Source organism: Mauremys mutica, chromosome 21 (genome assembly GCF_020497125.1).
Source record: "Mauremys mutica isolate MM-2020 ecotype Southern chromosome 21, ASM2049712v1, whole genome shotgun sequence".
Taxonomy (NCBI): Eukaryota; Metazoa; Chordata; order Testudines; family Geoemydidae; genus Mauremys; species Mauremys mutica.
In genome coordinates, this window is record NC_059092.1 from 14,302,559 (window position 1) to 14,545,127 (window position 242,569).

At 48.4% G+C, this 242,569-nt stretch overlaps 9 protein-coding genes across 26 annotated transcripts; 5 read left to right on the plus strand and 4 right to left on the minus strand.

Annotated features, from left to right (window-relative positions):
- Window positions 1-4,630: 4,630 nt before the first annotated feature.
- Window positions 4,631-75,164, minus strand: VWA5B1 (von Willebrand factor A domain containing 5B1). Of its 2 annotated transcripts, XM_044996130.1 has the most exons (23): window positions 74,999-75,164; window positions 60,074-60,191; window positions 59,400-59,586; window positions 58,491-58,652; window positions 57,846-58,065; window positions 56,848-56,990; window positions 56,251-56,382; window positions 55,634-55,758; window positions 46,098-46,274; window positions 38,205-38,315; window positions 36,288-36,490; window positions 33,990-34,104; window positions 29,351-29,536; window positions 27,807-28,002; window positions 26,362-26,555; window positions 22,037-22,259; window positions 19,825-20,142; window positions 16,139-16,276; window positions 14,850-14,984; window positions 9,894-9,968; window positions 9,113-9,182; window positions 7,225-7,348; window positions 4,631-6,735 (listed from the first exon to the last, which is right to left on the minus strand). In XM_044996130.1, the coding sequence occupies exons 1-23, from the start codon at window positions 75,016-75,018 to the stop codon at window positions 5,968-5,970; spliced, it is 4,140 nt and encodes a 1,379-aa protein (XP_044852065.1). In that variant the 5' UTR covers window positions 75,019-75,164; the 3' UTR covers window positions 4,631-5,967. The 2 variants fall into 2 exon arrangements, with proteins under 2 accessions (XP_044852065.1, XP_044852066.1); XM_044996131.1 differs by lacking the exon at window positions 60,074-60,191.
- A 10,785-nt stretch (window positions 75,165-85,949) lies between these two features.
- Window positions 85,950-114,718, plus strand: LOC123354282 (ATP-dependent RNA helicase DDX19B). Of its 2 annotated transcripts, none has more exons than XM_044996132.1 (12): window positions 85,950-86,098; window positions 93,865-93,913; window positions 94,444-94,497; window positions 95,839-95,974; window positions 103,616-103,708; window positions 104,514-104,616; window positions 105,747-105,861; window positions 106,690-106,867; window positions 107,399-107,636; window positions 109,056-109,218; window positions 111,253-111,444; window positions 113,276-114,718. In XM_044996132.1, exons 1-12 carry the CDS (start codon window positions 85,961-85,963, stop codon window positions 113,335-113,337), a joined length of 1,521 nt encoding a protein of 506 aa, XP_044852067.1. In that variant the 5' UTR covers window positions 85,950-85,960; the 3' UTR covers window positions 113,338-114,718. The 2 variants fall into 2 exon arrangements, with proteins under 2 accessions (XP_044852067.1, XP_044852068.1); XM_044996133.1 differs by lacking the exon at window positions 85,950-86,098 and adding an exon at window positions 90,172-90,483.
- Window positions 114,719-115,962: 1,244 nt separating this feature from the next.
- Window positions 115,963-125,620, minus strand: UBXN10 (UBX domain protein 10). Of its 9 annotated transcripts, none has more exons than XM_044995973.1 (3): window positions 125,539-125,620; window positions 121,443-121,620; window positions 115,970-119,292 (listed from the first exon to the last, which is right to left on the minus strand). In XM_044995973.1, the coding sequence occupies exon 3, from the start codon at window positions 119,275-119,277 to the stop codon at window positions 118,390-118,392; it is 888 nt and encodes a 295-aa protein (XP_044851908.1). In that variant the 5' UTR covers window positions 119,278-119,292; window positions 121,443-121,620; window positions 125,539-125,620; the 3' UTR covers window positions 115,970-118,389. The 9 variants fall into 9 exon arrangements, 8 of the variants coding, with proteins under 8 accessions (XP_044851911.1, XP_044851910.1, XP_044851908.1 ...); XM_044995971.1 differs by having other exon boundaries at window positions 121,443-121,655; window positions 125,539-125,601; XM_044995972.1 differs by lacking the exon at window positions 125,539-125,620 and adding an exon at window positions 123,995-124,170.
- On the plus strand, window positions 125,209-180,620 carry LOC123354503. The gene is made up of 17 exons (XM_044996621.1): window positions 125,209-126,305; window positions 130,085-130,265; window positions 130,871-130,978; window positions 134,262-134,348; window positions 146,199-146,366; window positions 159,719-159,978; window positions 162,541-162,593; window positions 164,991-165,135; window positions 166,898-167,004; window positions 168,903-169,040; window positions 170,046-170,079; window positions 171,162-171,223; window positions 173,597-173,642; window positions 174,816-174,838; window positions 177,589-177,733; window positions 179,031-179,137; window positions 180,121-180,620. The coding sequence occupies exons 6-17, from the start codon at window positions 159,827-159,829 to the stop codon at window positions 180,261-180,263; spliced, it is 1,155 nt and encodes a 384-aa protein (XP_044852556.1). The 5' UTR covers window positions 125,209-126,305; window positions 130,085-130,265; window positions 130,871-130,978; window positions 134,262-134,348; window positions 146,199-146,366; window positions 159,719-159,826; the 3' UTR covers window positions 180,264-180,620.
- On the minus strand, window positions 139,002-144,709 carry LOC123354204 (group IIF secretory phospholipase A2-like). The gene is made up of 5 exons (XM_044995977.1): window positions 144,569-144,709; window positions 143,973-144,025; window positions 141,773-141,917; window positions 140,167-140,273; window positions 139,002-139,181 (listed from the first exon to the last, which is right to left on the minus strand). The coding sequence occupies exons 1-5, from the start codon at window positions 144,694-144,696 to the stop codon at window positions 139,033-139,035; spliced, it is 582 nt and encodes a 193-aa protein (XP_044851912.1). The 5' UTR covers window positions 144,697-144,709; the 3' UTR covers window positions 139,002-139,032.
- A 4,860-nt stretch (window positions 180,621-185,480) lies between the features above and the next one.
- LOC123354205 (basic phospholipase A2 homolog Gln49-PLA2-like) lies at window positions 185,481-189,176 on the plus strand. The gene is made up of 5 exons (XM_044995978.1): window positions 185,481-185,565; window positions 186,028-186,197; window positions 186,942-187,086; window positions 187,628-187,734; window positions 188,333-189,176. Exons 2-5 carry the CDS (start codon window positions 186,158-186,160, stop codon window positions 188,473-188,475), a joined length of 435 nt encoding a protein of 144 aa, XP_044851913.1. The 5' UTR covers window positions 185,481-185,565; window positions 186,028-186,157; the 3' UTR covers window positions 188,476-189,176.
- Window positions 189,177-193,982: 4,806 nt separating this feature from the next.
- LOC123354504 (group IIE secretory phospholipase A2-like) lies at window positions 193,983-199,507 on the plus strand. Its single transcript, XM_044996622.1, has 4 exons — window positions 193,983-194,026; window positions 195,100-195,279; window positions 197,155-197,261; window positions 199,198-199,507. The coding sequence occupies exons 1-4, from the start codon at window positions 193,983-193,985 to the stop codon at window positions 199,338-199,340; spliced, it is 474 nt and encodes a 157-aa protein (XP_044852557.1). The 3' UTR covers window positions 199,341-199,507.
- A 7,767-nt stretch (window positions 199,508-207,274) lies between these two features.
- On the minus strand, window positions 207,275-224,673 carry OTUD3 (OTU deubiquitinase 3). The gene is made up of 8 exons (XM_044995903.1): window positions 224,447-224,673; window positions 222,385-222,533; window positions 221,253-221,365; window positions 217,616-217,738; window positions 216,699-216,824; window positions 215,847-215,943; window positions 212,789-212,976; window positions 207,275-211,604 (listed from the first exon to the last, which is right to left on the minus strand). Exons 1-8 carry the CDS (start codon window positions 224,671-224,673, stop codon window positions 211,428-211,430), a joined length of 1,200 nt encoding a protein of 399 aa, XP_044851838.1. The 3' UTR covers window positions 207,275-211,427.
- Window positions 224,674-224,683: 10 nt separating this feature from the next.
- Window positions 224,684-236,452, plus strand: RNF186 (ring finger protein 186). 8 transcript variants are annotated; one of them, XR_006574647.1, is made up of 4 exons: window positions 224,684-224,808; window positions 225,309-225,452; window positions 230,182-230,318; window positions 234,588-236,317. XR_006574647.1 is itself a non-coding variant. In XM_044995905.1 (2 exons), exon 2 carries the CDS (start codon window positions 234,721-234,723, stop codon window positions 235,588-235,590), a length of 870 nt encoding a protein of 289 aa, XP_044851840.1. In that variant the 5' UTR covers window positions 229,643-229,800; window positions 234,588-234,720; the 3' UTR covers window positions 235,591-236,452. The 8 variants fall into 8 exon arrangements, 3 of the variants coding, with proteins under 3 accessions (XP_044851840.1, XP_044851839.1, XP_044851841.1); XR_006574648.1 differs by lacking the exons at window positions 230,182-230,318; window positions 234,588-236,317 and adding an exon at window positions 228,997-229,106; XR_006574644.1 differs by lacking the exon at window positions 230,182-230,318 and having other exon boundaries at window positions 224,794-224,808; window positions 234,588-236,308.
- Window positions 236,453-242,569: the final 6,117 nt, after the last annotated feature.

The window sequence follows — 242,569 nt, forward strand, 5'->3', positions numbered from 1 at the left end:
AGACTGCAGAAAGCCACCCGGTTAATTTGACAGCTAAATTACACCATACACTTCACCAGCAGCAATACAGCTATAGAGGACTCGGACTTGAGCACGGGTGTGGGGTCAATGCATCCCTGGCAACAGGGACTGAATCCAAGATCAGATGACAACAGGGTGGTTGGAGAACTGCCACCTTGTCTTACAGTATGTGAGGCAGTATTTGCTAGTGTTTAGAGCAGGGGGGCTGGGAGTCAGGACTCTCAGGTTCTATTCCTGGCTCTGCCACAGGCTTTTCAGGTGACCGTAGGCAAGTCACTTAAGCTCCATGCCTCTGTTTCTCCACCTGTAAAATGGAGATCATCATCCTTATCCCTCTTACAAGGGACTGTGAGGCTGAGATAGTGTTTGTAAAAGGCTCTGGTGCCCTTCGCATTGCCTAAATGTGAAGTATTTCAGCATAGTCATGGGTTTTTACACTGGATAAAAGCATTTGCAACATGGGAAGTACAAATCAGCCAGCCAGCTGTATGCCAGGGGTCAGGTAAAAGATTCAGGGAAAGCACTAATCATCCTGCTAACCCCGTCATCCAGAGACAGTCCATCCAGGAGGATGTTCCACGGCTGAACAGATGTCAGGGTAGAGGGAGCTGGCTTATCTACAGAGCTGGGCCTTGGCGCTGCAGGGGAGACATGGCGTATGCTGCTCTAAGGTTCTGAGCCGCAGAGCAGCCCAGACTCTAAGGATGAGCGTTATGCCTTTAATACTTTACCTTGTTATTAAGGGCCAAATAGAGAGCCGTATCTTGGCGATTGTGAAATGAGGTCACCCCCTGGTGGCCAGCCCAGGCAACCTACATCAAAACCTGGAGGCTCTGCTATGGGACTTCATGGCAGCAGTCGGTGAGGGATGAAGTGGTGCAGGGTTTAAATATTCACCTGAGCGTCCAGGAGACATGCTTTCCTGAACATACCCAACATGTACAATCAACAGCTAGGGCCTCGGCCTAGCCTGTCCATGCTAAAGCTGCTCTGTTGATACCAAAATTAGACCTCAGGCGGCCGAATTGTGAGCCTTTTGCCTTAAGGAGCCTGTAAAGGTGGAACAGTCAAATGTTTGCAGGTCGTTTCAAGTCACCAGAACTGAGCTTTAAAGCTGTAGGAAGTTGCACAAGGGCAGTGGTTCAAATCTCCACCGATTCAGTGTCTTTTTTCGGAGAACTGATTGGAACCAGCTTGGTTAACTGTCGATCGGTGAAGCTGAGGTCTGGGACAAGTCCAGTGGTAAAGCTGATTCAAGGCATTGCTAACATCTTTGCAGTGACAGCCCAGAAGTGTGTGTGGTGGGGGGCGGGCGGGTGAGTGGGGGGTTGGAAAAAAGGCAAAGAGAGAGGTAGGAGTTGCGGGTAGGTTTTTAAAAAAACCCAACGAATTACCCCCAAATAATAGCTTATCTGAGCGCTGAATTCAAGGTCCCTTTCCCTTGGGGTTAATGACATCTGAATGACAGCATAGGCATTGAAACCTGCTGAGCTGGCAGTTCAACACGGCCAGCATCTCTGAGAACCGAGCAGAGCAGTGAGAGTGCCTGCTGTTAGACTCTCAGGGCTGCCGATAAACAGCAAGTTATGTGGCGCCAAAAGTCGCAGGCATGATGCATTGCTTCCCCGAACTGCTGCGGGGCAAAGCCGAGACCCACTAACCACGCTTGTCAAGGCTGTTCCTATGTTACCATACGCTGTTGCTGTTACATAACATGCTACAGAAGGTGCATGTTTCACTGTTTTGTTCTGAACAGGCCACAATTCTTCCTATGCTGTAGCAAATACACCCTATGTAATAGGATACATCAGCCATGTTACTAGCTGCCTTTGGCAAGGCTTACATTCTCTTTGGAGATTCTGAATGCTACGTCCCAGGCCATATTTTTGCATCAAGAGGATTCTGGTGATTGGCGAGGTTATGCCTCCAAGGTCTGTATGCTCTGTGGAGTTCTTGAGCTGTGTAAAAGGAGCAATTAGCATGTGACTCCTGTATTAAGTACCTGCTAAGTTTCTAACTGCAAAACTGTTTTAAACGATCTTGAGAAGCCCATAACCTGGAAGTATCTAAAGTGACCTGAGTGCATAGAAATAAGCTTCTATCAGCTACTGCAGCATTGTGGACAGAGCGGTCATGACACCACCCCATGACCTGTGCATCAGGTCTATGCGTCTCCTAAGTGCACACCTCACGCCTTTGCATTTCACCTGTACCCCTCTGGGCCTCACTTACCCACTAGCTTCACTAGGTCTGCTGAGAGAGCCAGGTTCTCCCCTGTGGGACAAAGGAGACAACGCAGGATGTCTTGCATTGATTTATGCTACTGGTATTTACAAAGCGGAGCCTTGGGGCTGGCCAAGGGGAACAGGGGCATGAGGTGAGAGGACAGGACGGTGCAAAACCACTTCACAAACAGGTCAGGTCACGCCACCTACCAAAAGACACTCAGACTCACATCACATGGCCTGGAGCCGGGCCCTTGCCAGATGGTAACAGCTACACAAACAGCTAAACTTCAGTTCCCTGTCTTCCATGCTATGGTACTTGGGACAAGAGGAGCAGCTGACCTGCCTGGAAGGGAATGTGACACTGCCACTTGATGAAGAGGTAACATCACCCAGTGACACAGGGGTGGCTGCTGCAACGCTTGGGCTGGTGGTGCCCCTCAGATCATGTGGGGGATTCCAGCAGGTTCAGAGACTCGTTTGAAACCTAACCAGGAAAGACCCTGGAGAGGTTTGGAACACACTCCCACCGCCTGAGTGGACAAGACATCATTGTCCTGGACTGACAGCAACAGGGATGGGGAGTTTCCTGTAACTTGCTCTAGTGACAAAATCAGTTCTGACCCCCTGCAAGCTGTTCTCACAAGAGCTAGTCAGAAACTGGCAGCTTTCTTGCAGGGGCGGCTCTAGGCATTTTGCCGCCCCAAGCACGGCAGGCAGGCTGTCTTTGGTGGCTTGCCTGCGGAGGGTCCGCTGGTCCCGCGGCTTCGGCAGACTGCGCCGCCGAAGGCAGCCCGCCTGCCGCCCTCGCGGCGACCAGCAGAGCGCCCCCAGTGGCTTGCCACCCCAAGCACGCGCTTGGCGTGCTGGTGCCTGGAGCCGCCCCTGCTTTCTTGCAGCCAATGCCCACTGAGTATGTCTGGGTTGAAAAATGTCCATTTTCCACGGGAAATTTCCAAATGAAAGGTTTGGTTTCAAAAGGAAGTGGGGGAAAGCCCTGCTTTGCGCTTTCTAATTATTTCCAGCTGCAAAACAAACCCAAACAAATTGTAAAAAGTGGGTTCTCCCTCGTTTTCTCATATTCTTTTCACCTCTCCTGCCTTCTTCCAAAGGGAAAAAAGGGGGAGGGGTAAATATGGGAGAGAAGGGGGGGGAAGGGCAAAAGAACGAAAAACTGAAAAGGGAAATTGGTCAGTTTCCTGGGACCAAAAAAGCAACAACAAAAATTCGAAGCTGAAATGAAATAAATTATTTTTAGAATTTTCCTGTCAGGAAAAAAAACCAAATCACCCAAATTCATTGAAATCAACATTTTTTCCCTCCAAAATGTCACCTTCAACTAAACCAGGTTTTCCGATGGAAAATGTTTGGGTCGATAAACTTTGACCAGCTCCATTCCTCACCCATCAACCTCAAATCTTTAGCTTTCTTTCATCCAAGACCTCCAAGTCTCTGTAGCCAGGGAGCAGCTAATGACTATGGGCCAGATATAGAGAAGCAGGTGCTTATGTTCTATTGACTTCAGTGGGACCTAAACACATGCTTAAGCGTTGTCTTGAATAGGGATGTTCTCCTGAATGTCAGCCTAAAATTTGAATGCAGGAGACGCCCTGATGTTAGGGCATCACCCACTTCCCTGCGTGGCAATTAGGATGCGCTCACCATCTGTCCCCACCGATGAGACAGCCACACTTGTTTGCACACTGATTAGGACAAGCAAGTTGCGCTGATTGGTTTGTCATGGAAGGGTCACATTCTGTCCTTGGATACGTGTGTCCAAACGCCCATTGATTTCAATGAGTCCTATCGCTGAGCCCACGGGCAGAATCCGGTCTTTAATTTTCAATCTATTCTGAACTAAGGAGGTTGTAATGTATTTCATTTAATTAATTTGCTTCTGCCAATTGTCAGCCAAAGTGGGTTACTGGCATTAGCAGGAGTTAATGGGACCGGTTCTGGTGACGCTGTTCAGAGCTGGAGTCTCTGGCTTAAAGTTGCCTTCCACTATGAATAACTGATTCAGAACGGTTCCTGCTGAGTAATTAGAGTCAAAAAAGGGTCTGTCAATTCAATTTGCTATCAGCTGTCACTTTGTGTTAAGAAGCATGGAGCCAGGTATCCACAGATGCTGCCTGTCATATGCCGTGCTGGGGTATGGCAGTCAAGTCAAAACACAGCACTGCGAGAATGGAAACAAATTCAGCAGCGAGGCTAGAGGAAGGATGATGGAATCCAAGCTGTTCAAAAGATGCAGTCAAGAGACGGATGCTGGGCTTTGCCCACACACTCAAGAGGGGAGATCGGATGAGAGGTCATGCAACACGTCTGCAGTAGGCACAAGAAAGTGGCACTCAGTCTGCATGGGAAGGGGGCGGGGAAACGTGGCCAGTCCAATGGCAAAAGAGCTCCACCAAACCCCTGACCCACAAGCCTGGCTAGCAGAAGCTCTCCACGGAGCAGCAGACTGTTTTGCATGAGGGTCAGAAAATCCAAGTGTAAGAACACAGGCTTCAAAGCCACTGGGCAAAGTGGCACAGGCTTAAAGACGTGGATACAATGCAGGCCTAGACCTTCTCGGTCAGATTCAATGTAATACCAGTCTGATCGCTGATACATCGCTAATGCCCTTCTAGCGGGAATGTACTCGATGCACCGATGGGGACTGAAAAGCTTTAACTGCTCTTATCCAAGGTGCATTCTACTAGTTCTGCTCCGCTGGGCCTGAAAGTGCCTGGGGAACAGATCTGCTTTAATCCACCTCCTGCATTCCTCCGGCTGCTCGCCGGCTGTGCAGTCTGGCCCCAGCCTACCCCCACTCTGCATGCAAAAGAGTCTAGGGCACATTGTCAGCTGTGAACCAACCTGTACGACTGTCCTGGAACCAAGGCCAGGCTATCCAAAGAAGCCTAAGGGAGTTATGCACCCAGTTGGGATTACAATAGGATTTGGGTGTTTATATCCTGTAGGCTCCTTTGAAAATCCCAGTCCAACTCCACAGCTGTAGAGAATGAGTGATCTGGGAGGACCTGGCAATTGTTTTCCCCATCCCCAGTGTTGCTGATCCATTGTAAGCTGCTTGGCCGCAATCTGGATCTCCTGTAACCTTGACCCATGAGGCAGAGCGGCTGCTCGAACACAAATCCCTGAGACAAGAGACACATGTTAATCTTCACGATAACGCAGTCTAGATGGAGACTGGGGAACGATGAATCACGGCTGGAAATGCTCTGGGTGAAAAGATGAACGTAGGATTGATGGTGACTGGGTGAAAAGGGAAGGGCTAGGCTGGATGGCGAAGCGTGAAGGATGAGATGGTTGAATGAAGATTTGGGATTCTCTTTCTGGGACTGGTGCTGGGGATCAGATGAAGCCCAGCCTGAAGGGAAGGTGCCTAGTACCTCGTGTCACTGGAGATGCTATTCCTAGTCACAGAAATGAATAATCCTTTTGTTTAGTTATTGGCCTTAATATCTGCAGCAGAGAGTGCTACAGGTGAATCATACTCTGCTTATACAACAACAAAAATAATAATTGCTTAGTGCTGGGGTTTGAATGGTTGTTTTCTGGCCCGCAGAAAGGCTTGTCCTAATAAAGGTGCATGGCATGGCACGGTAGTGGTGGAGCTCGCCATTAGACTGTGTTTCTTTAAGGACCAGTCCCTGTACCCCAGAGGCTTTCTCAGCTGACTGCCTGACTCCCCCCGCTTTCGCACTCCCCCTTCCTACACGTTGTTGGGGTTGTAGCACAACAAGTTGAACTCGAGGTTCTCGTCCCAGTGCCTGAGCAAAACAAACAGCTGGCGGGCTGCGGCCTTGACAGTCCCCAGGCTCCGGCCCTCTGGGAACTCCTGCTGGTTCAGCCACATGCTGGCCTTGGCAGCCACCAGCTCCCACTCGATGAAGTAGGAGGCTGAGCTGTGCTCCAGCCAGGCCAGGGCGACTGCTGTGGCCCAGAGCATCCCCTCTGGCTCAGCCCACTGGTGCAGCTCGATGTCAAAGAGCAGGGACTGCAGCTCAGAGCTGTCGGACTCTGAGCCTCTGCCGCTGTCGCTCTGCGGCTCCCGAGGGGACTGGGTGCTCTCAGGGGAGGAGAAGCGGCGGATGGTGATGGCAGGGGGTGAGAGTTCGTTCTCAGCTTTCAGGGCCTTTGACAGGCTTTCCACTGCGCTGCCAGAGAAGTGGCGAGGCCGGCCTGCATCTCCCGTAGCCTCGCCAAAGCCGTTCAGCGCTGCACTGGGAGTGAAGTCGCTGTCTGAGGAGCTCTCTCTAGGAATGTCGTTCGGTGCCAGCAGCTGCCGGCTGCCTCCAGGGCTCTTGGGTTCCCAAGGTGGGCCTGACTTCTTAGCGTTGTAGGAGCTGGCAGAGGGGCTAAGAGCCATCCGGTGGCAGGTGAACGGAGATGTCCACTTCAGCTTCTCCATGGGGATGCTGATTGCGTGGCAGAACGCCGGGTTCAGCAGGAAGGCACCGCAGGCCAACTGCAGAGACACCTGTGGAAAGGGATGGCGACACTTCCTTAGGGAGGCGCTGAGGTAAGGCCCCGGGGAAGAACGCGTTCTGTGTGCACAGCCAGGGCTTTGGAGCAACTTACCCACCAAGAATCCACCCCATGGGCGCCCAGGGCTCCAGACTGACAGGAGAGGCACCACCTGGGCCCTCGTGCCCCAAAGTAGGGGGGTTCCCTCCACAGTTCTGGGTCCAAAAGGTTTCTGGGGAAAGAGGTGGCCCCAGCTGGGCCATATTTTACCCCTTTTCCCCCAATGCAATGGTCTCTGCTTTGGCCTCTTCTGCCCTTACCAGTTTGGGAAGTTTTCCAGCCCAACTGGGGGATTTGGGGATAGGAGATGGGTGTCAGCTTGAGTTCTGATCAGCAAACGTGTGTGTGTGTGTGTGTGTGTGTGTGCGTGCGTGCCAGAAGAGCCCCCGACACCTCCCGTCATCCCACTGACATGAGCCTGAGGTCTGGTTTGGTTGCTTACCAGGGGTAGGTAGTCAATGTTTTCATTGCTGCTCTCGGAGCTGGGTTCATTCACCCGACTTGGGGATTTACTCATGAAACCTTTGGCTGCTCGAGTCAGCAGTCTCGTTTTATGAAGGGTCAATCTGTGTCAGGACAGACATAACAAAGGAGGCATTTACCAGACCCATTGCCTCCCTCTAACCAATCACCTCTCAGCATTCCCAGTAACTGACACTCCACTTCCTACACTAAGTCATGCGGTAACGCAGCTGTCAGAGAAACATATGCTCGGTCTGGCTCTGAGACATCAGTTCAACTGGCTTCCCATACAACAGACACAACCCCCTCTCCACTTTCTCTTCTGCACTAGACTGTCCTACGGCCTTGCCTCTGGTATGGGAAATTCTCCCCACTCTGCACAGATAAGTCTCCTCAAGCTAGCATATGCCCATAGGAAGGCAAATTCCATCCAGGAACATCTCCTGTTAGACTTTCCAAAAGATCAGACTGGGAGGGGACATTCTGAGGACCATCATTTCTGAGTGGCCCAGAAGCTAATGCTTCAGCTTGTCAAAAACATGGGAACCCTGAGCCCTGATCCTTTTCTTGTGACTCAGGGACTCTGACAGGGGTTTCCAAAGACTGGAGTCAGGGAGGTAGCCAGAAGAGAGTGTGAGGAGTCTGTAGGTAGGTGGGGAAGAGAGGGGGCATTTTGCCTTGATCCCTCATCTCTTGAAGTCATTAGAAAAGGGGAAAATTTGGATTTTTTTGGTCAAAAATGCCTAAGTGACTTAGGAGCCTCTGTCCCCTTGGATTTCAATAGGCCTAGATTCAGGGGCGGCTCTAGACATTCTGCCGCCCCAAGCACGGAGGGTCCGCTGAAGCCGCAGGACCAGCAGACCCTCCTCAGGCAAGCCGCCAAGGCACCCTGCCTGCCGCCCTAGCGGTGACCGGCAGAGCGCCCCCCATGACTTGCTGCCCCAGGCACGCGCTTGGAGCACTGGTGCCTGGAGCCGCCCCTGCCTAGACTTGCACAATTTCTCCATACCAGATGACATGGAGATATCCCCACCCTTCACTCCCTGGATGGCTAAGGGGCATGGTAGTAGGCTAGAGAATCTTTCACCATTAAGTCCCTGGTTTAAATCCAGCCTAGCTAGACAGTGACTGCAAAATGTTCCCATTTTTTGGCTGGTCACTGGTTGATGTCACATGAATTTGGGGATCTGTGGGCAGGTGTCCACATCACACTTGGCACTACTCAACCCTCTCAGCAGAGAGACCCAGGCCACTGACCAAGCCTGAACTCCCCTCACTGGTGGCCCTTCCAAGTCAGAGTTAGGGAGCCCTGGTGGGGCAATCTGAAAAAGCTTGTCTTGCTGCTGCCATGTGATGCCTGTGTCTAGACTAGCGCCTACACAGACCAAATCCTCCTCGCAGTGACACCACTGATTTCAACAGGCTGCATCACTGGCCCAGTGGCCCAGTACTTCCCTGCCTTTTACAAGCACCACATTTGCACAATACATTTAAAAATAAAGAATAAAAAAAGAGGCAGCTTGGTTGTCTGTCTGCTAATTGTTGGGCTCAACTTGTTGGCTGATTGTCACTAAGCCTGGCTCACAAGCTGTCTGCCTGGCCCAGTAAACCAGCCAATGAGTTTCACGGTATCAAAGCAAGAATGAGCTGCAGAGCATTTTGGTCAGTGAAATTCCCTTTACCAAACCCCCTTTCTACAGTGTAACCAGCTGCCCATCTGCCTGATGTGGACACACCCCCAAACAGCCTACAGGTTTTCCCCCGTGTGGGTTCTTTTTGTCAAACCCAGAGCCAGAAGAAAACACTGAGCAGTGGAATATCCCATCCTGGGGTCTCATTGAGTCAGAGAATGCTCCGCTGCCCCTTACCTGGCAGAAAAAAGGGTATCAATGGACTTCTGGGAGTGAGCAGAGGAAGCAGACGGACTCTGCAGCGGAGCTGGGGAGAAATACAGAGCCAAGGTTGAAGTGAGGAAACATCTAGCATCAAGGAAGCGTTAATCAGAGAGTTCAGGGAGTGCTGGCTGGAGGCTGGGCTCCTGGGTTCTATTCCTGGCTTTGATACTAAATTGCTTTGTGACCGTTACTTCATCTCGCTCTGCCTCTGTTTCCCCATGTGTCTAATGGAGATAATGATACTTCACCACCACTCAAAAAAACGTTGAGCTGTTCATATGAAAGGCTATCTGGGAGAGGCTGAATGCTTAGCACCGCTAGAAATCAGAGCACTGATTTAGCTGCCTAAATATGGATTTAGGTCTCTAATTTTAGGCACCAGTGTTTAAAAAATGTTGGCCAAAGTAGTTCTAAATAATTCAGTTAAGAGCCCAAATCACCAGCCAAAGTCAAGGGCAGGCACCAGATGTACCAGCTAATACATTTTTAAAATGCAATAGCTGGAAAATCATTTTCTCAGGTACGGAGCTACCGACACCTGACTTCAGAAGTCTGAGCTTTCTCACCAACCCTTGGCTCGGCGCAGAAAGATGTTGCCCTGCCATTGGCTGTGACCAGCGGTGGCAGGAGAAGCACAGAACCCTGAACTTAGATCCTGGCAGGATTAAAAACATTTCAGCTCAACTTGAAACCTCAGTCGGATGAAGTGGTGCCATTGCAACCTTGAGAAATCCTATGCATGTCTTGCTCTTACCTTCCGGGACACTGTAGCGCTCCCAGCCGGACGAGGCGGGTGTACTGCTTGGCGACAGGCTGTTCTCATCTGCATCTGCAACAGCAGAAGCACAATGGTCACATCACCCTTCTCCACGTCATTACCATGTGTCAGCATCACCCTGGCCTCAGAGTGAGGGTCACAACCAGCCCCCTTGCCCTCAACATGACCATCCTCCTCCATAACAGCCAGCACTGCCTGTCTGTCTTCTAGCTTGTTCGTCACCCTTGGCACCACAACAGACTACCATCTCCCTCCTCCTCCTGGATACCATGGCTTGACCAGACCTTCCGTTGGTGTACACTGGGTAGCTGCATTGGTTTCAATGGAGTTCTGCTGATTTACACTAGCTGAGGATGTAGCTACCTTCGACACCAGTCTCCAAATCAAAACCATTGCCATGGCTACACTGAGAGGGAAAGCACCATGTCAGGATTACACGGTGTGACAGTTCTATTAACCACTGTAATGGTTCCGCCTCACTGCCGTGGCGCCTCCTCCTGGTCGTTCTGGGAATTAGCACAGTCTTTTCGCAGGGCGCTCTCCTCTGGAGGTGTCTCACCTGCCGTCACTTCTGCTCCGGACCCACATCGCCTCAAGAATCGCGGCATCCTCTCCAGAACAGAGCCCTCCGGCCGTGCCCCATTCTGTTCTCCCCCTCCCTTCTGGGGGAGCAGCAGTCCTCTGTCCAGACACTCGCCTCTCTGGCAAACTGCGGCCCTTCACTGGCCACTCCCCTCAGTGGCAAGTCAGGGGGGAGACCCGGGCCCACCCACTACTCCGGGTCCCAACCCAGGGACCCTGTAGATGGCAGCCACGCTCTGTCCGTTTCCACTGTCTCCACCTTCCGTTTCCTTGGGCCACTTTCCCATAGCCCTAGCACCTTCTCTACCCCGTATCCCGGCTTCAGTCTTTCAGCCAGTCAGGCTGGAGCTCCCTCTCGCTCCCCTGACCCAGCCCAGCACTGCTCTGTCCCCGGTGCTGGCAGTTCCCTCAGCCCATCAGGGACCCAGTCCCTTCTCCTAGGGCTCCCAAGGGGGAACTGGCTCCTCTGCCTTGCAGCTCTCTTTAGATATGGGCCTGCTCTTCCCTGATTGGCTGCTCCTTGCAGCCTCTCACTGATTGGCTGTCTGCTGCGCAGCCTCCCCAGGGCTGCTTTTAACCCTTCCTCCACCAGTGTGGGGCAGATGCCTCATCACAACCACATTCAGCATCCTTGGGCCCCTCTTCCGCCTTTACCAAACCCTAATCCTGAACAGAGAACCCTGCTTCCCAACCCCTCAACCCCCGCCAAATCCTGCTCACCCATCACCACTGCATCGTCATCACTATTTGGTTCATGTGCACCTCCGCCACATCTACTCTCTCTTCATGGCGCCTGATGGGCTCCTTCAATGGACCTCAGCTCTGCTTAGGACAACCAGAGCTCAAAAGGTGAAGAGGAGGAAATTCCAACCCCAGAAGATGCATTCTAACATGTCTTGGTGGAGCTGGCTGTACCGTCCTACTGAACTGAAAGGCGTGAGCACCTGAGGCTATTTAGCCTTTTAAAAGGAGGTTCCCAAAGGGTCAGACATTGTGTGTCTCTCTACAGATCTGAATCTACCAATTAGGCTCTTGTGACCTTCATTCTAGTCTACTCTAATTAGGGTGACCAGACAGCAAGTGTGAAAAATCGGGACGGGGGTGGGGGTAATAGAAGCCTATATAAGAAAAAGCCCCAAATACTGGGACTGTCCCTATAAAATCGGGACATCTGGTCACCCTAACTCTAATCCAGGAAGAGCGTGTGGCCTAGAACCTGGAGCAGAGCAGGAGTCGTTCCTACTCCCATCTCTACCAATGAGTCACTATTTGACCTTGGGCAAGTCATAAAAATTAGTTTCCCCTTCTGTAAAATGGGGACAATCCCATTTTCCAGAGCGCTGTGTGGTTTAAGGTCTGGAAACTGCTCAGGAATGCTGGAATGGAAGGTGCTACAGGAATGCGCATGCCAAGACAGTCTGTATTTTATTCATTCCAGGAAAAAATCTAGAATTTATAAGCCTCAAACTCTGAAATAAACCCAGTGGGTTTTGAGAAATGTGATTTATCTGAGCACGTAAAGAAAATGGGAAGCAAGTTACAACATCATCCGATGTTATTGGCTGCACCTGGTTGGCTTTTTGAATTTCCTTGAATGGTGTTTTTCTCTCTTTTAGCCAGAGATTTACTCCTCTTTCTCTTGCTCTCGGTGATAGGAAAACTTTCAGTGTCTCAGAAATGTTTAGTATCCAAGCCGTTGTGCTCATCCTCCCAATGCAACCCCTATCTCCCCTGTGCTGCCAAGGAACCTGGAGTACACACTGGGACCACGCTAATGACCAAGTGCTGATAACTGAGCTTTTCAGGTCAAATTACCCCTGAGAAGCTGGGTAGCTTGGAAAGAAGTCAATGGAGAAAACAGTTCAAGTTATTCGCATCGATTACACTTCACTGATTGACACGTGTATACACAGGTATGTCAGCTCTGCCAAGCTGGAACAGACCAATGGTCCATCTAATCCTATATCCTCTCTGTGGCCCTGGGCAAATGCCCACTGGATTATTTAGCAAGTCTAACAATATCAGTGGTGCCAAGGTCTAATCTTCAGTGAGCTGAACCTAGAGCAAACAAGGGCTGGTGGGGCAGATTTCTGAAGCCTTTATGGAGGGGCCAAAACCAGGTCAAAGTACAACTCTGAACAGTGGGCATATTGGGATACTGAGGCATCCAGTATCAAGGCACTGGGCAGGGGGGTGGGCTGGACTCAGCTACCATCATTATGGTTGGGTCTTTCATTGATAAGGTGTGGGGATGCGAGCTAGGAGAAGTGACAACCCAATTTTAAAGACCATCAACCTCAGACTGTGGATGCAAATCCTGCAGTAACAGTCAGCAAGGATTAGGTGTTTAATTGGACAATTCCGAATAGCATCTGTGGGTCCCTCTAGCTAGGGCAGAAATGGCTAGAGATGACAATCCGCACAGTCCAAAGAATAAATAGATTATTAGTAGGGGTCAGGCAGAATCCTTCTCCTCCACAGTGGTAGAGGATTGCACAATTTGGTGCATTGTGAGGAGGTTATACCCTCCTCTGGACCATCTGGTTTTGCGCAGGGCCACAGAGAGGATACAGGATTAAATGGACCATTGGTCTGCTCCAGCTTGGCAGAGCCGACATACCTGTGTATACACGTGTCAATCAGTGAAGTGTAATTGATGCGAATAACTTGAACTGTTTTCTCCATTGACTTCAATAAAGCTAAGCCTATTTCCGCAGCTATGGATCCAGCCTGCCTGTTGTTGTTATGTTTCAATACATATAAGAAGAGCTGGCAAATGGCCACTCTTCCTTTCCAGGGGCTGATCATAGAAACGCCTGCATTACAATATAACAACATCTGGATGTATAGCGAGTTCAAAACATTATTGTGCGACCCCCTAGACCAGCCCTGTGCAGAGACCTAGCTCAGCTGATTCTAGATATATTCTGAGAGAGAAAACATATTTTTCAGCACAGTTACTTTCCAAACAATCATGAATTCCAGCTCTTTCCTTATCCCTGAAGGAGAAGATCATTTTAATTCAGCAGCAGTCATGACTGCGTGAGACAAAGTCCAACCTAACTTGTCTTCATTAGTAGGAGATTTACAGAGACAGTCAAGTGTCTGAAGTCCCCTAGTCTCTAATTACAGCAGGCTCAGCTCCTCATGTCCCCTGTGTTGTGCTGTCAGTTAACCTCAGAGCATCAGCAAGAGTTACTTCTCGTGATCTGAGCATTTCAGAGTAAGTTCTTTTATAGATGCCCTGTTTCAAGAGATGGATTCCAGCCAGAAACATGGTTAGCTGTCCAGACCACATACTTTGCTCCTCATCAGACCTTTCATATGTCAGTAGCTGGGTATATTCCTTTCCAAAGAGCAGTCATCTTGGCCATAGGAAAGACAGAGACAATTCTATAGCGGGTGGGTGTGATACAGGAAGGCCAGGGAGCAGTGGGAGAGTGGTGGAGGGGAAGTATATAAGCCCTAGGCTAATTAAGGCGTGGTTTCCTGTAGACTAGGGAGGGTTGATACAGGTTAATTGGAGCATCTGTAGTCAATTAAGGCCCTGTTAGCAACCTAATAAAACCTCCTGCTTGAGGCAGTCAGGGGAGAAGGAGGAAGGAGAGAGGACTGGAGCTTGGAGGTGTGCTGTGAGACTTGGAAGATCAGAAAACCAGAGTAAGGGTGACCCTGCCCCAGCAGGGGAGGGAGACTCCCTCCTGCAGTGTTTAAGGACCGAAGGTACCCCACCCAAGGGGGAAGAGGGTAAGGACCCGCAGGGGTTGAGAGGGACTGGGGCTCAGAGTAAGGTGCAAACCCAGACCCCTCCCCCGCTTCCCTCCTTTACCACCTTCCCGGGCCACTAGTGGGGCCCTCGGTGCCCCAAGAGCAGGGGAAAGGGGTGGCATCTTAGCCCCACACCAAAAAAAGTGCAGGACCCACCATACTACATTGGCCATCTTGTCACATGGGGCATACCCTAGATAGACTGCTTTCATCTACCCTGGAGCTAGCCAGGGCATTGTAACTCAGGGTTTGTGGCTGTTGGCCTGGTGCTGCTCAGATTACAGATTCCTGAGGTGAAATCCTGGCCCAATTGCAGCAAATGGCAAAACTCCCACTGGCTTCACTAGGGTCAGGATTTCATCCTGAAAATGCTGTTATTGCTAATAGGAGTTAAACTCTGTGCTGTTACTGCCCTTCAAGAAACAGGCATCAGAGCTAAAGAAAAGGCCAGAAGAAGAAAACCGACCAGAGGCAAAAAAATGGAGAGGGCTGACAGCATGTGTGCACGTCCTATGAAAGATCATACCCACGGGTTCTAATCAATGATTACAATACTGAGCCCCAGAAGGGCTGCCATCTTACTCATGCTGTAAAATCCATCGTCTACGCCATCCTGGCCGCAAGTCGACTGGGTGCGTCCGAGTCCGACGGAGAAGACTCGGTGCCTTCTGCTTCCTGAGCCTGAGCTCCGCTGGCCACCTTGCTTGGATGCTGGCCCTTGGTGTGAACAAAGGGAATTCACAGCATTACCGTTCCCAATGGACGGACAAACACGATGCCAATCGAGTGAGTTGGGTGAAATCAGTCACTTTACGGCATCCAAGCCTAGCAATGGCACCCTCCTTTGCCCTGGGACCGGCTACTGTACTCCTGTCTGGCCTAGGGACTCCTTCCTCAGCAGCAGGCCGCTTCTGTGGTGCTCACTCTATGCTAAGAGCCTGGAGCCCTCGGAGAGCCCACCACTCCCCTAACTGGCCACAGGCTCTCAAGAGAGGTACGTTCGTCAAACTCCTGCTCTCCAACCAAGCACACCCCCTTTCCTGCCACCAGGGCTGCCCGGAGGGGGGGGCAAGTGGGGCAATTTGCCCTGGGCCCTGCAGGAGCCCCGCAAGCCCTGGTCCAGCAGCACTCCAGGTCTTCGGCAGCATTCGGGCTGCGGGGGGGACCCTTCAGTCGCTCCAGGTCTTCGGCGGCATTTCGGTGGCGGGGGGCACTTCAGTGCTACCGAAGACGTGGTGCGACTGAAGGGCCCCCCCACTGCCAAAATGCCGCCAAAGACCCAGACCGCCGCCGGGTGAGTACAAGCTCTGCAGCTCCCCCGCTTTGCCCCAGGCCCCCTGAATCCTCTGGGCGGCCCTGCCTGCTGCAATGACCTCTTTGTCGTAGGCTGTGGGCCTTCAGAACAGCCCAGGCTAAGAGACCCCTTCACCTCCAGGCCCCAAGCTGGCTGTGATCGGTCAGGACTGCATGGTGGAGTGGAAAGCCCCTGGCCTCCAAGTTGGACAGACACACCCTTGGGCTCCAGTGCTGGAGAGCTCAATCATAGCCCAAGACTAAGGACCTCTGGGACCAGGATATATGGACACATGAACACCATGGAGACCTGCACTGAAGGAGTAGCTGGAGATCCAGGGCTCAGCTGCCCCGAACCTCACAGAAGAGAATGGATTTGTTATTATTACCACATTGGCAGGCCTGGTTTTTTTCCCCTGCCCAAGCTCTGAGGTGCTGTCTGAACCAGGTTTCCCATATGGCACCCCCAGGCTGACCCCTCGCACTCCTGTGCAATGGGGCTCAGGAGATTAGCAGGGAGTGTGGGAGGCATGCCAGCCCCAGCCCAGTAACGACGCTATGCTGGAGTGTCCTGTTACCTGCATTGGCATATTCGACCACGGTTGGCAGGTAGCCACTGGTGCTCAGGTCCACCGGGACAAAGGCCGTGTACTTGCTGATGACATTGCAGGCTCTGCTGGTTTGCACAGCGTTTATCTGGTACCGCCTCCCAGACCCTGTGGGGTGAGAGATGTCAGGTTACGATTCATGAGTTCTGTGGGCTCAGTCCCTCTCCTGGGGCCTAGTTCACATAAGCCACCCACACGCCTCAACCTCCTCACTGGCACTCTCTGCAAAGAGGCCCAGGACTGAACTGACCATGGAGACTGGCATATCCCTTTGCCCAGAGCTGTGGTCTCTCTGGGGCAGGATCAAGGCACAATGGCATGGGGCAGCATAGGGAAAATTTCTGTGGCTGCTGCAAGCAGCCGACTAGATAGTGCCATTCTCCAGGGCCAGACACTGCATCCTCCAGCCCAATATTACTGCCCAAGGAGAAGCACCCCAGGCACTCGGCCCGTTTGGAGCTTCCTCCCAGGTGGGACAGAGCTGAGAACAGGGGAACGGCCTAGGGAAAGAAGGAGAGAGATGGCTTTGGTGCAAGGGCCCATCCATTAGATTCCCCACGGTGATCATTCTCCCTCCCTCCCCTGGTTTAGTGTCCTAGAAAGCCTTTCTCACTGTGTGCCCTCCAAGACCTCACCCCAGCTTTTATTCAAGAAGCAGGGCAGGTTGTCTGGGAGTGCTGAGTCAGCTTTAGGGAGCCAGCCAGCTCTGACCGATGGGCTCAATCAAGCTGCCAGCTCTTCTGTACCTTAATACTGAGCCGTAGGGTCTTAACTCAAGGATCTCAGTGATCTGAGGCACTGGGCCCCTTTGAATGGCCCAGTGTTTCTTTGCCACCATAGCACAGCTGGGATCACAGCCAGCACTTGCTGGGGCTGGCACCAGCTGGTATCAGTGCTTTTCGAAAGCCCTTGAATGTTTCTGAATCCATCCGTACCACACCACTGGAAAGTGATGCGCCACAATGCATTGCTGTAAAATCACCTCTGAGCCCACCAACAAACCAAGCCACCGTGAAACAAACCATCCCCGCTTGGCTCAACAGGCCAAGCCTAGAGGTGTCACGCGTCACATGCTTCCAATTAGCAGCCCAACCCAGCTTCAGCTGTGCTCCTCTGATGAGGTGCCCACACAGGCAATGAAAAGGTTAACGTGGACCTGAGAGCTAATATGCTACCTGGATACAGTGCAGGGGGAAAGGATGGCCCAGGCTTAATTAAAGATGAAGTCCAGCTGGGGTGGTGACTATAAAGAAGGGAAGTTAAGCTTAGAAGTGGGCTGCAGGGAGGAACTCTGCAATCGCTCTCTGGGACTAGAGCAGTGGCCACGGCAGTTCAGGAGTCGAATTAGTGATAAGCCCCAAAAAGCCCCAGTTGTGTGAATTCATTGTTTCATTTACTATACGTTCTAGTTGGCGTTAAACAGTATGACGGGAAATATTTTGCTTTTTATATACATATATAATAGTCTCACGGCAAATAAGTTAAGAACTTAGTGCAAGTTGATAACTTAATTGGTTAATAACAGAGTAAAAGCGCCCGGTGTTTTAATAGCATGTGCTGCAAAGAGCCGCAGGAGACACATTAAGCCGCCGTCTTGTGTATCACTGGACTAGACAGTGGAGAAGCTGGGAGGGTCAAGGAGGAAACTCAGGGGAAGAGTTGATACTGGGATCCTCTTGTGAGTAGACAAGACTGGCAGGAAGCCAGGAGAGAGTAGGTGCAAGCTCTGGTGATGAGTCCTGATACCAGGGCAGGATCTCAATGTCTAGGAAGAGAGCCCTGGGAGGCATTTAACTGAGGAGCTGTGGAAGGTTAAGCCCAAGGAGAGCAGAAGTTGGGCTAAGTTGTACTTTTGGTTTGGGATTTCTGGGGGGAGTCCAGGGGACAGCCATGCGAGTCCTGGCCCTGAAAGCAGGGTGAACTTTGGGGGGTCTGGGTTCCCCTACCCATCACTGGGAAGGTGGTGTGCAGCCCTGGACAACACAGGATAAGGAGTTTTGAGAGCCCTGAGACAAAAATGGGTTTGAGGACCACAAGGCCTCCAGTGAAGGAAGAAAACCTTCTGTAAGCACATTGAAGTTTTAGTTGTTGGACTTTCTGATACCCAGAAGGGATGGGACTAAAGCGTGACCAGGTTGGGGGACGGAGTCACGAGAAAAGGCAGAGCATCATGGGACCAGAGTGACCAACAGGAGGGGGCGCTAGAGAGAGAAGAGCTCCTATGCCACGCCCAGCAGCAAACCCAGCACACCCACAGTCGCTGCCCGTGCATACCCAGCTTCCATCTAAATAATCACATCTTCTCCTCCTTTCCAGGCTGGCTAGTGCTTCTCTCCTTGTTTCTTAATGCATGTATTTGATTTTACTTCTCCGTGACAATTTCATCCTTGGGTTACTTCAAGAAAGGGATGAAGAACGGAGAGATGCTACCAGCCTGCAGTAGAGGGCATTGCTAGCTGACAGAGCTCAGTATTGTATGCTGGCTCCTGGGCCTGTGTCCCCACAGCCCTCTCTCTCATCTCACTGGCTCTTGTTCCGCAGTGCCAAAGGCCGCCTCCTTATTAACTCCCGGGGGCCAAATTCGTCCCTGCTGTAAGTTCACTGAAATCAGTGAATGCCTTTTTGGTTCATGTGTCTTTGGGAGAATGTGTTTTCAGACCAATTCTGTGCTGAGTTACTGCACATGCACGTCCCGGGAGTTCAGTGGGTTTGAATCGGAGCAGAATTTGGCTCTCTGACTCCCACCTGGATGGGCAAATTAAAAATAACCCACCCCAGCCACTGAAGCAACACCCCAAACTCAAACCACAGCCAAACAGGCTCAAATTTGTCGGTTTCCTTTCCCAGCCCGCTCATTTTCATGTCAGAGGCCTCTGCACTTCTGGGCCAGGACTGGAGGCAGAAACAATGACATTCCGGGAGGGGGGGAACAGTTCTCTGCACTTCTGTCTGTGCCAGAAGTGGGAAATAGCAGAAATATCACAAGGGGACTTGCGATCAAGAGATCCCCAGCCCAGGAGGTTTGGCTAATTCACAGACTTGTTCAGAGACGTGTCCAAACAGCTCCGCTAGGAGTGATAATCGGGGCTAGATTTCCTGATAGAGTCTAAACTTCTGGATACTTCTTTGAACGGAACCATTTGATGTTCCATTCAAAGCCAGGCCCTGAGAATTGCAACTCCATGGCGGAGGGGGCTGAACAGCAGGTGGTGTGTTATGGTTCTCAAAAGGCCTAAAAGCGTTTGATTTGGGCTCACGACTCAACGTGACTAACCCGCTAAAAATACAGCTAGCAGCCCTATGTGGGAAGCAGGGGAGTGTGGGAGAAGGCGAGAGGGAGAGGAGAAGGAGCGTGCTAACATGCAGCAGGGATATTTAATGAGCAATTAGGTGAGCTGGAGAAAAGCAGAGAGGGCATGAGGCCAGCCTTGGGGGACTCTCCTCAGATCATCACATGGAGCATCAGCACGTGGCCCCGGTGCATCTCCACCATGTGACCTTGCGTTAACCTGTGATAACACTGCGGGCCAGATCCCCAGCTGCCGTAAATTGACGTGGTATAATTGAGGCTACTGCAGCTGCAATGGTTTACACCAGCTCTGGGAATCTGGCCCTCCATTCTCACTGAGGCTGGCTGGCAAGGACGCCGGCATTACCGTGTTCGATTTCACATTCCTTCTCGGCCAGCAGCTCGAAATCCCGGATGATGGACTTGGCCGCCAAGTGGTGGAAGGTCTCGTTCCACAGATCCCCTTCGCCGTTCTCACGGCTCTCTCTGTCTTGGAACAGGGGCCGGATGTCAAAGGTGATTTCCCACTGGACAGGCTCATTACTCCTTAAGCCCTTCACCACCGCCTTGCAGGTGGCCCTGGGGGAGCGCGGGCACCCCCTGGAGGAGCTGAGATCAAGATCTTGGGGATCCCAGTCTGACGAAGTCTCTGTTTCAAAGGCAAAGGAAGGGTGCTGGGCAGATTCTGCAGGCAAGCAACAGGCACATAATGAATTAACATCACAGGGAAGGGCCAGGCTGTCTCCCATCCTCTGCTGTCACTGGTGGCCCAAATGAGGAACACTTTGACAACATGCCAGAGTAGGAGTTAGAATCCAGGATTGACTGGAAGGACACTTGGGGTCAAATTCTGCTCCCCGTTACACCCACCGATGTCAGTGAGTTCCTGTATTCTGTATCTGACAGCAAATGACTCACGGTGTGACCTGGGGCAGGTGACCTAACTGCTTGGTGCCTCAGTTTCCCCCATGTTAAATGTGGATTATACCAATTTCCAGGGTCCTTGAGTCTTCATTCGTGTTTGTAACGCACTTTGTGACCCTTGGATGAAAGACACGATAACAGTGCAAATAGGGTTGCCAGGTGTCCGGTTTTCGACTGCCATGCCCAGTCGAAACCGACTCTGGTGGCTACGGTCAGTACCGCCGACCAGGCCGTTAAAAGTCCAGGCGGTGATGCTACAGGGCTACGGCAGGCTAGTTCCTACCTGTCCTGGCACCGCGCTACGCCCCGGAAGCAGCCAGCAGGTCCAGCTCCTAGGCAGGAGGGGGTGGGGGGATCCATGCGCTGCCCCTGCCCTGAGCACCGGCTCTGCACTTCCATTGGCTAGGAACCCAGGCCAATGGGAGCTGGGGGGACGGTGCCTGTGGGCAAAAGCAGGGCGCAGAGCCTCCTGCCGCCCCCCCCCCTCCCCAGGAGCTGGACTTGCTGCTGGCTGCTTCCACGGCACAGCATGATGCCAGGACACGCAGGGAACCTGCTTTAGCCCTGCTGCACCTGAGGTAAGCCTGCACCCTGACCCCCAGCCCTGAGCCCCCCAAACCCAGATTCCTCTCCTGCACCCCAAACCATGCATCCCCAGCCCCATCCCAGAGCCCGCACTCCCAGCCGGAGCCCTCACCTCCTCCTGCACCCCAACTCCCTGCACCAGCCCAGAGCCCCCTCCCGCACCCCAAACCCCACATTTCTGGCCCCAACCCAGAGCCTGCACCCCCAATCACAGCTGATTTAGTACAGCTGCGGAGCTGGTCCAGCGAGTGAAACAAAGTTTGGTTTACCCCACACATGCTGTGAAAGGGTTAATATGGGCTCGAGAAGCCAATTAACCAGGCTGGGGGCACCAGCAGGCCGCACCAGGCCTGATTAGGGAGAAAGCCCAGCTGGAGGGTTTTGTTTTTCCTCATCAAGCGCTGGGCCTGGGAGTGCCCAGCTGGAGAGAGGCGACCCAGAGGAAGGAGAAGGGATGTTCCCTTTCTCTGAAGCAGCCTGAGGAAACAGAGCAGAGCAGCTACTCCAGGGGGGAGCTGGAAGCCTGATTGGAGACCAGGGTCTTAAGGAACTGGAACCTGCCTGGAGCCTTGAGTGAGGAGAGGAGTTTGCCAGCCCAGACAGTGAGGTTGTTGAATGCCCAGGAGCTTGGACAAGGCAAAGGGGCAAACGGGAGAGGATGAGACGTACTTGGGAGGAGGAGGAGGAGGCCAGCTGAGCCCAGCCGGGCTGAAGGTTTGTTTTGTTTACATTTCTGCAGGACTTTAGTAAAGGATAATAAGGGGCTGGACTCTGTAAAGTGGTCTGGCTGAAGATTAGGACCCTCTTCTGGCTGGAGTAGGCCAAAAGAAAGGGGGGGTGGGGAAACTGAGGCAAGAAGTGGTGCAATTCCATATTCAGCCAGGAGGGGGGTGTTGGGGCAGCAGTTTTGCCACTGGCCTCTTTACGATTTGACCAAATGTTTCCCAATTTACCAATACAGGCACCAAGGTGCCATGGTGGGAGGTGCACAGACAGGCTGGTTAGAGGGCTAGGCCAGCTGTGCTCCAGAGGTGGACCCTCTTGATAGCAACCTGCTGGATGTCACTTACCCTGATCCCCAGGGCTCCGGCTGCCCGAGGAGGATCTCAGGAGAGAGCTGGTCTCCGGCTGACCCAGGCACCTGCCTGGAACCATGTGCTGGAGACCATCCTGTGGGTGGGGAGCGTCCGCGTCCTGACAAAACGACATGCAGCTCTGGTGCAGCAGAGAGGGCCTCCTGGCACCGGCGCCTCGTATCCGTGTGGTGGCGACGTAGGGGCTGGTGCTGAAAGGCTGTGAACAGGGAAAGGGCAGAGTGGGATAGACGGGCATGGCCAATGGGTGGGGGTCTTGTTAGGAAAGACACGGGCACCGCGACTGTTGGGGGGGGGGGTGTATGACGATAGACCACTGGAAAGAAGAGGTTTGTGTAGGGAATGGATGGATTGATAGGAAGGCGAGATCCTACCACCTACCCACCTGTGTCTGACCCAGTCCCTTCCTGACCCAGCTCTCCTATTGGCTCGTCAGACATGTAAAACGCTGACATGTGAAACGGCATCTGTTTACTGAACACAAGTGTTTCACCACCGCCCCGCAAAGGTCCCCTGACAACCGACTGGGATTTATTTCTCAGTGCATGCCCCAGATGCATTCCCTTTGGGGCTGGAATGAGTCATCGAGGCAGCGCCTTCCCCTGACCAGTGGAAGGATAAATGTGAATTTCCTCAATCCGGCTCTTTTAATTACTTCACATGGCAACTAAGAGACGGACGAAATAGACAGGCTGGGGCCCAGCTACTTAGTTACAAAGGGAAAACTGAGCAGCGTTCTTCCTCCTTAAAATAGTCCCTTGGGGGTGGGCAGAAAGGGAGAGAAACAGATCCCTGTGTCAGCGACTCTGCTAAGCCTGAAGGCTCATCTGCAGCGCTTCAGCGTAGACTCTACCTGTGCAGACGGGAGGGGGTCTCCTCCCAGGGTAGGTGCTCCACCTCCCTGAGAGGTCGACCTAGCGCTGCCTATGCTGGGGCTAGGCTGGCTTAACTATGCCCCTCTCGGGGAGGGGGGATTTTTCATACCTCTGAGCAACATAGGTAAGCTGGCTTAATTTTCTAGTGCAGAGCAGGCCTTAGGTGGCAGCATTCGTACCTTTGTCCAGCATTTTTAAGGCTGGTCTCTGTACAGACACTCCGTTCCTGGGAGCAAGAGAGACAGAAATCCTAGTGTTGCAGAAAGATGCCCTGAAGGCCGATATCCTCTGATTCCTCACAGACCAAGCTCAGCATGGCAGTGGCAAGCTTTGCCCTGGCCTCCGGTGCAAATACCCCTGCCCTGGCCAGGTGGGGTCCTCTCTAGGGTTTGGGGGGGGCGTTCAGTTTCCATAACCCATTCAACCCTTGGCCTCTCTTCTACAACTGCCCACAAGAATGGAGGGGAGTGAGGGCAGAGCAGTTTGGACAGTGGATTTTGGATGATGGGCCCGTCTCCTGTCCTGTGAATTGGCTGCGGATCACCAAACTCATTTCCAGCTCCCCACGGCTCCTCGATTGTCCAGAGCCCGCTCTGTCTGGGTCGGAGGGAATTCCCTGCGATGAAGGGACACTCCCTCCCCCTTGTTCTCAGCTGAGTTTGGCTTCTCCTGACCCCTGAAAATGCCCCTAAGGTGGCAGAGCCTAAGCAAGGAGGCATCTGATGTGAGCTCAGTGGAAAGTCTCTCTCTGGAAGCTACTGCTGGCACGTTTCCACTCGCTCTTTCCCCTCCTGAGCCTTTCTCCTTGGAGATCAGGGAAGTGTCTGGGAGTTTAAACCATCCATCCTGACGCTCTGACCTTTCCTTTCCAGTTGTGGTGTGGGCATTGGGCGGGAGGGGAGAAGAACTCTGCGTTCACATCTCTGAAAATGTCAAGCTGCCCCCCCACACACACCCCCACAGTGTGAGAGATGGCGCAGAACAAGGCAGCAATTAAAACCAAGCAGAACACACGTGTCTAACCCCTGTTCTCCTTATCGTCTTCTAAACACCATCATCCCCCACAGTGCACAGAGACTGGGGCCTGGCCGACCGTAACGGTGCAGACACAAATACCTCGCCAGCCCTACAGCACAGAAGGAATGAAGCATCCACCCTGGCACGTCTGTAATTAACCGCCCCTTAGAAATACCTGGACTTAGTGATGGTCCATGACTAGCACCCAGTCCCCCTCTACCTCTGAGGCTGAGAGAATAATTCCTCTCCCGTGTTCTACTCATCCGTTCCCTCCACTCTTACTGTCTCTCTTTCACAGCCCTCCATCGCCCCGTTTGTCCTTCCCTCGGCCCCCCTCCCCTCCCTGCCAATCTCTGTAACCTGTGGCAGAGAAGAAACATAGCGAAGACCTCAGATACCCTGTTCAGGGTTGTCATGGGAACAGGGATGCAGCAGCAGCTGTTCTTGCTCCGGTCTGCCCAGGCTTGTTGCGGACACTGATTTCGAAGGAGACCACCTCAGGCATGTCAAACACCGGAGCAAGCCATTCCAGCCCTTTGCCTGAAAATCGTCACGCTGAGATCAGGTTCAAAGGGGACTGAATGCCTCTGATTCACCGCAGACCACGGAAATCACCCTTTCAGCGAACCTCGCCTTTTAATTTCAGTTTATAATGACCTCTGAAGGGAAGCGAGCAGCCTTCTTGTGGGCTGAACCTCGGACCCTTCCCACTCAGCATTCCCAGCATATCCCCGGCCCCCTCTTGTAAAAAGAATAGGTGGCCCTAGGGACCCACAAGCACTAGGAAGCTGTTCCAGCTGGCACAAGTTAGAGCAGCTTGGAGGCTGCTCTAGCTTGAACCAGGCGCTGAATTAGCTCCCAGCAGTCTCTGGGATGGTAAGGGAGCAAAAACGTGATAAAGCCACCTCTGTCCCCTGCCTCAGGTGCAATGGGTGGGGTTCAGGCACATCTGAGTCTCTCTGGCCCAGTGGAGTACCACCAGGGAATGAATTGGTCCCACGGTTGTTAAGGTGTGGGAGTGATCAGAATGACTGGGACATTGATGCAATCTCATTCTGGGGATAATGTAGCCTGTTGTGGCTAGGTGAAAAGAAAGTGCCGTGAATGAAAGCAAAATCTCTCTGGAAACGTGCCTGGGGCAGACTTTTCCTCTCCAGCTCCTTTTGTACCCTATCTTTCATCACCTTGGGCCCGGCGGTATATTAACAGGGGATTTGCATCAAGATTAACTGTGAGGCACACAGGCGCTGCTACAGCCAAACTCTGGTGAAATATGAACCCAAGAAGAATTAAAAGGTATAACTAGGATCCAACAAACAACAGAGCGGAGCTCAGGCCCCGCTGATGACGGAGACAGTAGAGATGCCGACAAGACCCATGAGCCCAGGCTATGAAAAGAAGTGGTGGACCGGTCGTGCGCCCCCCGCTGGAAATCTGGACAGGATTTTTCTACCTGCGGGGCTTTATTTCTGGCAGCAAAGTGTTCTTCTTGGCACCGCGTTGCAGCACAAAACGCGCATGCGCGCACAAGCACACCCCAGATCTGAGCCCCACCAACCTGGGAGCTTTGCCTGCCGCTGCAAGGCTGCCCCTGCGCCTGATTATATGGGCGGAGTCACCTGAGTATGCTTTTAAGGTGGGCAGGAGAGCATTGTGTGACTATAGCAGCGGGTTTGGAGACAGGGCCTCGGGAGAGGAGGCCTTGGACGAGGCACAGTGAAGAGCATCCCATACCCTAGAGGTTGCCCTGGGGCCGGGGAGCAATACTGGAAGCCCCAGCTCCGGGGTGGTGTCATGCAGGAGATGAGAGGGAGGAGGAGATGGCGAAGCAGGCAGGCGAGCACCCCGCAAAGCAGCCACTGGGGTCTGGAAGCTGGAATCCTCCACCGTGGGCCAGATTTTCAGAAGAGCCCAGGGCCAGATGTTTAGTTGCTCAGCACTCGCCCCTGGGGCCAGATTTTCAGGAAAGCTCTGCTCCTTCCACCCACCCTGCACCCCGCTCGCTGAGACCATTCAGAAATCAGGCTACTGGTTCCCACCCGAGCTGAGTGCATTTGAAAGCCTGGCCCTATGTGACCACAGTACCGGGAGGCCAGAGTGTCCAGGGGAACTGAGGGGACGGGGGATAGGAAAGGCTCTTACCCTGCAGCTTCTGTGCTGGAGACTGGAGCTGGGGAGTCACAGTGTAAGTCCTGGATCTCCAGGCTCCAGTGCAAGAAAATGGCGCATCGGGCAGGAGCGACGCCGTGTAACAGGAGCTCGGGGCAGTGACACTGCCGTGCGCTCTGAAAAGAGCCCCTCCGAGCTAGAAAGCAGGGCCCAGGCTGTGCCGGCACAAGAGGGGCAGCAGCGAGCGGATACCCTGGCGAGGCCCCTGCTGGTGTATCGAGGCCCAGCACCGGCCCTTACCTGGAAATCCGCTGGCCACGGCTGTGGCTCCGGGCTGAGCGGGCACAGATCCTGTAGGTGGGCTTTGCGAAGGGGATTCTTCCCCAGGGCTGCGCTCGGATCGCTGGCTGTGAGGACCCTCTTGAAAGCCTCGGGGTTGGCAATCTGATTGGTGCTGTACACCCTTCGCCTGGAGGAGGATTTAGGGTCCAGCCCTGTTCGAAGGAAGAGCTGATCAGCGGCGGGACCAGCCAATGCCAGTCAGGTCTTTAACATCCCCAGAGAGTGGGAGACCCCTTCCCGCCCAATCACTCCCACCAACTCCACAGAGAATCGCCCTGACTCTGCTGGGAAGATGGACCTTGGATGGGGGAGAGAGAAACCAGGTAGGGAGAAGGACAACAGAGAGATTTGCGCTTGAGAGACCCAGGGAAAAGAACCCTCCACACTGCTCATACGCAGGAGGCATGAAGCGGCCAAGCTTTGGAATATAGTACATGGACTTACGTTCATAGAGCGGCTTTCGTCCTGAAGGATCCCTATTCGAATCAGGAATCCCTGCACCCAGGACTGACATGGGAGGGAACAGAGCCGTGACACTGTTGGGATTTGACTGGGCCAACAGGATCAATACCCTTAGCCTTGAGAAAAGTGCCAGGGACTTGTTAATGCCCATGAGGTCAGGACCTTGGTTTGACGTCTGCCCCAGACTCCTCTCTCCTCACTGAGTGTGACTTTGGTCCTTGTTAAGGGACTGTTTTGCAAGTCTGAGGAATGTCTAGGCAAAGAGTTGCCCACCTCTGTCCTCTCCCATGCTGGCAGGTAGGTAAACAACATTCGTCCCATTCTGCTGATGGGAAACGTGAGGCAGGGAAAGGCAAAGTGACTTGCACAATGTCGCAGGCCGAGTCGGTGGCAGATCCAGGAATAGAGAACCAAAGAGTCCTGATTCCCAGTCCCCTAATCTAACCCCTCTCCCTCCCTTTGTGGAAGCAACAGGGCCTGGCATGTCCCCAGAGGGATACACTCATCGGGCTGCCTAGCAGTGGGATGGGGTTCAGGAAGATCCTACATCTGGAATTGGAATTTGGCCTGATCCAAACCTTGCAGAGGGTCACCAAGAGGCCAGGAAACCTTTTAGTGCAGATGGTTTTGGCTACGAGAGGGAGCGTAAACATTGCAATAATAGTCCCAGGGCCAGAGCCCAGCATGTGCTGCAAATCTCGGGGATGGCTATTCTCAGTGGGTTCCCAGTTCGATTCCCAGACATGTTTGGATAAAGCAGCCAAGCCAAATGGAGTCTCTGAGCTTTGAGTGGTTTGTTGCCACTTCTCCAGAGACCCCTGTGACTTCGCAGAGATACAGCTGAAGGGATGTTATCTGAAAGCGACAAACCAGTGGCTAAAGGCAATGATCAGGAAGAGGAGTGGGTGATGCTATCGGGTTTACAACAAGGAGAAACTGACCAGTATCTGGGTCAGATTCTCTCCTTGGTTCTCCACCAACCACCAGGAGATCAGGGGTCCGCTCTGAAGGGAGCCCCCCCTCAGAGTCCTTGGGATAGCTCCAGCTGTCCGAGCCGGCTCCCTCTTCCTGGGAGTGAAAGAAAACGGAACTGCCTGACTCCTGGGAATGCATCATGCTGTAGCGCCGCCTCTTGTCCTGCGGAAGAAAGGGAAAGAAGAATTGGGCTGGAATGCTGCATCCGCTCTGGCCTGCTGGGTCTGGAAAGGGCTCAGGATGTTCACAGAATTAGCAATTCGGACATTATCCCCACACCTCTTGATGAAGTGCCCAGTTACCCAATGTCTAGTGCCCCTTCTCCCTTTATCCAATTGTCCTATACCCCTTCTCCCCTCCCCCGTTGTCCCTGATTGTACAACCAGAGAACTGGAAGGGACCTCAAGAGGTCATCCAGTCCATTCCCAAGCACTCATGGCAGGACTAATTATCTAGAACATCCCTGACAGCTGTTTGTCCAACTTGCTCTTAAAAATCGCCAACGATGGAGATTCCACAACCTCCCCAGGCAATTTATTCCAGTGCTTAACCACCCTGACAGTTGCAATTTAAGCCCATTGCTTCTTGTCCTATCCTCCGAGGTTACGAAGAACAATTCTTCTCCCTCCTCCTAGTAGGAACGTTTTAAGTACTTGAAAACTGTTATCATGCCCCCTCTCAGTCTTCTCTTCTCCAGACTAAACAAACCCATTTTTTTTCAATCTTCCCTCAGAGATCATGTTCTCTGGACCTTTAATCATTTTTGTTGCTTTTCTTTGGACTTGCTCCAATTTGTCCACATCTTTCCTGAAATGTGGTGCCCAGAACTGGACACAATAATCCAGCTGAGGCCTAATCAGCCCGGAGCAGAGCGGAAGAATTACTTCTCGTGTCTTGCTTACAACACTCCTGCCTCATCCCTTCACATCCTTATGCCTCAGGTGCTTTTCAAGACTGTTGGGTCTTCTGTTGGCTTGTGTTATGTTCGGGAAGGAGAGGAAGAGAACACAGCACAGTGGGATCAAACAACCGCCCCCCTTCCTCCTGCACCTCAGTGGTGCACAGCTGACCCGTGAATGGAAGTGGGGCAAGCCACTCAGCAAAACACCTTGTCTGGTGGCAGAGTTTTCTGTGCATGTGATGAGCGTAATATCCCAAGAAGGATTCAAGTCAGGGCCACCGTGGCCTTGGGAGAGCAGCCCTGCAACAGTATGTGGCTACCAAGCTGGGAACTCCTGCTGATCGAGCTCCCAGCCACGGTGCCCCGTACAGCCACATTCACTTCATGACTCGTATCTGAGAGCGAAGTCTCCACACCGGGGAAGAGTGAGAGTGTGTGTGACTGGCTCTCCCACCACCCCCGCATACACACACCCACGCCCCAGGCACACTCACACATACACACGTATTCACACACACCATGCACGTGCACACCCAAACACATTTGAATGCACAAACAAACATACATTCCCGTGGGGGCTGGGGAATGTGGCAGGCAGAGGTTACTTACAGCTCTGGGGTTGGAGATGTACAGGGACGTGTCACAGACAATGCCGTACCCAACCAGCCGGTCGCCAGGGAAGAGACAGCTGGCACTGACTGGGGAGATCAAGACCTCAGTAGTCTCAGGAAAGACCCACTCCACGGTTACATCGCTCAGGACGGGTGCCATCGCTTTCTTCAGAGACTTGATCATCTGGCAGGACAGAGCACAAACCCATGTGGACTGTCAAACGGCAGAGGCAAAGGTGTTGTGAACAAGTGTGCGGGGACGTGTTGTGAGCACGCGCGTGCATGGATGCCTGAGCGTGTCGGCATGCACCTGTGGGTGAGTATGTCAGTGTGTGAACATGCTGGGGGGGTCTCAATGTGTTGCACAGTGAACATAAACAGACCTGCCCAACTGGATTTCAGAGTCACCGATTGTCCTCTCCAGAGCCCATCACAATGTGAGGTCTTGAGTCTAGCTGACAGAACAGGCTAAGCGCACAGGGTGAGGCCGATGGCCCAGCTGCTCTTGTCTCCTGCCTGCATCTTACACATGATGCTTCAGGGGAAAGTGGAAAAAATCCACCCTTTACACATCTGGCCGATTGGGCAAACTGATTTTGGCAGAAATCCCCGTCTGCCCCATGAGGGTGAGAGACACCAGAGGGGAGTGATAGGGCCCTGTGATCCCTGGGAACTCACCTGCTACATGCCACCTGTCTCCAGTATTCCAAACCCCTCAGCAGAGTGAGCAGGTGGTTTATGCCACCTGATCCTTCAGCTGCCAGACACCAGTCTGGGCCAAGAAAGCAACTTAGAGCAGCCCTGAGGCTGCTCCAAACCGTGCCATCTACCACCAGCCCTCTGCACTCCAGCCAATTTCCTTTTTGCCCTGCCAAGCCCCCTACACCGGGGGCAACGAAACCAACCAGGGGTGCGTTTCCGAAAATCCTCAGTGTGAATTTCAGCAGATGCCTTTGCTGCAGGATAACACTCTGGTACCTTGGATGGCAGGAAGGTCCCTGCTTTGCATAGGCATTAATCACTCACACACCGTGTGGAGTGCGCTCGAACTCTGTGCCATCCCTTCCCCATCTCCCCAGCCACGAGACACGCTTGCCTTTCTCTAGAGAACTCCCTGAGGCGTTCCAAACAAGCCTCCAGTGCAGGCGCCGAGAGATCTCTGCGCTCGGAATCAACATGTCATCACGTCTTTCCAAGGACAGAGAGCCATTCTCGCAAGCACACAAAGAGGCTACTGGTAGCTCAGGACTGGGCCAGCTGGGGTCAATTACATTCTCTGTAAATCAACGTAGCCCCACTGACCTCTATGGAGTTATGCCAGGTTATGCTAGCTGAAGATCTAGGCTAATATTCATGTTTATATTACAGGCAAATCTATTGGAAAGCTCTCCATCCGTCTCTGCTTTCCCACTAGGAACTGTTTTCCAGAGTGCAGAGAGAAGTTAAGAAGAGATTTATACACAGGGCATTTTAAACTTTCCATATGGGTCAATGTCCACAGTACAGGATCTGTAAGACACACCAGGATGTGCTTGATGGGGCCATTAATTGATGCTTCAGATGTCTGAAGACCATCTGTATAACAAGTGAGGCCTGTATTAACAGCCCTGTGAAAACACCCTTTCCTGTCTTGGGGCTTAATTTCTAACACAGGCGCTTGTGCTTCTCTGTCTCTGAAAGTGCTTCATGGGCTAGAGGGGGAACAGGATCGGGCCCTTTCCGTGACACATGTCATTACAGCTGGCATTTCCGACCCTGGTGCTAGGCTGGACTGAACCAATGGGAGCCTGTCAAGTTAATGCACAAAGAAGGGTGAATCTCGGTCTCCCACTGATGTCAGTAAATCATATGAACCCAATGACTGTTGCTGGGGAGAGCTGAGCGTTCTATCCCAGAGGGGTCAGGTGCGGAAATGCAAAAGGTGTAGGGTGTGTCTACACTGCAGTCATGGCACGTGACTGCAGCTCGTCTAGACAGACCTGAGCTAGTTTAATCTAGTTAGCTCCAGATTAAAGCTGCGGCAGCATGGGCTTCGGCATGCCCTAGCCTCCCAAGTAATTGTACAGCCGTCCTGGGCTTCACTGCTTAATCCAAGCTAGTTCAGGTGTGTTTAGCAGCAATCACCCCTCCCCACCCCATGATTTCAGTGTAGACAAACCCCAAGAGAACAGGAATGGAAGTGGAGGGGAGGCAGATGATAAAGGAACCATAACTCCCAGTTTGGAGTGTAAATGCTGTAGGAGAGAGATGGGTGTCGGGTCTCAAACGCTGCCAGTGAGACCGGCTGTAACCAGGCGAGGTGGGAATAGTGAGGCTGTGAATAATGAACCTTGTAATGCAACTCTGTGGAGCGAAAGTGACAGGTGCAGGGAGCCCCCTTATTTATGGCGTTGGCAGCGTGGGAGCCAGACATCAAAACCTCGAAACTGCTTCCCAGCCCGCGTTAAAGTCAGTTTAACCAGCATAACTACTGCACGGTTATTTCCCTTCCGTGTACCCTGTGAACCTCCAGGCGGCTGGGCTGAGCAAAACGGGGGATTTTGACTTCACTTCACAGTTACTTAGCTGCCTGGATGCCAAGTCCTCTGTTTCGTTTGCCACCAGGAGCGTCGCGCCTGCCGCTTCCATTCCTCCCTGCACACAAGCTCTGATTCTCCAATGAGTCTGACGCTCAGGCTCTTTTCCATCCATCTCTCCTCGCCCACACGCTGTGTAGGAGTTGGCGAGCCAGGCCCAGAGCAAGGAATTGTGCCGAGAGCAGCTTGTGACCACCCCCACGCCCCAATGAGATGAGATGTTCACTAAAATGCAACATGTCTGTTCCCCTGGGAAACGGACCATGTTGTTGTTGTTTGAGTCCAGAGAGGCCTACAGGAATTTCAGCTCAGGAGAGGGAGAGGTTGGGAGGGGGATTCGGTCCAAAGGCTCCGTGCTGGTGTGTTCAGGATCATCCTGATCCTTCTTCCCACGAGCCGTATTTGTGGGACGTTAACTGGTCCCGTCATCAAAGTCAGGGCCTGAGAAACATCCCTGCAAGGCAGTTCTTGGTCACAGTGATCCCTGGGTTCGGGGAGTGGTGTCTGGGCCTGCGAAATCCACACTGGGGTTGCTGCCCTTGCATTGGGATTCAGGGGGGTGAAAATCGGGCTTTGCATCGGCAGTTCGTTCTGTGTGTGCAAAGATGGGGGTACAAAATAGCAGGCGGGGCCTCTGTTTTTAGGAACTGGTCTCATACTGGGACATATATCAGCAGGCAGGAGATGCCCTCAGCAACACGGGGCAGCTCTCCTCTGGCATATCCTAACAACCCACTGTGGTGTAAAATCCACCTAAAATCCTGCTAAAAATGATCCATCCCTCAGCATGAATAAAAACCCACCACACCTCCACCCCTTCCCTCCCGGTGCTCTGCCCTGACCCATTATACAGAAAGAGGGCAGGGTGCCTGGGGCTGGATTGGAAGGTCCCTGGCTAGCTGGGGAACAAATCTCTGGTTCCACCAGCAGGCGCTTTGCCACTGGCTTTCCTCTGGAGACATGAGTCACCAAGAAAGAGACGACCCCCATGTCCTGCTACAAATCACCTCTTCACACGGCTGTCAGTGGATTGGGCTGTTGCCCCCTTGGCTTCTAAGGCTTCCTCTTATTATTATTAATAGGACAAACACATAAGAACATCAGAACAGCCATACTGGGTCAGACCAAAGGTCCATCTAGCCCAGTATCCTGTCTGCTGACAGTGGCCAATGCCAGGTTCCCCAGAGGGAATGAACAGAACAGGAATCATCAAGTGATCCATCCCCTGCTGCCCATTCCCAGCTTCTAGCAAACAGGCTAGGGACGCCATCCCTGCCCATCCTGGCTAATAGCCATTGATGGACCTAGCCTCCATGAACTTATCTAGTTCTTTTTTGAACCCTGTTATAGTCTTGGCCTTCACCACATCCTCTGGCAAGGAGTTCCACAGGTTGACCGTGCATTGTGTGAAGAAATACTTCCTTTTGTTTATTAATTAACACAGGACAGAAAGATCTGCTCCAAAGAGCTGATAATTGACTAACAATCCCTGGCTCTTCATCTTTAGCCCTCAGACCCTTCCCAAAGAAGGTCGGTATTATTAACCCCGACACTGAAGACAACAGGTGGAGCCACACAAAGTGAGGAACACAAGGAAACAATGAGACAATATGAGTCAGGGTCATGCTGGGTACTGGCGTTAGCACGCCTGCTCCCTAGCGTGTACCCTTGGCCCATCACCCCCTCTCATCAGGGCACCGTTAGGGGACGTGCCCAGTGTGCATTCTGCTCTCACTGGGGTGAAAAGCACCGGCCCCATTGCCTGCCCTCCTGCTGACACAAAGCCCCTCGGTCACCCCTGCCGTCACCCACCTGCTCAGCTGCAGGTCTGTCAAATCAGCAAATCATCCATCCGCCTTCTTCCCTCGTCTGTATGCAGTCCCAGCCCAGCCCCTTTGCAGGACAGCTGCTCCCTTGCTCCAGCCCAGCTTTGCTGGGGTGCAGAGAAGCCTCCAGTCTTTGGGGCACCGATCCAGACAGACCCAAGCTCTGAGCCCTGCATGGTTTGCCCCCTCCCCACAAGGAAAAGCCGGCGATGGGAGGGATCCGGACGAGCAGTACCTTTGGCTGCAGCCTCTCGCCCTCGGCCAGGAATTCTGCACTCCCCTTGGACACGGCAGCCAGCCCGCGCACCAGCCTCCGGCAGGCTTGCTGCCCAATGCCAAAGCTGTAGCACCTGGGGAAAGATGGACATTCAGGATACAGGTCAGGGGCGAGGGGCCGTTCGAGCAGGAGGCCGGGTGTAGGATCAGACCCCTACCCCCGGCTAAGGCTGGGCAATGTAATAGCATTGAACAGTCCCGGCTCCCCTGGACTTCAACGGGAGCTGCAGGCGCTCGGCCCTTCTGAAATCCGCCCCCAGTGAGGTGCCTAAACGTGCAGCGAGGCAGCCAGATGTTTAGCCTCAACTGCTCAGCCCCGGTCAAAAGGGGACGAAATGAGAGGGGGATGCTGCCCCGCTGGCACCCGAAGGGACGTGGGCTTGCTGGGCACTGGCCCTGGGGCACCCCCGCCCTCTAGCTCCACTCGCCGGCTCGCTGCCTCCCTCTCGGAATACAAACAGGCTGCTGGTTTCCCCAGCCGAGTCCTGCGGTCGATACCGCTAAAGACCTGGCGATTAGCGCTGCTCAGGATTCAAATAAACCTTCTCAAGGAAAGAGCAGCCAGGTGCTTTCCCGGCCCTGCTGAAGTGACCTTTCCCTTGTTGTTGTTGTGGCTCCTGGCTGAAGCCTGTGAACAAGAGTTGGCAGGGAAAACCCTGGGGCTGGGGCCTGGCTGGCTAGTGCCGGGCCGGGAAGCACTGGTCTCACTTCATCGGCTAAGGGCTCAGCTCCGCTCCCACTGATGACCATGGGAACTGAGCACAGGGAAATGGCAGCGGTTCTAAGAGAGGCTGGGAGGGATGGACAGAAGTCAATGGAAGTTGCAGGTGCTCAGCACCTTTCAGGATTTGTCCCGTCTGTTTAACACAACCCCCGCCCCTCAGCACCTTGTTCCTCTCTGCTCTTCTCCAGCCCTGGAACACCCTGAGCAATTACCTCTCAGGGCTGCTGCTAGTCTGAGCAGAACCTTCCTCCCTCGGAGTGAGGGGTCTGGAGGTCCCACTGGCCCCACAGAAGGGGAGGGAAGGGTGGGGGGGATGGACACAAGAAGGGAGGGAGAATCTTTGAGGATGAGAGGGAAACTGATCATTTGTTTTTTCTGTTCTGTTTCTCTGGTTTCTGAAACTGCGCAGCAGCCTGTCCGGTGGGAAAGGTGTGCAGCCTGGCGCTCCAGCTAATCCGGGATCCTGTCTCTGATGGCGACCAGCACCAGCTGTTTCAGGGGAAAGCACAAACCCCTCCAGAACCCACCTGACTTTGCAATACGGTGCCCTGCAGGGCGGGGAATTCCTTCCTCGCTCCCCAGTGATGCCCCTCATCTCATGGAAAGGCCTGGTGGTCTCATTGTGTGGATAGAACAGCAGATCCTGTTATTTGTGCCCCTTCTGAATGGATTTAGGGCTCGTCTACACTTGGAAGTTAATTGAGATTAAGGTAGGGGGTGAATTTAAAATGCAGTTGCTATTCCCCTGATAACTACATGTGGCCAAGACCTTAGTAAACATACAGGGAAAGTTGCTTGATTGCATTTCCTATCAGTGCAAGGAAATCACCAGGAAAGGCAACATTACCATCCAGTGCACACTCAGTTCACATCTTACCCCCACATACACCACACCCCTCAAACGCGCGCTGGCCCAGGAAGTGTGGGAAGTTGGGTGCTGATACTTACGCTTTTTCATGCATACCAGAGGGACTCAATCCCCACCATAGCTGCAAATCTTAGCACAGCCCCCCCCCTTAATAAATGTCGGATCCTTTTTTTAAAACCATCCCAGGACATGTGACTCCATGATATATTGTGGCAATGAGTTCCACAAGTTCTCTTTATGTCACATAAATACCATGCATTTCCTTTAAGCTGCTTTTCACGTTTGCTTTTCAGAATATTTGATTTTTTTATGCTGCCCCGCACTAGATCCAGCTGGGACTCAGAACCAGATGTATTAAAAGACTGCAAGGAAGACTGTTCTCGGGTCAATCCTGCAAGCAGAAGACATCAGCAAAGAGGCTGCTCTAGTGAAACTGCCAGCCCAGTTTCCCTGGCTCAGATTGTCTGGATGACCTTCCAGAAAAGCACCTGAACTTCTGGGATCCATTCCAAACCCTGCTACGACAAGCTACCGTCCTGCCTTTCATTCTGAGTGTGGGATGACTGTGAAATATAAGATGGAGGCCTGCTGCTCGCATTGCACTCCGAGTCCCTTACGTGCTGCTTTTTGTCCCATATGCCAGAGGATCCCAGAGTTATCCATACCTGGTGGAGAAAGAGTGGTTCCGCAGCAGCTCAATGACCTTCCCGGTGTTGCTAACAGCTCCGTCGGTCAGCAGGAAGAGCAGGCGCGGGTGGCCCCTGTGGATGGGCTGCCGGATGATCCACTTTAAAGGGGATAAGATGTTGGTGCCACCCATATCCGCCCGGATCTTCTTGATGCTCTCACACGCAAGAGCCAGACTCTCCTGCAAAGGGAGCAGAAGCGCCCACTAGCTAGAGTCATCGTGGTAAATACTGATTGTTGCTGAGCGGTAATATAACCCATTTCGTCTGGGGATCCCGAAGCGCGGTCCGAGATGACGACACCCCCATTTTAGCGGATGGGGGAAATGGGGGCCTGGTGAGGAGAAGTGACTTGCTGCGGGTCAGACAGCAAGTCAGCGGGAGAGCTGAGAATACAACCCACATCTTCTCAACGTTCGGTCACCCGCTCTAACCACCAAGCCACGCTGCCTCTGTAAAAGGCATGCACCCAACGCATCTGCAGCTATTTTCTATAGGTGAAATTCACCCTGCGCAGAGGGCAGCGCAAGGCATGTGCCACACAGCAATCCCAGCTAAGCTTGACTTTTAGGACTTAAAGAGGGCTGGTGCCTGGGCCGGGTGCCACTGCTGTCCCTCTGCAAGGGATTAGTTTCACTCTGTGTGCAAGGGCATCTGCGATTGTGTAGACCTGTGTGTGTGTCCTTAGACAGTGAGCTCCCTAGAGCAGGGTCTCTGCTTCTTCAGTGCTAGGAAAGAGCCTCGCACGTAGCAGGTGCTTCTGTAAATGAACAACAACAGCAATCAAGAGAATTGCAGGGTGCATATGTGACAGTGGTACATGTGAGTGCATGGGTCCCACAGTGAAGGTCCTGCACTGTATGCATGAATGGGGAAAAGTGGAAGTCAGCGCACAGGATCTTTTGTGATAGCAGCATGGATGTCTAGGGCTGTACAAGGTATACACAGAACTTTGTGTGCATTTTCCTGTGCCTGGCTATCCAGTGCCTGTTAATCCACACCCTAAGGAACTCTTAGTGCTGTTCAGCCCATAGCTCGGGATTTGTCTTAGCTGAGGGTGATCTGTGCCATCGACCCAGACATCAGGAGGTAATGGCCTCATGCCTGTAACATTATAGGCATGAATGACTGGCACGTACCGTAGCCTTTTTATGGAAAGGCTAGATCCCATTTGTCAATGTCTGATGCTATATGGTGTGCAAACCCCCACCCTGCAGTATACTGGGCTGCAAGAGGATGTGTGGTTCTCTTCTAGTGAGCATGGTGACGGCTCAGAGGCATAAAGGACTGGCACCTGCTGGAGAAGGGGGCTGGGTTGATGAAGGCTGCAGGATCAGCTCTTTTCTGTTTCAGGAGGTTTCTGATCATTCTGGCCCTCCCACATGCTATTGCTCATTAGCTCATTCAGGAACAGCCCAGCATGGCCAGTGCAGAGAGAGTCCAGGAAAGGTGAGTTCCTAAAAGCCATGTGATGGAAAGTCAGAACCTCCAAACCTAGGTCACTACCTTGGCCACAAAGAGAGGGGTTCTGGTGTCTCATTTCTCTCAGAATAAGTTGCTGGGATTCATGTACCCAGTGTGGAAGGATCTGGGATATTAGCACCCCCCTGTTAATACCTGCCAAGGTGAGCATAGCAGCCCAAGTGAAGGAACTTGGACTCCAGACCAAGCCCAGAGGATTGTGGCTAGTGGTGTGTGTAACTGCTTCCCACAGAGGGGCAGGGCAGTGACTGAGCTACACAACCAGCTCCCTGGAACAGACGATCCCAGGGCAGGGCACGGTCGGCATCAGCTGCAGCACGTTCCCTGATACCCTCCTGCAAAGGCAGCATCTGAGCTGCAAGGCCCCTGCCCTCTTCTGTGAGCACCAACGAGTTCGGAAATGTCTTCACCCACCTCACAGTAAGTTTGGCTGGAAGGAAAGAGGGTCTTAAAGGTCGACCCAAATCCGATGACGTTGAAGAGGCAGGCCGGTGCCAGGCTCTTCAGTATGACCAGCAGGGCGTCCTGTGAGGGTGAAGGAAGTAAAAGTGAACACATGTCAGGAAGCCTGATATCTGATTGGCAGCCTGAGCTTTACCGGCAGCACCACCCTCCTGGCTTTCCTTCTCCACGTTAACGTCACCACTCCCCTGCATTTGGCTGCATGCCGTTCAATAACACAAGAGAATAACACGGCTTGGTTCACAGAATCATAGAAATGCAGGGCTGGAAGGGACCTCAAAAGGTCACCAAGTCCAGCCCCCGGCACTGAGGCAGGGCCAAGTAAATCTAGACCCTCCCTGACAGCTGTTTGTCCAGCTTGTTCTTAAAACCTCCAGTGATGGGGATTCCACACCCTCCCTTGGAAGCCTGTTCCAGAGCTTAGCTACCCTTAGAGTTAGCAAGTTTTTCCTAATCCTAATCCTTGCTGCAGATTAAGTGCATAATTTCTTGTCCTATCTTCAGTGGACATGGGGAACAATTGATCATCGTCCTCTTTGTAACAGCCCTTAACATATCTGAAGAGTGTTAACAGGTCCCACCTCAGTCTTCTTTTCTCAAGCTTGGATTTTTTTAACCTTTCCTCATCGGTCAGGATCTTTAACCTGCTTATCATTTTTGTTGTTCTCCTCTGGATTCTTCTAATTTGTCCATATCTTTCCTAAAGTGTGGCACCCAGAATTGGACACACAACTCCAGCTGAGTCCTCACTAGTGATGAGTAGAGTGGGACAATTAGTTCATGTGTCTTACATACAACATTCCTGTTAATACACCCCAGAATGATATCAGCCTTGTTCACAACTGCATCACACTGATTTGTGATCCACTATCACCCCCAGATCCTTTTCAGCAGTACGACCACCCATTCTGTAGTCATGTCTTTGAGTTTTCCTTCCCAAGTGAAGTACTTTGCACTTTCCTTTGTTAAATTTCATTGTGTTGATTTCAGCTCATTTCTCTAATCGGTCACAGTTATTTTAAATTTTAATCGAATCCTATTCTTCAAAGTGCTAGCCTCCCCTCCCAAATTGGTGTCATACTCAAATTTTATATGCACACTCTCCATTCCATTATCCAAGTCTTAAGGAAAATATTGAATAGTACCAGACCCAGGACTGACCCCTGCGGGACCTCACTAGATACAGCGTCCCAGTTGGACAGCGAACCATTGATAATTACTCTTTGAGTAGGGTCTTTCACCCTGGTGCACACCCACTTTATAGTAATTTCATCTAGACCACAATTGCCTAGTTTACTTTTACATGATTCACACATTAAGAAAACACTGCATGCATCTGATTGCTAGTCTTCCCCCAAAAAGCTCCTCGGGACAGAGGTGGGTAGTATGCACCCAAAAATGTAAGATTTTGGGGTGGGTTTTAATAAGAGGCTTCACAGAACTTTAATAGAATTGTTTTCATGAACTTAAAAAAAATCAATGTAAACCATTTTTGGATAGAAATCTTCTCGTGTGTATTGTGTGAGAAACTATCTGGCGTGGTTTTTTTCTTGTGCAAAGTGCACAAAATAAACAAAACAGCATAAATACTGAAAAAAGTAATTTGTTTTTTTAATTTTTTAAAAAACTGCTCTCTCAGTGTGAATGATGCAAGGTGTGAATATCAACACAGGTAAGGATGCTTCATTTTCCAATGAATGATTTTTTGCCTGAAAAATTCTCTTTAACTTTCCCTTCTGATCTGGTTCTTTTTATTAGAGAAAAGAAATGTAACTGATCTCATATCATGCATGGTGGGAATGGAATGCTCCAGGATAAAGGGTGCTGCTCGTTTTGACAACAAACAGGAGACAGTGGATATGGAGTTTGCTTGTGAAGAAGAGGATGGTTAAAGGCCAAGTGCAGGTCAGTGATTTGTGGTGTTCCAGAGTGGTTTAGTGTTGTGTGTTTACATGAGGATGAGATCATACAGTTGTCAGTTTGCTGTGGGCAGCAGAAACCCAAGAGCCAGGGCCTGAGAGAATAGCTCCTAAGGTCAACGGAAGTGGGAGAGTCTCCTCACTTTTCATTGACGGAGGCATGGATTAGATGACCCAAAAGGCCAGCAAGTTAAAAATATACCACTTCCAACTGAAGGGGAATTTTAGATTATCAGATGGTAACTGCCCGTTTGTAACTTGGCCACAGCACCAGAGTTCAGCTCTTATGGTTTTTTCAAAGCCTAGTAAAGTTCATGGAAAAATGCCATGGAGCTTTGGATCAGATCCTTAAAGTCTCATGGGAACTTTATTGACCACAAGTTGATAGCACCTCTCTAGCTTCATGGCCACCCCAAATTCATTCCTACAAATAGTGCATCACATCTGCAAGGCATCCAGGTCTGGAACTCCCAGTGACTTCAGTGTGGGGGTTATGTCTGAGCCCTGTACTGTTTCTCTCACACACACACACACACACACACACACACACCTCATGACTGGCTGAAAACAGTCATGTGACAAGTGAGTAAGTTTGCATTGGAGACTCTCTGAGAGGTAAACAATACAGAGATCTGGAGCAATGTTAACCTATGAACATGGATGCATTTTGACTGGCTGCAGAGGAGTTAGGGAAAACTGTTATTCACCTCTGAGTTAGTGAGAGAACATATTCAAATTGCTGCTTCCTGAAAGGTTCAGCAGAGGTGATTTTTTCCCCCAGGATCTTGAAGTTGATATCTTTAGAAGTAGTTTTCAAAAACAGATTTCCAGATATTTCTAATGAACCAATTCAAGGGTATGTTACAAATACGGACTTCACCTTTCAGCGAGCAGGAAGATGTATCGCTCCTTGAGGTAACTATTGATCACAGATCCATAAACCTAGATGTTCACCTCAAGAGAAGTCAATATCTGCTTCTTATTCCATGTTTGCCAATATATATATGCTTGACACAGTCACACTTACCGCCCTGTATATAGTGGTTTTGAAATGGTGAGCTGCATTAGAGCAGGATCATCAGAATGAAATCAGCGGCAGGAAATTAAAAGCGTTGAGCTTTCCCCCTTAACATTTTAGTCTGGGCTTCTCTTCATTCCCAAACTGAATTCCCTCCCCCTCCACCTCCAATTACACACACACACACAGCACAAGCACCAAATTACTCCCTATCCATTCATTTTAGATTCATTTTAATCTACGGATAGCTCTGTTGTCACATGGCACCGTTTTCATACCGTGCAGCTCCATTTCCTCCTTCTAACACATCCAAGTTCATCCCATGCAATTTATAGTCCAAGCTGATGACTATGCAAATGTTATTCAATCAAGTTCAATCCATCCAAAATGCATTAAAAGCAGCAACTGCATTCATTTACAAATGACAGAAGCCAGGAGAAAACAGGAGAGTGGGGCTTTTTTTTTTCTCAAGATATGTTGCCTTGAAAGGTGGACTCTCCTTTTCTTTAGAAGTAGAAGGGAAAGGGTGGGCTGGCAAGCATCCTTCTTCCATTCAGGATGGCCACATGACTGGAAATCTTCAAGGGCATTTCATACCAGCAGTTCCATTTCAGTACCAGGGACAGTTCCCTCTGTGCTACCCCGGTGAATTTCACCCCTAGAAAGCAGCTATTGTAGGCAAGGATTTTCAAAGGAGTTTAAGGGAGTTAGGTACGTAAATCCAGGGTGCCTAATTCCCTTGGCTTCCTTTAAAAATCCCAGCCATCAAGAATAATGGGTTACATTCAGCACTGATGTAACTGCTAGGGTAGGGTTACACAGGGTGGACTGTATGTCAGAAAATAGGTGGAAAGTGACAGTCACTGGGTTTGTACAAGAGTGTAATTTACACAGCTTCCTGCATCAGCCTGAAATTATTTTTGAGGTCTCCCATGCAAATAATGACCAGGCTTGACCTGCTTAGCTTGTAAGAATTAATGAACCCATAGTTCATTAATGTTAAATAACATTACACAACACCAATCCCTGGTATAGTACGTCTCCTCCCTAGATTGCACCCTGCTACACAAAGATGGGCACAGATTAGTTTAGTTACTAAATAACAATGATCTTTCACAGTTATATAGGGCAGTGGTTCTCATGGCTAAGGACCAGGACTAGGCCTCAGGAGATATGGGTGTGTCAGGTGAGTCACTGAATCTCTCTGTGTTTCAGTTCCCCAACTGTAAAATGGGGGTAATAGCCCTTCCTTTCTCGCACCCTTTGTCTGTCCTGTCTATTTCGATTGTAAGGAAGTTGTGTATGTACAGCGCCTGGCACAACGGGGCCCTGAATTCAGTTGGAGATTCTAGGTGCTGCTCTCAAAAATATAAAGTAAATTATAACAACTAACCTTGCCTAAAACACCCCTGGGAAGAAGATATTATCCCCCTTGGCAGGTGGATAAACTGAGGCCCGGGGAGATAAGTGACTTGCCCTAGTCCACATAGTGAATCAGTAGCTGAGCTGGGACTAGAATCGAGATTTTCTGACCACTAGATAGCGCTCCTCTGAGTGGGAAGGAATGCACACAGAGTAGAACAGAAGCTCCTAATGACTATCAGGTTGTAAAATGGGGGGCGGGAGGAGCAGTGTTTCCTTGCACATCAGTGAAGTAATCTTTCATCTCCAGCTGCTCTGACATCTCAGTGTAGTCCTTTGGCGATACCATGGCAGGGAACAGTCAGCTCTGTTTCCTAAGTGGCCCGTGGGTCTCACACTTGCAAAGGTGAGAGCAGGGCCGGCTCCAGGGTTTTTGCCGCCCCAAGCGGCGGGGAAAAAAAAAAAGCCACGATCGCGATCGGCGGCAGCTCCACCGCGCCGCTTTCTTCTTCAGCGGCAATTTGGCGGCAGGTCCTTCTCTCCGAGAGGGACTAAGGGGCCCGCCGCCGAAGAGCCCGACGTGTCGCCCCTTCCCCTTGCTGAGCTGGTGCCTGGAGCCGGCCCTGGGTGAGAGAAGTGCTAGTGCCTGGCAGAACGGGACTGCTTGCTTTTCAAAGAATGACAAAGGGAATTTTGAACGGGGTGACACTTAAATCTACTTCTTTTAAATTCACGTGTGCACGCACAAACACGCACGTATGCACCCACGCCCGCACACGGACACACATGTGCGTACATAAGATTGAGGGTACGAGGCTTTCGCGGCCCCCAGGCAGGCTCCGGCTCTCTGCACAAGGGTTCCCTGTACAAACGAACCCTTCCAGAACTCTGCCAACAGCCAGCGCACAGCAGGCAGAGCTCTCGTTCTCTGCGGGCGGGGGCCTTCCTAATCCTGTTCCCATGGAAACAAGAGCCAGCCTGGCAATGGTAAGACTTTGAACAGGGCTCCCGCTGGCGGGCCTCAGGTGACTATGCCCGGAAAGGGGATGCTCCAGGGCCCAGGACTGAGCTCCTGCACTGGTCGGGGGTTCTCCATCCACCTGGCTCACCCCAGACACGGGTGGGACGGTGGGAAGAGAGGGTGTGGCAGCACCCCTGGCACTGAGCTAATTCAGTGGCTCTCCCAGGTATTCTCTGCCAGCAGGGCATCCACCTGCAACTTGGAGCTGCCCTTTCCTGGCAGAAATTCCAGGGGAAGGGTGGCTTTGCAAACCCCACCTGCCCTCCGCCGGGCTAGGGGATGTAGCAGCCCCTGCTGGCTCAGGAAAATGTAACACGCAGGGGTGAACTGACCCCAGAGAGTCCGGAAAGAAATCTTTCCAGGGCTGCCCCTCCCAAAACTGCAGCTGCTCACTGAGACCTACCAGGGCCAGCTGGCAAACACAGACCTGGCCTCTGACTGCAATAGGCAGAGACAAGAATCATTAAATAGTGACCAGAGCGATTTCCCCGTCGATGGCTGTAGGAGTTTCTAGGAGGGAAGTCTGGCTCAGTCCTGGCCTGTACAGTTATACCAGACAGTGGTGCACAGCCAGGCTCCGGCCTGATCTACACCCTTTTCAGGGGATGTCTGCATTGCAGCCAGGGCGGGTGAATGGCCGGTCTGTACTTGCTTGTACAGCTGGTGCTGAAGCCTGCAGTGTGGCATCCTCACTTCCGTTGTTAGCAGCTCACTAGAGTACATCTAGCACGCGTTTGTCTACCCAACCTGCCATTCCCACAGGGTAGATGTCCCTGAAGTCGCTGGGGGAAGCTGGCACTGAATCCATCCCAAAGGAAGAATATTTGCCAGCCATACCCAAGCCCCCTGTCTTACTGCCCATCTTCTATTATTTCACTCCTGAGGGGGCCATTCCGCAAAGCACTTAATGGGACCTCCAAGAACTAAATAGTCATCTTGGTTCACATAGGGCCCAATCCTGTGAACTGTATTCATATAAATAGCCCCACTGAACTCACGGAGTCTCCTCATGTGAGTAAGGTTTGCAGGACTGATCCAAAATGCACTGAAAACAATGGAAAGGCTCCCATTGACTTCTATGGGCCTTGGCCAAAGCCAGTTACCATAATGTCCTCAAAATAATACGACATGTTTATATAGTGTTATAGCTCATAGGTAGGGCCCTACCAAATTCCCGGCCATGAAAAACACGTCGCGGACCGTGAAATCTGCTCTTTTGTGTGCTTTTACCTTATACTATACAGATTTCATGGGGGAGACCAGGGTTTCACAAACTGAGAGTCCTGACCCAAAAGGGAGTCACAAAGGTTATTTTAGGGGGGGTTGCAGTATTGCCATCCTTACTTCTCCACTGCCTTCAGAGCTGGGCGGCCGGAGAGCAGCAGCTGTTGGCAGGGGCCCCAGCTCTGAAAGGCAGTGTCCTGCCAGCAGCAGTGCAGAAATAAGGGTGGCAATATCATACCGTGCCATCCTTACTTCTGTGCTGCTGCTGGCAGCGGTGCTGCCTTCAGATCTGGGCTCCCAGCCAGCAGCCACCGCTCTCCAGCTGCCCAGCTCTGAAGGCAGCGCCACCGCCGCCAACAGCAGCGCAGAAGTACGGGTAGCAGTACCGCAACCCCCCCTACAATAACCCTGCAACCCCCCCAACTCCATTTTGGGTCAGGATTCCTACAGTTACAACACTGACATTTCAGATTTAAATAGCTGAAATCATGAAATTTATGATTTTTAAAATCCTATGACTGTGAAATGGACCAAAATGGACCATGAATTTGGTAGGGCCCTATTCATATGTACCTCTGGATTACAGCGCATGCGGCACATCCTCTGGCATATGCACTTGTACCTAGCTACCTCGACAGCTCAATGTCACCCTCCGCTGATATAGTCATGGTGCAATGCAGCAGCTCTTCAACACTGCACGGCAAAACTACAAGGCAGTTTAGCACAGGCCACAAATAACTCATTTACCAGTTACAGCTGCAAAGGGAATTTAAACAGGTACATTATTGATTATTATCTCTAATGGCACCTTCTAGACAAAGAGCTCAAAGTTCTTCACACATTCCACCGAGATAGGTACATGTTATTATTTTGCTTTTACAGGTAGGAAAACAGAGGCACCGACTGGTGAAATGACTTGCCCAGGGTCACAGAGCAGGTCAGTGGCAGAATGCCACCTACAGAGTGACTAGCACCAACCACTTCCTGCAGTGGTTTGAGTTTCTTTGGGGGTCTTCCATCGAAGTACTGACCTGTCCCAACCCTCTGTGAAGTTTGACAGACAGAGATAGAATGGCTGAAGAACACATTATATGCAAACCAGTGAGGTGCTGAAAACAAAACTGCTTTGGATTTGTTCCAGCCACAGAAGGGACACCCAGAGAGCCAAAAGAGATGGGCAGAGATGATTCATCAGCACTTAAAGAAACCCTTTTGCTAGCTAATATTTAACCAGAGTTTAATGCTCAGCCAATTCCCCTCAACTGCAGACCCTTAGGAGTCGCGTTTTACCCCTGTGGTACCTTGACGCGGCTGATGTTTGTGCCGCTCATGCTCCCGCTGCGGTCGATCAGAAATATAAACTCCCCCTGGGTTTTCCTGAGGTCTGGCTGGCTGCTTCTCAGGTCAGGGCAGAAGTTCAGCATGATCACGGGGTGGTGAGGGATGTCCTTGTTGAGACGTTTCCTGATGATTTCCGTCTGCAACAAGCAAGAAATGAACTCGAGAGGAAGGGCACCGGTGTTGCTGCTTATCGGTAAAACCCCTCCATGTATTCTCCCTTCCCCCCAGCTCTAGGCATGAATCAAAGCCATGTTAGATGGCACAGTGTTAAAAGCACCTGAGCTCCGTCTCTGCTCCCCACATTCCTGCCCCCCATGGAGCAGCTCCAGTGCTCAATGACATGTCTGATTTCTGTCAGGGAAGATGCACTCTGGAAGGCAAATGCTGCATGAGACCCCCAATCAGAGACTACCTCTGGATTGACTGCCTGCATGAATGCACACTGGGAACACAACCAATCTACATCTTATGGCAGAGGAGCTCCGAACACTTTATTGAGTAAGCCTCTCTGGATGAAGTCGGTAAGTGTTATTAGCATGTGCATTTTACATCTGGGGAAACTGAGGCACAGAGCCCTTAAGTGACTTGCTCAAGGTCATACAGTGATTAAATGGCAGAGCTAGGAACAGAACACACGACAACCTCAAGCATTGTACCACATCTAAACGGGGCACAATGGCTGGCTCTGTTATTTTCTGCTGATTCTGTTTTTTTCTACCTGTTTTTTTTTAATCATATTTTATCACATACATTAAAATACCTGCCCTACCACTCCAGGTATAATTGCAATAGAAAACTGCATGCTACGTAGTTTCTTTACTACACATCATACCTCAGACCTATTGGCTTTTTGCTTTTTTTTCATTTTACTATATGTATCAATCTTCATTTTAAAAAATCAATAACATTGAACTTTTTAAAAAAAAAAGAGGCCCCACGATGCTTTTAGACTCCTCTTTGTTCTGTGTATTATGATTATTTATTTATATTACCATAATGCCCAGGAACCCCAGTCATGGGCTTGTACCCCATTGTGTTAGGTGCTGTACAACAACAGAACAAAAAGCCGACAGCGCCTCAGCTGACGTGAATCAGTGGAGCTCCACTGACTTATGGAGCAACACTGGTTTATACCAGCTGTGAGTCTGGCCCTTTGTCCCAGCTCTGCGGTATTGAAACACACTCTTAAGCAAACAGTTTTTCTGGAAGAAAAAAAAAAGAAAGAAAGAGAGAAAAAACCAAGGCTGCCGATTCTCTCTGATTTCATGGGAAGTTCACAAACCTTCTGCCTGAATGATTGGTCTTATTTTATCCAGCCAGTGAGGCTTCCAGCCCCAGGGCCCTCTATAACATCATTACTAACCCTTCTTTTTCTGTACTGGTCTGCACATACTGCTGATCTCTCCCCAGCTCAGCCCCACTTTGGGTGGATCTGCACACAGAGGCTTCATTTGTCAGCGACACAGGCAGACTTTCTCTCCCCCTGCCGCCTGTGGAAATGCATATCACATTTACAGGAAAAAGTACAGAACCCTGTAGTTACATTAGCCTGGCTATAAATGACAAGGGCTAGCGACTCTCATGCTTCAGCATCTAAATTGCTCTGGCAGGGTTGGGAAGTCATTTTGCTCCCAGCCCCCATTCTAATGTCACATTGTTTCACACCTTCCTCAGAAGCATGCAGCATTGGCCTCTGTCAGAAAGCAGATTAAAGGGGCCATTGGTGTCTTCCAGCATAGTAATTGCTATTCAGCCATATACAGACTGGAATAACACCTCTGGATTTGAGCACCTCACAAGGGACGCCTGGTGTCAGCCGAGAGATGGAGACAGCTTGCTGCCTGGATGAGTCCCCTGTGCATGGGATGACCCGTCCTAGGAAAATTGAACAGAAGGACAGGCCGCATGAAGACAAGCCCTGAGCAGAAGGGTGGGTCCTGCTGAAGATGTTTTTGAGTTCATCGTATGCATAGAAGCATCGGCTTAAACGGGACCGTAAGGGTCATCTAGTCTAACCCCCTGCCAAGATGCAGGATTTGTTGTGTCTGTGCCATCCATGACAGATTCCTTTGTCTTTGGACTTTAATACCCTGAAAGATAATACCCAGAGAGCTAAAGCACCACTGCACTGTACCCACAACCAACCATCCCAGACGCCAGGACAGGGTGAGTAGTGCCCCGCTGGGCCACCGCAAAAGCAGACTCTGTCACACTTTTCTTCACAGCACCCCTGTGCCACAGGCAAGCACCACCCCCATTCTGCAGATGGGGAAATCACGCATGGTAAGTGACTTGCCCATGGTCACATCAAAGCCCAGGGTGGAGCTGGGGGCTGAACCAGGGTCCCCTGAGTCTAAAGCCAGTGCCTGCTGCACTAGGCTGTTCTGCAGGTGAGAATGCTGGGAGGCACTCAGAACCTCACAAGGTTAAAGGAGCCTCAGCCGAGCAGGGCCCAATCCTGGCAGCCCTATAAGCACGGGCCTCCCAATGACTTCAGAGGGAGTTTTGCAAGGGAAGCCTTGGTAAACAGGACACCAAGGGCAGATCTACACCGCAATGCAAGGCCAGGGTTAATGGCACTCGAGACAGGGCTTGAGCATCTATACTGATTGCCAGCCCTAGGTAAAGAATATTTTAACCTGGGCCCGAACTCGGGGCTCTGGGGGTCTACACTGCAGTAGGCAGACCCGAGTCCAACCAATTGTATCCCAGACTTCCTAGCACCCTCCCGAAATGTGGCCACTCTCACCCATGGTGGGTGGCGCAGTGTGGGAAAGCTTGCTGCCTGTTACGGGAAGTTTGAGCAACCCGCCAACACATCCTGCCGAGCCAGCCTTTTGGGCTGCGTCCTTCCAGCAGCCAGAGCCAGCGACATTAAGGAGGTGCCATTTCAAGCACTTCTCTTGCTTCAGCTTGAAGCCCATTTCAGGATGTAGGCAGAGCTTCCATGAGACGCTGGTGGGCATTTCGGCAGCGTTTTCTGACCCCTGGAAGGCACTGGACAGATCTAATGCTGGAGCAGGAGGGGGAGGATGCAGACATGGCAGACTTGAGCTGGCTGATGCTGCTCACTTGGTACAGCCGTTCATGCCCCCTGTGTCGACCGGCGCTTCTGGAGCAGGGCCATAAGCACAGGCTGGTGGGATCACATCATCCTGCAGACCTGCGATGACCAGCTGTGGGTCCAGAAATGTTGCATGAAGAAAGCTGTATTTCTGCAGCTCTGTGAACAGATCCAACCCTCCAGCTCAAAGACACTCACATGAGGGTGGCCTGGCCGGTCCAGAAGTGGGTTGCTATCACCGTCTGGACGCTGGCTATCCCACACTGCTACAGGTCCATTGCCAACCAGTTTGAGATTGAAAAGTCAACGGTGGGTAAAATGGTGGCAGAGGTTTCTGAGGGAGTGAGGGGTGTGGTTGACCCCAAGATGGCGGGCATAAACGATACGCCTGAAGTAATTGCTCACTTGTTTCCAGACTGCGCCAGGGCCATTGATGGGACCCGTGTGCCCATACTTTGCCCTCCTCCAGGAGCACAAGTCCAAAACCTGCAAAGGGTGCTACTACACTGTAGTGCAGGCCCTCGTGAACGACAAAGGGCGATTTAGGAACGTACGGGTTGGCTGCACTGGAAGAGTTCATGATACCAGGGGTTTGGTTTTTTTTTTGCCAATTGGGAGTCTACATTCATGGACACACGGAGCCATTATTCCCGCCGCGTGACCCTGTCATAAACGGCCTCACTGTCCCCACTGCTATTCTGGCCTTTTGTATTGGCTTTTGAAACCAGCCCCTGATCTCGGAGGCCCTGGCAAAAGAAGGTTTAATTCCACTCTCAGCAGATGGAGAATGGTGGTTGAATGAGTTTGGCAGGCTGAAATCCCCTTGGAGATGTCTACGGAACCCTTTGGATCCCAATGACATCAGTGCTGTCCGCCTCCCTGTGGCTTGTTGTGCTCGTCACAGTCTTTGTGAAGCCAGAGGTGAGCCGTTTCCCCCCGAATGGGGCTATGGCAGCGAGGGGCTGCTGGCCCATTACACTCAGCCAGAAAGTGCACCTGCCACAGCTGCAGCTGGATGCACCCGGGCAACAGAAGTCAGGGATGCTTTGTGCTCCCACCTTATGGACTTGCATGGGCCAATGGAAGAGGGAGACCAGTACCTGTCTGAATGTGCTTGTGGCCGGGGGTAAGGGGGTGTTGATGGCTTGTGTAGGCTGCGGGGTGAGAAAAAGTGTGCCAGGCCTTCCTGGCTCCCTGCTGGCGGCCCAATGCTCCTACTACACCCCATCCCAGGAAGGAGCAGTGGAGGTGGGCCCTCCAGTCTGCCTAGAAAGGCTGCATGGAAGCAGCCAATCAGAGCCCAGCCGGCTCAGCTAAAAGGAGCTGCAGGGCCTTTGTGGGTCGGTTCTTGGCTGGGACCAGAGGGAGGAAGGGAGGAATGGGGTTCCCCTCTGGCCACAGGCACTGAACTGGCTATTATTGGACCTGGGAGAGAGAGGCCTAAGAACTCTAACCCGAAGGTAGCAGGTGGAGGTCAAGGGAGCAGGTGGGAAGAGGCCCAGGGAGTGCAGCAGCAACTATCTGAAGGGACCCATACGTGGCTGCTGTTTATAGGGTCCCAGGGTTGGGACCCGGAGTAGGGGGCGGGACAAGCCTTTGGAAGCCAGAATGAAGGGCTGGATTTAAAGGACCCAGAGATGGGGCTGGAGACCCTGCTGAGGGGAGGCAGTTTGTTGACTCATTGATACCCTGGAAGAGGACTGAGTCACCGAAGACCCGCCTAGCGAGTTCAGCCACCTACAAAGGGTGCCAGGAGTGGGGGAAAGGATTGCAGTACTGCTCCCAGCCACTAGGAGGCACTCAGGAGGTGAGTGTCGCCTGTCACAGGGAGGTTGATTGTCATGCATTATATTCGTGAATGACGTGACCACTATGAAAGGGGATGGGTGGGGGACAGTCTGGATTGATGTAAATAACCGACGTAAGGACTGAGACATGGGTTTTGCATGCCACTTCCCAGTTGTCCCTTATCACGTGTTTGCCTTTATTAGGTGAAATACACATTACATGCTGTGTTGCAGTGATGGCAATAAGGTTTCTTTATGAAATCAAAACTTTTATTTTGACACATTTATTGGACAAGTACCATAGGAAACTGTTGCAGGGCAGGCCAGTTGCCCTTAACACCCCAAAACACCAGCAACACCCAAACCTTTAAAAGTTACCAAGAATAAAGAGCATAAACACATGCAAACAATGAAACTAGGTACGAGACAACCCCACCTGCTACTGCATCTCCCCTGAGACCCCTGTTCTCCTTTCCCTGTTTGCCATGGAGGGGGGGCGGGTGAAAGCATCCATAGGGGAGGGGTTCACCAGGGAGGACTGCATGGGGCACATTTGCCCTGCTCAGCCACTCATAGGGCCCTACTGCATGGACCATCCAGCCATGGAGGTGTCCAAGCTGCTCCCGGAGTGCAGGGCAGGGTACCACGGAGGGGCAGCAGCTGGCCACCTGGAAGCCCTGAGAGACAGCAGCTGCTCAAAGAATTCTCTCTGTAGCCCTCTCTCTTCCTCCTTTAACCGCCATTCCTGTTCCAGGAACTGCGAAGCTCTTGTGTCATCCCCCTGTCCTCAAGCTGCGAAGCCAGCCCGAGCCTTTCTGCTTGCCTCTCCCGGCATGTTTTTCCTCTCGCCCAAGTCCCTTCGCCTTTGGTACTCGACCTGCTTGTTGGCCTTGTCCAGAACTCCAACCATAAATTAATCCCGGAACAGCTTCCGCTTGGGACACGCCGTGAAGGTCCAGTGAGCCAGGCTTCTGCATGTGGGCGAGCTGCGGAGATATTGCCACCTGATATCACGCACCGTTATTGCCCTGAATAGCTCAGTGCAGGAGCCGAGGGGAAAAAAATCAGTTTGGAATTTCCAGAACAGAAAATGTTACTTTCTGAGACTGAATGTCACTACCTTGGCAGAGGGCTGCTCAGACCACGAAAGCTTCCGGCACCCAGCCGGATTCATTGCAGTGAAAGCAGTGCTGAGAGAATGGGAAATTCGAAACCGCAATGTAAAACAAAAAATGGAATTTAGGGGGAGGTTGGTGACAGCGCTTCTCTATCATTTCAGACATTGCACATTTTGGAGGACGGACCAGTCCTTGTGGTGCCCGACTGGCAAAGCGAGGTGTTCGTCGAAGCTGCTGGTGGGACACTGAGCATGGATGCCACTGACGTATTCCCACGTATGGTGACTGAACTGCACAGCTACGAGTGGAGTGGGCTGGTGAGCTGCCAAGACGACCCTGAAATGGGACTGCTTCTCTGGAGTTCCTGCTCTGGGAAAAGTTTGCAGCTGTCAGCACTCAGGACTGGGTCAGAATTCATGACGAGGGAATCAACAGGATGCTGCGTTTGTATCCGAATGTCTTAGTGCCTCTCCACAACTTCCAATGCAGCCTGTTAGGCCTGCATGCAAACACACAGACCTCTTGTGTAAACACAAAAATGGAGCCAGAAACTTACCAGGCTCACGGGCAGTTTCTCGCTCTCTCCCGTTTGTGCGGCCAGTTCCGTGGCGGGCTGTTCCGCTGGGGGGGCATGAAAAAGCTCCACTGAGGCTGGCCCAGGATGTGCTGCGGCTGCTCCTGTGGCAAAGCCTCCTCTGGGATCCGTTTAATCAGCAGCGTCACTTCATTTGCCTCATTCGGCACCTCCTGCTGGCTCCCATCGATTTTCTGTGCTGGCTTCTGAGGCTCGCAGGGCACCGTCCTGACCAGGTGATCAGGCCCCACCAGTGGCTTTGGTGCTCAACGCCGTCCCCAGCACTTGATCAAACTCATCACAAAATGGGCACAGTGTCAGCGAGCTGCCAGAGGTGCAGTTGTGATTCCTGGTTTTCAGGTACTTCGTCTTGAGCCACTTACTCCATTCCCTGCACTGGTCACCGGTCCGGTAAATTTCCAGCCTCGCCAGCTTCTTCGCTCTTTGGGGGTGTGAATGGTCATTCCCCGTACTTTGACTAAAATCAGTTGTTTTGCTGGCCTCACTCCAGAGACTAACCGAAATCTGGTGGTGTTCCTGCGCCCACGGGGCAGTGCACTCTGTGAAGGACTTCTGGTCAGGATCCATTGCAAATGCCGAAGGTTCTCCTAGGGTGTGGTTACAGCTCAGAGGTCAGAATAAAATGGAAGGGTTAAATGCCGAGCTGCTGTACTAGAGCAAGGCTGGGATGCTTCCATTTCCCTGGAGTTGACCGGCAATTCGTGGAAGAGAGAAGACAAAGGAAGTCGGCCCACTGAATTGTGGGATACTTTTGGTGGACTCCAGGGACCCGAGCCTGGAAGAGGGACCGTATCTACACTGCAAAACAATAGGGCTTGAAACCTGGATCCCACCTTGATGGGCTTCCACCCTTGAGGGGGTCATAGGACTTTGGGTCTGAGCCCAAGTCCGAGAGATTTGTGTGTAGACAGAAGGGGGATTAGGACTTGAGCCTGAGTCGGAGCCAGGTTTACGTTGCAGTGTAGACACACCCTCAGTCAGAGCTACTCGGGGGAAGATGTTTCATCCGTCCCATATCTTCCCCCCACTCCCTTCATCCTTATCCAATTACAATAAACTCATCAGATCTCATCAGCTGCCAGTTGATTCCAGAGCAGTTGTCTCATAATCCAATTCAAACTATTTGCATAACAAAATGAAGAAGGGAAATTAATGCTGAAGTATCCATGTTCATTCATTTAAGCAAAGAGGTGCTCAGTGTCATGCTCTCAGGAGCGGCAATTCTAGCCTGTAATCTACCAGGACACTCAACTCAATGGCTCCTCCGTTAGAGACTAAATCATGTCTATAGGGGACGGAAAGCCCTGCGTAACCGTATCTTTGCTATGGCACCAGCCATACTTAGCTGCTCTGTTCCCAGTGTGATCACACCTCCAGTCCCCCCAGGCATGCAGGTGGGATTCATATTGGAAAATGGTTCTGGAGTCAGACACCCACTGGATAATTTGACAGGCTCAAGACAGAATAATCAGGCAGGCGTCTGAGCAGCAGCGTGGGAGGTTCGTATCCTTCCACCTGCCGCACTCAGAACAGAATTACAGGAGAAGCCTGCAGCGTACTACAGACGAGGCTCTAATCATTGCATCTAATTGCACAGGAAAGAAAAGAACTACAAGAAAATTGTCAACACGTCTTACATGTAATGAACAGTCACAACAACCACCCAGAAAACTGTCGGCGTGACAGCCTGAAGAGGCCCAGGACACGTGGGACCGGGCGCTAGGATAGGTTACATCGCCAGTACTGATAGTGTCGCCCTGTGTGACCTTGGACAGCAATTTTTAAAAGTGGCCACTGATTTTGGATGCCTCCGAGTTAGGTCTTCGACTTGAGGCACCTGATTTTCAGAAGCACTCAGTACCCCCAATTCCAATTGACACCCCCTGCACAGCTACATTGCATGTCAATGTGCCATGACTGTGTGCGCAAATCAAAGAATTGCATTAAAGGGACATGACCACAGGTAGCCATTTGTGCATGCTGTTACTCATTCCGCACTGGAGCCGACCACCTATGCAGACACAGTGACTATTTATTTAGCAATCTAAGGTGTTTGTCATTATAAGTAAATTGTTATGATTATAAGTAATGGAATTAATACTATAATAATATAACACTCAATATTTATAATATACTATAATACTATACTAATGGTTATAAACACTAATTCTATGACGGAGTTTCACCCCATGCTCAGTTAATCAGGAGTGCTACAGAATGTTTCTGCCTTCATCAGCCTTAAGCCCCTGTTCGGGCATGTCTTCACAACAGAGTTAAACCAAGCACTTACCTGGGTTTTATCCTGGGCCAAGGCTCTCTACAGTCCACACACAAAAACCTTCTGCCCAGGTTAGGAGGTGCTTTAACCCCTGGCTAGCTGATCGGGCTTGGGGGAGCTGAGGGGGAGGGGGCTAGAGCCTGGGTTCTGCTTTAACTCTGGCTGGAAGCCACACACTTTGCAGTAACACAAGCTAAATTACTTGAGTACTGAGAGTCCTCCGGTGCCTTCCCACAGTTCCCCCCATGAAGGGCAAAGTTTCCTGCAATTGACACAACTGTCTGGGAAGAGATCCTAGAGCATCTCAGCACAAGGCTCCATGGGCTCTGCCCCCAGACACTCATGGTGAGTGCAGAAACAGTGAGGACACAGTCCTTGGGCAAGGCTTTGCTGTGGGGATGCTCGCACCCGGGCTAGGCTAACCCAGGCACTCAGCCCCCCCGGGCTAACTCTGCACCCTCGCAGGCAGGTTACGGGACTGCAGGGATTACTGGTCCCATGTGATCTGTGTTGGGATGAACATGTAACCAGAGCCCTGTGGTCCATTCCCAGAGGAACCCCATGCTGCTGCTGCCTCTTCTAACCCCACATGGCAAGGTCCTCTCCAGTCCTGGATAAAACCTCCACTACTGGCAAACTCCTTTTCCTTCTTACCTTTTTCTCGGCACTGGGGTCCTTCTTGGTCCCTTTAATGAAATCATTTCTCCCCTTCAGGTGTTGCTCATATGCTGTAGGGGTCATGTCACCTTCTTCCATCAAGACATGAGGCATATGGGGCTCTGGAAGGTCAGAGGGACAAGCAGAGAACAGCCTTAGACTGTTTGCAAGAGACACCGAGGGGCAGAATTGGGAGGCTGCAGCATTCGAGCCAGTGTAACACCGACAGACCCCACGTGTCGGCGGGCGGGATCGAACCTGGGGCCTCTGGAGCTTAGTGCACGAGCCTCAAGCCATATGGCCCTTAGCTAAGGCTGTAGAGCAAACTCATTAATACCTCTCGCTAAGTGGTCTCGGTGCCACTAGATGGGACAGACACCACATCCAGGAGGTGTGTGGGTTACATCGGCACCTGGGGACTGTGGGACAGGAATGGGCACGTCCCAGTAGGTTCAGAGGTTTAGTTCACATAGATGGCTCAACGTTTACCACAAGAGGAGCATTTACCTCCAACGTGCAAAGACCGAACTAATGGCACCTGCTGCCCAGACAACGGAATGGGAGGGACCCCCAGAAAGGGGGCGAACGGCGGACAGAAAACACAGGCCACCTACCGCTCGGATGGATTAATATTTCCACCGGTCTGTCGAAAGTGTGTTTGTTGGCCAGCGTGATCACGATGCTCTTGGCGGAGCGGGCAGAGGGGTCGGCGTCAGCTCGGATCTCGTGTGTCGGGCTTTCGACTCCTGCACAGGAAAGGGGGATGCGACGCAGGGATGAGGTGGGTGGAGATGCTGTTCAGCGAAGCTGGAATTCAGGGGGAGCTGGGGCTCAGAGGGGGAAAGCAGAGAGAGTTGGCATGGGGAGATGGGGGAGGGGGCGCGGTGTAATGGAACCAGAGGGTTGAGTAAGGATCTGCGAGTGCTAATGTGCCTGGTCTCCTGCCTGCACCCGGGTGCCCAATGGACCATGTGACAGGGCAGGGTGCTGAAGCGTCATTTGCAGGCGTGCAGCCCCAGGAAGAAATAGCAATCAGTGCCGGGAGGGAGATGGTCTCACCCACTCATCAGCGCTGCAGCTGGCAGACAAACAGCTGGTGCCACGGCAGGGTTATCGTGCTGAAACCGACTCTGTCTGGGGGGGCTGTCGTCAATGCTCAGAGGGGGTTGTCGAGCGGTCTGGGCTTCAAGGGGCAGCCCTGGTGCTCTCACCTGCGAGGACACAGGGCCCCCGGATCTCCAGGTGGAAGCTGAACTCGTACTCAGTGGGGTTGGTGGCCTCGCTCTCCAGCAGCTGGGCCAGACAGAACTTGCTAGCCGGATCCGGGCTCCCAGCTCCGCAGGAATGTCGATCTCTGCTGAGGAGAGGACACCAAGTCAAAGCTGCAAGCCCGGGGCCTGCCCCATGCCCTGCGCTGCAAACACAGCCCCGCGGCTGGGGGTAAAGCAGCTGGCAGCTTCCCTGCCTCCCACGGCAGCTCCCAATGCAGCCAGCAGCTCGTTTCTGCAGGGCTGTGGGCCTAGACAGCAACCCACCGGCCCGAACGTCTCGCCTCTCCAGCTCAGCCCCAGGAGCACGTGCATCTCAGCTCCTTGGACTCATCCCCAGCAGCCTGTTGGGTCAGCAGGGGCACCGGCGGGGCACAGAGCAAGGCGGATCAGAAGATGACGATGGGAGCTGGGAAAGGAGAGACGGACGGGGAGATGGCTAAAGAGGGGCAGCTGGGGCACAGGAGGGGAGCTGAGGACAGAAGTGGGGAGCTGCGGGTGTTGCCAGTCAACCAGTCTGTCGCAAGGGAGGCTGCTGATAAGATACGGTGGGGGCCGCTGAGCTGGGGGAAATGGGCTTCCACAGAAACGTTCCAATGGCACGTGGCCTTCAGCTCCTAACAATCTAGGAGGAATTCAAGCCCAACCCTACAGCCATTCAGCCCCCTGGAGGTATAGATAGGAGGGGCCGGGGCTACTCCAGAGAAGGCCGCTGGAGGAATAGGGGCATTTCTGCATCCCTCTGAGGGTGACCAGATGTCCCGATTTTCTAGGGACACTCCCAATTTTGGGGTCTTTTTCTTATATAGGCTCCTATTACCCCCCACCCCGGTCCCGATTTTTCACACTTGCTGTCTGGTCACCCTAAATTCACTCAGCACCACAGCATCTGGGCCACTCCCCAAAATCAAACCCACTCGGAGACTCTGGCTCCCCCTTACGCTCGGAGCTGATGTCCAGAGAGGCTGGTGCTTTCCGCGCCGCACGGGGGCACCTTGGGGACGCACACGGCTGGGAGAAGGACCCTCACGGCACCGCTCGGGAGAGTCTGCAGCTCCGAGGAGGTGCTGATGAAGACGGACACGCTTTTCAGCGGAGGGATCACGCCCAGGTTGGCCACAAAGGCGATTCGCTCCAAATCCTCATCCAGCACGATCCTTCCTGCACGGAGAGGTCACGGGGGAGAGACGCTCTGGGTAGACGCCAGAGAGGATGCTCCTCTCTGAGGCCACCTCACTGTCCAGGTCTCCCTCCTCCTGCACCAGCCCCTGCTGCCGGTGGTAAGTGCATGCAATGGCTTTTCCAGTCCCCAGAGTGACAACCCACAACAACATCCCAATAGCATCAGGTGCATTAGAAGGGCTTCTGCAGCCATCCTGCTCTGGGCTGGGATCAGGGAAGGATAATTGCTTGTCTCTTTGTTGCGACTCAGACAGGGCCTGATCCAAAGCTCCCTGAAGTTAATGAGTCTTTCTAGACTCGTATGCTGGAGCTTCCAGAACTAATGGAGCCTTTAAAAGCAACTGGATTCCTCTTCCCCTGCCCACTCCTCCCCCGGACCTTGCAAATCCCAAGGGTCTCCTTACCGCTGCCATCCTGCGCTCTTCCATTGGGGAGGCTCCCGCAGTCCAAGTAACAGTCGTCTATCTTGGCTTTGTCTTTGATCTGCACGGTCACAGCCCGCCTGGAAACAACAGCTTCGAACCCAACCACGGTGGTGTACTCATCCAGTGGGTAGACAAAGAGACCTGCCAAAGGGAAGGCTCTTAGAACAGCCACCCTAGGGGTGAGGTTTCCAACCACTCCCCACCAACGGTCCTGTGCTCTGGTGTGGTGGCCAGGAGGAGACACACCCCGTTAAAGGTTCCTTCCTCTGGCACCACCAGCGGCAGGAGCAAACACTGCGAGAGGCACGAAGCCTGGAACTGTAAGTAAAAAAAAAACTAGGGACCCAATCCTCTCCCAGCTCCAGCACCTTTGCTGTTCAAAGAGGCCAGAATTTGGCCACAGGTCCTCTGCTGAGCTGTCTTCTGACAGGGGAGGAGAGCTCAGCTGGCTCCTACTCCAAGCATGCCTCACCCACTTTGGCACATGCCAGGGGAGGGCAGGGATGTGGGCTGGAGAAGGGGCAGGCTGGAATGCAGCTCTTCTTCACAAATTCTCAGCAGGCATGGACCATAGCCAGCAGTTGTAAGTTAGAAGAGCCTTTAGGCTGCTCTAACCTATGCGAGGGCTGGGGACGTGGCTGGAGCTGCTATGTCTTGAGAATCAGGTGGTGTAACTGACTCCCCAATACCCTCCATTATGCTAAGCGGTTCTCAGTTCAGGAAAGAATCTGGCCCTACGATTGCACCAGTAGCCTGTCCGTAACGGGGAGGCTGCCGAACCGGACACAGAGGCTGATATTAACACCAGCAGTGATTTTCTAGGGACACTCCCATACTGACCCCTGAGCACCATCCATGCTGCCTGCACACCAGGGAACGGAACCTTACCTTCAAAAGGATGGGCCTCCGGGTTGCCGTAGGTCAGGGAGGCGGTCATCCCAAAGGCATAGCCGCTGACGCAAGAGGTGACCTCGGAGGCTGTGAGTGGGAGGGGGGAGCTGCTTGTCCGGTTAATGAGCCCTGGCATCCTGCTTATGGGCTCTGGGGTAGCTTGGGTGTCAGGACCTGCAGCAGACTGGAGAGAGGGGGGAGGACGTGAGACACCTGAAAGAGCCCTGACTGCTGGAGCCCAAAACAGTCCCAGTGCCTCAGACAGCCTTGGGGACAGGCAGCAGAGCTGCAGCTCGGCTACAGGCCCTTGGCGGCATTAACAATCATGGGCCTCCCACTCCCAGCAGCGTCTGCAGCCTCAGGGGCTCTGCAGATACATGACTGTCCCAGAAGCCGGTGTGCAGGGCAGGCTGCACCTTCCCCAGCCGGATCTGCCTCCAAGGGCCTGTACAGAGTTCATAGCAAAAGGTGGAACTGAAGGGGCCCCGGGGCTGAAGACAGGAATCCAGGCAACAAACACCGCTGGTTCCTAATCTCGTTCTGCTGAGCTTCCCTCTCTTCCCTTTGCACGGTGAGGATGAGCCACAGCAGTGCAAAGTGGGATGGGTGTTAGTGACATGTTCCCACCCACCCACCCACCCACCCCGGGACCCTTCTGCCCCAAGCTGCACCTGTAACGTTGTCTTTTCTAATGGGCGAGGAGGACTTGTAGGGATAACTGATGGTCCTGGATTTGGCACTGCTGCCTCAGCCCCTTGCTGTGCCAACGGTGGCGTGCATCTCGTGGATCTGGTGGAGGGTGAAAATGGCAATGGTTCTTCGCCTGTACACTTGGGTGCTAGAGAAAAACTTTGTTCCCGCTTGATAATGAGGAATTCACTTCCTCACCGGTGACGGTGAACGACCAAGTCAGCCCATGGCATGGAGATGAGTAAACCGTTCCCACCATGATGGGAAAGACACCGTGAATCTCCATTCGCTCCAATACCTGGGAACATCTTGAAGTTAAATCTGCATGGACTGTACCAAGGGCATGCTGGTATTTCAGGGGCAGGATCAAACTTCCTTCCAGCGGCTGTGCTTCTGCCTATAGCTTTATATTGTGCAGAACTGGGTAACTTTCTCACACACACCCCTCTGGCTTTTGTTTTCATTGAAATTGTAAAGTTTCTCCATGATAACAAACTACAACCATGAAAGTTCTCATGAAAGAAAGAACCGTATGGAGATAGACAGATATTCTTTTCGGCCTATGATTTCTTTGCCCATTACCAGACAACAACACAATGCTGGCTATTTTAATTCCCTTTTCCCCCCTGCATTTCAAGGCAAATGCAATGACTCCTCTTCCACACTCCCCCTGTCTCCATATCACTCCTGCAAAGTCTGACTCAGATCATTGCCTCCTTAGCAGAGCTGTTCTTACTTAAAGTTGTTGCCTCTAATGCTTCTGTTAATTAAATTTTCCTTGCAACTGTTCTCAATAACCTCCGCTTTAGCTAATCTTCTCCCAACATGTCTGTCAGCCTGACTGGCAGAGGAATTCAGATAAGGATCTTGCAGGTACCTTTCCATCCAGAACTCCCCACACTCGCTCGCGGTCAGGAATTCCCAGGGATAGCTGCAGCCTGAGTGCTCCTTGGCTGGCTCTGGATGATTTACACAATGCTCTGTCTGACCAAGGGGGAGCCAGCCGCAGGGAATGACATCGATTTCCTGGCCGACTCTGTGTTATGAAATGCACCTTTAGAGGCAAATGTCCCGAAAGGCAAATACAACAAGTCATTAGGGCCAGGAGCTCACCCATGCCTTTGAGTGGAAAAGCAGCAGAGCTAAGCTGGGCCAACTAGGGTGGGACATAGAGGACTAACAGGGGTCCACTAGGAGTGGCTGAGATGAGGATATGGGACTTTAAGTACTAGCGAAGGCTAACCAAGATGAGGTACAGAACAAATGAGGCCAGCAAGATGGAGCTATGGGAACCCTGGGGTTAATAAGGCCTTTACCAGGATGGGGCTACTTAGTAAGAACATCAGAACGGTCATTCTGGGTCAGACCAAAGGACCATCTAGCCCAGTATCCTGTCATCCGACAGTGGCCAGTGCCAGGTGTCCCAGAGGGAATGAAGAGAACTGGTAATCATCAAGGGATCAATCCCCTGTCGCCCATTCCCAACTTCTGGCAAACAGAGGCTAGGGACACCGTCCCTGCCCATCCTGGCTAATAGCCATTGATGGACTGATCCTCCATGAGTTTATCTAGTTCTTTTTTGAAATAAGTACTATTAAGGGACAGCAAGACTCTGAAAATATAACGAGAAACTAACAGTAACAATAAGGACACCTCCCATTTGAGGATCTCAAACTCAGACCTTACTTCAGAACCTTCCTGTGATGCTATTATCCCTGGGCTACAGAGTCTGTGTCAGACCTGGAAATAAAACCCAGTTTCGATTGCCAGGGCCCTGCTCCACCCACGATCTCCCACTATCCATGGGAAATGTGTAGTGGGAAGCATAGGTGCTCCCCTGCTGCCTAACCCTCCAGAGAAGCTGCAGATCAGTGTCTCTGCTCGGAAAGAAAACTTTGCTTGTGCCTGTGTGTGTGAGAGAGTGAGCCAGAGACTCTGGAAAGTTAGTGGCATTTGTGTAAAGGAGCCGCCAGTCACCGGGAGCTGGGTGCTCAATAGGACCATGATTCTTCCAGCCTGGCTGCACCCTAAGGGGTGTGTCTACATGGGCTGCAATCACATACCAGGACTTCAGGGAGAACATACCCTAAGGACTAGTCTACACTTACCAGCCGGGTCGACGCAGTGAGTTCGACTTCTCGGAGTTCGAACTATCGCGTCTAATCTGGACGTGATAGTTCGAACTCCGGAAGCGCCGCGGTCGACTCCGGTACTCCACCACTGCAAACGGCGGTGGCGGAGTCGACCTTGGAGCCGCGGACTTCGATTCCGCGGCTTCTGGACGGGTGAGTAGTTCGAACTAGGGTACTTCGAATTCAGCTACGCTATTCACGTAGCTGAATTTGCGTACCCTAGTTCGACCCCGCTTCTTAGTGTGGACCAGCCCAAAGAAACCCAGGAGCCTGCTGTGTGCAAGGATCCTTCAAGCTAATCTGATAGATGCTATAAAGCCGGCAGGGGGAAAAGCCAGAATAGTTGTGCTGGGATACTGAGAATAATCTAGCTATCCAGACACACCATCTCCAGATAGCAAAGGCCAGTCAGGATATTGGGGAAGTGAGATCTGCCAGGTCGGGGAGGAAGGAGGCTGAATCACCTGCCGTAAGGGAGGAAAATGGAAGAAAGAACTGAGTGAAAAAGGAAAATAGAAGGAAGGAGACAGGTTAGAAAGGAGGACAGAGGAGTAAGCCAGGCCTGGCGGATGGGATTTCTCTGCTGTGCCACATTGGAGAGGTGGGTTCAGTCTCCAGTCCTGAGACCTGATTCCCCCCTCACTTATCCAAGTGCAGCTTCATTGGTTTCAGCAGAGCTACTCCTGATTTACACTAGGCTAAGTGGGGTGAGGTCAGAATCAAGCACCTGGCCTCCTCTTCTGGCCAGGTGGAAGCTGGGAAGGAGCTTCCCCCGAGGAAGGAGCAGCTGTAGCATAGCCAACAGTGTCTTCTGTGCCTGCTTAACCCCAGCCAGCACATAGGGGCCTGTGCGGTGAGGTGCTAGGAGGCAGCACAGGCTGTGTTAGAGAGTCAAGAAGAGCTACAGGGGACATTTGCTCCGTAGCGGCCTTGTCTCTCATCCTCCCAAAGGGCCAGACAGAGGACGTGAGACAACGACAAGTGCAGGGGCTTAGAAGAGGATGAGATCATTTATATTAGCTGCATCCCTCACAACTTCTAGCGCTATGGTTTGCTGATTCACAGTCCCTGAGAGCAATAATCAAAGTGCTCTGGCCAGCGTGGCGGTGCACGAGGGTCTGCAATGAACACTCTCCCCAGCTCCCTCAGAGAAGCGGGACAGCCGTGATTCTACTGCTGGGGGAGAACGTAGGTGGGTTCTCAAGGGCACACGTAGAGTGTCAGCTCTCTGGGGCCTGGACTGTCTCTTTTGTTCTGTGTTTGCACAGCACCTAGCACGGCGGGGCCCTGAGTCAGGACGTGGGTTCCTAGGCACCATGGCGACGCAAACAATAACAATCCCATCTGGGGAGAAGGCTGGGGGCCATAGTTATTATTATGTGACAGGACTTAGGAGCTGCGTGCAGCCTCAGGGCCCCATTGGGCTAAATGCTCACAATCCATATAGACAAGCCTGGGAGAAAGGGAGGTGTGATGGGACCTATAAACCCCACCCTGCAACCGCTAATAAAGGGTTAAGAGACCTTCTCAGCTGTGGCTAATTGGCAGACCATCAACCACTGGGGTAAGAGCTGCAGACCAAGCTCAAAGCGGTGGCCAGGGAGCCTGAAGAGGACTCCGTCTCAGCTGTGAAGTGGGCAGGAAGTGGCTGGCACCCCCACCCTGCTCCCGACAAAGCACTGGAAGGTGTTGCTCTGGGAAATGGGCCAGAGGCAGATGAAGGTAGGAAGGGGCCCAGGAAAGCAGCAATGAGTCTGAGGCAGCAGACCTTAGCTGCTGAATACAGGGTCCCTGGGTTGGAGCCCGTAGGAGAGGGCAGGTCTGTGTTCTCCTCCCTGCCAGCAGGAAAAGGGGTGTAAAAGCCCTCCTGCTGCAAGGGGTTATGGGCTGCTGGGCCCAGGGTGGGGCTGAAGGCCTGGCATCAGGTCATTAGACTGTCTGGTTATTGGACTCTGTAGGGGTGGGGACTGTAAGTGATCTGCCTGGAGGGTGAGTCCTGAGAAGGGGCAAATGGCCATGGGGTCTCTGACAGGAGGTGCTACTGTAGCAGAGGCTGCTGTGTCATGCTGGCCATGAGGGGATGGACTGGCTGCGGAGTGACCCCTCCACGAGAGATCCTCCTCCTCCTCCTCCTGGCTTTACAGCGGGGGAACTGAGGGGGTGTCTACCCTGCAGTTAGACCCTGCAGTTAGGTGACTTGGGCTTGTGGGGCTGTTTAACGTGGGTGTAGACATTTGGGCTCAGGCTGCAGCGTGAGCTCTGGGACCCTCGAGCCCGTGTCAGCTGGCTTGGGCCAGCCGTGGGCGTCTAATCGCAGTTTAGATGCACCCTGGGCGAGCAAGTGACTCTCACACGTGGAGTCAGTGGCTAAGCTGAGCTCCTGCATTCCAGGCCACTGCCTTCGCCACAGGCCCTCCTCCTGAAGAGTGGGGAGAAGGCGATGAGAAGTGGGGGGGAGGGTCCTCCCAGCTCCACCTACATCCCCCCCCCCCCCGCTGCTCTTCCTGCACACCCATCGCTGAGAGTCCCTTCTGTACCTAGGCATGAAAAGGCTTCCAGGCTGTCTCTCTGCTTTTCCCAACCTTTCCTGGTGGCCGCGAGGGCTGGTGAATCCTACTAGCGTGGAGCTATAACCCCCCCGGAGCAGACACCACGCTGCCTGCCTGCGGTGGCTCTGCTCCCCGCCGCGGCTGTGGGTGGCTGAGTGCTAACTAAGTGCTCCTAGCACTCAGAGCCATTGACAAGGGCTCAATGGCTCTCAGAAGAGAAGGGTTTCTCATCCCCCAGGACCCAGCAGAGCAAAACACTCCTGGGCTCATTCACAGTCAAGTGGGCAGCAGCGACAGCATCCCCGTAGCCGGCTTCAAACCCACGCGCCCCATCCGTCATTCCCAAGTGGTGTCTTTTTCATTAGGCTCCCACTGGCTTCCCTTCCTCGTCCCGTCCCCCTCCCTCCTAGGTCACACCAGTAGCTACAAGGGGCTTTGTTCTTCCAGGGGATGAGCCGCCTTTGTGGCTGTTACCAGAACTGAAACATGAACATGTTTCACTAGCCAGGCCCGAGAGGCTTGGACTAGACAATGCCTCAGGCCCACACCCACCACACGGGCCTCCTTTCTGCAGGCCCAGCCTGGGAGCTAGGGAACCAGAGAGAACCACCAGGTCTGTCTGTGTCCAACAGCCTCACTAAAGAAACCCCTTTCTAGGCAGGACACCCAAGTCCTGCCTCTTATGAGGGGGATGCTCAAGCTGCAGCCAGGTCTGAATTTGGGAGCGACAGGTGCAAGTATTCAGATTGACCCGGCACTGGGAGCCAACCTGTATTTCTTCCACCTCCTCCATGAGCCCACTGGTTTCCCTCCCCCAGCCAAAACCTTCCTGTCTGATGCTGTACATCCCTTTTCCCCGGCAGCAACTGTCCTGGTTTGTCACTTGGAGAATCTGGTCGCTGTAAGGAAGCTGGGAACCCACTGGAGAGGTGTGGGGAGAGCTGGGGGCAATGAGACGGTTGAGAAGAGAGTCAGGGTCTATTGGGAGAACCGTGGAGATGGAGCTCCAGAGACACTGGGACTAGTTAGGGGCAGTTATTCATGCCAAGCCTCTTAGAACACTGAGATCCCTCCAGCCCCTGCTGTATACACGGCTGTTTAGATCCACTGCCCGGAGGAAGGCACTGGCGTGCTAGGGCTGCAGGTTACCAGCTCTCCTTGGAAAGAGGCACCAGATCCACCTGCAAACACATTCAAACCTTCTGTTATGTGCTCAAGGGAGGGGGCTGTTAGTGCGTTTTGAATAGGCTCGGTCGGTGGCCCCTCTCCTCCCAACCCGGATGAAGCATTTAGGATCTTGGAAAACAGAGGAATCCCTGCTGCACAGGGCAGCAGATCCCTGGGTTACCTAACGGCCCCACCACCTCTCTGTTTGACCATTTCCCCGCCTGTCCATTGCTGCCTTGTTGTTGTTGTTAGAAATCCCCTGTGTGCTAGGTGCTGCACAAACTCACGGCGAGAGACAGTCCCTGCCCCGAAGAGTTCACTGTCTGAACAGACCATAGAGAGGGAAAGTGACTCAGCCAAGGGCACCCAGCGGAACCAGTTTTAGAACATGGGGCTCTTGATTCAGGCCAAGTCTACATGAGTATAACGATGAGACATCCACACCCCTGAGCTATGTAGTTATACCGACCTTCCGCCTCTTGGGGAGGTAGATTAACTACACTGACAGGAGAAGCTCTCCTATTAGCGTAGTAGCGTCTTCACTAAAGTGCTACAGCCGCACCACTGTAGCGCTGTACGTGAAGACAAGCCCTCGCAGCCTAATGCCCGATCCACTAGGCCACGCTGCCTCCGTAGCCAGTCTAGGAGGGGACTGGTTATTATCTGCCTCAAGCTGCTCTCATCTGTGAGGGGCACCTCCTCAGACCTGCATTAGGACTCTAGAGGCACAAACGCTGCATCGTAACCAAGGAATCGCGCCGACGACTCTTTCCGCTGCTTCACCTTCGAAGGCCCTTAGTACAGCAAAGAGACGATGCCAAAAGCTGCTCTGCAAGGCACCGTGCAGCTGATCACAGCTGAATGGAACGACTGCGTGCTGCAGATTGTGTCAAGCACGCCATCAAGTGTATGCACCGGAGAGGAGGACCAAAAGAGAGAATTTTTATACAGGAAAATGATGGGAAGGATGATTCTACCCTTCTCTGAAGTCCTCAGTCAGACAGCACTGCAAGGATTTTGTAGTGACGTGGTAAGGAGCAGTGGATGAGAAACTGCCCTCCACACTCTGCTCTCCGCTAGTTAGGAATTCTGCCTACCATGCTTCCCACTGTGCTCTCTGCTTCTGTGCTCTGCACTTTGCTGTCTGAGCCCTACGATTGGTACCTTCTGGCCTCGTCTGTACTCCAGACACTGAGCTAGCCTGATAGCTGACCTTCCCCAGGAGAGCAAAAGGCAGCCCTGTTCCACCCAAAAACACTGAGCTGGTTGTGTCCTTGCACGCTCCCTTTTACCATGCTCCCCTAATTACGCATCCGCCAGGAGATACAGATTCACTTACGCACACAGCAAAGACTGAGTGTAGCGCTGGGGGGGAAAGTTTCATTCAAATTTGGCTTTGGGAGGGGGTTCCAAAAAATGCAGATTTGGGTCAACTGCAAAATTCTGTGAATTTGATACAAATTCACTGAATTGTTTCAGTCAAAACAAACAAACAAAAATCTTGTTTTGACATTTTCTAAGCAAACATTTTCAGTTTGCCACATCTATTTGTCTTGAAATTGACGTCAAATTTTTTTAAACAAAAAAGATTACATAAAGATCAAAAACATCCAAAACATTTCATTTGACCCAAAACATTTTTTTTTAAGTTGGCCAAAAACTTGCTTTGGTTTTTCTACTTCAGTTTTTCAGTTCAGCCAGTGAACTAACTGAAGGATCAGTTATCGGCACAGCTGTAACCAAAAGTAAAGTAGGGATGTCTGATCAGCAATGACTGTCCATTGACTAACACAGGGATCGTCATATCTACCTGCTACATTTTGCATAACAGAAAGTAAACGAAGATTACAGTGCTCCAGCAGCTGGACTGGCATTTCCTATACACGGCCGGCCAGCATGCTCCATACATCAGGCATGTTCCATGAATCCGCTTTCAAACTGATGGTGAGGAACTGCCAGTGGGGCAATGAAGTGCAGATTCACTTGTGGTTTGTCAGGCAAACTCCTGGATGCAGTGATGTTGCTGAGGTGCCTTTTCCTGTATTGTTAATGGTCTGATCCTCTGCATACATAATGGTGAGGGAGTTTGATGGAGGTGTGAGTTATTGTGCTTTTCATGTGGCAGGTTGACACTCTGGATGGTTTTATGGTGGATGGATGTTCTTCAGGTGGGGGAGTTTTATGGGCGTGTGACTTGATGGATTGATAAGCGAGAAGGGCAGCAGTGACGTGCAAAGTACAGAGCCTTGTTTTCAAGAATACATTTTATTACACACTAACAAGCTTGAAAGTAGCGGTTTATGCCCACTTTGCACAGCAGCGAGGGCCTTTGCCAGTCACTGACGTCTTTCTAGTGACTGCAGTGAGCTTTGGATCAGGTTCTAAGGGCCAGGTTTTTAAAGGTTAGTTGCTTACAGATGCAGATGGGTGCACTTTTGAAAATCCCATCTGCATCTTTAAGCCTTTAAAAAATCTGCTCCTAAATGTCTACTCTGTTAAAGAGAGAGGGTAGATCGATCTCTTTAGGGCTTGTTTGCTTGCATTAAATGTCAAGAGAAAGACAGGCTGGATTGTGATTGCAGGTAGGCAAGAGCACTTGGTCCTTGCACAAAAGAACTTAGTCTTTTTGTTTGTTTGTTTCTATGTTTGCACAATGGGTCCTAGACACTATTGCAGTACAGTTAATAATAATGATGCCACAGCCTAGCGAATGGGCCAGTAGATACAATGGAGTGTGACTCCTCAGGCAGCCAATATGGGATTGCTTGCAGGAACATTCCCTTATGTTTTATGCTTTTGCCATGGTGGCTGCTGCTCTCTGAATGGCTGGTCCTGCTTGCAGGCTAAGCCAGCCACTGTGCACCCCAGTCTGGGTCCTGTCGGGGAGGATGCCAGAATTTAGGAATGGGGGAGAACTGACCCGGGGGTTGGTTGTAACTGCATCCAGGCTGACCTCTCAGCTTTGGAACGGCAGCGTTAATAATCAATTGATAACTTTAATATTTGCAACTGAGCTCACATTTAAAGTGAGACTATTCTGCTAGTCTGCGCTCGGGATGATGGGACAGGATGGGACTTTTAGACCCTAAATCAACCCCCCTTCCAAAAATGCATCCTGCTGCCATCAGCATTTCCCCACTGCTGCCCCCAGCCTTTAGCATCAGGGGAGGCAAAGATGGAGAAGACCCTGATCGCACAAGGGCCTTGTCTTCATGAATATTTATCCAGCACCTAGCACAATGCAGCCTGATCCTGACTGACTCCTCCATGTTACTGTAATATAAGTAATAAGAAGGTCAGAGAGTCTGAACACCAGGCTTTTGGCTTCTGGTAAAGAGCGGATCTGATATTAAACTGTCTCTGTGCATGAACTAAGCCACGCAATGCCCGACTGGCCCCTGCCACAAGCCACTATGTTGCCACACCTTTTCTGGGCTCCACACAGGCTACAACCGCATCTCCCTGCTGAGCTCTGGGAACCAGAGTTCTACTCTCGTGAGTAACTATTTCAACGAAACCCCCCCAGTTGGAATTAAATGGAGAAGGGCCGTGTGCCACATCACAGAAATGCAGCCCTTCCGACAGTGGAACCCAGAAGCTCTTTAACAGCATATAAGAATGCTATGCAACAGTTTAGGGCTGTAGGTGAAAAATACTGCATCCAATTGAAATGACAGGGGAAATTGTAGCCAGGTGGAATGTAATTACCCAGCCAGAAATAGGCCAAGATACCAAGGCTATCGCTCCCACTGTTGCAAAAAGTTCATTGGGATGTTTAATGACCACAAGCACTCGGGACCTCCATTGTAAATCTTTTCAGAAAGATGAGCCCCATGACAGCACAGCACCTCCCTAATGCTGGAGGAGGGACTGGATCAATAATGACTAAGGGAATAGTGGCTTCATTAACTGGAACATATGGGTTTCCTCGGAGGTCTCTTGTCCAGGAACAGACCAGGCATAGCCCTGAGATGTGAGGAGATCAGATCTCCTCCATATTCAAGCTGCTTTGATGAAGAGAGAGACCAGTTTTCTTCCGCTGGGTAAATATTCCTTCAGCTTCATTTGTATCAATCAACACTGACATCCAGTGGCTTGTCAGGATGATTACAGTCGGGCATTTCTTGTGATCTATGAGCATCTCTCCCGGGTTCTGTTGTCTAGACTAAAAACAGAACGGACCTGATGGATTATGGCCATTCATTATTACTATCATGTCAAAGTGAATTCAGCGGCTGTTCCCATGGGATGGAACTGGAAAATGAAGCCCTGTTCATCTGCAGAACCAGTAAAATGTAAGTGGTAATTGCATAAGCTTCCCACCACTGCCAGGCCAATGCACCCCAACCCTCTTTTGGAAAGCTTGCCCCCTAGGGATGAGAGAGGTTTGGTCTCCAAAGCCACTCAGACCCTCGCGGCCGCCAGCATGGATGCCAAGTGGTGCCTTTGCTATATAGCACAGGATGTTCCCTTCAGCCATTTGTCCTTGTCAGAAGTTGGAGGTAAGCAAGGTCCAGCCTTGCCAGACGCCCAGTGAAACGTGGAGCTGGAAGTCTCATTTCCAGTTCAGGTAGACACACCCATGCTAGCTCGGATCCAGCTAGCACGCTAAAAATAGCAGTTCAGCCCTGGCCACAGGGGGTGGCAGGGTGAGCTAGTGCCCCAGTACATACCTGGGGATTGCCCCCGGGGCAGCTCGCTTGTCCTGCCACCTGTGCAGCTGCCCTTTTCAGCACACCAGCCCAATCAGTGCTAATACCTACCTCAACTGGAAACTACATCTCCAGCTCCAGTGTAGACCTACCTTTAGGGCAGGACTGCAACGTGCATGGAGATGTGACTGTAGTATGGGTAGGGACACCCAGGCTAGCATGGGTAATGGTAGTGCGCAGGTGGCAGCAGGGGCTCCACTCCAGCGCAGGCTAGACACCAGAGCACCCCTGGGTGAGCTGGTTAGCCCCTGCTGCTCTGCCTACACTACTCTTAGTAGCCAGGGTAGAGCGAGCGCAGGTATGCCTACTTGTGCCTTCGCTTGCAGTGTAGACACAGCCTTAGCCTCGCCTTGTAGTTTTGCTTGGATCTGGTATCTCTGTGTTGCCGTGTGCTGTTAAAAACAGCTGCTGCGTTTCACCTCCCAGGCAGGGGCTGCATTCTAGTGGTGGGTCTTGGAATATGGTGATGTGCTCACAAAACAGTAACCACACAGGTCTCCCTTAAAAGTTTTCTGGGTCAGCTGGTGATGCATGTTGTCCCCTATGGTGCTGGGTGGGTTGGCCAGCCTGGTGATGGGTCCCCTGCCTGATCTGGGGAGTGGATCGCCACTGACTGAGGTCAGAAGCTGCACATGCTCCAGGCTCTTTCCCAGTAGTGATTCTTCAGATTCCAAGGTGGGATGGGGAGGGGTGGGGCAGGCAGGCGCTGATGGGCAGAGCAGCAGGCTGCAGCAGCTGCAGGCCTCCCCTTCAGTGCTATGGCAGCTTGGCCTCCTCTCCTCAAGTTGCAGGACGTGGTGGAAGGGGCAGGGCCAGGACGGTGCTTTGTTTCCCATGTGCTGCGAGCCAGCGGTGAGGATGGTTGGTGGAAGAGGCACTTGAAGCACTGGATTATTTAACCCTAGGCACCTTCTCCCCTAGATCTATCCCAGGCCCTGCTTCATAGGGAAAAGCAGTGGGCTCCCTGGGAAGGGTCATTGCCAGGCTGTATCCCACAGCAACAGCCCTAGGAAGAGCCCTGCAGAGACGGTTCCTGGCTGACTTCAATGTCTCTCTTCCCAGGCAGAAGCCCCACTCCAGACGTGCGCCCTGCTGGAAGGCTGCCCTGGGCTGAGGCAAGAGCCAGGTCTGTTATGACACTTACAAGCTGGCGGGGGGGTGGCCTTACACGCACCTGTATGTCCATAAGGCACTAGAGCCCATGAGGATGTGTGTGTGTGTGGGGGGGGTGTCTGGCCCTTCATCGCCAGCCCTGCCCCAGGTGGCCCGAGACTGTAGGTGGGAAAGCGAGTCTTTGCCAGCAGATTTTCAGGCGCAATCTGCAGCCTCCCCAGGAGCCCCTGCTCTCCAGTCCCAACCGTCCAGCAGCCCCGCCCGGACCTAGCAGGGGGGTTCTAGGCTGCTGCCGCCCGCCGGCTGTCTCTGCTGGGCTGCGACATGCTCTCTGCAAGCACAGCGGGTGTCATTCATCTCTGTCCTGGGGGCCAACCTGGTGCTCTGAGCTCCTGGTTCCCAGAGCCAGGGACCTGCACATAATCCCACGGGAACAAAGGCAGGTGCGTCCCTGCGCCCTGTGCAGCCAGCTCGTCCGGGATGCAAGCAGAAAGCCCCGGGCCTCAGATGCACGAGAGACTGTCCCTTCAACCATCACTTAGCACCAAGGATGGAGCCACTCGTCCCCCTGGATCAGCGGCCACCAACATTGGTGCTAACTGGCCCCCTGGAAGGCTGGTCTAAGCAAAGCACTCAGGGCCTGAGAGGGCCCAAGAGACGGGCCTGTGCTCTCATCCCTGTGTGTGTGTGTGGGGGTCTTTTCAGGACAGAGGTGAGGCTCCCTAGCCGGGGGGAGAAGCTCCGTCAGCTGTTGCCTATGGCTGTGCCTGTGCTGCCCAGGCCCTGGGTTCAGCTTTCAGGGCTGCCAAGCAAGCTTGCCAGGGTGGGGATTTAAAAACCTGCTGGGCAGCATTCCCACACTGCGTTGGATGGCAGCGGGGTGCTGGCACGCTCGTGCAGAAGCCGGGCCCTAGTCGCTGCAGGGGGAAGCCAGCGGCCCGCAGCAGCTGGCAGGGGCAGAGGGTTCCTGAGGGAGGATGGAGCAAATCAAGCCCCCCTGCAAGTAAAGCCCTTGGCCCTGGGGGGCTGCTGGCCAGGGGGAGCCGCTGGCCAAGTGCTGCAGGAGCCAAGCCTAGCAGCACTGCGTGGTGGGGCTGGGCTGCCTTCCCTCCCCTAGCCCTGCCCCGCTCCGCCGCCCTGGGCTGGCTCCCACGGCTTGTCCCCAGAGCTGTGTAATGCAACCCCCCCGCTGCGCTGCCTGCTGTGCCCTGGCAAGGTCACTGTGCGCCACAGGGAGCGCCAGCGATGCCCTGCGCAGCACCTGGCCGCTCCCCATCTACCCCCAACACACGCGCCCCAGCAGGGGCTAGTGAATCTAACCTCTCCCCCCCCCCACACACACACACACCCCCCAGCAGGGGCTAGTGAATCTAACCTCTCCCCCCCCCACACAGACACACACACACACACACACCCCAGCAGGGGCTAGTGAATCTAACCTCTCCCCACACACACACACGCGCCCCAGCAGGGGCTAGTGAATCTAACCTCTCCCCCCCACACAGACACACGCACACACACACACACCCCAGCAGGGGCTAGTGAATCTAACCTCTCCCCCCCACACAGACACACACACCCCAGCAGGGGCTAGTGAATCTAACCTCTCCCCCCCCCCCCACACACACACCCCAGCAGGGGCTAGTGAATCTAACCTCTCCCCACACACACACCCCAGCAGGGGCTAGTGAATCTAACCTCTCCCCCCCACACAGACACACACACACCCCAGCAGGGGCTAGTGAATCTAACCTCTCCCCCCCACACACACACACCAACAGGGGCTAGTGAATCTAACCTCTCCCCCCCACACAGACACACACACACAGACACACACACACACCCCAGCAGGGGCTAGTGAATCTAACCTCTCCCCCCACACAGACACACCCCCCAGCAGGGGCTAGTGAATCTAACCTCTCCCCCCCCCCCCCCCCCCCCACACACACACCCCAGCAGGGGCTAGTGAATCTAACCTCTCCACCCCCCCACACACACACCAACAGGGGCTAGTGAATCTAATCTCCCCCCCCACACACACACACACACCAGCAGGGGATAGTGAATCTAACCTCTCCCCCCCACACAGACACACACACACACCAGCAGGGGATAGTGAATCTAACCTCTCCCCCACACACAGACACACACACACACCCCAGCAGGGGATAGTGAATCTAACCTCTCCCCCACACACAGACACACAGACACACACACACACACCCCAGCAGGGGCTAGTGAATCTAACCTCTCCCCCACACACAGACACACACACACACACACACACACCCCAGCAGGGGCTAGTGAATCTAACCTCTCCCCCCCACACACACACACACCCCAGCAGGGGCTAGTGAATCTAACCTCTCCCCACCACACACACACACACACACACACACACACCCCAGCAGGGGCTAGTGAATCACACACACACACGCGCGCACCCCCAGCAGGGGATAGTGAAGTTAATTCTCCGCCCAGCGAGGGGGGCAGAAGGCGAAGAGACCGCTGGGCTTTTCTCCTCCCTCCCCATATTCCTTCCTCCCCCCCCCCCCCCGCCGGTTGTCACCCGCCCCTGCCTGTTCTGCCCCCCGGCCCGGGGGGCTGGGAGCACGTCCGTGCCCTGCAGCGGGGAGAGGCAGGGCAGGAGAGCGGCACTTTGCGCATTTCGTGCGCGCAGAAATATTGTGCCCGGGATTTTTAACAGCACGGCGCTGCGCGCTGCGACGAGGCACCGCGCAGCGCCTGGGAAATGCGCCCCCGCTCCGCCCCCCCCCCCCGCCGCGGGCCCTGCGCAGCGGCCAGCGCGCCCCGGGAGCGGGCGCGGAAGGAAGCCGCGGAAAGCCGCCGGCTGCTTCTCCTACCTTGGCTGGAGGGAGGAGGGGTGCGGGGGCCGGGATGAACTTCACACGCGCCCGCCGGCTCCGGCCATGGTCCAAGCCCGGCTGCTGGGGCGAGCGGCTGCCCAGAGAGGCCGGCCAAGCGGGGAGGCGGCAGCAGGCTCCGCTTCAGCCGCCTGTTGTCTCTGGGAGCCAGCGAGCCAGCCCGATCAGGAGGCAGACAGGCATGGGGCGCGGGGGGGGGGCCAGCTCTGCACACGAAGAAACCTCAGCAACATGTGGCATTTAGCTATCCCAGCCCCCCCAGTGCGCATCCTGCCCATGCTCCCGGGGGGGTCCGGGCTCCATTGCTACCCCCACACCCCACAGCTCAGTCCTCTGGGGCTTCCTTACCCTGCAAGCTGCAGCAACATGTGTCCCTCTGCCCAAGCTCCACCGTTCCCCTCCAGCTCCTGGGGGCTGGCTGGGATCCTGCCAAGGCTTCTGCTTCACATCGCAGGGACCCAGCTCCAGCTGATTCACACACACTTTTCCAGGGCTCTTTGGGTGACCATCCTTAAGTGGTGCCATTTGTTTTGTCAGAGAGGTAACCATGACAATCGCCCTGTACACACACCACTGTCATTCTCAGCACCTTCTCCCCCCCACCCCCACTCCCCATCTCTTAAGGACATGGAGCAAATCTCCAGTTTGCATCATTTCTCTCTGCCTTGTTTGGGAGCCTTTAGCTCCGCAGCTGCAAGGGACAAGGAGCTGACACTCATTTGTGTGTCAAAATGGCCAGTCTCTCTCTCTCTGCAGCATTCACACATCTGTGTAGCCAGAGGAGATGAGGCCGATAGAGCTAATGTACCCATGGTTCTCTAAGGTACCTCTTCTGACCCTGGCATCTGGAAAGATAAGATAAGCAAGAAGGCAAGCTGGTTGAGAAAGTTACAGCAGACAAATATTGCCCTTGAAATCGAAAAGTTACCAAGAGACTGTATCCCAGCGCAGTGCCCAAACGAGAATCGCAGATCGAGGCACTTCTCTCCCAAGGGTGAGTTTTTTTCATAGCAATCTATCAGAAAAAAAACCCCAACATTCCTTTATTACATTTCTCCGCCCCTCCCACGGCCAACACTCTCCCTTAGCCTTTTAAAATAAAAGTGCTATAAATCCTCCCAAGCTGGCTGTGTCGGCCATTACTGGCCTCCTCTGAGACTGTCTTGAGACCATGAAGTTTGCCAAAAAATAAGATCTTCCCTCCTTCCCTTGCCACACCGTTCCCTGCTTTCTTCTGAAAACCTATGCCGTCCTGTCCGTATTCTGTGTCTCCTGGCTTCTGCTCAGTCAGCTGCAGCAGCCACTCTTTGCTTCCTAGGCCTGTCCCAGAATCCTTTGCGTGGGATGCAGTGGCCACTCTAAGAAGGCACCTCAGCAGGCAAAGCAGAGGATTGTGGGGCACACATGAGATCCAAGGCATCCTCTCTATCAGCAGAAGTTATTTCTATTCCACCTAGAGGCCGCAACCAAGATTGGAGCCCTTCTGTGCTGGGTACTGTATAAACAAGCTGTCCCTGCCCTGAAGCGCTTACAGTACAAACCAGACAAAGGATAGGAGGGGAAACAGACACAGGGAGGGGAAGCGACTTGCCCACGATCACACAGCAGATCAGTGGTACAGCTGCGAGTCGAACCCATTTCTCCTGACACCCAAAATGGTGACCCACTTAATAGGCCGCCTGCCTGGGAGTTAGGGGACCTGGATGCTAGTCGCGGCTCTGCCATGGCCTTGCTGTTTGATCTTAGGCCAGTCGCTTCACCTGTCTGTGCTTCATAGGTGCTGGAACTAGGGGTGCTCGGGGTGTGGCCGCACCCTTGGCTTGAAGTGGTTTCCGTTCTATACCGGGTTTACAGTTTGGTTCAATGGCTCTCAGCATCCCCACGATACAAATTGTTCTGGCACCCCTGCTTCTAGTTCCCTTCCCACCTTTTGCGTGTCTTGACTATTTCGACTGGAAGCTCATCAGGGCAGGGAAGGCCTCTTACGATGTGTCTCTATAGCACCTAGGTGGAACTGTAATATAAATAAAATAGTATGGAAGTTGAAAGGAAGTTTAGTATCACTGACAACGTTACCTCAACATCCCTGTGTTTCCTTTTGGACTAAAGAGTCTCAGATGCAACAGAGATCTATGGAAGGGCTGGTGTTTCTCTCTTAATACCTGGGTGAATCAGAAGTACTTCTGCTAAAATCAGGGGAGAAAAAACAGTGTAAGGGCCTGATCCAAAGCGTGCGGACATCAATGGAAGTTATTCCACTAACTCCAATGGGCTTCGGATCAGGCCCTAAGTGAGCCCTGGGGCAAGCCTAGATTCTCCAACCCACCTATGGTTTCATGAGGCTATTGCTGGAGCTACCCTGGATGGAGTAGGAGCAAATGGTCAATGAGACGCTGTTCTTCAGAACTTTGAAATTTAAATGGATGCTGCTCACACTGTAATGAAAACATGGATTTTCCTGAGAAAATTGACCAGTTTATATCTCCTGGCCTGTGACAATCCTTGCAAATAAAAACTGTCCATTTAACTGATTGGGCCCCTCTAGGATAGATTCTTCATGCACCATGGTGTTCTCTGTGCAAGACCATCTCTCTGGGGCGATGTCCCCGTGTCTCTGTTTCTCAGCACTCCTCGTCTCTCCCTGATTCTAGGGCTCTCTCGCTTTCTCCCCCTCCATTTCCAGGTGTATGTCTGTGCCTGTGTCACAGGAAAACCAGAACTGTCATAATGGATCACACCGGTGGTCTGTCTAATCCAATATCTGGTCACTGACCGTGGCCAGAACAATATGATTCAGAGGAAAATGCAACAAATTTAGTGGGCGATTATGGAATAAACTGCCCTTAGAAGAAGTTTTCTTCTGAGCTCCCATCCGTTAGAGGCTGGCTTATGCCCTGAAGCATGAGAGTTGATATCCTTTATTAGATAAATAAGTTATCTCCTAGAGCCAGCCCAAGTCACACGTTCCAAATGCTTGCTAAATATTTGCTTACTAAGTCTTTTGGCTCAAACAGAGGAACTAACATATGTCAGAAGAAAATCACTGGGATCCATACCAACCAAGCTGGCACCCGTGCCATATTTATTTATAAAACAGACTGGAATTTGATGTGGGGGGCCCCCTCCTTCATTTGCTGGGATGTTGTTCTTTGCTCTCCTCCTTCTTCTGTTACTAGCAGAACGTTGCGCGTTAGCGTGTGCTGGTGTCGGGGAGACGATGGAGAGGGTGCAATTCCGATGCTTGCTGCTGATCCTCCTTATGCATGAAATCCAGCTGGAAAAAGCATTTGATTCATATACCTGGAATGGGTTAAACCAATTATTTTAGGGTGTAGCAAACATTTCATAATGAGGGATAATAATCAGTCATGACTCTTAGTGCTTTGTACTTCCAAAGCTCTGGACAAACATTCATGTCCTTATTTTCAGACGCACTGAGCATCCAGCACTCACCTGGACCTATTTGGTGCTTATTACCGCTATTGTTTATTTCTATTGCCACAGAACCCCAATCAAGGATAAAGGGCCCTCGCGCTAGGCACTGTACAAACAACAAAGAAGACAAGCCTGTCCCAGGGAATGTATACTCTCGGTATCAGAAAGGTCAGAATAGGTGGCCAGTGGGGTAGAGATGAATTGGGAGGATGAGATAACAATACAATGGACAGAGTTTAGCATAAAAACAAAAGTTGTAGGGGAGACAGTGTGGCCTAGTGGATAGATAACTGGACTGGGACTCAAAAGAACTGACAGAGTGGATTGGCCATTGGCCTGTTAGCTGACCTTGGACAAGTCACGTCACTTCTCCATGCCTCAGTTTCCCCACCTGTGAAATGGAGATGATGATATTGACCTCCTTTGTAAGGCTCTTTGAGATCTACTGATGTAAAGCTCTATATTAGAGCTAGGGATGATTATTATTATTAATTCACCATTTGCCTGCCCCGTGCAGTTGTGAGTGTGGAGCATCTCTGAAAATCAAGCCCTGACTCTCCGCCTTGTAGAAAAGCATTTCCAGCCCCCTTTTACAGACTAGGGGGTGGAGATGTTATATGATTGTCTCAAGGACACACAATGAGTCAGTGGCACTGCCAGAATTAGAATGCAGACTTTCCTGGCTTCCTGCCCAGTGCTCATTTAATTAAATCATACTTCACTGTTACATGTATAAGCCGTATAGGTCCCTAATGTTTGTATATTCCAAACACAGGCTGTGTCAGATCGCTGGGTGGTTTGGGGTATTAAAAAAAATTCCTGGCTCTTGCTGGATAGACAAGCACCTGGTTTGTATGTAATGCAGTTTTTCTAGTCTTGGCATGCTCTGAAAAATCACCACTGCCTCTTGTAGACGGTTACTAATTATTATTTTCGGAAGCTCACTTGGACCTATTTGGTGCTTATTTTTGCTTCGCTTCCCTTCTCCCCCAGATTTTACACATCTGCAAATGAGGATTCCCCCATTCCATTTTACAGGATCACCAGTGATTAAAATGAAATCAGTGCATATAGATATAGCTAACCAATGGGCCTGGGGAGCTCGCAGAAATAGGAGTGATCTAAAGAGTCTTTCCCCTCTAGCTTAGTGGTTCAAATATAGCCTGTAGTTAGCAAGGGATGGGAGTTATTTATTAGTTATATGACAGTAAAGTCTAGAAACCCTCCCAGAGATCAGGCCCCCATTGTGGTAGGCACTGCACAAATAGCAAGCACAATCTTTGCTCCAATTGTCCTTGTGGAAATAAGTCTCAGTTCATTTTCTAACAGACATAACAGCATAAATCACAAAAATAGCTACTAACTGTCACTCTTGTTGACAGTCTCTGTGGAGAGGGTAACTACTGAGTGTACCGGGGAGACCTATCTTCTTCCCCCTAGAGGTAGTCCATTGGTGAAGTGGTGTTCTGCTGTTGCCAGTGGTGTGCTTGTTCCATGCATAAAGGATTCAGGATTCAGCAAGCGACTTAAGTATTGAAGTCAATGGTTTGGTATTCGTTGTGGATGTTTAGAGAGGCATATATACTTTAAGCCCTTTGCTGAGTCCGGTCCAAAGATAGGTGTCCAGGGCTGCCAGTCTGGTACCTTTCACAAACGTAAATTCACTGGAAAAGAAAATACATACCAAAAAACGGAAGAGACCATTTTTACAAAACGATTTGCAAACCCAACTGAACCCACCGCCAGTCACCTCTGGGACTCCTCTTTCTTGACCTTCCCTCATTAGGAGGGAATCTCTCCCTTTCTCTCTCACTTTAGACTCAAATTGATGTTAATCTCTTTTGCAAATATGGTGACGCTGCGCTTTTATTGCTGTAAATATCGACATCAGAAATTTGCAGAATCATGACTGGAGCTTATGGACAATGTTACTTATGGCAAAGGAACTAACTGTCTTGCTGCAGGTTAAGCTCTCTGCAGCAGTGATTCTTTTCAGCCCCCCATTGTGGGCCTGAGTTGTGCGTTGAGGATGAAATTCACCCCTGTGCAAAGAGCCGGCCCCTCTTAATCTCCATGTTGAGGGCTTATGTGGCACTGAATTGGTGTATAAACCTCTGGGTGAATTTCACCTTGTGTCCTGTATTTGGGGACCCCCTGAATGCAATGAGCCACATTACCAATTTTTTCACTTCCACGATACCCAGACCGCCACCACCAGCTGCAAACCTGACTTTGCCCAGACAAAAGTATGAGTTGGCAGCAGCTGTCTGTATCAATGCGTGTGTCTACACTGCAAGTGAAGATGTGATTGTACCATAGCTAGGCATACCCATGCTAGCTTTACTCGAGCTAGCATGGATAGCAATATATGGGCTTCAACACAGGCTAGCCACCCAAGTACATATCCAGATCTCCTAGAGGGCTTTGAACTCATGCCACCGCATCTACACTGCTATTGTTACCCTGCTAGCTAGATTAAAGCTAAAACAGGTATGCTACAATCTCACCTTCACTTGCAGTGTTGACATACCCAGTAGAGAGCCTTTGGCCATTCAGAAAAGTTTCAGCTAACTTTTTTTTCCTATATATGGATAAATTATTTTTATTGCACATTTCCATGTACTTGTAAGTTTCGGGTAGGAGCCGAAGTGGCAGAAGCACTAGGGGAAAGGTTATTGTCAAGGGATTGCTAGCATAATCAGAGTATGATGTGCCTGCAGTCTCAAGGGCACTGGCTCTGCTGTGAGATGCAGCAGATCAAAGATATGACAGGTCATCAGATAGCTGCTGTCATGCCAATGGGCTCCAGAGGCTGTAAGTGTGAATTTTCCCTCCCTTTTGTGCAATTCTTTTGTGAAGAGATGTTGTTTGGACGTTCATTCAAAAGCAACGAGCTGATCAGTGCGCCCAACAATTACATAACATTTTGAGATGGCAGGAGAGAACACAGACCAACAAAAGTTGTCCGGGGCATTTAGATATACAATTCCCATTGAAATGAATAGGGATCATGTATCTAAATCCCTGCAGAACTTTGAAAATCTCAGCCAGTAACTATAGCTAGTGCAGTGTACTGGAGATCAGGGCTCCTGGGTTCCGGTCCCAGCTCTGCCATGAACACCACATGACCTCAGGTAAGTCACTTCACTTCTCATACCTCAATTTTTCCCCACTTGTCAAATGAGGATAACAACCTTTACCTCCCTCATGGGGAAATGTGAGTCTTAGTTATTGAATATTTAAATGGAAGGTGCTATTAATATTTCCCAACCTTTTATATTTTTCTTCTAAGAGTTCTGCCCTTCACCTTTAAAGCAATTTGGAAAGGTCTAGGAGATGGAGCAGGATTAATATGCAAATGGCAGAGGAGAAAATACAATGCAAGATGAGATTTTGCATGTGAAAGGCAGAGGAGGTTGCAAAGGGTCCATGCAACACCAGAAGCCTTCTGGTTACATAGGTAAGATCTCGTCTGTGATTTCCTGCCTTTCTAATGTTTCCTTTCTTCTTTTTTCCTTTTTAATTTATTACTATTATTATTTTTGGCCTCTCCTTTGGTTGTTTGCTCATTTACCCTGTAAGCGGTTTGGTTCCAATTGAAAATCTCCTTGTGCGGCGCTCTTCAGCACCCTCTCAGGCATTGCGATGTGTTGCCATGGAAAGAGCCATGATGTCACATCTACAGATAAATTCGAAAGCCCCCCAAGTTCACTTGTGCAACTGGGCAGAGATTCAGAAGCCCGGGAGACACGGGGAGGGCGGGGTGTTTGCTTTAAAAAGGAAACTTAATTAGGCGAGGGCGAGTGGGTTAGAATACAATGCACTCAGTGGTCACAGAGCTCTCCTCATTCCAGGTGGCAAATATTGCCTTGCAGAGAAAGACTGGGAGGATAATTGACAGAGCTGGGGAGAGCGATTCTCAAACAGGCAGAGAAGGGGAAAATGACAAATGGAGGCAGTGAAAGGAAAGCTGAAATTTAAAAGAGTAGGGACCTGATCTGATCGTGATAAGTGCTGAATGCCATCAAATGCTTATTGACATCAATGGGCACTGCCCGAGCTCGGCACCTCTCAGGATTAGGCACTACTGATGCAAATAGGTATTCTTGCTACCTAATTACAACGAAGGAAGAAATTAATACTAAAATGGGTGAACTAGAGTGCCTGGCGTGAAATGAGGCTATTGATATAATGGGCATCATGGAAATTTGGTGGAATGAGGATAATCAGTGGGAGACGATAATACCAGGAGACAAAATATAAAGGAATAACAGTGATTGGAAGGAGAGTGGCACTGTATGTGAAAGAAAGCATAGAGTCAAATCAAGTAAAAATCATAAATGGATCAAACTGTAATATTGAATCTCTATCGACAGAAATTCCATGTCTGAACAATAAATATATAGCAGTCGGAGTATACTACCGACCACCTGACCGGGATGGTGCTGGGTTGTGAAATGCTCAGGGAGATTACAGAAGCTACAATGGTAGAAAACATAATAATAATAATTAATAAATTAATAATAACAGGGGGGTTCAACCATCCTCCTATTGAGGGGTCTATGTCACCTCAGGAAGAAAGGCAGAGAGAAAATTTCTAGACACATTAATGACGGCTTCTTGGAGCTGCTTGTCCTGGAATCCACAAGGGGAGGGGCAATTCTTGATGTTGTTCTAAGTGCAACACAGGATCTGACCCAAGAGGTGAATATAGCTGAACCACTTGGTAATAGTGAGCATAATATAATTAAATGTAACATCCTTTTTTGGGGGGGTGGAGTGGGGAAATACAAAAGAACCCACCACAGTAGCATTTACCTTCAAAAAGGGGAACTACCCAAAAATGAGGAAGCTAGTTAAACAGAAATTAAAAGGAACAATCACAAGGGTGAAATGCCTGCAAACTGCATGGAGATTATTTAAAAACACCATAACAGAGGCTCAAACTCAATGTATACCCAAAGGAAAAAACAACAACAAGAGGACCAAAAAAAATGCCACCGTGCATAAATGAGCCAGAAAACGGGGTGAACAGTGAGGTGGCAAAATTTGTAGCTGATACAAAATTACTCAAGATAGGTAGGTCCAAAGCTGACTCTGAAGAGTAAGAAAAGGATCTCACAAAACTGGGTGGTAAAATAGCCGATGAAATTCAATGTTGATATGTGCAAAGAAATACACTTTGACAAAAATAACCCCAACTATACATACCAAATGATGGGGTCTAAATTAGCTGTTACCACTCCAGAACGAGATCTGGGAGTCATCAGGGATAGTTCCCTAAAAACATGTGCTCGATATGCAGCAGCAGTCAAAAAACCTAACAGAATATTAGGAACTATTAGGACGGGGATAGATAAACCAGCCCTGTAAAGAGCACCAGGAAAAGGCTGGGGGGGTTGCAGAGAGAAGATGCAGGAAGGAACGGTCTCCTGCAATTAGTTTTTGGAAAAGGGAGATTCCAGGTGGAAAGCCTTGGGAGTCATGGGTAGAAAGCCCCAACTGAAAGTTTTCTTTTCCTTTAGTGAGTTTGTTGGTTGGATGGATGGATGGACAATAAATGGAGCTTGGAAGCTAGAGCGAAAGAGTGATCTGGGCATGGCTGACAATTCCCCAGACTTGTAAGGAAGGCTGTCAATTTACAACCTATTATGATCACGTGCATTTAGTACCCAGCACCAAAATGTATTTTACATGGGTTGGATTAGGAGCAGCTAACATTTATCCTAAAACAAGGAGCAAATACATTACAATCTTCCACTGCATTGCAACATTAAGGGACAGAGATGGAAATAGCCTAGTCAAGGAGTTAGATGCAAGGGGATTTCAGAGTATGCAAAGCAGTTTTTCTTACAATGCATTTTAAATGTGGCCACACCAGGACCGGCTCTAGGCACCAGCAAATCAAGCACGTGCTTGGGGCGGCACAATTATAGGGGAAGTTTTTTGTTTGTTTGTTTTTTGCTTGGGGCAGCAAAAAACCTAGAGCCGTCCCTGGGTCACAGTGTTAGATGTATTTCTTGCAGGGATGAATTCCAAAGTGACTGTCTGTTACCAAAAATTACCTGCCTCTAGCATTGCCAGGAGTCCAGTGGAACATCCAGTCGAAAAGGGACCCTGGAGGCCCCGGTCAGCTGACCAGGCCGCTAAAAGTTCAGTTGGCCACAGTGCCAGAGGGGCAGGCAGGCTCCATGCCCAGCTCCGTGCAGCTCCCGAGAAGCAGTGGCATGTCCCTCCGGCTCGTAGGTGGAAGGGCAGCCAGGGGGCTCCGCAAGCTGCCCCAACCTGCAGGCGCCACCCCGAGTGTGAGCTCCGCAGCTCCCACTGGCCGGGAATCGTGACCAATGGGATCTGCGGGGGCAGCACCTGCAGGCAGAGGCAGTGCACGGAGGCCCCTGGCCACTCTTCCACCTATGAGCCTGACGGACATGCCGCCGCTTCCCGGGAACCACCCGAGGTCAGCGCCATCCAGAGCCCGCACCCCAAACCTTCTGCACCCTAACCCCCTGCCCCAGGCCTGAACCGCCTCCCACACTCTGAACCCCTTGGCACCTGGCCGGAGCCCTCTCCTGCATCCCAAACCCCTCCTCCCCGGCCTCACCCCAGAGCCTGTACCACCAGCCAGAGCCTCTCACCCCTTCCCACACCCCAACCCCCTGCCCCAGCCCGGTGAAAATGAGCGAGTGAGCAAGGGTGAGGAAGAGCGAAAGACAGAGGGAGGGCAGATGGAGTGAGAAGAGGCGGGGCCTTGGACTAAGGACAGGGCAAGGTGTTGGTTTTCTGCAGTTGGAAAGTTGTCAACACTACCTGCCTCTGGCTTGCTTGAACTTTCCCCTTGGTACAGAAAAGTGAAGCACTATAGATGAATGCAAAGTTGGCTAGTCAGACCAGAGAGGGAGAGGCACCTCGGGAAAAGGGCAAATGAAGGTAACAGAGGATGGGTGCCTCAGTCTACCGTGAGGAAATTCCTCAATATGCTTGACTCAAAAGCAAAACCCAGGATGTTGACATGCCTCATTTTCAAACAGGTCAGCCTGGAAAGGAACATTTCAAGAAAACTGGAGAAGCTGGACCCAGCAGAGAGAGACTCCAAATAAGTCACCTGATGAGGCTAACCCACCAGCAGAGCAGACAGGTAGTGCGGGCTGCAAAAGAGCCATAAAATCATAGAATCTCAGGGTTGGAAGGGACCTCAGGAGGTATCTAGTCCAAACCCCTGCTCAGAGCAGGACCAATTCCCAACTAAATCATCCCAGCCAGGGCTTTGTCAAGCCTGACCTTAAAAACCTCTAAGGAAGGAGATTCCACCACCTCCCTAGGTAACCCATTCCAGTGCTTCACCACCCTCTTAGCGAAAAAGTATTTCCTAATATCCAACCTAAATCTCCCCCACTGCAACTTGAGCCCATTACTCCTTGTTCTCTCATCTGGTACCACTGAGAACAGTCTAGAGCCATCCTCTTTGGAACCCCCTTGACTTTAAAAAGCAGAAGGAGCCACATTGCCCCCAAACAGCAAGAGCCTCTGGGGGTCACTTACTTTCCCTGAGGCATTTCCCTCATGCTTCTGTTATTTCCCCTTTTCCACTGCACATTGGGAATACAGTTCAGCCCAGCACAGAGAACGAGCATAAGTCTTTATGCCCTGCCTTCATCCTCCCCTTACAGTCTTACGGGAGACATAGAACCATGCACAGTCCTTCTGCAGTGCTGTAATGTTCACCGTGGGGTAACAGCAATTGGGAAGAGACAACAGACTTTTTTTCCCACTCTCCTACAGTGCGCTGTACCTCACTCTTGCATCTGATTGGCTGAGGTGCCTGGTTATCTTCAACAGCAGCCAGTTACCATCTTCCCAGACCAAGGACAACCTTGAATGTTCCAACAGCTGTCAGTTGGAAGTTCCCAACAGTTACCCTATATGGCGGAGTGGCAGCACCATTTGGCCCTAGTCATGGGCTGGTACACAAGATGCCACAAGGGCGTGATTGTCTCACCACGCCTTACAAAGCAAGTAAGTACCTCTGCATCTCCAAAGCCTCTATAACCAGGGATCTTCCACTCCCTGGGTGAAATTAACTCCTCTGCGGAGAGCCTGCCCAAAGCCATGCACCACTTACAGCTCTCTGCACGGGGTGAATTTCAGCTTCACTGCACAGATGGTCAACAATACAAGAACTGTAATGTCACATTTTATCTGTTCAACCCCAGTTTGCAACCTCTGTCAGACTGTGCCTTTTGTCATTCAGTTTTAAAAGCCTATGTAAAGTTTGGGAGCCTGGAAGCTTCTGACACATTGTGTCTTTTCATATCTGTACAATGCCCTTTTCTGTTTTAGGTGCTCAGATACTATGGAGATGAGCATTGTATAAACTCAGGTATATCGTCCTGATATGCTTTTAACAGCAGTATTGACATGCTGCAAACACAGCTTACGACCCTGATCACATGGGTAGCTCGCTACAGAATTGGGGTCGAAGGTAACGCTAACATTGTGCCAGGGGACAGTAATTTGGGCACTCCCAAACCTGTGATTCACCAGGGCTAGAGGGTTACTTTTTTTGTTTTGGGGTTGGGTGGTTTTTTTTTGTAGTTTTCTATATCTTCTTTTTTCTTCACCTGTACATTGATCTACTACCTGGCAATGTTAGTATCTTGATCACAAATCTCAAGATATTTTGTATTTTTTAAAGCCCCAGCTCCTGGAATCATATAATTATATTGGAATCTCCATTTTAATAAAAAATGTATGTGTCTAGCCCCCATGGTTGCAGAGAAAAGCTTGAAAATGTGACCCATAAAGGCTCCAAAACCTGCAGGTAAAGACCCTAAAACTATTAAGACCCAGACCTTTTATGTTTAAAATCTCATTATTCTTAAGCCAATCTCATGATTTTAGCAGTTTGACGCAGGATTTCGGAATGCCTAAGGGTGACAATACTGACCTGAGTAGGTGACAGTGTAATAACAAAGCCTGGCTTCAGCAACTACACAGACCTCAGTGAGCTAACATTGGTCAAGCAAAAGTGGAAACTTTGAGATGGGAGAGGAATTATTTAAGCTTAATACCAATGTGGACACAAGAACAAATGGATATAAACTAGACACTAGGAAGTTTAGACTTGAAATTAGATAAAGGTTTCTAACCATTAGAGGAGTGAAGTTCTGGAACAGCCTTCCAAGGGGAATAGTGGGGGCAAAAGACATATCTGTCTTTAAGACTAAGCTTGATAAGTTTATGGAGGGGATGGTATGATGGGATAGCCTAATTTTGGCAATTAATTTGGCAATTAATCTCTGATTATCAGCAGGTAAGTATGCCCAGTGGTCTGTGATGGGATGTTAGATGGGGTGGGATCTGAGTTACTACAGGGAATTCTTTCCTGGGTGCTGGCTGGTGAGTCTTGCCCACATGCTCAGGGTTTAACTGATCACCATATTTGGGGTCAGGAAGGAATTTTCCTCCAGGGCAGATTGGCAGAGGCCCTGGAGGTTTTTTGCCTTCCTCTGCAGCATGGGGCACGGGTCACTTGCTGGAGGATTCTCTGCAGCTTGAGATCTTCAAACCACAATTTGAGGACTTCAATAACTCAGACATAGGTTAGGGGTTTGTTATAGAAGTGGATGGGTGAGATTCTGTGGCCTGCTTTGTGCAGGTCAGACTAGATGATCATAATGGTCCCTTCTGACCTTAAAGTCTATGAGTCTATAAGTCACATAAAACAGCAGTGTCTAGTGAATATGCAGGTCCTAGTACAGGTTTCACTATATAGCATCACACATTTTTTTATCATTCTTTTTGGTCATCTTTTGTTTCCAGTACGTGTTGGTTGTCCCTCATTTCCCCAATCCCTCCTAAATTTGTTCCTGTATTGATGTCTGGTGGACCGCACAGCTAGTAATTGCCAAGTGGTTTTAGTTGTTTTGAGTCATACCGCACACTTTGGTTTGCGTGATTTAATTTTGATTTTTACATTCCATATTTGAATTTGTCATTATTTATTTAATGGTGCTGTTCTCCAAACACCCTGGCGTGCTGCAAGGCGCATTCGTTAAATAAAATAATTATTTTTAGCTTATTTTTGTTAAGGCACTGGTGGCTAAAATTAAAGGTAATGATTAATACAAAAGCAGCAAGGAGCATAAAAATCAATGATGACATCTTGTGCACTTAAGGACACTGAAAGCCATTTAAAGGAAACAGGTCTTGTTCATTGTGGATGCATTCCCCATTCAGACAGGATCATCTTTCCTTGAAAGAGGGAGCAGGAGGCTAGGGTATTAGTAAGAGGCCCTCACTGCTAGGTCACTGGTTCAAATTCAGCCTTTGCCCCAGCGGGCTAAACACCAAAAGTCAGTGAATGGCAAGTTTTCAGGAGCCTGTATGCAGTGAGTTTGCTGGGTCTCAGTCCAACTCCTGATTGACAGCCATCATCACAAATCCACCAGCACAATAAGCCCCGGCTGATGGTCCCATCAGTGCACAGTACCTTCCACGGACAACACCAACACCCCACAAAAAGTGGGAAAGAGAAAGGAGGATGGGGAGAAGGTTTGGAGGAGGGGTGGTTACAGAGGAGATAATGAGGGGGTGCGGGAGAGGAGGGAGACAGTGAGGACGGTTTGGGGGAGAAGAGGGAGGGGAGGTTACAGAGGAGATAATGAGGGGGTGGGGGAGAGGAGGGAGACAGTGAGGACGGTTTGGGGGAGAAGAGGGAGGGGAGGTTACAGAGGAGATATGGGGAGCTGGGGGAGAGGAGGGAGGCAGTGAGAAGGGTTTGGGGGAGAAGAGGGAGGGGATGGGGGATAAGGTTTGGAGAGGGGAGGTTACAGAGGAGGTAATGAGAGGGCTGGGATAGAGGAGGGAGGCAGTGAGAAGGGTTTGGGGGATGTTAGGCCTGAATAGAGATGTAGCGCAAAACCAGTTATGCCAACCTGACCGAAGTCAGGCTAACAGGGGTTTCTGGGTAATCCCTGAGTGGAAAAATACAGAGGAGCAGCATGTCTCTCACAGAGCTGGGAAAAAGTGAGATAAAAGAGGGGCTACATTCCTGGCATAATACCAGACGTGCTGGGTTAGGAACAGTTTGTTTGAGGAACTGATAAGGAGCCAACCTCCCTGTATTCACTCCCTGTTTCTGTCTTAGGTCCGTTCTTAACTCCTGTCTTCCAGTTTCTGGTGCTTGGCAACCATGCTGATAAGAAAGTTGCTGGGGCATCACGACTTGCTTACATTATAAAGAAAGATAGATGTGCTTTGTTACTAGGGTTTGTTACTAACCAAAGGGGGGTGGGATATGGGTTGTGTGAAATGAATAATCTGTGACGCGACGGAACTGTCTATATAACCTATACTTAGTTGTAAAAGAGTAAGCTGGTTCTCTCTGGAGACAAGCTCTCTATTGATGCGTGCACTTGTCAATAAAGAGCTTTTGATCGGACCTTGCTGGTGTTGCTGGTGTTGCTGTCTCTGCGGTCAGACAACGAACCTCGCCGTCTGGGTTCGAGTCCCCGACATCTTTGGTGACTCCGCCGGGACTTGTCTGACTCTCCGGCGTGGGATCAGACCCTAAGGCAACACAGCGCGCATCCTCCAGTTTAGAGGAGCCTTGCCAGGTGACCTGATCCCTGCGTCGGCGATAAGGCGTGTTCTGTGAACCAGCTGAAGCTCGTAGAAATCCAGCAACATCCACCTACCCGTTGAGTAGGGTTTGAGTCTCTGACAACTTAGGTCTGGGTTAGAGTCCCAGTCCAGGTCTGGGTTAGAGTCCCAGTCCAGGTTTGCGCAGGATCCAAGTTGTCTGGGCTAGAGTCCCAGCCTGGGTTTGAGTCCCAGTCCAGGTGTTCGAGTCCCCGACACGGAGAAGAGGGAGGGGATGGGGAGAAGGTTTGGGAGAGGGGGAGGTTACAGAGGAGATAATGAGGGGGTGGGGGAGAGGAGGGAGACAGTAGGGAGGGGATGGGGGGAGAAGGTTTGCGGGAGGTTACAAAGGAGATAATATGGGGGGTGGGGAGAGGAGATGAGGGAGGGGATCGTGGCGGATGGGGGGGCTGAGGAAGGGGAAGCCTTGGGGAGGGGACTGGGGAGGAAGGCGAGAACCAGCGGCCCTGGGGCTCTGCCCCGCGGCTGACGGAAGCAAGGTCCCTGCCTGGGGCGCTCGGAGCCGGGTGGGAACGTGGCGCTCCCGGAACTGAAGTGCCGCGGCCCGAGTTTCCCGCCGGCCGGGTACCAACCGACCCCCCCTCAGGTCCCCCCGCGCATGTCTCCTTCCCCTCGGCGGCGCCATTGCGGCTACTGGTCCCGAGCCCTGCGAGCGTCCCGCCCTGCCATTACCCCGGACCATGGCCACCGACTCCTGGGCGCTGGCGGTGGACGAGCAGGAAGCGGCCGCCGAGTCGGTGAGTCCGCGGGAGGAGCCGGGGCCGGGGCGGGGGGGGGTCTCTGCGGGGCGGGACGCGGGAGGCCGAGGCCCGTCGGGAGCCCGGAGCGGGGCGGGCGGGGGGTGAGCAGGAGCCGCCTCGCACCCGGGCATCGGCCCCAGCCCGCCCGCCCGCCGCCGGGCAAGGAGGCGCCCGGGACAGCGGGGGCCTGTCTTGGGTCTGCCCCTGTGACCCCCTCAGCGGGCCCGGGGCTGGGAACCGGCTCAGCGGCTTTCAGCCGCTCTTTACCTGCGGGCCCCTAAACAACGTTAATCGGGGGTGCGGGGCCCTTTGGAAATCAGAGCCATAGTCTGGGGAGCCCAGGTGGAAAACCACTGCCCCAGAGTGGGGTTTCCATGGGCGGGGAAGTGAACTGGCGTCTGCCCTAGGCTTGGGGCTGTGAGACCCGCTGACAGCTCGGTTCCGCTCTGCAGCTCGCGTCCAAGGCTTTGGCACAGCTAGAGGCGAAAATCTTGGCTACAACACAGCTGCCATCGGCAGTACAGACAAGGCCCTTGAAGGGCTTGTGTTTCTAGTTTAGGTAGAGTCCTAAATATGAGCCCCACAAAGGAAAGTATTTCCTTTCAACCCGAGACAGAGGGCTGGGAAAGGCACATGTGTTAATGAATTTATTTCACCCTACTGGAGTCTTGAAGCCTAACTCAGCTCACAAGTGAGAGTTAATGTTGGGTACTGTGAAGATGTAAAATGCTATAACTATAAAGCAGTGGTTCCCAAACTGGGGTTTGTGAAATGTTACAGGGGGTTCTCAGGAAAAAAAATCCCTAATGGCGGACAGAGCTGTCCCTGGGGACCCTGAGCAGTACGGGGCCAGCAGCCCGGAGCCCCTGGACTTCCCAGAGCTAAGCAGATCAAAACAAGCCTATCTATCACACTTCAAGACTCCTTATAAGAAATGGAAAGGGAGATGGATTTTTTTATTGCTGTTTTTAAAATTAAATAGGCAGCTAGTATTGTTTTTTAATAATAATTTTAAAAACAAGTTTAAGCTTTTTTGTAATGTGCGTTGTTTGCCTGGACTTCTCAAGACCTGAATGCTTGTGTAGGAGGAACTCTTTGAGTTGGCTTCTTAAATACCTTCCTGCTGTTTCACATCTGATACTCCTTGATGAAACATATTCAAAGTGATACAAGCTATGAAATTGAGATCTTGGAAGAGTGTTGCCATTTTCATAATGTAATATAAAAATACGTAATGGTAAATAATAAATAGTGTGTAATAAGACATAAAAACAAATTTTATATTTGCAAGATCACTGCTTTTATAATTTATACTCAGGTAAAGGAGAAAAGCCCTGGAAATATTCATTTTTAGGAGGGAGTTCATGAGACTTGACATTTTAGTGAAAGGGGTTCACAGGTTGTTAAAGTTTGGGAACCACTGCTATAAAGTGATGTTGGCTTCCCAGTTCCAGTTTCCCCGCCATCACATAAACAATGAACAAATGGCATCTTCTGTTTGAGATGTCTGTGGTTAGAATTTGCAGTGTTGTCGTAGGTCTGTTGGGCCCAGGATATGAGAGAGACAGGATGAGTGAAGTAATATCTTTTATTGGACAATCTTCTCTTGGTGGAAGTTAGGATAGCAGTGATTTGGGAGGTCTTGATCAAGTTTTATTAGCTCACCATCCCAAAGTTCTAACTCGCCCTTTGTTTTAGGGTGAATATTTACCTTTTTATTATCACCATTAAAGATGGGTGGGCAGGTTTTTATGAGTTTTACAGGAATGCATTAGTAAAACCATGCAGAAGCTTTTCTAGCAGCTGTGTATAAGCTTAGTCCCTTAAGTGCTAAATGAACAGAAATTTAAAATAGTTCAGATTGGTTTACTGTGAGGCCCCTTGATCTGTGGGTAAACACTGGCTTTTGTTAGGCTGCTGCTCAGATCCTAGTTTGGATTAACATGAGTGTGCCGGAGATGTGCTACTCTCTTCAATTTGCCTCTCCCAAGAGAGGGCAAAAGAGAGATGATTCAGACGACAGGAGTTCTCAATCTGACAGTCAAGCCGCATGAATATATGCATTCTCCTGGTATATTAGGATTTAGAAGACACCACAATGGCTATTCCTGCTATGTCTGCATCCAGGGGGTGTATTTCTTTGGTGTCTGAGGCAGAGTTGAGACAGCAAATCTGATGTATTTAATGTGTGTAGAAGCATGAAGCACATGCTGATTTTTATGGTTCTAGGATAATGGAACACCAATTATTCTTGGGGTTACTTGTTTGTTGAATCCAAACACACCATGAGGGCATTCACTTACTTGCAGAGGATTGCATTGTTGTGTTTACCTAATTATAAACATATGGCATTCAATAAATCTCCGACTCCTCATCAAAATTGCAGGATTCACCACTTCTTAATTTTTAATATCTGGATCATAACCACAATCCTGTTAATTGAGCACAGCTTTGTGGGTGTCTTTTAGTTAGCATTACTGCTTAATCTACCAGAGTGCTGAGCACACTGACTCTTCAATATTCAGCCTCTACCAGCCCAAAAACAAGCAAGCGAGAGACTCAAACCCAGGTTTCCATGTCAGTGCCCAACTCTTTTGCTAGAAATTGCAATTCTGAATTTGACATGTTCCTTTTGTTGCTCCTGTGATACAGTTGCGTCTCTTCAAGCACATACAGCTGGTTAATATGTTGGAGTATTTAAAGAACGTTTCTTTAGCTCTAGGGAAATACAAACTTTTTGATGACAAGACATGAAGATTTGTACTCTTCAGAATTTTATTCTGCTACAAACTTACAAAGTATCATTCTTTGGGAAGGTGGCTGTTCTCCAAACCAGTGGTAGGCAATTACAGAATACCCTTCTCAGACTGAAGCATACTCCGATACTGTCCCCACTGTGTTCTCTATTCCTGATAAAAATAAACAACCCTTCAGCTACATTAGATGGTGGTCTCTAATTTGTAATATGAAGTTAACCATTTTCTGTCAGTAGTTCTGTGCCTGCTGTCAGCTCAAATTACTATCTTAAAGCCCAAATTTCAGATGAGTGATGCATGAACAGAAAACAGCAACATCTTAGTAGAGGTTCTGGTGACTTTTGGCTCTGAAAGATACAACGTAGCAGCTCTCATACCATTGTCTATCTGTCTTGCATTGGATGTTCTGTAAGCCTCCCCGCTCCTGCTAATTTGAGGGTGGATTGGTTCACTTCCTACTATGTTTAGAGTTCAAAAATTTTACCACAGCCCATGTTACACTTTTACTGATAGTGAGTCTGAAATTGTCAACCTTGAGGAAGGCTCTACCGAGGGTCTTCTTGCCAAATGAAGGATTCCTGAGCGTAACTATTGCAATTTCCCTGTTTTTCCACATGTACAGTTGAGCAACTTGCACCTGAAGGAGGAGAAAACGAAGCCAGACTCCAATGGTGAGTTTATAGCAACTAATGCTGGGTTAGAAAAGAACATTATTTCATGGGTGTTTGGTCTGGACTTTATAGCTTTTGAAAGGTGCGAAATCCAGTTTAGCATCCACCTTCCAGGAACTAAACACTACTAGCCTTAACTAAATGGCTGGCTTGAGTGCTTATTTTTTGTGGTTAGCTTTTTAAACTGTCCTTTCACTGTTCAGTGCTGTTTACTATTAAAGTGGTTCAGGGATTACCATAGTGACCAGAACTGATGGATTCAGGTTGCTATTGAACTCAAGTGTTATGGCACGTTTGACTAAGTTGGGAGCAAACTACGCTGCCAACATTCTCATGTTCTAACCTGGCTTAGTTTTTCCCTTTATAGATGGAGCAAAACTGTTCCTATTACTGCTGTGGTTTACAGCGTTGTTTTTTACGTAGCTGTAACGGTAACATTGCCTCTTTGGATGAGCCTGAGATATGTGAGCTTGCTTGGTCCCATTCCATTTGAGATTGCCCCAGTAACCGCACCGTCTGTCCAAATGTAGGTGCTGTTGTCAAGACAGATGACAATGCAGAAAAGACAGAAGATGAGGAAAAAGGTAAGCGCAGCTGAGGAGCACTCTGACAAGGGTCAGTGGGAAAACAGTTAATTTTGAATCTGTTCAGAGTTAGTCTACTTCATTTCAGAGGATGGGACAGTGTTGGCATCTGCCCAAAGGAGCTCATTCTGATGAGGGTCCTCTGTGCAAGAGGTGTGAGAATACACTACTCCATATTGACTCAGGAGATTGCTATATGGTGGTGGAGGAGAGAGAAATAAGGTGGTCTCTGTATCTGTCTGCAGTGAGATACAGGAGCGGTTTGTTTGCTAACACTGTCTGTATTGCCTTCATAACCAGAGCTCCTTAGCCTTTGGGGCTTCTGGAACATATTGCCTTTTTCTTCTTAAACAAACTGTTCATAGAGAGTTAGCAGGTGGGTGGGTACTCTGGTACTTTGTGGAGGACAACTTAACTTGTCCAAAGTAGGTTTATCTTATATAGGGAAACTCAAGGATGCAATGGCTATGCTGGATAGAGGCAGAGATATTAAACTGGGAACTCTTAATACTGAGAGCACGCCATTGGTGTTAAAACCCTTAGTAAAGAATCACCTGTCCACACTTGAAACTCACCCAAGCACTATTTAAGGTGATCAGTACTCCTGCACCACCTATCAGTTAGAGTTTTCGCTATCCAGGTAGAGATATCTTAGAAAAGCAGACTTCATAGAATATCAGCGTTGGAAGGGACCTCAGGAGGACATCTAGTCCAACCCCCTGCTCAAAGCAGGACCAATCCCCAACTAAATCATCCCAGCCAGAGCTTTGTCAAGCCTGACCTTAAAAACCTCTAGGTAACCCATTCCAGTGCTTCACCACCCTACTAGTGAAAAAGTTTTTCCTAATATCCAACCTAAACTTCCCCCACTGTAACCTGAGACCATTACTCCTTGTTCTGTCATCTGGTACCACTGAGAACAGTCTAGATCCATCCTCTTTGGAACCCCCTTTCAGGTAGTTGAAAGCAGCTATCAAATCCCCCCTCATTCTTCTCTTCTGCAGACTTCTGTATGTTTGGTAAGGTGGTCCTTAGCCTGTGGCATCTCTCTGCATTAACCCATCTCTTCCACAAATAGACTCCCTATGCTAATTTGAGGTATTTCCTGTTTAAATCAGTGTCAGTTGGTCACTGAGTAGAATCCCCTCTTTTAATAATGCAGCTTTAGTTTTGGTGTTTGTTTTAATTAGTCTAATAATATCTCTTAATTGTGCAACATCATAATGGGAGTGTAACTGTCAGAGCTCAGCCAAAACTTCTTAGCTGAATGGCTGGTTCTTTGAGCCTCCTGCTCTTCTGTAAATAGAAACAACGCTTCATTTTTTACTTCCTTCCCCGCAGAGGACAGAGCTGCCCAATCCTTGTTAAACAAGCTGATTCGCAGTAATCTGGTGGACACAACAAACCAAGTGGAGGTGCTGCAGCGAGATCCTACATCACCTCTCTACTCTGTGAAGTCTTTTGAGGAGCTGCGACTGTAAGTCCCTGTTCTTCTGCTAATTATAGTCTCTTGCAGTGCAGTGATGCAGAACTCTTCCTGTTGGTGCTGAATATCTTGGATTCACCCAAGAGTGATGCTTTGAAAGATTTAGGATATTTACAGGTGTTAGGTACCCAGAGAAGTGTTCCAGCCACAAAAGCCGTAACTCCAGTCATTCAGCCAAATTCACTGTGCCACATTAAACTGTCTATAAATCAAAGATGACTGACTCTCTTCTGAAAAATTTTAGTCTTCTGGTGACTAAATTTCTAGGTGTGACCTATAGGCACAGCCAGGAGATTGTCAGAGAAATGTCAGTTTTCCAATACTGAGCATTGTACTTGTTGCAGTGCAGTGTGTGGTCACTCGTGTAATCCCTTATAGTGACACCTACAATCCCTTACAGTATCTACACTTGGCCAGAAATGAGCTCAGGAGAGATTTCTAGCTGTCTCAGGCAACAAAGTAGAAGCAGCCAAACTGAGATCTGCATTCTGTATTTTTGTGTGGCCATGTTCCTGTGACTTCTGCAAAGTATGTACAGTGGTCTAGTCAACATTTTTCTACCAGATTCTAGACTCCTGCTGTTGAAAATGGATTGTTTACACCATTTGTACTTTGGACAAGAGATATAGTTTTTGAAAACTGACCTAATTTGTATTTATTACAAATAAGACAGGATATTGCAAAGATCTCCCATTATCAGCAAGTCTCTAAGGTGACATGCATATATATTCCTCCACAGCATCCCATCTGCATTTTACTAGCACTTTCAAAATCAGCAATGTGCCATCCTCCATCAGAAGTTGTTTCTGGAGAAGGTTCTGGGAAACGAAAGGGGAAAATTCCAGGGCTGAAGTGGGAAGAGAACCTTAAGTGTGCAAAGGAAGTTTCCTTAGAGAACACAAATACAGAAATCCTAGCCTGGGAAAAGAGGGGTGGAGAACAGGATCAAGATAGTGATACCAGCAGCGGGCCTGACTTTTAGATTGCCTATAGAAATGGCCCTCAAATGCCACAGTTAAATAGAGTGGAGGAGGGATGAGTCCCTCTCTTTGCTAGTATTGAATGGAGACTCTTCATGAAGGGTTTGTGGCAGAAAGACCTCAATTTGTGAAGACTCTGCAGCAGAATGGGCGAGAAACTTAAATTATATTTAAGCTTAGATATTGAAGAAATAGAGCAAAAATGGCTGAAAACCTAAAATTAGAAGATCTATGAAATCTTTCCCCGCTCATAGAATCTTCATATTGTCAGATAAATCTTATCTCAATGTAGGTCTTTTTGGAAGCTTATTCTTCTAAACTGATTTTTTTTTTTAAATGAGTGTTTTAAATAAATATTCTCCTATAGTATTTACAATCCAAACATTCCTGAATTGTTCTAGTGCATGGTAAGATGAAACTGAAACTGACTAGGAACAAAACTGAAACTCACTAGTCAGAGTTTTGTTGTCTGAGCTAAGAGACAGCATATATAATTTAAGATTTTTTAAAAATCAGTTACTCTAAGGTGTTTTATGAAATAGGTAAGTATTTTGTAGTCACACATCCCTTTTGATATTAAAACAACTGCTTTTTTCAATAAGCCATAGTTCACAAATGGACAAGCTTCCTAAGTAAGAATCATTATCCCCTGACCCATGCTTGAGGTGGTTTTCTTTTACTCTTTGCCTCTTCAGGGTTCTTGTAAGGGGACTCAGATAAGGTTTTGGAATTCTGCAACTCTGGAATAAAAGGGTAAACTTACCATCAAGCAGCTATAGCTGGAAACTGTCACTCTGATAAGACTCCAAAATGGGAGATGTCTCCATTTGAACCATGCATGTGGAATAAAATGGTCCCAGCCTTCACTGAGGAAGACCTGTTTCAACTTTACCAAGAATCTGGAAAAACCACTTAAATTTCTAGCTCCTGCTCTTAGTCACTATTCCATTAGCACTCCTCCCCACCAGCAGTCTGCTTTACAGGTCTTGATTTGGTAGCTAATTAGAACTTAACAGGTTCCTAATTAAGTGTTTAGTTTGTAGATCAGTGGAAAAAGCCTTCAGAGGAGAAATGATGCTGGGTTCAGGTTTGTTTTGCAATGTACTTATCTATTGGGCCAACACAGTTGTAGCTAGCACAGTTCTGATTCCATTGTGCACAGGACAGATTTACTTGAACAAATAATACCTGATCATTATTGCTTTAGCTGCTTTTAAGTGGCTTTTAACAGGAGATAATGCATGAGCAGACAGACTTCAAATTCTAGCTGCTGAGGCAATAGCAGTCTTGCTCTGTCGATTGCCTGTTAAAGGTTTTCAGTCTGGGAAGGGGTATCCCTTATATCTGAGAAGTGCATAGGTTTCCATTTCAGATGGAACGGCGAATTAATTTGTAGACAGTAAATTAGCATATTTACTATGTGTTTTGCATAGTTTAAACACAAGCAACAGGAAGAATTGCTTGTCGTACAGGTCTTTGGTCTTTTGTGCCTGAAATAGGCTTATTTTGAGCAGGTTCTTCATGCGCTGCTTTAGCCTTCATCCCAGCTCACTGCAAGTGTTCTCTGTGCTGACAGTCTAATGGTTTGGAAGATTTTTTTTCCCCACGTTAAATCTTATTCACCTCTACCCCAATATAACGTGGTCATGGGGAGCCAAAAATCCCTACCATGTTATAGGTGAAACGCCGTTATATCGCGCTAGCGGTGGCAGGGCTGCAGCAGTGATTTAAAGAGCCCGGGGCTCCGGCCACAGGGAGCCCCAGACCTTTTAAATAGCCATCGGAGCCCCACTGCCGCAGCCCCAGTGTAGCAGTGGCAGGGCTCCAGCGGTGATTTAAAGAGCTCCGAGCAGCTGGAGCCCCGGACCCTTTAAAGTGCTGCCCGAGCCCCGCTGCTGCAGCCTCGGGTAGCGGCAGCAGGGCTTCAGTGATGATTTAAAGGGCCTGGGGCTCCGCAGCAGCCGGAGCCCCGGACCCTTCAAAGCGCCGCTGGAGCCCCACTGCTACCGTGCTATATGCAAACCCGTGTTATATCGGGACACGTTATAGCGGGTAGTGGTGTACAAACTTGTATGAGTTACAGAATGGCAAGGTTTGTTGTCTTAGATTGCATAGTAGAGCTTGCCTTTAACAGCATGTGCTAACTGATGGGGCAGGGATGGGAAGGGATATTTAGATGGCCTCCATGACTGATCTGGTCACTAACAATAAATGGCAAAAGCAAAAACATTTTGTGTAAAAAGTCTCCATTTCCCCCAAGTTCCTTCCATAAATTGAGGGAAGATCAGACAAGGTATTCCCCATAATGTTTATATTAAAAAGCAACCAGAACCCTTCTTGAAAACTGAAGCCGTTCTGGTTTTGTGTATCAAAAGGAGAAGTAAAGAGCTGAATCTTATTTATTACAGTTTGTCTTTAAAATCCCTTGCAAAGATACAAGTGCCCATGAAGAGCACAGGCGGAAGCCAACCCATTCTTCCTCTGCCAGTGACATCAGACCCAAAACAATAGTCTGATACCTTTACGGTTCTTCCTGCCTCCATTTTCCCATTAAATACCTGCCCCAATTGTTCATGGAGCTCTTTGTGCATCAACTGAAGATAGTTGCATATGGTTTATAATGATACATTTTCAAAACTCTGCTAGGAAGTTCTAATCTTGAGGTTCTATTCTTAATTACATTGGTGATTTTGTCACTTGTTTGGAAATGGGTCCTGAAAGGAAACCACCCTGACAGACTTTTCATCTTGGAACATTACAGCTTTGCTTTTCTAAGCTACCGCTTTGTAGCTGAATGACTACAAACAGGCACCTTAGATCATATACCTTGCCTGTCTGGCTTTTGAAAGACGAGAATTGATCTAACAATCAAAGAAAGTTAATGATGGGAGCACTCAGACTAATTGAGTCTTGGTTCTGCAACTAGTTGTATCCTAGGCAACTGTTGCGGAGAATCGAGCTTTGGAGATCCTTGCTTTTGAACTAACACAAGGTTGCATATTCAAAGAGCTTTTATTTGAGCCACAGACTGCAAATAATACATGCTGCTTAAAAAGGATGTTGAATTGAGTAGAGAGGTTTAACAAGCAGGAAAGTGTGGGCAGGAAAACTATTTGCTTTTCGGAAATTGCTACTAAGCAACATTAACACCTACAAGAAGCAGTTAAACAGGTCATCAGTTAAGAGTTTACAAATCCAAATATCTTAACTTTAATTTTAGATTGCTCCGGAGTCTCCTTAGATACACAAGTGTCTGGTGTGACTTGAAAGCTTTCTTTATCGATTATAGGTGCCCTGTTAACAGAAGCAGCTAGTAACTTTGGCAGTTGAACACTTTGGGTGTCACCGCTGCACTTAAAATTGAGTGCCATCGTATAGCTGTGTACAAATCAATAGCCTGAATCATGCTGAGCTAGGCTTGCCATAACTTACCTCTTTCTTGCATCAATCAGTATTTACTCTCCTTCTTAGAGGTTGAACATCAAAAATACTAAATTTTAAAGGGGACTTTTGCAAAACGTTAATGTTAAATGGCCCTTGTAATCAAGTGAAACTTCTTCCTGTCCTGGCACCTCCTTTTAAAGTACTGAGTCTGGCAGGGTGGATAGCTATCGTGTTAAGACAGTGCTGATAGGGCTTCACAGAGACATGGGAATCACCATACTGGATTGGATCCATAGTCTTTCTAGTCCAGTATCTGGCAGGAGTGCTGCACAGCCGCTTTAGAGCAGTGCTTCTCAAGCTATTTACCATTGTGGGCTGCATATGCAGCTCTGTGTTATGCTGGCTGCATCCACACAATATATATACTATGTGTATGGCCCTGAGGATGTCACATGGGTGATGGGCCACCGCTGTGTTGAGAACCGCTGCTTTAGAGGAAGGTGCCAGGAACCCCGACAGTTGTGGAATAATCAGTGTGACTGAAGTGGAGTTGCTATGTGATTTATGAACACTCTGAGACCTGGACAGTGAGGGGAAGGTATCGTATATTGGGTTATAAGACTTCCTGTATGAATGCATTGATCTAGCACAATACGGGGCTAGGAGAAGAACAAGCATAAAGGCAAACCAGTGCCACCCCAAGTTTTTGGTCAGATGTTGTTTATCTTGGGAGCCAATTACAAGACAATGGCATACTTCCAGGCACCAGTCCAAAGTGCCACCGCTGTTTCGCCAGGCTGGGAACTAGAGCTTAAAAGGACAGTAAACAGTTAAACTCTTCTCAGGAGAGGAAGGGACAGTGGGTCATTTGTCAGGTGCTGCTCCTGTTGAGAACAGACTGGTCCTGCAGGAGTGCCTGAAAGCAAATGAAGCTTCCCTGCGCCTAGGGAATGGGAATGCAAGTTTAGTCTGGTTTGTTTTTATGATCTGTTTTCCATTAAATGCTTTTGTTCTAAATAAATAATACTTCGCCGCATGGAGGCTGTTTGGTCACTGGTTGCCACTGTCATTGTTCCCAGAGCGAACAGAAAACTGCAGATACTGAACATAAGTCAGACCTTGCCATGGTTATCACAGTTGATACACAGGGGACTGCAGCCCAGGGCCCAGGCTGAGAGCAGGAGAATGATGTGGTTCTATCCCAGGGAAGGTGACTGCTGAGGGCCTGAATCTGCAAGGGGTGCGCTCGAAGAGACCAGGATGGGGCAGAGATGCAGTTAGCCCATGAACGGATACAGCCTGCTCATAGGGGAAGTTTCTTCCCAACTCCATTAGTTCAGGTGTGTCTACACTGCAAAAAAAGATCTGCGGCAGCAAGTGTCTGAGCCCAGGTCAACTGACTCGGGCTTAGGGGGCTTATGCTATGGAGCTAAAAATAGCAATGTAGATCCTTGGGCTGGGGTTCTGAGACCCCTCTTGCCGCCGGGTTTCACTGCTATTTTTAGCCCTGTAGCACGAGTCCTGCCAGACGAGTCAGTTAATCCAGGCTCTGAGACTTGCTGCCATGGTCGTCTTTTGCAGGGTAGATGTACCCTTAGCAGCTGGCTTAAGTCCCAAATCATGAAGGTTTATATCCTTTATAAAATGGTTTTCACCCTATATAATGAGCACAATGTTCCCATTCATATACATGTTTAATTCATTACGGTCTTAGTCTCAATGATACCTTGTGACTAGTTCCGCATGTTAATTGTGTTGTAAAAAATGTTGTCTTTTATCAGCGGGTTAAATTTCTTGTCTTTCTATTGACTGTTTCCTTGCTCTTGTATTGAGAGGGTCAAGAAAAGCTCCAGACTTACCTTCTCTAGCCCATTCATTGCTTTATACCGGTATATCTCAGATCTCCTCTGACCCTAAGGTCCCAGTCTATTTAATCTCTCCTCAAAGAAATTTCTTCGGTCCTCTAATCCTTTTGGTGAATGTCTCCGAACACTCCCTGTTTCTGCTCTCTTAGACAGCAGGTGACCAGACCTGCAAACAGTGTTCCAGATGTGGATGCGCTGTTGTTTTATAGCAAGGCAAGATCACACCTCTAGTATTGTTTTCTGTTCTAGCCTTTGTACATCCTGACACATTTGCCTCTCCTGATCCCTGCTACATACTGAGCAGAGATTTTAATTGAGCTGTCTGCATTGATGCTTAGAGCTCTTTCTTGAGTGGTTAGTTAATTTAGAACCCAGCAGTGTGTATTGTAGCCAAATGACTCCTTCCTGTGTTTAATCTTCCTTAAGGTTAAAAAAAAAAAAATACGGTCTTATTGTATCTTCTTGGTTCAAATAAATATTGGGTTCACAGATGTTAATCTCAATATCTAAATGATCCTTTGATAGGCTACGAAGTCCTGTATTTTGCTCTTAAAAGTAACAAGTTTATTCATTGATAAAACAAGGAGGCGCATAGGCTTGAAATAGTGTCTCTTCGCTTCCCAGTCTGGTTAGATCAGGGGTTCTCAAACTGGGGGTCGGGACCCCTCAGGGGGTCGCAAGGTTATTACACGGGGGGGTTGCAAGTGGTCAACCTCCACCCCAAATCCTGCTTTGCCTCCAGCATTTATAATGGTGTTAAATAGATTTAAAAGTGTTTTTAATTTAAAAGGGAGGGGTCGCACTCAGAGGCTTGCGATGTGAAAGGGGTCACCAGGACAAAAGTTTGAGAGCCACTGGTTTAGATGCTAACGTTTGATCCAGTGTTTCTGTTCCTATCAGAGGATTGCTGTCCAGAGTTCCATGCTGTGGCTGGGGAACCCCGTTTATCTGACCCTCCCGTAACTGGTTCTCTGCAGTTACCAAACAACCAGGACTCCAGCGTCAGAAGCCGGCGATCTTTCCTGTGGCCGCTAGATGGTGCTGCAGCATCACATTTTCCCATTCTCCAGTTTATCCAGAGTTTTGATGATCTGATCTGACCCTAGTCCCAATTAGACCAGATAAATGGGGTTCTACTGTATTTCTCCCATTTTTAGGGTGTGCACAAGCTAATAGTGATTAGGTCACAGATGAACCACTTTTGTTAGCAATGTGGAGAGGAATTGGGTTGCCACAGCGGTTTTAGTACTAGCGGCATTGCCCCAGGCCTACTTGCTGTTAGGATTTGCTTTTCAGGCACCTGCCTTTCACTTGCAATCAAAAAAATCTCCCATTGACTTGACTTCCTGGGTCTAGTGCTGTTTTTTACTAGTTCAGAAACACTTGACTCTCTCTTTTTCCAGGAAACCCCAGCTCCTGCAGGGTGTCTATGCCATGGGCTTCAACCGACCCTCGAAAATACAGGAGAATGCTCTGCCCATGATGCTTGCTGAACCGTACGTATCCATGCTTTCCACTTCCCCTGGGAGGTGGGAGAGCCTAATATACTGTTAAACTGTAAACACTCCGGCTAAGAGACACCCTACTTGAAGTGGCATTGCACACAGCCACTAGTGTCTCACTGTGCTGAAGGGGCTTCCTTTCCATAGGACTGTGCTGCTGAAATTCTTTAGAATGCTGCCTGGCTACCCAGCAAACTTCCATAGGTCCCTTTTCCTAGGGCTTGCACTGCATATTCAGCCACACTGAAGACAATGCCGTTCTTCCTGGCAGCAGTAAATCTGATCCTCGTGTCAATGTAGGGGAGATAAGGCAGTTCTGCAACAGCCCTGCATAACTCCTGGACAGGTCAGAGCAGTCGAAATGCTGTGGATTGTGTCCGCCTTGCTTCTCGGTGTTCTTTAGATGAAGAGCATGGAGTAGCGAAGCTAACGCTGGGGGGGGATGAGCAATATGGAAAACGACTGCAGCATCACAGCAGCTTTCCGTTCAAATCTCCATAGCGCATGGAAGCGGCTTGTGCCAAGATGCACGCGCCCTGCAGAAAATTCACTCGTGTCCTACTCCTTGTGCAGTCCTGCCCTCATGAAACTAGATGGTGACTTCAGTTAGGATGTGGCCAAGATGCAGGGCCAGATTAATTCAGAACGTATTAAAATCCCTTATCTGTGACTGCCATTCAGTTAATTTAAGCTGTGTTGCCAAATCTCACAACTGTATCTCGTATTAGCTGGTCATAGAATGGATTATATTTAATCTTGTGCCAAAGTGTTTAAAATGTCCCCTTATGTGTTGATCCAGCCCACAGAACCTGATTGCACAGTCTCAGTCTGGTACTGGTAAGACAGCTGCCTTCGTCTTGGCCATGCTCAGTCGAGTTGAACCTGGGAACAAGTATCCACAGGTAGGGGCTTCTGGAATCTAATGGTTGTGCTGGTTTTTAGTTGTTGTGCAGTGCCATCTAGTGGAGAGAAGCTATACTCCTTTGATGAGACACTGGTAGCAGCTACATAGCTTCAACTTCCCAGTATGCTGTGGTGTCTGAGCATTGGGGAGCAGAGGCAGCAGAGTTGAAAATGCTGCTTCTTTTGTGCAGAGGTACTGGGTTCTCCCAGCTCTCCTCACCAGCCCAGTTCCCGTCCTCCCTTCCTTTCTCCCCCTCTGTCTTTCTGTACCTGTAACAGCCAAATTGGATTTACAGTGAGCAGCTGTGCTGGGATGGGGAACATGGTGGGGTGAGAGTGTGGGGGGTGTTGAGGGGGGAGCAGGGTTTGGACTGGAAGGGAGAGGATCTGTACTGACAAACCACCTGTGGTTGAGGAGCCCTGAGAAGTGGGGAGTAGATGGGGTGTTGAATGGTTTGTTTCTTGCCTCGTCCAGTTTACATGGATACCCAGTCCAGCACCCTAACACACAGGTAACAGGGCTTTTTGCACAGGAGTTAGGCACACTGGACAGGAGTTGGGAAAATTCAGTTTAGGAAGCCTAGCTGATGTTCCTAACCACTGCTCCGAAGCAATGTGGAGTAGAGTTCCCACTTTCAGGGCATGGGCAGCAGCACAGGATTCACATCTGCAGAAATGGACTTGGCAGTTTTACCAAGGCAAGAGCTTCCTTGCTAAGGATACTGTGTTATCTTCACTTTGAGCTATATTCATTAGAAATGTCCCTTATAAAAACATATCTGTCTTGGTTAATATGGCAATATTACCTTAGTACTGACCACCGACGTTCTTAGCAGGGTGTTCTGTTTACATGCTTATATGGGCAATACAAAATATACAAGCTGAATAAAACTAACCGGTACGTGACGCTACACATGCAAACTAACTTCCTTTAATTGGGTGAATTACTAAAAACACTGTTCAGCTGATGAGTGTTAATGAAATTTACCTACACCAGTGAGTGTTTATCCTAAAATATTGGTCATCTATTTGCACAGAGGTGAAGTTTCACAACTAAATGTATTTCACAGGAAAGTGTGACGATCTACTATGTGACGATCTAATATACTCTTATCTGCTTTCCTTCCAGTGTTTGTGCCTTTCCCCAACATATGAGCTGGCACTTCAAACAGGAAAAGTAATTGAACAGATGGGAAAGTTTCATCCGGAGCTAAGTCTTGCATACGCTGTCCGAGGCAATAAATGTGAGTGTGAGGGGAAATATGGCCCCTTTTTTGCAGATCTAGCCAGGGAGACTTACCCCTCTTTCTAGTGAGGTGTGGTAATGGGAATTTAATGCATTACTTTCTCTTAAAATTTGAAAAGGATTGGGTTTGACATCAGATACTCTTAGCACAGTTGGCCTGGAATCAAATTCTGTCAGGTCTGACTGCTGTACAGAACATGAGCTGGTGTAATGGGATTTCCCTCTTGGAAGCCCTAAACTGGGCCTGGAGTGGGAGTTGGACAGTTCACGCTCTGGGTTTTTTACTTGAGTTTCTTCCTCTGTCTCCTCAGAAAATAACTGAACTTGTAACTATTTGTGAAATGGAAGTGGCTGCCAAGCTTTACTGGTGGCTGATCTGTTTTGTCCAAGTGGGTCTTTCATATTGTGGGTTGCTGGTGCAGATAATTACAGATACTACTTGTTTCAGGTGCAGACACGGTATAAACTGCTAAATTCATGAAGTTGGGGAGAAGTGGTGGATCTTGTGCGCTTCATAAGGGGTTAGTGTTCTGACAGATTACCTCCCTTACTGGGAAAGCAATGGTGGATGCTGCAGAACTGCCCTAAAGAGGATGTAATGACATCTGTTGCTCTGGCACTAATGAGACTGTGCTATTCACCCCGCCCCCCACTCCCAAAAAACAAAACAAAAAAAAACCAAAAAGTCGGTCTCCAGAGTAGGGGAAGAACTCTGAGCAAGAGAGTAGGGTGGGGAGTAACCTACACAATGATACGGCTTTCACCTCCTCATGGAAGTGCTGTGCGCACACATCTCATGGAATCCTTTCTGTCTGTCTACTAACAGTGGAGAGAGGTCAGAAGATCTCGGAGCAGATTGTAATTGGCACTCCTGGCACTGTCCTGGACTGGTGCTCCAAACTGAAATTCATAGACCCCAAGAAGATTAAGGTGTTTGTCCTGGATGAGGCTGATGTGATGATAGCAACCCAGGGCCATCAAGATCAGAGCATCCGCATTCAGAGGTAAGGAACATCCCCATGCTGTCATATGGGCTGCCTGAGGAAAGGGAGAGATTCTAGTTCCCCTCCACCGCAGCCAGTTGGTTTCTCTCATTGGCCTATTTAATGTCCCATTTCCTCTTCATGGTTGCAGGAAGGGATCTCTTCCAAATGGCAGGACGTGATTATTTGCTGACTAAGGCCACAGGCTATAATAGAAATACACTTAACTCTAATCCAGGCAGTTCATAAAGCTAGAATTTCATTGAAGCCAGACATTTAATTATGTCAAGGTTCGAGAACAGCCCTCCCTATCCCCTGAGGAGGATTCATTGCTTAAAATGTCCAAATTTATCTAGATGCCATTGGCAAATTGAGTTGGGATGTGATTAGATATTCACAGGCTAATGTTTAGAAAGCCTAACGGACTTAAAAGGCTGATTCCAAAGGTTCGTAAGTGACTGTGAGCCATGCTCTGCTGCTGGGCTACTGGAGGTTCCACTGGGCTGATGGTTTCTAATAGGGAAACCCTAACTTGTGTGCCTTGCCTTGCAGAATGCTCCCCAGAGATTGCCAGATGCTCCTGTTTTCGGCCACCTTTGAAGATTCTGTATGGAAATTTGCCCAAAAAGTTGTTCCCGACCCCAACATCATCAAACTGAAGCGAGAGGAGGAGACGCTGGACACCATTAAGCAATACTATGTTCTGTGTAATAATCGAGATGAGAAGTTCCATGCTCTCTGTAATATATATGGAGCCATCACCATTGCCCAGGCCATGATCTTCTGTCATGTGAGTCATTCTGGAGAATGGCGTGACCTTTGCCACGCCCTAAAGAGAAGGGGAGCTCTCGTTAAAACAGCCCCATTCTGAAATAGTGTCTGCAGGTGCCAAGAATCCTAGCTGACAGATCCTTGCGAGATGATTGAGGGCTTGATCGTTCTAGGAGCACAAATGGGGAACAAGCCATTCTTCATCTTGTCTTGGAAATGGAAAAATGCAGGAGGGTGGATGGAAGAATCCGCCTTCTCGGCTTGTCTCTAACACTAATTGCCTGTTGGTCCTATCTCTGCTGAGGCTGGAACCCTACTAACAACCGTTATTTTAAAAAAAATGGTTTCTAGTGTAGTTTCACTTACTCCTGTGGACACGGAGTTTCTTAAAATCGTGATAGCCAAACTGTGCCCCACGTGAGTCATGGTAAAGGTGCTGGAGCCATCTAGCCCCAGCTGGTCTTAAACATGCTTGTTGCTTGCATGGTTCCAGCCATCGTGTGGCTCACTTTTATTTTTAAAGCGGTCTCTCAAAACCAAAGCATTTGGGGTTCTGTAAACCAGTAAAATACGTCTCAAAACAAAGCGTACAACAAAACGATAAAAATAAAACCAAGAAGACTTTAATGGGGTGGAAAAATAAGTCTTGTAGGTAAAAGGTCTGCCATTGTCTTGTGACCCTGCTGGACCTCAGTTTCCCTCTCTGGAAAATGGTGATGATACTCACAGGCATGTTGTGGCACTCTGGGATTCTTGTATGGAAGCTGCTGTAACTGGAACTTTTAATTGAGGCACATGGTGATCACACTAGCAAAGCTTAGCTCTAGATAGGAAGAAGACGGTATGTTAAGGCAAGTGTTCTGTACCCGAGTGTCCACTAAAGCAAAGAGCCGTTTCCTGCAGTTTTAAAATGTAATGTTTGACGTAGTCAGGACTTTAAAAGTGAACTGGCATCTTGAATTCTATAGCAGCTTGACTCAACCTTTCAGCAGAGATTCTTACTGGATGGTCTTAAAGGGACGTTTTCAACCTGGAATCTAGCCAATTTCCAAAAATGAATAGTTAGTGGTACCACATACTACACTTGTCCCAGTCTTCTTGGTGCAAGGCATGTGGTCTTACAATGTTTCCTATTAAGTCTTTTCCTTGTTGGTGAGAGACCCAGACAAGCAGTGGAGCTGACAGACTACACACAGAGCTGTCCTTTGTAAAAGGAAATAGAAAACCTGTCTCTAAGCTTTATCATAATGTTAGGCTTTCAAACAGAAATGGGAATGGTTTGGGTTCTTTGTTCCTTTTAAACTATGATGCTAGAATCCTGAAACAAGCAGAGTTAGAGCCCTGAGCGTTCCCTTCTCTTAAGAGAGGCCTCTTCCTGTTTGAAGTTCAAAAACTGTCTTCCCAGAAAGATTTTAATTGCTCTTGCTTTACATTTCAGACTCGTAAAACAGCGGGCTGGCTGGCAGGAGAGCTGTCCAAAGAAGGTCACCAGGTGGCATTGCTAAGTGGTGAGATGATGGTGGAACAAAGAGCTGCGGTGATCGAGCGTTTCAGAGAGGGCAAAGAGAAAGTGCTGGTGACCACAAATGTCTGTGCCAGAGGTGAATACAATGTCACTGCATCTCGGGGAAGGGAAGCGGGTAGTTTTACTTGAGATGGGACTGTGCCATCTGGTGACAGACATACAAAATATTGCTGTACCTCCTAGAGAAGAATTTGTAACCTGTGCTAGATTTGTGCAAAAGAGTCCCTAACAAAACCATTCCAAGGGAGACTGACAGATGTGCTGTCCCCCAAAACTTCTGGATGGTCCTTGACGTGTGTGAGTTGGGTTAGGTCTGTCTCTGCTGGAATGCCTTAACATAGGATTTCCTTAAAGGAGAACTGAAGTAGGGTGAAGAATCTTCCCTTTCACCAAAGTCTCATTTCTTTCTGTCCTTTGGGCAAGTTGAGGCATCCCATGGCTGCGCCCTGCCCTGGTTTGTGCTGTGGACAAACAAATGTGTGTCCTGAATTTTCTCAACAACTTCATTTTCACTAGAGATCAGGCAAAGGAATAAACTCCGGTATCAGTCTGTGCTGCAAGTTACAGCTAAAAGGGGCATTCTGGACACAGCTGAACACTTACATGAAATAAGTTGAATGGCTCTCCTAGCCTGGCTGTTGAGAAGTAGGAGGGGCAATTGACTATATTTTAGAAGTTATTGCAATTTATTAGTCTTTCTAGGCACCCATAAAAATCAATATGTAGTTCTGGTGTGAAAGCGTTAGGCCATGCAAAGGTGCTCAGTTTAAGTGTATTATCCATCCTCCATTTGATAGCATCCTCTCACTGTGATATAGAATCATAGAATCTCAGGGTTGGAAGGGACCTCAGGAGGTCATCTAGTCCAACCTCCTGCTCAAAGCAGGACCAATCCTCAACTTGGTTCAAGTCTGGCTTAGTTACACCTATAAACAATCACACATCATCATGGTTAATAGGAGTACAATATTTGATCTTGTCACGGAGTGTGAGGGAGTCTGGCCCTGCACCCCTCTTCCTGGGACTCGCAATGACTCTCAGCCAGACAGTAAAACAGAAGGTTTATTGGACAACAGGAATACAGGCTTCAGCACAACTAGGACCCCTCAATCGAGTCCTTCTGGGGTTCAGGGTGCTTGGTTCCCAGCCTGGGATTCCCTGAACTCTCTCCCCCAAGTCCCAAACCGAAACTGCCTCCCCCTCTCCCCTCAGCTCTTTTCCTTTGTCTAGCTCCCCTCCCCCCTGCCTAGCTCATGTTACAGGCTGACTCCCTGTCTCTCACCTGAAATCTCTCCTGGCTCTCCCCACCCCCACACAGACAGCCCCTGCTCCATCACAGATCTTAGCAAAGATGTTCTGGGCAAACATATGCTGTATTTTACACTAGTTTTTCACAGAAAGTTAGAATTCCCAACGTCATGGTGTTAGCACAAAATCCACAGTAGTTTGCACCTGTTTGTTCTTAAAGTCATCCTACCATAATACATTTTGCATCAATTACCAATTGCACTGTATACAAATTGTATCCTAAATTATACTAAAATCAAAGCATCTACCCTTTGTATTTTGTATTCAAACTCAGACAACTCCATGTACATTATGCAGGTACAAGCAACTCATACCTCATTATTCCTGAGATGATTATGTACAGTGCCAGCTCCCAATTGGGTCTGGGCAGGGCTTCTGCACATGTTGCTAACATATGATATGGAAGAGATGCATTCAATACAAATATAAATTCAGAACCTCCTGCTGTAATGAACTTCAGTTCATGAATGACTCTGGAAGCAGTGAAATCTGGTGTAAACAATATGACAATCTTAAAGGGTCCTCTATATGCTATGAAACATACGCTTCCAATTATCCCTGTAAGTTTTGCTGAGCATTCACTCTTGACATCGCTGCAGGCTTCCTCATGGCACGTAGCTTAACTTTCCACGAAACGTGGCGGCAGTAATAGTACAGCTCTGTGAAAGGTGTTGAAACTAATGGCTCTGGGTAAGCCCTAGATTCTGGAATCAAAGCACTGAAACAATCCTGGACTAAAGCTGCTCTGGCTTAAAATGAGCTAAAGGGAGAGTTGTAATATCGCTAACGCTTTCCTCCCCAGGGATTGATGTCGAGCAGGTCTCTGTTGTTATCAACTTTGACCTTCCTGTGGATAAAGATGGCAACCCAGATAATGAGACTTATCTGCATCGGATTGGACGCACAGGTCGTTTTGGCAAGCGAGGACTGGCTGTTAACATGGTAGACAGCAAGCACAGCATGAATATTCTCAACAGAATTCAGGAACATTTCAGTAAGTCGCCTTTAGCTTCGTTTCTTTTGCGTAGGTGTAGCATTATTTCTACAGAATTTTGAGCAACTGTGTGTCAGACAACCCTGACTCAAATTCAGATTTCCCAGGCACCTGTGGTCTTGCTCTTTGATTAGGCTTAACCGAGTTTTGCTTTGCTACACACAGTCTGTCAAGGGCACCACTGCACGTTATGTAGCACCTTGTTTCAAAAATAACATTGAGAAAACTAGGGGAATAGCCAGTTATTTGTATACATTCAAATGGGCAGAACTTCTGATGTAATTGTCCTTATTTTAGAGTAGAACAGTGAATACTGTTTAAAGGGCAGGTAAACTTCCAAATTGATGCATGACAGAAGTGCCTGGGAGATCTTGCTTGTGTCCTGCCAAGTCAATTCAGTTCTCATTGGCTAACTGGCATCATTATTAAAAATGATATTCCACAAACCATAACATTTCTTAAATGCCCCTCAGCTTACAATAAAGACATTACCCCCGCCCCCCAAGAAATTGCTTCCGGTCTGAAACTTGAGTGACCCAGTGATCTACAAGTCACAGATCCAGAGGGTGTGGTCTGTGCCCCAGCCTGTAGACAGTCCCTTGGAAGTGACCACTTTAGATACCCACACAGTTCCACTGAGGGAGGCCAGTGGCCTCTAGGGGCTTGTCTACACTTACTGGTAGGTTGGCGCTGCTGCAGTCAATGTAGCAGCTGTCAATTTAGTGGGTCTAGTGACGACCCGCTAAGTTGATGGGAGAACGCTCTCCTGTCAACTCTGGTAATCCACCACTCCGAGTAAGGGAAGTCGACGGAAGAGTGCGGTGTAGACACCGCGGTAAGTTGACCTATGCCATGTTGACTCCAGTTACACTACTCCAGTTACATGAATAATGTAACTTAGGTCATCTTATCGCAATAGTATAGACAAGGCCTAACGCTTTGACACTGGGCCTTTGGGCACCAGCGAACCCTGTCTCTCTCTGGCTCCCTGCAGCGAATCCAGCCAAGCCAGACTCCTGCAGGAGGTTTGTACTGTACTCCTTCAGGGCACAATGCTCTGTATTTGCCTGACCCCAGACAGCTTTTCCAAAACAAGGTAACAATTCCTTAGTCGCCTGGTGTACAGAAGCTGAAAGTCCGTGGGTCAGAATAGAGAGGCAAAGATTCAGATAAAGTTCAGACTGGCCAGCGTGGGGTCACGGCTCCCTTGAGCCATGCTGCTGAGGAGCCATCTTGGCGTGCTCTCCCCATCTCTGTCTCCTGTCCTTAGTCCCAGGTGTGTGTGTCTCCCCAAAGGCCAGCTCTTAACCCTGCCACCTGATGCCATTGTTCTCCAGCTGGGGCTTTTGCTCAGCTTCCCTGGGGAAATCTCCTTCCTCTGTTGGTTGCTGGGTATGAACTTTTTGGCTGTTGGGGTTCCCATTGCCTTTCTGGATCCTCAACTGATTTGGGTCCGTTTCAGCCTGTTCTTTAAATGACCGTGTCTTCATACCACTCCAGGTAGTTATGTGACACAACACCTCATGTCCCCCCTCTCTGTCCCAAGAGCAGCTTTTTAACCCTTTACATTCTATGCATAGCAATGCAAAGCACCAGGGGAAACTGAGGCATGCATAAGATTGTTTCCAAAATTCCCACTTTGTCACACTACATTGTTGACTTGACTTATAAAACTTAATTCTATTGTGTTGGTCATGGATTGGGATAGATTCATCTTGTGACAAGAACAGAAGTGGGATTTAACACAGTAACGTGGGACCTTGCTTCATTTTCTGGTCTCTCATTGTACAAAGTGTGCTAGTTCCGATTCTCTTCTAATCTTCTCTTGCAGACAAAAAGATAGAAAAACTGGATACTGACGACTTGGATGAAATTGAGAAAATAGCCAACTGAAACGCAGCTGCTGGAACTGATGTACGCCCTCCTATGGTAGCTCTCCCACTACAATTGGCTCAGTGTTCAGATTGGCACACCTTTTGGCCAGTCCTGAAAAGGACTCTTAAGAGATAAATACACAGAAATTACCTCACTTTAAAAATTGCAGTTGGACTTAAAATTGTGCCGCTCTGCGGAAGAAGAGGAAATGTTTACAGAAGCTTTTAACATTTCTTAGTTTAGCCTTAAAATGGAAACATGTTTTAAATTCTAAGAAATAGATTTGCCAAAAAGTGGCCAATACAGAAATATCTAAAAGGAATAAACAAATGCTTTATTTGGTTAATTGGGATATTATTTTTTGACCTATGTGATCAGTAAAACAAAACTCAACAGCCAAATATATGGACATTGACTTAAAAAACAAGGCAGGTGGTTTTGCCCAAAAACTAAACTTACGTGAAATAGAACTTCTTTTTCTAGTGCTGCCTTGTGCTCTAAAGTTTCATTTCTGGGTTCCTGATGGATTTGCCCTGCTTTCCCTTATGTAGATTGTCCAGAAGATCTTTCCACTAGCTCATATTCTCAGATAGTGGTGCAGTGTTGCTTTTGCTGGGCAGTATTTTGGTTTTAGTTTGTTTTTAGAATGGCCACTATTCATAAAGCAATGCAATGGTTGAAAGTGTTAATTAACTACTATAGAAGTCACATGATGCATTTAACCTTGCCAAACCAAATCTTGGTTCATGTGGGTGGGAGGGATCAGCAGTGTAAAGAGGACTGTACTAATCAATATCCCAAATGAATTCACCCCTACAAATGATTGTGTCTCTTGGTGGAGGAGTGGGAGTTATAGTTACCTTTACGCAGGTGGTGCCAGTTTTAAAATGCTGCTGTTGTCTGGGCAGTTCCACGTGACGTCTCACATGGAGCTGTTGGACTCTACCAATCAATAATGCAAACGGGAATATTTATCTGGTAAAAAATTATAATAGCTTGTACTGACCAAAAATACCCTTAAATAGAACACCAAATTTGCCTGTTACAGCATGTTTCAGTACCACAGTCTTGAGTTAAATTGCTCAGCCAAAATACTGATGGGAAGCACTCCACTTTCATTGTGCTTGTATCGCAAAGCAGATAGGTCATCAGTCCCTACCAACCTTGCCCCAAAGGTGACCCTTGCCAGTGAAGGTTTTATTTAGAACGTCTAAGTTTGGGCTTTTAGTTGAGTTGGGATCACTTACCGTGCACAAATGGAAGTTTGTGGGTTTTTGTTTCCCCCCCGATTCCAGGAGAAGTAGGCTCCTAAACGTTAACTTTGTGGTGCACCGTTCTTTTGGGAAAAATTGACATGCGTGAGCAGCCATCGGACTGCTACTCAGTGCAGGAATCACTTCAAAACAAATGTATAAATTGTAAATTGAACTATAAATTTCTTTGCAATTTTGGCCATCATATTCTGTTCAAAGACAGGAATGTTGATCCTTTTACCAAGTAAAAAAAAAAGGCTCATTTAAAATGTACCTAAAATTTTAGGAAATTGTGCACCCTTTTATCAATTTGTATAAAGTCTTTAGTGAAAAAACTGTTAAACTTTTTGTATTCTGGGGTGTATCTATTTTTATTCTGTTGAAAACCTATTTAAAGTGGCAGGTGAGTGAGTGCTTGCGTGTAGAGTGGAAGACTTATTTCAATCACCTACTTTAATAGTACAGCTGAATGACCTTGTGACAGCAGTGCATTGGGTTGAACTGTCATGAACGCTGCTGCTGTCATGAACTGTCATGAACTCTGTGCTGTTTCTAATGTACTTTTAATTGGAATAAAGAACACGTACTGAACTGTGCTTCAGTTAGTCTTTGACTCTGGCATCCCTGTTTGTTATCAAATGGCTTGTGTAGAGGACTTGATGGAGATGGAGTTCTGGCAGTGCTTCCTGTTGGAATACTCCCAGGTGAATTCCACTGTGAAATATGAGATTAGTGTAACTGAGTGGCTGTATTTCCCAGATGCTTTCAGTGTCAAGTTATGGCCGCATCCCACCAGCCATTTATCATTAAACTATATTGGATAACGAATGAGGTCAGATTAATTCTGTTCTTCCCCAATGTCTCTTTTGATGCCAGGATTTTTCCTGGCATCAGCCTTAGTGGTAACTAAGCACTAAAGGATAAAACTTGAATGAGGTGGGTGCTAAATTTAAATCTTGCATGGTCATTAAAGCACCTACTACTTTGTTCTTGGAGAGCCGCTCAAAATACTGCTGCTAGATCTTTCCAGCCAGCCATCCTGCTCATCCCCTTCTCTTCACTTATTTTCTCCACTGGTTGTCCTTTATCAGCTGCCTGGCCTGGCCTTCAACTTAGCCCTCCCTGCTTACGTCGTCTTCACCAATGAAATATATAGTCCCATTGATTTGAATTCCAAAACAGTTCACTACCTGCCTACAACACAGGTTAACAACTCTTTGCTGTTCCTCAACACAGGTTAACAACTCTTTCCTGCTGGAAGACAGAAAAATCGGGTAAAGCATTTGCAGGACTGCTTGAGTGCAGTGATGCATGAGTAGAATTGCGGAAGTCTGACTTGTTTCTCTAGAAAGGCTGATTATTCCTCCTGCCCAGACGTGTTATAACCGACTAGTTGAACATGCTGTTAAAAGTATGAGGAAATGTGGCAGAGTGAAACCTAGTTCATGTAAACCCTTGATTTCAAATCCAAGTTGCACTCAGGAAACCTTGGCTGGTCTTAGCGTCACACTGAAAACAGTTTATTTAACATTGTTTAAATGTAACATCATACACACATCTCAAACAGTACATTGACAGTACTTGACCCGGTATTTGTTTTATAGCTTAAGTCTGATTTTTTTTCCACCACTTCCCTTAGCCTATTCCTGTATGTCACGTGACTAGCTGATCTGTGGGGGAAGAGATTGTGTCAATCCATAGAAGCTGCAGTAGCTACTGAAACAATGCCTGCAACAAGCTCTAGTTTCCAGTGAAGTTGCTCGCTGATTTTTTCACAGCAAAGCTCTTCAGGACACTAACTCTATATTCCCTTTATCCTAGCCAAGATGTGACTTGAATAGGTGCATTAAAGTGGAAAAGGTTTGAAAACCAGCTGGACTTCCCTGTAGAGGAGGAAGCAATGGCTGCGGTAACATCTTACGGCGCTTTGGTCACATTTCACAACTAAGGATTTAAAAAGGGGTAGGAAGCCACCAGTTAATAGCACAGATTTATTCAAAAAGATCCGAACGCTTCGCTTATGGAGGTGGTTTGCTGCAGTGTGCTGGCCAACAACACTACACTCAGTTCTGCCACTTGAACCAGCCATCTCTCACCAACAGAACAGAAGAATATGCTGTATTCTTCCATGTAAAAAATGAAACATACAGTTCATTCCTCCCACTGCTCTTGGCAATTTTCACAGTGAAACATTCTTTCTACCATGTTCCCAAATAGGTTTATAATGAGGATAACAACTAAGCTCTGATACAGCTGTACCCCCGAAGGCAATTGAGAATGTTTCTAGCTTAGTGTAGTCATCTAAACGCTGCTATTGAAGTCCAACAGACCAGTGTCACCACTTGCAGCATCATGTGCTAGTATTTCAGCAGCTGTCTTGTTCTATGGGGCTTAAATGCTGGCCTACAAATACTTGCTTTTGACTGAAATTCAGCATATGTGATCACAGTAAAGCACAAATATTCGACCACCCTTTACAAAAGGTTGGTTTGGCCATTACGGTGAGGCAAAAACACTGAATTTGTTTCACTTGTAATACTCAAAAGTAGCCTATTATTTGGCAAGCTGTCCAGTCAGGTAGCCTGATCCATTCTCTTATTATACTGGGTGTTCAAACAGCTACTGCACATGGACCGTAAGGTTTTCCACTAAAAAAAAATGTGAGGCTTTTTAGCACGTGCACAGCAGCTGCATTAATACAGAAAGACAGGACCAAGCCACTCTACTCGAACAGGTTGATTTGTCTGAACTATAGAAAATAAATAGCACAATAGTTTGAGGTACAGTCTATTCGGTAAATAACAGCCCTGTCAGAACTCTTCCTGTACATATTTAGCCAAAACACAAACGCAATGGTTAGTTGCTCAGGTTAATGCAGTTCACTTTAAAAGGACATTAAATTGCCGTAGCAAACAGTGCTGAAATTCAAAGTTACAGCAGACAATCCACCCTTAACTCTGGATTTCCTGATTTACAGGTGTGCATCACAATCTTATGTACTTGATGAAGAAAGAAAGCTAACGAGTTTTTTAAAAGGTCCTCTTTGTATCCATACAGGAATCAGACCACCTTAGCCATGACTTTCCTTTTATGAGAAGGCAAAGCAGTCATACTCTTGAGGCACTGAGGTTATATGGGAATAGTTTGATTCTTGAATGTACTTTACCCTTGACCTTGTACTTTTAATACCTCCCAGCAATGTATTTACTCTCTCAAACTCAGTTTGAGTTACTGCTTTGAGACCATTTTCTGTGTATTGACCACTGTAGCTGTTCTTGCAGCTAATAAGCTACTTTATTATGAAGATCATTAATGTAGCTTTAAGGAATCAAAATAGGAATAAATAGTGCTGCTTGTATCTTCCCAGTTCCATGTATTATTCTGACTCAGACTTCATTTGGGGAAGTGGTGCATTCCTGGAACAAAAACAGAGAAGATGAGACAGGCCGCCTATCACCAGAAGAGAGGGCATCAGAAAAGTGGGTCTTCCCAGAAGAATAGAAACTCTTTAAAAAAACCGTTTAGAAATACTATGAAGCCCAGAAGCTGGTGCCCACTCCTAAAGTGAATTGTGATTGTACACATGGAAAAAATAGATACTCTTAATGTGGTGTGTACGTACACTTTAAAATAATTAAGAAGTATTTCAGCACACTTTATATACAAGTCTACTTCAAGGGAAGCGCTTGGAAGACAGCGGGACTAAGAAGTAGACCACTGAAACAGTTCTTAGACCACTCATCAAAGGGAAGTCCATGGCATCCAACAGAGTTACATGCTAAAGGGTGACAGAAGTTGTGTAAGAATCATTGTACATTTAGAGATCTCCATCTTGCTCTTCCTGTAGGATGCACAACACTGACTTGTGTGGGATCCCGCACTCTTGCAGGGACTTTGTAAGGTCAGGAAAGCTCCTCCTAGGCACTTCCATCGTTTCGACGCTACAGCATTTGTATTTGGTTGTGTTCTTTTGTTCTGCCACAGCAAGGACTGTCTGAAGGCTGTCTGTAGGCCTGAAGTGATGTTCAAATCTTTGACCAGAAGGAGACCTAACGGCAAGCAGCAGTCTTGGTTCTTTCTTCAGTGGCTCCTCCAAGTTTAAAACTGAGGATGATGAGCTTTCCTCTCTTGTTTTCCTTAACGGCTTCTTCTCAGAAATGGGAGGCTGGACTTTAGAGCATTCCCCTCTAGCCCCTTCATTCTCTGTCATTACACCAGTGGATTTTCCCTCTCCGGGAAGAGCTTTGGATGGTTGCTCCTCCTCCTGTCTACTACTCATTTTCAGTTTGTTGGTCTGTTCAATCACTGTTTCCACAGCACTCTTCCCCAAGCCCTTCCTGCTGATGGACGGGAGCACTCTGTACTTATTTAGGGAAGAGGAGGTCCTCAAGGGCACTCGCTGGAGGAGCTCTGGGATTTCATCAGGAGACACCTGCCCTGGCTGGTAAGATGGTTTGGTGGATGATGCTCTTTGAGTGCTTGCTGCTTCGTAGGGAGCTGCTGGCTGAGGGGAGGATGGCACTCTGTAAGAATAGGCCTCCACACTATGGGAGTAATTCAAGCTTGATCTTGTGCGTCCCTTGGCAGATTTCGGCCGGGTGACATGCATATTGATGGTGTTTGACCGCCAAATGAAAGCTTCTGCAGTGGCCAAAGTGGTGTTGCATTCAGATGGTGCTATGTTCAGAGGTGCTACTGTGGCCATTGCTTCTCAAGACACCTGTAGAGGGGGAGACAGAGGGAAGAAAAAAGTTACAGGAATCAGTCAAAAAATTCTCTACGGCATTTTACTTCACTAGAGTACCCCTGTTTTTATGCTGCACTGTGCTTAACATGATAGTAGGGTATCCTGGCATGTGTTGATTCACTGTGTGCAGGGAGATTACAGAACGGCACTGTTGCTGTGTCAGGTATCCAGTTTGTGGCACGTATTCCCAGATGCTGGCTTTGTAACAGATCAAGGTTCTTTGGTGTAGGGAATAGGCCCGTATGTCAGTAAAACACTATGTTCACCTATAGTGTTGTAGGAACAAACACAAGTGGGTTTCCTCTGGAAGGATCCCAAAGTGCCTTACAAGCTACGTACTCACAACACGATGCCGCCACATCTGGGATGAAGGGCTGTGGTCAGATGGAAGGGAAATGCTGATAAAGGACACCAGAGCAGTGAAAAGTGCCGTGGGATTTTTAACAGCAGCACAGCAGATAAAACCTTGGTGGGTTGTTTTTGGTTTTTTTCCAGGTCTCATGAGAGAGGCCCCCGTGCAGCACAGTACTCCATTCACTAAGATCAGAAGGACAAATGGGTGAGTCAGTCCCGCTGGGATCAGAACCATGACTCTTGGGGAGTTCAAATATTAAAGCCAGATAACAAAAGAGAGGTTTTAAGTCTGTTTACATGGTATATGCTGTATATTTGCACAGCGCTATATATCCAGCGCTAAGTGTTCTTCAAGGATTTAAAGTAGGGGAAGCCGTTATTTATTTTAATAGATGGAATGGGGTGTTATTTATTATTTGTCTTGCAGTAACTTCTAGAGTCACCAGCTGGGTTTGGGCCTCACTGGTGCTAGGCACCGGAGGGTAACTGCTCCAAACAGCTCATTATCTAAACAGATCAGACACACTCAGGGTGGGTGAGAGGAAGTATTAGTATCCTTAACCAAGATCACACAAGCCCGTGATAAAGCCAGGAACTCTTGAGTCTCAGACCAGTGTTTTAGCCACAGTCTTTCCTCTCTAAGGGGATGTCTACACTGTAGCTTTAGCCCGTGCTCCCAAGCCCCAATCCCATCCATACACAAAACCATCAAGCATGCGCTTATTTTGCACTTTGACCCCATGCTTGCTTGCATGGCTGGGGGGTATGAGTTGTAGGCCAAGCAGTGCTTTAGCTCTGGCTGGAACCCATACATGCGACTCGGGTAGTCCTTTATGGCCTTCCCACAATTCCCCTTCTCTCCTCCCCGGAGGACAGGCAAGTTCTCCTGCAATTGACAAAACTGTCAAAGGATCCTAGAGCTTCTCAGCACAAAGAATCCTGGGCTCTGCCCCCAGACACACGAGGGAGTACAGCTGCAGTGGGTAGCGCTTTGCTGTGGGAATGCTCACACCCAGGCTAGACTAACCTGCGGGCTCCGACCCACACCCAGGATAACTCTGCAGTGTAGCCAACTGTGCACGTCAGTTTGTACAAAGGTTTTAGTGAAAAACATATAACCTGTATTTTATTCTGATGTTATTCACTTATTGAATGTGGCAAGCGAGGGTACGTGGAGGAGCAGATATGAAATCATTGCTGTCTCTGAGGTGTCGATTAAGCTCCCAGTGTGGACTTTTAGGTACAACTGACTGCAGTTTGGCTTTTAAAAAATTTAGAAGTCTCTTATTTAAGTCCTGTGAGCCACTATGGCTGATTCAATCCACTGAAACCTGTCATAAGTGACCAGTCAAAAGACCTTAAAGCTCATCTCCTTAATGGGTGTTACTATATAGGCCTTCTAATAAAGATGGAGTAGAATTCTACTCGGTGACTCTGATCCTCAGCTGCAACGAGACCACTTTGCTCCAACAATTCAAAGCAGCCTTAGAGCCACGGGAGGATAGGCCAGTGGCTTAGAGTTAGGATAATGATGCCTGCATCACCCGCTCGCTGGGTAAGGGTGGTTTGGCCAAGGAAAAAGAGTCAAGTTTTCCCCATGACCTGATGATCCCTGGATGCCATAATGGTACCTTGAGACCATTGTCACACACTGGCTACCCCAAAACCAAACAAAACATTTGGAATGACCAGTCTTTAGCAATGGCAGGTTTATTTGGATTTACACCCTCTGCAGGGAAAGCTGCCCCACCCCCTGCCATCTAACCCACCTTCATAATCCAATGTCTCTTCTCAAGTGCATAAACCGTCTGTTACTCCAAGGGGGATGCCAACATTCATGTTCCACCGTATTCATCAAATTAACTAGAGTTGGAAAACCAGATGCTCATGGGCCTTTTGCCAGTGATGTGTTATTTAACACCTTGTTTCTCCGCCTTCCTCTCTTGTCTTAGTGAAATGGAAATGATCAGTAAATTAAACGTCTAGCAAAGACAAAGTACAGTCTCAATGTACAGGTGTGCCTTGGCATGCTTTCACTATCAAGCTGTTCTAAGGTGCAATAATCATCACTCAGCCACCTGAATAAGTGATCTATTTACTTACAACACAAATGTACAGGCAAGTTGACTGACTGTAATAATCTGGACACAAAATCTAAGTCACCAATATTAATTTCCTAGGAGTATATTAAAAGGGCAGGAGTGTAATTTGGTTTAGAATACCTTCAGATAAACTCCAAGGTAGCAAAATCAATATGAAGAGCTAAAAGCCATGGTCTTATACCCCTTCAAAGAAGGATTCTTGAACATGGCAAATCGGAGTTACCAGCTGTCTAGAAATATTGACAATGAGCAAAATTATGAATAATCCCCTAAGAAATTCTGTTTGCGTCTGTTGAGTGCTGGACAGCATCATTTCATTTTTAAATAAGTGCTTAGCATTTAAAACTGTCACACCACTCTTTAAACAAGACATTTTAAAGTGGGTTTTTCAATCAGAGGCCCATATTAATAGAGCTGTGCACTGTATTAAGAAGATTTTAAGCAGCTGGAGACCCAAGATGATAGTTACTGCTTTCCCAAAGGGCACAGAAAATGGAGAGAACAGGGAGTTCTTTTGAATAAATGGGTATAATTACCGAGTAAGCAATCCAGTACTCACTTGACTCAGCCTTTCTTGACTTTGTGCAATTGTTGCAGCATCTAAAGCTTAGTCCAGGGGAGCCCTAATTTGGTGAGGGCAGCATTAGCAACTAGCCAGGAGCTGAAGGGCTACATGCATTTTGTATATGTTTACATAGTTGGTTAAATCAACAATAAATGCACAAATCCCCTAGACTAGTGAACAGAAGCTGCATTGTCATTTGAGTGCACTAGTACTCAAACCTGCAGCTGATCTGTTTTGTCCTCATGCTGCATTTACAAGGACAGGGCACCCACTGGTCATCATTTAGGACTCCAAAGGATGCACTTTGGGTGTAGTACTAAGAGGCCTATGCTTTCGAAAGTGGCCACTAATTTTGAGGCCTTTGAGTTTTGGATGCCTAACTTCAGTCACATTGAATGTGATTTTTTTCAGCCATGCTGAGCTCCCAGCCAGAGGTGCTCACCACCTCTGAAAATCCATTTTTCAAAATAATACCCCCAGCTCTTAGCTAGCACTTTCCATCAGCTGATCTCAAAGCAAAGCTCTAAATCAGTTCCGACACATTTTACAAAGGTGGGTCAGTGGGGAAACAGAGGGGAAGTGACTTGGCCAAGGTTACCCAGCAGGCCAGTGGCGGAGCTGGGAACAGGTCTCCCCTGACTCCCAGTCCCGTGTGCTCTCCACTAGGTCACACCTGCCCCCCTTAGGAGCTCAAGTTTGGGGGGGGGGGCACTAAGACCTGGTGGCTACTTTGGGAAACGTCCCCTTCCTGGGGCTCTACCCTCCAGGGTGCACCCCAGAGGCGCTGCCTGCCCCACCCATCACCCCGCTGGGGGGCGGGGAGCAGGATTTGGCGCTTGTGCTGGGGGGAGGCCGAGAAGTGTCTGTGTCCTGAGGGTCCCCCCCCAGCAAGCCAGGGCCAGGGGCGGAGAGCAGGACGGGCCCTGGCTCGGAGCGGGGCGGGGTGGATCCCGGGGGGGGGGGCTCGGCCGGGCGAGGGGCTGGGTCGCAAGGGGGCTCCTGAAAGGAGGGGGAGTCCCCGGGGGGGGCATCGCAGGAGCAAAGAGCCGCGGGCCCCCAGGTCCCGAGCGAGGGGAGGGTCGGGGTGCAGCGCCCCCCCGCATAGAGGCCCCGAGAAGGGCCCGCAGGCGCACACGGGGCCGCCCGGCGGATCCCGTCTCTCACCTCCGCGCCGCTCCATCCGGCAGCCCTCGCCCAGCCCGGCTGGTAAACAGCCCCGCGTTGCCACGGCAACCGACCCCGCCCGTCACCCACTTCCGGCCGTGACCGGAACAAAGCTGACCCCTCCCCGCCCGAACCACAGAGAGCAAAGGGAAGCTTGGCTAGAGCGCCCCCCCTCCCCAGGGCCGCCAACCCGCTCTGGAGTGACCAGGGTCCTGGGCCAGGTTCAGCGGGGTGGCCCCCGGCTGGCTGGGAGGGTCCTTCCCAGGCCCCATGTCACCATGGTAACGTGCCCGTGGTGCCACAACACAGCGCAGGCCCGGGGTGGCAGGGGCCCCTCAGGGACACGCTGCCCCCCGGCCGCCCGGGGACTCCGTGAGGCTGCGCGGGGCACGCTGCCAGCCCTCTGCCCTTATGCTGGGGGGGATATTCCTGCTTAGGGCCCCCAGTGGGCCCGCGCTGCCTCTGCGGCCGTGGTCCAGGCGTACAGCACCTGGCGCGCTGGGGGCGCTCTCTAGGGTTGCCAGGCATCTGGTTTTCAGCCGGTCAAAAAGGGGCCCTGGCGGCTCAGTCAGCACCAGTGGCCCGGCCGCTAAAAGTCCGGTCGGTGGCGCAGTGGGGCTAAGGCAGGTTTCCCGCCTGCCCTGGCACCCCACGGCTCCCAGAAGCGGCTGGCATGTCCGGCTCCTAGGCACAGAAGCAGCCACTGGGCTCTGCATGCTGCCCCCGCCCCAAGCGCCAGTTCTGCAGCTCCTATTGGCTGGGAACTGCGGCCAATGGAAGCTGCGGAGGCAGCACCTGCATGGTGCCTGGGAGCTGGACATGTGGGCCGCTACTGGGAGCCGCCTGAGGTAAGGGTCACCCGGAGCTTGCACACCTCCTGCACCTCAACTCCCTGCCCCAGCCTTGAGCCCCCTTCCACACTCTGCACACCCCAACCCCCTGCCCTAGCCCTGAGGCCCCCCACACCCCAACTCCCTCCCAGAGCCTGCACCCCAATCCCTTGCCTCAGCCCTGAGTCCCCTCCTGTACCCCAAACTCCTCATCCCTAGCCCCCCCCCAGAGCCCACACTCCCCAGACGGAGCCCTCACCCCTTCTTGCACTGCAACCCTTCATTTCTGGCCCCACCCCAGAGCCTGCACCCCCCAGCCAGAGCCCTTACCCCCTCCTGCACTCCAACCCCCTGCCCCAGCCCAGTGAAAGAGAGAGGGTGGGGCAGAGGAAGCGATGGAGGGAGGAGGGGTGCAGTGGACAGGGCCTCAGAGAAGGGGTGCAGCCTGGGGGTGGGGGTAAGGGTGTTATTATCTGGTAACTGTTTCCCCTCTACCATTAATTGGGTTGCAGATAGGTATGGTTTGAGAAGGAGGTTGTGGGAACTGGAATTGAAACAAAGTGTTCTTCGGGGATCTGTTGCTCCCTCTAGAGCAGTGGTCTCCAAAAGGGCAACCTGAATTTAAGGGCAACCCAGGATCTACCCCTCCCCTTCCCCAAAGTCCTGCCCTGCTCACTCAGTCCCTCCCCCTCCGTCGCTCACTCTCCCTCACCCTCACTCACTTTCACCGGGCTGGGGCAGGGGCTTGGGGTGCAGGAGGGGGTGCAGGCTCTGGGCTGGGGCCAAGGGGTTCTCAGTGTGGGAGGAGGCTCTGGGCTGAGCCTGGGGCAGGGGTTGGAGTAGAGGAGGGGGCTTGGCGTGCTGGCTCTGGGAGGGGGCTCAGGGTTGGAGTGCGGCCTCCCGACGGGCAGCACATGAAGATCCCTCCTCATGGGGGCATGCTGGCCGCTTCCGGGAGCAGCATGGGGCTGCGGCAGGCAGGGAGCCTGCCTTAGCAGCAGCCCTGCTACACCCCTGGAGATCGCGATTGACTGGTAGAGTCCCCAGGATTGACCATTCGATCGCAATCAACGGCTTGGTGACCACTGCTCTACCAGAAGCAGGAGGGCTTTGGCTGGATTAAATTTGTGCGGGGTTTATGCACCTGGTTTTGACCCATGCTGTTGGCTACCCCTGATGCTAGAATATATAAATAAGTGCTTACCAGACAGCTCTCACACTACGCAGGCAGGAGTAAAATTATTTGGGGCCACAAAACAGATCTATTTTGCTAGGCATCATGTCAGAATGATGGGTTTGTTCCATCATTGGAGTGCTGCATCACAACTCAGTGATGTTGTTAATGCATCTTCACCAGGTTGGATTTTGATGTGTGGTTTGTGGTGATGGCACCAGCCCCGTTGTCAGTTTTGGGAGAGCAGCGGGATTGTCCTTCAGAACCTGCTGCTTTTTAAAATATGCAGTGCAAAGAAGGACATGTCACTTAAAAAAATAGATGTTTCTGCTCTGCAATAGGATTCTGTTTAAAGTTCACAGATTTGCACAATGGCCAGGGTTGAAAATGTAGTGCCAGCTATGCAGAGGGTAAAAAGGTCTGAAAAATCAATCACCAAAAACTAAAAAGGGAAGGAGAGACCAAAGAGAAACCTAGAGGAAAAGAAGAACTAAATAAGGAACCTGTTTCTAAAGAAGATGGATAGAGAAATCCAGGAAATCAGATGTGGGAGGATAGACAAATCAGGAACGCACATGTCTATCAGAGTTATTGTGCTTGATTCTCCATTGACACAAGTTAAAAGGCATTATTGACACCTAGGACAAGAGAGTGTGAGATACTTCAGAACCAGGATCGGAGCCTTTTACAGTCAGTTTAAAGCAATTCTTGCCACAAGTTACAAGGCAATGGGGAATTGGGACCACTAATAAAGCTTTGCCCTGAAAGCACAAGTCACCACCACAGAACAACCAAAAGTAAGCACAGGTCTAAAGAAAATAATGCACAAGAACAACTAAGGAAAAGAAATAGCATTTGATCTAGACCATAATGTTGGTGTGGCTTTTGCTATTGCAAAAGAATTGTCAGGGGTCCAAAGTAAAAGGACCTTCTAAGCTGGAAAATATACTTATTTTTTTTAAGTTTATCGTCAGGATTGGTATAATATATATTGAGTTTGCTCCGAGGCTGTATAAGGTCTCTAAATGTTCTGAATTAAAATTTTTGAGTCTTAAGTTTGGACCTCCATAAAAGAACAGCCCTTTTTAGAATTGTGAAAGCCTCATTCTTTGTATTTGAATGTAATATATAGCCATTCAAAACCAAGTTCTCCTATGTTAAATATTGTGCCAGGACCTCAGCTAATATAAATTGTCATAGCTCCATTGAAGCAAAAGGCACTATGCCGACTTGTGCTACCTGAGAATATGGCCCATTAACTTTGAAATCTGAGCTGAGATTTAAAAATCTCTAGCTATGAAAATAATATGTAGAGTAGTAACAAGGTAATATTAAATTCAAAAAGCTTACTTCAGTTTTTAGTGAAAAGGTTAAATCTGTTTTAAAAAAAAATTGTTTTAAGTGACTGTTTATATAGATCACTCCCTCCTTGACCATGATAATAGGACAGACCAAGGATACTCTGGGGGGAAAAGAAGTAAAATATTCAAACAAACAAATGAAGAACACACAGCAGTGTAAAGACAAATGGTAGTGTTTTGGCTTCAGTTATGAAATCCTATGTTTTGCTATCAAGAATTAACACACAATGGGCCAAACTGAAGTCAGTGAAGTTTTACAGCAGGGTTGAATTTGGCCATCTGTTATTTTCTTATTCATCTACAAAGATTTCACATTAAAGAGCAGGTTTATTTTATGGGACCGTGTTCTGCTGCGGCTTGCTATGAGTAACCCTCATTCCTTGTATCCTGCGCGGAAAGAATAGAACCCGTCGGCATTACCACAATGCTATTGTTTGGCTTTCCAATACAGCAGGGGAAATGTTTTCATTCCCAAATGAAATCTTTTCATTTACATTAAAACAATTGAAAACACATGTGTATTCATCTAGGGCCCAAACCTGAAGTTCTCGCTCAGGACCAGGTTCTCAGCTCCATTTACACCAGCTCAGGATATGGTGTTCAGTGTTCACTCAGTTTCTGGGGAGGATTTACTAAGATAAACTCCCACTGAAGTCAATGGGAGTTTTACCTGAGCAAGGTCTGTGTAAATATCAAGGGGTTAGTTCTGCCCCCCTTAGTTATCTTGAATAATCTCTTATTTACACAAGTAGTCCCATGGACTTCATTGGGACTGTCCACAGTGTAAGGCTTTGGAGCTGAGCTCCGGCTCCGCTCCAGCTTCAGGCAAAAACCTGCTGCTCGGCACTCCAGCTCCAGGCTCCACTCCAAAGCCCTGTAAGCTATTACCTGGTGCAGAGAAGGGTATCAGAATAAGGACCTCAGAGTTAGGGCTTAATTCTCCTTTCATTCATACCAGTTTTACACTGGTGTAATTATATTGAGTTTGATTAGGTTATTTTTGACTTACACCTGGATAACTGAAAAGAATCAAGCTCGACCCTTTAAAAAAAAAAACTTTAAAAAACTGCAGCACACCTTCAGTTTTGAGACCTGGAGGTACTTGTCTGTGTCTCTTTAACCTTCTTCATATCTGATAAAGTACAGTCAGCGGGTTGTTTGATCAGCTAGCTTTGTTTTGCATCCTCCACTTGTTCTGTAAGGGTGGGTGTGACTGTGCGGTGTATGTTTTTAAGGTGGTGTCTTTTTACCGTCGCTCAGGCTATACAAATGATACTTGACTCAATACATTTTACAGCTGCACTGCACAAAGAAGCATCTGCTCGATATTATTGACATTTTGATATCTGTGCAGTTTCTTTTTTCTTTGTAAATGTTTCATGTTAACTAAATACTTTACCCATAAACAAACATACGTCTCTGAATTAAAAGATGACCAGCTCTCCTAGTAAGGAGCAACAAATAGATAGAGAAGAGAAACACAGATAAACTGGGACATCTACCCAAGAAGATCAAGGTGTATTGGCACACTAAACAGAGAGAAAGTGGATAAGGAAAAGTTATTTACTTATTCCCATAATACAAGAACTAGGGGTCACCAAATGAAATTAATAGGCAGCAGGTTTAAAACAAATAAAAGGAAGTTCTTCTTCACACAGCGCACAGTCAACTTGTGGAACTCCTTACCTGAGGAGGTTGTGAAGGCTAGGACTATAACAGGGTTTAAAAGAGAACTGGATACATTCATGGTGATTAAGTCCATAAATGGCTATTAGCCGGATGGGTAAGGAATGGTGTCCCTAGCCTCTGTTTGTCAGAGGATGGAGATGGATGGCAGCAGAGAGATCACTTGATCATTGCCTGTTAGGTTCACTCCCTCTGGGGCACCTGGCATTGGCCACTGTCGGTAGACAGATACTGGGCTAGATGGACCTTTGGTCTGACCCGGTACGGCCATTCTTATGTTCTAAATGAGGAAATATTACTTAACAACAAACAGATTACAATAATGCGTCAGATCAAAGCATCTCATAATGCTTGTCATATTCAAATTTACTGATCATCCTTGAGCAGGCATCTTCACTTTGACATCTCTGGCACACAGATGTTTAGGTTTAACACCACTGCCTGCTTGCTGTGTTGAAAGGATCTTTTATCAGTTGTCAATGGAATAATAAACTGCCCCAAATATTATTTAAACTCTGGGCTAATGGTTCAGCACAGATACACCATTGAAGAGAAGGTTCGATTTGGTTTGGTGTCTATTTCCAGGTCCATCACAGGGATGAATAGCCTGTTAATATTTGCTGTGTTTGTTGCCTGCTGTGAATATAAGAAAGTCTTTCAAACTGGAACATACAATGAGGTCATTTAGGAACTCCCCAGATACCTGTAGTCCCCGTGCTTCACCTTACAAAATTCATATCAGGTTTTCTTTTTAAGATTAACTTATCATTCTTCTTCTTAATACTTAGTGTTATAGTTTTCTCTACACTTGGGAAGTAGGTGGTGTTATTGACATTTTTATGGATGAGAATACCGAGGCGAAGGTTAAGGGCTTGATTTAAACAACTGCTGAACACCCATAGCTCCTTTTAAATTCCGTGGGAGCTGTGGGTGCGTACCTCTTCTTAAAATCTGGCCTCATGTGACTTGCCCAAGGTTGCTGGAGGTTTCAGTGTCCGAGTTCCTGGGTCTCCATTCTGTGCACAGATCTCTGGGTTATGCCTTTCTCAGAGGGCTACAAAGCTTTTGCTTAAAGCTTTATGAAGAACCTAAAGATTGGTACAATTAATTTTAAAGGGAAAGCAGTAAATTCCATTTCACTGCTGGTTCCTATGTTTAGGGTTCTGTGTTTTCACTACAGCAGTTGCTAATATCACAAGCACCTAATCCAGAGCAAGGAGCTGTTATTTTATGTGCCATCAGCATCTACAACACCAGTGTCAATGTCGAATCCTGAACGCAGATCCTAGCAGGTGAGTAAAGAGGAAACTGATTTACAAAGATTCCGTTTGAGCTTGTGTTTGTTGGTAACTTCCCAGACTACACATACATTTTGCTATTGCTCTGGGATTTTAAACCATTTTTTGTTAAGCTTTGCAATTTACCTATATCTCTTCTGCTTAATCATTTTGAACATTGGTCCTAGTCCTGTAAAGGGGACATTTCCCTCCCTTTCAGTGAATTTAATGTTTCCCTTTGTTCTTTTGCAGATGTCAGCATGGCACATGGGAGTGCTTTGGAGTTTAACAAAATGATTAAAGCTGCTGCTGGGAAATGTGCCATGTTTTCCTATTACAGATGTTACTATGGATTAGGTGGAAAGGAAACTGCATTAGATGTTACTGAAAGGAGCAGCATAATTCTGTCTAGCTCCAGAAAACACTTTTCAGGGTAAGAGCCAGCTACTATCTGTCTGGGGTCAGGAAGAAATTTCCCTTATGGCTAGGTTATTTTGTAATTGTCCTTTATGGGTTTTTTGTACATTCCTCTGAAATATCTGGTTCTGGTCACTGTCTGACGCCTCTATTCTTCACAATCATGTTCAAGGGCACAAGCTTAACTCTGACCGTAGCAAATTTAAGATACTCTACTGGGAGGCGTGCTGTCACTTTAAAAGTCTACCCAAAAAGGTGGAGGGTAAGAGGGTAAAGTGTCTAACTTTAACTGAGGGACTGGATGTGTGCATCATGGATACTTGCTGGCACTGAAAGAGGGTTTATTGTGCAGATGACAAGTATATAACTATTTGGGTATAGTGAGGTTTGGATGGTAAGGCATGTGAATTGTGGTTGGCTTGGGCATTAATTTTGCTTTACCCGATGTTGGCCTTTTCCCTGTAAGGCTTACTTAACTTTTTACTCCAGTTTAGGGTTGAGTTAGGGGGAGAAGGTGTGAGATGACAAGAGTAAAATACCCCAATTCTCATATATAATGCAGTGTAGGGGAAATTTTGAAACTGTGACACAGGCCTGATTTTTGTATGTTTCTCCCTCAAGGTGCTGCTGTATCCCTGACTGCTGTTAAGGCAAACAAAGAGAAAAGAAACTTTAAGCCTGTACTGGTGAAATAGAAGTTCCGCATCAGCGATGGAAAAATCATCGGCAGTGAGTACTTTTCTGCTGCATAGACAAATTGCATTGCAGTTTCTTTGTTGCCCTGAAGTCTATCTCCATTTTATTTTGGATTAATGTTAGAGGGGGCCCGGAAAAGCCAAACAAGTGAAAATTGTTCGAAGGGCTGGGCTAGTGTAGCTACTTACAGTATGTGACCATGGGTAGAAAGAAATGTCAGCGCTCTGTGGTGATGCTACTGCAAGAACATCCCAGCATATAGTAATGCCAGAGGGTCAATTCTTTGCCCCAGAACTGTGCAGTAAGCTCAGGAATATAAATTCCACCCCAAGTTTAAGATAATATGTCTCTCTTGATAGCTTGTATTTGGCCGTATTGCATACTGGGATGTTTTTGCAGCAGCATCCCCACATAGAAAGCTGGTTTTTCTCTTCTTTGTAAGCTTGGTCACATACTGTAAGTAGCTTGGTCTAGATAGATAATTTCTAGGTAATATTAAGTGATAGGCAGACTGAAACGTACACGTGGTAATACATACGCATGCACACACATCATTGTAGGGGAATAACATAATAATAATAATAATAGTGGGAAATAATATACAAAAGGCCAAATTCATCCCTGTGATCATTCCATTGACTCCTGCAGATTTGCAGGATTTAGTTGGCCCATTGTCTGTTATTTTCAGTACTGTTTGTACAAATATTTCTCCTTTTAGCACCATCTCCACCCACTGACTAAATCAGCACATTAAAGCAGGTACAGAAGTGTGCTTGTAAAACTTTTCTAGCATGTAACCTTACTGAATCGTCCATTGTTTTTCTTTTAATCTTTCTAAGAATTCCCACCTCGGAGTGATCAAACGTTTAGAGCCATAGTTATCTTTTCGGCGGCTCATACACAAGGCCTTCAGTTGAAACCCCATCTGCTGTGCTGAGTGGCAAGCAAGAAATTCCACCCTGCGGTGGCTGCCTAAGTAACCAGCACAGCTAGAGATAAGGAATGTATACAGTAGGGTGACCAGATGTCCCGATTTTATAGGGACAGTCCCGATATTTGCGGCTTTGTCTTGTATACGTGCCAATTACCCGCCACCCCCGTCCCGATTTTTCACCCTTGCTATCTGGTCACCCTAGTACACAGTGAAACAGCAACGTAAAAACCTTCAGCAAGTCAACCATGCTGCACATTATGGAGGTTGACACTGTCAAATCTTGTAGTGTAGCTACAAATCAAAGTGATTGGGCAAAGACTCCACTTCAGCCCCACTTCTGTTCGCGCTGTGAATATAAGACTAGTCTGTGGGCTCATTCTCCTCTCACTTTGGTGCAAACCCACCATGAGGTCAAAATCGATTCCTGTGTTGGAGATGGCTTTATGCACTGTTAGACTCCACAAGGAGAGCTGTATGTTATTTGGGGCCCCTTGTACTCCTCTTGCTTGAGGGTCAGGATCAGCTGGGATGCCTGAGCTGACGGGGCATAGATTTGCAAGTCAGGAGGCTGGCAGTACGGTGTTCATGGTGACTCTGGAACTCAGCCACCCATCCACCCACCCCCATGCAGCAGAGTCTATGTTTGATGACCTTTCAGGCACTTTGCAAAGATCAGCTGTTTCCCCAGGCATTTCCTCAGGGGGGTCGCTTGGGTGGGGAAGGCATTTTTCCTTCTCAGTGGAAGTGGGAGGAAAGGTTGTCAGTGATACTGACCATTGATCTGTGCTTACATTGTTTTATTCAACGTGCCAAGAAATGCTGTCCTCCAATTAATAGCCTCCGAGCCCCTACAGGCGCTACTGGCTCTGCATACCCCACAGGGGACACCTGTGGGGGGGACATTTGGGCTGGGTGACATTCAGGGTGGGAGAGGAAATAGGACATGGGGTTCTCATGCCCTACTGATTCTGGCTCATAGGGACCATTGCCACTGGGGTTTATCTTAGTACGAGGGGTCAAACTGGCCCCAGCAGCCCTGAAGTTGGCAAGGCACAGGGCACCTCCCTTGTACCAGCACAGGGATGAGCTTTGGCCAAGAAGAGAGGCAGACACTGAAATCCAAAACATACATAAATTATCCATAAAATAGTACATGGAAGATAGTGAAGATGCCGAAAAGGGAATAAGGGTGATAAGGAATCTCTGAATATATAATTTGGAGGCAAAAACTTGTATTAATTAGAAAAGAGATTAGTGATAATACTTAGTACTCCTGATCTAAAGATCTCAAATTCCTTTCCAAACATTAACTAATTCAATGTCAACTCTTCCCCCTCCATCCACTACAAAAGTGTGTATGTAGCTAACACTAATACATGTTCATTAATACAGCTGGATTTATCGAAGTACAGACTCGACAGCCAAGTGACTTGGCCAAGGTCACAGAGCAAGTCAGTGGCAGAACCAGGGCTCAGATTCTCCATTGCCCTGAGCCTTGTGCAGTCATTGCACTTACTCTGCCCTGGTGTGAACGAGGATTCAAGGTGCAGGGTATTGGAGGATCAGACCCCAGGAGTCCTGACCCAATAACTCCTACAGTTAAAAAATGCTTTTAAGATTCAGAGAGGTCTTGCAAAGGAAAGAATTAGCGCGGAGGTGGATGCAGCACATCTTCCCTTGAATAACAGTCCTAAGCACAAGAGGCCAAGAGCTGCACATAGGGGGCAGTCAGGGAGTGGAGGAGAAATACCTTTACATGGGTTGTAAATGATGTGTGCAATAGACTAGCAAAGGCAGCCATGGGCTGTAGATGGGAATGTATTGAAAAAGGAGCAAGACAAACGCTACTTAGTAAAATGACACCATACGTGATGGTTCCAACTCTATATGACAGAGAGCTACCTAGCTAAGAGTAGATCAGAATGTCTGCCTTCCATCTGCAATTAGTACTGTGTCATGCCAATAGTCCACTAAATGTCAGATTTGCTCCATACTTACCAATCTCAATTAGCAGAACCTGCTGCCCCCTTGTACAAGGCTGTAGGTGTTTTCCATTCGCAGTTCCAGGCAATTCACTGTGTGATATGCCTGTGGTCAGAGAGGAACAGTTACAAGTTCCTAGGTTACCAGGGCAGGATCTACCAGGGACTGGAGCTCCTTCTAACTGAGATGCCTCTGTGGCCCTCTAGATGTCCATCACAAGGTACATTTGGGGCTGCTGAGATAAGGAAGCATCCCCTATCCCTAGGGCTGAACTCTCTGTGGGGACATTTGCCAGCCTGTAGCTGGAAGCCCAGTACTGATCACAAAACTGTACATTAACAAAGATAATAGCAATATTGGAAAAGTCTCTAAAGGTCATTATCTGTCTGTCCCCTCTAGGCAGTGCCCAGAGCCAGTGCAGGAGAGTGGCCTGTTTATGCCACGGGAGCACAGCCCTCTGCTTCCAGAGGATCCTGGTTATTTATAGTAAGTCCTACCAGTTCTATGCAAACAGGCAATGCAAAGGAAGCAAAGCCAGCTGTTAAGCAGGGCTGCCCCGCCCTTAGGGGTTGCAGTTGTTGATTGGCTGTGCTCATTTTTAAGGGAGAAATCAAACAAGAAATGCCTGATGCAGAACCCTGAGCCTTTGGCGCCATCCACTCAGCTGCGTCCTAAAGCCTTACCCGGGGACCATGTATCAATATTCAGAGGGTGAGGGTAGCACATCCATTAGCATGAGATCATAGGTGTGTGTACAAGGATGATCACTTCGTTAGCAATCCTCTAGACCAGTGGTTCTCAAGCTAGGGCCGCTGCTTGTTCAGGGAAAACCCCTGGCGGGCTGGGCCACTTTGTTTACCTGCCACGTCCGCAGGTTCAGCCAATCACGGCTCCCACTGGCCGCTGTTCGCCACTCCAGGCCAATGGGGGCTGCGGGAAGCAGCATGGGCCGAGGGACGTGCTGGCCACCCTTCCTTACAGATGGGAGCTGAGGCACAGAAAGACTAAGGGGCAGATTTTTAACGGTACTTGGGCACCTCACTCCTATTGAAATCAGTGGGAGTTAGGAATCTAAACACCCAGCCCTAAGTGACATGTCCAGACTTGCACAGCAGGCCTGGGGCAGAGCTGGGAATTGAACCAAGGGTTTGAGCCCGGGTCCTAACCAGTGGATGGATTAGTCTTCCTCTCCTCCAGCACAGATCCCTCCCTTTAGTTACCAGTCCCTGCATTTCTCAAAACCCACATTATAAAACCTGCAGGCCCCACAGTCCCGCTGCTTACAAGCTATTCTTTGCGGAGCCAGGCAGCAAGAGGGCACAGTCGCTTATAACTGTTCAAAAATTACAAAGTTTAATTATTACAAGAAAGCAGAGTGCAGTGAGTGTACGTCATGTGTTATTATCAGTCATGCCGATCACAGCAATGATAGGGACCAACCAAGAATGAGTCCACAAACTTCCAATGATTTTCATTGACATTAATGGAAATTAGGAGCCTACATACCATTGTGGATCTAGGCTTTGCAATCTAAATAGACAAAGTAGATACAGGGTAGGTGTGATGGGGCATCTGCCCCACACTGGCAAATAAAGGGTTAACATGGAGTCTGAGGGCCCAACCAGCCTATTCAGTGGCACCTGGAAGAGAAACAGCTAATTAAGGATTAGACCCAGAGAACCAGACTGGGTGGGCCTGTAAGGGAAGGCCTGCAGGGCCAATGAGTGAGACTGCAGTAGGGAGCTTATACCCTGTGACAGGCCCTGAAAGGAGAAGGGGTCGAGGCAGCTGCCAGAGAAGCTAGGAGTCACTTGGAGAAAGTTTCTTAGCACAGACAAGCTGCGTGGAGAGCTGGAACTGCAGGGAGAGAGGGCTGGTGAGGACAGCTCCATGACAGACACCTGCAAGCAGGTGAAGGTGGGAAGTAGTCCAGGGAGCCAGTGAGGGTTCATAAGAAATAGACCCTAGCTGCTTCTCAGAAGAATCCTGGATAGGAACCCCCAGGAAAGCATTCTCCTACACTCCCCCGCCGCCCACGGGAGAGCTGACGTAAGCTATGGGAAAGGCCACAAGGACCAGTGAGCCCAGACAGGGGCTGAAGGCCTGCTAAGTGTCACTGAGTCTCTGGGCTTTTGTTTGAACTTCTTTTAGTTAAGGGGCCTGTGCTGAAAGGTGACCTGGCTGCAGGGCTGGAACATGGAAGATACTGACTGGAGTAGAACTGAACCGGCAATCAGTCGGGAGTGCTAGAACCAAAGACCTGGCCATGCCCTCACCTGACACCAGGAGGTGCTGTGTCAGTGACTGGCAGTGGATTACAGCAGGGAAGCCATGCGGTGGTGGCGCATGTCATGTTAGCTCCAGGGTGGTGGGGCTTTGTTTTCCTTTGTGGGGGGAGGTGGGCTTTCGTTGGGAGGGGATTGTTAACTGGCAAGTTAAGAGCCAGGAGAGTAGGGTGAAGCAGGGGAGAAAAGGGAGGTGAGGGAGGTCTGAGGGGCAGGTGTGGAGTGAGGCTGAGGTGAAGAGACTGGGATGGGGGTGGGAGGAGGTTCGTGTAAACAGCCAATTGTGCGCAGCAGAGAAAATCCGTTAAAAACTGCAGAATGTGTTTTCTGTATCTGCAGGTCCCTGCGTGACCTGCTTTCTGCAGCTGTTCCGCTGCCTTGTGTAGTCATCCCAAACGCAAGACACTAATCCTTATTCCACGCTGTCACGGACTCACAGATCGTGCCCACTCTTGGCCCTGTGCGGTCCGTGGGGGGGTGCCCCTTTCAGTGAGACAGCCCTTCTCGGGGGTCCACTCTCGGGAATTAGGCCCCTTCACCTCCTGGAGCCGCACCTCTCTGAGCCTTAGCACGTCTGTCTCTCGCCGTGGGCCCCCTTAGGGAGTCCACTCGTTCTGGACCCCCAGAAAGGGATGATGTAACCCTGTTCTCTAGACTGGAGTGACTCTCAGCCAGCGTAAAACAGGAGGGTTTATTGAGCTTTGAACACAGCACAGGAAACTCTCAGGGCCCTCAGGCCCGGCCTCCCTCAGCCCAGCACATCCCAGTCTCCCCTGCATCCAGGTGGGCTCTGCCTGCTCCCCCTTTCCAGCCCAGAGCCCCCCTTGCTTCCCAGCTGGGCAGCTGATATCACCGGCCCCAAGCCCCGCCTCAGTCCATTGTCTTTGCTCCAGGTAAACAGGGTCGCCTGGGCCTACTCTCCCCTCTTCCGTCCTCTGTCCCTCTCTGGCTGGTTAGGTCACCGGGCTCCTCTCTTCACAGCCCATTGTCCTCCCACTGGCGAGAACCGGCTGTGGCTCATGAGCTGGGCCTCTGGGTCACCAGGTCGCCGGGTCACCAGTTGCTGAGGTATCCGTCCTCCAGGCCATTGGCTGGGGTCCCAAGTTCCCTCTCTGGTCCTCTGTAAAAACAAACTCCCTCTCCCTTCACCTCGTTAAACCAGTAACACTCAGGGAAACTGAGTCTCATCCCCTCTGCATGCAGACCATAGGAAAAACATGGAAAAACAAGAAAATCCCCCACTTTGTCACACACGCCATTGGTCCCTTATGATAGCAGGATAAGGTCAAAATCCACCTTCCATTCTAGCCTCCCTCTGCCTCATTTATCAGTTGCTCAGAACTTCCTCAAATACCTTCCTTTAGGGCTGAAATTTCCATTCTTGAACTCTCACCAGAGGTGAATTTCTGAAACTCCTTTGAGGGCCTGATTTTTCCATGCTTGTTCTCAACTGAGTGGTCACAAACAACAAGTAGAGCGGGGGTGGGCAAACTATGGGCTGGATCTGGCCCACCAGCCATTTTAATCTGTCCCTTGAGCTCCCTCTGGGGAGCGGGGTATGGGGCTTGCCCCACTCTGGTGCTCCAGCTGGGGAGAGCGTTTGGGGATGCTCTGTGTGGCTCCCAGAAGCAGCGGAATGGCCCCACTCCGGCTTCTGTGTGTAGGGGCAGACGGGGCTCTGCTCTGCATGCTGCCCCTGCCCAAGTGCCGCCCCTGCATCTCCCATTGGTTGGGAACCACAGCCAATGGGAGCTTCAGAGGCAGTGCCTGCAGGCGGGACAGCACACAGAGCCATCTGGCCGTGCCTCTGTGTAGGAGCCAGAGAAGGGACATGCTGCTGCTTCCAGGAGCTGCTTGAGGTAAGCGCTGCCCGGAGCCTGCACCCCTGAGTCTCCCCCATGCCCCAGCCCTGATCCCCCTCTTGCCCTCCAAACTCCTTGATCCCAGCCTGGAGCACCCTCCTGCACCCCACACCCATCATCCCTAGCCCCTCCCCAGAGCCCGCACCCCCAGCTGGAGCCTGCACTCCTTCCTGCACCCCAACCCCTTGCCCCAGCCCTGATTCCCCTCCCGCCCTCCAAACCCCTCGGTCCCAGCCCAGATCACCGTCTTACACCCCAAACTACTCATCCCCAGCCCTCTCCCCCCACCCACCCGAGCCCACATCCCCAGCCGGAGCCTTCACCGCCCCCCTCCCACACCCTGAACTCATTTCTGGTCCCACCCTGGATCCCACACCCCCAACCAGAGCCCTCACCCCCTCCTGCACCCCAACCCCAATTTCGTGAGCATTCATGGCCCGCCATACAATTTCTATTCCCAGATGTGGCCCTCGGGCCAAAAAGTTTGCTCACCCCTGAAGTAGAGCACTTGCACAAAGGGGAGGTAATCTGGTGTAGGTGCTAATGCAACATGAGGGCTAGCCTGTGATTTTAGGCTACATGTCTGTGCAAGGTAGGAAGGAGGAGTAAATGCTGATTTACAGCAGTTGTGGATCTGGCCTACAATTTTAATTGGCTTGGTGGTGTGTGTGTGTGTCTGTCTGTCTGTCCATCCCCCTTTTTGAGAGCCCAAGAGGAAAAGAGGGTACAGCACCGCAGAATTAGTCCTCATGGTACTGCTCCTCAGAGGATTTAACTGGGTGAATGGCTCACTAATATCCTGCCTGAGCAACTTCATGTCCATAGCTACTGATATCTCCACAGACAGGGTACGTAAAAGCCAGCACCTTCTATTGCTTGAACTGTCCCCAGGGAAGAGATTGCTTCACTTGGTAGCTTGGTGGTCTCTTTGAGGGGTTGAGGAAGGGGCTAGAGTACTTTGGAAAGAGGAAACATCTGTGCTTTGCAATCTGTTGTGTAGCCAGATGGCGAGTAAAACTTTATTTAGCAACTGGGGGTAGAGCCTTTGCAGAAGAAATTGAAGTAATAACGGTATCCTTTGTTATAGCTGCTTGCTTCCTTTCTGAAACACAGGACTGCTGTCCGGTCGCAGTCACACGCTTGCTTTGCACAGGTGGAGTTATTTGTATTCCCTGCAGGAACAAAAGCATTTCTCACTCTACAGCTCTCGTGCGGTAACTAAAAGGCAAGGAACCCACTCACAGGCCAGGCGCTGAGCAGCTTGTTCCTTCCCTGACCTTCACCGCTCTGGAGGCATGGATGAGGTGTAGCAAAAGAGGAACGAGGCAGCCCTGCTGCTGTAACACTGCCGGGAATGTTGCGACACTGCTATTGGCATGGCAGCAGCCGGGAACACTGCAGTGGTGCCATCGGCACTGGATTTGCTGCTCCGTTGCCAGCTTAGGTGCCTTTCCAAATCAGCAGAGTGCAGCTGATTCTCCCCTGCCTCGTGTAGCCCACTGGTGAGTGTGTTACAGGCCCCTGCTCTGTACCAATCCCCAGAGGCTATGTGTTGTTACTGCCCCAGCTACAGAGCTTTAGCAGCTCATGCATCTCACTCAGGAGGTCTCCGGCTCAGTTCCCAGTGTGTTGGCCAAGATGGCAGCTCTGATGGTAGCAGTCACGCCCACTTGGGCGTTGTGGGTATAAAACGCTAGAAAATCAGAATGGCAACATTTTACACCCATCGTCATAGGGGTAAATAGAGTGACCGATGAGGCCCAGTGGCTCTGGCACTGCAGCGCTGGAACAGAAAGGCACTGCCGATCCATCACAGCTGCCTGCACTGGAACTGGCAGTCAGTCAGTCACAGCTGAGAGGTCCTTAACAGTCGTCCTTTCCACTTGCTCTGCAAGATGTCACCCTAATTGCCTTGGAGGTTGTGAGAAGAGGTAGGTGGGGAGGAACCAGAGGGACCTGAAGTACTTTCCCCTCCCCCAAAGCTAGCTATCCTGTAGATGCTTTTTTTTCTTTTTTCCCAAAAGCCCCTCTGACCATTTCTCTTTAGGACACATTTGTTCCAATGTCATTGTAAAAGGTTCAAGCAAGAGAACGAGGTCCCAGGTAAATCACCACGGTATCCGTGGCCATTTTAGCCATGCAGAAAATGCTACTCACAGCACATAACATCTTCGTTGATGATGGAGTATTGATAATAATCAAAAAATGGGTGACAGCTCTGGTTGGTTAACTCCTTATAGCAGCAGTCATGGGCATGACAGCACCTTCAGGGAGACAGAAACACAGGAATAGGGTGGAAAATGTGACTAGGTGAAGTAATGGCCAGCGTCACCACTACTAGAGGGGAGAGTGTGAGTGAGCCTCCCAAGGAACAGAGTTTGGGCTTGGTTTGGAAAAACTCCCAGGAGCTCAGATGTTTATCCCAAGTGATGTTCTTAGCGCTGCCCCATGCCTCAAATCCAGTTCCTGTCCAAAGCTGGGTGAAACTTTTTGAACAAAACATTTTTTTCAGCAAAAAATGCAGATGTGGGTTGACTGGAACATTTTTGTGCATTTGTGCTGAATTTGCTGGATAGTTTTGGTTGGGGGTGGAGCCTTCAAAACGATTTAGGAAAAATTGCAACATTTCACTTCAAAATGAACTGTTCTCATTTTTTATTCATAACTGTTTTAAAATGTCCTTCCATTTTAATTTAAAAAACCCTAACAGGCCAAAAATCAAATCTAAACAAAACATTTAGTTCAACCTAAAACAACTTTTTGATTTGCCAAAACATTAAAGCTTGTTCTGGAGGTGGTTGGTTGGTTTGTGGCGGGAGACTGAACCAAAAAATCCATTAGATTGAAAACTCCCTGGGGCAGGGCCTGTTTTTGTTCTGTGTATGTACAGCTCCTAGCACAAAGGAGCCTATCCCGAACCAGGACCCCATTGTGGTATAATACAAATAAATACTACACCTCTACCCTGATGTAACGCTGTTCTCGGGAGCCAAAAAATCTTACCGCATTATAGGTGAAACTGTGTTATATCGAACTTGCTTTGATCTGCTGGAGTGCGCATCCCCGCCCCCCCAGAGCTGGGACCGAGGAGTTCGGAGGGCAGGAGAGGGATCAGGGCAGGGGTTTGGGGGGTGGGGAAGTGAGGGCTGGGGATGAGAGGTTTGGGGTGCAGGAGGGTGCTCCAGGCTGGGATCGAGGAGTTTGGAGGGCGAGAGGGGGATCAGGGCTGGGGCAGGGGGGAGACTCAGGGGTGCAGGCTCCGGGCAGCGCTTACCTCAAGCAGCTCCTGGAAGCAGCAGCATGTCCCTTCTCCGGCTCCTACACGGAGGCACGGCCAGGTGCTGTCCCGCCTGGAGGCACTGCCTCTGAAGCTCCCATTGGCTGTGGTTCCCAACCAATGGGAGATGCAGGGGGCGGCACTTGGCTTTACGGTGTTATATCCAAATTCATGTTATAGCGGGTCGCGTTATATCGGGTAGAGGTGTATTACTACTAATCACACAGTTCCACTGGCCCTTTTAAGATTCTGGGGATGAATCACCCCAGCGTGCCTTGACTACAGAGGAGTTTCCATTCTCACGTAAGCTGGAGAGTTGAGGCGCTCAGCCCCAGAGTGCTAAAGGGCTTAGTGCAGTTACAATCCTGGGATTTAGATGCCCAGCTAACTAAATCAGTGCATTGCTAAAATTAGTATTGATACTAGTAGTAATAATAATGGCTGCTAGTATTGATACCAGCAGCATTGACATGAACCAAAGCTTACCAGTCTGTCTTATCCAGAGGCTGCCCTCTCCCACCCAGTCCACAGTGGCATCCGTACCCATTGTAGGAAATGAGGGCACTTTTCCCAGTCATTCTCCGGATCATGAATTTGAAATTGAGGAGGCTGCTGTGGATCATCGTCAAAACTGCGAAAGAGCAGAAAGGGCTTTTCAGGACTTTCCAAGAAGATGTGTTGCCTTCAAGGAGAATCATTTCTCTGATCCCTCACCTGATGTACGGAGAGAGGTCAAAATCACTGAGTATTTAGTGACTAAGTGAAGATAGTACTGCTGCTGCTTGCACGTTAGCTCTAACCCAGCACAGGGAGGAAGGGTAGTCTAGTGGTCAAACCACTGCCAGGGAATCAGGGTGACCAGATAGCAAGTGTGAAAAATCAGGATGGGGGTGGGTGGGTAATAGGAGCCCATATTAAAAAAAAAAAAAAAAAGCCCCAAATATCAGGACGGGCCCTATAAAATCAGGACATCTGGTCACCCTAGAATCAGGAGATATCGGTTCAATTCCTGCTCTGCTACAGATTCCATGTGTGACCTTGAGCAAGTCACTTAGGGCTGAATGTGCAAAAGAAGATAGGTGCCCAAACCCACGTTCCACGACCACTGTAATGCACAAAACTCCAGCTGAAATCCTGTAGGTGCCTAAGTGTGTGTGTGTCTGTCTGTTTTTTGGTTTTGTTTGGTTTTTTGGTTTGGGGGTTTTCTTTTTTTCTGCAGTACAAGTTCCCGCAGCGCCTGTGTTTGTCTCTGAGCATATACACTGCTGGTTCCCCGGGGGTTCTAGATGCTTATCTCCCACCTAAGCCCCGGAGCGATTCACAAACCAGGGGCATTCAGCCACCTCACTGGCACAGGGGCCTGATCCAGTAGGGATGCTCAGAGATCGCCTCCCAGATCAGGCCCCTTGGGCAAGTTCATACAAAATAGGGGGAGGGGGCACAGGATGACAACAATATCCCTTGAACTTTTAGCCCAGTGGTTAGGGTGCTCACCTCGGATGGGAGACCTTGGTTCAAGTCCCCCCTCCGCCTGAGGGGGAGAAGGGATTTGAACAGGGAGTGCTCTGACCATTGGGCTATGGCATATTCTGATGTGGGGAAATCCCTCAATCTCTCCTGTTGAATCTGTTGCACTGTGGATAACTAGAGTCAATGGTGCAGGAGGCCTGGATCCTGGTCTCCCACATCCTGGGTGAGTGTCCTTATCCCTGTGAGCGAGGTGGGGCTTAGCACACCCCCCCTGGTTGGCACCTCCCATTGGCTACCGTAGGCGGCTCCCTGCTGATCATGCTGGGTTTGTGGTTCGGGCTCACAGGCACCCATCTCTCCCCACTCATTGCAGAGGAGCCTAACTCAAGCTTTGAGTATTGCAGTGGTTTCTCCCAAGTACCTAACGCCTCTCGTGCATTCAGGCCTTAATCTCTCTGCCTCGGTTCCCTGTCTGTATTAGGGTGGTCATAGCTCTTTCCTTCCTCACATGGGTGCTGGGAGGATAAAGACACGTGGATGCCAGCGTAACAGGGGCTATATAAGTAAGTCATCTGCCCTGGCGCTGTTTTTTGCCTGTCACTGAAATAGTCTCATGATCTCAACCAGGCCAGTCAGGGGCAGCTTGGAAGCTAACTGCAGCTGTGACTCAAACTGATGCCCCCAGGTATGTGGGAGGGGGCTGAGCTGTGAACAGATGGGCTTGTTTTGAGGGGCTGCGATGCCCTCTGCTGCACGCAGTACAAACAAGCTAGCCCCATCTGCCACGACACAGTTCCAAGGCATCTGATGACGATGTGACCCTCTCCTAGCAGAAAGGAGCATCTGTAGTGATAGGCACCAGCGTGGAGCGGGGGAGGAAAGCATAATGGTAGACCATGTCCTGCAAGGTGGCACTGACCCTTGACCCCAGCGGAGAGGCTCAGCAGTGTTGTTTCTTCTGCAATTCTTCATAAAGATGGGCCAGAACCTCTGTTCTGAACAGCACTGCATTGTGAGCAGGTTTGTAAGCCTAATGCAGAGCTACAGTTCACTAATGGGCCCAACCCAGGACTAACTTTGGGGCCTTCAAAATATGAACTGGCAGCTTGTGGCTTGAGCCGCTCTGTAGCTCCTTGGCAGGACAGCAGCCACTTTGCTGAGGGATGCCAGTTGGTCTGCCCTCGGGGGATGGGGGTGTGGGGTTTCTGGTACTCACTGCTGGCTGCCAGTATTGCCATTAGGAAGAGTTTCCACATGTCCGTGCAGAACCTGAGGAAGAAATAGACTCTGGGGTCATGTCTGGAGGCAAGTGAAATGTTTCAGATGAGGAGCTTATTTTTAAATATATATATATATATATATATAATATACACACACACCATTGGGGTAACAAACTATTTGCAAAGTTAGAGAAAAGTATTGGTTGAACAAAAAATTGAGGGAAAAGTGGGGCTAGAATTTTTGGAAATGTAGCTGGATTGACTAATTTTATTTTTTTTAACCAAAAAAAAACCAATTTGTTTTGGGTCAAACAAAATATTTGTTTATTTGACCCAAAATGATGACTTTTTTTCCAATTTGCTAGCCCAAATGGGGGGGTGGGGAATCAGTTATTCACTCAGCTCTAATCGTGTCACAGGTACAGCCCAATGTCCAGTGGCAGCTCCAGAACCACCCACTGTCTGCAAACCAAAGGGATTGCATGAGTTCCTGGAATAATTCCAGACCAAGGCCTCAAACACACCCAGTAACAGAGGGAGCGTGAGCGTGCCCGTCATTACCCAAAGGTCTTGTCCTTTCCTTCACACAGACCTGATGCCTGAGGGATGAACCTCCCATAGCCCCTGCTGCAGCCAGAAAGCCGACTGACATAAAGGGATCCTTAGCTGCTGCATCAGCTGGCTGTAACTGGGATAATTCAGAGCATCTTTGGAGTTCATTAGTTCTCTCCCCCTCCGCCCTGGAATTCACTGTGATTGTGATGCTTGGAGTGTTCACACAGCTTAGGGTCCATGTGTGGAACTCACCGTTATTGGAGATCAGTAAGAGAAGTGTTGAGAATGGATTTTTTTAAAAGGTCTGGATAACTTTATAACCATACGCCTCTACCCCGATATAACACTGTCCTTGGGAGCCAAAAAATATTAACGTGCTATAGGTGAAACTGCGTTATATCGAACTTGATTTGATCTGCCGGTGTGTGCAGCCCTGCCCCCCCCCCCTCGGAGCGCTGCTTTACCGTGTTATATCAGAGTAGAGGTGTAGTTACACCTGCAACTATCAGGTTTCAAAGTGGTAGCTGTGTTAGTCTGTATCAGCAAAAACAACGAGGAGTCCTTGTGGCACCTTAGAGACTAACATATTTATCTGGGCATAAGCTTTCGTGGGCTACTTTTAAAGCAAGCTAAGGATAACGATTGTGTTTCAGGGTGTACCGTAATCTCTAGCAGGGTTCAGGATAATATAGCAATGTACAACATAGCACAACTGGCCATAATAAACCTTCGAGGGGGAGAATCACCTTTCATTGGGAGGATGAAAGCCTGACGCTAGGTCAGCACAGTCTGATCCAATATGAGAATGCCTGTGTTTTTACCCAGTAACCCCAAAGCAACAGCTCAGGGTGGCAATGAAGCTGGATCCCCCATGCCATCCATTACCTCAGTGATGAAGTGTCACAGTAAACATTCCAATGCCAAGTCCCATCTGCATTCCAGCCACCCCCACTCCCACCCCCTCCAGGGCTCGATTTCCCCTCCTTTCCAGTACTCCCTCATCATGACACTCCACACACCTCAGTCCCTCTTTACAATCGTGCCTATAATTCTCTATTCATGTCTCCAGCCGTTGTTCCTCCTTCATTCCAGCTACCCTTGTCTCCATTATTCCCCCCTTGCCGTTCCAAAACCTCTTGTTCCTGTTCCATTCTGAACCCCATCATTCCAATAGCCTCCCTCACCGTGTGTGTGTGAGAGAGAGAGAGAGAGACACACACACACACACACAATGGTTTGTCTAACATGAGTTAGAGGCTTGTGAACTTGGACACGCTGCAGAACATACCGATGGACTGTTGCTCCGTTGACATCAGTGCAGCCAGCATTTCGTTCCATGTTTTCTTGGGCATTTAGGACCTGATCCAAAGCCCATTCAAAACAAAGGAAAGACTCCAATCGGGACTAAATTTCAAGGGTAAAGTTGTTTGGGTTTTTTTTTTTAATCTTGATGCTGGCTGTAATTAGCTCTTTTTCTTGGTCTGTTCTATTGAACCGTATTATCTTGGCAAATTATTTATTGGCTCCAGGGCTTTGATTGGCACTTTGCAGTTAGAGGTCAAATATCAATAAAAAAAGGTCTTTTGAGCAGGAGTGCCAAAGAATTCATGTATGGAGCAAAGCTGGAGAAATCTGCCTTTCTAATGGTTTTATATATTTTTAAAAAGGAGAGAGAGAGAGAGAGAAAATGCCATCTGGGAACACCACATGTACAGCAAGAGATCATCTTACCTGCTGGCAGATCCCTCTTGGCTGGAGAAATCGGGCAGAAGAGCCCAAGAGGACACCTGTGGCAGCTACAGAGGCTGGAGTTATGGGGCAGCTGCTGCTAAGAGGTGGGGACCTTCCCTTTGAGGGAGTCAGGAGCTATGGCTGAGATGCACCTTATGCTTGGCTGGTGTATCACTCAGCCCATATCTGCATTCTCTGGTTGATTTCTCAAATAAGGTAATTCCCCAGTCACATGAAGGGAGGACTATCCCGTCTCAGGGCTTCTCGCCAGCCACCCTTTTTCCTGGTTTGTTAAAGGTCACTTTTCAGAGGTATAAAACAACGGTGCATTAAAGCGAAAGAGCAGCTGGGCAGTTTTGCTCATCTTGCCACAGCAGGTCAGGGGATCACATTTTGGTTACGTTCTTCGATACTGTTGGGATATGTAAGGGTTGAGTAAAGGCCTGGGTAGCCGCTTGCATGGTATTAGGGAGTAAAGGCACAGGCAAGCACTGTTTCTCTGCTTGATGAATAAGTTGCCATCCTTTTCCCTTCCCTTCTGCTTGTTACGAATTGATAAGCATTGCAGCTGCATAAGGAATGTGGGGGTCTAAAAGATACTCTTCGTATGAAGCAGTGTTATCTCCCCGCTCCCTTCCTTTCCCAGCTACATAAACGAACTTGGGGTCATGTCCCCTTCCTCCCTCCCCTGTGAACTGCTGATTAAGGGAATTTGTGGCTACAATTACTGCAAAGAAATGTATTTTCAAGGTAAAAATGTCTGTATAATATGCGCAATGCCGTAAACAGTAAATAGGGGCAGGTACATACTAACTTCAATAAAAGGAGTGTGCTGTAACTAACTCAGTGCTTCCTCGACAGTTGGGTCGAGGGGAACAAGTATGGCAGTGAAGAAGCCCGTCTACTCAATCCGCCTCTGGGTCAGCGGCTCCTCTAACAGATTCCCCACTCCGTAGCTTCCTCCTCCTCCTCCTTGTGGGGCCAGAGAGGCTCATTTTGCCATAAATGTCACCAGGACGCATGAATGTTTGGTGTTCAGCAGTGGAAGTGTCTCTTGAAGGCTGAAATGCCAAGTCAAAAAAAAAAAAAAAAGCTATTTTGCCTTTGCTTTTTTCTTCTCCTATAGCAACTGTGGAGGGTCAGAGAGTTTCTTCTGTTTTGTTTTTCTATTTCATCAGAAATTCCAGGGCTTGACTTAGCTGGAGGATCACTGGAAGCCCTGAAATGGGACATTACAGCTAGAGTCAACCTAGGATTAAGTTTCTCATCCCCACTCAAATTGCCAAGTCAGGTGTCAGCTTCCAGCTGTGATGCCATATTTCAGGTCCTCCCCAGATTGGTATAGTCCTCCAGGGAAAAATAAGTCCACACCTGCTATTTCTTGTGTAAAAAAAATCAACCACCCCAGATAAATTTTTTGAGGCTGCCTATAGGTATCTTAAGGCTCCAATTCTGCAAACACTTACACGTGCTTTACTTTGCTACTAAAGTGAGGCGTCCCTTTGAAATTAATGAAACCGCTCGTCAAGTTAAGCACTTGCATGATTAGGGCCTAAAGAGAGAGAATTAGGAAATGTCTCAGCCTCCCCTAACCGGGTCAATCCCTGATTTAGTACCTATGTGCCATGGCTATCGAAGGGCTAGATGTAGGGTGACCACATGGCAAGTATAAAAAATCAGGACAGGAGGTGCCGATATAAGAAAAAGCCCCCAAAATTGGGACTGTCCCTATAAAATCAGGACATCTGGTCACCCTAGCTAGATGTGCAGCCAGCCCTTACTCATGGTGTTGATCATTTCCTCATGTGAGTAAGGGCTCATCAAACACCCAATCCAGCCCCCATTGAAGTCCATGGCAGCCTTTCCAGCGATTTCAGTGGGAGTTGTACTGAGGCCTGGCGTGAGAGAGGGTTGCATAATCCAGCCCTGCTAAACCATCCAGGGATTGACCATCCAAAAAGCCTTGTGGTCTTTCCATCATTCTTTTAACAGGATCTTCTATGGCATTAAAGAACTTTACAGCATTTTGGTTTTCAGCATAATCTCTCTTCACACCAACAAAACAGAGCTCTGAGCTGTCTTCTTAATGCTGCAGAGAACTAGTTTCAGAGTCATTATTACACAACGCCCTCATAATTTTTCCCCTGCCAACTGGATTTTGAGAGTAAAGCTATTGGGCCAAATTAATTCCAGGTGTGACCCAAATGCAGTCACACCTTAGGTAGTGGGATGGGGTATATACCCCATCCTAGTTTGAAAAAGGTTAATGTGGGTCTGAGAAGCCAATTAACCCACCTGACTGCACCTGGAGGGTTGGCCAGCCCCAATTGGGAGAGGAGCTGAGCAGTTGCTATAAAAGCAGGAAATCTGGCTCATGTTGTTAAATTAGAAACTGAAATACAAACAAGTATGAGGCACACAGGTTTTGCGATAGGGGTCTTTCTAGCTATTGAGACGCTGTATGATGATATGCTATGGAGGGAAGGCTTGTTCTACAAAGTAGATGCACTAGGGATAAGAGGAAGAATGTGTGGGACCATGCTGGTTGGAGGTGGGAAAGTTATGTCAAATACATATAATGTTAAAACCCATACAGGCAACAGTTATCAGCCTGGTCTTATTTAATACTATGACAAATGATCTCCCCAAACAAATAAGTAGTGAGGTAGGTGTTGCACTGTTTGCAGATGACTGTGCTCTGTGCGTTAGGAGCAGGAATATTGAAGTGGTAGAAAAGAGTATCAGCAAAGTGTTACAAGAGACCTCTGACTGCAGACCAGGGCCGCCCAGAGGGGGGGGCAAAGGGGGCAATTTGCCCCGGGCCCCAGGCTCCGCAGGGGCCCCCAAGAGAACAGCGGAGGCTCCCGCCTCCGCCCCGCTCCTGGAGCCTCAGCGCATCAAGCGCCGAGTCTCCGCCGGGGCCCCTGAGCCCCGCCCCGCTCAGAGCCGCGCGGTCAGGGGGCGGGGCTGGGAGCTCCAATGGGGCCTGAGCTCCCTCCGCTCGGCGTGGAGTTCCCAGCCCCGCCCCCTCCCCACGCGGCTCTGAGCGGGACGGAGCTCAGGCCCCGCCGGCCACACGCTGCGGCTGTTCCGGCGAGGCGCTGAGGCTCCGGGTGAGGAGGGAGCCGGGGGTAAGAGGCCGGGGCCGGGGCCGGGGGGAAGCGGGACCCGCCGCCGAAGCGCAGCGCGGTCTTCGGCAGCGGGGGGCCCCTTCCGTTCCGGGACCCGCCGCCGAAGTGCCCCGAAGACCCGCGGCGGGGACCCCCCCCCCGCCGAATTACCGCCGAAGACCGGACTGCACTTCGGCGGCGGGTCCCACTTTGGCGGTAATTCGGCGGCGGGGGGCCCCCGCCGCGGGTCTTCGGGGCACTTAGGCAGCGGGTCCCGGAACGGAAGGGCCCCCCGCCGCCGAAGACCCCGGGCCCCCGGAATCCTCTGGGCGGCCCTGCTGCAGACATGCATGGGGCTTCAGGTTCTCCATTGCTAATGCCAAAGGATTGGCCTTTACAAAAAGGAAGGTTACAAAGGAATGTAAACTGCATCTGTATGGAGAACAAATAGACATTGTTAAAAGGTTTGAATTCCTAGGGGACATTTGATACTAAATTATTTGAGGAAGATCATATAGACTAAGTTAAAGATAAATGTACAGGAAGGATTAACCTGCTTAAAAGTTTTGCTGGGGCAACCTTTGGGGGTGGATAACAAAATAAGGCTCTGTATACAATCAGCAATGATCACATCAGGTTTCAGAGGGGTAGCCATGTTCGTCTGTATCAGCAAAAACAACGAGGAGTCCTTGTGGCACCTTAGAGACTAACACATTTATTTGGGCATAAGCTTTCATGGGCTAAAACCCACTTCATCAGATGCATGGAATGGAAAATACAGTAGGGAGGTATAAATACATAGCATATGAAAAGATGGGAGTTGCCTTACCAAGTGTGTGGGGGTGGGGGTCAGTGCTAACAAGCCAATTCAATTAAGGTGGAAGTGGGCTGTTCTTAACAGTTGACAAGAAGGGGTGGAAATCACTTTTGTAGTGCTATTGAGGCCAATGTAATCAAGGTGGCCCATTTCAAACAGTTGACAAGAAGGTGTGAGTATCAGCAGCGGGAAATTCGTTTTTGTGGCTGCCAAGCTTTTAGGTCAGCATCAAAATCAGAACTTAAAAAATTAAATTTAGTACAAGCCCAGACACTATAAACTAGATATGTGTATTTATTGCAGTGCCTATAAATGCATTACAGATAACTTGTATTTCCCTAGAAGTCATATTATGAATGAAACTACTGGACCTAGTTGGAGAACACTTCAACCTCCCTGGCCACTCGATTACAGACCTAAAAGTCACAATATTACAACAAAAAAACTTCAAAAACAGACTCCAACAAGAGACTGCTGAATTGGAATTAATTTGGAAATTGAACACCATTAAATTAGGTTTGAATAAAAACTGGGAGTGGATGGGTCACTACACAAAGTAAAACTATTTCCCCATGCTTATCTTCCCCCCCGACACACACCCTACAGTGCTGGAAATGAGCCATTATCATTACTACTACAAACAGTTATTTTTCTCTCCTGCTGATAACAGCTCACCTTAACTGGTCACTCTCCTTATAATGTGTATGGTAACACCCATTGTTTCATGTTCCCTGTGTGTGTATATATATCTTCCGTCTGTATTTTCCACTACATGCATCCGATGAAGTGAGCTGTAGCCCATGAAAGCTTATGCTACAATAAATTTGTTAGTCTCTAAGGTCCCACAAGTACTCCTGTTCTTTTTACTACTGGACCTAACTTTCTGGGCCAAAGTTAGTGGGAATTACAATGATGAAAGTGCCAAACACATATATTGTTGAGAATTTGATAGGTGAATTATAGCACACAGGGTTAGAACTCCCCTTGCCATTTGAGTTAACGTGCATGCAGAAGTTGAAAGATAAGGAAAAGCTAAATGAAGTCAACTTTTAGTCATGGGAACATTAGTTATGGATGGAAAGTTACATGCCCAAAGGTGGATACAGATTTATTTTATAAATTTCAGGGTGAAAAAAAAATGATAGACACTAAAACTGGTGTGTGCCAGTATATAGATGACAAGTGGAGTTGGTTTTGTCAAATACAGAGAGAGAGATCCAAATGAGAAAAAACGGAGGCGACACATTTTATATACCAACATTGGGAAATAGTTCAACTAAAATAATATCAGATTTTGTAGCTGTTATGACAGCCTAACTAGTCGCAGTAATGCAGGCATTAAATTGGGACTGGGATGTACATCCAACAGCAGTAGTCATTTTAAAAAACAAACAAATCTCAGTCTCAGGCCTTATGGCAATAAAAAAGGGTGTCTTAATATGCAGAAGTGATTTAATCAATGAAATTATATTTCTCAGAACAGAGTTAGTACAGCTGGGGACACATGTAGCATTAACATGGATCCCAGTGCATACTGGGATATCAGGGAACAAAATGATGGACAAAGCAGCTAAAAATGTTATAAGAAATGAAGGCATTGACATAGAAATATCCTGAGTAAGCAGGAACTCAAAAGCCTAATATAGAAAAATCTAAAAGAGGAATGACAAAAACTTTGGCTTGCGAAAAAGGAAGAAGGTGTGTGGGGTTGTTTAGTTTAGTTTTGTTTTCTTTTTCTTTTTTAATTGTGCCCTAGGCTTGACGATAGCAACGTACATTTGGGCCTGATAGGGAAAAGTGAAGTGACTTTGTTTAGAGAACTGACTGTTTGCTGCTTAAACAAAAATATTTTTAGAATAAGTAGACACACAGAAGGCCTATGTGAGCTCTGTAAGCAATAGAAGAAGCAATCAAATGCCTTTTATGGGTATGTGAGGGCTTGGATAAAGAAATGGAAAAGCTTTCTGAGGAATTATTCAAATGTCTTAAGGTAACAAAAGTTATGTTATTTAGTAAAAATATCGAGGAAGTGGGGTATTTTTAGAAAGACATTCCTAAGTTACCTGAAAGACTTAAGGCACAGTAAGAGAATATAAACCACTAGGGATTTAGGAATGATACCTAGTGGCATTTATAGGTTATTCAGTCAAGTCTGCTTTGCCTAGAAATCTGCACAGCAATGAAAAAGCCCTCCAGTCCGAGCCCTGCGAACCCAAGTCGGCTGGTACGGACCAGCAGCAGGTTTTTTCTTTGCTGTGTAGACATCTTATGTTTCTAATGGTGTCCAGTTCGCCTGATGTAAAACAAAAATGAGGGCTGAGAATGTGAGCCTGGGTCAGAGGATTTTCTGATATCTAATTCATCCTGTGAATCCATTCTGTGAGCAACACAATTCTTCAGAAGGCTTGTGTGTAGTGAGCACTGTCTTTTGTTCTGTGTCCTCAGATAACCCCAGACTCAGAGTGTTTAATTCAGGAGAAGTCTACATTCACATAGCCAGGGCTGGAATTTCCCAGGGGAGCAGGGGAATAATGCTGCTTTGGAGTGAACAGCAGGAAAAAGAGCCAACACAGGAGAACCTAACCTGAAGATCGGGGAAGTTTCCAAGTGCTGAAACCTACTTGAGTGTGGGAACGTCCCCAGCCCAGGGAGATGAGGGGATACCTTCTGCTTGAGGCTGGGCAAAGCACCCGTGGTTCTATAGCAAAGTGCCCAATCCAGCTCCCATTGGGAGTCTTTCCTTTGACTTCACTGGAAGTTGGATGGGGCCCTAGCATGATTTCCTAAAACATACTCAACCTCAAGTGACTGGGCTCAATGCAGGAGGTACTGAGTGAGGTTCTGTGGCCTGTGTTATGCAGGAGGGAAGGTCATAACGGTTGCTTCTGACCTTTAAAATCTGTGTTGGTGTAATGGTAACCCCCCCACCCCGGCCTGTGAATGGAGCCAAAGAGAGAACATGAAGACGTGGAAATGGAAAGTGCGTTTGGAGGCCCTTAGCTGGCACTTCTAGTTTGAAATCTGGTTCAGTTAAAGGTTGACCTTCAATGCACATGCTCTCCCGGTGCTTCGGCATACTGCAGGGCATTCTCCTTCAACTGCAGGGCAGGGGCCCAGGGACGGTGTCAGAAATGGCCATCAAGATACACGTGTAATCATGGGGCCCTATTTATTCATGTCTCTTAGTGAGCTGATAGTTTTGTGCTTGGCTAAGAATAAGTTGGCACGCTGTGGATGAGTCGCCTGCAGGATTTGGCTTTTCCATAAATGGGCCACAGGAAATCCTTCAGGCTCCAGGGCTTCCTGACTGTGTGCCCAGAGGAAAGGGAGAGGAAAGGAGGGATGGGAAGAATAAAGCTTCAGTGGAGCTCTGCCAATGTAAACCAGCCGAGGCGCTGGCCCCCAATGTAATTACCATTTCAGGCCATTACCCCAGGGTAAATTTGTAAAAAAGGAAGCTTTATTCATATACACACAGAGAAACCCCCCTGCTTCCCCCACTTCACGGCTGCTTAGCTCCTCCTACTCCTTGAAAAAACAACGAGGAATCCTTGTGGCACCTCATAGACTAACAAATGTATTTGGGCATAAGCTTTCGTGGGTTAGAACCCACTTCATCAGATGCATGGAGTGGAAAATACAGTAGGAAGATATATATGGCCTGGGAAAGCTGCGTTCATGGTATCCAGGGTGTGGCAGGCTGAATGGTGGAGAGGTTGGAATTTGAAATGTTTGCTTTGCTCGTTTTGCTGGCGCGCGACTCGGGCTTTCTTGAAACTGGCCCCAGCTGCTCTAGCCCAGTGATTCTCACTGGGGGTGAGCAGAGGTCTTGCAGGGTGATAACAGCTCATCTAGCTATTTGGCTAGTTTTACAACAGGCTACTAGTGAAGTCAGGGCAAATTAAAATTTCATACAGACAATGACTTGTATATACTGCTCTATATACCATACGCTGAAATGTAAGTGCAATATTTATATTCCAATTGATCTATTTTAATTCGATGGTAAAAATGAGAAAGTAAAAGCAATTTTTCAGTAACCGGGTGCTGTGACACTTCTGTATTTTTATGTCTGATTTTTGTCAGCAAGTCATTTTAAAGTGAGGGGAAACTTGTGGGTACACAAGACATATCAGACTCCTGAAAGGGGCACAGTTGTCTGGAAAGCTTGAGAGCCGCTGGCCTAGCCTACGCCAGGGCTCAAGGCAGTGCAGATCTGCCCTGAGATGGAAGCTGTAACCACTTCCCTGCTAGCCTGGCATGTTCCTGTTGTGCCAACCAAAAGCTCAGTGCAGCACAGAAGCTGGGCCCATGTGTAAGATGAAAAGCTGTGTCTTTAAAACCCCTGACCTTCTGTCACCAGTCTTGCAAGGAGCAGGAAGAAGCCCCCTCTGCTGGGTCCCGTGGCTCTCTGAAACAACAGCCTCTCTGTGCAAAGTCATTCAGTGGGGATTGATACCCTGAGGCTTCAGCAGATAAGGAGCACATGGAAAATGAGTGTCATTGTGTGGGATCCCTGATGTGACAGCACCGAGGGGAAGACGTTCTCCTGGCAGCCTTAATTGGCTGCTCAGGAGTGTTCAGCCAGGTCAAAGCCTGATATGATAATAAACACATTAATAATGGTACAGCGGAAAACCTTCAGGAGATCTCCCTTGGGGAGAAAGAGAGTCCTAGCGATACCAGGTAAAAAAACACCTGCCTTGGCGTTCATGGAATCTGCATGGGGTGAATTTCACCCAACAGAGATCCAGCCCACAGGTCCCAAGGGATCCCTGAGCTGGCTGAGATAGACCAGGGTGCTGTGTGCTCTGGCTCTACCCTCTCCCACCCCTAGAGGTGTGGGTGGGGGGCATAAAACCAGCCATACTGTGGCCACATCCACACCGCAAACTTACATCAGTATAACTACATCGCTCAGGGGTGTGAAATATCCACACCCCGTAGTGACAAAATGATACCCACCTAACCCTCAGCTTAGACAGTGCTATGTCAACAGGAGAGCTTCACAGAGCCTCTCGCAGAGGTGGATTAACTCCGCTGATGAGAGACGCTCTCCCGTAGGCGAAGCAGCTGCAGCCCTGTAGACAAGCCCGAGAACTCTCTGCAGCCCCTTCAGAGCTGGTGAAAGGTCCCTGGGACCTTACGTTGGGCTAGAACCCCCAACCCCTGCTAACTCCCTACACTGGAAATTGCCTCTAGGACTAACTCACCTCCACTTGCAGAAAGTACAATGGGATCTTAACCCCATTCAGTCATTAAAGGACTTCATTTTACATCTCAACCAAATGCCAGCTTCTCTGGCAGCACAGAGCCCTGCACTCCGGGTGGGACACTGGGTTTGTGGTACCTCAGAGGGAAGAGTATCACCTACCGAACCATCGTTCTCAGGAAGTCTCCGTGGCTGAGCTCTGTACCCTTCTTAGCTTGGCTTATGTGCCACACTCGCAGCATAGAGTAGGGGAAAGTAGCAGGCTTGTGGCCCTTTTTAACCATAGGGCTGTTGACCCATTCTGCATTTGGAGTGGACTGCTGGGACTCTGTTCTGCTCCTTTTGGGGTGGGGGGATTTACATGATTTCTGATGGTTCAGTTTAGAGTTCTTTGGTAAGGAAGGCTGATCTTGCGGTGGAGGCACTGAACTGGGACTCAGGAGATCTGGCTTCAGACCCCCAGTGCACTGACTCAGTGTGACCTTGGGGAAAATATTGATGATCTTAAATGGGGGCTGAGCACTCCTGAAAATCTGGATCTGAATGTCTGTGACTCCATTTCCCAGCTGGAACATGGGGCCGATGATACTTCCCTTGTCTATTTAGGGGTAGAAATAGTCTCTTACTATATGTTTGTACAGCACCTAGCACAAAGGAGCCCGGCTCTTGCTACTGTAAACAATAGTAGGATGCACAGAGCTTTTCAGGTCTGGGTGCTTAAGCATTAAAATGGATTTGTATCATAATAAGTTGGCTAGAGGCCACATTTCTCCTCACCCACCACCCTTATCCAAGCCGTTCTGGGGCATGGGGTGCTTTCCACTATTTAATTTTGTCTGCCTTCAGGTTACCCTTCCAGCACAGGAAAAGGGAAGTGTGCGCTTCTGATAAGGCAGGGGGAACTCCTGTAACCCAACGTACCATGCTGCTATGGAGTTCTATAAATATTTCTGTAAGTCTGGGAACCATCCTGCTTGACTGTAACCACCCAGAGAATGGGAAGTGTTTTCCTGACCTGCCAATACTACAAATCACACGCCTTTGCCTGCTCAGCCATTGGAGCCCAATTACCCAAGACTACAGCTCTGTGTACCTAGAAGGCTTCTGCTAGTAGCGCCTGCGTCTGATGAGTAAAGATTTCAGCCTAAAGGTTTACAGAGCGCGGCTCTTACCTGGACAGAGATACTTCAAAACAAGTTTTTAGTCACTGGAGGTGAATGCAGAGTGTCACCACAAAGCAAATGACCTACATAAACCTCACTTAATCCCTGCGAGTTTAGACTACAAGCTTTGGGGAAAGGACTGTCCATTAAGGGCTATTTAGGGCAGGACCACCAATGGGGGCGGGGGCGAAGGGGGCAATTGCCCAGGGGCCTGGGCCCTTTTAAATTGCCGGGGCAGGCCGCAGGGCTCCTAGGCACATGTGGGGTGGTACCAGCGGCGGCGAAGACAGCGGTGGGCACGTGGAAGCCCTGGCCGTGCCGGAAGAGCACTTCCAGCAGCTTGCCGGGCACCAATGACCCACTTGCTAATTTATACTGTACTGAATGTTAGCAAAATGCCCCCTTATTTACACAGGTATGTTTGCTTTTAGATAAAGCAGCCTTGGACGTGTTTCATTTAAACATGGTGGTTTGATTAGATTATGAACTCGTTTAGAAAAGCATGTGCCATTGTAAGACAGCGTCAGTTCTCTCAGTCCTGCTACATCTTACTGAACGATTGGGAGAAGCAGCATACTGGGAGACGAAGGGCCTGATTCTTCTCTCACTGATGTTGGCATAGAAAATGAGTAAATCCATCAAAGTCAGTGGAGTTTCAGACACGTAAAATCAATTCCGCACTGGTGAGGCCACACCTGGAGTATTGTGTCCAGTTTTGGTCCTCCAACTACAGAAGGGATGTGGACAAATTGGACAGACTTTTCTTGCATGTGCCCTATCACAGCCCCCTTCCTGGTGTTCAACTCACTCAAACAACAATCATTTTCTGGCATTTCCTTCTGATTGCACCAACATGGCCAGTAGGCAATATCACGATAAATTAAACATGAGGCCAGATTCTCCAGGCCACTAAGGCCACTTTGCTCTGTGTAAGTGCAATAATGTGGCTTTAAAGCAACCGGATGTGGCCAGTGGAGAACCCTCTGCCGGAGGTGGCTCTGCTGTCTCCTGTAGAGGTACCCCCCTCACACGGGTGAAAGGGCAGGAGGGGTGCACGTTACGGGAGTGGGAGGGTGGAATAGGGAGCAGAGGTGGCATGGAAGAGCTTAGCTCCATTATACGCCATTTTCCACTATAAATTAGCTTGTGCTAAGGCTAAGTGGGTGAGGATCAGAGAGCTGCACTAGCTGCCCTGAAACCCCCTTTCTATGCTTCATACAAGTGGAGCTCAGGAAGGGTGGAGAATCTGCCCCAATGGGCCTAATTCTGATCTCATTAATCTCCATGTAACTCAATGGACTTAGGTGGAATCACTCCTGATTTATATCAGTGACCGTGAGATCAGAATTAAGTATAGCTGCCTCTAGCAACGTAAGGAACTTGTTTTATCAATAAACCACCAAAAACCTGTCAGATTACCAGAAGCCCAGGCCCCCAAGGAGGATGTTCTGCCACCAGCCATTGAGAGTTTAACCCAGCAGCTGGCAGTGGGCCTGTGTGAAGGGACAGGCCCTCACCCTGGTATAGAAGAAGCTAACTACCTCCTCTGGGCCTGTTCCATGCTTTCTAGGGGGCCCGTTGACTGTTCTGGCCTGGGGATTGCTGTCAGCAGGCCTGGTGCTGGGCACTGATCTCAACTGGAATTTCAAGTTGCTAGGGATAATGAATAGTAAGTATATAGAGGAAGAAGGGTTTCTCCACTGATGAGTAGCTTGGGGTGCCTCATCATTTCCATCAGGAAGGGAACGTGATAGTGAGGAGTTTGTAGCAGCAGATGGAGGAATAGATGCTTTGGTGAGAGAGGGAGAAAGCTGAGAAGGTCTCTGCAGTGGACGTAGATGGAAGGGGCTTGTTACTAGTTGCTGTACAAAGTGAATTCTTCTGAAGCTCGAATTTCAGGCTGCAGACCCTATGGAGAACATCAGAGAGGCTACTGTGACAGACTCCACCTCTGTATTCACACCCGACACACAATCATCATAACCTGTGGACAAACTATGCCTCGGGAGGTATCATATGAAAACTCCTAATTTGCTGGTCATTGTTGTCTGGTAAAATATGCCTGGCACTGGCAACATCGTATGTGAAGTTATAAGATTCCGCAGTGGGATGTTAGGAACACACGGCCCTGCTCAGGCAACAGTCAGGTCTGTCCTAAAGAAAGGAAGGAATGTGTGCTTGCCTTAATTTGCATTTGAGCAGTAAATGTCCTCATCAAGCAGAGAGGGAAAACAAGGGAAGTTCAAACAGGTGGAAGAAAAGCCAGCAGGGAATATCCTTCCCCATAGACTTGTTGTCTCCTGGGTCTGAGCTAGAAATGTTTTTCAAGAAGGGGACTGAAACTTTAGAAAGGAGGGAGAAACACCCAAGGCCCCTCTGTCAGTCTCTCTCCTCCTGCCCACATCCTCTGCACCTGAGAAGACAAAAGGAAACAGGTGTTAGACTCTGGGGGAGGGTTCCTGGCCTCCAGGAATTTGCTGGAGTGTGTGGTGAGACACTTTCCTTTGCAACTAAGATAGCTTCTTAGGTAGATACTAGTGAGCACTTTATTTTTCTTCTATCCATTTCTGACTTTTATGCCTCATTACTTGTACTCACTTAAAATACCTGGCCTGTTTGTGCATCAGAGGATCTTTAGACTCTTCCGTGTCTTACCGTTTATCCATCAGATGGCCAATGCAGAGGGGAACCGCTTAACAACCTTCGGTCAAAGTCAACAGATCTTGGCTGTGAAATGTATAGGCAGTCTAGATGATTGCACGGTCACTAACTCTAGCAAGCAAAGCGGATAAGAGAGAAATCAAACTTCCAGCTTCAGGGCATAAGCTGGTAAAGACAAGAATCAGGAAGGAATTCTACCACTCTCCCTTCTGAAAACACCCTATCGCAGTGCACAAGTGCCACGTGATTTAGGGATGGGTAAGGGAACTCGGGCAGGAGGAGGAGCCTGATGTTACTAGCAAGGTGGCTATTCATTATCTACCCTTCTCAGGCCCAGCTTCTTGCATCTTTAGAGGTCTGATACAACTGCCTTTCAAGCCAATGGCTGGACTCTGACATCAGTTGGTGTTGGCTTAGGCTTTAGATGAACTCAGAATTACATATGTGATCATCCATGATGTCTGATTACTGATTATCTACAATCACTTTGCAGCACGGCCTCCACAGTGGCCCAGCCCTGCATGAGGAAACTCCCTTTGTGCCTCGAAATGGGGAAGACTAGAAACGTTGTTTGACAGAGAAGCCACACAACAGAAGTTTTATGAAGTTTGAATATTCGATAATGAGGTCAGCACAGATGCGGTCAATGAGTTCCCAAAGGGGAGGGACAGACCGTCTATATAAGGTAAATCTGTCACTATCTGAGATTAGGAGTCAGCCTGAGCTACAGAGACTTTCCCAAGCCCAGAAAAGGTGAGTAGATATTTTTATCGTTATTGTGTCCAGCAGTTAAAACATGCAAGAGGCTGTGTTGGAGATTGGGAAACATGTGAATCATTATTGGCACTGAATCAGATCCATCCCTGATGCAGCCCGGCTGAAGCTCAATGGGGATTACACCAGGAATGCATCTGATCTAATGTATCCAGCATGTGGAAATGGACAAAAGTGCAGGATTAACAGCTTAGCAGGGCTCCCATTCCAGTGACTGCACTTGCTGGGTGTGTACCCGGAGACTCCATCTGAGGCCCTTGGGATCCACAGTGAGCATTACTAGCAGGATGTCAGGGGGCACTTGACTACACCACAATCTCCTCTGGGCTGAGGAGCAGCAGAGCCAGGAGCACCAGGGCAGTGGTGAGTGAGCACCTGGGGGAGCCTCTCCTGGCAGCTGGGCTCCGAGGGCAGAAGCCGGCTCAAGGTGGCATCGCTGGCTGGTGCCGGGCTCCTTCAAGGGAGAGGCAAGAGTGGGTCAGGGCACAGCTCAGAGCTGTGCCACCCTCCCTGCTCGGGGAGCATTCAGCTGTGCAGAGGCAGCCCGGCTTGGGGAGCAGGGCAGGGAGGGCTGCCAGGCAGACAGACAGCACCCCAGCTCCCACAGCTTGGAGAGCCAGGGGCCCGAGTGAGCCAGGCAGCTCCTACCAGCTTCCAGTCCACCAGCTCCTGGCAGAAGGCGATGGTTTTCAGATCATCGGGTGCACCCTCTCTTAGGGGGACGTGCCCCACAGTTCAAAAAACCTCTGTGCTAAATGGAAGGCAGAAATCTAGGGGGGGTGCATGCTGCCCCATTTTTCTGGCCCCATGGCTTTGCACCCTGGGCAGCTGCCCTCCTTCCGGCCCTGGTCCTGGCTGCAAACAACAGAGTGGGGAAGGTGTGAAAGTGAGATATGAACATTGCCCTTTTCCTGCTCAAAGGCAGAGCAGAAGAGAGAGATCTTGGGTAAGAAGTCTCCCTGATGATCCCCCATTGTTCCTGAGCAGTAGGTCCTATCCCCTCCTTTGCAGGTAAGGGTTTTTGCACTATAGCGAGTCATCAGGCACGGAGCCGCACTGTTCTTTAAGCAAAGCTGGGTACAAGGTGCCAGGTCATCGTGGGATACTGGCTACTTCTCTCATAGAGTTTCGGGCCAGAAGAGAACTACCAGCTCCTCTAGTCTGACCTGTACAGCAGAGGCTACTAAACACCACGCAGCCTCCCCCACACCACGCCCAGCAACTAGAACTAGACAAAAGTAAAACAGCTTTTATGAGATTAAACTATTATGCGCCACAGGCAGATAGCAGGAGGGCCTGAGATGCACCAATGCCCGAGGCTCCTGCAGTGCAAGGAATGGTTTTAGTGAGTGAGATCCGGATGATGGTGACCCACACCCGCTCTTTCATTTCAGTGCCCTCTGTCCCTTGCTTTCCTCTCCCGTCTCCATCTCCCATTGCTTTCCTGCCCTCCCCGTTCCTTTTCAATTTCTCCCGTTCGATCCACAAACCAATACAGTGCAGCTGGGGATCTTTTGTCTATAGAGGAGCTGACAATGCTTTTACGCTGGCAGGGTCTGTTGTGAACATTTGCAGCCTGTGACCCTGACTGAGCCTTCGCTCTCCTAGTCCTCAGATCTGCAAAGTGTTTTGTGCCCCAGGATGAAACAAAAGCTGCATGTGGGAGAAAGGAAGAGAAACCATTTATGGTAAAAAGGCCCCCGCAGTAAATAGGATCCCTCACACTGAGAGCAGAAATGAACGTCCTTGCTCGTGCCACAAGTGAAGTCCCACTGGAGTCACTAGTGCCCGGGTGCATGAAGCAGGGGAATTGTGTTACAATCCTAAAGGGGCATCAGCCTCTTTGATGTTGGCTTTCTACCAGCCAATACAACCATGCACAGTGACCGGAAGGGGGAGAGTATAGAAAGGCTGCACAATATTAAAATCAATGGATGAAAGTCAGCCCTGTGCAGAGAGCCCACAAGATGTCCATGCACCACTTAAGACCAGAGAGGACTTCAGTGACGTATTAGCTTCCTGCAATGTGCCTACACTGCCACTAGGGCCAAGCCTCCCACCAGCACAGATAGACTTGTGAGTTTGCATGCTTAAAACTAGCAGTGTGGATGGTGAGGCTCTGGTGGAGATGTGGGCTAACTCCCCGAGCTCAGGGACAGGTGGCTGGGTGGGTTTGAGCCCAATATGCAACATCCACACTGATATTGTTAGCGTGCTAGCACAAGCCTGTCTACCCAGGCTGGAAGGATCACTCCCAGCTGCACTGTAGGCATACCCCTGGGGTCCTGCTGCACACGGTTGGATTTCACCCATCCTGGTTTAGGCTTTGAAGCTAAATCTCCACTTCTCAGTATAATCTCTGCTCCTTGTGACCAGGGGTCTCATGCTCTGTTAATTCAAACAGTCGGAAAACCTTGCTTCTGCTCTCGGCTGCTTTCGAGGCAATGACTTATTCAGGTTGCCCATACCTGGATGTTAATATGTGTCGTAGAGCTCTTTGCCTGAATGGAAGATCAGGGTGTTTTGGGTTTCTTCTTCCAGGCCCTGCATGAAGATGAAGAATCTCTTAGTATTTGCTCTGCTATTTGCTTATGGTAAGTGCAATACAGTCACTGATTTCACTTACAGGTGTAAATCTACTGATGTCAGTAGAATTATAGCAGCGTTAAGCCAATGAATCAGACCCAGGCCCACTCATTCTCTAACTTTTTCCAATTAATGGGTGGGGGGAGGGACTGGCTTGGCTTGCGGGCTGAAAACTTTCTACAAAACCTGCCTCCAAATTCTGCACATCTGGATCTACTTCTCTTTCCCGTTGCATCAGTACAATGCCATTAAAATCAATGGGGTGGCACCAGTGTAAATGCAGGGAGAATTTGACCCACAAGCTAAAATCCGTGGGTCTGGCTGCCATGTCAAGCAAGGGAACACACAACTGGGTCCATGGAGAAGATCCACAAGAGAGCTACAAAGTCCGTAAATGGGGGTGTGGCCTCAACCAGTTGTGGGAGAAGTCAGTCCTCAGGCTCCCTACTATAAGTTACTACAGAAAATAGATCACAAGTAGTGCTGCTGTGAGCAGAATTAACTCTGTGTCACAAAAGCCTGCACGTCAGGAGGATGAGAGAGAAAGTAGAGTTGATCGATACATTTCAAATTTTGAAATTTGTAGCAAAATTAGGGAAAATAGTAATGAAACTTCTGCATTATTGTTACCCTAATGGGGGGGGAGGGGTGGTTTTTAAACAGCCTATAGAGCTGGTTGGAATGGTTTAAAAGCCTGAACCATTCTGAAATTTGGAAAAATGCCAAAAGTCCAATTGTTTTAAAATGAAAGGGGAGGAAGTTTGATTCCCCCACCCCAATGTCTTAAAAGCAGCTGTACTATGGCCCTGCCAGTAGCTGCGTAACCACGCAGAGGTCATCTGCACATAGGGTGGGTGGGCTCCTCTGAAACTGAGAGAGGGCTAAGAAAGTTTGCTGCACCTTCCCATGCCCCACACCATCTTATTAATGGTACTGCCATGTGAGTAGCAGCGCTACCGTCAGTATCTTCCCCAACACAGGATCCATCCCTTCCATTGGTGTTTCTATATGTGCCCTCTGCCAGCTAATACACTTTTTGCCTTCTAATGACTCAATGGCATGATATATTAGACCTTTTGCAGCTAGGATTTCCAGTACGGGCCTGAGGATCTGAATTGTTCCTGAAAGTCTCTTCTGCATATGTCCCATTCTTATTACAGAGTTGTTACCATGGAGCACATGGATTTATGAGGAGAGGCTGAGGGAACTGGGCTTATTTAGTCTGCAGAAGAGAAGAATGAGGGGGGATTTGATAGCTGCTTTCAACTACCTGAAAGGGGGTTGCAAAGAGGATGGATCTAGACTGTTCTCAGGGGTAGCAGATGACAGAACAAGGACTAATGGTCTCAAGTTGAAGTGGGGGAGGTTTAGGTTGGATATTAGGGAAAACTTTTTCACTAGGAGGGTGGTGAAGCACTGGAATGGGTTACCTAGGGAGGTGGTTGAATCTCCTTCCTTAGAGGTTTTTAAGGTCAGGCTTGTCAAAGCTCTGGCTGGGATGATTTAGTGGGTGTTGGTCCTGCTTTGAGCAGGGGGTTGGACTAGATACCTCCTGATGTCCCTTCCAACCCTGATATTCTATGATTCTATACCAACATACTACTCCCAGGGCATAGGGATTTGCCTGCCTTTACAGGACTATTCTTGTGCAGTGCTAGTCTCTGGGATGATCACGAATAGCTGTAAAGTAGAGAATGCAATTTGAGTTATAGTGTCAGGAGCCCACTGTCCATCTTATTAGTCTTCAACCTAGACCCAAGCACGTGGGTTGCAGCATCTCTGCTAATATAAACTTTCACATGACGCTGAAACAGTTTGTGGAATACAGACCAGCAGCTAGAGCTGGAAAAGGACGGGGAGGGGAAGGTGATTAGTAAGGGCTGCACCTGAGAGTGATGGAGGGAGCTGATACACGTGTTAATGACAGATATTAGAGAGAGACATCCAGTCATGTAAAATCTCTCCCCATCAGCCTTTCTGCCCACATAACTGTACCCCTCACGTGTGTAATGAGATGAAAAGAGCCACAGGGTGTGATTCCTCTCTTGCTTACAGCAGTTGTGGAATTCTATTGAAGACAATGGAGCTCCTCTACATTGACTCTGGTATAAGGAAGAGAGGAGTGGGGACCAATTGTGTAATATGAATCTAAAAACAGTGTTAGGTGTGAGGAGAATCAGGCCTGATGATCGGGTGACCAGAAAAATTGGCATAGGGGTGGGAGGCAATAGGCACCTATATAAGACAAAGCCCCAAACATTGGGACTGTCCTATAAAATTGGGACATCTGGTCACCCTGCCTGATGAGCTCACAAAGCAGCTTAATAAAGGCACAGGAATAAGTGTCATTTCTTTTTGGGAATACCTCCTCTCCCAGTGCTGGATACCCTTTGGCTGTTTTCCAGGCGCAGTTATGACACGGGGGAGTCTCTGGGAGCTTCAAAAGATGATTAAGCAAGTCACTGGGAAAAATGCCTTATGGAATTATTCCATGTACGGCTGCTACTGCGGATCAGGCGGTAAAGGGACGCCAAAGGATGACACTGATCAGTAAGTTGTTGTCTTAAAAAGCCTGCCAGGAACGTCAGTGGGGATAACACTTGCAAAAGGGCCTAAACGCCAGATTTTCAAAGGCATTTAGGTTCCTGCAGCTGTACGCCTAGTGGAATTTTCACAAGCGCCTCGGTGCCTAACTCCCATTGAAATCAATAGCATTTAAGCACATGGGTAGCTAGTGGGATCTTCTTTAAAAAGAACAGGAGTACTTGTGACACCTTATAGAGTAACAAATTTATTTGAGCATAAGCTTTCGTGGGCTACAGCCCACTTCATCGGATGCATAGAATGAAACATATAGTGAGGAGATGTATATACATACAGAGAACATGAAAAGGTGGGAGTTGCCCAACCAACTCTAAGAGGCTAATTAATTAAGATGAGCAATTATCAGCAGGAGAGAAAAAAAACTTTTGTAGTGATAATCAAGATGGGCCATTTCAGAGAGTTTGACCCAAGAAGGTGTGAGGATACTTAACATGGGAAATAGATTCAATCTGTGTAATGGCTCAGCTTCTTTAGGCACCTAAATACTTTAGAAAATCTGGCCCCAGGGCCAAACTCACTTTTGAAAATAGAACCGAGGCTCCTGAGTCATTTAAGCACAACTGAAAATTTTACCCCAAGTCTGTATTTACATAAGATGCTCTCCATCAAGTAAGGCCAGGTACTCAGCCTCTGTAAACTGGCATGGCTCTCTCGAAGTCGCTGGAAGTATGTCAGTCTATACCCAATGCATTTGCAAAAGAGAGGTGGATTTGAGTTATTAAGAAGGCAGGATTCATAAAGAGAGGTTCTTCCACCAGCTCATCCAAGGAAGACAGCTGAATCTACCTGCCCATATTTCCTAGAATGGGGTGTCGCTGTGTGTTGGAGTTAGGAGGAAGGCTACCACCTTCCCTTGGGCTTAAATGCAAGAGCATTTTTTCCCTTCTGGGATCGAAGAATTAAGGAATCAGAACCATACCACTCCACTGGGCTTTTTAAGAGGCGCTTCTCATTGGTTTCAGATATTTCTGTTTAAGGATGAATGGCACAATAAAGCCCCTAAGAAATGTGCCTCTGGAAAAGGCCTGTTAGATCACATAGGCACACTCTAAGGACCCGTGCATAGCTGTTCCCCATTTTAAATTTATTTGCACACCATCCCATGTCGTTTTAAATGTCTCAAGCAATGGGGCTTTCACCCTGGGTGGATTGAGGGAGACTGGAGCATGGGGCACTGTTTTCATCCCCCACCATGGAATGAAGAATTAAGGCCATGAGCATTAGGAAAAAATCAGGCTACAACTCTCCCCCCGCCCCCTCCCCCCGGCCCTGTTGAAAGTTATTTTACATGCTGAGGTCCCTTGAGCTGTTCCTACCCGGCTTTCCTAACACAAGAGCATCCTGTGCTGGAGATTAGAGAAGAAGCTTGAAATCTGCTCAGTGGCCTGTCTGAAGAACAATGAAGAAAGCAAACTTGATATCTGTGCTTTCTCTCGGGTGCTCAGTTTAGTTACCCACCCCACCCCCCCCTCCACCCAACATGTCATGTATATAGATGGGAAACAAATTGAGAGCCTAAACCTGTTAATGTCCGTGGTATTACTCCTGATTTACTCCAGTGTAAGAAGAGAATCTGGCCCATAGTGTCAAAACATGTCTCTCTCTTTTATGTGCACTGGAAAAGTGTGAAAGGGGATTTTTTTTTTTTTGCTCCTGTTTTAAACCTACGTGTACGTGTCTCTTTGCTGAGTTCTTCCTTCTCCCCAAGGTGCTGTCAGTTGCACGACTGCTGCTATAAGAGGCTCAAGGGTCATGGATGTAATGCCAAATTGAACACATACAGCTACTTCTACCTGACTGGAAGGATATACTGCGGTGAGTTGGCTCCTGGACAGAAAGATGGTGATTCGGTTTTGTTTCTTCTCCTAAATCAGCGAATTGCTTTGCTACTTGGCTTTTAAAATCTGTATCCTGAGCCCAGTCCACCAGGGCTTTTGTTCTTATAAATAAGGAACAGGACAAGAGAGCCAGAGTCACTGGCTGGCTGAACCTCAGGATGCAGGCCCCAAATCAAGCAAACACTTAAATCCCAACAACAGGAAAGAGGCAGAAGAGGGGGGAAACCAATAGAAATTTAATTTGCTTCTCACTGCGAGAAGGGTGGAGAGAGGAGAAATCAATGGGACGGATTCAGAGGGGAGTCTCATTGGAACTGGAGCAAAATTGGAGTGATGCAGCGGTGAATGATGCTCCGTTTCGTTTAGAAGAAGCATAAGCTAGTGTAATTTAGATCTTCAAGGCCTTTCAGTGTGTGTTATGCCATCTGGGATTCCCTGACACCCGTTCAGATTCATGCCCACTTACTTATCGTATAACCTACACACTCAGCTGAATCTGACTCAGTAACTTTACTGAATCACTATCAGAGATGGGAACTTGCACAAGGGATTAATGACTAGAACAGATGCTACTCCCTTTGGGTATGTCTGCACTGTGAGTCCCAGGGCCTGAGGCTACAGACTTGGGCCTGTGCTACAGTGCTAAAAATAGTGGTTTGGGCTTGGGTTCTGAAACCCACCCCGATTCCGGGCTTCAGGGCCCAAGCTCCAGCCCGAACCTGAACATCTACACAGCTACTTCTAGTGCTGCCCACAGCGCAAGCCGCACGAGCCCGAGGCTGTAGATCCAGGCTCCGAGAGTCGCTGCCATGGGTTTTCTTTGCCATGCAGGAATCCCCTAATGTGCTTAAAGCTCAGTCCTCCGAATGAGCCACTTAGGAACAACAAGCAATCAGTACTGATGGATCGCGAGCAGTCTACGGTTGAGTTTAAGAGGGAAGAACACTGACATTCTAATGGGCTTCCTTTATGTGGAAAGGGCAAGTAGGCTACGGGGCTAGGCACTTTCTTGACCCCCAGAATAGAATATGGGATCAAAGGAGAGTCCTGTTACCCATTTGATTATTGTGTGTTTGTATTACGGTAACAACCAGACGCCAGGCAATTTAGAGGCAGAACTTGGTTTTTACAATGTGGCGGAAACCTGCTGGCTGGCTGAAGGTTTGAACACAGCTGGCTTGCCCGTGTTCTGGGAGTGGAGCTACGTCTGCGTGTCATGATAGTTTGCTGCTTTATCAGTCACATCCCTTTGCATGCATCTCAATCCACTCAACTAGGATGCTGGGCTGAGGGCTACTCCCTAGGGACTTGTCTAACTGGGAAATTCCATTACGTTAGAGCGCACCCCTGTGGAATCAAGGTAATTGAGATGATGTTAAACCTGACGGTCCCTGTCTACGGTAAGTACTATGCCATGTTTAATGCTGCATCCGGTACCGTCCTGCCACAAGTTATAACATGATGGAGTTTCACATTTGTAGACCGGCTCCAAGGTGTCAGCATGTGCTATCTTGGAGTATGACTCCACTGCAATCACAGGGTGAGATTGTAGCTCATGTAGACATACCCGAGCTAGTAGTTATCTCGCTAGCTCCGGTAGTGATAACAGTGAAGTCACGGCAGTGTGCGCTTCAGTGCAGGCTGCCCTGCAAGTAATTAGAGTTCTTGGGTTGGCCCATGCTGAAGTGACACTACCATGGTTTCACTTCTTCAGGATCCCAACTAGCTATCTTGGGGATGTCACATCCTGGGATTAGAGTCTAGACATACTCTTATATGGCTCCATCACCGTCTCCGCAGCCAGCATTGCCAGCCTCTCTCCTTCTCCTCAAGGACTTCCTCTCAAACACACATCCTGTTACTGTTTGTCAGCAGGCTTGGGGAGCTGGTGCAAAAGGGAGAGCTGCTGGTGTGACAGTGACTTTGTGCTCTGCTTGAAGAAACATTTAAGCAGCTACAAGACGGGTTATCGCTTCTATCGAAAGAGCCGCTGTGGGAATGAGGCGCCCACATGTTAAAAAGTTGCACAGATGCTTTACTTGCCATATCAAAGTACTGTATATTTGCACAAAGTAAAAGCAATGAAATGTGATTGTTTTATTATAATGCCTGTTTATTACATACACACATTTATAGATATACAATTTTGCATGGACTGTTTAATGTATTTTCGTAATGTTTTTGCTTGGATCATTTTATACCTTTGATCCCATTTATATGTAGCAACATTTTTTGCTGTATTTTTTTTAAAAATTGAAATAAAAAAACCAAGCAATCGCGTATCTGAACTGGGATTGGTGAATGGAATGATTTCATGATTTTGTTACTGCTTTTGACAGGATAGAAATCTCAAGAACTGTTTGTGAATAGCCAGCATGATCCACCGTAAACCATGTCATGAATTAGGGACTTAATGAGTCTGATTCTGCTCTGGTTTAATTATGTTATTAATCAGGAGTAACTTTCTGGAAGTCTGTGGAGATACACTGTGCCAAATTGTCCTCTGTTACACCAGGGCAAATCTGGAGTAAATTAGATGAAGTACTTTGCATTTACACACGTATAAATGGTAGGAGAATTTATCCCACTGCAGTAAAAACAGTAAAATCAGGTCACTTCGTTAGTTGCTTTCTTATTTACATGTATGTTCCCCTTTTGCAATGCTGGACAGTGTCATCCTAGCTGAAACTTCCAATCTCAGCTGCTCTGATGCCATGTGGTTTCATGCCTAGTTTCAATACAATTAACAAACTTTTCCAGAGAGGCATATTGCCCCACCATGCAGTTTTATATTAGCCAGGTCTTGAAAGATTTAGAGTATTTGGGTTAGGCGAGGTTGGAGTGGGGTGGAGAGGTTGCTTAGTATTAAAAAGCATGTGAGCTGGAAGAGTAGCATAACAACTCACTTGAGAGACTGGGTTTTCCGCCAGATCATTGGAAAAGAGGGGCATTCTCTCCCTAGTGCATAACTGTCTAGCCATCCAGAGTATTATGAAATTCAGCTGTGTGTGGTAACAGGCTTCCTGGGGAACAGGAGATCAGGATATAAAAGGTAAGTGGGTGACCAATGCAAGCCAGAAGCTACTCCAGCTGTGGAGACATTCCCAGGCCCAGTGCAGGTGAGAATTACTGATCATCTTCACTGTCCTTATTCTTGCAATATTTTATTTAGCTCAGCAGTTCTCAAACTTTAGCAACCTGAGGACCCCCATTTTGATTTAAAAATTTTCAAGGACCCCTCAAGCCTCCTGCTCAGCCCCAGTCCCCACCCCCATTCTACCTCTTCCCCCAAAGCCGCACTCCTGCCCCACCTCTTTCTGCCCCCGCTCCACTCATTATGAAACCAGCAGGATTATTTGAAGATACTCCTGATTTCAATCAGGGAGTTGTGTTGACAACACCTGTGAAGTATGGCTTTGATGAACTCTGGCTAGAAAAGCAGCTTCTGTTTGCTCTGTGCTTCACAGAAGGCGAGTTTTTCAAGGTGAGCAAGCACAAACTCCTGGAGAATTTGTGAAAGAAGAGATTCCCTTCTGGGAGATGTGATTTAACCAGAGCAGTGAGCTATTTAACACAGCATCATATAGAGATGTTCTGGAACTAAAGACTGTCAGAGGATGTGGAGAAATGCTTTGTTAAGACCAGAGAACTTCAAATGGATGTTACTGAAGGACAATAAAGCTGTTGGCCGGGAAACTTCAACCTGAACTTGGGGTTGAGAAGGAACTTGGGGTTGTGCAAAGTTAATCAAAGAGGTTACAAGACCACAGAGCCATGTATGGCAAAACAAGGGAGTTCGGGGCAGCTGTACATCAGTTGCCTAAACCCTTGAAATTTTGAAAGCAGAACTTAGACTTTACGTGTAAGAGTCTTGAGACATCTATCAGCTCTGGTACGAAAACCACAGTAACCATGTGCAGTTACAACTGTGACATTGCCAATGCAAGGCCCTGTTTTCTCTGGTTGGAATGTGCAAAGGCAGCACCACCTCTACTCTGATTGGTCCCATTTTCAAAAAAACAATGTTGACCAATCAAATTACAGGCCAGAGAGTATGTCCAAACATGGACCCCCCCGCCTCCCCAAAATCAGAATGGAATAAATAAGCCTAATCATCAGTCTGCTTCCCCATAGCCAACAACTCTTGGAGAAGTACACTGGATCCGTAGGCTGGCTGCTGAGGACTCTCTGTACAGGTAACAAACTACGACTTGTCATAGATAAAAGGCAGAGTTAATAGTATTTTTAAGACAGCAGTGTTAGTAGAACAAGCCTTACAATACTACTCGCTGAGGTCCACTGGCCTGCAGTGTGAAGGAGGTCAGACTAGATTATCATAGTGCTCCCTTCTTGTGTTAAAATCTGTGAATACTACCTCACGTTAAAACAGGCCACCCATGACCTGGAGAGTTCACCTACAGTGCCTCCATTTGACAAGTAACAAGGACTTTTATACGTACGTTTCTTTTCAGTCAAGTGGCCATTTGCCATATTCTAGGTTAAATGTGTGAGTTACAAAGTTTGTAAATAGCTTAGTTATATGGTGCCATGCAGGGGCGCTGGAACAATTTGTATAGTGTGGGGGCTGAGAGCCATTGAACCAAACTGTAAACCCTGTATGTGATGGAAACCACGTCAAGCCACGGAGTGCGGCTGCACCCCCAGCACCCCTAGTTCCAGCACCTCTGGCATGTCTTGATCCCGTTAAATTCAAGGAAAGTTTTGCCACTGATTTCAATGGGGTGAGTGTCTGCGCCTTGGTCCATTATGTGTAGTTGTGTGTCACTAAGAAGTTTCATCCTAGATTTATTGTGATTTGATCTTTTTGTTATATTTTAATTCCCTGAGCCAGATCCTCAGATGGTGTCAGTCAGCATTGATCCATTGACTTCAGTGGAATTGCACTGATATACACCAGCTAAGGTTATGGCCCTCAGTATTAGATTCATTCATTTGAACTCTATAAAGGCCATGTGACCTCTATCATATGAGCATGTATATTTTACTCCCAGTGAGTACTGATTTCACTGCAAATTCATGAGAAACTCAGCCTGGGTAACTGGCTAATTACAGTTGCTTAGTCCTTGTGTATTTTATACTGTATCTATGTTTTCAAAGGGCCTCCACCCCTGTTAACAAGGGGTCTCACACCCAGCAGTGGAACCATTGATAAAACCTGTGTAACCCTTCTGCCAGGGCCGGGTTCAATATCTATGGATTCCTCTTCAGGAATACGACACAGAACCGGCTTGAGCCCCCACCCAGCCTGGGAAAATTACACACCGCCCTGGGTGCCTTTGAGCAGCAATCCTTCCCCACTCGCAAGCACAGAGTCTGAGTGTAGAAAAGAAACTTTTAATGAGAGGAGGGAAGTCACCCGACATTAATTGGGGAAAATGGCACAAGCAGGATTGATAATCCTAAAACTGTGAGCAGGATGCCCACCCCAGAGTGCACGGGGCAGAGTCTTCTGCCTCATGTTCTTGAGTTCTACAACCAAAAGTTCCTTTTCTGTGCCTCCCTCTGCTCCATCACCACCCCACCCCACACCCCACTCACAGAGGTTGTCCTTGGTCAGTGAGGCTCCAGGGTTCAGAGGTGCAGCTGTGAGTTCATCTCCCACCTGGGGAAGAACACACCTAGTTTGCTCTGCCATCTGAGCACTTGCTCTGGTTGGCCGCCCCACTAGCCATGGTTCCCCTCCACTGGCCGCCCTGCCAGCCTCCCGCCGGCTGACTGTCAGTTACCTTCTGCTGCCACCTGCCTCTCTGCTGGTCAGTCTCTTCCTGACTGTCAGCAATTAGTGATTTTCAGCTTTTAGCTGGCTGGGCAGAAGCTGTCCCACCACAGGTGATGTCAGCTCTCATTTATATACTTAAAATAACAAAGGCTCCTCATGGAGGCTATTTAGCACTATCTTTGAACACCAGTGGGGAGAAACAGGTTAAGCGAGACTGGGGATCCATCCACACCTCCTAGCTGGGACACCTGTCCCCTCCCCTCCTCTCTTACTTCCCCAGGGGTCTGGCACTGGAGCCCCTGGCTTAGTGAGGTCATTTCAGGCAAGGGTGACCCCCTCATTTGGGACAGGTTAAGCACAGTTCTGCTCCCCTTTATCCATACAATAAAGACAGCAACACTGAAAACAGCATTTCACTACCCCTGCATTCAGTACTCAAGTGATTTGTAACCCAACACCAGCCAAAGTTGATCACTTTGAGCAACACCGCTCTATCTGCTGGATAGCTAAGTAGAGTGGGTGTGTTCATGTAAATACAGTTTGCTCCCGCTGTCTCTCCCCCTCCCAGCTAGCTGTCAGGGGAGAGTTCATTCAGACCCTGCTTACACCTGCTTCCCTTTCTCTTGTTAACGGCAAGTCCCTTACTCCAGTAAAAGGCCCATTCAGCTCAGTGGGAGTTTGCCTGACAAAGCGTTGCAGCATTGGGCTATATGCCTCACAAAGCATGCCATTGGGCCATACGGAGCAGTCTGTTTTCTAAAGCCTGCTAGAAAACCCCTCGAATAGACGATCAGGGTGGATTTGTTTTTTTCTTCCAGGTCCTGACTAGAGGAAGATGAGGCTTCTCTTGGCATTGGCTGTGCTGTTCTCCTGCAGTAAGTGCAGTAATTTTGCAAACCCTCTAACACGTGCTAATTGTCCTGGGCCTGATTCTGATCTCATTGACATTGGAGTAGATTCTGTGTAACCCATTGAAGTCAGTGCAGTTGTCCCGGTATAGAACTAGTGTGAGAGTAGAACCTGAGGGTCAGATTCTGTGGTGCCCGGCGCTGCTGCTGCAGGCAGCTAGGTGAGGATTGCCGCACAGTTAGAGACTCCTCTGGCGGCATAGAGCTAGTGTTGCAGATCCAGTGGCATATCCCTGCCAGGTTCTCGTATAGGGGGCATACCCAAGGGGGTGCATGCTTCCAGCCTCCTGACGGTCCATTGCAGACCCTTGTTAGAGCAGCTGTGGGGACCATCCTTGTCTGCAGCCAGCCTAGGACTGGGTGGGCTATGAAGGTGTCTACATCTTCTGTCACATGCACACACACCCCTCCAGCTCCATGCTACGCTCTCTCAGCTGCTGTTAGGATTGGGGTGGGGTGTTTTGGGGATCCCCCACACCAGTAAGAGGTTCTGTCACCACCTGCCTTGTAACTTGTGTGCCTGAATGCTGTGCGGCTAGGGCTTGGAGCCCTGACACCAGTAGCCAGCCGACGAGCATAAAGATCTCACCCTGGCTTCCACTCACCTAGTTACTCCTTGCATGGTGACTCCAACAGCTCTGACTACCCCAACTCTCCCCAAATCCATCCCCCCAAGCTCTTTAACTACCAGACACTTGGACCTTTCCCTTCTGGTTCATCACCCCCAAAGGTGTGAAAACAGCCCCCGGTTCTCAGCTCATTTTGGCGCCCATGCTCCACGCAGTTTGCACCCCCAGAGACCTGCTTGGGGTGCAAAATAAAAACCAAAAGTTGATTTTAATAGGGGGGAAAAATCACAGCTTTGAAGATGAGCTAGTGAGGAAAAGCAACACTGAACATTACACAGAAAAGAAACCTGCAGACACAGCTTCAGGTGTTTCACTTTACGTTAGATTAAGTCCCTTTTCTAATCTAAGTTACCTATTGCCTCTGAGCAGTCTCCCAGTGTGCCTCCTTTTGTAAAGGTGATCCAGCATTTCACGGAGGGCTTCCTGTTAGAGGTTGGCCCTCAGTTTCTGGATGAAAACTGCAGTTTCAAGCCTCTTCTGTAAAAGGCTTTTTTTCCTTTCTTTCTCCTAGCATGGTGCCTCCTGGTTATTTAGGTATGGAAATTCTAGACAGGATGTCTTAATGTTTTCCCGTTAACCTGAATGGCCCATCGTTTGTCTTTTCTCCTGGGTTGTACAATGCTGACTGCTGAGAGCTGGCGTTGTGTGCACAACTGGCTTGGGAGGCACCCCTCCCTACCCGGGTGCTTTAGCGCCCTGCCGTGAGGTGAGGCTGGAGCTGCTCTGGGGTTACAATGACAATTTTCTACACACATGGGCATGCGTTCCTTCATAACCATAACCCGGGTCCACCAAGGACCCTCAAGGTCAGAGCATTACCATTTTACTCCTTCTTGGGGAATTGTGCACCACTGCACATGCACGGAGAATTTATCCCCCTCAGATTTCTTGGCTTCCCTGAAGAAAAATGACTTTCTGAGGGGGAAGCAAAGGGAAGCCACAAGAGCGGTCATGTGACCCTCCCCAGCAGTATGTTTTGGGTGCCCAGGGCAGCCGGCAGAGAGGTAGGTCACTGTGGGGCAGGGGGAGGGACTGGGGAAGACCTGGCTGGTGGCTCCTACCCTGCACCGGGATCAGCTGCTAGACCCGGCTGGGCTGGGGAGGACGGGACTTCCTCTTCCCTTGCACAGCATCCAGGCCGTGTCAGACCCACCCCCGGATTTCTCCCCTGACTGTAGGAAGCTCTGCAAACACCCCTCTCCCCTGCCCTTCCTGCACCCATCGCTCCTCAGCTGCAGGGGGAGGGATCACTGTACAGGGAGCTGCTCTCCCATCCGCCCAGCCCCCGTGCATCCAGACCCCCTCACGCTCAGACCTTCCCACCAAGCCGGACCCCCCCTGGACCCAACCCCCCCCCCAATGAGCCCCACTCCCCCTGCAGCTGGACCACCCCAACAAGCCACCCGGATCCCCACCCTACCAAGCCCCAGTCATCTGCACCTGGATCCCCATCCCACTGAGCCCCACTCCCCCAGACCCACCTTACGAGCTCTATTCCCCCGACACCCAGACTCCCCCTTGCTGAGTCCCAAACACCTTCACCTGGACCCCCCTGCAGAGTCCCATTACGGTTGTGCCCAGAACCCCCCAACAAGCCCCTGTGCATCCAGATCCCCCACTGAGTCGCCTGCACCCAGATTGCCCCACACAGAGCCCTCTCAACCCACATCTGGATCTCCCCACACTAAGCCCCTCCACACTTGGATCCTGCCTTGCTGAGCCTGCCTGCCCACACCTGGTGCACCTGGCATGGAGGGAGGGGCCCTGGGGTGTTTCTGGGGCAGGCCCGGTCCTTGCGCTGTGTCAGGGTTGGCTGCAGCCTCACTGCTGAGTCCATGTCCCAGGGCAGAGAGCTGCGCAGATCTCCCACCTCCGTGAAGCCAGTGGCCGGTGCTCCCCACTGCCGTGCTGGAGCCTCCACATTTATTTGACAAAGAAAATCTGCAGAATTTTAAAATATTGTGTGCAGAATTATTAACTTTGGCACAGAATTATTCATGTTTTGGTGCAGGATGCCCTCAGGAGTGATTAAAAGCTTTCATAAAAGACCGTACTGGATGCATTTCTCTACACAATAGTGTACACCGCCAGTTGAGTCAATTGCTTATTCTTTGGGGGCCGTGTTCTCCCCTTGAGGTGTCTGGACCCTGATTGTCACACGGGGGTAACCCGTTTCTTACCGTGACACTGGCTCGGTAACCAACATGTCCCTGCCAGGGCTGCTTGGGAGCACAGGGTCACTCCCACCCAGAGTCATGGACTGTGATAGGAATGAGCACCAATACAAATAGCTCTGGGAAAATGTTCAGCTTTCTAACGCACACACTGGGCCAGAATCATCCTTCATGTGATTCCATTGACTGGTATCTCACCACGTGGAGAATCAATGCTATTTCCTACAGGAAATGTCTCCTTCCCTAATGTGTAAGGTGGTCTGCGGCAGGTATGACAAAATCCTGGACAGACTTCACTGAAGGAAGTTTAAGTATCTTAGGAGCTCATTGTGTAAAAAATGAACTGTTCCTGTCCTGTTAGGGGAGTGTATGTCACTTCTTTTAAGGGGCAGACGGGACCCAGGCAAACAATGGGAACTGTTCGCTTCAAAGGACTGTTTGAAACAATGGGCAAAGACAAGAATGATAAGTATGTTTCCCAGGAAATCTCTAGGAGGAGGGTGATGCAAAACCTGTAGGTATACAAAACCTCAGCCTTTTGAAGCTTTGCAAGAGGGGACTTTTTGGCTACTGGTCACCAGCTACACTAAGACAGACCAAAAATGGTATAAAGAAATACCTCATTCACACAGGAATGTGTCAGTCCGAGCTAAGGCTATTTGAACCAGTGACCACAGGGGAAAAAACCCTGTGTGGGGTTCAAAGGGCTGATGGCCAGCCAGAGCCTTTGGGGTGGGAGGGTGATCCTTGGTAAGCTGTTCAGCATGTGTGTAGGTTCTTTTATGGCTTTTTAATATGTTTTCTCTATAATGATTTGTACCTTAAGAGCTGAATGTGATTGCTTAGAAAGCTCTGTGTGATAACTTACCACTGTGGGCAGTTACAGTGTTCCTAGTCTCTGATGAGAAAGCAAAGGACCGGTGCTGGCCATTAGGCTGTCTGCCTTGCTGCGGGATAGCGCCGTGTAAGCATCCTGGAAATACCCTAGTCAGGATGGAGAGAGACACACGTCTCTGCCCAAGAGACTGGGTGCCTGTGCTGGACCACAGAGGGGGAATACAGGTGCAGAGGCCCTGAACTGTGATGTAACCCTCTGCTGTTATTTTGCAGGTGAATTCATGGTGCATGGGAGTCTCTTGGAGTTTCGCAAGATGATCAAACAAGCCACTGGGAAAAGGGCTCTACCGAATTATACCTCCTATGGATGCCACTGCGGTGTGGGGGGCAAAGGAATGCCTAAGGATGCAACTGATTGGTACAGTAATTACTGATTACAGCAGTATTCTAAAAACACAGGCACCACTGGTGAATTACGGGTCTATAATCCTTCCTCGAGATGCCAAATAACTAGAGCTTGCTGAGTGTCAGCTGCATCCCTACGAAAATCACGGTTGTGAAAAACGGGTCCTGGACCATGCAATCTGGTCTTGTGGGCTTTTACCCTGTACTATACAGATTTCACAGGGCAGACCAGCATTTTTCAGATTGGGTGTCCTGACCGAAAAGGGAATTGCAGGGGGGGTCACAAGGTTATTTTAGGGGGGTTGCGGTATTGCCATTCTTACTTCTGTGCTGCCTTCAGAGCTGGGTGGCTGAAGAGCGGTGGCTGTTGGCCAGGCGCCCAGCTCTGAAGGCTGCACCGCCGCCAGGAGCAGCAGCGCAGAAGTAAGGGTAGCAACACCACAACTCTCCCTACAATAACCCTGCGACACCTCCCCACACAACTCCTTTTTGGGTCAGGACCTCTACAATTACAACACCGTGACATTTCAGATTTAAATAGCTGAAATCATGAAATTTACAATTTTTAAAATCCTAGGACTGTGAAATTGACCAAAATGGACCGTGAATTTGGAGGGCCCTACCCATAGGCTTTGCAGAGTGAAACACAGGTACAGGAAATAGAAAGCAATAGCAGAAGGAGAAAGGAAAAAGGTTTAAGCCAGGGAGAAAAGATGGGGTTGAATTCATCCTTATTGTAACTCCACTGAAGTCAATGGAGTTACTTTAGGAGGCATGTAGCCTGATATGTGTTCACAGGAGTTTTGAAAGAAGACTGAGGTCCAGATCCCCAGTTGAGATAATTGAAAGCAATTCCATGGAGCTACACTGATCTAGAGGAGCTGCGGACCAGGCCCTGAGAACAGAAGAACTGCAGAGGGACACAAAGTCTGTCCCAGACGCCAGGAGATGCAGAAGAGAAGGCTCTCACACCAAGCCCAGATAGAATGTGTGGGAAAACCAGAAAGACGGCCAGTAGAGGGAGCAAAGAAATTACAGTAATAAGAAAAGCAAAGAACCATGATATCAGAAAGAGCAAATCCATGGAAGGTTTAGAGTGAGAGGAGAATAAAATCCATTGACTTCAGTGAGACTATTTGTATGAGTAAGTTTTACTAACTGCTTAACTCTGCTTAGCCATGAAGCTGCAGGATCTGCTTGTTTGATGTAACTTAGAAACCGATTGAGGGGAGGGGTGGTTGGGGAGCAGGTTGTTTTGTTTTTCCCACATACTATGCTGTGTATCAGCTTCAACCCGATTCTCCCTACAGGTGTTGCCTGCATCACGACTGCTGTTACTCACAGCTGAAGGCTCAAAATTGTCGTGTCATAACTGACAAATACCGTTACACTTACAGAAGAGGAGTCATAACGTGCGGTGAGTAGCCAGGCCCATAGAAAGACAGGCACTTCCTCTGTCTCTGCTCCCAAATCAGCTCATTGCTTTGCTGTGCCACTGTCTTAAAATCTGTGGGGTCAGAACCCCAGCTGGAGAGCCCTGAGTTCAGTAGAGCTGGGCCAACTTCCCCCAGCTGGACATCGGACACACAGGCCGACTCTAGACATCCAAAGGTAAATAAGTTTCAGAGTAGCAGCCGTATCTGCAAAAAGAACAGGAGCACTTGTGGCACCTTAGGCCTGGTCTACACTGGGGAGGGAGAATCGATCTAAGATACGCAGCTTCAGCTACGAGAATAGCGTAGCTGAAGTCGACGTACCTTAGATCGAATTAAAATTACTTACTTTGCATCCTCATGGCGCTGGACCGACGGCCGTGGCTCCCCCATCGACTTGTGTTGTTCACACGGTTGTGTGCCGAACAGGAAAGTGCCACAATTACTCGTGAGCATGCACAGGTGCCAGGATTCGCACAAACATTCACAATGGAAGTGTTCACAAGCCATCTTGAGAACTTTCTGTAGCTTTGGAACTCTCCCAGTCAGGGAGGGGAAACAGCACCAGGTGACTTCGGTGGCTAGTGAGAACAGAGAATTAGGAACAGTGACGACAGGCACCAAATGGTTTGTTAGCAGCCCCTGGGTTGGAATATGTTTTGAAGGAACAACTTGTCAGCTACTCTGGAACCATGAACCTCTAAAGCAGAAATGGTGCTTGCGGAGGAAAGGGGGTGGGGTGGAGATGGGATTTTCAGAAGCACTCAGCGTTGGCCTACAACTCTGCCTTCACTGAAGCCAATGGGAGCTTTGCCATTGGTCTGGATGGGAGCAGAATTAGCCCAGTTCTGAACACTTTGGGAAATAATGAATCAGTGGCTGGCTGCAAATAATTCACCCCGCTCTGATGCTCCTGGAGTTGGCACCCTACTCCCTAAGCAATGTGCTTCTTCCCTGGTCTTCCCAGGTCCAGGCAGCTGGTGTAAAAGGAACATCTGCGAGTGTGACAAGGCCGCTGCGTTGTGCATGAAGCGCAACTTAAGGAGCTACAACAAGAAGTATCGCTTCTACCCCAACATAAAGTGCACAGGGAGAAAGCCAAGGTGTTAAGCAAAGGCTCCTTGCAATGCTCATTAAGCCATCCCCTATTCTCATGAATTCAGCATTTCCACACTGTTAAGCAATCAAGTGCTTGACCTGGGATTGGGAATTACTTCCTATCAAGTGGTTCTTGGCTGCTCTCTCCCTAGGCTACTGTCAGGCAGAATCCAAGGAACTGCTCTTAAATAAGAGACCTGATCTGCCTTAACTGCATCTCGATTCACAGTATCAGAAGAGAAATTATTTAGAGGGAGAAAGAAACACGTGTCATGTTTTTGATAAAAATATTAGGAAGAACTGGCAGGTGTCCTCTGCCATGGTTAAGTTACGATGGGAGCCAGGGGGAGTCTCTCCATTCTCTTCAATAGTCTTTGGATTGGGCCTACGTGCATAAATGAACATAGAAAAATGTCAATTTCCTTTGCTCTTGCTTCAGTGCAGATTTGCTTTCTGCTGCTTCTGAATAAAACGGAGGAGTATAACCATGTTCTTCTCTGGGTTGTGACTCAGAGGCATTCGACCGACCCGAACTAGTCACCCTTCAGCGTGAGTGAGAAAGCTAGAAGCAGCTCCCTCGTCAATCACTTCACATGGCTGATTGGCTGGAAATGATTGGCTAATTTTCCCTGGGTTCCGTCACCCTCCTGTCTTGAAGGAGTTCAGTGAGTTCCAGCACAAGGGAGGTGTACATTTCACCCTTCCTGGATCTCAGGAAGGCTTCAGCCCCAGGGAGAGTAGGTGGCACCTGTCCCACCTGGGTGTTTATGCCGGAAGGACAGCTTTAGGTAACAACAGGGGCACCATACGACCCGTGTTGTGAAGAGGCTACTTAAGGGGATGCTCTCAAATGATCATATCCCATTCCAAAAGGCACCACCCTCTTTTTACCCTTTAACCATCACAAGAGAAGTCCTGGGCACTCTGTCATGTCACCTTAACCAGGTTCTCTTCCTTGGAGGCCCTTCCTCCATAGTTTCCATGTTCAGCATGCCTGGTGGAGACCAGAGAAGTGCTCCCCCTCTTGGTGCAATGAAAGTGCGAACAGTTGGACCTAGTCTAGTTTTACCTTCAAACCCAAGCATTGTTCACAAGCACTGAAGCAAAGAGCCCAGTGGGACAGAAAGGGTAGGAGTGACTGGGTTCTCCGCCTGGCAACATATCCTGCAGTAGGGTGACACATGCTTATGCCCTTATTATCACTGAATTATTGAAAACCACCAGCGTGCTCTGCAGTGCACAGACGTAAAGGCTGACGTCATATCTCTTTCATGGAGCTTATGTTCTATACTAGACAATGCAGCTCACGCACCCAGTGGCTATAGTGCAGGACTAAAGGTTAAACAGTGTTTTGTTGTTGTTTTTAAATGATAGCCGCTCAGTAGCTGATGCAGAAACATCTGGATCTGAGCCAAATAGCTCAAATCATCTACAACAGAGGTAGGCAACCTATGGCACGGGTGCCAAAGGCGGCACACGAGCTGATTTTCAGTAGCACTCACACTGCCTGGTCCTTTTAATTTAATTTAATTTAATTTTAAATGAAGCTTCTTAAACATTTTTAAAACTTTATTTACTTTACATACAACAATAGTTTAGTTATATATTATAGACTTACAGAAAGAGACCTTCTAAAAACGTTAAAATGTATTACTGGCACACGAAACCTTAAATTAGAGTGAATAAATGAAGACTCAGCACACAGCTTCTGAAAGGTTGCCGACCCCTGATCTACAACCTCCACTCCTCTGGGAACCTTCAGCCAGACAGTTCTGCCCAGTCCATGAACCCAGATCCAGGCCTCACTGCCATCAACGAGATTTTAGCTGGTGAGTTTGTCCAGAAGTGCATTAAAAGTAGATCCATCCAGTTACTAGAAAAACCCCAGCTTTAAATCCACCCTTAGCCTCAGTTTCAAGCATTGTTGAGACTCGCTGGAGCTGAGCAACCCGTGGAACTCAATATGAAGGTGCTGCTAATCCTCGCAGCTCACCTGGAGTGTGATGGAGGTAAATCAAGACTCAAGGGACAGGGGACATGTGATTGTTCCAGAGCTTACAGATGTTGGCACCTACACACTGACTTGAACTACTGTGACCACAGGCTGCCTGCATGCACTTACTGTCTGTGCACCTGGGCTGCCTATTGTCAATTAAGATAGGAATCTCCACCCCCCGGACTGGGGCTCCGCTGGTGTGCTCCCCTTGAGTTAGTGCATTCAGCGGAACAAATCAGCAGTTGTAATAGCCGTGGGAATGGACGATGAAAACACTCTCTGAATTTGGGCATGAAAAGGTTGACAATAACTCCATGTCAAAGTGCAGAATCTCGTATGATTAGTTAGTTTGGGATTACTGTAACACTAGGACCCTAGTCATGGATCAAGGCTCGGCTCCTTAACGGTATTTTGACACCTACCTCCCACTGAGGTCAGGAACCTAAATACCTCTGAGGCGCTAGGGCCAGGACCGTCCTGCACTAGGTGCTGTACAAAGTGATTTGGAATAACTGCAGGGGGTGGATATTTTTGCTGTGCTAACCCCCTTCACATCTTGGCCTATGGTTGTAGCACCACCACCATTTATCTGTGGTTAAACATAAACCTGCAGTCTTCACGCAGGCCAAACTTCCATTGGGTAGCCATAGAATCATAGAATAGGAAGGGACCTTGAGAAGTCATCTAGTCCAGTCCCCTGCACTCATGGCAGGACTAAGTATTATCTAGACCACCCCTGACAGCTGTTTGTCCAACCTGCTCTTAAGAATCTCCAATGATGGCGATTCCACAACCTCCCTAGGCAGTTTATTCCAGGGTTTAGCCACCCCGACAGGAAGTTTTTCCTAATGTCCAACCTAAACCGCCCTTGCTGCAATTTAAGCCCATTGCTTCTTGTCCTATCCTCAGAGGTTAAGAAGAACAATTTTTCTCCGTCCTCCTTGTAGGAACATTTTATGTACTTGAAAACTGTTATCATGTCTCCTCTCAGTCTTCTCTTCTCCAGACTAAACAAACCCATTTTTTTCAATTTTCCCTCATAGGTCATGTTTTCTAGACCTTTAATCATTTTTGTTGCTCTTCTCTGGACTTTCTCCAATTTGTCCACATCTTTCCTGAAATGTGATGCCCAGAACTGGACACAATACTCCAGTTGAGGCTTAATCAGCCCGGAGTAGAGCAGAAGAATTCTTTTCTCGTGTTTTGCTTACAATATTCCTGCTAACACATCCCAGAATGATGTTGGCTTTTTTTGCAACAGCATTACTGACTCACATTTAGCTTGTGATCCACTATGACCCCCAGATCCCTTTCCACAGTGCTCCATCCTACACAGTCATTGCCCATTTTGTATGTGTGCAACTGATTTTTCCTTCCTAAGTGGAGTACTTTGGATTTGTCCTTATTGAATTTCATCCAATTTACTCCAGACCGTTTCTCCAGTTTGTCCAGATCATTTTGAATTTTAATCCTATTCTCCAAAGCACTTACAACCCCTCCCAGCTTGATATCACCCACAAACTTTATAAATGTACTCTCTATGCCATTATCTAAATCACTGATGAAGATATTGAACAGAACCAGACCCAGAACCGATCCCTGCGGGACCCCACTCATTATGCCCTTCTAGCATGACTGTGAACCACTGATAACTACTCTCTGGGAATGATTTTCCAACCAGTTATGCACCCAGCTTGTAGTAGCTCCAACCAGATTGTTTTTCCCTAGTTTGTTATTAGAAAGTCATGCAAAAGAGTATCAAAAGCCTCCCTAAAGTCAAGATATACCACATCTACCACTTCCCTCTTATCCTGTCAAAGAAAGCGATCAGGTTGGTTTGACACGATTTGTTCTTGACAACTCCATGCTGACTGTTACTTATCACCTCATTATCTTCTAGGTGTTTGCAAATTGATTGCTTAATTATTTGCTTCATTATTTTTCCGGGTACAGAAGTTAAGCTGACTGGTCTGTAATTCCCCGGGTTGTCCTTATTTCCCTTTTTATAGATAGGCACTAGATTTGCCCTTTTCCGGTCTTCTGGGATGTCTCCCATCTTCCATGACTTTTCAAAGATAAGTGCTAATGGCTCAGATATCTCCTCAGTCAGCTCCTTGCGTATTCTATGATGGATTTAATCAGGCCCTGGTGATTTGAAGACATCTAACTTGTCCAAGTAATTTTTGACTTGTTCTTTCCCTATTTTAGACTCTGATCCTACCTCATTTTCACTGGCATTCACTATGTTACACGTCCAATCACCACCAACCTTCTTGGTGAAAACCAAAACAAAGAAATCATTAAGCACCTTTGCCATTTCCACATTTTCTGTTATTGTCTTTCCCACCTCACTGAGTAATGGGCCTACCCTGTCCTTGATCTTCCTCTTGCTTCTAATGTATTTGTAGAATGTTTTCTTGTTTCCTTTTATGTCCCTGGCTAGTTTGATCTCATTTTGTGCCTTGGCTTTTCTAATTTTGTCCCTACATACTTGTGTTATTTGTTTATATTCATCCTTTGTAATTTGACCATTTCCACTTTTTGTAGGACTCTTTTTTGAGTTTTAGATCATTGAAGATCTCCTGGTTAAGCCAGGGTGGTCTCTTGCCAGACTTCCTGTCTTTCCTACGCAGTGGGGTAGTTTGCTCTTGTGCCCTTAGTAATGTCTCTTTGAAAAACTGCCAACTCACTTCTATTGTTTTTCCCCTTAGACTTGTTTCCCACGGGATTTTACCTACCAACTCCCTGAGCTGGTGATTCTGGGCCACAGTTCTGTCCCTCTTCATTTGTTGTTCCCTCGGCCAACCCAGCACGGTCTCACTCTTAAAGACATGGGGTGAAAACTTGGCCCCATTGACGTCAGTGGCAAAACTCCTGGTAATTTCAGTGGGGCCGTGATCATTCTTCATTGTTCTGAAGGGAAAAAAATAGTTTCTTGCCAAATTGGCATCAGAATGCAGAGACTCTGCCAAAGGGGCGTGAAACTCCTGCCTGCGAGTTCCTAGCACGGTGGAAGTATTCACAGTGTGAAATCGCCCGACAGAGACCAGAGTCTCTACTGGGGGTCTTCAGCATGATCCCTGCTTAAATACAATGGAAGAGTCCTTCAGAGCCAGAGAAAAGAGGGAAACAGGCAACGCCTTCTATTACAGACCTGGCCACTCATCTGGATCATCTTGAATTATGGACCTTGGAGAACAAGATCCACCTGGCTGGGGTAGCAGTGGGAGGGACAGGGTGGAGAATATAAGAGAAACCAGTGGCTAGCGCACATCAGGTGTTACTCCAGCTGCCAAGGTTTTCTCAAGCCCAGAGGAGGTGAGTGCTTTACAAAAGAGAATGCTACGCTGACTTCATTTACCTGGGAAGTGGTTAGGTATCATGGTGATTGGTGCAATAGATATTATTTACTGATCTTTTTCTTGCATTGTGGGATCAAGCAGCTGATGCCCATTCTGACAAGTTGCAGCTTCTGCTTGTGTCATTGTGGGTTATTCCTTCTAACTGGTAACCGGCCAGGAAAGCAGTCAACTAGTTCTCTGTACTTAGGACAGACTTTCTCTGTGCATGTGGCCTACCCTTCACTGTGGCCGAGATTGGCTTTGGGACCTCGGGGTTCACTAAAGCATGTCTACACTGCAGCTGCGGGTGTAATTTCCAGCTCAGGTAGACACACCTGTGCTAGCTCTGATTGAGCTAGCATCCCAGACAGGGCTATGACTCATTGTGACAAGTGGGTTCGTGCTCCAGAAATTCGGACTTGCCTCTCTGTCCTCTCAGCAGCTTCCTGTGCTGCAGCCAGCTATCCGAAGCCTGCCTGCTAACGGGAGCAGATCCAGAGATCGAGACCACTGAGTTGCTTGCCTGAGTGAAAGATCCGGGTGTTTCCTCTCCCAGGTCCTGCACAAAGATGAGGAATCTCTTTGCAGTCACCTTGCTAATCGCCTGCAGTGAGTACAGCAAACTGGTGACTCCCTAGTCCATGCTAATTACGCGATCGCCTCCGCTCTGTAACCAGCGTCCCCCCTCAGAGCAGAATCCCCAGCATCAGGGCAGCGCAAGTGAGGCTCAGTGCCTGGCACACCTGGCCGCAGCTTGGGGTCTGGACGTCGGGTTTACTCAGCCCTTACCGGGGCGAAGCCCATTGAAGTCACTGGGCGCTTTAGCCGAGTGAGGCATGAGTAAAGCCTCAGGCCCCACACAGCTCTGTAAGGGCAGGCGAGAGGGTAAGGTGTTCACCTTGCCCCTTGCATTGCTGCACAGGGGCCTCTGGCAATACAAGTCCCTGTGCTCCAGGGAAGGGCTGTGCGTTCCCGCTCTCCCACAGGAGAGCAAGGGGGAGAAAGGGGGCAGGGAGGAGTTGGTGCCAGTCCCCAGAGCAAGAGCAAGAGCAGTGCAATTGTGGGAAGCGCCTGTGCCGGTCTAAAGGCTGGAATGGGGATTGTGCAGCCCCTTTGCAAGGAACGCACCAGTAGAGGGCACAAGCCCTCTGGTGCCCCGTGTAGAGCAGTGCAGCGCCACAGCACCCCCTAGCAAAGGGCTGTGGCATTAAAGCCACATGCTAACCCCAGGATTCAGCTCAGCGTTCTTTCACCAACGCAGTGTCCTCACCACGTGCACTAACAACAGGAGAGGGGGAAGTGATCTTTCCTTTAGAGGAAACCATCCTTCCTAGTGCTCTTGCTGGTCTGCAGGTCTGTCCGGAACACAAGGGAGTCTTCTGGAGTTTCGAAAGATGATTAATCAAGCCACGAGAAAAAGTGCCATCCTCAGTTATTATGGGTACGGCTGCTTCTGCGGGTCTGATGGCAGAGGGGAGCCAAAGGATGCAACAGATTGGTAAATTGCCACTAGATTTTTTTTAAAATATATCATTCCTCAAGCAGCACTGTAATCCCATAGGACTGGTCAAATGCACCTTTGCAAAACCCCCCGCCAAACAGAACACTCCCCTAGTCAAGCCCCAAGATTCATAAAGGGAAAAGTCCTCCAGAGCCTGTCATGGTGAGAGAAGGGGCTGGTGCTTAACTATCCCTATAAAGTGCAGTAGAGTTTACTATCAAGGGTCCTTTGCAGGAGACTGACTGGACGGAAAGTCTCTTAAGATGCTCACTGGCTTCTGCAGAAAGCTCAGTTTCTACCAGCTACTCACCAGGGCATTTCTGATCTTTAGTTATGGATCCTCAGATAGGGCCCTGATTCAGACATGAACAAATACATGTATTAGTGGGACTGTACCAGATATGTACAGTAAATCCAACAGATGCTTAGGCAATGGCCAGACATGCTTGCATAGAAAAGATCGGCTACACTGGATGATAGTCTCTTTCATTGCAAGCAGACCTTTGACCCGTACCTTTGCTCTTCCTTCTCCCCGGAGGTGCTGCCGAGCTCATCACTGCTGTTATAAAAGGCTAAAAGCTAGTGGATGTTATGGGAACAGACAGCGATATAGTTACACCTACAAGGACGGGGACATCCTGTGTGGTGAGTCCTCTCCCCTTGGTCCGGTTGAGATGTCCTCTGCTTCTACTCTCCAATCAGCACACTGGCCTGGTTCCTCGCCTTTCTCGCTCGGTGTCCTCCTTCCAAATGGCCAAACGTTATGGCCTTATCATTGATCCAGAAGAGAAGGGTTCGAAGGGGAGGGCAGCACCAGGGTCCCTGGAAGGACTCTGGCTCTCTCCCCTTGTGTCATGGACCCAAGAAGTGAATTAACGGCCCGTAGGTATTGGAGTTGCAACATCTTGATTCCTTGAAAGCCCTGGTTCAGCTTCTGACCCAATGACTTTGGCCCCTCATCCAGCTGATATAGGTAAATTGGGGTCCACGCAGTTGACTGTAAGGGGGTGTTAGGAGCTCACTTTTTAAGATCTCATCCAATCAAATGTAACCTACCACCAGTGTGAGTGAGGACGCCTGTAGCAGTACTTCATACCCGCTTTGCACTCACACAGCCCGAGTGTAAGTGACTCCACAGGACCAGTGGGGAGTCAGGCCCTGAGAATTAGTCATTTTCCTCCTCGTCGCAGTGATTGTCCCAGGAAAAACATGCGTCTCTCTCTCTCTCTCTCTGTCTTGGCAGCTTTGGGGAGCTGGTGCGAAGAACAGGTCTGTGACTGTGACAAGAGCACTGCTCTCTGCCTGGAAAGGAACCTGAAGACGTTCAACAGCCGCTACGTTCGCTACCGAGACAGCAAATGCACAGGATTCACACCCAGGTGCTAGGGGCCACCCTGTCCCCAGCCCATCATTTTACTGACCACCCAGCTGACAAGAGTTTGCACATGCTGTTTCCCCAGGACCAATCAGCCAGGAGTGGGACTGTAGAATGGACTGTGACCTCTGAGTGCTTTGCTATAGAGGACAAGAGAAATTCCAGGGAACTGCTTTTAAATAGTCCAGCAGCTCTACCTTAAAGCGGGTCACTAGAGTAGACCAGACCGGAAGAGAACCACATCAGATGGCCAATATAGGAAGGACAGTTGAGACACCGGACTGGTTCAATTCCTGGCTCTGGCACTGACTTCCTGTTTGACCTTGGCCAAGTGCAGATCTTTAAAGGCACTTAGGCACCTAACTCCCATTGGAAGCCATGGGAGTTAGGTGCCTAAGTACCTTTATGAAGCTGGGCTGTAATCACTCTATGCCTCAGTTTGCCCATCTGTAAAATGGGGATAATAGTCCTTTCTTTGCCTGTGTATGTAGCGTGTAAGGGACTGTCTCTTCCTATATGTTTGTACAGCACCTAGCATGATAGGGCTTTGAGCTCAGTTTGTCCCAGAAGTGCTACTGAGATATATATAATACTACAGTACTAAAAATGGTGACTAGGGACCATTTGGTTGAACTGGGATTCTCCTAGGATTGCTGGCATAAGCTCCCCATTGTTTAATATTCTGGTTACGGGTTCATTTCCTTCACTTTAGTTCCCATGCTATTTCCTTTCCTTTGCTTCTAAATAAAGGTGAGCAGAACACCTTATTCTGCAGCACGGGACAGTCTGTTGAACTGATTTCCCCCCCCACACACACACCTTTTTATATATATATTAGAGCCGAGTTTGTGCAGCACAATGGGGCACTGCTCTGATTGGGTGTTGCTGTGAAGGCTAGTGCAATATACTAATCACAAAGCAGCCCTCCGGGCCATGACCTCACCCACTCTTACCTTCAGTTACAAGCATTGTCGGGAACCACTGGAGCCAAGAGACCTCTGGAATGGAAAGCAAAGGACTGCCTGATCTCTACTCCCGGCATCAGCCCTCTTCTGTGGAAGCACCTCAGTCAAGGATGGGGGTTCAGTTTTTACCCTGGGCAGGTACAAAGAGAAGATACTGCTTAATATTTTCCCCAAACCAGCAGAGAAATGTTCTGGGAACAAAAGCTCCTGTGTCCTTTCTGCCTTCCCATCAGCAGTATCTCTAGCAACAGCAAAGCAACACATACCCATGCAAAGGTGGAACTGCCTGGAGAGAACAGGGGGCTGGAAAATGCAAAAGGTTCCTGTGTTTGTGTTCATAAGGACTAACGCTCGAGGCATTAATACCCATTTTGGGTACCTCAGTGCATGCTTTGGCATGCTGCCTTGTGCTTTGGCACAGGAATATTTTGCACACGAAACTCAGGCACTGAAGTCTGAAAAGCTGATCCAGGGGAACTCATTTTTAGTCACAGTCACACACACTGATCCTAGGAGGACAATGCACCTGTTTTGCAAAACGTTCTGTGAAAACAGGCCCGTTGTTGAGACTCAAAATGTGGGGGAAACTTTGACTGCGGGGTAGTTTTGCATTTCACAGTGCAGCTCTCACCCCCCATTTGACCTACAGCAAAAACACATAAGAACATAAGAACAGCCGTACTGGGTCAGACCAAAGGTTCCTCTAGCCCAGTATCCTGTCTGCTGACAGTGGCCAATGCCAGGTGCCCCAGAGGGAGTGAACCTAACAGGCAATGATCAAGTGATCTCTCTCCTGCCATCCATCTCCACCCTCTGACAAACAGACAGAGGCTAGGGACACCATTCTTTACCCATCGTGGCTAATAGCCATTAATGGACTTAACCTCCATGAATTTATCCAGTTCTCTTTTAAATGCTGTTATAGTCCTAGCCTTCACAACCTCCTCAGGCAAGGAGTTCCACAAGTTGACTGTGCGCTGCGTGAAGAAGAACTTCCTTTTATTTGTTTTAAACCTGCTGCTTATTAATTTCATTTGCTGACCCCTAGTTCTTGTATTATGGGAATAAGTAAATAACTTTTCCTTATCTACTATCTCCACATCACTCATAATTTTATATACCTCTATCATGTCCCCCCTTAGTCTCCTCTTTTCCAAGCTGAAAAGTCCTAGCCTCTTTAATCTCTCCTCATATGGGACCCTCTCCAAATCCCTAATCATTTTAGTTGCCCATCTCTGAACCTTTTCTAGTGCCAGTATATCTTTTTTGAGATGAGGCGACCACATCTGTATGCAGTATTCGAGATGTTGGCATACCATCGATTTATATAAGGCCAATAATATATTCTCTATCCCCTTTTTAATGATTCCTAACATCCTGTTTGCTTTTTTTTACCACCTCTGCACACTGCGTGGATGTCTTCAGAGAACTATCCACGATGACTCCAAGATCTTTTTCCTGATTTGTTGTAGCTAAATTAGCCCCCATCATATTGTATGTATAGTTGAGGTTATTTTTCCCAATGTGCATTACTTTACATTTATCCACATTAAATTTCATTTGCCATTTTGTTGCCCAATCACTTAGTTTTGTGAGATCTTTTTGAAGTTCTTCACAGTCTGCTTTGGTCTTAACTATCTTGAGCAGTTTAGTATCATCTGCAAACTTGACCACCTCACTGTTTACCCCTTTCTCCAGATCATTTATGAATAAGTTGAATAGGACTGGTCCTAGGACTGACCACTGGGGAACACCACTAGTTACCCCTCTCCATTCTGAGAAGTTACCATTAATTCCTACCCTTTGCTCCCTGTCTTTTATCCAGTTCTCAGTCCATGAAAGGACCTTCCCTTTTATCCCATGACAACTTAATTTATGTAAGAGCCTTTGGTGAGGGGCCTTGTCAAAGGCTTTCTGGAAATCTAAGTACACTATGTCCACTGGATCCCCCTTGTCCACACATTTGTTGACCCCTTCAAAGAACTCTAATAGATTAGTAAGACACAATTTCCCTTACAGAAACCATGTTGACTTTTGCCCAACAATTTATGTTCTTCTATGTGTCTGACAATTTTATTCTTTACTATTGTTTCAACTAATTTGCCCGGTACTGACATTAGACTTACCGGTCTGTAATTGCCTGGATCACCTCTAGAGCCTTTTTAAATATTAGTGTTACATTAGCTACCTTCCAGTCGTTGGGTACAGAAGCCGATTTAAAGGACAGGTTACAAACCCTAGTTAATAGTTCCGCAATTTCACATTTGAGTTCTTTCAGAACTCTTGGGTGAATGCCATCTGGTCCCGATGACTTGTTAACGTTGAGTTTATCAATTAATTCCAAAACCTCCTCTAGTGACACTTCTATCTGACACAGTTCCTCAGATTTGTCACCTAAAAAAAACCGGCTCAGGTTTGGGAATCTCCCTAACATCCTCAGTCGTGAAAACTGAAGCAAAGAATTCGTTTAGTTTCTCTGCAATGCCTTTATCGTCTTTAAGCGCTCCTTTTCTATCTCAATCATTCAGGGGCCCCACTGGTTGGTTAGCAGCTTCCTGCTTCTGATGTACTTAACAAACATTTTGTTATTACCTTTGGAGTTTTTGGCTAGCCGTTCTTCAAACTCCTCTTTGGCTTTTCTTATTACATTTTTACACTTAATTTGGCAGTGTTTATGCGCCTTTCTATTTACCTCACTAGGATTTGACTTCCACTTTTTAAAAGATGCCTTTTTATCTCTCACTGCTTCTTTTACATGGTTGTAAAGCCACAGTGGCTCTTTTTTAGTTCTTTTACTGTGTTTCTTAATTTGGGGTATACATTGAAGTTGGGCCTCTATTATGGTGTCTTTAAAAAGCGCCCATGCAGCTTGCAGGGATTTCACTTTAGTCACTGTACTTTTTAATTTCTGTTTAACTAACCCCCTCATTTTTGTATAGTTCCCCCTTTTGAAATTAAAGGCCACAGTGTTGGGCTGTTGAGATGTTCTTCCCACCACAGGGATGTTAAATGTTGTTATATTATGGTCACTATTTCCAAGCGGTCCTGCTATAGTTAGCTCTTGGACCAGCTCCTGCGCTCCACTCAGGACTAAATCTAGAGTTGCCTCTCCCCTTGTGGGTTCCCGTACCAGCTGCTCCAAGAAGCAGTCATTTAAAGTATTGAGAAATTTTGTCTCTGCATTTCGTCCTGAGGTGACATGTTTCCAGTCAATATGGGGATAATTGAAATCCCCCACTATTATTGAGTTCTTAATTTTGATAGCCTCTCTAATTTCCCTTAGCATTTCCTCATCACTATCACTGTCCTGGTCAGGTGGTCGATAATCGATCCCTAATGTTATATTCTTATTAGAGCATGAAATTACTGTCCATAGAGATTCTATGGAACATGTGGATTCGCTTAAGATTTTTACTTCATTTGATTCTACATTTTCTTTCACATATAGTGCCACTCCCCCCTGCACGACCTGTCTGTCCTTCCGATATATTTTGTACCCTGGAATGATTGTGTCCCATTGATTGTCCTCAGTCCACCAGGTTTCTGTGATGCCTGTTATATCAATATCCTCCTTTATCACAAGGCACTCTAGTTCACCCATCTTATTATTTAGACTTCTAGCATTTGTGTACAAGCACTTTAAAAACTTGTCACTGTTTGTCTGCCCTTTTCTGATGTGTCAGATTCCTTTTTATGTGAATGTTTCTCGTCTGATCTGGCCCTTACATTATCCTCTTCCATCCTCTGTTCCTGACTATAACCTAGAGAATCTCTATCAATAGACTCTCCTCTAAGAGAAGTCTCTGTCCAATCCACATGCTCCTCTGCAGCAGTCGGCTTTCCGCCATCTCCTAGTTTAAAAACTGCTCTACAACCTTTTTAATGTTTAGTGCCAGCACTCTGGTTCCACTTTGGTTTAGGTGGAGCCCATCTCTCCTGTATAGCCTCCCCCCATCCCAAAAGTTTCCCCAGTTCCTAAAGAATCTAAACCCCTCCTCTCTACACCATCGTCTCATCCACGCATTGAGACTCTGAAGCTCTGCCTGCCTACCTGGCCCTGCGTGTGAAACTGGGAGCATTTCTGAGAATGCCGCCATAGAGGTCCTGGATTTCAGTCTCTTCCCTAGCAGCCTAAATTTGGCCTCCAGGACGTCTCTCCTACCCTTCCCTATGTCTGGTACCTACATGTACCATGCCCACCGGCTCCTCCCCAGCACTACACATAAGTCTGTCTAGATGCCTCGAGAGATCCGCAACCTTCGCACGAGGCAGGCAAGTCACCATATGGTTCTCCCGGTCATCACAAACCCAGCTATCTATGTTTCTAATGATTGAATCTCCCATTACTAACACCTGCCTTTTCCTAGTAACACGAAGGCTCAGTTCCTCAAAGGACCTCTAGGAGTTAGGTGCCTAACTACCTTTGCGGATCTGGGCGTTATCCCCTATGGCAATGGTGTCCGGGAACCACAGAGACACCGCCTCATAACAAATACATTTTGATAAGAATTGTAAATATTTGCACCTCCTGTAGTTTAATGAGGAGTGAAGATATGGAACAGCCATATAACCAACCGCAGTTAGTACTGGGCTCTCTGTAAGGGTTAGTGCTTTCTGTAGCTGGACGGTTATTTTCTTCTCTACACTTTCTCAACTGAAATGAAGCGTTTGCTTGGCATCCCTTTACTTCTCCTGGTCTGTAAGTAAATACCCATTCTGTGGCATGTTTTTAACTCTCCTGATTTTCCTGTAAACTCCGACATTGCCTAGAAGCTGCTGTCGTAAAAAGCCATAATGGTTTGCTTGAGACAAAGTAGTCTTGTGCAGTGATGTGCAAACGGGGGCGGGGGTGTGTGCAAGAGGTTTGCAGGGGTAACAAAGAAACTGGGATCCTGCGGATGTTGCAGGACCTGCTGCCATAATTGCAGGAGCGGGATCAAAATAGAGTGGGTATTGCATGGCGGGACGGGAGTGGGATTGAAAAAATAGTCCTCCCGCACCGCAGACAACAACAATGCCCTGGCTAGCAGCTGCCGCTCTCCAGCTGCCCAGCTCTGAAGGCAGCACCACTGCCAGCAGCAGCACAGAAGTAAGGGTTTACTTCAGATTACAAGTAATGGGCAGGCAGGTGCACCGAATGCCGCAAATGGTAAGGAGAGGGGGGCGTGACTGGAAAAGTTTGCTCACCGCTGGTCCAAGGGGTGGGGCCCTGGGCTGGAACCCTAGAGAACTGGGTTCTAGTGCTGACTCTGCCACTGACGGCTGTCCTGTGCCTCTGGTTCCCCCTACGTCTGTCTTATCTCCTCAGCTTGGGAGCTACCCAGGGAAGATGCTGTGTATGTACAGAGTGCAGCCCAACGGGGGTGCCAGCTTTAGGCACAATTAACTTTATCTGCATCAGGTCAGGAAATGGTTCTCATCTCTGGCGCTCCCTCCATTCTGCGGAGGACTCTGCAGCTCTGGTGTGGAAAGGGCTCACAGTATATAGGAGGGACATGGGAGCTGTGGGTGAGATTCATGATTACAGCCCTGCGTTCTGAGGGGATGGAGCCCCCCACACACACGTTAGGTGATTCAACCCCTGCCTACAGAATGATCAGAGAGCCGGGAGCAGGATGCAGTAGGACTGACATGGGAGGCAGGGGGTGTTTTTCCCTGATGTCCCTTTAGACACAGTTTAATTATCCCCACCTCTTTGGTTGCAGTCCTGCCCTTGGCATGCAGTGACCTGATTCAGTTTGCTAAAATGATTAAGCAGATGACTGGGAAAGACCCCCTTCTGAATTACAATGCGTACGGATGCTACTGTGGACTGGGAGGATCCAAACAGCCACTAGATGCGACCGACTGGTAAGTCAGAGCACAGCCGCTAAGGGCACTGGGAAGTGCTACCACCGTTTAGAGCCCACGCTGCCCTCCTCCCCTCCAGAACTGGAGTCGTCAGCATGGCCCTTGATTTGTTAGCAATGGAACAAGTGGTCAGAGCACAGGACTGGGAATGAGGCGAGCTGGGTTCAATCTGCCCACGGGTAAAATTAGGTTACTGCATGTCCACTATTATAGACTCATAGACTTTAAGGTCAGAAGAGACCATTATGATCATCTAGTCTGACCTCCTGCACAATGCAGGCCACAGAATCTCACCCACCCACTCCTATATCAAATCCCTAACGTATGTCTGTTTATTAAAGTCCTCAAATCGTGGTTTAAAAACCACAAGGTGCAGAGAATCCTCCAGCAAGTGACGAGTTTTAAGACGATTGGTAGATACCCACAAAAGATCATTGTGATGATTATTTAGTTCGGTAGCAATCAGAGTGTGATGACTCCCCCCCAAGGAGTAACTATTCTGTCCGCGTGCATTGTATAACTAATGGCATTTACTTTCAAAACCCAGTGGCATGCCAGGAATTCAGAGAAGGGGGGCATTTCAAGGGACTCAAGGAACTGCAAAGGGAGATTGGCTCCAAAACCTGCTTCTGGCTCACTTGTTCTTCCACCTTCGGGAATGCTGTCATTGATATAAGACTCCGCCATGTCTCTCAGCTATGCAGGCGGACATCAAGTCCAAGGGACGCATAGGTCTGTGGAGTCCAAAAATAATCTCATAAGGAGAGTAAGGGACAGTTGAATGCCAGCAGGTGTTATATGCAAAGACAACAGAAGGTGTCTTCATATCCCGTCTTGTTGGTCTTTGCTGACTCTATGTCCAAGCAAGGTGATGTGACTCCTCACAAACTGCTATTTGTTTAGTACAAATTTAAACCCTGGTTCCTTAGGAAGATCTAGAACCCATACCATGCCTACCAGACGTCCCGCCCATGTTTTGTGGGAACAAATGAAGTCATCTAAGTACGTGAGGATGTCTTCAGTTCTCAAAGCTTGGGTCAGGACGGTCACCAGCCTCTGAAATGCCCCTGGCGCGTTCATGAGTCTGAAAGGCAGTCTGCCGAATTGAAACAACCCATAGCATGTCACCAAGGCAGTTTGTTCTCAAACCTCAGCTGCCACTTTAATCGGATGGTATCCAGATACCAAATCAAAACTACTCACGTATTTTAGTCCTGGGATTTTATTCATTTGAGTGTATCTGATCTGAGGGGCAGTTGCTAGCTAGTTTGAACTGTCTGTGAATTAAGGCTCCTGTCGTCAACACACATCCTCCAGTCTCCATTGGGCTTTTTCACAACTACAGTTGAGGATGCTCAAGGTGATGCAGATTGCTCAAGGAGGCCTCACTTCAGCTCTTTCAGCACTAACTGATCCGCTGTCTGCACTGATCACGCCAGCATACCTACAAAAGCATAGGCCTCTGACTGGAGATCAAATCTCTCCTGAGAACACTGGGTAATGACTCAGCTACCAGACATTAGTTACAGCAGCGACACAGGAAATCGATCAAAGCCAATGCTGCATTGTTGGGAGGCAAACAGTGAGCCGCATTGAATCATCCCCTTTGTTGGAGCTGCGCGGAAGGTGAATGGCAAGGGCATGTGTGCAACTCCACTTTCCCGGGGGGCCCTGAATGAAAACAGGGAGGATGTTCTGCTAGATTGTGAGCCCTTCAGGGCAAGCCTTGGTCTTGCTGGGTGCACACAGCATTTACCCCCTGGTGCTCTGATCTCATTTAGGGACCCCGTGTGCTACCGTAATTCAAATAGCAACTAGTCATGTTTTCCCTGCCGCCCCCAGGTGCCGTACTAACGCTGACTCTGTTCATACCAGGTGCTGTCATGCCCACGACTGCTGCTACAGGAGGATGCAGGCACGTGGCTGTAAGCCCAAAACGGAATCCTATCCTTGCTCCATCCGGCCGGGCAACATAGCCTGCAGTAAGTGAGAATGTAGAGCCCACAGCATGAACTGAAGGGCTTCGCTCTCCGGAGAGACATGGCCGGTGCAAGGATGTTTCGCCCCCTAGGCGAAACTTCCACCTTGCGCCCTCCCCAAGTCCCTGCCCTGAGGTGCCCCCCCGCCCCGGGGCAGCTCCCCCCTCCACCCTGAGGCCCCCCCGTGACAGCTCCCCCCCTCCGCCCTGAGGCACTCCCTCTGCGGCAGCTCCACCCCCCACCTTCTGCCCTGAGGCTCCCCCACCCCTGCGGCAGCTCCACCCCTCTGCCCTGAGGCACTCCCACTGTGGCAGCTCCCCACCCCCCACCCTCTGCCCTGAGGCACTCCCACTGCGGCAGCTCCCCACCCCCCACCCTCTGCCCTGAGGCACCCCCCCCCCGCCCCAGCTCACCCCTGCTCTGCTTCCTCCCCAAGCACGCTGTCACTGCTTCACTTCTCCCACCTCCCAGGCTTGCGGCACCAATCAGCTTAGGCGCCGCAAGTCTGGGAGGTGGGAGAAGTGAAGCGGCCACGGCGTGCTCGGGGAGGAGGCGGGGCAGGGGTGAGCTGGGGCGGGGAGTTCCCCTGCGTGCCACCCCTCCCCCCTTACTTGCTGCAAGCGGCCCTCCCCGCGCTCCCCTGCCCCAGCTCCCTCCGCCTAACTGCCGGTGGCGATTGGGGCGGCCGAAGATCCGGCCGCCGCAGTTGCTGCTGAAGAAAATGGCGCCCCCCAAATCCCAGTGCCCTAGGCGACCGCCTAGGTCACCTAAATGGTTGCACCGGCCCTGCGTAGAGACAGGCAGTCTCTGGGCCTCGCTCCTCCTGAGCACCCCGGAGACTAGCAGGCTGGAAAATGCCATTCAGCTGGCTACCAAGTGGAATGTGCTTGAAATAGGGAGCAGGCTGTGCAAATCCTGGTGGTGAGGATTCGTCAGGTGATTGGTTAAGCAAGACAAGCTTCCCTACGGGTGAAACTCACCCCACCCAGAGGGGTCAGGACGAGGGGCTCCACGCTGTTTCTGCCCCACTTATGCCCTGTTTTAAAAACTTAAGCGGCGCAAAGGCCTTTTGGTGGCCCCATGCTCTGGGGTGAATTTCACCCTGAGCTGAGTACAGGCCCAGGGCCCTGCTGCGCCCGAGGGAAATACTTTTTCTGGAGCAACTTGGAGAAGTTGGCAAACAGGGAGGCTGTGCGCTCCCAGCTGTGTCACATGCAGCGTGATGTCTGGCTGTTGTCTATTGCCAGGAGGCACTCACCCAGGGAAATCCAGCTGTACATAGGAATCCGGGACAGGGAGCAGAAGCTAAACGCCAACCTTCTGCTCCAATAGTGCGGTGGGGCCCGTGCAGGGCTCCAATGTGAAGGCTAGGCACTGTTAAGCGATTTCAAGGTCTTGCATGAGACTTCGCTGGTGCATAGGAGACGTGCCGGCCTTCTGCAGCAGGGTGAATTTCATCCTCTGTGCAAGGAAGGAACTGAGCACGTTCCTCAGCACGGCGTGTGCCCGGCTGCTTTGCCGCCAGCACACAGCGGGTGCTCCAGGCTGGCTCGCATCGTTCCAATCTTCTCAACAGCAGCATTTTCAAAACGAACAGAGAGACGTTCACCGCAGGCCCCCTGCACCTAGTTACGGAGTCGTGATCTTCCTGTTTGGTGGGAAGCTCTATGCCCCATCTAGGTTGTTATCACAGACACCTCTGTAAAGCAGCAGCAGAACTGGTAGGCAAGAGGCCGAGTCCAAACCCACTGCAGGCCATAGAAAGGTTCCCATGGGCTTCAGATTGGGTCCAAGTGACTTTCCCACACATACGCTGGCTTAGCTGCAGTACTCAGGCATGCGATGAGAGGATCTGCATATGCTCCAGCAGTCGATTCAAGATAATTGCCCCAGGCTCTACTGTACTGTTCTCATGCGTCCCTGCTGGTTTATTTTTCAGATGGGGGAACCGTCTGCCAGAAGCAGATCTGTGAATGTGACAAGGCTGCGGCGCTGTGTTTCAAAAGGGCCGCCGGTACCTACAACAAAAAATATCGCTATTACCTAAACCTGCGCTGCAAGGGAACCTCTCCCCGGTGCTAGGCTCACAGCTGCCCTAGTCTCCGTGCTGTGCAGTCCCAGCCCCATCTCTTTCCCGCGCTAGGTGCTGTTCCTTTTTCGGCAAGCTGTTCCAAGTTCCGGCAGCATTCCTCAGCAGGGTTCTGAGCCTTTCCATTGACTTCAATGGACTTTGGACCAGGCCCTGTAAGTACAAGCCATACCTGCCCCTCCTAGTAAAAATAAACGACAGCTTCTAAATTGCAACCAGTGTTTTCAGCTTCTACGAATCAGCGTGAAATTCCAGCAGCTCTGCTTACCGGCTCGGGCCATTTTGTATGATTTAACTGCTGATGGAATATCTGAAATAAACCTTAGCATACCTATAGCCCTCTTGTGTCCTGTTATACCGAGCTGAGCTCTCTCTCGCTCCCTTCTCCAATGGAGCCGTTAACCAGGCAGCACTGCCAGGCAGCTGCAGCGCGGCTTGGTTTTAGTGCCAAGTCTTAAGGCCTTGGCTACACTTGAGAATTACAGCGCAATAAAGCCACCCACAGCGCTGTAACTCACTCCCCGTCCACACTGGCAAGGCACACACGGCGCTGTATCTCCCTGGCTACAGCGCTGCAGGTACTCCACCTCCGCGAGAGGAATAACAGCTGCTGCAGAGTGGCTGAGACGCTGGTGCTCCAGTGTAAACGGGGAGTAACCTTATTATGCAGTGATTGACCTCCGGAAACTCCCCATAATCCTTTTACGTGATGGTTCCTCTCTTTGTTTTGTTGTGAACTCCAGGCTCTGGGAGCTCCTTATCAAAAAACCAAACCCAGCTCCTGTTTGCTGTGACTGAGCAGAGGCAGGCAGGGGGGCTCCCTTTGGAACGCCCACAGCTCCTGTTTGCTTGAAGAGAGAGGCGGGGTGGCGGGGAAGGGTCTGTTTTGGGGAGCGGCTGTTTATCTGGTCTGTGAGAAAAAAACCAAACAGCAGCTCTTTGCTTTCAGTGAGGGAGGGAGGGGTGGGGGAGGGGGTCGGAACTTGCAAGGCAGCTGCTGACACAGTGTCAGCTCCAAAAATCCACTTTCTCCCCCCCCCACGCTCCCTGTCACGCTCCACGCCCCCCTTTTGAAAAGCACATTGCAGCCACTTGAACGCTGGGATAGCTGCCCATAATGCACCGCTCCCAATGCCGCTGCAGCTGCTGCAAATGTGGCCATGACAGTGCGGTGGCAGCTGGCAGTGTGGACAGACTGCAGCGCTTTCCCTACTCAGCTGTACGAAGACAGGTTTAACTCCCAGCGCTGTACAGCTGCAGGTGTAGCCATACCCTCATTTAAGACCAGCTCATTTAAAACCCTCATTGATCCAGAGCCAGAGCGGGTGGCTACATGGGCTTGCAACTGTACAGTGGGAAAAGCTGCAGAATTGGAATACTTGACTCAGGACCTCTAGGCAGAGTCCAAGTGCATCTAAGTCAGGCTTCCCTGGGCTGGATCAGGCCCAAAATGAATGTACAAGCTGGGCCTAAAGCTGGGCTGGGGAGATTAACTATGTGCTGGAGCGTGATTGGCTGCATAAACCCCACACAGGGGTTAACTGATGCCTGAGCCCAATCAGGCCACTGGGCAGCACCTGGAGGGGTATTAGGCAAAACTGGTGATGCAACCCAGCTGGGGAGGAGTGGGGTCTTCATAAAAGAAGGAGCACAGGGAGAAAACAGGCCAGGCAGGAGACCAGCTGGTAGTTTCATCTCATGGGCTAAAGGCTGAGAGAAGCCTGGAGCCAGAACTAGAGATGGAGGAAGTCAGGGGGGGAGATACTCTGAAATAAGAGCAAGGAAGGACTTTGCAGGCACCAGGCTGAGCCGCAGCAAGAAGCCTGGAGGAAGGAGGGCGTGGGACTGGGAAAGGAAGCCTGGGAAGCTGAGGGTGTCAGGGAAGGCCACTAGAGACAGGGCAACAGGAGATGGTGAGTCCCACTGCGGTAGGCCTGAAAGAGGGTTTAGTACAGAGCTGACAGACCAAGGGACGACCAAGCTGGCAGGAGAGGAGCGTTTCTCCCCATGGCGAGCCCGAAACAGGGTTGGGCAAAGTCCTGGGAGTTAGTTGAGTGGGTCTAGAAGTACTTGCGCTTTCTTTGAGTGATCTACATCGACGATTCCAGGTGAGGACCCTGTGGGTCTTCGTTAACCCCCGGAGAGGGGTTGAAGAAACTGGAACGTGGGTGGCGTACCCGGAAAGGGGTGTGGCACTAAAACAGGACCTGGCTAGAGAGCTGAGTTGCAAAAAGAGGCAGGTCACCACAGAACCAGGAACAACTGTCAGCAGCGGGTGCCGGAGAGGGAGGCTGCTCCTCCACACCCAGCCACGAGGAGGCGTCCCAGAGGTGAGTCAACCCTTCCACGTGGCCATTTCATGTTCTGAAATATTTTGTGCAAAGACTTAAATGACATTCCGATAGCTCAGTTACAACAACCTCCTCTGCCCTGTCCCCAGGAAGGAAAGAAGTGCTCTTTAAAATCGAGTTAGCTTAATGGAGTTACCGTAACATGATATGAAATCGCCTCTCACACCCATGTGGACACAGTTTAACACCTTTACATCTGTGCCAGCTGGCTTTGTGGCTGCCCATAAGGCTAACTCCACTGAACTCACTCAATTTTAAAAGCAGGGTCCAGACAGACCCATCCAGCATCACCAGTGTTATTCCCAAGCACTCCCATGTAGGGAGACAGGCCCCCACAATCATGAGATTTGCATCACAATCAAGAGATTTTAAAAATAACAACATTGGGGCCTTTTTATTGCCCTTCTGGCTTTTCAGCTTTTAGGGTTCAGGTTTCCAGGCTTTTCTCTACAACCATGAGAACTAGAAAGTTACTTTCTCCAACTTCCCTGGGGGACTCCTTTTAATAATCAAAGGATTGGCTGGATAACATCAGCGCCTCGCAGTTGTTCATGTCTCCTCTATGGAAAGACACATACAATAATCACATTATTTATTTTGACATGCTGCCTAACCTCTTAGGCCCTAAGTTAACACTGGGATGTAAAGTGGGGAAATAGATTGTGAAACTGCTGTTTGCTGGTGGGTTAATGAGCTAACAGAACACCTGTATTACAAACATTTTATTAGCCAGGGGTATGTTACAGTTCATGCGGCAGCTAACAAAGTTTGTAAGGGGAGGGGACATGAATGGATGAATCAGACACTTGAGAAATCATCTCTGCGGCTTCTTAAGCATGGGGTGCTTTGAGGTGAAATCACTGAATTCATGATGGGGAATGGTCACATTCATTTGGGTAACTCTATCTAGGGTTTATTCTGGACTCCTTTCTTTTGAGGCTGACCAGGGAAGGTGTCATGCAGATTGATTCAGTTTTGCTTTCTGTCCTGAGTAAAGGGCACAAAAGCCACACACAACTTAAAAGGGTGAGAATTAATGTCACTTTCAGCTAGGGTGACCAGACATCCCGATAAAATCAGGACCGTCCCAATATTTCGGTGGTTATCCCGCATCCCGACCAATCTTTGGTCGGGATGCAGTTTGTCCTGATATTTTGCTCCGCTGGCAGCATTTGGGTTTTTTTGTTTGCTCCGCCGCTCTGCATGTTAGGGGTATGTTCAAATCCCTAAACCGGGCTTTCATTGACTGCATTTTTTGTTTAGTTTCATGGTAATATTATTGTTGATTTATGGCCCAATCCTGTAAACACTTGCACGTCAGTAACTTTGCATACAAGTAGTCTCACCGATACTTCATAACCTACTGGTGAACACAACATGGTACATACTGAAATAACAAGGTCTTCAAAGATATCTAAGCTCCTTCCTTCAATTCATTTCAGTGGACATTGGCAGCCTAAGACCTTTGGGGATCTGGGCCTCGGTACCTGGATGCAGCAGCGTTATTGTGTTAGAGATTTAGTGGGGAATGAGATTCAATCATCAGGCGCTGCTATCGAATCTTTGAGAGGCCAGGAGAGAGCACTGCTTTGGGAAGGTGAATTCCAAGCTGTGTAAGGAGTTCACTGTGGAGTAGTGAGGTTCTAGTGTACACGGGAAATCTGCCATCAAAAGCATCCACTCTCTCGGACGCCAAGTGAGCATTTAGATCAAATATTTAGAATCCGGGAGTGACCTCCACTCAAGTGACTAACTTCAGTTCTTTTTTGGCTTGAGCAGAGAACACTTCCTTGCCAAACAATACCACCAAGGGCTGCATCCTTGCAAGGAAAGAGGGTTTGTTTTCTTGGTCTCATGAGATAAATATTGTACCAGAGGCATTGAAAGACTGAAGGGAATTGAGTTCTGAAGGGGTTGGAGGGACTGTCTTATGAAGAGAGGTGAAAAGACTCAGGGGACTGGATTCTCCATTGCCCTGCATGTCTTCAGGTCGTTTACACCAGCGTGAAGTGGGTATTAAAAGCCGCTAATTCCATTTGGTTGCACTTTATACCTACTTTGCACTGGTGTAGATGACGACACATGGTTCTGGGCATGCGTAAATATTAGTGATATTGGAGCAAACATGAAAGCTGAAGTCCCAGTGATTGTGAATCAGACTGGACATCAGGATAGGTTCCAAGACCAGAGACAGCGCGGTCCAGTACGTAAGGTGCTGAAGTGGGGTTTAAAGAGATCTGAGGACTGTACTTGGATCTGCTGCCAAATCAGTCCAGTTCTGCTGCCCCGCTGCTCACAGGTCTTTAACCTGTGATGAGCTGGGGCCTCCATTTCCCCTCCCACCTATTCTCTGCCTTGGCTGTTCAGACTGCGAGCTCTTCAGAGCAGGGATGATCTCTCACTAGGTTTGTGCTAGGCGCTGTACAATGGGACCCTGATCTCAGTGGGACGTGCAGCCACTACTGTAATACAAATAGTAACAGAACTAGCAGATACAGGGGTCTTGTCCCCAGGCCTCCAAACACTGGCATGTTATCCCTTCTGAATATGGTCACCATTTTTTGCCTCATGATTTCCCCTGAGGCAATCTCTGCACAGAGTGTATCATGCTGAACTGCAGGGACCCCTCTGCAGGTGGGTGGGAGAGCTGGAGCCAGCTCGGGAGCATCCAGCTGAGTAGAAGCAGCAAGGGGGGGCTGGCGTAGAACCCTCTCCAGGAGAGGAGCGACGCTTCAAAGGGATTTGGACATGGCAGCTTGTCTGTAGCTGTGTGGGATTCCTTTGATCTGACAAGTGCAGTAGCGAGGAGCTGTTTGTATTACAGAACTGTTCAGAGATCCAGAACACTATAAAATCTGAACAGAGAGAAGAGCTGTGGTAGAGTGGTTACGCCCCAGGGCAGATCAGACCGCTGAAAGGAGCTGCTCAAGAGACCTGGTAGGAAGCTACTGCCTTGAGGTCAAGGGGAAAGGGCCTTATGGGAAGAAGTGGCCTTCTCCTAGTCTTATTAAATAATGGCAGCTGAGTTTGAGAAGTTGCCCTTGGTGGTTCTATCAGCTGTGTATGGGGGGCAGGGGTAGTTAATATTGTTGCTGATAGTTGCCTAGCAGGATAACATCCCTCCGGGCCCTTCCCAGGCAGCTCCCCCCTCCAAACATCTAGTCCAATCTGTTGTTTCAACAGGGTTGTATTTTGCATGATCGCTGCATTCTTAACCGCTGGTTGGAGGCTGGGACAAGACTACCTCATCGTAGGCCTACCTGACTCGGTGCCGTGAGCCGCTTGACCCCATTCTGGCCCGGGCAGTGATCAGGCGCCACAGGGGGGTAGCACTGGGAGGGGACACCCTGCCTTTGCAAGCACCTCTCCTCTACATCAGCACTGCACCAGTCTAAGAGAACACGGGCTCGGAACACACGCTCAGGAGTTGCTCACAGGAAGGCAAACAAGGGATACCGAGCTGCAGTGGGGGTGGTTACAGTTAATGGTGGAGGAGCTCTGTGCACTAGAGGCTAATAATGTTGTCGAGCCTGGCCACAATCCAGAACAGAACAGACTTGGCCAATATCGGTGTCGAGGAATTAAATCCATGTGAAACTGTAAATGCACCCGCTAAGCTAGGACAATCATCTCTCCCCTCTAGTTAGCATGAAGAGACCTTCTCCAGGAATGATGCACCTACTCATGATTCTCCTACCCACCTTCCCCTCAAACTTACCCTTCAATTGAACATAGCGACTTGCCCTTAAACCACTTGTTCACTTTCCCTTCTAACGAACACTCCAGACTCTTCTAGCGCCACTGAAGGGCCTTTGCTTTCTGTTGTAATTTAGAGGTAGAGGCTCCTCCCATTATAGCGAGTACTTAAATTTCATCTTAATGGGAATTGCAAACAATTGTCACAGAGAAAGATTAGATGGCTCAATTGCTAGAGAAGATTCATCCTGAACTACCTTCTAGTGTTGCATATGTGATGGAAGGCTCCAGTTCTTTTATTTTAGGCACCAGCACAGCAAAACAAAAGAGGATAAATGAAAACAAGTTAAACAAGCTGGATTTGTGGCCCAGATTCAGCAAAGTGCTTTAAAGGGATGGGATTACACACATGCTGCAGCTAAGCATATACTGGAGTCCCCTTACCTCCACTAAGGAAAAGTTTGTAGCTGCTTATAGTAACAAATGAGTTGAAAAGACAGATTAGAAAGAGGTGGTTTATCATTTTCCTTTTGTGTTTGGCAGTGTTTTGTATCCAGGCAGCTTCACCTGTTAGTCACTGTGCCAAAACCTACAGACAAGAGGAAAAAAAACATTTTTAAAAGACTCATGGATTTAAAAAATCCACCAGAGTAATACAGAAATCAGGCCAGGGAAACTCTGTTAGACTCCCTTTAAAACCACCCAGGTTTCAAGGTGACAATACTTTTACCAGCTGGGATTCATCTACAGGGCATAAATCACTTCCCCAGACACATCATCTTAGCAATTGGGGATAACTCAAGGTTCATCATTCTCACTACTGCTCAGAGGAGCTGGGTCTTGCTTGGTGCACTTCCCTGCTTCTTATGCATCTTCAAAATTAACAACAGCCAGGAAGAGTCATTTTGAGCTTTGTTAAAAGTAGTGATTATTGGTGTTATGGCTTCAGCTAGCTGTCTAAGGCAGGCCTGCCTTCATTCACTGGTAACTGGTTTGTGGTATCGTCACTGAATGAAGTAACATAACTCATGGATTGGCTTGTAAACCATGATCATTAGTGGTGGTCTTTGAGCAGGTCTAGTATAGATGTAGGAAGATCTTGGATGTTTGACATAGATAATTTCCTGGATCTACAGTGTAAGAGTAACTTGTTTTACGGTTAGCACCCAGCAATGCTTAAATTTTTCAAACCCCATAGAACTTAGCCCTGGTCTACACTGGGGGTTGGGGGAAGAAATCGATCTAAGTTATGCAACTTCAGCTACATGAATAATGTAGCTGAAGTTGACATACTTAAACCTACTCACCACAGTGATTCAATTGCTGCCACACCCCCCGTCGACTCCTTCGACAGGAGAGTGCTCAGGGATCGATTTATCGCGTCTAGACTAGATGCGATAAATTGACTCCCATTGGCTCGATCGCTGCCCGCAGATCCGGTGGGTAGTGTAGACATACCCTTAGAGGGTAGTTTAAGACATGAAGGTAGTAATCCTAGAACTACGTCGCTATGGGAAAGTGTACGCAATCCATGCCCTGCTCTAGCTTTTCTGCTGCAGGGTTGTTAATTTGGCCCTCGTTATAGCACAATACCATTGTGGGAAGGGGTGGCAAAATGGAGCTAGCCAGCTCCTGAATAGAGTTGGTGTTGCACAGTTCATGACCAGCCCAATGGGAGGCAAGCACTTAGTGTCTCTGTTCCTCCTCTGTAAAATGTAGATAATACCGCTGCTCTACCACCAGGTGTTGAGGATAAATACATTGAACACTGAAACACTCCCATACTATAATAATGGGGACCAGATCAGAACCAGAGAGAATCAGATTGCTTGGGTGTGTTGGCTAGTACATTCTTACTCAACAAAATGAAGTGAGCCAGCTTTTAGTAAATCTGAAAATTTTGCCTTTAATCTGTACTTGAGCAATATACAAAAATCCATTCTCCTAGTTCATGGCACATCTTTGCAGCTTCTATTGCACTATGTATTCAATTAAAAGAGACAGACATTTGGTTTGCCAGGGGCAGAAGCCCCACAGAATGCTCTGAAGTAGGAAGGAAAAGAAGATCCCTACTCAGTTTCAACAGAATCCAAGGGAAATTAGGAACAGCTGGAGCATTACTATAGATGCAAATACTACAGGTCATGTGACTTTTCTAAAATTCAGGCACTGCAGATGAGGTAAAACCTCTGGTAAGTCAACAGATGGACTGACCGCCCTCCAAGGAGGGTTAAGGTATCACCAGAAAGAAACTAGAATTAGTGCACAGCTAAAGACAGGGGACACCTCCCTGCCACTTACACTCGAACCCAAGCCTGCTTTTGTTACCATGTGCAACCTCCAGCCAAGCGTTTATTACTTTCAGTGTAATTTAACTGCTGTGGGGGGTATTTTCTCTTTACGTTTCCTGGAGGAAGGTAGTGGATCGGTAGCATTAAAGAACAATTGACCACATGCTCAACCTGCACAGTTTGGCAATAACTGTTTGTCTACACTTACAGTGCTGTAGCGCATAATGAAGATGCTACCTCTGCCGATGGGGAAGCTCTCCTGTCAGCAGAGGTACTCCACCTCCCTGAGAGGCAGTCGCTATGTTGATGGGAGAAGCCCATAGCATGGGCTACAGTGAGGACTCGGTCAGTGTAACTAACAGTTATACAGACATAGGCTTGGTTTACATTACCAATTTAACTCCATCAAAGTCAGTGGAGCTATGCAAGTTTCCACTCCTGAGCTAACCCTCTATCCAAATAGGTATATCACAAGCAGCCGTAGTACAAGCTTCAATGTTTGCTAAACATCTCTTGAAGGACTCCAGAGGTAATCAATATTCATTCAGTCCTGGCCTTCAAGTGCCCATGATGATAGTATCTTTCTAGCAGGACTGAAACTTATTCAGTTCACCTCAGCCCCTAAACTACCATTTATCTGCATCCAGAGAGATCTAGAGTTGGAAGTCTCCATATGCCACTGCCTATCCTGAGCTATTTAAGTCCCCATCTAGCATTAAGCCCAATGAGTTTTGTACAAAAGTAGCCACCTTGATAAAACCAGAGGATTCTCGAGCAGCAGGCTTCTTGGATGGAGATGGTCTCTGCTACATGGGTGGGAACTGATGTCAATGTATGATGACAAGCGGAAAATCGCAGAGCTCATCACCCCAGTGCAAAGACACCCAATGCCATGTAGCACAGTAGACTCCATACCAAAGAGCTTGACAATAAAAGCTATAAGGGAATGAACCCAACTCATTCGCTGCTCATTTTCCTGCTGATCTTCTCCCTGTGAAGGCTATTCACAGTCTGCCACCTAGAGGGCAACTGCCAAATCTTTAGCCAACAGGCACGAAAGCAAGGTCCTGGAGGAACAAAGTACAGGGAAACGAACAGGAGTACTTGTGGCACCTTAGAGACTAACAAATTACAGGGAACTCATCTGCCAGAGATGTTCTAGATCTTAAAGGCAGGAGCATTTCCATCAGCCAGACCAGAGAGTCTATACCACAGAGGGCAGGAGAGTTTGGGACCCTCAACTACTGCAGGTTAGATTTCTTGGCACAGCTTGCTGGAGTGAAGTTGTTTTGTGAAAGCACTCAGTCAGCCCAGTGCAATAAGAGCTTTGTTTAGTTCATTTACACTTGCAATAGAAAATGCTTTCATCTGCATATTCAGTTTCAGGTACCATAGTTAAGTCTTTGAATGTATGATCACTCTTCCCCCTGCCACTAAAAATCTGGTAGCTCTGCATGAAAAAGCCAGCCCGATGAATCTCTTCAAGAACAAGATTGAACTTTACAGGGTCAGTGATGGAGGCAGCTTCTGTGCTTATGGTAGAAGCAACCGTCATCTAGTAGCTATATTTTCTTTCAGAACAACTGTCTCCTACCCCTCATCCAGAATTGGATGGACAAACAATCCTCTAATCAGCTGACTCAAGAAAAAGCTACATGATTCACAAAGAATATCAAGAATCCAAATCCTAGTTATACAACTGACAAACCAGCATTGTCACTTCAGCTCAGATGTTTGTCTAGCCACTTACAGAAACAGTCTCTCTTACCTACATCAAAACATACTGGGGCTAAGCAAGGAGGCAACCCCTTAGTGACCTGTAGATACAACCTTGCTAAGGCATTTTCCCCACTGTTGTAAATACCTTTTACTTGCTGCTGGTTAAGTGACGTGCCCTTTGTCAGATTCACTGCTTTATCCTTTTTCCTCCCACCCCCCAGGCTCCCATCTCACTAGCAATCCAAGCAGCAAAGCACAAAGTTGCTAGGTGTTCATAATCACTTCCGGAGTCTGTGCAACCCATAGCTGGGTGGAAGAATGGCTTCCAAAACCTGGACTGATCGGCCAGTAATGTACCTCTTGACCAGTTAAATGCAGCGTGACATCTCTCTAAGCAAAAGGGCTGCTTTTCATTCTATTCACTACCACCAAGCAGCTTTTTAAACTCCAAGGTTAGCGGTCACAGTTCTACTTTTCTCCTACAACCGTTAATATTGCTAGCATACCAAACAGAGCACCATTTCGTCTAGTGCTTCACATTTTACTGATATACAGTAAGAGGAAACCAAGAACCACTAACTAAGACTTCGGCAATTAAGCCAAAGGGACATTTGTATGTTTCATGTCTACACATGTTCTAGTACCAATGTAGGATGACTAAGACCTCTAGGATCACTTTTCAAAGCTCATCTCAAACATTCTGTTTAGACTTTATTCTGAGTATGGTTTCCTCCCCTCCCCGCAATCCTTCACTTTTTAAAGCTTGATGCCGGTCCAAACACTTGAGTGATGTCCAATGCTTCACACCATCAAATTAATAACTATGGAATTCGGCCCTAGTTTAGGCCAGGCTCCTAATCTTTGTGGAAAGCAGCAAAGGGTTCAGACTCTAGTTATCAATTATACTGTGTGGTGCGTGGTGACCGTATCCCAGAGGAATTGAAGCTAGGAAAAGCTTGATTTAGGAGGAATAAAGCAGGCAGGTCTCCCAGTGCTTCCCAGGATTTTTGATCCATTGGCTACAAGTACTTAGTTTGGAGATTAGACAGTCAAGTTCCCTTTTTGGACTCTCGCCCTTAATGCTCAGGAACGAGGCGGAGGATGGTCCAAACACCAGCATATCTTTGTTACTATACAATAGAAACCTTACACCTGCTTATGGTAAAAGATCATCTTATTAAACCTCACCAGATTGGGCGAATCCACCTGGCAACCTCGGGAATACATTGGCGTCTCCCTATTATTATTGGAGCAGCGTTGTCAGAAGGGGAACTCAGTTGCCAGCAGATCAGAGCATCTACAGACTTAAGAGTTCACCCGCTCTGTGGAAAAAAACAAGCATAGACCCAACTATCCCCATCTCCCTGCGTATACCTATCTCCTAATAGTTAGCAGCATTTAGCATATGTCTTGGTGCAACAAAAGCAAGAGCAGCTCTGTCTGGACTATAACTTGCTATCAAGTTACAAGCCGGGAGGGAAAGGAATCTAACATGTCTAGTACAGCATTTGGCTGATCAGCTTTGAAAGGGATTTGGGAATTTTGTCCTAATCTACTTTAATAGAGAAAGAAGAGTTCCTGAGTTGGGAGCAGTTAAAATGTTCCTGCACAGTAATTTAAAATAAGAGCTCTTCCATGCTTGAGCTTAGAAAAATGTAGTCAGAGTTAACTTAAGTAATATTGTGACATCTCCAAGCAAAATTCACACAAGGTGTGTGGGGTGATGGATCAAGGTTGAATAGACTCTGTCTCGGGAATAGTAAAAACAAGTGTTGATGTTTTCACTTTGCTTAACCTTGATTGCCCATCCCTCACAAGCTTGGCTGATGTTCTTTAGTGTTACTGAAGAGTTGTTCTTCCCACAGCTGGAGAACCAAAGACAACTTAGCATATGCTAAGAGAACCCCATAGAAACATTGTTTAAAAATAGTGGGGTGCTTGGGAATCTGCTTTGAAGATGGCTTTGTCTGATCAGTCTTATTTGCCATTCGCCTATTCCATCAAAGACCACACAATACATCAGTCATATGTTCAGCGCTGCCAGGGTCTTCACCAGGGTGACTTGTGTATCCGAGTCTGTCTCACTCCTGTTGTTATCTGCATTGTTACTCCGGTTGGCCAGGACTTTCTGCCGGTGCCTTTCTTCTTGCCGCTTCTTTTTCTCTAGCCGCTGCTGCTCCTTCCTTTGTTTATTGGATACCTTAAAAGGAAGAGTCCAACAGTAAATACACCTTCAAACACCCATAGGTAGGGCCCTACCAAATTCACAGTCATGGGATTTTTAAAGTCATAAATTTCATGATTTCAGCTATTTAAATCTGAAATCTCACGGTGTTGTAACTGTAGGGGTCCTGACCCAAAAAGGTAGGGGTGTGTGTGTGTGAGAGACAAGGTTATTGTAGGGAGGGTTGTGGTACTACTACCCTTACTTCTGCGCTGCTGGTGGTGGTGGCGCTGCCTTCAGAGCTGGGCAGTGGCAGCTGCTGGGAGCCCAGTTCTGAAGGCAGAGCTGCCACCAGCAGCAGCGCAGAAGTAAGGATGGCATGGTATGGTATTGCCACCCTTACTGCTGTGCTGCTGCCGTCAGAGCTGGGCGGCCAGAGAGTGGCGGCTCCTGACTGAGGGCCCAGCTCTGCAGGCAGCAGTAAGGGTGGCAATACCATACCATTCTTCTGTGCTGCTGCTGGCGGCGGCTCTGCCTTCAGAGCTGGGCTCTCGGCCAACAGCCACCGCTCTCTGGCCTCCCAGCTCTGAAGGTGGTGAAGAAGTAAGGGTGGCAATACTCCAACCCCCATAAAATAACCTTGTGATCCCACCTGCAACTCTTTGGATCAGGACTCCCAATGAGAGAAACTCCGGTCTCCCCTGTGAAATCTGTATAGCGTAAGGTAAAAGCACACAAGACCAGACTTCATGGAGGGAGACCAGATTTCATGGTCCATGACACTTTTCATGGCTGTGAATTTGGCAGGCTCTACCCATAGGCCCTGCTCAACAGACAAAGGAATATTCTGTGTTCTATAGCAAAGGGAGGCAAACAAAATCATATTAAAAGCACAAGGTTACAAAGCAGAGGCCTGAATGTACCCACACAGCCCCTCTCCCAGAATTTGAACATCTTCTTGGTTGAGAAATCAGAGGCCACATGATAGTGTAACATTCTTGTTTTCCATTGTCAGAAGAGCATGGTCTGACACAGATCAGATCGCAGCAGTACAGCTAGCAAATTGAGGGAGTGCATTTCTTGCAGCAATACAGCAAGTTTGTATACATGGGCAAAATGTATATTAATTCCAGGATTAAACCTTAATCAAGGAGTTCACCAGAATGTCAGAGTTCCTCTGAACCTACAGCTGACCTGCTCCCAGCCCTCCCGAGGGATACCTTTGGGAAATGTTTTTTGTTGGTTTGATTCTCTTCATCCGGACTAGCCTGTGTCTTGTTGTTTTCTGTTCCATCCTGCTGCAATCCCTGATTTCCAAAGATTCTGGTGCCACTTCCATTCTCCTCCCACAAGGCTGAGCTCTGTGACTTCTGACTTTTGGCCTGGGTCTCATATTCCTCTTCAGAATCTATTAAAGGAAGACATTTCACTCAGACACTGATACAATCCATCTCTTGGTTACAGAATGTCACTGGGTTCCTAATGGGCTTTCTACAATGTTTTAATTTTTGGGGGGTGGCATATGCTGCTTAAACTACTTAGCTAGTTATGGGGCTGCTCATGGTAACCAGTTTATGGAGCCCACAGATTTTTTTTGACCCCTCAAATTTCACACCCATTGCAAAGTTCAGAAGAGGACCATATGTACAAGAACGTACTTGATCCTTGTTGCCTTTCAGTAGCAGGCTTTTATTAACTTTGTGGGGAAGATCTCCTCAGGACCTAAACGTCCCAGGTGAAGGGACACCAGAGGCCTGAGTGCAATAGCAGGTTTAGAATCAATTAGTAAACGCTGAAAATCCATTTATTTGAGGGACTGAATGGCTGAAGTGGAGCCTTGTAAATGTTATGTCATCGGCACAAACCCAGCGCAGGTCGGTTGGGGCTAGCTGCTTGCTGTCCTGGATGTAATCAGTTGGTGGGCTCACTCGAGTTCCTAGCATAGTCACTGAAACCAGCTTCATAGATGGCACCACACTGGAAGCTTCAGCTAAGACACCAAGCACTGATCGGAGTAGAATCATAGAATCATAGAATTCAAGATCAGAAGGGACCATTATGATCATCTAGTCTGACCTCCTGCAAGATGCAGGCCACATTAGCCGATCTACCCACTCTTTTAGCAAGCGACCCCTGCCCCATGCTTCGGAGGAAGGCGAAAAACCTCCAGGGACACTGCCAATCTGCCCTGGAGGAAAATTCCTTCCCGACCCCAAATATGGCGGTCAGCTGAACCCCGAGCATGCGGGCAAGACTCTCCAGCCATACCCTCTGAAAGAGGTTAAGAATATCATATCATTGACCCAATTTGACCCAATTAAGTACCAGTTTGGCACTTAATTGACCTGTTGACTAAGCCCATTATCCTATTATACCATCTCCTCCATAAACTTATCTAGCTTGATCTTAAAGTCATGGAGGTCCTTCGCCCCTACTGTTTCCCTCGGTAGGCTGTTCCAGTATTGCACTCCCCTGATGGTTAGAAACCTTCGTCTAATTTCAAGCCTAAATTTCCTGACTGACAATTTATATCCGTTCGTCCTCGTGTCTACATTAGCACTGAGCTGAAATAATTCCTCTCCTTCCCTGGTATTTATCCCTCTGATATATTTAAAGAGTGCAATCATATCTCCCCTTATCCTTCTTTTGGTTAAGGAAAACAAACCGAGCTCCTCAAGTCTCCTGTCATACGACAGGCCTTCCATTCCTCGGATCATTCTAGTGGCCCTTCTTTGTACCCGTTCCAGTTTTAACTCATCCTTCTTAAACATGGGAGACCAAAACTGCACACAATACTCCAAATGAGGTCTCACCAACGCCTTATATAACGGGACTAGCACTTCCTTATCCCTACTAGAAATACCCCGCCTAATGCAACCCAAGACCGCATTAGCTTTTTTAACGGCCACATCACATTGCCTACTCAGTCATCCTACGATCAACCAGGACTCCCAGGTCCTTCTCCTCCTCCGTTACTTCCAACTGGTGCGTCCCTAGCTTATAACTAAAATTCTTGTTAGTCATCCCTAAATGCATAACCTTACACTTCTCACTATTGAATTTCATCCTGTTACTAATACTCCAGTTTACAAGGTCATCCAAATCTCCCTGGAGGATATCCCGATCCTTCTCCGAATTGGCAATACCTCCCAACTTGGTGTCGTCCGCAAACTTTATCAGCCCACTCCTACTCTTGGTTCCCAGGTCAGCAATAAATAGATTGAATAAAATAGGACCCAAAACCGAACCTTGAGGAACTCCACTGGTAACCCCCCTCCAACCCGACAGTTCCCCTTTCAGTACTACCCTCTGCAGTCTCCCCTTTAACCAACTCCTTATCCACCTCTGGATTTTCATTTCGATCCCCATCTTTTCCAATTTAACCAATAATTCCTCATGCGGTACCGTATCAAACGCCTTACTGAAATCCAGATATATTAGATCCACCGCATTTCCCTTGTCTAAAAAATCTGTTACTTTCTCAAAGAAGGAGATCAGATTGGTTTGGCACGATCTACCTTTCGTAAATCCATGCTGTAATCTATCCCAGTTGTCATCGGCCTCCTGCTCCTTAACCACTCTCTCTTTCAAAATTTTTTCCATTACTTTGCATACTACAGATGTTAAACTAACAGGCCTGTAGTTACCCGGGTCACTTTTTTTCCCCTTCTTGAATATAGGAACTACATTAGCTAATCTCCAGTCCAACGGTACAATCCCCGAATTTAGAGATTTATTAAAAATCAACGCTAACGGGCTAGCAATATCACTCGCCAATTCCCTTAATATTCTAGGATGAAGATTATCCGGGCCCCCCGATTTACTTCCGTTAAGCTGTTCAAGTTTGGCCTCCACCTCAGATACCGTAATGTCTACCCCCATATCTTCATTCCCATCGGTCCCTCTATCACTATTCCTTAGCCCTTCATTAGCCTCATTAAAGACCGTGGCAAAATATTCATTCAGATATTGTGCCACTCCAAGATTATCCCTAATCTCCACTCCGTTTAAAGTTTTAAGCGGTCCCACTTCTTCCTTCTTGGTTTTCTTCCTATTTATATGGCTAAAAAACCTAGAAGTTTAACCTTATCCCCTCACAGGTGATCCTTTTATGCTAGGGCTGAGGCACCCTGGTGGGACATCTGAGGAGAAGCTTGCTCTGCTGCTGCCAGTGCTATCCCTGTCATGTGGTTAAGGAGAGCACCTCTGTCTTCAGTACCCTCCTGCCAGCATTTTTCAGAAGCACAAGAGTTTTTAAAAAATCCTCCATTTACTTACAGATTCTTTTCACTTCGTTCACTTGGAGAACAGCAAATATTGCAGAATCAATATCGTAGTTCTTCACTTCCAGAATCTGAATGATTAAATCAACATCCTAGCCACAAATAGAGATGTTAATACGTGGGTTAGACTTGAACCCCTCAGACTTGTTAAACAATTATCTATACATTCTAGCTAAAAGCAAATCTTGTTTGAGAAATTCTTATAAGCTTCCACATTTCTGCTTTTCAGTAGGGCACAGTAAGTGACAAATCTGATTTAAACTCAGCAGCCGAATCCAAAAAACTCAGTTGACTGCACAGTCATGCACACGAGTGCTGATGTGCTAAGGTATAGCCCGCATAATCTAAGTACTTCAGAGTACTAGAGAGTCCCTGCTCTATGTCTGTATGTCCCCGAGGAATATGGAGCCCGATTCTTGGTCGGCCCCTAGGAACTACTATAATACAGATGACAATCTACAGGGACAGTGCAGCTGCTGATTACAGCTGTTTAACAATGATGGCCAAAGTGACTAGGGATTTTGGGTGCTCACCTTATGATACCTTAAAGGGCCTGAATTTCAGAGAATGGATGCTCAGCACTTTCTGAAAATCTGGCACCTTCAAGGGGCCTCAAGCTAGACATGCCAAAAAAAAAAAAAATCCTGCAATACACTTCATCTGTAGCTAATGCACCTGTATTATGAAGCATATCCCTTGAAAGCCCTGACCAGTGACTTGCAGCTCTGGTGCTGAAACTGCTCAGCAGCATCAGCCCATGAACCATTTGCAGGTCAACTTTCATGTAATAAAAGGTGCCCTTTATTGTGTGCATCACTCCGAAATGAAGACTAGACTAAATACTGACCGAACACCCGGTTGCATTACAGACTTTTTGTACAGCATCTTCCACTTCATTCTCTAACTCCTCTTCAGATTTGTCCTTCTGTGGCTTGATCTTCTCCCTCTTATTGGATTCATTTTTACACAGCATCTGCAGTGACAAGGAAACCATGAAAACTACCAGCCTGGGTCAAATCAGAGTCCCATAGCATATGAAGAGACTGTCATTTCAAGACAGGACAAAGGAAACCTAGTGCTGACCATTGAACTTGGCTAGAGAATTAAATACCTTTGCCTGGGATGTTCTTTATTTAAAAAACAAAAAACAAAAAACCAACCTCAAACTGGATAATTTTCCATTGTCATTTCCACCGTTGCCTGAGTCTTGCATTATATGGTGAAAAGCTTCTGATGCTATAGGATTATGTATAGCAAGCAGACTTCATAAAAGAAAATTTCAAGTATTGAACCTCATTTAAAGGTGCATGTTGTACAGCTGCATGCACCGTGACTCCAGGACAGCTCACTCTTACCCTCCATAGTTAATGAGGGGCAGTGATGGCTCTAGAGTGAGGCTGTTTCACCTTCAAGTCCCCCCCTTGGTTTTTTACATGTTTACAAGGACATTTGGGCCCTCAGTACTGATCAGAGCCAGGACTAGAATTCAGAAGTTCCCGGATCCCAGTCCTGTAAACGTAGAAACTTTCTCCAACAGCCTGCTAAATGGACATCACCAACTATAATGACCAAGGGATATTTTTTGTGTCCCCAATGCTCAACACAACACAGTCAATGAGAGGGTGCCGCATGCACACGCGCACACACCATCGATGACAATCACTTTTGACATATTCAATCAAATTGAGCTAGCAGAAACCGGAGACCCAGACTCTGGTTTGACGCCCACACCAGACCAGAGGAGCTCGTTCTGTCATCACCGACCTCCGTCTGAAGATGTGAAGGAGCTTCAGAGTTGTCATTTATTCTCCGCACACTATCGTAGTGCTCTCCATACCGATAGGCAATGTGCAGTTCCCTGGCGTTGCTTTTATCCGTGCCTCGAATCTGAGGAAGATGGAGAGATTCCCAAAAAGGCCTTGGAATTGAATCAACTTTGCATTCTGAAGAGCATCTGATTTCCCACCCCCCAAGCAGTGCTTAAGACTAATACAAAACATTGACCTAGGAAACTATCTAGATAGCTAAGACCTTTAACTAAGGAACATTTAGCCAGTAGTCCAGATGTACCTAAAATAATATCCATAATAAGCAAGCTATAGTGATAGGAAGCCACATCAGCTGCTTGATTCTTATGCCTTTAGAAATGCAGTGCTGGTCATTTTGCTCTTTAATACTAGAGCAGGCCTGGAAAACATTAAAGAAAATGAAAGTTTTCATTTGTGCCAGTCAAAGTTTAGCAATATCTGTAGAAAACATATCTAGCCTGGGAATTAGCTGCATCTAGGGATGTAACAGCTGCTAAGTATAGGTGGGCACCCAGATATTTTAAGTTACTTAAACTTTTACATAAAAGATGTTAAAGATCCCAGCTCTGAAATGGGATGCAGAGAATTAGATTTATTTTCATAACTGAATATTTGTAAGTCAGCTCCCCCTTTACTTACCTGCCAAACCAGATGACCAGTACCCAAAGCAACACAAAGAATGCTCACCCCTCCATGTTTCTGAATGCAACTAAGAGCATTTTCCTGCTCTCCTTTAGACTATATCTGTAGGAGAAGTATATGTCTGTCCTGTTAAGGATTTGAGATCTCAAACAAGTGTCCTCCATTTCTTTCTTTTAACAACTATTCACCTTCAAGTCACCAATTCAACAACTTTTTCATTTACCTCCCCATTCTCATTCCAGTATTTTTAAGTTGGTCAACATGCCGGAAGGCAACAAGATATTTTAAGCTTCGCTAGCTTTACGTCTACTTTGCAAGTCTCTTTTGAAGAAGGGTCAATGGCTACAGATCCTGCCGTTCCAAGAGGGCATCCTGATAGGAAAACCTGGACAAACTAACAAAAGGGAAGCTTCCTGCTGACGCACTGGGGCTGTAAGTAGAGTTTTGCTACAGCAAATGTGACAATAATGCAGAAAGTAATCAAAACTCACTTTTATTCAGGAAAGAGTTAGGGTGCTAATTTGTACTGGAAATAGACCTTGTTAATGAGAGCATCTTAAGCCAAAGGAGAATGGCAAAGACATCATTAGGCACAAAGCAAACTCTGTAACTCCATGTGTGATAGGCATCTCAAAAAGCATTTTTTCCAAAATAAATCAAGGGAGCTGATCCAAATCCCAATGGAAAGATGTCCAGTGACTTCACTAGGCTTTGGAGCAGGCCAAAAATGATTGAGAAATAAGTAGAGTGGGAGGCATTAAGCACTTGCTCTACCAGGATTTTTTCAGGTTGGCTGCTTTGTGCTGAAGGTGGCTCTCTTACAAGTCAACCCCCATCTGGTTCTATTGCTGAGACCAAGGACTCAAGTGAAGCATGGAAAATAAACTCCCCTAAAGACAGTCTCTCTGAGGCACAATGGCAGTTGTAGGGAGAGAGCTACACGGCTGCCCCAAAATACTTGTTCTGTGGTAGGGGACTTCCATCACTGGGGCTGTCAACTAGCACCTTTCCTCAGCACTACATTCAGCCACACAAAAGACAAGAAATCTCATCACAAGCCCTATAATAAGGGCACTGAAAATGGTCCATGAACGAGGGAACATTCAGGCAGTAATTGTTGAGGTGATGCATGATGTACTGATAAGAGTGAGCACATCAACTTGCACATTCAGCTCAAAACAATAACTTGAGTAACATATCCAGGAACTCCTACATAGTGGTTGCCTCTACATGCTCTGAGAAACCAAGTACAGTAGAACCTCAGAGTGACAAACAGCTCGAGAATGGAGGTTGTTCGTAACGCTGAAATGGTCATAATGCTGAACAAAACATTATAGTTCAGTTGTAAACTTTTGAAAGAACATTGACTTAACACAGCTTTGAAACTTTATTACAGAGAAGAACAATACTTTCCTATTGTTTTTTAGTAGTTTACATTTAACACAGCACTGTACTATATTTGTTTGTTTATTTGGTCTCTGCTGCCTGATTGTGTACTTCTGGTTCCAAATGAGGGGTGTGGTTGACTGGTCAGTTCATAATTCTGAGGTTCTACCATAGCTGAGCATTATGCTTGCTGGATTCATAGCTAGCTAATTTAGCATAGTAGAAGAATGCTTTTTCTTTAGAACGTGTGGGTTAGCTACCTAACTTATGTAGGGTCATCTAAACTCCAAATACACTTTTCTGGTTCTGAAATCCATTCAATGGTTAATTTACAGCATGCTGGAGTGCATTTAAAATGCCAGCTAGACCTTCCAATTGGTAACTGCTCTGACTCCACAGTAGACCTAATCTATGCATTTTGTTGTACTATTTGTAAAGGAGGGCTACTCCTTTACATCCACCTCACTAAAGCACGGACACACAGATGAATGATCCAGGACTGAAGAAGCTCATTCACATGCTGCTCCTCTGAATACAGAAGGGGAAGGTTCCGTATGGATTCATTCTTCTGTCATCTCAGACTTTGCCAACCTCCCAAGGGAAACGGTTAACACAGATGCTTACTATTGTATTACAGAGGATTGAGGCCAGCTAACAAGCTCTCTCAAACATCTCAGTCTCTGCATAGTCCACGTTCTTATGCTGGTGACGTTTACCTGAATGTCACTCAAAATACCGCTGGCAACCATGGCAAGTGCAAACATGCAGTACATGGTACATCCTAACAATTCATTGATTTCAGTAACACAGCAATGTAAAGCAGCAGTAGCTTTCAAGCAGTTTAGCAGTAATTAAATAGGACACATCTTAGGAAATACATAGAGAATTCAAACAGGGGATCAACCCAACTGATTTCTGCACATCCTAGAAGTTCTACATCCATGTAGCTAAACCAATACTGCTTTAGCCAATGCTAATTTGGCCTGCAGAGTTACTGCAAGAAGTTTACGGTTCTATCCACTCCATGTCACCCACAAAAGCACTAACTCAGTCTGCACTTCCCCAAAACACCAACTGATGGAGCTTCTCACACACAACAGGCATCCAAGGGCCCCGCCACAACACCAACTCCTACATTCAGTTGACCGCCTTACCACACTTATTTTTAACTCCCAACATATGTCTGCACCAAGAACCTTCCCCAACCGTGACTCGATCTAATATCAAAACAGTCATTCTACACATACGCCTGATCCTCAGGTGATGCAAGTCTCACCTCAATGGAGAGGTCAGTTTACACAAGACGATCTGGCCTGACATGCTTAAGTTTCAGATGTTCAATAGCTGTTTATTGGCCTAAATTATAGTGTCTTATCCCCCTCCTCCTTGCTTACATTTTGGGAGAAACATTGCAGGGGAGAGAGGGAAGCAAAGAGGCACTCAGCATCATACCAAAACCTAGCCAAGAGTAATTAAAACAAACAAAAAATCAGCAAATTTAACACTATCTGTATTAGTCAGCAGGAAGCTAGGCCAACGTAGGAAAGTTAAATGTTGATTCTTACCTGCCACAGAGGGGCATTGAGCTGATGAATAACCACATTCATTTGATTGTTCCTTGCAAATGCCACAATAGCATCATTGCCAGCAAATGTACCAGGCTTCGCCAAATTGGCAACTAAAAAAAAATTCAGAATAGATACAGAAGAGGTTAGAGATTTGGATTTGACACATACAGAAACACTTGTGGCTAAACAGAACCACACCTCAGCAACAAGCCTGACAGACAAATGTGATCATTCATGTTGGAATTTGGACATAAAGATTAAGAGGGTCTTTAATCACCATAGAAAATGCTCCCCTCACATATGTGAGGTTGTCAGCTCAGCAGTAACTCAGAAAGCAGCATGCCATGTACTGAATCACTAAAGCCGCTTCCTGTATCACCTGTGTGTTACTTAGGGGTTTCTCCAGGCTCTTATAGCAAAGTCTAGATAAGGCTCTGTTTTTGCTCTTATCTAGCGTTAGCATTTATATAATGTTATGGGGCAAGGCTTCCATTTAATCTGAAGTCCTACTAAAACTAAGCACCTCAGGGAGAGATTTTTCAAAGGAACCCAAAGAGTTGGGAGGGCACCCACTCACTGAAATTCAATGGCAGTCAGGCACCTAACTCACTCACAGTGAGTCTACATTGCAATTCTCAACTCAGGTAGACACATACATGTGCTAGCTCTGATCAAGCAAGCACATTAAAAACAGCAGTGTGGCCACGAGAGCACAGGCAGCGGCTTGGGCTGGCGGCCTGAGTCCAACCCAGTCCAAGATCCTAGGTACATATGTGGGCAGCTAGCCTAAGCCACCACCCACGCCACTGCGGCCACATGTACATCTGCCCGACCTGGGAATTACACCTCAGTGCAACAATGTGGATATACCCCTAGGCTTATTTTGCCTCTCCAAACTGCTCCTATATTTGGACACATACCAAGACCAGTTAGCAGCTCACGTTCCTGGCCTCCCGCCCTCCCCTAAAGCCTTGTTGGTGGAAAACTCTTGAGTATCTACATATTGCACCTGAAGAATGAATAGCTACTCTAAGGTAGCTTTGGGCTGGGGAAATGGAAGGGCAAGAGGTTTGGCTAGGGGATTAATTACACAATAACTCCTTCTGCCAGCATCCCACAGTTTCCATACCATGTCTCTCAAAGGGAACATCATCCTCAACAAAAGGTTCAAAATCCTCCCTCTGCTTTATCATGTAATCCACTGTTTCCTGGCGGTATTTCAGGTGGTTTCTGGAGTGCCCCTCAAGCTGGTCACCAAGGGCCCGGAACAAACAGTTGCTGTAGAAAGACAACACTTCAAATAAGTCTGTCTGACATGTATTTAATATGGGTGATTAATGCTGAAGTCCATGATTTACAGCTAGGAACAGTGCAGTCATGGCAGCAGGAAAATAAGCTTCCCTGCATGTCAGGCCTGTAGTGAGATGCTCACTTACTACTCAGCATCTCTGCTGCAACGGAAAGTGTTTACCTACTAGTAGCAAATGTGTACAGCTTTTAGTGAAATAGACAGCCATCCACTAAGAACACGATAGAAAACCATTGACTAGTCTCTCACGGGCCAACAACTGTCCTTGAAATTGGGGATTTGGGCACCTAATTCCTTTAAATCGCTTCAAAAATCCCAGCCAAAATAAAGGATGGGATGCTACAAAGAGCAAGTTATTGAATAGTGACACTATCCACACAGTCAACTATTCTGTTAATGCAGTAGTCACCCCTTCCCCGAAGGGTTAAGAGATAACGATAGGTATATTTTAAAGAATTGGAATGTTCTCTAACATGATAATCTCTTTAAGGGGTTGGGTCACTCAACCTGCCCTCCTCAATCAAGTACATATTGTGACATTGTGTCTTTAGCATATATATGTATAAATTATAAAAACTAACTATTTATCAGGCTAGAGAGCATTCAACTGCTATTCAAAATACAGGTAGCAGGACTGATAGAAACATACCAGAGATTAAAAAGTCAATGAGACACCTAACAGGCACAAGCCAATATAAAATATGAGGGTCAGTCCACCACTGAGAACCTAATCACCCCTGGAACAGAAAAGGAGGCTGAGATTCCCACCACTGTGATGTCCTGGGACTCTGGTTCAGGGGCCTCCATCTTCCAGAGCTGCCTCTAGCCCAGGGGTCGGCAACCTTTCGGAAGTGCTGTGCCAAGTCTTCATTTATTCACTCTAATTTAAGGTTTCACATGCCGGTAATACATTTTAATGTTTTTAGAAGGTCTCTTTCTATATGTCTATAATATATAACTAAACTATTGTTGTATGTAAAGTAAATAAGGGTTTTAAAATGTTTAAGAAACTTAATTTAAAATTAAATTAAAATGCAGAGCTCCCGGACCGGTGGCCAGGACCTGGGCAGCGTGAGTGCCACTGAAAATCAGGTCACGTGCCGCCTTCGGCACAAGTGCCGTAGGTTGCCTACCCCTGGTCTAGCCAATAACAGTCTGATAAATGTGAAGGCTGCCCTCCCCAGAGAAAGGACTCCTATGGATAATAGAAAGAAGGGACACTCCCCCAACCTCTACCCCAGTGCTTCTGATTTTTGGGGTGTCTCCACACTTGTACCCCTGCCTCAGCTTGGATTTTTGCAGGTCTCCCTCCTTTGATTCAACTCCATTACTGCAGAGTGAAATTGGCAAGATTCTTGCCAGTTTCACAGTTGCAATAGTGTCTTGTCCTATTATAATCAAGGGAATAGAATGTGACCTGTTAGTTCTACAAGCAGCCTACACCCACCCTCCCTCAATCCTCAGCCTCTGTACAAGGCTGCAGAATCGAAGCAAGTCCAAGTACTTGTCAGTGGTGTTTGTGGAAAGGACACGAACCAGGAGCTCCACGTTGAGGCACATGGGCAGCACCAGTGCCTGGGGAGCTGAGGGCAAAGGGGGCTGTGAGCCCGGATCGGGGAAGCCAGAGGAGCTGGGCGGTTGGGTCAGGCTGCCCAGGGACAGGTGAGTGGTTTGGGGGCTGGCAGCTGGGGAGGCTGCGCGCACAGGACAGGGCCGGGGCGCTGCGTGTCCAGGACAGCAACTGCACCCCCAGGGCGTGTGCCCAGCCAGGGGGCGGGGCTGGGTGCCCGGCAGGGGGCGTGGCACTGGAGGGAGGAAGGGAGGGGGGCGTAGTGCTGGAGGGGGCCCGGCAGGGGGCGTGGCCTCGCCTCCGCGCGCTCACCCGTCGCCCGGCACCTCGCGCAGCTTGAGGCCCAGCGGCTGCAGCTGGTTGCCGAAGCTAACGAACTCCTGGGCCGCGGCACCGCCGCCGTCCTCCTCCGCGTGGGCCCGGTTCCTGCGCTCCTTGCCCAGCGCCCGGCGGGCCGCCCGCTCGTCCCGCTTCCGCTCCAGCTCCGCCTTCTTGCCCCCGCCACCGGCCCGCGCCTTGGCCGCCTGCCTGCGGGACATGACCCGGCTACTGCCCCAAGCCCCCAACGCTACCTGCCCCGCTACGCCGGCCGCTGTGCGTTCTGCGCGTGCGCCGGAACGCCGCCGCCCTGGCCGGCTTCCTTCCGCCGCTGTCACGTGACCGCCTTTCTACCGGTAGGACCATAGAGAGTGCCTAAGAGGGGCCAGAGCGGCTCTTACCCAACCGTGGTCAGTGCGGTCCTCCATCTTGAAAGCTGACCCGGGAGACAGGACAGGAGGCTGAGTTTGGGGGAAGGGGAGAGGCTGAGCCCGGTGCAGAGGGGGGAACTAGGGAAAGGGAGGATAAGCCTCAGAGATCAAGGGGAGCCTCCTTGGGGGTAGGAGGTGGAGAAACTGGGCCTGGGGGAATGTGGGGAGAGGAGGGCTGAACTTGGGAAAGGAGGAAGGGAAATGTGAGCCTGGGTTGGGGGAGAAGGAGGGACTGAGCCTGATTGGTGTGACAAGAGTGGCAGGATGAAATTGTGCAGAGAGGAAGGAGTGAGGAGATGCTGAGCCTGGTTGGGGCAGGGGTGGGAAAGAGAATGGGAGGCAGAATAATTCAATATAATTATTCCTTACTTCTTTATCTTCTTGAAGGAAATAATTTCAAATCCAATTTCTTCTTTCACTCTTAGTCGCTACTGGGCCTCTTTTCACAGGAGTCCATCTGCCTGGCTAGACTGTAGATAAGGACTCTTGATGCACGCCTCTGTCCACTGCACCTCCCTTTGCTGCTCTAGATATCCATAGTTGCCACCTGCTTTGATACCTTTCCTCAGGTGGGTATTGGAATTCTTCCCCTCCTGATCTCCTTTTGCGATTATGATCATATAGAATGAACCACTTTGCAGACCTGGCTATCAGCCTCTATTTCATCCCTAAAATATTGCCACAAAGCATAGTTTGATAGAATAACAGATTCATGAAATCCATATGAGAGAGAGATTTGAATGCAAACTGTCCATGAGATGGCAGCAGAATAACACAGTTTGTGGTGTGATCCCATGATACAGGGATGTTAAGAGTTAGCTCCAGGGTGTGAAATGAGAGTTGTGAATTAGCTGAGTTGGTATGGAGGTAAATACAAAGTCCCACATTAAGAATTTTATTTCTGCCAATAAAATGCTGTTTGTTGTCATCATGTTCAGCGAGCGGCTTATTTCAGTGAGCTGTGAATCAGGCCCTTAATGCAGCATCAGCATTAGTTAATAACAATGGTCCTGCATTTTAGGACCAGCTTTTTCAAGTAGCTATTTTACACCTGAACTCCCAAAACATGTGCACAAGTTGGGTAAATATGAAATTGTACCTTGAAAATCCCTTCTTATATGTTTTACAAATATTAACTAAACTTCACAGTACCCCCTAGGGCATGAGTATTTATTAAGCACACAGAGTTAGCATCATTTTGGTGGCATTTGTTTTGATATACATTACCCAGTCAACATTAAAAAAATCTAGCTAGAACTCTCATGTGCAATTTAGTTGCAATATCCAGAGTGTATACTAGAGTATGAGGCCATGGACTTGGAAACCTACCAGTCCAATTCAGCATTTTCCTGTGTCCATGAGCCAGTTGGTATTAATGATTTTTTTTTTTTTAGTTAGTTTTTTTTTTAATTTGCACAGCTGAGCCTGGGGATGCACAGCTGTGGCAGGGAAGCATCCTTCTTCCCTTTCCTAGTGAACAAGCAGATATTCACTCTTGTATTTAGATATACTATATGGGCCAAAGGTGTTAACCTATTCACTGACCCACATAAAACAGTGTTAAACAAGATCCAGAGTTTGAGCTAGAGACCTCAGCCTGCTTAATACAGTGGCAACCACACTATAAAATTCAGACCAAACACTAGGAATTTATTGATTGAAACACACAAAAGGAAAAGAATCAAAACAAGGTAAAGAGCACTGATACGGAAATTGATCGTGCGAAACAAACTTAAAACCTATCAAAGTCCTTTATAGTGGATATTTGTTGAAGTCTCTTATTCTGTCAAAGAGTCATTCTTGGTGTGGGAGAAAGGACTCATTCTGTTGTTCAATTCTGAATTGAAAATAATAGTCACTTTTTTGTGCCTTCGACAAAAAAGACAGACACAGAAGGGAGAGAAGCGATAGAATAGTGAAGATGGGGAAAATATTGCTTTTGTGATGTTCTCAGGATACAAGGCAGTTGGTCAGTCATGGAGGGATGCTTTGGGCTGGCAGTCAGCACAACAGCTCTTAATTTGGACTTCGGCTCACCTCCCTGGTCAGGGACATCATCTTGTTGGTCTGGTCAAGTCCCTCTCATTCACTGATCCTTCTCAGGCTGGGTAGAGCTGGATGGGCCATCTTGTCTCACTATGCTGGTGTGATGCATTACAGCTGATTTCAGGATCAGGTGAAAACTTGAGAGAAAGAGAGAGAGGACAGTAGGAAAATGGGGAGCAGAAAGGAGCACATGAGGATCTCACATGTATCACATGGGGGTCATCACTGACGGGTGGGGATACTTGAGCTTCATCACTCCAAGGTCTGGTGTCACGGCAACAACCCTTTCACCACAGCCGTGCTGATGGTAAAAGTTCTTGTTGTGTTCTCCCCCAGAGTCTCTTAAAGGGCCCAAACAGGCAATGGGTGGAATAATCCATCCTCACTTTATTCTGTTCAGTAGTTAGGCCTGTTTTCCAACACTTCAGTTTGGTTCCTTGATTTCCAATCCTCTGCTCCTCTTGTTTCCCAGTCATCATCTTAACACAGTCCTCGAGTGGTATAATTTGGCCCTTTCTGTTTAAATCAATTCAGTCTTTCTGTCTCCACCTTTTCTTAAACAGTTCTCTATAACAAATCATTGTGACAGTTCATGAACCTCTACCCATTTTTCACCAGTTGAGTTTACAGTTAGGTTAAATGTCTAGGCCCAGTTATCCCAATATCAACAAAGTGCAGCCTCCTCTCCGACTAGTGAAGCCTGCCCCTAAGAGTTTTTTGTTTTGTTATCAATTTCCACCCCACGCACACACTTTGGAGGGCCCTGCTCGGAGCCAATGTCCTCCCAGCAAACAAACCTGCATTCTTGTGATCCCACCAACCTTTAGCTTCCATAGATCTGCTCCCCAGTCTACACTCCATATTAGCTGCTGACATCGTAGACCTCTCGTGACAAGCACCCTATTTTTCTGCCCATTTGTGAAGCCTTGCTGCTCCCCAATGTGCTATGTGGGTTGCTGTTGTCTGCCTGGACCCTCGGATGTCTTATTCCTCACAGGACCACAGAAACCTGTGATTAGCTCTGCAAGTGTTCCCCCTTCAGAGAGGCTCAAGAGGGGAGGTTCAGCAGCAAAAGTCCTTTGAGTGAAAGATGGGAGGCTGGATTTTATTAACTCATGGTCGTTGTCCATTGTGATCCTTGCCTGAGAGATCATTCTTATAAGGCTTGCCCATTCTCTAAAACTTCCTCCCAAAATTAGGAAGTGGGCCAGAAATACCAGAACAATGATTATGTCTCTTGCCAGAATCCCAAAGGTCACAGAGGGTGGATTTCTCTGTTTCCCTAGAAAACTATAACTCCAGGAAGCTTTCTCAGCTAGAAAACTAGCTGTCTTTTCTGGAAGAGGGTTTGATAAAGAAAGCTTCCTGTAGCTTGACATCTAACTCTCCATGGATCATCTTGAACTGCACCACAAAATTCAAACTACAGAGTACAGTATGTGAAAGCAGAGGCTTTTTATGGCATCTCTAGAGCTTTTATAATCCCTGTTAGGAACTGTGAGCGACAAAGGCATGGTTTTTGATAGACAATCTACCTTATCATGCTGTAACATTCTCAGTGGAGTTCCCCAGGCAGTATTGATGGCTGCTGTGCAGCCTTTAATGCTGTAGAAAAGGTCAAGGAGATGATAATAACACAAGGACAAAGGAGGAGGCCAAGCCACAGCTCAGTCCCCAAGATTCTCCCGCTTAGGGGGCCAGAGAGAAACTTGCTACTTTTTTATTCTATTTAGTTCCTGATGAATATTCATTTACATCAAGCTCTCCAGATCCTCTTTTCTCTTTCTTGCTTCCTTTCCTTTCTTTGTCTAATTCCCTCTCCTTCTCTTTCCACTCCTCTCCTTTGTTTCTGTCCCTTTAACCACGCTTCCACCCCCTCAGATAATGCTCTACTTTGCCAGTCTCCATGGGCCTGATCTGAAATTCACTGAAGTCAAGAGGACTCCCATTGACTTCACTGGGCTTTGGATCAGGCCCCCAAAGGCCTCCTTCACTCTCCTCTCCCAGCTCTCTTCTAGAAGTGGGCAAAATTTTTCAGACAAAACTTTTTTTTTTTTTTTTTGGCAGATTCGGGACAACTAAAACATTTCACCAATTTGTGTTGAATTGAAAAAAAAATCAGAAATATCAAAAGAACCATGTCAACATTATCAAAATGAAACATTTGGGGGGGCTACCGTCACAAGGGAATTTGGCATCAATCACAAAAACACAGGAGATGGAGTTGCTCCTGGTAACCTCTAGCCTAGTGAGTAGGGTACTCACCAGGGACATCGGAGACCTGTAGAAGGCCCCCCACCACCGTGTTTTCCTTCTTCTCTGGTTGTTGTGAATGTGGTCTCTTATTTCCTTTGCTTTTATTAAAAATACCTAAACCAAATGTTTTCTGATTTGATTCACTGAAAATCTCCTCCTCCCCCCCAAAATGGGTTGAGTTTGAACTGAACAATTTTATTTATTTTTCAGAATTGGCTGTGAACCAAACAATCAGTTATTCACACAATTCTGTCCCCTTCTCTCTCTTCTCTCCATTCCTTTATCTACCCCTTTTTGCTCATTCTACCTCAGGGATAAATGGCCATCAGGGTTGAGGGGGTTGATTTCTTTATGCTTTTCCTGGTTGAAAAAATATGGCCTCCGTTCTCATCTAATCAACAGAACTTCTAACCCTGTACTCTGGGTATTGACCCTGCACAGCAAGCTTTACTTTACAGGAAAGTATGATGGCATTCTGCAGAAATAGCCTCAATACAGTTTACATGTTAGCCGTGATATTGCAAGGTCTGGGGCTATTACTGTACAATAGTGTGATGTAAGTGGTGAGTTCAACTCCTGGTATGGCGCTTGAAAGGATGATCTTTTGGCCCACAGGTAAGACAAGGGAATGGGCTGGTAGGGGTGCAGCATTTTGGGGTGATCCCAGAGTGTGGTGGTGAAGTATGAAAGGCAGGGGGGACCCTCATCTGTTATGTTTACCATAGTGAATTAGAGCGATCAGGACTTCTTTCACTCTGTTGAGAGCAAACAGAACTCCCACTGCACTTCGACCATAAAATATCCTTCCCACCCTTGTCAGTGACAACTGGTTCAAAGACCATCTGGCCATCCACTACCAGTGCAATTATGTGCTGTCCCTACATCAATAACTCACGTTCAATTTATTTATCACCCCTGGACTCTGCACTGTATTTATTGCCCTGTTTTCTTATTAGAACTATGATGACCTTAGCAGGATTTGCCTGATATTTTCAGGACCGCTGCATTCCAGATGAATTGACAGCTGATTAATTTCTAGTTCCCTTTGTCTGGGAAGTTGATTGAAGTGACATTGTCTGATGGCCCCCCGGGAAATGCTCAGAATGGTAGAAAAGGACATTGAGGCAGAAAAAGTGAGTCGATTCCCTTGGAATGAGCATTACAAATATGCTGCCTAAGCTCAGCCATGTATTCCTGCCCCCGAGCAGGACTGACGGGGCAAGCTAAGGTTGCCACTTGTGACTGTGTGTAAAACTGGGCCTAGCTCCCGTGTCAGCGAAAGTGAGCCAAATCCAGCCAGTGAAAGGGGGCTGGACTACACCCGTGCCTATAAAGGACTGCCAGAGGGCAGGAAATACTAGAAGTGGGAAGCTGCCAGGAACGAGGGCACCAGAAACCCCTGCGAGGGGTGACCTTGAAGCCTGAGAGCAAAGGAGTGAGTTAAAAGCCTGGTTGCTGTTACTTTATTTGCCTGTGTTAAGAGAATAAACCCTTTTAAAGAAGACAGGGTGTGGTAGCAAGTGTTTGGAAACTAGGGAAAAGCCCTGCAACACTGTGTCTCTGTGGGTTTTCAGGTCTCGTCTAGCAAGTTGAATGAGTCTGATGGAGTGTGGCTTTATTTCTGTGCTGAGCTCCCTCATCAATACCCTCTTTTTCTTTGTCAGTGTAACAAATTCCTTGGCTTTTAAGGGTAGCCTAAAGGTCCAGCCATAACAACAAATAAGACCTGGGACTGTCTGGGATCCAGTACCTGGGGTGTCTCAGGATAGCCTCAGTAACTCATGCCCTAGTTTCACCACTCCCAGCTCTCCACCAGTAGGATCAAAGGGGCGTGTCCCATGCTTCTGGGGGCTTTGTGAGATTATTATTGTTTGGGATCCCACAAACCATCTCCAGTAGCCTAGGAGAAAAAAGAAAAGAATTGTGCTGCACTCTCTTCTCACTTTGCTGAAAATCAGGAGTAACTCCATTGAAGTCAGTGGAGTTACACGAGTGTAAAATTGGTGTATGGGGAAAAGAGAATCCGTTCTAATGTCTGTCCGTCCGTAAATATCTCTGTTTCCTCTTTTTTCCTGCATTGCTACGTTGTAAGTTGCATTAAAAGTCTGAAGGTGACTTTATATTTACTGAAGCTTGCTGCTTTATTCATATTTACTGTGGGTGACAGGCAACGCATCAAGAGTCTCTGCATCTGAACAGACTTTACAAACTGACTTTTGATCAGCATTGCTGGGGTGGCAGATGGAAGGTGCTTACATGTCCCTGGTAGCCATTTTACACTAAGGCTGCTGCTTAAAACAGAAAATAAACTGTGGGGTATGTTGAGGAATCAGCACAACTGTTTACTCTCTTCACTCAAAAAAATATTTTTTCAAAACATATCTGTTTCCAAGATCTGGGGAACATGTTAGGTCTGAGGAAAGGTCTGATCATTCTCCTATCCCAAAGTTAGAACAGTTGAAATGTATCATGAACAGTAGAAGCAGCTCAGGGGACTATCAATAGGGCCCTACCAAATTCACGATCCATTTTGGTCAATTTCACAGTCACAGGATTTTAAAAATTGTAAATGTCATGATTTCAGCTATTTAAATATGAAACTTCACGGTGTTGTAATTGTAGGGGTCCTGACCCAAAAATGAGTTGGGGGGTGTGTGTCACAAGATTATTGTAGGGGGGTCACGGTATTGCCACCTTTACTTCTGCGCTGTTGCCTTCAGAGCTGGGCCCTTGGCCTGCAGCCGCCACTCTCTGGGGCGCCCAGCTCTGAAGGCAGCAGCGCAGAAGTAAGGGTGGCATAGTATGGTGTTGCCACCCTTGCTTCTGCTGGCGGGGCACTGCCTTCGGAGCTGGGCTCTCCAGCCACTCAGCTCTGAAGGCAGCGCAGAAGTAAGGGTGGCAATACTGTGGCCCCCTACAATAACTTTGTGATTTCCCCCCCCCATGACCCTCTTTTGGGTCGGAACCCTCAGTTTGAGAAATGCTGGTCTCTCCCGTGAAATCTGTATAGTATAGGGTAAAAGTACACAAAAGACCAGATTTCACGGGGGAGACCAGATTTCACGGTCCCTGATGTGTTTTTCACAGTGGTAATTTGGTAGGGCCCTAATATCAATATTCTCTCATTGGACACCAGGCTTGTGAAGTTGTGAGCTTGGTTATGGTATTTGATGCCCCACCGCAATCCTGTCCATTGACTTCCCCTGCTTGCTGTAAGGAAATCTCACAAGAAGAAACATTCCACAGAAATGCTTTTTTGTATGCAGATGAAGAGAGACAAAGACTAAGGATACCAAGTGATTACAAATGGTTAAAGAAACAGTAATAGTATTAAATATTTACCGTACCATAGTCCTATTCTCAGATAAGTGAGTGCAACGTGCAGGGAAGTCATTTGCAGTTGCACTCATGTAGCAAAGGGCATAACTTGGCCAAAAGTTCTTTCCAAACGTTGGGGCAGATCCTTCAAGCCCTCTGCAAACACAACTCCCGTACACTGCACTGAGAGTTCAAGCATGGAAGCTTCTGGGATCAGGCCTGTTAAATAGGTGGTTTTTAATCCCATTTAACAGGTCTGAGAAGAGAGCTCAGGAGTGCCTACCATGCTGCCTCACTTAAGGCTATGTTGTGCTTTTAGGCCTAGCCAGGAGCAAGGGTGAGCATGTAAATTGCATCACATGGGAGGCATTGCTCCCCTGAGAAGCAGTGCCTTTCTTGCTTACCCCTTGCTCCAGGCAGTTGTAATCTGATGCTGGCCTACATCAGCTGCAAATTATAATGTCCCCATGTTACCTCAACTGTTCTGGTTGGTGTGTTGTAGGAGCCAAGACTCCACTCTTCACAGCCCAATTTCCACTGCCTAAGCAGGGGGTGAAAGGTGGGCTGCGAAGACAGGAACACGTGAGCATGCAGTGCCTACATCTTCCTGTGCACTAGGACTCAAGATGCATGTAACCTTTGCAGGGGGTTGTGGGAGGTACAACCCATCTTGAAGGACTCGCAGTTTGAAGGACTCACGGGCTTCTTGTTCTAAAATGAACTAATTGGTATCCATGGGTATTAACGAATCACTAACAGACCACCTAGCTACCCATTATCATTGATTAGTTCAGGTAAAGATTACAGGAGAGGTGGCTTTTACCACCAATAAAGAAATGTGTACAATATATAGGAACTGCAAAGCTCTAGCAATCAGAGGGAGTAGAGAGTAAACCCATAGCATAGGGGCTAATTAATGACAATGAAAGAGCGCATGGCTTACTGTGTTTGTTTGGAGGGTGAGTAACTCTTCAGTCTCAGCCTCCAGGCCTCCTCTCCAGCCACTTTTTTGGGGCAGGGTTTGTTTCAGAACTGAACTTGTCTGGGCTGGTGTTTCTAATCAATCACCATTTCTGACTTTCATTTTCATTCCCCACTGCAAGCTCATCTGGAAGAGGTGTGGATTTAAAGCTGTTGTAGGTCCCACTGGCAGGATCACCTTGGCATATTCACATACCCCGGTAGTGGCATGTGTTGGTTTTTCTGTAGCACTTGTCTGTCTAGGTTTCAGTATCCATTTCCCATCACACACAAGGGAGCTGGGTATTTGTTTAATGTGGCCCAGCAGATTCAATTATTCTGTTTTTTCCAACAATTGACTGAGACTGTTCAAATTCTAGGACCTGATTCTGGGGAACTGACAGTCTAAATGCGGGAGAGACTAGGTGGGCAAGGTAATATCTTTATTGGACCAACTTATGTTGGTAAGAGAGACAAGCTTTCGAGTTTATACAGAGCTCTTCATCAGGTCTGGGAAACTATTAGTATTGTGTAAGCGTGAAAGGTCGTCTCTCTCCCCAACAGAAGTTAGTCCAATAACAGATATAACCTCACCCACCTTGTCTCTCTAATATCCTGGGACTGATACAGCTACAACAACACTGCATTATTTTAATGTGTAACTTTGGAAGCATGTGTAGAATCAGGCCCATCATTTTCACTTTTCCCTATACCTGCTCTTCTCCCGTGGAACTCCTCTGACTTAAATAGAGATTCTCCTGATTCTCGCTAGTGTCAGAGCGGTCTATCCACAAGACTGCACTACCTAATATCACTAATAATGCCATCAATCTAATAACACAATTCCTCCAACTCTGTCTCAGTCCAACATAGTGGCATTTGAGAACTAATTGAAATTGCTTTCAAAAAACCAAGTACTGCTTTTATGATTATAGTGGTTCTATTGCCATAGTCTGACCACCTTAGCAAGACTAGTTTGTCATTTCAATTTTATTAATGCCACAAGGTCTGCTTCTTGGAGAGGAATTGCTCTGTGATGTTATCAGGCATTATAAAATATCTTAGCCGTTAAGTTACTGATTAACACAGATTCCCGCCTTATAAAAACGTCATTGTTGTCATAGAGTACGAGGTGCCTGAAGCCAACGGTCACTATTCAAACACACAATAACAGGACTAAAACACTGTATAAAGAGAGCCACAGAATCAGCAAACACTTTAACTGAGCAAAGCAAAACTGCACCAAGATCTCGCTCCATGGAAGGATCGACTGACAAGCTACACATAGAAAATGAATCGAGTTCTCCTGGACCATCAGCTGCAGACATGGACAGACTGGGATCCACTAAAGAAGAAGCTGCAGACAATGATTGTCCAGGCTCCTCTTCACCAATAGCCACAGAACTGAACAATCCAGATGCCTCTAAACCACCAACTTCAGAAATGAGCTGTCCAAACTCAATTAAGCCTCCAGTGACAGTAATGGACTCTCCAGACTCCTGTAAAGTATTAGTTTCAGAGATGGACCACCGACGTTCATCCAAAGCATCAATAGCAGATATGGACTGCCTAATCTGCTTCAACAGGTATAACGTTTACAGGAGACCTAAGCTCCTGGCTTGCCAACATGCCTTCTGTGAAGTCTGCCTCAAGCTCATCCTTCAGAACGAGGACAATACCTGGATGATCATCTGCCCTCTGTGCAGAAAACCCACTGTTGTGTTTGGAGGGCTTATCCGTACCCTTCTTGATAAAGAAGATATCGTAGTTCGTTTGGAAAGCCCTTGTCCAAATGCTGAGATACCCCTCTCTCCTGAAGGGCTACCTGGCACTGGTGGTACTCAATCCAGCCATGCCACTGTCTGTGAAAACCAGGACATTCCCAGTATCAATCAAACAGCTGTCCAAAGACTTGTGTTGCTCTTGCTGCTCGTGGTGATCCTGATCATCCTCGTACTCCCATTTGTGTACACTGGACTGATTAAATGGGTCCTCTGCCTTGTGCTTATATTGGGGTTGATCATGTCTTTGGTGCTTTGCTGCAACCCTAACTTCAACGGCAGCTCTTTGAGGATTTCAGTTCCCTTCTTCCACAAGAAAGAGAGCCACGTTGTATCCATTGCCTGAAAAGACTGATGTGTATTATAGAGACAGTGGACTGGCATTATTTGCAAGTTGCCAAATGGGAAACAATGGCTGGTCATTACAATGTAGATCTTTAGGAACCACTGTTCTTAGAATAAATTCAAAACACATCCTGAAAGTATCCTGGTAAGGAGTAGCCACAACACACAATATTGCTTAGTTTTATTATCTGACCTAGTGAAATATTTGTATTTAATATTTTTGATATGTGACATACAATTAGTAAGGATTTTCCTTGTTTGGGGTTGGTTTTGTTCTGGCGTATTGCATTTTGACTTGTACTGCAGAATGTTTATTATATGAAATGCTTATCAGCTGGCTTCCTGGGAAGACCAGTATAACATCTGCCAGTGTGTTTGTAGATACCCTTCTTAGCTTGTGTATATTTGTTCTTGGTAGAGAGTCCTGGGATAAAGTTAAAAACAACCATAAAGACAATGCTCTTGGTGGGCACATTGAGTCTGTTTTTTAAGGGTATGTAGAATTTCTCGATAGTCTTGATGGAGACTCTCCTGTGTTCTTTACCAAGCAAATGGTTGCACTTACTTGAGCAAAGAACACTAACCTGACTCTGAATTTCTCACTATTCAGTCTTATGCCTTCCCCACCTCTGCTCTTGCCCTCTTCACATAAAGTCTAGAGTATGACATTGTACTCTGAGATGTGTGGTTCCTTGTGCAGGGATCAAAGAGAAGGAACTTAATCACTAAAACACACCTTGTGGTATTTCTGTATGCAGTGTGTCCATTAAAGTTTAATAACATTAATTGCTCTTTGACTTCTGTGTCTCATTAGGTTTCACACATAAATTAGCTGTCAGAACACTTCAGAGCTCTCTTCCTGGAGGGAACTGGAGCTGATAAAGCACCTAAGAAATGTAGTGAAATAAGAATCAGCAATTAAAGCTGAGAGATTATGAGCTACCTCCATTGGTGCGGGGCAAACAGTAATTGAACTGATATGCAGAAAAGACAGTATAACCCAACTAAAATTATTGGTCTGTAGTAAACTGAGGGAACTAAAGTTTTCACTAACCAGTTATATTTTTGGGAAGACTTCCACTGATGTCAGTGGGCTTTGGATCAGGCCCCTGGTAACTATTAATAATCGTTAAGGTCAAAACACTAAGAAGGCAAACTGAAGTATTCTACCTGTGAATCTCTGATGGACAGACAGATGAGTGAGACAGACTGACTAAAATAGATGATGCCCTTTTAAAGGCATCAGCCTTGCCAGTACTGTTCTTCTCTGGAATAAGACACACATCTTTCTTCTGGCTTAAACTCTTTGAAGACCATAAAATCTCTGGGTCCTTCTATATATTTGCACACTACTTTAATAATAATCCCAAAAAGAATGGTAGTCTCCACTGACACTAAGAAACACATCTGTAGATTTGGGGCCCAAGTGTTAACTATTTCTGTAGATGCTGAATATCCATTTAGTGGGAATAGAAATAGAAACCTTTCTTGCGCTTTGAAGGTTAGAAAGCGGGTTGAATAGTAAGAGACTGACAGCCCTGGAGAATGTTGTTCTTTATGGATCCACAGAACATGATCACAGGCAGAGGCAGTAAAGGTTTCCCTCCCACTGCCTCGTGTCAATATTCTTCAAGCCTGACTTGAAGGGCCTAGAGATCTATCGGATAAGGGGTAGTTCCGCTTAGATGTCTCTTCAGTCCTTGAGAAGACTGCTGACAATGGGTCTGAACACAAGCCCATTGAAGGGAATGGGAATCTTTTAACTAATTTCAATGGGAGGTGGATTGGGCCCTAGGAACTTGACTCATTTCACAAACGCTGCTAAATCGCACCTGGAGAAATGTGAAAATAAATATTTGCAACAGTGAACAACTAGGTTTTTAGAGCGAAGGACAAATAATCTTTCTATTCATACTGTACAAGATAATAGGACTCTCTTGCACTCATTATTTATCATACCAATTTTTTCCCTTTTTAGGAGAATTTCAGCTCTTCCTAGTTAGAATGCCTGAGAATTTTTTGCTCTTCCTAGCTTTCAGTCTCTCTTGTTTCTGAATTAGCATAATGATTAGGCAACAGGCTTCAGAAGCCTGACAGGGAGAGAGGTTATTAATGAGAAAAGTGTTGAGGTGGTAATAATAAGGTGTAAATTACATGCAGAATAAATATCTTGCAACTGTGACTTCAGAACTCGAATCCCATCAAGAGATTCTAAGGGCATGATAAGACCTGACAGTTCAGTTTAAGTAGTTTCTGTAGGCAGCAGCATTTTGAGCCTGAAAATTCAAATTTGCCTGGTTGATCTTTCATATAATTATCCACTCTTCTCCCATCTTCTAGTTCTTCTTCCCTCCTGCTGCTTATCCCACCAGAAGTCGAGCCAAATGTGCTGTAACCATCTTGGAGCTGATCTACAGCTCATATAAATAAATGTGACTCCGTTAATTTCAGTGCTGATTTGCACTATCAGATCTGGTCCCTTGTTGTGATTAGTTGATTTTGACAACTACCTGTAGTGTCGTACTTGTGACTTATCAGAAGGTTTCTTCCCTGGGTTAAAATGTGTTTCCCACCGCAGTCCTTTTTATGTCATCATAATTACACTGCTGCTTTCATGTTCCACCTCAGTAACTAACTACCCACTTTGCAACCCACCAATCAACAGGGACAACCTTGTGTCAGACTCCAATTCCTAAAGTAATAATTGCACACAGCTATTTGCCTTTATAGCCATCAATGGACCAGTTCATACCAAAAAGCAATCTCTGGCTTTTGCAGACTGCACCAGAGTTAAGCTATTTGTAGAGGAATTACTGCAGCCTAAGTCCACTTGACATCAGCCTGTTCTCTTGCCAACTACAGTAGAGGTGTAAGGCACTGCTAAATACAGACACCTCGTTTTACGTTATTTACCGAACTTCAAATCATCCTGTAATTAAGTTGGTTTTCTTTATTTTAGTACAATAAAACCATATTATAGTGTCCCTAAAGTTTATAACATCAGATAATACTCAGTTGCAACAATCATTCCATTCTGTTTTCTTCACTTACAACATCCCCAGCTATAACGTATGGCTATAAACTAGGGATGTAAATATTGCTTAAAAAGTTAACCGTTTAAATGATTAAAATTCTATCGTTTAAATGGCTGACGATTAAAGGGAGAGGGGCTGGGGTTGGTCAGCCGGCCACAGGGCAGGGGTCAGCTGGCCGGCTACCAGAGCACGGCCAGGGCTGGGGTCCGGCCAGCGGGGCCAGGATCCAATGCTATGTGGCCAGAGCCGGGGTCTGGTGTTGCATGGCACGGCCGGGGGCCAGCACTGCTCAGCTGGAGTCCGAGGTTGGGTCTGGCTGGGGGGTGGGTCTGGGGTTGGGGTGTGATCGGGGCTGGGGGCCAAGGGCCAGCGGGGGGTTAATGGTTAATGTTGGTTAACCCCTGGCCGGCCCGAGTGGCCCTTCACTCAGTTGAAGGCTATCCTGGATTACACTGTGGTTGGCCTGTATTTGGCCTCTGGGAGTCACTTTAGCCACCTGTACATAAAGGTATTGTGCCTTATGTACTTTAATATATGGTTTTGCCTAGAGATGGGCTCAAACAAAAATCTCAGAGCAGAACACTCCTAACTTTGGTGAAATACAGATCCAGTTTTTTGCAGCTTGCATCAAGTTATATAACAGATTGGACCAAAATCCTCATTCTGAATGCTTCAAGATTGTGGCTCTGGATCCCAACTTTGCATTTGGGCCTATTTTTTAAAAAGCTTCAAATATTCGTTCAGTTTCAAAAGCAAATTTTGATTCAGCCAAATTCATGAACTAGATGACTCCTGAGGTCCCTTACAGCCCTACATTTCTATGATCCTCTTGTTGTCACTTCTTACTGCCATTTGAGCACCTAAGTTTTACGAGCACAAAAACTCATAACAAATAAATTTTAAGACTGAATGTTCTATATTCACCAAAAGTGACATGTTTGAGTTTATAATTCACAAATCACGCTGTGTTGGTGAGTTATCTGATTCATCTAGTCAAGGAACAGAAAGCATGTGATTTACCACATGAATTGTGTAATGACTCAACACAGACCAGTTGCAAATCTGGGATATTCGTAACTAACTGTGAATCTTCTGAAGACCAAGAATTATTCACTGAGGAAATATGTAAATCAGGGGTTTATTGCACATTTGCAATTACCCATTTGCAATTGTAAAGATCTGTCAGTAGATCATTTGAGAGCTGGGGGGGGAAAAAAGACAAGTAGGATCAAGATGGGACAGTTAATTCTTAAACCTGTTGGCTTTACCTCTGGTCACAATCTGTCTCTTAATACATCTTTGATACAGCCCCTGGGCTTCTGATAAGTTGTCGTGGTGGTTCCTGATTAATAAAAAAGTTCTGACACTGTTGTTTTAAGTGATCCTCTTGGGTTTTAAATTCCCTTATCAACTCTAATCTGTACAAAGGATCTGAGTTGTATGCTATAAGAAATGCACTCTAGGTCAGTCAGTCTGTCTTTGATTTCAAGGCTGCAATCTCAATACAGAAACCCAGAAAATGTGGGTCTGTACTGAGTAATATATACTCCTCTCTCCCCTTCTCTTTCTCAGAGGGTGTTAACATTTACCAAGCCAAGAAATATGTGTCACACTGATTGAAAAAAGGTATTTTATAATGAGCTTCGCAGGGATTCAAAGCCACAGAACCCTGGCACAGTGAAATCCCACAGCCAAAGCAGGAGACAGTGCCACGGAGAAGACTTGAACAATGAAAAAAGCGTGGTAAAAGCAGATGGATCAGCAGTGGTGTCCAGCCTCTGAAAAGGAAGGGAAAGTTGATAGCTATCAGGAGGCACTGGCATTTACATAGCACTTTTCATATTCAGCACTTACAAACCCTGAGTAATCCTGACAATAAACCCGTGAGATAGACAAATAAATATGATCATCCCCACTTTACTGACAGGGAATTGAGGAAGTGAAGTAAAAATTGCCTCCTACAAAGCACAAAATTAGTCAGTGTCACAGGAGGAAGTAGGCCTAGAGAATACCCGGATTCTAGAACTGTACTTTAGCCCATAGGCAGTTATAGCCTTGGGATGCATGACACATACCTTTAGCATGTGGCCAAGTAGGACAATACTGACCAATCAGGACCACTTGGTTGGGTGGGCTCATTGAACAACATGAGTTTTAATAAAGCCAGATGCAAGATCTTACATCTAGGAACAAAAATGATGGGGAACTGTACCCCGGAATGCAGTGACTCTGGAAAAGACTCGGGGATCATGGTAAATAACCAATTGAACATGAGCTCCCACTATGATGCTATAGCTAAGAGGACTTATGCAATCCGTGGATGCATAAAAAGAGGAATGCCAAGCAGGAGTGGGGAGGAGGGATTATCTCTGAATACTGCATTAGTAAGACTACTACTGGAATACTGAATCCAGTTCTGGTGTCCACACACCAAAAAGAAAGTTGAAAAATTATAAAGGGTTCAGACAAGAGCTACAAGAATGTATTGTGGTCTGGAAAACATGCCCTGTAATGAAAGACTTCAGAAGCTGTAACTATTTAATTTATCCAAACGAAGATTAAGGAATGACTTGATCATGATGAAGTACAGCTGATCAGAAATTTTCCAGCAAAACTACCAATTCGCTGAGGCACACTGATTCATCGAATCTATTACAGAGTCAACAAAACTTTCCTTGAAATAGGGTACAGGGTCTGGCAGAGACAGCCAGGCCACGCTTGGTGCCCCAGCTGAAGAGCCGTGGTGGAACTGACAAGAATGTCAATTTCACATGTTTTCTTTTGGGAACAGGATGTTTCCCGCTTTCTGAAATGAAAATCTAGGGTGGGATTTCCAGTTCGCTGAGAAATTTCAATAAATTTACTTTCATTTTGAGTAAGAACAAACAGATTGCAAAATACCAAAGTGTCCTGCGAACGAAATCCCCTGAGTTGACCAATTCTATCTACAAGTGTCTACAGGGGGAAGAGATTTCTGAAGGTAGCTGGCTCTTTAATCTAGCAGAAAAAGGCAGCATGAGATATAATGGTTGGAAGCTGAAACTAGAAAAATTCAGACTCACCATCAGGTGCACATTTTTAAATGAAGGCAATTACTCATTAGAACAACTTACCTAGGGATGTAGTAGATTCTCCATCACTTGGAATCTTTAAATCAAGACTGAATATCTTTTTAAAAGAGATGCTCTAGCACAGGGATGGCCAACCTGAGCCTGAGAAGGAGCCAGAATTTACCAATGTACATTGCCAAAGAGCCACAGTAATATGTCAGCAGCCCCCATCAGTCCCCGTCTCCCCCAACCCCGCTCCCAGCACCTCCCACCCACCAGCTGCCCCGCTGATCAGTGCCTCCCCGACCCCCACGTTAGAAATTACTTCTGGCCTATGTTATGCAGGATCACTGTGGTCTCTTCTGGTCTTCAGACCTATTCATCTATTAAATTAGAACCTGTATGCCCCTTGTAGCCTCAAAATCTCTCACACAGTGAACTGTTACTAAATTTACTGTTCATAATATTTTGCTGCCCTAGGAATGTATCTATTCTATTTACATGCCAGAGCAGATTTCATTTCACTGCTTCCGCCTCTCTCTCTGCCGCTGCCCCCACTCTAGCAAAACAACCCTTGCATTTCCCATAGGCCTGGTGCAATGGCTCTGGTAGGGTAGCCTAAAGGGAAAGTTGCAGGCCAGTACCTTTCTCTGGGGGAGTCGTGGTCAGTGGTTCTGCTCCATAGCTCCTGAAAGTGATTTGGGATCCTTCTAAGGTGTTTGCGGGATCAACTTTTGAAACTCAAGTCTAGAGAGGACCCCTGAAGCTGTGTGAAACGTCCTCAGCAAAAGCCAGGTCTGGCCGGCTTTCAGAGAGCGCCTCAGGCGGGCTGGGAGGATCCTGGCCCATCTGAGTTAACGCTGGGGGTCGGTGGGGGGGGGGCACAGAGGTTTCT

Bases quoted from the DNA above. Each gene is read 5' to 3' on its own strand.
- LOC123354282 (XM_044996132.1), top strand. From the start codon at position 85,961: ATGTTCCAACAGCTGTCAGTTGGAAGTTCCCAACAGTTACCCTATATG. The intron at 93,914-94,443 runs GTGAGTTTATAG...GTCCAAATGTAG, and splicing joins AACGAAGCCAGACTCCAATG to GTGCTGTTGTCAAGACAGAT. The intron at 106,868-107,398 runs GTAAGGAACATC...CTTGCCTTGCAG, and splicing joins CAGAGCATCCGCATTCAGAG to AATGCTCCCCAGAGATTGCC.
- UBXN10 (XM_044995976.1), bottom strand. From the start codon at position 119,277: ATGGCCACAGTAGCACCTCTGAACATAGCACCATCTGAATGCAACACC.
- LOC123354503 (XM_044996621.1), top strand. From the start codon at position 159,827: ATGAAGTTTGAATATTCGATAATGAGGTCAGCACAGATGCGGTCAATG. The intron at 162,594-164,990 runs GTAAGTGCAATA...GCTGTTTTCCAG, and splicing joins TGCTCTGCTATTTGCTTATG to GCGCAGTTATGACACGGGGG. The intron at 177,734-179,030 runs GTACAGTAATTA...TTCTCCCTACAG, and splicing joins CCTAAGGATGCAACTGATTG to GTGTTGCCTGCATCACGACT.
- LOC123354205 (XM_044995978.1), top strand. From the start codon at position 186,158: ATGAGGAATCTCTTTGCAGTCACCTTGCTAATCGCCTGCA. The intron at 186,198-186,941 runs GTGAGTACAGCA...GCTGGTCTGCAG, and splicing joins CACCTTGCTAATCGCCTGCA to GTCTGTCCGGAACACAAGGG. The intron at 187,735-188,332 runs GTGAGTCCTCTC...CTGTCTTGGCAG, and splicing joins GGACGGGGACATCCTGTGTG to CTTTGGGGAGCTGGTGCGAA.
- OTUD3 (XM_044995903.1), bottom strand. From the start codon at position 224,673: ATGTCCCGCAGGCAGGCGGCCAAGGCGCGGGCCGGTGGCGGGGGCAAG. The intron at 215,944-216,698 runs GTCAGTATTTAG...ATTTGTGGCTAG, and splicing joins GTAATGCAACCGGGTGTTCG to GATGTTGATTTAATCATTCA. The intron at 212,977-215,846 runs GTAAGTAAATGG...TTCCTTTAATAG, and splicing joins GAACGAAGTGAAAAGAATCT to ATTCTGAAGAGGAATATGAG.
- LOC123354504 (XM_044996622.1), top strand. From the start codon at position 193,983: ATGGAACAGCCATATAACCAACCGCAGTTAGTACTGGGCTCTCT. The intron at 195,280-197,154 runs GTAAGTCAGAGC...TGTTCATACCAG, and splicing joins CCACTAGATGCGACCGACTG to GTGCTGTCATGCCCACGACT. The intron at 197,262-199,197 runs GTAAGTGAGAAT...TTTATTTTTCAG, and splicing joins GCCGGGCAACATAGCCTGCA to ATGGGGGAACCGTCTGCCAG.
- VWA5B1 (XM_044996130.1), bottom strand. From the start codon at position 75,018: ATGTTGCTGCAGCTTGCAGG. The intron at 56,991-57,845 runs GTAAGGGGGAGC...TCTCCTCAGCAG, and splicing joins TCTGGACATCAGCTCCGAGC to AGATCGACATTCCTGCGGAG. The intron at 6,736-7,224 runs GTAAGCAACCAA...CCCTTTCCACAG, and splicing joins ACATTGACTACCTACCCCTG to GTGTCTCTGCAGTTGGCCTG.
- LOC123354204 (XM_044995977.1), bottom strand. From the start codon at position 144,696: ATGAACTCCAAAGATGCTCTGAATTATCCCAGTTACAGCCAGCTGATG. The intron at 144,026-144,568 runs GTCTGTGTGAAG...TTTCTTCCTCAG, and splicing joins GTTCATCCCTCAGGCATCAG to GTTCTGCACGGACATGTGGA. The intron at 140,274-141,772 runs GTAAGCTTTGGT...GTCTCCCTGAAG, and splicing joins CCTCTGGATAAGACAGACTG to GTGCTGTCATGCCCATGACT.
- RNF186 (XM_044995905.1), top strand. From the start codon at position 234,721: ATGGAAGGATCGACTGACAAGCTACACATAGAAAATGAATCGAGTTCT.